This window comes from Podarcis pityusensis (assembly GCF_964106645.2).
Source record: "Podarcis pityusensis genome assembly, chromosome: 14".
Classification (NCBI taxonomy): Eukaryota; Metazoa; Chordata; class Lepidosauria; order Squamata; family Lacertidae; genus Podarcis; species Podarcis pityusensis.
In genome coordinates, this window is record NC_138039.1 from 45,652,462 (window position 1) to 45,940,819 (window position 288,358).

General features: G+C 44.4%; 2 protein-coding genes and 1 long non-coding RNA gene across 11 annotated transcripts; 2 read left to right on the forward strand and 1 right to left on the reverse strand.

The window, feature by feature from the left end:
• Positions 1-8,134: 8,134 nt before the first annotated feature.
• HCN4 (hyperpolarization activated cyclic nucleotide gated potassium channel 4) lies at positions 8,135-122,212 on the forward strand. 2 transcript variants are annotated; one of them, XM_080980285.1, is made up of 8 exons: positions 8,136-9,825; positions 47,664-48,087; positions 81,579-81,740; positions 97,583-97,801; positions 107,905-108,051; positions 108,731-108,971; positions 117,050-117,214; positions 120,480-122,212. In XM_080980285.1, the coding sequence occupies exons 1-8, from the start codon at positions 8,987-8,989 to the stop codon at positions 122,090-122,092; spliced, it is 3,810 nt and encodes a 1,269-aa protein (XP_080836411.1). In that variant the 5' UTR covers positions 8,136-8,986; the 3' UTR covers positions 122,093-122,212. The 2 variants fall into 2 exon arrangements, with proteins under 2 accessions (XP_080836412.1, XP_080836411.1); XM_080980286.1 differs by lacking the exon at positions 97,583-97,801 and having other exon boundaries at positions 8,135-9,825.
• Positions 122,213-133,387: 11,175 nt separating this feature from the next.
• On the reverse strand, positions 133,388-242,142 carry NEO1 (neogenin 1). Of its 8 annotated transcripts, none has more exons than XM_080980262.1 (29): positions 241,578-242,140; positions 202,869-203,186; positions 191,891-192,166; positions 191,237-191,390; positions 190,122-190,258; positions 185,231-185,385; positions 184,310-184,430; positions 177,056-177,215; positions 176,012-176,166; positions 174,409-174,557; positions 172,210-172,348; positions 170,546-170,595; positions 169,452-169,593; positions 166,631-166,741; positions 164,970-165,164; positions 164,405-164,500; positions 161,812-162,035; positions 161,392-161,530; positions 159,799-159,906; positions 156,837-157,031; positions 156,244-156,276; positions 151,236-151,304; positions 149,890-150,034; positions 149,287-149,525; positions 148,717-148,809; positions 143,445-143,603; positions 140,035-140,292; positions 138,861-138,997; positions 133,388-137,008 (listed from the first exon to the last, which is right to left on the reverse strand). In XM_080980262.1, the coding sequence occupies exons 1-29, from the start codon at positions 241,720-241,722 to the stop codon at positions 136,925-136,927; spliced, it is 4,386 nt and encodes a 1,461-aa protein (XP_080836388.1). In that variant the 5' UTR covers positions 241,723-242,140; the 3' UTR covers positions 133,388-136,924. The 8 variants fall into 8 exon arrangements, with proteins under 8 accessions (XP_080836388.1, XP_080836384.1, XP_080836387.1 ...); XM_080980258.1 differs by having other exon boundaries at positions 177,056-177,275; XM_080980261.1 differs by having other exon boundaries at positions 161,812-161,987; positions 177,056-177,275; positions 241,578-242,139.
• Positions 242,143-249,433: 7,291 nt separating this feature from the next.
• Positions 249,434-284,094, forward strand: LOC308462768. Its single transcript, XR_013979331.1, has 3 exons — positions 249,434-250,320; positions 251,928-252,023; positions 283,990-284,094. It is a non-coding gene; the product is annotated as an uncharacterized lncRNA (long non-coding RNA).
• Positions 284,095-288,358: the final 4,264 nt, after the last annotated feature.

Consider the following 288,358-nt stretch of genomic DNA (forward strand, 5'->3'; position numbering starts at 1 on the left):
CAAGCAGCAACCACTTTTCACGCAAAACGAAGTCCAAGCTAGGAAGATGCTGCTGCAGTTCTGTATCTTTTCTCTCATGCGCCATCTGCAACTCTCAGTTCCATCAGGCAGGGCGGGAGGAAGGGGGGGGGAATACCACCCAAAGTAAACCCACAGATCACACCATCTATGCTAGTCTACCACTACAAATCTATGGGAGAAGTGCTTGCGGTCCTTCCTCTGCTTTCCCCCTCTATGGTTAGCCCATGGAACACCTGCCCGCGCCTCCGCCTCCTCCTCCTCTCTCTGAACTGCTTTCTCTATGGTTGCCCTCGCTCTCCTCTCAAGGCTCCTCAGCAATTCATAGGCCGCACCAGGCTGCCCATCTCATCCGTGTCCTTCGGCGGCACAGCCGCAGTACAGCCTAGAGGGAGCAGGAGCGGCGGTGACGGGCAGAGGGGAGGCCCCAGGCAGAGACGCTCAGTTCAGCAGCGGCTGCAAGGAGGATGGTGGTGGAAGGGCCCGAGGGGCTCCCGGGGGCCGAGGCTGGTGAGAGGAAGCTGGAGGGGGGTGGGCCGGGCAGCCAAGCAACACAGTTGGAGCCTCCCTCCTCCCTGGCCGGCAGGGAGGGAGGGAGAGGAGCTGCTTCCTTTGAAACCCGGGAAATTTAAGGGACATCATCAATAAGGGACAGCAGCAGGACACAGTGCTTGGATAAGGGAGTTTCCCGCCAAATAAGGGACGGTTGACAGCTATGTCTCCAACCTGGTGCCCTCCAAATGTTGTTGGACTCCAGCTCCCATCAGCCCTGACCAACGTGCCAACAGCTGATGGAAGACACGAGGTTAGGAAGGACAGCTTTAGAACTCCTAACAGAGGCAGAGCCGTGTTGCAAGAGACTACTGCTGGCCTCCAGTAGCTGCCGATATGTTATCTGGCCACATTCAAGGGATGTGTTTTAATTTTGAAGGCCCTTCAGATCTTGGGTCGAGGATACCTTAAGGGCCACCTATCACTGAGATCGTTAGAGGAGTCTCTGGGAATGGTCCCCTGTGGCTCAAATGCACCAGAAGCTGTGCATATTCAGGATGGTGGGCCTAACTCTGTGGAACGCCCTCCTAGCTAAGATTAGACAGGCCCCTCTCCCTGTTGAACCTCAGGTGCACGACAAAGACCTTTCTATCTCCACAGTTATTTTAAGGACGTTTCCCTGTTTTTGCGATTAATTTTAATTGACTGTACTTGTGCTATTTTATATCTACTGCTCACATACAAACTGAAAAGTGTGTGCTTTTCCATTTGTATCTGAGCAGTATATAAAGGTAAAGGGACCCCTGACCATTAGGTCCAGTCGTGAACGACTCTGGGGTTGCGGCACTCATCTCGCTTTACAGGCCGAGGGAGCCAGCGTTCGTCCGCAGAAAGTTTTTCTGGGTCATGTGGCCAGCATGACTAAGCCACTTCTGGCAAAACTAGAGCAGTACACGGAAACGCCGTTTACTTTCCCACCAGAGTGGTACCTATTTATCTACTTGCACTTTGATGTGCTTTCGAACTGCTAGGTTGGTAGGAACAGGGACCGAGCAACGGGAGCTCAGCCCGTCGTGGGGATTCGAACCACTGACCTTCCGATCAGCAAGCTCTAGGCACAGTGGTTTAGACCACAGCGCCACCCACGTCAGTCGGGGAAGCTTAATCCACCAATGCATCTCTGTGCCAGGAAAAGGCAGAGAAGTACAGGCTAATGGCAGAAACAAATATGTGTCTGCCTGTTTTAAGCAGCACAATGGAAAACGTCACACAGATAATTCATGTCATATTTGAAATTTGAAAAGCCAGGCCTTTTGGGACTTTAAATCCTCGGATTGGCCAGATTGCATGTAAGACCAGGATGATCTCAGTGCCATTCTGATGCCGAAAGGATCCCATGTGGGCTACCCAAAATAGAAGGATCATGTGAAGAATCCTATTTAAGGAGTTCTTCACATCATCTTCCTGTTATAGCTATCCTGCCAAGAATGGTGTGGGTTAATCAGGGGACATGAATGCAGAATCACAGGCATGGACAACCTTTGGCCCTCCAGGTGTTACTGGACTCCGACTCCCATCACCCTCAGCTAATGGCCAGAGATTTATGGGAGTTGGAGTCATAGAATCATAGAATTGTAGAGTTGGAAGGGACCCTGAGGGTCACCTAGTCCAACCCAACAACAAATGGGAGGGCCAGAGGTTGTCCACCCTGCAGGATCAACATTTTAAAAAATACACTAACAGTACAATCCTAGATTCAGGTAGGTAGCCGTGTTGGTCTGACTGTGGGAATGATCGCTGGGTTGTGGAGCACTCTCCCTCCCGTGGGCAGCCTCAACTGTCTGTACGCGTGACCTTGGGGTGCGGAGCACACTCCCCCTCACAGATAAGGCCACAGCTGTCTGAACATCTTGCCCTCTGTCTAACCTTTTGCGGTCTCAGTGGTCTGCCGTGTCCTGTCTGAGACCTTTGTCTCCTTCGTCATACATTGTGCAAGGGGAAAATGATGTGGTGTAAACAGGTGCCAAAATAATTTTGTGCCACCCCACGATCTTGGGACTGGAAGATGTGTAAAGGTCACAGTCCAAAATGTATCTGCCTGGGTTTGCATATTGTGTCAATAAAAGGAGCCTCCACAGAGCTAGCTGTCAGCTTGCTCGTGCACAGCTCACCTGCATTATCAACTCCTTCGCTTCATCTGATGCAGTAGAAATATATATATATATAATAAAATAAATTGTCCAGTAGCACCTTAGAGACCAACTAAGTTTGTTCTTGGTATGAGCTTTCGTGTGCATGCACATTTCTTCAGATACACTGAAACAGAAGTCATCAGACCCTTATATATAGTGAGAGGGTGGGGAGGGGTATTACTCAGAAGGGTGGTGGGAATGGGAGATTGGCTGATAGGTGTGGTAAACCTGTTGATGACTGCAATTGGTCTTACAGGAAAAAGCAAGGGATGTGATGACCAAAAATAGCTTCATCATGTATAATGAGATAAGAATCCAATGTCTCTATTCAGACCAGGTCTCTCCATGGTCTATTTCTGAAATTCTTTTGTAGCACAACAGCTACTTTGAGATCATGTATAGAATGTCCTGGGAGAGTGAAGTGTTCTCCTGCTGGTTTCTCTTTCTTGTGATTCCTGATGTCAGATTTACAATCCTACACATCTCCAGCCAGAAGTTCCCCCAAGGCAGGCTACAACCAGGGATTCTGACACAGACCAAGGTCTAAAGGGTCCAAGACAGATAATGTGGCCCGAGATGGCCAGGATCTAATCTGCTGAGGTGAAGGAACCAAGTCTGGAGCAACAGCTATATGAGCCAGGACAGTCAGTCACTGCAACTCGCACCATTATCCTTGATTGTTGGTTATGCTGGCAGGGACTGATGGGCTCTGTAGTCCAACAACATATGGTGGGATCACATGTCCTCCACCGCTGCTCACAATGGGGCTTGGTCTCAAGTAAGTGGGTGTTGTGAAGATTTCAAGGTACAATTTCTCGGGGGGGGGGGGTCATGTTTTTAATGACATGTCAACATTTGCCATTCTTAGGTTTTTTTCTGTATAGGTAGGAGGTGTGGTACTAGCAAACATGTTACAACCCCCTAAAATGTGCTCAAGTGAAGAGAAAAGGCAGCCGCTCTCTTCCTTGCTTCTAGCATCCCATCCCCGCCCCCAATTACTCACAAAACTCCAGAAACTGGGTATTTTTAGATCCATACGTTTCAAAATAAACCCTCTCACCTAATCCTGTTAAGCGAGACCTGCAAATCTTTGGAAGTGGAAACCTACTGGGGGAAAGGAGCCTTATGAAAACGTATACATTATTTCCCAGGATTTGTGAAGAGGCTCCGCAGAAGCTTTTGTTTTGGGAAGCAAAAGAACAACAGATAGGGATGGCTCTTCTTGCCTCTGTAACAGCAGCAGGGATATAGTTCACTGCCAGGGCATCCACCTTGCATGCAGAAGGTCTCAGCTTCAGTCCCTAGTGTCTCCTGGCAGGGCTGGAGAAATCTCCAACTTGAAACTCTTGGGGGCCACTTTCAGATGGAGAATATTGAACTGGATTTACCAATGGGCTGACTCTGTATAAGGCAGCTTCCTATGTAGTCAGATCAGAGACATTCTGCATGCACTCTCGGTCTATCAGTGGTGAACACATGGGAGCGTCATCCTGGCAAGAAGAGCATCACGTGGAGAAAACTGCACATTGTACAGAAGAGCCATGCAGGATCAGACCACAGTTCCGTCTACTCTCGCATCCTGCTTCAACCAGGGCAGAGGCTTCTAAGGAAAACCACAAGCAAGGCATGCGAACAGCAGCTCACTCTTACTGTTTTGCCACCGCCCCCCGCAGCTGGCAGTCAGTTACACTCCTCCTGCAAATGGAGGTTCTTTTGAGTTGTCATAGCTGATAGGGCATTGATAGGTTTCTCCTTCTCCATGCATTTGGCCAATCCCTTTTGAAAGCTTTCACATCCTGCAGCGAGGAGTCCCTCTGATTAACTGTTTGCAGTGTGTGTGGGGGAAATACTTCCTTTGACTATCCCAGATCTACCATTTCACCCATTTTACAGGGTGATCCTAAGTCTTGGTGTTATAGGAGAAGAAAAATATTCTTTTTTTCCCCCTTTTCCATTTCCCCCCAACTTTACAAATCTCTCTCATGTACCCTATTAGTCATCATTTCCCATAATATATGCAAATACGATTTGTTTTCACCAGGCTCACATCATTCAGCTTGGTGAGTTTGGAGCTTTCTTAGCGCAATTTTGATTTCTGCCTGTCTATACGATGTCCGGAGAAGATGATATAGCACAAACGTCTGGTCCAGAAATATTAGTTAATATGTTATGCAGTTGCATTCCTGCCATGGAAGTCTTGCTCTCAGTTGATATTTCTCAGCCCGTTGTAAATAAGGTCAGAGAAGAACTTCCTCCCTCTAATAAATCATTCAAAGTGCATACGGCTCGATCAATCCACCCTTTTGCACATAATTGCTTTATTCTCAGTGCCTAGTGATGGATTGTTCCAGGTTGGAAAGAGCACATGGAGAAATGGGTCAAAATGTAAGCTTTGTGCAATTACTCACCCACTGTATCTACTAGCAAATCCAGCTGGAGGGGCTTCACTCCCCGCCCCCCCGCCCCCGCCCAGAAGATGTTTATATATTAATGTTGCTGGACCATAAGGTGAGTCCTGCCTTTCTAGCATTCATTCACCCCCCAGCTGCCTGATGGGAGATAAGCTTTCCCGTCTCCTGAAAGATGACCCTGTGCACCTCTTGAGATGCTATACCCACTAGAGAGGTCCATCTGCTTTCGGGGGCAGAGAAGACTATGCTATTCCATTGAGCTACTGAGAACTGTTGCCTCCTTGAAAGATTATTTCAATCTGTGGCAATTTTTTATTTTTGTTTTTATTTAAGCATTTTCCATATCTTAGTACATCAGTTATACAATTGTCATTATTTTTCTGCGGCAATTTTTAATTCTGATGCTTTGGGGGTTTTTTTAATCATACAGTACATACTGAATATACTGAACGTTGGGAAATAAATGAGTACACTAAATCAAACCTTAAAAAAAGAAGATGCTACTTAGAGCAGTAGCCTCTCAGGTTCTGATTCAAATTGCTCTCTTAGTTTATCAGGTTAAATAGCTGTGTGGGGAGGTCATTCCCAGTGGCAGAGCACATCCTTTGCCTACCAAAACTCCCAGGTATTCCCTTGATCTCTCAAACAGAGTCTCCGGTTTTTATTGTGGAGTTGTTTTCATAGATTGTTTTTATTGCAGAACTGGCACTTTTACAGGAGGCAGCACATAATACTTGCTCCACCATTGTAAGAAATCAAACTTTTATTGTAGCAGCACCTAAACTTTGGAACTTTCTTCCTATTATCATCAGGCAAACAACTTGACTCTTTTTGATTAAAATAGTTTTGTTTAAGCAAGCCTATCTCAACGGGTTTTATTTCTTTTTAGCTTGTACTGTGCTAAATCATATTTTAAATATTTTTATTACCTGTGCTTGTTTTTAAATCAATATTTGTAATGCTTTGTTTTATATTGTTGTTAACCACTTGGGGTTTGTTTGTTTTTTAGTCTAGCAGGATATAAATTTTGCTAAACAAATACAATAAAAGTGCACGTTTTAAATATGAGAATTTGTATTTTAATGTTTGTGCAACTGATTGTTATATTTGTAAAACTCTTAGAAGACTATTTTGACATTAAGTAGTATATAAATTATTATTTTTTTAAAAAAGCATCCCTGTCATCCTTGATGCCTTCAGTTGAAGGATGTCACATACCAATCTCACTGCCCATCAGAGATGGACCAGTGGTCTGACTCAGTATAAAGCAGTTGGCAATGTTCATATGCACAGTATTTTTCAATGCATTTCTGGTTTAAGGTGCCAGAAACAGGATGTGCTTAAGTCAGAGGTTGGACTGGATGGACACAAAAGATCCTTTCTAAGAATCCTTCTTGATTTGATGCACCAGTCAATGAGGTCAGATTTCCAATCTGCATGGGGTATTGTTTTTATTCTTTAGCATTGATAAATCATCTTCATTTCCTCATAAGAGACTCTACAATTGCAAGAGCAAGGGAGAGAGAGCAAAAACCTTTTGGTCCCCAAATTTCCAGGAGCAGCCTTCATCAACCTGCCTCCTGATAGGTGTTCTGGACTACAATTCTCATCAGTCCCAGCCAGCACTTGCTGGGAGTTGCAGTCTGTAGTATAAGAGTTTGGATTTGATATCCCGCTTTATCACTACCCTAAGGAGTCTCAAAGCGGCTAACATTCTCCTTTCCCTTCCTCCCCCACAACAAACACTCTGTGAGGTGAGTGAGGCTGAGAGACTTCAAAGAAATGTGACTGGCCCAAGGTCACCCAGCAGCTGCATGTGGAGGAGCGGAGAAGCGAACCTGGTTCACCAGATTAGGAGACTACTGCTCTTAACCACTACACCACACTGGCTCTCATATACAGAGGATATCAGGTTAATGAACGCTGTCTTGGGAGCAGCTGAGTTAAGCCTTTAACGTGCCAGAAGACTCTATTTGAGGTTTGCAATTGCAGGCACAGTTCCTCTGGAGTAAGCACCATTCAATGCAATGGGGGCTTACTTTCTGAATACACAACATTGGTGGAAGCTGGTCAGTTAGGGCAAACGGGGCATTGCCCCACCTACCTCAGTCTGTACTCAGCCAGCCCCCAGTGACCTGTCTTTTTTCTTACAACCAGTCCAGAAAGTGGCGCTGCCTGTCGACTTCCCCCTCCTTGGTTTCTGTTGTGGCCCTTGTCGAATTCAGCAGGGAGGCAGATGAGGACAGACCTAGACTACACCTGTCATTGGTTCTGGCTCCACCTACTGTTGGCCTCCTGCCTTACATCTCACCAGCCCCAACGGGCACTAACCACTACGAAGCTATGTGCCGCTGCAACAGAGACAAAAGGCTTCGGTCTTAGCGCCCCTGCCATTCTATAGACACGTCTACTCAGAAGTAAGTTTCACCCGGGGTTCCTGCAGACTTTAAAATATTTTTTATTTATTTGCAGTGGGCATGTACAGTGCAGCATGTTCTCGACACAGTGGTGGATTTAGCCCGCTTTGTGTTTGCATCACTGCTGTCTGCAAGGGCTACAGCGCCACAAAAGCAGGACAACACGAAACGTAGACATCTGTGGCTGCTGAGGTTGGCGGGAGTTGCAGTCCAAATCATCTGAAGGGCACTGGGTTGGCGAAGGTGGAGAGCCAAGAACCTTGCCCGCCTTTACTCGGGAGTAAGTTCCGGGGTCTTCAATGGGGCTTACTCCTAGCTGAGCGCAGCACTGCAGCTTTCCATGAGCAAATGATAGCACTTGAGGGACAAGGAGTGTGTGTGTGTGTGTGTGTGTGTGTGTGTGTGTGTGTGTGTGATAGAGAGAGAGAGAGAGAGAGAGAGAGAGAGAGAGAGAGATGAGCATCAGGGGCTTGTGGATTTCCTTGCGCTCCCTCGTCCTTCCGCCCGCGATCCCCCGCTCCAGGCAGCAGCCGAGGCGCCCCAGCCCGCGCCCGAGACGCGCACGCCCACCCGGCGTCCGAGGCGTTGCCCTTTTAAGAAGCCCGGCTGCCAGCTCAGGTAGGCAGAGCCCATTGGCAGCGGTGGATTCTATGGCAACCCAATCGGATCAGCTGGCTTCATGAATATTCCCAGGACCAGGAGCTGCTGCATGAGGAATCAGGGATGGCAGCAGCAGCAGCAGCAGCAGCAGCAGTGATGTAAGCGGCGCCCGGGCGCTGGATGCTGCTGCAGGTTGCTCGCGCGCTCCTTGTTTATCGCGGGCCGCCGTCGAGGCCGCGGAGGGGCGAGGGGCTCTTGTGGGGCGGGGGCTGCCGGCGGCGGGGATCGCCCTCTTCGGCTCCTCAGCAGGTGTTGCTCCGTCCCTCCTCCCCGTCCGCCTCCTGATCACCCTCCTTCTCATTATTATGTCTGCTTCGCCGGAGACGCGGCTGCCCGGGCGCCTATGGAAGCCGCCGCCGCCGCCGAGATGCAGCCGTGGCGAGCGCTGAGGAGCCGCCGGCTGGGTGTCCCGCTGCCCCGGGGGGCTGTGCAGCAACAGCAGCAGCAGCAGCAGCAGCAGGCGGCGGACGGAAGGGTCACCGCGGCGGCGGCGGCGGCTCAGTGGGACGCCAGCTAGCCAGCCCGGGGAGGGGCTCTCCGCCTGGCGCACCCCGCTGCCCTTTCGGAAGCGCTGCATCCTCGACCCGGCGCAACCCCGGGAGGACAGGAGGAGGATGGGTGGTCCTCGGTGTGGCGCTCTGGCTGCGGAGCTGAGCGAGACCCCGTTTTAGAAGCTCCTTGAGGAGGGCGCGGGTTGGGCACGCGCGGAAGAGAGCCGAGGGGGTCCCCACCACCAGCCGCCGGCCTGCAAGCCGGTCTCCCCCGCCCTCCCCCACCTCTCCCCGAGCGCCCGGCCATGGACAGGCTGCCGCCGTCGATGCGCAAGCGATTATACAGCCTCCCGCAGCAGATCGGCCCCAAAGCGTCGATCATGGACGAGGAGGACGAAGAAGCCGGTGGAGGAGGAAGAGGAGGAAGCGGCTGCAGCGGCGGCGGCGCCGACAAGGACGCCCGTCGCAAAAGCATCAAGCTGAGGCCCTTGGCGTCGGCGCCGCCAGGGGGAGCCCGGGGGCAAGGGGCAGGAGAGCCCTCGAGGCCCGGCGTCGGGGATGCGGGCGGCGGACTCGTGGAAAGCGGAGAGGCGGCGGCGGCGGCTTCGTCGGCTGCCTCGGGGGCGCCGGGCTGCCGGGGCAGCGGCAAGAGCAGCACCAACGGGGACTGCCGGCGTTTCAAGGGGAGCCTCTCGTCTCTGGCCAGCCGCCACCCGCACGACTCGGGCGAGGAGCGCCGCCTGATCAGCAGCGAAGGGGACGCGGCGTCCCCCGGCGACGAGCGCAGCCCCCCGGACCTGTCGGACACCGAGCCGGGACCCCCTGCTTCCTCGACCCCGGCGGCAGCCTCGTCCTGCTCGTCCCCGCCGGACCCTCCGCCTCCTCCCTCTGCGTCCGCCTTCGTGAAAGTGGAAGGGGGCGGGGGTCCCGACGGGGCGGGAGGGGGCGCCGACCAGATCACCCCGGACGACGAGCAGCGGCTGGGCCAGGCCGGCTTCATGCAGAGGCAGTTCGGGGCGATGCTGCAGCCGGGGGTCAACAAATTCTCCTTGAGGATGTTTGGCAGCCAAAAGGCCGTGGAGAGGGAGCAGGAAAGGGTTAAGTCCGCCGGCTTCTGGATCATCCACCCGTACAGCGATTTCAGGTAAAAAGGGGAAAGTGGGGAGGATGAAGCCCCTCCCCTATCTCCGCCTCCCCCACCCCACCCTTACCCAGCCACAGGTAACGTTTGGCACTAAGCGATGCAGTTAGGCAGTTGGGGGGCTCTGCGCTGAATGGCCGTGGGAGTCTCCCCCTCTTTAGTGCGAGCTAACGAAGTCCTACTCAGAGTAGACGGCTGCAGAAGTCACGGTGACTCTTTCCAGCGTTTGGGGTTTTGCAGTTGGCGCATCAGGTGTAAAAAACATACACGGGAGGCGTTTCCCAGTCAAGTTGCCTTTCTGAAGTCACCGTGCAGTTGGCGCAAATAAATTTTGGAGTCGGGATGCACACATTGGGTTGTATCCAACTAAGTCCCATTCAGAGCAGACCTAATGAAATGAATGGATTGGGTCCTTTCGTTTCAATGAGCCTACTTTGAATAGGGCTAACACGGGCAACAGCTGTGCACTCCCTTCCCTGACTTTGAATGGTCTTCCTCTGCCCCCAAACTCTTGTCCTGACAGAGGCTCCATCTGCCCCAGTTTCCCCAGTTGCATAGAGGGCATCACTGGTGGAGGAGGATGAGTCTCTCCTTGAAGATGCAACTAAACTTTTACATCTCAACGTCCTTCAACTCTCACATTCCAATGGGTCTTCTCTGAGTAGTGCTTGGATACAGCCCATGATGTCAGAATGAGATGTATGTGTGCAATGACTTCAAAAGGACAAGGTGATGGGGAAATTCCTACTGCCCTTATTTCTGTGCACCTGATGCACCAACTACAAAGCCTTGGAGAGAGTCATTGTGACTTCTTTGAACAGATCACAGGCATGCTTACTCGGAAGTAAGACCCTTGTGTTCAATTACTTCCTAATAAGGTTGCAAGAACTATAGAATTCCCTTCTTGGGACTTGCCTGGTGGAACTCAGTGGGGCATGTTTGTGAATAAACATGTGGGATCTGGCTACATGTGTGGATAGGACTGCAGCTGCAGAGTCATCCCGAAATCTCTCCTACCCAGTCCCAACAGCCTGGATGAAAGGGCCTTTGGTGGCATAGCCTAGGTATTTAGCATTGCAGCATCCTGAGCCAGGGATATGTGTGAATCAAAGGGTGTCTCCTTCATAGAATGAGCAATCAGTGGTGCAGTCAAGTAAATTTAGACTTTGGTCCCTCCCCCCTCCCGCTGCCTTTAGCTGCTAAGCCAGCCCTGCTGCCCTTGTATGGGTGTGCATGTTGCCCCCCCCCCTCATTCTGCTGAGTGGGGTCCCCCTGGACCTTTGCCTCCAAATCCTGCTCTGATGGTTTCCCTGTGAAAGAGTAGAGAGATGTTGCACCCAGTAGAACGTCTCTCCAAAGGTCTAGTTTTAAAATAGACTAACCAATTAAGCCATTATTTATTTCCAAAAAAGCTGTCCTTAACTCTGCCGAGTGGGAATCAGAGGGGGAGGAGCGTTTGTTTTTGTTGAATGAATTAACTTCATAGCTAATTTCTTTCAAGCACATATTCGGTAGCAGAGAGAGAGAGAGACTGAGGGGCTGTCCTGACAAACGTTTCTGAATTAACTGGTGCCTGGCAAACTTTCTTCTACTAAATATGTATGTAATATGTTGCAATCAATAAGAAATGATTTAGCGCAATCAAGAGCTGGGCCTTATTATGTTGATTTTAATTACAACCGCCTTACACAATAACGTTAAGAGGAAATAAAGAGGAGAGACATTCAGGTTTCTGGAATTTACACTTTAGCAGGGTGGCGGTGGAGGCGATGATAAAGGTTTACAAAACGAGGCGTGATGTGGACAGAATGTTTTCCCCCCACCCCCACCCATTCTTTGCGCTGGAACACAGGGTCATCTAACAATCCTGGACCGGCAGTAAATTCAGGACAGTTTATAAATAAATTTTACAGCAAAGGAAACTGCCGTAATCCGAGTCAGCCCATTGGTCCATCCAGCTCAGTATTCTCCAGGCATAGGCAAACTCGGCCCTCCAGATGTTTTGGGACTACAACTCCCATCATCCCTAGCTAACAGGACCAGTGGTCAGGGATGATGGGAATTGTAGTCCCAAAACATCTGGAGGGCCGAGGTTGAGGAAGCCTGGTCTATACTGACTGACAGAAGCTCTCCAGGGTCTCAGGCAAAGACATTCCTGGAGATGCTGGGGGCAGAATCTGGGACATTCTGCATGCGGAGCAGATGCAGACCCACAGAAGGGGTGACCTGTACGTTGCCATTGGATTGCTGACTCCCATCAGTCCCATCCGGTATGGCCAGTGATTGGAAATGATGGACACTGGTCCAACAACATCCTGAGGTCCATAGATCAGCTACTCCTGGATTAAGCAACACCAGGTCACAGCAGCTTGGGGTTAAAAAGGTAAAGGTAAAGGTACCCCTGCCCGTACGGGCCAGTCTTGCCAGACTCTAGGGTTGTGCGCTCATCTCACTCTATAGGCCGGGAGCCTGCGCTGTCCGCAGACACTTCCGGGTCACGTGGCCAGCGTGACAAGCTGCATCTGGCGAGCCAGCGCAGCACACGGAACGCCGTTTACCTTCCCGCTGGTAAGCGGTCCCTATTTATCTGCTTGCACCCGGGGGTGCTTTCGAACTGCTAGGTTGGCAGGCGCTGGGACCGAACGACGGGAGCGCACCCCGCCGCGGGGATTCGAACCGCCGACCATGCGATCGGCAAGTCCTAGGCGCTGAGGTTTTACCCACTTGGGGTTAGTTTAATTTAATTATGCCCTACAAATTGGCATACATCCACACCTTTGTTGTATTGTCTGGGAGGAAATGGAGCCATTAGGAGTACAGGAACCAATGGTGAGGCTGGTGGTATCTGGTTGTGATAGCGCACACTGAAGAAAGACCTGGAAGTCTGGTTTGTTTCCCATTTAAGTCGGCGCTTGCAACTGTCCTGGCTCCCAAACCCACAGCTGACTGAAGGAGTTCTGCAGGTCACATCACAGCTTAAAGCTGGAATGGACAACCACAAGCCCAAGGGCCAAATGCAGCCCTCCATGCATCTTTATCTGGCCCTTGAGACTTTTCCCGGGCCACACCCCCTCTCTAAGCCACACCCCTCCCTGGACTTGCTTTGTACCCTCTGAATGTTTTTGCCTTCCTGGAGTGTGGCCTTGAAAGTGTCCCCTGCTTGTCTGATTGCAGAGATGTGTACGTGTGCATGTGTGCATTCATGCTATGTGACACTCGCTTGCAACCTGATTTTGACATACATTAGCTATGCAATCCTTAAGGCAGTTTCCTTCCGATGAGGACCCTCAGCAGTGTGTAGCAGGGACTGTGTGTGTTTGGCAGTAATGCTTGATACAGGTGTAGGGCCATTGCCATGGTGTAGTGGTTAGGGTGGTAGGCTAGGACCTGGAAAACCAGGGTTTGAATCCCCACTCAACCATGAAGCTCGCTGGGTGACCTTGGGCCAGTCGCTCATTCCCAGCCTCACCTTCTCTGCAGGATTGTTGTGGTGTGGATAAAATGGGAAAGTGCGGATAGTATGCATACTATTTTCAGCTCCTTGGAGGAGAGGTAGGATATAAATAGAATAAATACTGAAGGAGAGACTCATTTTAAATCAGGGCTCATTCCCTAGGAAGTGTGTGCATGTGTATAGGGGTAAGGTAACGGAACTCCTGACCATTAAGTCCAGTCGTAGACGACACTGGGGTTGCGGCGCTCATCTCGCTTTACTGGCCGAGGGAGCTGGCATTTGTCTGCAGACAGCTTCCAGGTCATGTGGCCAGCATGACTAAGCCACTTCTGGCGAACCAGAGCAGCGCACGGAAATGCCGTTTACCTTCCCGCCAGAGCGGTACCTATTTATCTACTTGCACTTTGTGCTTTCGGACTGCTAGGTTGGCAGGAGCAGGGACTGAGCAATGGGAGCTCATTCGAACTGCTAACCTTCTGATCGGCAAGCCCAAGAGGCTCTGTGGTTTTAGACCACAGCACCACCCGTGTCCTAATATGCGTATAGCGGAGTCCAGCCTAAAATTACTTCTTGGAAGCTTCTGCTCCTCTGAAATTTTGCAAAACTCTCAAGTTTTGTTTTGTTAATGTCTTGTCTTTTTTAGATTTAGATTTTTTAAAAAATATATATTTAAAGTATGCCTAATGTGCTCACACCTTTTTGGCAGCAATTCTCAAAATAATGGGAGGAACACAATTGCTTCGTAGCAAGGAGCTAACTCATTGCATTGTAAGCGCCTTGCTTTTTTTTGCAAGTGGCTCTTTGGCATGCTTGTGTCGGACTTCGATGAAATGAATGGCTTCGCTTTTTCAATAATCCTATGCTCCCCAAAGCGGGGGGGGGGGGGGCACAGCTCGGTGGTAGAGCATCTGCTTTGCATGCAGAAGTTTCCAGTTTCAATCCCCTGACATCTCTCCACCCTAGAGCTGGCATTCAGAGTTACACTCCTCCTAGATATAAGAACATTAAAAAAATAAATAAATCATATGTAGACAGTTTCATATCCAAAACAGACACAGACTGGGATGAAGGCTTAAAAGGCTTGTTGAAAAGAGACAGTCTTTAAACGGCTTGTTTTCACACCTTTCACACCTTTTCCTCCTTATTTTCACTTGTTTATTACATTTATATCTCAACTTTTCCTCCAAGGATCTCAATGTGTCATGTATGGTCCGTCCCACCTCCCGCTTTTTATCACAACCACCCTGTGAGGTAAATTAGGCTTTGAGATGGTAACTGGCTCAAGGTCATGCAGTGAGTTTCAGGGCTGAGTGGAGGTCCAAACCTATCTCTCTCCAGTCTTGTCCCCACACCCTAACCCATGGGTAGGCAAACTAAGGCTGGAGCCCAATCGCCTTCTAAATCCAGCCCGCAGACGGTCCAGGAATCAGTGTGTTTTTACATGAGTAGAATGTGTGCTTTTATTTAAAATGCATCTCTGGGTTATTTGTGGGGCATAGGAATTTGTTCCTCCCCCCCCTTTTCAAAATATAGTCCGGCCCCCACAAGGTCTGAGGCACAGTGGACAGGCCCCCTGCTGAAAAAGTTTGCTGACCCCTGCCCTAACCACTATGCTGCACTGCCTCTCCAGTTCTTCTCCACCTACAGCTCTGGCCCAAAGGCCCTTTCCTTGGTAGCTCCAGTTCCACTCTGGAGTCCTGTAGCCCATGGCACTTCCAAGTTTTGTGATGATCAAGGGAGCATGTTGTTTTCACAGAACTGGGACCAATAAAAGCGTAATCTACTGGCTGCAGGGCACTCCTATGCGTGTTTACACAGAAATCAATCTGGTGGAGTTCATTGGGGTTTTGCTCCCATGAAACTGTGCAGCCCTAGTCTACCTTCCTGACCATAAGTAAGGGATGAGGAACCTGTGATTCCCTTGGAGTCCCTTTAAGTCCAGCTCTGGGCAGCATGGTCTAGTGGTCAGGCAGTTGAAGTCCAACCGTATTTGGAGGGCGACAGATTCCTCCTCCCTGCCTTAAGTGATGTGTTTGAATTTTGCGAGTCTCTAATACCCTGATGCATATTTTTGCATTCCTCAAGTATTTTATTTTTTTATATTGGCATTTATAGTTATATAAACATGTGGTTCTCCTGCTATCCCCTAGCCATCTTGTAGAGCTGAGAAAAATGGAGAAAATGGCAATCAAAATGATAAAGGGACTTCCTCTGTGAAGCAAATATGGCTAAACTGCTTGTGTAGCTCTTGAGTTTAGGGGGGAAAGGTGACAAAACAGGGATCTATAAACTTGTGCCTGGTGGTTGTGGACAGAGTGGATTTCTCTCATATTTTCCCTGCTCAATGAAAGCTCTTGTCAGTCATTTCAGAAATCAAAAGCACAGTTTTACACAACCTGTCATTAATTTATGGAACTCATTGTGTGGCTTGGATTGCTTTGAAAGGGTGTGTGTGTTCCACAAGTTTAGGGAGCAGACAGAGCTCAATTAGACACAATAGCAAAGCCAAACATCCATATTCAGATGCAAAGTGCCATCAAGATCTGACTTCTGGAGGATAAACAGTGCTGAAGGTCTACTTTCCTTAAGCCCCTTCTGTGGGCTCCCTGGATAAATCTGATTGGCCACTATGAGAAACAGGAAGCTGATTTAGATGGACCATTGGTTTGATGCAGCAGGTCTCTTCTGTCCTATCCCAGAGGATAAGGATGGGCACTTACTGAAATGAATTCACAGTAAGTGCCACAGCAGTGATTGCTTTCAGTCCCAGACACAGTAAAGAAGAAGAGGAGGAGTTTGGACTTGATATCCTACCTTTCATTCCCCTTAAGGAGTCTCAAAGCGGCTAACAATCTCCTTCCCTTCCTCCCCCACAACAAACACTCTGTGAGGTGAGTGGGGCTGAGAGACTTCAGAGAAGTGTGACTGGCCCAAGGTCACCCAGCAGCTGCATGTGGAGGAGCGGGGAATCGAACCCAGTTCACCAGATTACGAGTCCACCGCTCTTAACCACCACACCACGCTGGCTCCCGCATTGTGGGTCCCTTTGCCCCATATCCACCACTTCCAGTGCTTGCTCCTTGCTCAAGAGGTGTCTGAGGTCATGGGAGAAGGAAGCAAGAGGTCACAGAATGATGTGATTTGAAACCACGGGGTACAGCGGTGACCACCAACTTGGATGGGTGTAAATAATAGAGAATCAGGTTATCCATTGCTGCTAGTTATCCTGGCTATGGTCCACCTTCATTCTTAGAGGCAAGATTCCTTTTAGTATGAGTTGAAGATGAGTGGGAGAGGGGTCTTGAGAAGCTGCCTTTTGTCAGACTGTCTGTCCAGCTCAGCACTGCCTGTGCTTTTTTATTCCATTTATAATTTTCAGTTTTATACATTTCAGTCATTTTACAATCGTTTCAACATTTCAAAACTCGTCTTCCTCCCTCCTCTTTCTGCGGTTCCTTAAATTTATTTTTAATATTTTCTGCATATCCAAATTAACTTCATTTGCTCATTTATTCATCTGCTTTAAGTACATACTCTTATAAAACTGCAGGTTATTACAACAATCCTGCCAATGTTTACAGTTTGTTTGCAAATATTCAATAAACCATTTCCATTCTTTTATAAAAAGTTTGTTATCTTGGTTTCTTATTTTTCCGGTAAATTTTGCCATTTCTGCATATTCCGTAAGTTTTTGTATCCGTTTGTCTTTTGCTGGGACTTCTTCTTCTTTCCATTTTTGGGCAAGTAACATTATTGCCGCTGTAGTTGCATATATGAATAAGTTTCTATACAGTTTGGGTAGTTCTGTCCCTATAATTCCCGCAGTGCTGCCTGTGTTGACTGACAGCGCCTCTCTCGGGTTTCAGGCAGGGGCTCTCTCCCAGCCTTATCTGGAAATGCCAGCGATTGAATCTGGGACCTTCTGTATGCAAAGCAGGTGCTCTAACCTTGAGCTATGGAGGTTATTGTTGTTATTTCTAGATTTTGTACCCACCCTTCACCTTCATGACCCAGGGCATAGTGGAGAGAAAGAGCAATCAATACAAAAAGCATCCATAAGTTTCCATAAGTTCTGGTGGGACCAGAATACTGGACTAGATGATCTTTGGACTGATCCAGGAGGGCTTTTCTTACATTCTTGAAGTGGGGTGCAAAACTTGCCATTGCACAGACTCCGTTCTTCCTTCATACCGCCTAGGTCTAAGGCAGTGCACAACTCTGTTTCTCTCTCCTGTAATGCAAAGGCACAGAGGACTCCAGCCGTGTCAAGTTTGCTCCCCCCCACCTTCACTCTGCCATGGAGAGTGGAGATAATGGGTGGGGTGGGGGTTTCAGGGGAACAGACCTGTCCTGCCACAACCTACCAGCTCTGCGAAGTTTCCTGGAGCCACAATTAGTTGCTGACCTGGGTTGTAAACAAAGCAGAGTTTAAAATGACCTCCGGGCTTGTTATCCTGAGCTACCGGATAAAGTAAAGGTTAGGTAGCAGCTGAGCGGATGTACCTGCTGTTTCTCTGACTTTCATTCTAACTAGGGGAGTCAAACTCCCCTAGTTATGCTTTCTCTCATTCTGTCTCTGGTATTTAAGATTCACATTCTTGACTTTCTCTCCTTCCCCAGTCCTGTCTCCTATGTGCAATCCAAGATTACTAAAAGGTAAAGGGACCCCTGACCTTTAGGTCCAGTTGTGGATGACTCTGGGGTTGCGGTGCTCATCCCACTCTACTGGCCAAGGGAGCCGGCATACAGCTTCCGGGTCATGTAGCCAGCATGACTAAGCCACTTCTGGTGAACCAGAGCAGCGCATGGAAATGCCGTTTACCTTTCCGCCGGAGTGCTACCTATTTATCTACTTGCACTTTGATGTGCTTTCCAACTGCTAGGTTGGCAGGAGCTGGGACCGAGTGACGGGAGCTCACCCTGTCGCGGGGATTTGAACCGCTGATCTTCTGATCGGCAAGTCCTAGGCTCAGTGGTTTAACCCACAGCGCCACCTGCGTCCCCCTAGAACCCTCTTAATTTCCTTAGTGTTATGCATATGCCAGTGCTGAGCCATGGAAGTATCTTGTCGTCTTCTCGGATAACAGAAAGTGGCAGTAGCTTTGCTGCAGGAGAAATGATCTCCCTGGGTAGTCACAGGAGCAGTGCATTGCATTCAGAAGGTTCCCAAAATCTCTAGGTGGGGCAGGGAGATATCTCCTGCTTGTAACCCCAGAGAGCCATAGCCAGTCAGTGCACACAGTACTGAGCTAGATGGAGCAGTGTTCTGATTTTGTGTAAGGCAGAACATGCTCCTGTTCTCATGTCAACAACCCTGCCAAAGCCCCCATCCCTGATCGCATATGTCTTTTCTCTGTATGCTGGACTGATCTATTTTGCAGCAGTCTGTCCCGCACTTATTACAAACCAAGAGGGTTTATTGTCCTTTGGGATAAAGACATGCTAGAAAACATTATTAAGAATCATGAGAGTTGGGAGGAACCTTGAAGATAAACTCATCCAGCTTTCTGCTTGATGCAGGACCTGCAACAGACAGCTCTCCAGCAAAAAAAAGGGTTCTGAGGCTGTCTGTTCCACAGCCACAAAGCTCTTACTGCTAAGGTAGATTCTCTTACCACTAAATTGAAAACTGCTTCCTTGCTGTTTGCACACACTGGCTTTCGTCGTGCCTTCTGGAGCGACAGCAAACGAGACTGTTCTGCCTTCTGCTTTATGACCAATTGATCAGCAGTTCCAAATGAGCTTCATTGGTGTGGAAAATTTTGGTTTGATTTAATATTTATATACCGCTTTTGAAACAATGAAGCAGAGCCCAAAGTGGTGGCTCACAGGAGTAACCAAAGCATTAAACATCAACAAACATTACAGTCATGATAATCCCGTTGAAACCATATAAATAAGGCAAGAAACAAACAAAATCATCAAACAATTTGGTTAGCTCTGTGTTTGTTTATTTTTATTTAAACCATTTTTATACTTCCTTTTGCCAAAAACGATTCTGGGGTGCTTTGCAAGTTTCAAATGTTACAAATACTGACAACCCTCTTACAAAAATAAGAAAGAGAGAAAAGAACAGCAGAGAAAAGAGCAGTTTAAGATTGTGGAGCTGCAGTTGCACCCAAGTTGGACTCACTATATGCTGCGCCAAAACATAACTGGAGTCCGCTGACTCTGGCAGAGGCGTCATTGGAGGTGAGTGATGGGCATCCTTGCTTGACTTTAAAAATAAGGTTCTACTTTAAAATGCTGGACATGATTTGCAAGTAACACTCTCTCAGCGAGCTATGGCTTAGCATGAACAAGCAAGAATGCTGCAGAAATAGTAGCTGCTTTGTTCCTTCCCTGTTCCAGGACCTATGCCATGGTTTGGTTTAGCATTATGTGTCTTGTGGTTTGTCTCACTCTAGACAAAGTCCAGGGGAGACAAACCACCAGCTCTGGTTCAGTAGGGCTGTTAAACCAAATTTTAGCTTGACTCCTGGTAGCACATTTGTAGCAAATATGGTTCTCTTATTGTGTGATTTCTTGTGTGTGCGTATGCGCATGACACAGGTTCCCTGGTTTACAGGTTACCAAGTGGTCTAAACCACTGAGTCTCTTGGGCTTGCTGATCAGAAGGTCAGTGGTTTGAATCTCTGCAATGGGGTGAGCCGGTTGCTCTGTCCCAGCTCCTGCCAACCTAGCAGTTCAAAAGCACGCCAGTGCAAGTAGATAAATAGGTACTGCTGTGATGGGAAGGTAAACGGCGTTTCCGTGTGCTCTGGCTTACATCACGGTGTTCCATTGCGCCAGAAGCGGTTTAGTCATGCTGGCCACATGACCTGGAAAGCAGTCTGTGGACAAATGCCGGCTCCCTTGGCCTGAAAGCGAGATGAGCGCCGCAACCCCGTAGTCGCCTTTGTCTGGACTTAACCATCCAGGGGTCCTTTACCTTTTACCTGTACCTTTATACAACAGGTGTAAGGCACTTTTGTCTCTCCAAATGCTGCTGAACTGAAATCCAACATCCCTGGCCATTAGCCCTGCTTGCTGGAGCCGACGGGCGCATTTATTAATTTACTCCCTAATTACATTTATATCCTGCCCTTTCTGCCAAGGGAGCCCTGAGCGTTGTCGTTCAGCAACTTCTAGAGGCCAAAGGTTCCCCATACCCAACAGACCGTTTCAACCCTCCAATGGAAAAAAAGGGAAAAAGCATCAAATACTCAGCTGCTGGGTAATGCTGCATGTGAAACAATATAGAGGCTGTGGCAGAACCTGCTTTGAGTCGCTGTCCAGAGCATAAGTGGCTGCCTGAAAGGGCCATTGAGAGAGAACAGAGGGTTCAGTTCTCATTTGCTGTCTCTGTAGGGTCACTGCTGAGAGAGACAGTTGCACCTGCAAGCAGTTTGATTGAGCCCTTGACACTGACCATAGGGGCGCCAGCCACTCCTGCAAGGAACCCGGAGCTTATTAGCATCTGTTGCTCTGCTCCAACCTGCAGCCCCTTTGCCTTGCCTGGGCTTCTCCCTTTAGCTCTTCTGATTTATTGTTAAAGCAGAAGAAATTGTTAGGCAAATGAAATCAGTGCTAAACACTGTTCCATGTACTGGATGTGAGTCGTCTTGGCATAGAAACCAGAGTTTGCAGCACTCCGGTGTCAAGCCAGATCTGTGTTAACCAAGCCATGTTAGCAAATTGCTTTTAGCTCGCTTGGCGTAAAGCGCTGATCTTCGCCCTCTGTTCTTGGATTTGGGTTTTAGATGGAAGCAGGAAGCAAATGAAGGTGCGGATAAATCTCTTGCAAGTGTTTGACAGTCAAGGCTGCTTCGGGTTGTTGTTTTTTAATATTGTGATAAAGGGGTTTTCTTTCCTTTTTTTGCAAGGCAAACAAAAGCCATTTCCTCTCCCATGTGGCTGCGATGGCTGACCTGGATTATTCCAGATTCAATTAGAAAGACACCAAGAGGGATGTCCATATTTAAGATGTAAGAAAGAGATTACAGGGTAAGGATGGGGAAGAAATTTGATTCAGTCCACATTTAAAGGTAAACCTTTCATAACTCACATTTGCTGAGACGCTCTGCAAATGGAAACACAGCCATCCTTCGACATTTGGACTTCTCCAGATTTTGCAATGCAATTCTCCATTCAAGTTGCATGGACGAAAATGCATATAGCAGTGCAAATGACAAACAAGAATGCATTATAATAGAAATAGAAATATCAGTGGAAATATTGCTTTGCAAAATGTGTACATTGTGCACATTAGCATGCAAAAATACGTGTCTTGGGATAAATTCTTGCTAAGATGCTGATGAATATCTGTGAGGTCTTAAAAAAGAAAGCAAATGCGGAGAATTGAACTTAAGATTGGGAAAAGGAGAAACAGATCTGCCCAGCTCTGTAAGGCTGTAATATATTCCCTTACCCAAGAGCAAGTGCTATTAGACTTCTGGATAGACATTTCTAGCATCACACTGCAAGGCTGCTATTCCTCTTAAGTAGCAAAATAGTAAGCTGCCTTATACTGAGTCAGACCCTTAGTCCATCTGTATGACGTACACTGACTGTGCTGGTCCCGTGGGTTACCCGAGAGGCGAGGTCCAAGTCCGATCCGTGGTCAAAGGTGCAACATGGAGGCAGTCTAGTAGCTGAAGCTGGGTGCAGGGCAGGGAGTCGGGTGAAGTCAGGAACAGGCATACAAGCAGGGAGCCAAGGTGGGTCAGGAGCTCTGGCAGAAAAGCAGGACAGGGTTCAGGCAGGAACTGGCAACCTACAAAGTTGCTCCCGCAACTCGGGACTGGGGCTGGCTGGCTTTTATCTGCCCCAAGGCATAGGGCAGCCTCGATCCTCTGGTGACTCACCCTTCCTGGCCTGGAGGCGAGCACTCCTCCTGCGGGAACTTAGTTCCCTCCGCCTCTCTGCCCTGAGCCTCTGCAGCTCTGGAAAAGCTGGAGGGTTACCGGACCAAGAGGCAACCTCAGCTTCCTCTGATGGGGCTGAGGGTGGAGCACCTGCAGGCAATGGGTCCTCCATCACCTCAGGAGCCAGAGCAGACTCAGCTGGTGCCTGCACCTGAGGATCCAGCACAGGTGAGGACCCTTCAGGCTCAAGCCCCAGCCCTGGCTCAGCTGGTTCTGGAGGCAGGGAATCCTGTGCAGGCTGGGATTCCTCAGGTTCAGCATCCAAGTCTGAATCCCAGGCCATCACACTGACTGCAGTGGCTCTTCAGGGTTTCAGACAAAAGTCTTTCTCAGTCCTACCTGGAGATGCCAGAGACTGAACCTGGGGCCTTCTGCATTCAAGGCAGATGTTCTACATCTGAGCTAGGGCCCTTCCCCAATGTCAGGCTTTGGGGAATTGGCTTTCTCCCCCGTGGCGGTAAATAAGCAGAACAAAGGAAAAGGAGTCTTCTTGCCAGTTAGGAACTTTAATAATCACAGCACAAGAACAAAGAACACATCTCCTAGAAATGGCGGTGCTCCGAATTAAGTTCACTCCTCCCTCCGTCCCTATTAATCTATATCACTACTACAACTTGTAATCTGAGCTTGGAGCCTCTGTGTTTTCTACTCTGCCACTTTCTGAGCTGTCTGGGACTTTGGAGAAGGGGGGTGGATATTATCCAGAGACTGTGAATCTGTTAACCCTCTCCCTTCCAGTGTTTCTTCTCCTAGCTGTTCCCCATCCAGTATTTCCCAGCTTCTGCCTTCTGAGCTATGCCCCTCGGCAAACCACTGTTCCAAATCTATCCTGTCCTCCTCGTCCTGGGAAGATTCAGGATTGGGATCAAGAGGAGGGGGTGGCTCCCACCATTCTTCCCCAGTGCAGCCCTCCTCAGCACGGTCCCTGAGACCCAAGATGCATGTGGGGTAGCTTAACAAACCTGGCCTTCATACTGGGATATGTGACTCCCAGCCTGTGAATAAGCTCCACTGAACACAGACAGACTTAGCTTTTGACTTGCTCAGGATTTGCTCTGTGAATTTGTTTAGAGACTAGAGTGGACATTTTTTTAAAAAAAGAAAAGAAAGCAAAGAGCTGAAGGCTAAACTCTCTTTCACCCCACGATGACACAGCTAGTGGTACTACAGATGCATCTTTATGCTTCACCTATGTGCCTAACCCTGGAGTGCATGTGATAAAAATGGATGTATCGTAGCTCTGAGCATACATTTATGTATGAACCCAATGTGTTAAGGGAGCTAAGACCCTGTGTCATTCGGTATTTTTCAGCTGGCGTGAATGTGGAAAAGGCTTCTCTCTCTCTTTTTTTTAGCTGATCAGTGAGTCAGATGGTATCTCTGCCTCCGACACTGGCTGGCGATCCTTTCTGAGTCTCCCTTTCAAGGGTTCAGGGAACGATCAGAGCCTCTCACTTGCAGGGTTCAGGTTCAATCCCTGGCCTCTCTGAGTAGGGCTGGAAATACCCCCATTCTGAAACCCTGGGATGTTTCTGCCAGCCATAATAGACAGTACAGTCACTTCAGGTTGCGTTTTTTTGGGTTATGCACCCACCAAAACCTGGAAGTACCGGAACTGGTTACTTCCAGGTTTTGGCGGTCGCGCATGCGCAGAAGCGCTAAAGCAAGTTTTGCACATGCTCAGAAGCACCAAATCTCAACCTGCGTGTGCGCAGACGCGCCACTATGGGTTGCGAATGCTGCGGGTTGCGAACATGCATCCCTCATGGATCACGTTCGTAACCCGAGCGTCCACTGTACTGAGCTATACCAAGGGGTTTGGTTCAGTATGAGGAAATCTCGAGGGGGAAAACTTACTGAAAATGGGTATTGCATTGAGTTCTGGCTAGCAGGGATGAGAAAACGTAAAAGTGATTCTGAACGTTGACGAGCGTTCCTTGTAAAGTAATTGTAAAAATTATTTGTTAGTATTATGGAGCTGGAGATCACTGGTGGCGCATCTGCCTTGCACACAAAGAGTTCAAAGTTCAGTCCCTGCCATCTCTAGATGGGGCTGGGAGAGATTCCCTGCTTGAAATCCTAAAGAGCCAAAGCGTGCCATTTTATGTAATGTTAGCTGTACACCTGTAGAAATTCAGTGTGGTGCCTTCCATGATTCTAGATTCAGGTAGAACATGGCTACCTACCTGAACCTGTAGAAATTGTTTTATTACTTTTAGGTAATTGAGTCTGCAGCTTTTGTATTTTATCTTATCTTTTTGTACACTACTTTGGTAGCTTTTAGTTGTAAAGGAGTTTCTAAACCTGCAAAATAAATAAGAGACATCAAAATGATGAATTGATGATGGTGATATCCTTCCATCCAGTGTTGCAAGATGATGCTCTTGGCAGTTTGCGCTGCTCTGAAAACCCATATAGAGTGTTCAGTAGAGAATCCACATTGTTGGAATCTACCCATTTAAATAATTTCTATCCCAGAGAAACAGAGCTAGGACCAGGTTGATTCTGATGCACACTTCAGCCCAATCTACTTGATGTTTATCTTTAAAATGTAAATATTATAAAATTTTAAGATGCAATATGTATTGCAATAACCAACATCAAACATTGTTGTTCAGTCTAGGTTCATTTAGACTGATTGGATCAGTTCAGAGCCAATACTTGATGTTTAACATTCTTAGTTGGCATAAATGGGCTCTACTGCCTCCAAAGTTTATCATTTTAATTTGGTTTTGAAAGATGTACTGAATTCTTGAAGAGCACAGCACACGTGCTAAATAAAAAGACAGTTTCCTGCAGTCTCAGCCAGGCCATCCTTTAAGACTGGCCAAGGAGCTTCTTTTGGCTGAGGAGGGCCAGAGCTACACATGGTGCTTATTATAAATAGCCAGTGTGAGAGTGTCTTGGGGAGGAGAAAGAGCTGATCTGGAGTGGAACCTTGGCACGGCTTTAGGCCTTTGTGACCTCATATGGTCATCATCCAGATCAGCCCCCCCCCCCCCGAGCCTATTTGCACATGGCGGTGGGAAGGGAAAACTCCCATTCTGTCAGAGGGAATTGCTTGCAGAAATGTGCACATTAGTCAACGCTGCATTAAAAGTGTGTTTGTTCGCATTGTAATGCTGGCAAACATTCGTGAGGATTAATAATAATGCAGAAATGTGAATAACTGAATTTAAGATTGGAAAATGAGAAATGGTGAGAACTGAAATGGACAGATTTGTCTATCTACCAAGGACCTTGTTGAGCAAGATGGAAGTATGGCTCTTCCATCGTCTTCCAATGCACTGTTTGTGGCACTCCCAGGGACACGGGTGGCGCTGTGGTCTAAACCACTGAGCCTCTTGGGCTTGCTGATCAGAAGGTTGGCAGCTTGAATCCCCATAACAGGGTAAGCTCCCATTGCTCTGTCCCAGCTCCTGCCAACCTAGCAGTTCGAAAGCATACCAGTGCAAGGAGATAAATAGGTACTACTGTGGTGGGAAGGTAAACAGTGTTTCCGTGCCCTCTGATTTGTGTCCCGTTGTGCTAGAAGCGGTTTATTCCTTCTGGCCACATGACCGAGAAAGCTGTCTGTGGACAAACATCGTCTCCCTTGGCCTGAAAGCGAGATGAGCGCCGCAACCCCATAGTTGCCCTTGACTGGACATAACTGTCCAGGGGTCCTTTACCTTTACCTTACCTTCTGGCACCCCCACAATTGGAGGTAGGATGAGCAGGGGCAGCCCTCTCCAGGCAATATTCATCAAGTTCTAGAAAGCTATTGAAAGAACCAATGGTCTGACTTGACATGGCATATCTCTGAAATATTTGCTTTCGCACATCCCGGTGAAGGCTGTAAATGCACCAACTAACCTTAAAGCAACCTGAAATTGGGGATAAAGCCCCAGCAGGAGGATGGGTAGCTTGTGCTCCTTCCGTTGCTCTTGGACTACAGCTTCCACCATCCCTAACCATTGGCTGTGCTTGCTTGGGGCTGATGGGAGTTGGAGTCCAACAGCACCTGGAGAGTTGCTGCTTCCTCATCCCTATCCCTAGGGGCAAACTTTCTGCATTTTTCTAGTGCTTTTTGCTGAATTGCCTATGCTGTGCCTCACACACAGATGAGCCCTCTCATTCTTGCTTGCTGCTCTTGCTGCTGTTTTCTCCTATTGAGCAGATTTATTTTGCAAGTCAGGACAAGGGGTTTCTATCAAGCGCAGCAGACAATGACTCAAAAAAGCAAGCTGTGACTTTTCTTTTTTTAGTTTAATCTAGACTGTGGAAAAGCAGAAGCCAGGTGGTTTTGAGAAGAGTATGCAAAAGGGGCAGAGGTGGGGGATGTGTGAATAACCACAATTAGCATATGTTGGTCATGCTGCCTGATAATACACAGTCAGCTGGAAGCACTAAGTCAATGCTGCAGGTAGCCTTGCACACCTCTGCACCAGGTGAGTGGCTCAGATTACCCATCCTTCTTTTGTCCTCTCTAACCACTCTATAAGGGATGCGAGTAGCACTGTGGGTTAAACCACAGAGCTTAGGACTTGCTGATCATAAGGGCGGCGGTTTGAATCCCCGTGACGGGGTGAGCTCCCGTTGCTCGGTCCCTGCTCCTGCCAACCTGTCAGTTCGAAAGCACGTCAAAGTGCAAGTAGATAAATAGGTACCACTCTGGCAGGAAGGTAAACGGCGTTTCCATGCGCTGCTCTGGTTCGCCAGAAGTGGCTTGGTCATGCTGGCCACATGACCCGGAAGCTGTTCGCCGGCTCCCTCGGCTAATGAAGCGAGATGAGCGTCGCAACCCCAGAGTCGGCCACGACTGGACCTAATGGTCAGGGGTCCCTTTACCTTTACCTTTAACCACTCTATAAATATGTGCACACAAGGCTCATTAAATTTATTGATTGATAATATCTTGTTTATCCACCCTTCACCATAAAGTCCCAGGGAACATTACTGTTTAGAAGTGCAACAGTACAGATAATTCCATGTGCAGCTTAAGGGTTAATACTGTTAGTGTTAAAGCCAACTAGACGAGAGGGACAGCTGAAGGTGTTGCTTAGCAACCAGGCAAAGTGGCTTGATGTTTGCTGAGGTAGCATGTGCTCTGATTGGCTGCATTGTTCTGAGACAGCTTTTCCTTGTGTATGTTTGGTTCAGTGTCTTCCTGCTGTGTACAAGGCCCTGGAGTAAGAAAGACAAAACCTCTCCGTTCCTTTCTCTTTGAATTATACACAGTTTCTTGTACAGTTTCCTCAGTAAAGTTGTTCTGTTTTGTTCAGTTTCCTACTACACCTATACCTTCACTTGTTAGAAGGAGCTTGAAGAGAGAAGGCGTTCTGAAAATTATCAATATCTATAAACATTTGGCAAATGTTTGTGACTGCTTTTTTGTTCTTATTCTTGATATTCCCTGCTTGAAAGTTGGTGATAACCAACTAAGTTCTACTCAAGAGTAAGGTAAAGGTAAAGGTACCCCTGCCCATATGGGCCAGTCGTGTCCGACTCTAGGGTTGTGCGCCCATCTCACTTAAGAGGCCCGGGGCCAGCGCTGTCCGGAGACACTTCCGGGTCACGTGGCCAGTGTGACGAAGCTGCTCTGGCGAGCCAGCACCAGCGCAGCACACGGAAATGCCGTTTACCTTCCCGCTATAAAGCGGTACCTATTTATCTACTTGCACTTAAGGGTGCTTTCGAACTGCTAGGTGGGCAGGAGCTGGGACCGAAAGACGGGAGCTCACCCCGCCGTGGGGATTCGAACCGCCGACCATGCGATCGGCAAGCCCTAGGCACTGAGGTTTTACCCACAGCGCCACCCGCGTCCCTCAAGAGTAGGCCCATTTAAATTAATGGACCCAAGCTAACCACGTGTGTTAATTTCAATGGGTCTACTCTGAGTAGGACTAATATTGGCTAGGACGCATGATCTGTGCAGATGTATATACTCCTTGCCAAAGAGATTTCAGAGACCTTCCAAATTCTCATGCTCTAAATGTGGCAAGTTATCTCTCCAGTATGCCTGGGAGAATTGATAAAAGAACCATAATGACAGACTTAGCGTCTCCACCCTTAACAGTGGCTTGCTTCCCACACACTCCACAATTTCATAGCAAGATGGTCCATTTCCACAGCCACCCATCAGGATCACCATTGGAATGGTGCGCTGCCTGCTTTCGAAAAAAATGTAGCTGGTGTTTAAAGGGTGCCGTTGGAGGGTGAAGGTGATTGCGATGGCCTTTTTCCATTGTCCCCTTTTGCAAATTCCATCAGCCCTCTCTAAATCTCAGAGCAGAACGGAGGCATGCTGGCAGCCCCCTGGGGCGTGAGTGGGAGCTGAGAAGAGACAGTCGCAGACGTTGCTGATAGCAGCCAAGGAGCAGATGCTACATTAGGCCGAGTTTTGACACTTAACCTTCTGGTGCCAGCATTTGGACTATTGCTGATAGCTGCAATGATAACTGACTTGCCATTGACATATGGCTTCAGCTTGGTGCCTTCTCATCATGGGGTGGGGTGGGGGGAGCTAGAAGATGAGTTCTTTGCTTTATTTGTCCTGGGTCATGACTCTTGGGGTGTGAGAGACCTTAGCTCATGCTTTGCAAGCAGGAAACTGGAGTGACTATCTTTGGCATCTCTAGTTGAAGAGTGCCCTGATCGGCATAGTTCATAGCTTCTCTGAGTTATTGAAGCCCCTTCGCCACGGCAAAGCAATGACAAACCTAGACAGCATCTTAAAAAGCAGAGACATCACCTTGCCAACAAAGGTCCGTAGAGTTAAAGCTATGGTTTTCCCAGTAGTGATGTATGGAAGTGAGAGCTGGACCATAAAGAAGGCTGGTCGCTGAAGAATTGATGCTTTTGAATTATGGTGTTGCAGGAGACTCTTGAGAGTCCGCAAGAAGATCAAACCTATCCATTCTGAAGGAAATTAGCCCTGAGTGCTCACTGGAAGGACAGATGCTGAAGCTGAGGCTCCAATACTTTGGCCACCTCATGAGAAGAGAAGACTCCTTGGAAAAGACCCTGATGTTGGGAAAGATGGAGGGCACAAGGAGAAGGGGACGACAGAGATGGTTGGACAGCAAAGAGATGGTTGGACAGTGTTCTTGAAGCTACCAGCATGAGTTTGACGAAACTGCGGGAGGCAGTGGAAGACAGGAGTGCCTGGTGTGCTCTGGTCCATGGGGTCACGAAGAGTCGGACACGACTAAATGACTAAACAACAACAACAGTTGAAGAGTCCTGGAACATGCAAAGCTGCCTTACGCAGAGTCAGATGGTCCATCTAATTCATAATTGCCTACATTGACTGGGGATGGGTCTTCAGGATTCCAGGAAATACCATGGACTAATGCCCTGGAGATGCCAAGCGGGGCCCTTTTGCATGGAAAGCAGATGTTCTGCCGTTGAACTGCAGTCCTTCCTTTGTAGCAGGGGCAGAAACAGATTCTTGTAAGACTGGGAGCCCATCAGAGCAGACAGCTGCTTCTTATGCTGAGCCTTGGGACCTAGGCCATGCACCACTTAACACAGGGATGGCTAATGTGCCATCCAAGGTACCACTTTAGCTAATGGGGCCTCCAGCTGCCGCAGTGCGATTTCTGTTCTCATCCTGAAGCAAAGTTCTTAACCCGAGGTACTATTTCTGTGTTAGCAGAGTCTGTAACCTGAAGTTTCTGTAACCTGAAGCATCTGTAACCCAAGGTACCACTGTATAGGTAATAACCAGCACTTTGAATTCTGCCCAGAAACAGCTTGGTAGTCAGTGGAGCTCTTGTAGCAAGGGAGTCATTTGCTCCCTATAACCAGCCCCAGTCAACAGTCTGGCTGCAGCTCCTTGAACCAGCTGGAGTTTCTGAGCACTTTCAAAGGGCAGCTCCATGTAGAACATGTTTCAGTAATCCAAACGGGATGTAACAAAGGCATATGTCACTGTGGCCAAGTCAGACATCTTGAGGAAAGGGTGCTGATATTGCACCATAGTTTGCAAGCCCTATTTGGGTGGATCACATAAACCACAGCTTCCTGGTTTTACATTGGAAAACTTGTTTAACAAACCACAAAGCCTCTGTCGACTCAGGCCAGCAAGAAGGGGAGAAAGTGCTTGAGCTTGTCACTCTTTCCAGGCGCTGCTTTTGGAGCTGTCCAAGGTCCTGCAGCCCTTGGTGGTGATATCGGTACCTGCTGCCCTGCAGTTTGAACTGCTGATCACCTTGGTTTGGTACATGAAGCTATCCAGGCACCATCTGCTTGTCTGTCTGCCAGGTGAAACTTAGCTGCTCTGGTATTTTGGCAGATCAGCTCTCGCTAGACTTCTGCCTTACCTGGAACATGACAAGGGAGGTCTTGCTCATGCTATGTTCTTCTTACAGCCTCGCATGAGTTGCTTGAGTATTCATGCTCTTCTGAAATGCCCACAGATTTCACCTGCACCCCCACCCCGCTGTTGCAGATGATCTACAACATTTGGACCTTACTCTCCTCCTTGGTGAAGATATTAATCTATGGGCCATGTTTGCATCCTTTAACAAAAATGATGGGCTGGTTTGCCTCATTTTAAGATTAATGGAACCTAATCCTTTTCGATCAGAACAATGCACTTCTGTCAAGTCAATAATTCAAGACAGTTAACTAAAATATACAGCCTCCTGGACCATACTGAAACCAGTGTGTATGAAGTCATTGAGTGCTCATTATCACATAGTAAATGCATCTCTTTTTTTAAGCCGCCAAAGGCTGAATCATCGTTAAATCAATAGAGTGCAGTCCTGTGGTCAGATTTAGAAACTGCTGCAGTGTGTGGTGTGATTTGAGAAGGTCCATAGGTCAGTGGCAGAGCATATGCTTCACATTCAGAAGGTCTCAGGTTCAATTTCCAACGTCCCTGGAGTGGTTAGCAATCAATTCCTCTTCCCAGGGAGCTCTGAGAACTGTGGAATTGGGGAATCGGGGTCTCCTAACAACTCTCAGCAGCCATAACAAACTCTACTTTGCAGCATTCTTTGGGGGAAGCCATGACTGTTCAAAGTGATATGACAATTTATAGTGCAGATGGAACAACCATTCAAAGAGAGCATGGGTAAAGAACTTTTTCAGACTGATTAGGCTGCATTCCTTGCACTCACAGATCCTTTTCTAGCTTCTATCTGGACAAGCAAGAAGAATCCTCAGAGACACAAGGACACTTTCCACCCAGGCAACAACATTCAAGGAGGGTGCAAGGCAGAACTAGTAAGGAGTTTTGCTCAAGTGAGTGTGTGGCCTGAGGGCCTTATAGAGTAGGCCTAGGCAATATCTGGTCTTCAACATCATGAAATATCACCAGCTAAATATCATGATATATATCTGGAGTGGCAGAGGGCCTTGCTACACCTCCCCGTGGTGGCAGAGGGTCCCACCATACCTTCCTGTGGCAGCGGATGGTGCACCGTGTTTCCCTATAGGGCTGCCCTGGATTTAGGCACATGCGAGGCAGAGACAATTGAAAAGTGTCTGTCACATTTCAAATTAAGCAGTCGAGTTTTCCTTGAGTCTCAGGGAGTAAGTGGGCAAGAGTGAAATGTCATTATTCAGGATCTGCCTGTAGGAATATTTACCCTCTCAGCAGAAGATAATAAATGTGGAATCAGAAGCAGGGCACATGTCTCTGGGTGGGTGGAAAGACATTTGGAATTGGAACCACACTTTGATGAAAAAGGGCTGGATGTCTTGGGGAAGGGGAAGGGGAAGTTCAAGCTGATTATGGACCAAATGTTTGGGAAGGCAAGATATGTTATTATATTTCAAATAAAAACAATATATGTGTCAGTCAGAAGCAATATAGCACAATCTGTCATTCTGAAACTGGCAGTCTTGGTAGCTTTCCATACAAGGTGTGACTATGGATATAGGAATAATGTCTGGACTTTATTTCAAGCTGCAAATTGAACTAAGGGCTTTATCTTAGTCACAGCCCTCACTTGCTAGTTTTCTAGGTGCAAGGAAAAGCCAGAGCAACACCATGCAGATAGTTTGTCACCTAAGTTCTGAAGCTGTACATTTCTAGGAATGCTATACCTCATTTTGTTTGTATTGTTTATGTACAATGCTTGCATACGACTCTTAAATCATGTTTCTCTAAGCACTTTGCAATAATAATGATAATAACAGGCAGCTGAAGCAATATCAGTTAAAACAATGTCATTTAGGAATTACAACCTGCATTTTTAAAAGGTGGGAAATAGCCAATGAAACAATGGAATAGTGTCAAAGCCAAGTAGGATAAAAACAAGGTAAGACAGAACCACACAAACAGGTCTTTAAACACAAGAAGAGCCTGCTCCATCAGGTCACAGTTCCATCTCGTAGGGATGCAGGTGGCACTATGGTCTAAACCACTGAGCTTCTTGGGCTTGTCGATCAGAAGGTCGGTGGTTCAAATCCCCGCGACGAAGTGAGCTCCCGTTGCTCAGTCCCAGCTCCTGTCAACCTAGCAGTTCGAAAGCATGCCAGTGCAAGTAGATAAATAGGTACCACTGTGGTGGGAAGGTAAACAGCATTTCCATGTGCTCTGGTTTCCCGTTGCACCAGAAGCGGTTTAGTCCTGCTAGCCACATCACCCGGAAAGCTGTCTGTGGACAAATGCTGGCTCCCTTGGCCTGAAGTGAGATGAATGCTGCAACCCCATAGTCACCTTTGACTGGACTTAACCATCCAGGGATCCTTCACCTTTACCTCCCCCCCATGTCATCCAGCATCCTGCTCTCGCAGTGGTCAGCAAAATGCCTCTGGGAAACCCCAAACAGGACCTGAGCACAACAGCACTCTGCCCACTTGTGATTCCTAGCAGCTGGCGTTCAGAAGCATGCTGATTCTGATAGCAGAGGCAGAACATAGCCACCGTGGCTTGTAGCTTCCCTGTGGAGCAATTGTGAAGAACCTCAGGCCAAATGCAACCCTCCGGGATATTTTGTCCTGCCACTGAGACTCTCCTGAGCATCATGAACCCTGCTGCACACAACCCTCAGGTTCTTTTGCCTGACTGGCATGTGTCCTTGAAATCTGATGAGGCCCACTGCCTGCTTGGAGGATATGTATGTAAAACCCTCGGACTTCCCTGTGGTTGAAATATAGCTTGCTATTCAAAAGGAAGAGTCAGGTCCATAGCCTCTGGTCCTACCCACCACTGGACTGTGGTCCACGAGAGAACCTTGCCCTCAAACTGAACAACGTCTCTCCATCCCTGATCTAATGGAGGGGGCCCCCAATGAACAGATGGAGAGATGCTTGTGTCTCCTACAGAAGGAGGTGCTTCTTGATGCAATGAGGACCTGGACTACACCTTGAACAATGAGGTGTAAGAGTAGTTTTAGAAGAAGCCTTTTTATTTAAATCAGCTCGCAAATGCTCCATGATTTGGCATCTTCTGTTAGATGTCATCTAATCCTTTGGGGCTTGGAAATGAAATTCAAGAGATTGTAAAGCCCGCCTCATAATGGTAGGCAAACCTCCAATTTTTTCCTCCGTTTCAGATTTGAGAGAGAGAAAAATAACAACAATAACTTCCATCAGCATAGATGGTCTGATTTGTTTTCATCTGCCTTCAGCTTCCAAATGGCAAAACACATGTCTCTCCCTGGTGCTTGATGATTTCTAAAGAAGCTGCTTATGAGTCCTTATGCTAATAAAGAGATATATTTTTGCCAGTGCCAGCTTTGACAAACAAAGCCGTGTGTTCCCCTCTGGCTTGGCATGATTACATTTTTGTTTTGTTAGCTCAGATAAGCCATTAATAAGTGTGTGATATGAACAATCAGACCTAGACAGGGGGGAAGAGAGCCAGATGTAGCCTGCCTTTCCTCTCTTGAGATCTGTATATTGCATTTAAAACCAGAAGCTAGTAGCTTGCAATTTAAGCTAAAGAGTTCTCCATTCAAATTCTGATTTGGCCTTAGACTCCGTTAGACCCATAGCAAGTGCTCTCTCTCTCTCTTTTTCTCCTTGGCTTTCCATCTGTAAAATGGGAATGATGTTTGCCTCTCTTACCTGATTAACAATAACAAGGTAAGGTCAATGGATAAATAATGTTTCTCTCCCCCAATGAACCTTTCGGTGGTGAAGAGAAAGGTGTTTCTTCACTCCTGGAATTAATCCAAAGAACCATAGCCAAGTGGTAGAACATCTGGATTGCATGCAGAAGGTTCCAGGTTCAATCCCAGGTGTCTCCAGCTAGGACTGGGAGAGAGCCCTCCTGGAAACTGTCCAGAATCACTGCCAGGCAGTGTATGTAACACTAAGCTAAGTGGTCAGTTGGTCTGACTCAATATAAGGCAGATTCCTATGTATGTATGTGTTGGCTGGTGTGTGTGTGTATGGATTTTGGGTGTTGAAGTTATATGAAAAAGGACTTCTGCCTTCACAGTTCAAATCACCCTTTCATCATCCATTTGTTCATCTCCTTCTTGGTGCCAAAAGGATAGTTACGTAGGGCGACAAGCACCACAAACATGGCTCCTCAAAGCCCAATCCCTACCCCCACTTCAGTAGGCAACCAAGTAGAGGGTTGGTATAGAGTTGTCCTGCCTGATGACTCTTGTGTTGGCCAAGAGCGAAGCAAGCTGTCTTCTCAGCTAGCTGAATTCATTCCACTGGCCCAAGGTTAGCAGCTGTGATCTGCCTTCTGTTATCGGGGTGACTCTCCAGAGATCAATGCATGGCAGTTTCTGAGCATGTGGGTGGATGGGTGGAGCTTGCATCATTATGACCCCCTGCTTTCTGAAGTCCTCCCCCCTCCATGCTGCAGTTGGGATTAGGAAAAATGGGAGGTGTTTTCCATCCCTCATTAGCTTAACTGCAGCATGGACAATTTTCATTGACATCATAGCAGGGGAGGAGATGGTCCTTTGTCTTCTCCCTGCACGCTGCGCTCCCAATAAAAATCCCCTCATGTCTCTAATTAAATAAGGAAAATCTGACAGAGTGGTAGCAACGAGTTTGTGACCTAATTTACTGTGAATCCCACGGTTGTGTGATTGTAGAAAGTTACAATATTGCACAGAAATTGTTACTTGAGTTGGTTCTCTCCTTCTTGCTTTTTCAATACAAACTCTTGAATTTGCCACATTGAAAGGTTAGAATCCTACTGCAATATTAGCTAGTACAGAGTTGGGGGATCTTTTCCAGCTGGAGGGCCTTATGTTCTTCTGGGCGATCTTCTGGGGGCCACATGCCGGTGGTTGGAGGGGAAGAGGCAAAAGTGGTCAGAGCAACAAATGTAGATGTTAAATTTGTACAGCAGCCAATTTCCACACACCGCTCTCTATTCTTCATCCTATCAAGCAAAATGCATTATCAGAGTTCAAGGAGATATTCCAGCTAGGCAAAGACACTCAAGGGAAGGTGCAAGGCAGATCAAACAGAAATACATTTTCCAGGAGGGGAAAATATATAGCTTATGGCATTTCCAACAATAAATGTGGGAAAGCCTTACCAAGTATGCCTTGATTTCTGACAAAAAGCCTATATTGATGGGTGCTTAAGATGAGCCTTGCCATATCAGATCAAAGGTCTTGATCCAGTCCAGCACCCTCTTTCCCATGAAGGCCAGATCCTTCTGCCTCTGATCTCAGAGATAGCGTATAGCCATTGATACAATCAAGCTGTCTAGTTCCCTTTAAAAGCCATCTCAGCTGGTGGGCCATCACCATTAGCTTGTGTGAAGCACTACCTCTTGTTTGTACTCAGTGGTAGCGCATCTGCTTTGTATGCAGAAGGTCCCAAGTTCAATCCCTGGCATCTCCAGGGAGGCTGGAAGAGAAACCCTGGGGAGCTCAGTGTAGAGAATACTGAGCTAAATGGGCCAATGGTCTCATTTAGCATAAGGCAGCTCCCTATGTTTCCCTTTATGGAGGAATCAGCTTCCTCCAGGGACCCCACACTCTAGTATGAGAGAGGGGGAAACACTTCTCTCCACCTACTTCAAACTTCGTCATGGACTGGTTGGACGCAGAGGAATGATGGGAGTAACCAGCTGAGGAACCACCAAGAGAAGAAGGCTCAGAGCCAGGGGATTGGTGGTGGGAGGATGATGAGTGGGAGAGAAGACTGGGAAGAGGAGGTGTTGGAAGCTGAAGAGGTAACAGGGTTTAGTGAGCAGGGGGAGTCTGTGGCAGAGAGAAGTACAGAATCAGAAGCAGCAGAGGAGGGAAGCCAAGAGGCAGAAATGAGTCCGGTTGGTGAAGAGGCACAGGTGTCTCCCCTTCCTACTGCAAGGAGCTTCCCAGAACCAGGAGAGGCATTAAGAAGGCAGAGGAGAAGTTAGCTTCACACAGACACAGTCTCAGATTGCTTGGGAGAAACACTGGAGAGGTGGGGACTCAGACAGCTATGGGGAGGCAGGGACCTTCAGTCTCATCAACTGCTTCATGGGAGCAAGACCTGCTGAAGATGAGTTTCTGTGTTCATTAGGCCTGATACTCTTGTGCAGATCGTGTTTTTGCTATTAAAGAGTTAACCCTAACTTGCTCGGTGAGATTTACTGCTGACTTCCTCCCTATACATAATTTCATGTGCCCCCCCATACTATTTTTCTAAATGAAATTTCTCCAACGCTGTAATCTCTCTTTGTACAGGAGTCCCCTGATCATTTTCCAGGAGTCCCCTGGTCGTTTTGCCCTTTTCTACATGTTGTTCAGCTCTCCAGCACTTTTCTTGATGTACAGTGGCTAGAAATGTCCCCCGGTATTCCATGAGCGCCATAGATTTCTATAAAGGCGGTTTCATTTTCCACCCCTTTCCTAATGATCCTTAACGTGGAATTAGCAACTTGATTGATCCTTCTATGGCTGACTGCTCCTGCTTCCCAGGCTAGGAAGGATTTTCCTTTGCATCCCCTGTCGTGACTGGAGACCTGTGCACAGACCTCAGTTCTGTCCGCTGAAGGCAGAGAAGGAGAAATGAAAAATGTGTGCTGATCCAATGCCAGTTGTGCTGTGCCACAGCTATGTAATTGGCAGCTGTTCTGTTTTGTGTCTCAGCATTCCTTGCCCGTGGGTGCATATTTGCTATGTGTGATGTGAATGAGTCTGCTCTGAACAATCAGACAAAACATCGGGGGTGAATCTATTAGTAATCGGCAGCCTTGGAACGTGTGGGATGTTGAGAAGCACAAAGTGCAGTTCAGTGAATTAAATGTACTTGTCAAACGGCGTTGCCCTTCCGTATCAGGGTGGTTTGTTTGTTTGTAAAAACTGTTAAGCAAATCTAAAGCTGTGAGTCGTTTATTTTGTCTTGCTTATTTGGTATATTTATAACCAAACATTCATCCATCATGGAACTCAAGGCAGTGGACAGACCTGGTTCTGCTTAGCTTCCACAGGGTGCAATGGCTACATGTGCTCTCCAGGAACGTCCCGCGATTGTCACTAAACCTACTCACAGGGCTGTTTGGATGCACTAGCCTTCCTGAACTGGCGCCCTCTCAGTGTCGTTGGACTACAACTCCCAGCAGCCTCAGCCAGCAGGGCCCGTGATCAAGGAAGGTGGGGACTGTAGTCTGAAACATCTGAAGGATATGAGGTGGGGAAGGCAGGGCTGCACTAAAGGTCTTATCAAAAGACAATATCCCAATCTAGTTAGAACACAACTACAGCTGAAACAGTGCATCTGTGGGCGGAAGCTGACTGGTCCCTCTGTGGCAACCTGAATTGGGAACATTTGGAGCAATCTGTGCATCACCCAATCACCTTCTCTCTATTCCGAACTGTATTCCATTAGAAATTAACATTATCAATAATTAGAATGTCTGTTTTTGCTCAGAATGTTAATCCTAGCATTTGCTTATTCACCATACCGTGTCAAGCTGTTATATATAATTACCCATCCAGTTTCTGTCTCATAAATATGAGCCAGAAAAAAACAAATTGAAAAGGGGGGAAAAGATGTCTGTACCAAGCGACAAGATCTTTGTGTTATTAGGGACATAATAAGAAGCTCACTTTAAACCATCCCAGAATTGCATACTCTGAGCAGCTCTCCAAATAGAGATGTAAGGAAGCAGCAATTTCTCTCCCAACTGTGGTTCATGGCCTGGATCCAAAAGTGACCAAACCTCCGTGGGCCACATGTGTTTGCCCGCCTGTCAATCACCTGATGTCATATGACATCCGATGTGGACCCAATTCCTTCTGAAAGCAGTGTGGCTGGCATTCCACATTTAAACAGGGCCTGGCAGCACATGGCTTAGAGTGTGCTCTCAGTTGATCCTTTTCAGCCATGGCTTGCATGTGGCATTCTTTAAATTGGCAGTGAAGGCAAGTTGCACTACATTCAGTAGGCACTGGTTCCATTCATGAGATTATCCAATTTCTAAAGCTCCTGTCCTCCCAGTTGGTATGTTTACCTTTTTACTTTACTTTGTATATATGTGTGTTTAGTTGGCATCTGTCTGTCTCGAGAGACGGTGCTTTATTTTATGCATTTTTATGCCACTTAATCATTAGCGTTTGTGAGTGATGTACATAAAAAATAAACCATACAGAGTACAATAAAAAGGTACCATAAAACTGCCTTAGAATGCCTGTTGGAATGAGGAAGTGTTTGTCTTGCACCTGAATGCTATCATAGGTTAGTGTGCTTTTTTAAGTCCAGGTATACAACGGAGCGGGGACGTGGGTGGCGCTGTGGGTTAAACCACAGAGCCTAGGGCTTGCCGATCAGAAGGTCGGTGGTTCAAATCCCCGCGACGGGGTAAGCTCCCGCTGCTCAGTCCCTGCTCCTGCCAACCTTGCAGTTCGAAAGCATGTCAAAGTGCAAGTAGATAAATAGGTACCGCTCCGGCGGGAAGGTAAACGGCGTTTCCGTGTGCTGCTCTGGTTCACCAGAAGCGGCTTAGTCATGCTGGCCACATGACCCGGTAGCTGTATGTTGGCTCCCTCGGCCAATAAAGCGAGATGAGCGCCGCAACCCCAGAGTCAGTCACAACTGGACCTAATGGTCAGGGGTCCCTTTACCTTTACCTTTATACAATGGAGTGTTTGCAGTAATAGTCATACTCATTTTATGATTTTCAGTTTTATACATTTCAATAATTTTACAATCATTTTAACATTTCAAAACTCGACTTCCTTCCCCCTCTTTCTGCAGTTCCTTAATTTTTTTTTAATATTTTCTGCATATTCCAAGTGAACTTAATTTACTCACTTATTCATCTACTTTAAATATATACTCTTATAAGACTTCCGGTTACTACCATAATCCTGCCAATATTCTTATCTGTTTACAGTTTATTTGTAAATATCCAATAAACCATTTCCATTCTTTTATAAAATGTTTGTTATCTTGATTTCTTATTTTTCCAGTAAGTTTCGCCATTTCTGCATATTCCATTAGTTTTTGTATCCATTCTTCTTTTGCTGGGACGACTTCTTTCCATTTTGGGGCAAGTAACATTCTTGTCACTGGAGTCGCATAAATGTCTGGGTAGTTTTGTCCCTATAATTCCCAAAAGGAAAGTCATACTCAGAGTAGGTAAATTAATTTCAGTGGGTCTACTCACGGTAGAATTTAGATACAACCACAGGGTTGGGAAACCTTTTTCATCTCAAGGGCCAGATTTCCTTGTTGCCATACTCCCAGGGACCATATGCTGATGACTAGTGTGCACAGATGCAATGTCCAGAAGGCTGAAGGTGTAATAGTTGGAGCAATGGATGTGACTCTTCTTTTTTCTCAGTAAGGTACAGTCCAGCCACACAAAGGTCAGAGGCATCCACACACACTCCCCACATGCATATCTCTCTATCATGGCAAGCAAGAGACATCATCAAAGGCCCAGGTTGCATTCCAGCCAAACAGTCAAGAAGGTTATGAAGCAGAGGCAGTATGAAGTGTGACTGGGGAGAGTCTTGTGGGCTGGTTAGGCCCACAGTGTTTCTCAAAGCTGAGTCCCCGGCTACTGTTGGACAACAACTCCCATCATCCCTGGCCACTGGTCCTGATAGTTAGGGATGAAGGGAGTTGTAGTCCAACAACAGTTGGGGACACAAGTTTAAGAAACACTGGTAGAGAGTCCAAGAGGTTCTTCAGCTCCGGTCTATGGAATTCACCTTGTCCTTATTCTTCCCGACATCTTCAAAGAACTTGAAAAGGCTAGCTGCGAAAACCTGTGCAAGTTTTACAGTTGTAGGAGCCGTGTTTACTTTCTGTAGCAAGACTTGTTGCATCATCACTTAGGCTTCATCTGCACAATACATTTCAGTAATGTGTTCAGTGCCACTTTATAAACAGTCATGGCTTGCCACCAAAGAAACTTGGGAAATGTAAGGGCCAGGACAGTTGCTAGGAGCCCCTGTTCCCCTCACCGTGGCACGTCCTGCTGAGATAAGCCTAGTTTTTAAGTTTTTGGAAGAATCTGCCCATACATTTCCATATGTTTTGGGTGGCCTGTTTACAAGGACTTCAGCTGGTGACTTCTGATAGCATTCTCCTTCAGTGTCCCCATTTTGGAATGTTTTGGGAACAGTTACCAAGACTGAGTGCCACCTACGCTCGCATTGGTGTGGGCAGCGACACCGAATCACAATTTTGCCCTTTCTCTTGTTTTTTTTGGAAATGTGTTTGCCTTGCATTTCAAAGAGCACAATTGTGTTGTTTCCAAGGCTGTCTTGCCATCCACAAAAAAAGGAGGGGCACTGTTCAGATAAACAAGAAACCCAGATGCATTTGATAAGACTTGAATCCTTACTACAAATACTAATGAGGGAGTAAGGTAAAGGTAAAGGGACCCCAGACCATTAGGTCCAGTCGCGGATGACTCTGGAGTTGCGGCTCTCATCTCACTTTACTGGCCAAGGGAGCATGACGAAGCCGCTTCTGGCGAACCAGAACAGAGCACGGAAACGCTGTTTACCTTCCCACTGGAGTGGTACCTATTTACCTACTTGTACTTTGACGTGCTTTCAAACTGCTAGGTGGGCAGGAGCTGGGACCGAGCAATGGGAGCTCACCCCGTCGCGGGGATTCGAACCGCCGACCTTCTGATCGGCAAGCCCCAGGCTCTGTGGTTTAGACCACAGTGCCACCCGCGTCCCTTAATGAGGGAGTGCATTACTACAAATACTGATAATCTGAGATGGAGCTACCAGTTCCATTTTCCTCACAGGGCTACCATCATCCGAGTTCCCTGGGAGACAGAGGTGACTTCTGGCTGAGTGGATAGAGCTGTGATGTTTGTGTGGTCTAGGACCTCCTGACGATAGCAAAGGACCCTGTCTGCAGCAGTGGGGTTATCCCCCAGGGGGGTTGCCCCTTTGGGGAGTCATGGGGCAGGGGAGCCCTCACTGTCAGAATATAGAATTGTAGGCCAGGCACTTTGGGAGATAGGCCTGTGACTCTCACCCAGGTGAGAGCCTGGTTGAAGAGATGCTTGGTTTGTTGGGGATTCATCCTGAATGAGAGGCAGGGGAAGACAGTACATATTGTGCATATTAAAGGTAAAGAGACCCCTGACCATTAGGTCCAGTCATGGCTGACTCTGGGGTTTCGGCGCACATCTCACTTTACTGGCCAAGGGAGCCGGGTCATGTGGCCAGCATGACTAAGCCACTTCTGGCGAACCAGAGCAGCACACGGAAACGCCGTTTACCTTGCGGCTGGAGTGGTACCTATTTATCTACTTGCACTTGAGAGTATGTCAAACTGCTAGGTTGGCAGGAGCAGGGACCAAGCAACGAGAGCTCACCCCGTTGCGGGGATTCGAACCGCCGACCTTCGGATTGGCAAGCCCTAGGCTCTGTGGTTTAACCCACAGCGCCACCCATGTCCCATTGTGCATATTACCTGCTCCTTAATCAGTCTCTGGCTTGTGATGCCATTGGCCATGGTATCCTCCTGGACTGGCTCCAGGGAATGGGAATTGGGGTATTTACAGTGGTTCCAATCCTACCTTCAAGATGGAGTCCAGAGAATAGCATTGGAACAGTGCCTTTTGGCCTCTTGATGGGGTGCTGCAAGGCACTATCTTTATCACCAGTGATACTTAACATCTATAGGAAGCCTTTGGGAGTGGTCATTAGGGATTTTGGAGCAAGCTGCCATCCGCATGCTGAAGATGTTCTTCTCCATAATGTCTGAACCAGGAGAGGTCAGGCAGTCCCTGGGCCATTGTTTGGACCCAGTGGTGAGATGGATGAGGAAAAACAAGCTGTGCTTGAATCCTGGCAAGATAGAAGCACTTTGAGCAAGCAGCTCTCATGCCTGAGGTATTGGCCCCTTGGTGGGATCATGTTCCCCCTGAAGGAGCAGGTTTGCAGTTCTGGGTGTGGTTCTGGATCCAGCTCTGTCTCCCCCATCCCACTAGGTTCCTCCCCAGGGTCATCCAGCTCCAATTCCATGAGCTCTTCTCATTCCTCCTCAGGATCTGACCATCCCTTCCATGACATCTCCATGGGGCTCATGACAGACCCGGCTCCCCTGGCGCATTAGGTTCATGCAGAAATGCATGCTCAGAGCTACAGCATATCCACTTTTATTAAACACACAGAATGGCTCCAGGGTTAGGCAGAGAGGTGAAGAATAAAGATTTGTCTGTTGTACAAGAAGCTGTGACATCATGGGGTGAAAGAGAGTTTAGCCTTCGGCTCTTGTGTGTGTGTGTTTTCTTTTTCTTTTGGTAATGTTCGCTCCAGACTTGGCAACAGAAGCAAGGGGCTCTTCTTCCATCTAGAGGCATTCATTGGAGGCGTGGGGGAAAGGCACACAGAGGCAATGACTATTCTGCTGGGCTCTGGCTATGCCAGAAGCCTTTTTCCTTGCCCCTGTGGTGGTGCAGATCTCTGAAGGCCAAGGAGCTGACTGTATCTTTCCAGGGCATAAGTCTCCAGCTTGATGTATTGCAGTACACAGTCTCTATTAAGCCCTTCCTTGTGTCAGCGATTTAAGAAACACACCTAGAGCCCTGCTGGGTGTGAGCAAAAGGAAAGGTCCATCTTGTCTGGTATCCGGTTTTCCACAGAAGCTGATCAGATGCCTCCAGAAAGCCTACAAAAAGGATACCTTGCCCGGACATTCACAGAAGGAGGGATTTGCCTCCTGATAAATCATTGGATTGTATCCAGTGCCAGCCCTGCTCAAAGTAGGCCCATTTAAATTAATGGGTGTGACTTAAGGTCATTAATTTTAATGTGTCTGCTCTGAGTAGGACTGGCACAGGATAGAACCTATCGTTTCCAGATCCCCTGTTTTCAATTTATTTAAAAAGAGTTATGTTTTTAGCATTTGTAGAACCAGGAAAATGAGGCTAAATGGACAGGCACAATTCTTCTCATTTTTTTGTGAGTTCCAACCCAGTCATTCATAGGAACAAAGGAAGCTTCCATATTTATATATACAGTGGTACCTCTGGTTACAAATTTAATTCGTTCCGGAGGTCCATTCTTAACTTGAAACTGTTCTTAACCTGAAGCATCACTTTAGCTAATGGGGCCTCCCACTGCTGCCGTGCCGCCGCTGCATGATTTCTGTTCTCATCCTGAAGCAAAGTTCTTAACCCGAAGTAATATTTCTGGGTTAGCGGAGTCTGTAACCTGAAGTGTCTGTAATCTGAAGCGTCTGTAACCCGAGGTACCACTGTATATGAATTTATAAGGGTACAAAATACAGAACTGAAGAATAAAAGAAAAAAGTGAAAGAAAAGGAAGGAAAAATGTGTTCTCAATGAGAGGGATTTGTCGTGATGAATAAAACTTGTGTTGTGTGTACACACACACACACACACACACACACACAAGAGCACTTTGCTAGCCATTATGGCAGAAAGGTGGCCTGTAAATATATTAAAGAAATAAATAATCTGTAGCATTTTAGGCTCCCCACCAGCTCTCTGCTCTTTTGGCCAGTGTTGTTGATGATGACAAAAAATGGAGAGCAAAGTAAGCCAGGGTTTTCTTTTAAAAAAATTAAAAATAGGCATGTAACATTTCAAATTTAGGGCAATGGAGTTTCTGAACGAGTGTGCTGAGCAAACTAGCTCTCTAGAGATTCCTGATATTTCAGTTAGCAGGATAATGACTTGTACGTCTTTCTTTTTTGGGAATGCCTGGTGATAAATATAGATTTAAGAAGGCACTTGCTCTACCAACAAACAGCAAAAAAAGATTTACTGGGAATAGACTGATCAGTGTGTTTAGGTCAGAATTTAATAGAATGCCTTGTAAAAGAATAACACCCTAAACCTCAACAACCCCAAACCTCAACCACAACTGTTTTGGTAATATCTTCCATCTTGCTGCATCCATGGTCAAAGCCAAGTTGTGACCAGTGGGAGTCAGAACCAAAGTTCCAGCACCTGAACTCTGGAGATCTTATTCACACACACTTCTGAGATTTTATCATATCTATTTCTACATCTGTATGAGGGCAACAGACTTGCTGCTGCTTCTTTTAGATGAAAGCAGAGGTTGTCACAATGCTTTTAGTGAAAATGTGGCTTAGTGCAAACACACAGGTTCCTGAGAGGGGACCACAGCTGCTGAGCTCCTCTCTTGGCCTTCCTGCTTTGCTGCTGTGAACCAAACCATGGTTTGACTTAGCATGTTGTGTTCATGCTGTACCTCACTTCAGGCAAACAGCAAGCTGTAACCCAGACCATTCTTTGAGACAAAGCCAAGTTTCACACAAAGCTTTCACTTTGGTTAATAGGGGAAGGATAGGAAAGGCTCTTAAAGCTTGTGGTGGCATCAGTTTGGGTCAATAAAAAGTGTCATGTCTATAGATAGTCTGTTTTTAAGAGGCCATCCCTCTTGTCATGAGGACTATTGGGGGAAGTATTTAATAGAAGCTACCAAGTGCTGTCGGTGGTCAACTGATTGTTCACAAGGGACATGCTATAATAAGAACATCAGAAAAGGCCTGCTGGATCCAGGCCAGTGGTCCATCTGAATCCATCATCCTAGCCAGCCAACCAGATGCCCATGGGAAGCCCCAAATAAGAAACTGAGCACAACTGCCTTCTCCGCGTTTGGGATTTAAAGCAACTGGCATTCAGAAGTAGATTGCCTCCAACAATGGAAGCAGAACACAGTGATTGTGGCTTGCAAGCCATCGTTAGCTTCTCACAAATTTGTCTTTTAAAGCCGTCCAAGTGGATGTCCATCAGTCCCTCTTGTGGGAGCAAATTCCATACTTCAGTGCCATTGTGTGAAGAACTCCTTCCTTTGGTCTGTCCTGAATCTTCCAGCATTCAGCTTCATTGTATGGCCCCAAGTTCAGTATTATGAGGGGGTTGTGGGAGAAAATGCAATTTGCACCCTTCCTGTAACATGCTGGGCGTCTAAAGAAGATTAGCTTCATGTCAAAGCATAGGGCAAATATTGGTGAAATCCCTGGTGGTACGTGAATCTTCTTTGAGAAGCTCTTTCCTAGGATATTGTTGCCTTCTGAGTTTTTACATGTCACGGCGGCGGCGGCTGGTTGGCGGCTGACCTGCAGTCTCTTGAAAGCTATACTTATTACAAATCCCATCATCTATTTTAAATAAGTTGGAAGATGGAGTAGCTATAGGGGATTAACTGAAAGTAATGTGTGTGTATTATAGGCTCCCTAAGCAACTAATAATTTAAGTGCATTTCCATTGATCTAACATGTTTTCCTTGAGAAAACTAAGCATGGGAAATAAATTGCAGTTCGCTGTCAATTTGGTAATGTGTTAAGCATGCCAAGCACTCTGAAATGCAATTTCTAGAAGTTCCGGTCTGTGTACATCAGGTGTGGCCTTCCAGATGTTGTTGCACAATGTCCTCCATCAGCCCCGGCAAGCATGGCCAGTGGCCAGGGATGATGGGAGTTGTAGTTCAGCTATATCTGGAGGGCCAAAGGTTCCCCACACCTGGTGTACATCTGTGGAGGAATAGCTCTGGCTATAGTCTTGTATAAAGTACAGGAAGTTTATACCTTTTTAGTAAGCAAAAAACAAAAACCCTCACTCAACTTTGCCACTCGATTAAGGTAAAGGTGAAGGACCCCTGACAATTAAGTCCAGTCACGGATAACTCTGGGGTTGTGGCCCTCATCTCGCTTTACAGGCCGAGGGAGCCGGCGTATGTCCACAGACAGTTGTCCGGGTCATGTGGCCCACATGACTAAGCCACTTCTGGCACCATAGAACACCGAAACCAGAGCAGCATATGGAAACACCGTTTATCTTCACACCAGAGCGGTACCTATTTATCTACTTGCACTGGTGTGCTTTCGAACTGCTAGGTTGGCAGGAGCTGGGCCAAAGCAACGGGAGCTCACCCCATCACAGGGACTTGAACCGCCAACCTTCTGATCAGCAAGCCCAAGAGGCTCAGTGGTTTAGACCACAGCGCCACCCGCGTCCCATGCCACTTGATTAGCAAACTGTAAAGCTATGGCTGTCCGAATGAAGACAGGTAGCAATAGTTGCAGTCCCCATTGTATTTCTGGGCTCCACCCCTACCCTTTTGGAGAAAGAGATACAGGGTTTTCTTGACTGGACCCCATGGAGACTGGGTCACTTGGGGCAAATGGGGCACTGCCCTGCGAACTTTAGTCTGCCTCCAACCAGCTGCTAGCTGCCTGCTGTCCTACTTACAACCAGTCGGGGGGGGGGGTGGAACTGCCTATGCACTTCCTCCATCCTTAGTTTCAGTGCTGCCCTCATCAGGAAGGAGAATGGGGCTAAAACCAGAATTAGTTGGCTCTGCCTGTCATGGGCTTTGGCTGCACCCACTGCCTTATCCCCTACCAGTTGAAATGGGCACCAGCAACCACTGATGGGACCTGCTATGAGGACAGATTACTGGGCAACTTATCCTTTTGGTCTGATCCAGCAGGTCTCTTGTTATGTTCTTATTCTCCTGTCTGTGGACCTTTGGGGGTTCTAATGAAAAGCAAAGCTGATCCCCAAAGCCTGAAATCTACTTAGCCCTTTCTCTACTAGGCCACTGTCAGGGACCGTGCTGAGGAGGGCTGCACTGTCTCCCCCTCCCCCTGCTCCTGATCAGGATTCTGAATCTTCCCAGGATCAGGAGGACAGTATAGATTTGGAGCAGTAGTTTGCAGAGGAACATAGTTCAGAAGGCTGGGAAGTACTTGAAGTACTTGGAAGTACAGCTAGGAGGAGAAGCACTGGGGGAGAGAGAGTTAACAGACTCACTGTCTCTGGAAAGTGTTCATCTGCTCAGCCCAAGGTCAAGAAGAGCAGATAAGGTGGCAGCACAGAAAGCCCAGTGGTTACAAGATCAGGTTACGAGACACGGTAGTGACGTGGGTGACCAGGGAGGAAGTGGGTGGAAACCTTAATTGGGAGCACCTTCATTCCTAGGAAATGGATTCTTTGTTTTCTCACTGTGATCATTAAAGTTTCTAACTGGTAAGAAGACACCTTTCCCTTTGTTCTGCTTATCTACTGCCAAAAGGGGGAGGAAGCCGATTCCTTGAAGCCTGAAAGCAACACAGGTCTGTCCTTCTCTCATTTCCCATTTCTCTGTCTTGCTGACTAGGTTTTACTGGGACTTGACAATGCTGCTCCTGATGGTTGGCAACCTGATCATCATCCCGGTGGGCATCACCTTCTTCAAGGACGAGAACACCACCCCATGGATTGTTTTCAACGTGGTCTCGGACACCTTCTTCCTCATTGACCTGGTCCTCAATTTCCGCACGGGGATTGTGGTGGAAGACAACACGGAGATCATCCTTGACCCGCAGAGGATTAAGATGAAGTACCTCAAGAGCTGGTTCGTGGTGGATTTTATCTCCTCCATCCCAGTGGACTACATTTTCCTGATCGTGGAGACGCGCATTGATTCGGAGGTTTACAAGACGGCCCGAGCCCTGCGGATTGTGCGCTTCACCAAAATCCTTAGCCTCTTGCGGCTACTGCGGCTTTCCAGGCTCATACGCTATATCCATCAGTGGGAGGAGGTGAGCAAGAGCTGGGCTGGCCATCCTGAGAGCAGGAGCCTGGCTTCTCTTGGGAAGGGGAAGGGGAAGGGGAAGGGGAAGGGCCCTGGGGCCAGGCGGCTGCACATTTTGAGCTGAAGTGTCTTGACCAGTGGGTTTTCCTGCTGCCATCTACACTCTGGGTCCAGGGTGGGTAGATTGGGATCAGCCAGCAGACAGCTGGATCATTTGCAATGTGTTGTTAATGGTTTCTCTGACTCCCAGTAGTCTAAAACAAGCAGCAACAACAAATCTGTTCTTTCTCTCTTCAAAATGCACTGCTAGAATCCCAGGTCTGCAGTAACCCAGATGTAGATTTGTAATTGTATGTGCAGAGCATCCCAGTGGATGGCTCATAGATGCAGCAATTGGTGCAAAACAAAGCAAAACTGAGTTATCCTTTTGCATCTGGTCACATCCCTGGGCCACCATTTTTTATCTGGCCCCACCTCCCCCTACCCCCTGCACACATTATTCTGCATCGGGTTCTTGATGATGACCTAGTAAAAAGTCAAAGTGTACTCCACTAGTTTGACACCTGCCTGGTTCTTTTTAAAGTTCCTGTTATTCCCACCTCACTCACCCCTCACCCATTAAGTATGCTAAACTTTATTATGGTACCATGAGCTCAAAGGTTTCGTATTCATAATTTCATTTAAGACGTATTTATCTACTTTGATTAGCATATGGAACAACAAAGAGATTAAATAAAACACCATGAATCGATTGACGGTTGAGTGGATGAAACCTTTGTCTCAAAGGAATATAGAAGTGTCAAATATTGTCCCAAAATTTGCCTTCGGCAAATAATACTGTACTTGCCTTCAGATAACAAAAGCCCCTTCTTTATGTATTTGTTTTATTTCATAAAATTTATACAGTGGTACCTTGGTTCTCGAACTTAATCCGTTCCAGGAGTCCGTTCAACTCCTGGAACCGTTTGAAAACCAAGGCGCGGCTTCCGATTGGCTGCAGGAGCTTCCTGCACTTTAGCAGAAGCCGTGTCGGACGTTCGGCTTCCGAAAAACATTCACAAACCAGAACACTTACTTCCGGGTGTGCGGCGTTTGGGAGCCGATATGTTCAAAAACTAATCTGTTCAGGAACCAAGGTGCCATTGTATACTGCTTGATTGTATAAAACCTAAAATCAGTTTACGAATAGAATAAAGCAATAAGATTATTAGTAAAAGCAATCAAAACATTAATAAAAATTAAACCAAGCTTATATATGGCAGACAGATGAAGAATGGGAAGTTCTTTAGTTTCTTAACTTTCTATTTTCTATTTTAAGATTTTTCTGTCTCCTTACCTCTCTCTCTTTTTTCATTTTCTTTCCCACTATGTTTTTCTCTTAGTTAGACTAATGCTGGATAAAAAAATATATTTGATATTATGTTTTTTTTTATTTTTCTCTATAAACTCCAATAATTTTTTTTTAAAAAAATTAAAACCAGCAATAAACTAAGAATACTGTCTACGTATCTCAGTAGTGGTACAGTAACAGGAGTTATAGATGCTGAAGACCAGTGCTTATGAGAGAGCCTGTTTAGAGCAACCAGGGCTTGATATTCTCCAGGTTTCTCTGCATCTTACTGACTAGATGGTATCAGCACTCAGTCAGGTTGGGCATGGAAGGGCCTTTCACTGGCACAACCCAGCCACACCACCAGTCATCCGCTCAGTGGTGCTATTTTTGAATGTGAGCCAAACTCAGCTCCCAGCTGTCCTACTCAGCCCTTGTTGGGGTGGGTGGCCTGTTGTCAGCACCAAGAAACACACACACACACACACACACACACACACACAGAGCCCACCCCCGTGTCTAGTGCTAGCTTTGCTAAGGAAATATGGAAGCTGTCAACCCAGGAGAAGCAAGGAAAAGTATCATAGGTTTTGCCCCCAGCTCTCCAAATCCGCACCTTTCCTCCAACAGAACAAAAGAAGGGAAATCCATTTCCCCTGCCCCTCTGAATTGAGAACTATCAGTTATGCGTCTGTTACACAGCCCTCTTCCACAGCCTGCTCTTCCCCACCTATCCCCCTTGAGCTCCCGATTGAAGAGGGTCAGCACTACTAAGTTTGGGCGATCACACTGGCAAGGGAAGCCTTAGTGTGGTTGCTCCTCCCTGACGGACAGGAGAGTGTCATTGCAAGAGCAAGGCAGAGACAGTGTGCTGCAACAGTGGACTGCAATGCAGCTTCCATGATGAATTACAGAGCCGAGCCTTGCGAGCATAAACATCCCTTCAGACTCATGTGCAACCCATGAAAGGCTGTTTACTCGCATAGTGGTAGTACTAACAGTTGTTTGAAGAGAGCTTGATTGTTAATCCACTCTGGGAATTGTAGCTCTGGGAGGGGAACCGGGGTCTCCTAGCAACTCTCAGAAAGCTTAACAAACTGCAGCTCTCAGAATTTTTTTTTTGGGGGGGGGTTGCACATGACTGTTTAAAGTGGTATCGTAGTGCTTTAAATGTATGGTGTGAATGTGGCCTAAGTAGTTATGAAGGAAGGTGACAACTCATTCAAGTGCATGGACTTATTGCAATAGATTCACAATAGCATTTCTGCTCTGCTGCGTGGACTTACTGCATTGGCCCTAGAGGCATTTTCCTCACACCTGCCATGTTGTTGTTGTTGTTGTTGTTGTTTAGTTGTTTAGTTGTGTCCGACTTTTTGTGACCCCATGGACCAGAGCATGCCAGGCACTCCTTCTTCCACTGCCTCCCGCAGTTTGGTCAAACTCATGCTGGTAGCTTCAAGAACACTGTCCAACCATCTCATCCTCTGTTGTCCCCTTCTCCTTGTGCCCTCCATCTTTCCCAACATCAGGGTCTTTTCCAGGGAGTCTTCTCATCTCATGAGGTAGCCAAAGTATTGGAGCCTCAGCTTCACGATCTGTCCTTCCAGTGAGCACTCAGGGCTGATTTCCTTAAGAATGGATAGACAATTGTAAAAAGATGTCTTAAATAGAATCACACCAGCATTTCAGGTAATCTGGTACGATCAGTACTGACCGAAGCAGTCTTGAAAAGTCTCAAGTGGAGCTGACAAAAATTGTAAGTTGTCATTAACCCCCAGGAATCCGAAGAATCCCAAAACTACAAGTGGAATTGTGTGCAATGCAGATACTTTTAATTAAAGATGGCAGGGATTCTACCTAGTATTTCATATATGGGATGTAAAGCTAGGCTGAAATACTACCCTCAGTCTTGTATGCGTTAATACTTTATTATCCCTTTGGAGTTGTACTGTATCTATGTACTTTTGTTGTTCTAGGCTGTGAGGCTTCATGATTTGAATGTTTTAGACATTGTTCTCTTGTTATTTTTGAATTTTTCTGTGTTGAAATGCTACCTGCCCCCAGTCAAACCACTGTTTATGGTCTGTCTTCTGGCGGATAGAGAGAAGGGCCCACATAAATGCTTGCTGTAGCATCAGGCCTTTAAAATCACCTTTGCAAAATGCCACCTTCTGCCTACCTATTTTGCAGAAATATCTGTCTGGACATATTTCACGCAGTGCATAGCTGAACTATCCACAGAGAAAGAAATAGAAAGCTCTGCGAGTGCAGCTTTCTCCTGATTGAAGTGCAGAGTGTTTGAGGACCAAGACTTTCACAAGGAAACAAAAATGCTTGTTTACAAAGCTTTTGTGCTACCAAACCTTATTGTATGCTTGTGAAACATGGACCACTTATAAATGCCATCTCCAGCTCCTTGAGAGATTCCATCAATGGTGTCTCCAAAAAAAAATTACACATCACTTGGAAAGACAGGCGAACTAATGCCAGTGTACTGGAAGAAGCAAAGACCACCAGTGTCGAAGCAATGATTCTTCAACATCAACTTTGTTGGACTGGCCATGTTGTTTGGATGCCTGATTACCATCTTCCAAAGCAACTACTCTATGCCGAAATTAAAAATGGAAAGCGTAATGCTGGTGGTCAGCAAAAGAGATTTAAAGACTTTCTCAAGGCAAATCTTAAAAAATGTAGTATAAACACCGGCAATTGGGAAACAGTGGCCTGTGAGTGCTCCAGTTGGAGAACAGCCTTTACCAAAGATGTCGTGGACTTTGAAGATGCTTGAACTCAGAACGAAAGGGAGAAACGTGCTAAGAGGAAGGCACCCTTGGCAAACATGATCAACTCCTGTCTGGAAACCTATTTCCCCACTGTGGAAGGACGTGTGGATCCAGAATTGGCCTCCACAGTCACTTACAGACTCACTGTTAAAACTGTGTTCATGGAAGACAATCTTACTCGGCTATGAGAGATTGCCATAGAAGAAGTTGAACTATGGAATCCACTTCCACAAAAACCAGCGATGGCCAACCACTCAAATGGCTTTGAAAGAAGATGAGACAAATTCATGAAGGATATGGTTCTCAGCTGCTACTAGTCCTGATGGTTATGTTGTAGCTCCACAGTCAGGGGGAGTATGCTTCTGGGAAGCAGTTGCTGGAAACTGCAGGGTCCACTTGTGGGCTTCTCATAGGCATTGTGTGAGAACTAGATGGGCCACTGGCTCTTCTTATGTTATTAAGATAAGGGGGAGGCGGCTGTTCTGCTCCCCTTCGTCCACTCCCCAAATGAACATGAGTTTATTTATGTTTTTGCTCCCAGCAGGAAATTCCCCATTCTCCACTCTGGTAGCAGAAATCAAGCTTTCCATCTGGGCCATGAAAATGCCTAATTTTGAAAAGAATATATGTAGAGATGGGAGCTACATAATGAACTATGAAGTAAAGGCAAATATTTGAATAGCTTCATGGCTTCGTCTGGGAGGCAGGCATGAAATGGATGAAGGCAAAGTGCTTTTTGACGCCACAAGTGCCTTGTGGCAACAATTTGAATTTAATGTTGTGCCTTTCAATGAGGAGAGCTGATACGGCAGGGAAATGAATCGCCTGGGGCAGGATGGAGCGCTAAAGTGATCAGGGTCTGATTTTAGGAAGAAAGGGGGAGTTTATATAGAGCTATGGGTGGAAAGGCTGGTTATGAAGCATGCTCACAGTTCTCAAACCAGTTTGCCTGGTAATGCTTCTGCAGGGCAGGAAACCTGAAGATAATAATTATGTGTGGTGGGGAGAGTGATAAACCGCCCCACTAGAAATGAGAAAATCTGTCCATTTTGGTTTCTCATTATGTTCCGGTTTCCACATCTTCACATCGGTTTCTAATTCTACAACTATTTCCACCATTTACCCTATTTTCTGCCTTCATACAAAATCCCAACTGCTTATCAGCTAATCAGAAAGAAAACAGAATCTTGGTGAAGTTTCTATTTCTCCTTATTGCTGAATTTCCAGGCTGCACTTTTAACCCTCCTGTGCAAAACAAAACACCCCATTTTAAACTTTTCACCTTCTTGAGCAAAACATCCTGAGAAAAACATATCCTTGCAGTCCTTCCCTTGAACTTTTGACCCTCCTACTCTGGAGAGCCTTTAAAGCAAAACGGCACTGTTCTACGATACACAATGAAAAATGTGTGAAAGTCCTATTCCTTCAGAAGCTGCTTGCAGATTTGAGGGCCACCTCTTCTGAGTCCCCTCTTACATTTGTGCAGCTAAGTGAGCCTACCTAGCCCTACTGACAGCAGGCAGAGCTATGCTGAGGGCATTGAGGGAAGTTAAAATGATGTCTGCAAGCTGCCTGCATGGGTTGAGTTGGGGAGGCCAGCAAGGTTGTCTCCAGGTTGGAGTGGGGGCGCTCAGGAGCTGCCTGAGTGCTGGCACTGTGCTTGGCTATGTGGCACTAACATCTAGCTAAATCAGAGTAAAAGCAAGGAGCCAAACTGTAGGTAGAGCCAGAGCCAATGCCAGGCAGAACCAACTAAAGCTAGCCTTGCCTCCATCCTCCTCCCTGCTGAGTTCTACAGGGGCCACACTGAGGAGGAAGCCAACAGGCAGTGCTACCCCCTGGCTGGGTGTAAGTTGAGAAGGCAGGCAGATGGGGCAGTGTCAGGCTTCAAGGAATCGCCTTCCTCCCCCGTGGCCGTAGATGAGCAGAACAAAGGAAAAGGAGTCTTCTTACCAGTTAGAAACTTTAATAATTACAGCGAGAGAACAAAGAACACATCTCCGAGTAACGGCGGTGCTCCCAATTAAGGGTTCCACCCCCCTTCTACATCACTTCTACATCTCGTAATCTGAGCTTGTCCCCTCTGTGCTTTCTGTTCTGCCACGTTCTGAGCCCTTCTCGACTTTGGGGAGGGCGGTGGAGGAAGGCTATCTAGAGACTGTGAATCTGTTAACCCTCTCGCTTCCAGTGTTCCTTCTCCCAGCTGTTCGCCATCCAGTATTTCCCAGCTTCTGCCTTCTGAACTATGTCCCTCTGCAAACCACTGTTCCAAATCTATACTGCCTTCCTGCTCCTGGGAAGATTCAGGATCTGGAGCAGGAGCAGGGGTAGCCTCCCACCATTGCTCCTCAGTGCAGGCCTCCGCAGCACAGTCCCTGACAGGCAGTGCCCCATTTGCTACAATGGGTCAGCATCTGCTGTGAATAAATACTCAGACATTGGGGGGGGGGCAGTATGGGAACCACCATCACTGGGGAATGTGACCACCAGTCTTGGTGAGTGGGGTGAAAATGTTGCCCCTGTTCAAAGGGAATTCCCACAAACCATCAAATTACCCCCCCCCCGCTCAACCTCTCCATTCTGAAGGAAATCAGCCCTGAGTGCTCATTGGAAGGACAGATCCTGAAACTGAGGCTCCAGTACTTTGGCCACCTCATGAGAAGAGAAGACTCCCTGGAAAAGACCCTGATGTTGGGAAAGATGGAGGACACAAGGAAAAGTGGACGACAGAGGACGAGATGGCTGGACAGTGTCCTTGAAGCAACTAACATGAGTTTGACCAAACTGCGGGAGGCAGTGGAAGACAGGAGTGCCTGGTGTGCTGTGGTCCAGGGGGTCACGAAGAGTCCGACACAACTAAACAACAACAACAACCACTCAGTGGTAGAACATCTGTTTGGCATGCAGAATGTCCCAGTTTCAATCCCTAGAAAGGGCTGGGAAAGACTCTCTGGAGAGCTGCTGCCAGTCAGTGTCGATAGTACTGATCTCAATGGACCAAGGGTCTGATTTGAGTGTGATGCATCTTCCTATGTTTCCATGCTCCTAACTTTGGAGCTGCAAACAGAGCAGTAAAGCCGAGGTCCCCATTTTGGCTGAGGATGCAGCATTCATTTAGAAATCCCACGGGGTCCAGTAGGACTTACTCCCCAGTAAATATGCATAGTGTTTTCCGCTGAAGGCTGACTCCGCTGCTGAAGAGCTGACATCTGTAGATTTTCCAGCTAGCAACAGCTGCTGTCCAATTCCACCCCAGTCACAAGCTCTGTCTCCGTCTCTCTCTTCTCTCTATTGCAAAGCAGGTTATTTTGGGGATGTGTTTTCCAATAGGCTGCACCTCTGCCATGTGTTGCGGTGGGTGGCTCCTGCAAAAATAAAAAAATTGGATGAACGAGGCGCAGATTGAACAGCTAGCTGTTCCCAGACTCCAGACATGAGGGGAAGTGATTGAGTTAGGCTGTGATTTTGTGCACATAGTATTCAGAGCAAATGCTGTAGAATTTAGCAGGGCTTACGAATGAGCAGGCATAGTATCAGCCTGGATGTTTGTTGCAAAAAAATTATAATGTTTTAAACCACTTTACATAACAACATTATGTTGTTCAGGATGTGGGCAACAGAATGTTTTTATTATGACATTTGTTATGATGTTATGCTAATGCACTATTATGCTTTTCTGTGCCTCAGACACCCATAATTTCCTCTGGTATCTGCCTTTCAAATCACTGCCTGTAGCTTCTTGATTTGCCTCCCAGGCCTGAGGTTTCCCATTACAGTGGTACCTCGGGTTACATATGCTTCAGGTTACAGACTCCGCTAACCCAGAAATAATATCTCGGGTTAAGAACTTTGCTTCAGGATGAGAACAGAAATCATGCTCTGGCGGCGCGGCAGCAGCAGGAGGCCCCATTAGCTAAAGTGGTGCTTCAGGTTAAGAACAGTTTCAGGTTAAGAACGGACCTCCAGAACGAATTAAGTTCTTAACCCGAGGTACCACTGTATTGTAACTATCTTTTCTCTGGCCGAGAGATACATCCCGTTATGTTCTGCAGAGGACGCATTCTCCAGGTGACCAGAATGTGCCGCTTCTTTTAACTCCGTAGTCTCAGGGCAAGTGTGGTGAGCCTTATCCACCTCCACCCCCTGTGCTGCAAACCTCTCCAAGACTTGGGTACCAAGAGGTGTGAACGTTTAATGGGTGAGAGCCATATTGATGAAGTTATTTTCAGAACACCGCTGTGAAAAAGAGCTGTTTCAGAGACAGTTTCAGGACACATAATTATCCCGTTTGTCAGATTAATGAATTCAAGTTAGCCTTGTGTGTCTATGTGTGTTTTATGAAGTACAAATCAATGTGGCAACTTTCCCCTGGTTTGGAGAAAACATCTTATTATCCCCTGCCGGACTCCTGGAGATGCATTTCCTGAGCTCCATCCTGATCTGCTAACCCACAATTTTCTAGCAAAACTGAAATGCCCCGAGGGGATGCTTTGACTTGAAGCTGCTTGCCAAGAGGACATCTTTGGGAAACCTGGATCGAAGGTTCATCCCCTTGGGATGTGGGATCAGGTGCCATTTCCCATCTTGCAGTCAGTAGACTGTTTTTCTGCTTCGTTTTCAATGTTAATTTTCGGCTCAGCAGGAATTCCAAGTTGGCTCTCCAGGGAAACACGCTAACTAGTCAATTTAGCTCCCTGGAGCTTCCAGCAGTTCCTGAGCACAACTATCTCTTTCTACAAGAGCAACCACATAAGATTTTCTATGCCTTCCCCTCCAAACAGATGGGAAATTGCCACAACCTAAAAACATACTTGAATTAGGGATTCCATCGTGTCATATTCAGGTCTGTGCACATTGACCTCTGTGCATTGGTGAACTGCCATACACACAGAGAGAGAGAGAATGTTAAAAAAACTGCATCATGGTTGCTTTACGTGGTGTTTTATTAGTGCTCACCTGTGTCAGTAATAGAGGACCTCAGCAACATGGGCCCCTTCCGCCAGTGTTCCCTCAACTACCATTTTAAATTTCCCACAATGCACCAGAGTGATGCTGCATGGGGTGTTATGGGGCCTTGTGGGAGGCAGTTTCAAGACCAAGCTACCCATCATGAGTGGGCAGGGCTGGCATCCAGCAGTGGTTTTGCCAGGTCCCTGACTGCCAGCCCAAGGATGCCAGCTGCTGACCCCAGCCCTGACTGCGTTGTATTTGGTGGCGCTGTGGGTTAAACCACAGAGCCTAGGACTTGCCAATCAGAAGGTCGGCGGCTCGAATCCCCGCAACGGGGTGAGCTCCCGTTGCTCGGTCCCTGCTCTTGCCAACCTAGCAGTTCAAAAGCACGTCAAAGTGCAAGTAGATAAATAGGTACCGCTCCATCGGGAAGGTAAACGGTGTTTCCATGCGCTGCTCTGGTTCACCAGAAGCGGCTTAGTCATGCCGGCCACACGACCCGGAAGCTGTACACCGGCTCCCTCGGCCAATAAAGCGAGATGAGCGCCGCAACCCCAGAGTCGTCCGCGACTGGACCTAATGGTCAGGGGTCCCTTTACCCTTTACTAACCTATAATCAACATTTCCCCTCTCATTCCAGGCTCATTCTCATGAGCACTGCCAGGCATAATGGCTTCAGGTAAAGCCCATGTTGAATTCTGCTAACTTCCCGTGGCATTGATAACCTACCTCTAGGGCAGTCTGTGATGGCTCACTGAAAGACCAAACCTGCACCCTTTGGTGAATACCTGGAACCATAATGGGTTTCCTACACATCTTACAATTTAAAGCACATCTCCTTCGCTGCCACCCCCCAAAAATGAATGTTGGGAACTGTAGTTTGTTAAGGGTGCTCAGAATTAGCTCTGTCAGGGGCAAATTACAGTTCCCACTTTGGGGAGTGTACTTTAAATGTATGATGTGTGTGGCGCATTGCTGGAAGTTACCACAGGCAAGACTTTTCCCATGACGTGCCTGGTTTTTTTGTGTTGTGAAGTGCGGTAAGAGTAACAGAACCCCAAGGAGATTTATTTATTTATTTTGTATGTGAAGTAACCTAAGAGAATTGACCTGTGCCTACTTTGATACCTTTTGGATGCCAAGAGAAGACCTTTTAAATTCTGGCCCCCTCTAGGTTTTTATTTGTTGAGTGGGGATTCCCATGAACAAGGGACAATTCCCTCCCCTTTCCAAAAGCAAAATGGCAATTCTCAGCTGGGTGAATGAACCCTGTGCAATTGTTTGCATGTCTGTATTTTTTGTTTTTGTTTTTGCAAAATGCACATGGCTCTCTCTAGAAACAGAAGCTGCCCTCTTACAGCATAATGCCTCTGTATACAGAATTCCCACCCTGCTGCAGTTTGACTGAGGCAGGGGAAAAAGACCCAGAAGTGTGGCTGTGTTTATTTGAGGTCCTTCCCCTGCTTGCCCCCCATCTCCAAACCTCCTCCTGACCTGGAGGCATAGGTTGTGTGGGCTGACTAAAGATGGACCGCTGGAGGAGAACCTTGTGGGATCCACCTGCATTCTACCTGCTGGCCGTGGGCATGGGAGATTTGCGGTCGATGAGTGGGCTGTGTGTGTGTGGCAGCCTAAGCCGGGCTCCTCTGACGCTGCAGAGTCATAGTAGATGACTCAGCAGGGCTGCCCTTGAATGCTCTGCAACATCAGCACAGATGGACAAAGGCAGCCACTTTGTGCTTTATGCAGATAGCAATCCCTTGAAGAGCAACAGAGTGGGCTGACCAATCAGTTCTGGCTCTTTTTATGCAGACGCATTCAAGCCAGAGGGGTTGCTGGAAGGCGATGGTGGGCGAGAGTGAGGGACGCAGCTGGCAAGGACCGAAAATCCAGCTACGGGCGAAATATGTTGATTTATTAAGTCCCCTCCCAGAGCCTTCACATGAAAGAAATTTCTTGGAAGGATCGGGCAACAACCTGGCACAGAGTGAGGCTATAGGGTCATATCCATTGCTAGCTCTACTCAGAATAGGGGATGCAGGTAAACCACTGAGCCTCTTGGGTTTGCCAATTGGAAGGTCGGCAGTTCGAATCCGGGCAACGGAGTGAGCTCCCGTTGTTTTCTCCCAGCTCCTGCCAACCTAGCAGTTTGAAAGCATGCCAGTGTGAGTAGATAAATGGGTACCAATGCAGTGGGAAGGTAAACGGCATTTCCATGCGCTCTGGTTTCCGTCACTGTGTTCCGTTGTGCCAGAAGTGGTTTAGTCCTGCTGGCCACATGACCCGGAAAGCTGTCTGCAGACAAACGGCCTGAAAAGCGAGATGAGTGCCGCAACCCCATAGCTGTCTTTGACTGGACTTAACTGTCCAGGGGTCTTTTATCCTTTACCTACCTACTCAGAGTGGACCCATTGAAGAAAATGAACCCAAATCACTTCCCAGAGTAGGTCTACCTGGAGTAGGACTAGCACTGAATACAACCTGTGTCGGGGTTTTCGTTTTGTTTTTTGAGTGGGCCAAGTCAGGTCTGTGTGCATGACATGATTCAGAATATTTTATTTGCATATTGTCATCAGACCATCACAAACCAGAGTTCAGCAGCCCGGAAGTAACAAAAGATAGCATCCATCAAGCAGTCCGGAAGTAACAAAAGATAGCATCCATCAACCAAAACTCACGACAACATAAGCAAACTTCAGAATGCTGGATTTCCTTGGCAGACCACAACAGGCCTCTGTTAAAAGGAAAGGTTGCTTCTTTTTTTTCAACCAACAGAAAAAAATGGAATATTAAAATGAGGTTTGACCAAACTGCGGGAGGCAGAGGAAGACAGGAGTGCCTGGCGTGCTCTAGTCCATGGGGTCACGAAGAGTTGGACACAACCAAACGACTAAACAACAACAACAACAAAATAAAAATAACTTATGCAAATCTAAATTATGTGCAAGCTAAAGGAATAAAATTAGAGAACAAACTTACAATTCTGAATCTCCCTGGCAAGGCACAGCATTCTCTCTTTAGGATTTTCTTCTCTCTTCAGTTATGACAGTGTGTAGTCTTCTCAGTTGTGTATTTAGCTTGTCTACCCAGTGATTTGGGGTGGGGAATTGCAAGCTTGGGGATCAAATGTGGCCCTCCAGTCCTCTCTGTCTGGCCCTTGGAACTCTCCCCAGACCACACCCCTCACCGGCCCTGCTTCTCACCCTGAGTGTTTTTGCCTGGCTGGAATGTGTCCTTGAATGTTCCTTGCTTCTCTGGATGGAGGAAAGATGTGTGGCTGTGCATGTGTAGACAGTAGCCTAATATACACAGGTAAAATTCACACCTGTTGCTCTGCCCACTTTTGCCTCTGGCCCCACCCACAACTGGCATGTGGCCCTCAGAAAGTTTGCCCTGGACGGAGTGCGGCCCTTGAACTGGGAAAGGTTCTTCACTCCTGCAGCAGATAAATGACAGGCTCCTGGACAGACCTGTCTCCATCTCTTCTAAGCCTTCTGTCGACTGCTTCCCTCTCATCTCATTATATAAAGAACTGTATGTACACCGTCCTTGGCTCAGTTTAAACCACAAGGACAGGTACATTCAGAATGCAGCATATTCCTGAACCTTTATTCTAGAACAGCTGAATTTCTTAGAATTGACCGGGTTTTAGTAACAGGCCATTCTGTCTCTCAGTTTCTGCTAATCCTTAAAATAACACCATAGTGCAAAACGAATATAAGGGAAATTCCTATACAATTGTGCTGTTCTTGATATAGTGGGCAACATGGAAATGAAGATATTTACCTGGAAAGGAAGATATATTATAAACTGCCCTGGGATCCTCAGATGAAGGGCAGTATAATAATAATAATAATAATAATAATAATAATAATAATAATAATTTGAAATACTTTATTGTCACTTGTACAACTTGTATACCGTGAGATTACACGAGCACCCCCCCCCCACTCAGCTCTCTTAGTCTTAATTCCCCTCGTTTACTGACGCACACCCACCAAACCCGAAAGTCAGTTGCCCTGTTGTTATCTTTTCATTCAGCACCCTAACAGCCCACGGATAGAAGCTATTCTTTACCCTGTTGGTGCGACTAATCATGCTTCTATATCTTCTGCCTGAGGGCAGGAGATCAAGAAAGTGCCGGCCAGGGTGTGAATCATCCCTGAGAATTTTCCTCACTCTCCTGAGGCAACGTTCTTCCTCTACTTCATCCAGCGGATTCACGGGACAGCCCATAATATCTTATGCTGTATTCACCACCCTTTGTAGGCACTTCCTATCAGATGATGTCAAACCAGCGTACCACACCGTGATGCAGTATGAAAGGACACTTTCTATTGTGGACCGGTAGAAAGAGATCATCAAATGTTGATTGACATCATTCTTTCACAATACTCTGAGGAGATGGAGTCTCTGTTGGGCTTTCTTAACCACCTGGGTTGTATTGATTTTCCAAGTAAGATTTTGGAAATAATAATAATAATAATAATAATAATAATAATAATAATAATAATAGTTTTCCTGGAGGTGGCTCCATCATCAGAGCTTGCATGCCTCTGAATGTACACACCATACATTTAAAACACATTCCAACCCCTCCCCCCATAAAAAGAACCATGGGAACTGTAGTTTACCCTTACAAATCCCAGCACCCTTAACAAAACTCCTGTTCCCATGATTCATTTAGGGGGAATAGGGTTTAAATGTGCAATAAATGTATGGTGTGTACACAGTACCGGTTGTGGGGAATCACAAACAGGACAGTGTTACATGCTCACATCTGGGCAGGTGAGCAGAAAAGATGACCTACTGATGACTTCAGCACCTAAATTCATGGATTTTCCCTCTAAGGAGACCCACTTCACCCCATCCTTCCCTCCATTACTGACATTCGAGCGTGAGGGTTGTCGCTTATGTGCCAAAACGGAACCTGTCACACATGAGCAGAAAAGATCAGCAGGCTTGGGGCAATGCCAATGTTTGCAGAAATACTAAAATGTTTATGGGGAGGGACTAAGGGAGGTAACAGTTGGAACTGAGCATGCTTAGCGGCCGTGGAATGATGACTGTTTTTGTCCCCCTGGAGGAATGGAAAACGATATTGCGTTACCCACATGGGCCCACACAACTTCTTCGATCGGCAAAATTAGCACTACTGAAGGTGACACATAGTTCGTACCCATTTCACAGTTGTAAGAACTTGATCATTCAGTGCTACCCTTTGGAACTCCCTGCCTATTGAGATCAAGCAGACGCCCTCATTGTATTCTTTCGATGCCCGCAAAAAAAAAAATCTTGTTTAGACAAGCCTATCCAGATGCTTAGAAAGTTGAGGTGGTTTTAATCTGTTCTAGTATTTTAACTTTTGTATGTTTTAAAGTAGGCTTGTGAATGTATTGCTTTATCTGATTGTTAACCTCCTAAAAGTGTGTGTGTGTTTATAATCAAGCGCCGCATAAATTTCATGGAATAAATAAATAAAACCAGGAAGGGAAGGGAATGACTGGGATCCTGAACACACAAGACTTCCGCACCGCACCATTTTGTTGTTGGTCAGAGTTGTCATTTTATAGTTTCAATATATGTTAAGGATCTGGCCCTTAGGGGTCAGTTAACCTGACGGCTGTTGAATTTGCTGCCAGTATTCTTGATTATCCTGTCACTTTTGATGGTTTCCTGGTGGGTTCTTAATGCTTTCTGTGGGGTTTCCTCTTGCGGGGTCAATACGCTCTTTGTTAATTCTGTATTGATTTCCATTGACTTTTAATTTGATTTTGTTTACCCACCTTGGATCTCATTTATAAGAGCAAGGCAGGTAATAAGTTGAGGGAGGGAGAAATCCAGGGAGTGTGGACAGCTCAGCTGGTTAGAGCAGGGTGACAATAAAGTCAAGGTTGCAGGTTCGATCTCCAATGGGACAGCTGTGTATTCCTGCATTGCAGGTAGTTGGACTAGATTACCCTCAGGGTCCTTTCTAACACTACAATTATATGATTCTCTGAAAGAATATACAGCCGTACCTCAGAAGTCAAATGGAATCAGTTCTGAAAGTCCCTTTGACTTCCAAAACGTTCCAAAACTGAAACACGGTTTCTGATTGGCTCATAGCTGTCAACGTTTTCCTTTTTTTACGGGAAATTCCCTTATTCCAAATAGGATTCCTCGCAAGAAAAGGGAAAAGTTGACAACTATGGATTGGCTGCAGGAAGCTCCTGCAGCCAATCAGAAGCTGTGGAAGCTGCGCGGGAAGTTCGGGTTTGAATGAACGTTCACAAACCAGAACACTCACTGTTAAGTTGTGGGTGAACATATCAGACGACACAGCGATTCTTCAAACAGCTCTTGTTTATTCACAGGCCAGGACAGAACTGAACTGAAGGGCTCAGTCAGCCTGCTTATATAGAGCTCCAGTACCACATTACTGTAACAACTTTCTAAAACTCTCCAATCACTGAACGTCACTTTCGATCCTTCATTTGCATAACTACAGTATCCATCCAATTACTGAGCGTCAGTACATAACACTCACTTCTGGGTTTGCAGCATTCGGGAGCCAAAACATTTGACTCGCAAGTCGTTCATCAACCAAGGTACGACTGTATTTCCCTAAAGTCCAGGGTTCCTCACAGCAGGGTGAGCAGAGGGGATTACCAAACATGGCAGTAGGGCTGGGCAGACTGCCTTTCAACGTGCTTCTCAATTTTGTGAATCCAAAGCCAACATCTGGGTCAGCCCTGACTCTCTTGCAGCACTGCAATGGATCATTGCAGTGCAATTTTATGATATGATATAAACAACTTGGGCTGGCCTGGGTGAAAAGGGAGATCTCTCCAGCCACTTGCTGGAAAACCATTTGGCAATGGCGCATGATCCGAAAAAGGCAAGGAGGGGATCATGACTTGTTTGCTCGTGCCACTGTAAATCTGGCTCTCCCCTAGCGTTGTCACTGAGGTAGGGTTGCCAGACCTGCAGGGCTGATGTGAAATCTCCAGTTTGCCTTGTCCTCTCCAGATGGTGGGCAGTGGGGCTTGAATCTCCAGGTGGGCGAGAGTGCCTTTCAGAAATAAATAAATAAAATAAGAAGACCATGTGAGTAGCTTGCAAGCTTCAGCCTGGCATGAGCCTGGTCCAAATTATTGCATACTGTTGGGATGGGGGGGGGGAATTCTCTCCCAAGTACACTCCATCTCTAGGCTGAGTGGTAGGAGGGAGCCCAGAGGAAGAATCACCTGTGAAATTGCATGGGGTCTCAGGTTTTGGGCCCTGGAATCTCAGGATCTGGAATGCCATTTGGGGTGAGAGCACTGAAAATGTTCAGCTTCTTTAAAAAAGAATAATAAATGTCTCAGTCTGTTGAAAACTGGCCAGAAGACATCCTTCCTTACAGTTTTTGGCTTCTGATGGAGATAGCTTACTAAGAAGCCAATCTGTCTGGAAGGAAATAACTGGACCTGCACAAAAAGTCTGGAGTGTCTCACAATTTGCCACCATGCCCTTTTTCCTGGATATTCCATTCCACTCCCCTCCTTCTGCAGTTTTCCTGCTGGCGCCCAACACTCACTAAACATTCTGTGTCTGCCGAGGATGCCCTAGTACTGTGCCAAAACAGTTATTCAACTTCTTTAACATTTTCTTCCCTCGTAAAAGAGGCTCTTCTTTTTCTGCCTCGTTTTCACAGTACTTCAGAATTGCTCTGGAACTTCAGTGGGCGTGGGGTTGAGTTGCCTTACTGTTGTGAAGATGGCAGAGGTTGGTTTGTAGATGTTTATTTCCATTAAGCATTTCTCTAGTGCTTCGCAGTTTCCACAGCTTCCCTCACTTCCTGGTTCTCCATGGAGGAATTATTGGAAGTACGACAGCACAGGACCATTCAGTTAGTAACTTAAAGGGTTATGTTTGTTATTGGTCTGGATTGTTTGGTGATTCTATTCAGTTGGACGTTAGCTGTCAGTGGAGAAGAAAGGCTGATGTTTGGCAGTTGAAGGAGTTGGTAGGAAAAGTGCTTCTGAATGTGTGGTTGCATATTTCTCCCTGCTCTCATCTAGGCCTGTAAATAAGGTTCTCCTCAAGTTATATACTGTTTTTGTTCCGTTTAGCTCAGTAAAGTATTACCAGTTTCTTTTCTCACTGGACTCCTTTTGTTTTATTCTGGCTACTCTGCTAACAGGAATTACATCATGAAGTCTTCAGCTGGGCTTTACCTAAAGTGTGAGAAGCTGGGGAGGCTGGCTACCAAGAAATTGAGATGCACTTGCTAGTTGTTTTTAAGGAAAGTTCTTCCTTTTACCCTTAAAAAAAAGTTTTGCACTGATTTATTTAAAAGTTTAAAAAGGCACTTTAAAAAATTGTACCGAATGAAGAACATGCCTCCCTAGTTTTCTGTGATTAGAATGAAGCCCTGCTGAGGACATTGTGGGCTTTCCCCAGGAATCGTGGGCATTCGTGGGATGCCCTGGGATTCGTGGGATGCCCTGGGATTCGTGGGCAGAATCCCAGGAAGGCTGCAGTATGCAGGCCACTGGACAGATGATTTATACTGGGTGAAAGGCAGGGAGATCAACAGCAGGTGGCGCGAGTGGCAATAACAGGCTTCCTTCCTCCTTTCCGCTGAGTTATACAAGTACAGTGGTACCTCGGGTTAAGAACTTAATTCATTCTGGAGGTCTGTTCTTAACCTGAAACACCACTTTAGCTAATGAGGCCTCCTGCTGCCGCTGCGCCGCCTCTGCACAATTTCTGTTCTCATCCTGAAGCAAAGTTCTTAACCTGAGGTACTATTTCTGGGTTAGCGGAGTCTGTAACCTGAAGTATCTGTAACCTGAAGCGTGTGTAACCCAAGGTACCACTGTAATCCTAGTTCTGTTGTCCCCATCTTCCCCCTAGTCAGCTCCACAAGGGCAACTGAAACGAAGTACTAGTTTGCTATTTGTGTATAGACGTCCGCACTGGGGTAGCAGAGAACCTCTGTACTGTGCACAAATCAGAGGGCTTCCTTTCCCGAAAGCTCAGTTACTCCCTTTGCAAGCCTAGCTCTGTTTCTTCAGGGATGAAGTCGGTGCACATGATCAGCGATGCTCTTTAACTTACGTATGTCCCCTATGTTTCCAGGATTGAGCCCATAACTGGATGTGGCCCTGGCATGTGCGTGCATGCAAAGCTTGCCCATGAAATCACTTGAGGCGCTGCCCTACCCTGTTCAACTTGGTCAGAGACGGTATGCTTTTGGATACCAGTTGTTGGGAATGGCAACTGGACATAGCTGCCAACGTTTCCCTTTTTTTAAGGGAAATTCCCTTATTCCGAATAGGATTCCTCGCAAGAAAAGGGGAAAGTTGAAGCTATGCAACTGGAGGGAGAGATGTTGCCCTCTTTTCCTTCTTCCGAGTTTCCCATTGGAGCAACTGGTTGTCCATTGTGAGAACAGGATGGTCCTTGGGCTTGATCCTGCACGGCTCGTCTTTACACCGTTGGGTCAAGCTGGGATGCTGCCCGATAAAAGGCCAGGAAGTAGCTGCACACATCGGCTTCCGCGGCGTGTGCTGCTCTTAATGAGAGCAGTTGGCTCAAATGAGCCATCACCAATGGACGTGGCATTTGCCGCCACACTGCAGGAGCGCAGCAAACAGCTGCTCTGTCTTTTGTGACTTCTCTGGCAGCTGGGCAGAGCCTGAGCTGAGCTGAATCAGCCTCAGTCTGCAAGAGCATCCTTTGATGGAGAGCCCGTCCCCACATCTGTGACTAGCTGCCAGGAAACCTGCGATGGTGCCCCCTTGTGTCCATGGTGCATCAAGGACTGCTAGAGTAGGCAATGGATGTGTTAGTCTTTATCCACATTTCCTGTTTCCATTACAATCTACAGGGCATTTAATTCTTCAAGATCTGCTGTTTCTGAGTTCAAATCAGTCTGGAATCGCTCCCCTTGCTCTCCACCCCCACAGTGAAGTTAATTACACCTATTTGGCTGCTATTTCCAAATATTATCTGATTTCACTTTATGCTAGCAAAATGTTTTGCGGTTGTTGTGTTGTATCTGGCTACTCATAGCAAGCTCATTTGTCGATCCTTATGCAGCCAAAATGCCACTGTCTACTCATAAGAGGGAGGTATCAGTAGGCACTGGGGGACCGCAAGGTTTGCAGGAGAAGTATAAAACATCTTTAGGAAATAAATCCCAAAGGGGGATACTGGTAAACAGTCCAGTGGGAGCTGAGCTTGCTCAGGTAGCCACAGAATGTTGAGTATCCCTTTTGCAGAGGGCAACAGAAAACCAGGTGTGGAAAGGAATATCCTGAAAGAAGACAGGGCGGGCTGGCTAGAACCCTGAAGAAGAGCACTTTGTTGCAATTGTATGGTCAACATTCAGGACTTTGTGCATTGAGGAGTCACTGATGGATGTTAGAAGGCAGCCATTTCCACTCTGAGCTATATTAGTCAAAGCCAGCACTGTTTCCCTTCTGCTGCAGTTCAGCTTCTGCCGCTCATCTCCTTGTTCTCTGATTAATGCAAGTCATGTAGCTATTTACGTCACTTACATTCATTTCACTGTAAAGAAAATGTAAAAAAAAAACAATGTAAGAAAGAAAGCCCTTCATGAATTACATAAATAACGCTGATCGTATTTGCTCGGCTAATTTCTGTTCCTGACCACAGATGAGCATGTGAACTGCAGCAATTTTTCTTTCTCACAGGAATTTTCCGGCATCTGTAGTCATAGAGTAGTTGTGAGTAACAATAGCAGTTGCATGAGATCATGAATATTCAGATCTCACCCTTGCCTGAAATTGGATCTGGATCAGTACTAAAACACTTTCCCCCATCCCAAGCAAATCCAAGTATCACAAGTTCAATGCAGTTCAGCTCTGGAGCTTAGAGTAAGGAAAGCCAAGCACAATTAGTCGATTTTCTCCATCCAACCATGTTTTTTTTTTCCTGGTGGGAGCCAAAACGAATTTGAAATGCAAACTCTTACTTCTCACATTTTTTGCAGGCCTCAAATGCAAGCAAACAAGCAAATGAATGTCATTCATAGTTTGGAATGTGAACTTTAAAAGTCTCAGATTCTTGATGCCACCAATCACTGCTTTGTATAATCACACATAATCCATAAATTTGGCATTGTGGCCAGCATGACTAAGCCGCTTCTGGCGAACCAGAGCAGCGCATGGAAATGCTGTTTACCTTCCCACCGGAGCGGTACCTATTTATCTATTTGCACTTTGACGTGCTTTTGAACTGCTAGGTTGGCAGGAGCAGGGACCAAGCAACGGGAGCTCACCCCGTCGTGGGGATTCGAACCGCCGACCTTCTGATCAGCAAGCCCTAGGCTCTGTGGTTTAACCCACAGCGCCACCCGCGTCCCTCAATTAAGGCACCTAGTTGTGGCTAATAAACAGCTGTTCCAGAAAGCCACTGGCATTAGGTATTAATTGACCCATCTACTGTACACTATTGAGAAAGAGAGAGAGAGAAAAATGAAGCACATTTATACAATTTACAGTGGGTATCATAAAAGGCACCAGCAGGCATATATATGGCTGCAGGCTGGCAACCTCTGGAATAGTCTCTTAAGATTATAACCATCTTCTTGAGTTTTGCCAGTATCTCGAATATTATCCAGCTTTAGGACTTTTCTGATCATCTCTTTTCAAATGTTATTTGTTTGTTTGCAAAAGATCTATACTGCCAGCATCAAGGAAAGAAACAGATAATGGCAGCGAACAGTATCAATCGATACTGAAATTACATTCCTAAAACAAGTACAAAATGCACCGGTAATCAGAGGATCAGTTTAATACATCAACGTAGCTAGATTACCAGTCAAGGAAAGCCTGGGTGAACAGAGGAATTTAAAGCAGGTGCCTAATTTGCAGTGCCTGGTGTTCATTAAGATTCCAAAGGGCAAGTGCCACCACACTAAAAGCCCTTATTTTAGCAGACATTAGACAGATATCAGGAGTATGCTAAGAATGTCTCACCTGAGGACTGAAGTGACCAGGCAGGGCTAGACAAGGTCAGTTGTTCCCAGAGCCCTTAAGTTCAGCAGGGCACTTTCCTCTAAGCAGTTGCTTATAGGAAGAGACCTCAATGTCCCTGTGGTGTTTCTCCTTAGTTAAAGTGCAAACTACTCAGACGTCCTCTCAGAAGTAAGTACCTCTGAGTTTATTTGGGTTTACTCCTAGGTAACTGAGTGCAGGATTTCTGTAACTAGAATGTGTGCGTTTTCTATAATACACCTCACACATCATACCCTCCAACGTTTCTCCGATGAAAACAGGGACATCCCATTCCATAATGATAATTTTACTATTTATACCCCACATATCTTATTGGGTTGGAAGCTGCACTCTGGGCAACTTCCAACATACGGTGGTACCTTGGTTTGCAACTGTTTTGGATTACAACCATGTCAGACCCAGAAATGCGTGTCCCTTTTTTTGGATTACAACCCTTTTTTTTATGACAACCCATTTTTGGGGGGAGGCCCCATTGGCGAAAGTGCACCTTGGGTTACAACCTGTTTTGGTTTACAACTGGACCACCGGAATGGATTATGGTTGTAAACCAAGGTACCACTGTATATAAAAAAACCTAATAAAACATTAAACATTTAAAAAGCATCCCTATACAGGATTACCTACAGACAGCTCAGGGATTGGATAACTCCATACCCTCCAACATTTCTCCAATGAAAACAGGGACATCCTAAGGAAAAGCAGGACATTCCGGGATCAAATCAGAAACTGGGATGGCTTCTCTAAACCAGGGATGTCCCTGGAAAATAGGGACATTTGGAGGGTCTGACATGTGTGTAATATAGTCTGGGTGATCTGATAGTTTGATTTGTCCACCTCTGTTGGTGAGGTATGAAGACCATGTCTTGATTAGTGACACCCAAATACAAGCTGTCAGCCCTAACTAGAGCCCAGCTTAGGCCGTCTAAGCTCTGAAGAAGGAACTTTCCCAAAGACGTTTAAAAAGAAGAAGAAAAGAAGCTACTTTCTAAACACCCCACCTGTGCAATTGAATAAACTTCATTTCCACCCCTCTTCCTTTCCACTGCACTACTCCAAGACTCAATTCTGCCACGTGTGATCTCTCCTATAAGGCCAGTATCCACATAACGTGGCACAAACTTCTTGAACTTGCCCTCTGAAGTGTCAGGAATGCAAATGCAGGAGCACGTTCTCCTTTGACCCTTGGTATTCTGTCCTACTCTGCGCGGAAGGACCTCAGGGTCCCAGAGGAGATGGAGTGCTCTAAAAGGAACCTTATCGCAAAGTGCTTTTCTCTTATCTTTAGTCTCCAGACATGTACGTGTCACTAGACAGGACCAGTCTGGGCTGTCAGCGTTTGTCTTTTTTGACTCATCATTATCAGTCAACATGGGAACTTGCTTTATGTATCAAGTCTTATTGCTAGGTGAGCATTGTCTACACAATGTGAACATGATTTCCTCCAGATGTTGTTGGACTACAACTCCCCTCATCCCTGGCTGTTGGCCGTGCTGGCTGAGGCTGATGGGGGCTGGAGTCCAATGTTATATGGAGGGCACTACATGGGCTCCCCCAGCTGTGGAGGAAGAAAAATCCCTTTAATAGATGAAGAGGAAAGAAAGGAATCAGAGAGAAATGGCCACCAGAATCATCAGGCCTTTGGGTGATGATGTGATGATCCCACGTAGGGATGGGCGAATCTGCCAATTTCGGTTTCTCTCCATTTCTCATTTTTCCAGTCTTGAGTTCACTTCCCCGCATTTCCACGTCAGTTTGTGATTTTCCTTTTTAATCCTCATGACTATTCATCAGCATGTCAGCGGGAATTTCTTCCTATAGAGACATGGTTGTGTGCAATTTTGCCAGAAATACAGTTAAACCTCGGATGTTGAACATAATCCACTCCAGAAGCCCGTTCGACTTCCGAAATGTCCAACAACTGATGCGCGGCTTCCAGTTGGCTGCAAGAGCCTCCTGCACTCAGGCAGAAGCCACATCGGATGTTCGGCTTCCGAAAAACATTCGAAAACCAGAGCATTTACTTCCTGGTTTCCAGCGTTTGGGAGCCGAAATATTCCAAAAGAAGGTGTTCAAGAGCCGAGGTTTGACTTTACACATTTCTGCAGAGCAGTGCTGCCTGATATTAATGCGTGCATGCTCCCTAAAATATGCATCTTTGCACACATGTCTTGGCTGCAGAGCTGCATCTCAAAATTAAGAGAAAGGCAAATTTTGAAGGATGACTGTGTTTTGGTTCGCCTCCTGTCTCAGAAAGTGCATCAGGCTTCTTCCCCATCCCTATCCCCATGTAGACATCTGTTCTTTTTATTTTCCTTCCATATGAACTGGGCAGGTGTGAAGACCATTGCACACTATTGCCATTGCCCTGAGTTTCTCTTATTATTTGACTGTAGCTTTTCTACTATTACCGAATCTATCAATAGCTCCTCTTCCTTACTTATGCCAGTTGGCAGGCCTGCTGTGCTCAGGGGCTCTTCTTTTGGCAGAGAGAGAGAGAGAGACAAGCAGGGGGAGAGGGGAGGGAGGGTGAACCCATCCGCCCTGGTTAATTGACAATTGGCACAGGGCATGGCAAGGGACAGCAGTGGTTAGAAGGGAGCCAGCTGGGACTGTTGGTGGCAGCAGTATTGCCGGGGGGGGGGGGTAAAGAGAAAAACAAGCCAGGCAGAGCAATACTAGGAAGCAGCTTGGGATGTGGGTGGCTGTATTACTCTTTGCCAAAACTCTAAAAATGTGACACTCCAGGAGACTACTGTGGGGAGCGTTCGGGAGTGGACCCGCCATATCTTCACAAATAAAAACAAGGCAGGGTGTCACGCCAAGGATCTCATGCCCTTCCATTATGCCTGGTCAGTGGCTCATCCTCCTCAAATTTATTCATTGCTTTTTCTTTCTTTTCTTTCTTTCTTTCTTTTCCTTTTTTTACAAAAGAGTCTCAAAATGATTTCCCTTTTTATAGATAGATTATCCTTTAGATAAGGGACGCGGGTGGCGCTGTGGGTTAAACCACAGAGCCTAGGACTTGCCCATCGGAAGGTCAGCAGTTCGAATCCCCGTGACGGGGTGAGCTCCTATTGCTCAGTCCCCGCTCCTGCCAACCTAGCAGTTCGAAAGCACGTCAAAGTGCAAGTAGATAAATAGGTACTGATCCAGCGGGAAGGTAAACGGCGGTTCTGTGCGCTGCTCTGGTTCGCCAGAAGCTGCTTAATCATGCTGGCCACATGACCCGGAAGCTGTACGCTGGCTCCCTCGGCCAATAAAGCGAGATGAGCGCCGCAACCCTAGAGTCGATCATGACTGGACCTAATGGTCAGGGGTCCCTTTACCTTTATCCGATGATAGATAGATATAGATAGATAATTTATTACGGTCGGAGACCAGCTTATAAAACACACCTGGGGGTACAATCCCAGAAGGAAAGCAAACATTTAAAACAATGTACAACAATAAATTTAAAATTTATAAATGCGATAAGCGTATAGACACTTAAAACTTTAAGACAAGCTACCACAGAGAGATGACCCAGAGTCACCCATGGAACCGAGTTTGGGGGTTTTCTTAGCGAACTAGTTTGGGTTGGGGGATCTCCTTTTTTATATATAGTATTACCGGATGAGCACTTTTAAGATTCCTCTTATTTGGATCTTGCTTTTAACTGATTTTTTCATGCTGTTTGTATTGTATGGATTTCTAAGTGGCTTTGAGGCGTTTTCTTTGTTGAAAGCGTCAAATTATTGCATTAAATAACAAGAAAAACCGCAGTAGCAACAAACAGAACAATGAAAGTGTACGTAATGTTCAGGTACTTGTCCAGCATAACAATGAATATCACACACACACACACACACACACACACACACGTTTAGGCCTGGGCAATGTATCGATACATCGCCCAGGACCAGTAAGAAGGGCAGACCACGGTGGCAGTCCCTCCACTAGCAATGTTCCCTGGAGGAAGTCGCTAGCAGAGGGACTTAGGAGTGGTGGCAGTTTCAGCAGCGATAGATCACTGAGTGAAGCCAATATTGCAGTCTGCTCCTTATACCGGTCCTGGGTGATATATTGATATATCGCCTAGGCCTAGTAACTAGCAGAAATAACTAGCAGAAATAATTCAGACACATTTACTGATCCCTGCATATAGTTATTATCACCAGCGTCCAGTGAGCGAGGGAGAAAAAAGCTGCAACTGGCTGCTGGAGGCAGAGGGACTCAGGACCCATGGCGGTTTCACTAGTGACACACCGCTGAGTGAAACCGCCTTCCCACTCTGCTTGTCCCTCCCTCTATTTCTTTAAACTGCTCAGCTGAGAAGCACACCACTGCCCTTGTCTCAGCCAAACAGTTTTATGGAGCCCCTGACCTGCCGTACGCCAGTATAGCTTGTTCATCTTAAGCAGACAAAAATCTCACAGCAATCCAGCTCTCCCTGGTGTCTTGACCATGGCCTGCTTGGGCTATTTCTGAGGTTTGCCCTAATCGTAGGAGGTGCTTTCTGTTATAGTTAAAATCAAAATGATGATCTCTGGGGATCCTATTGCTGCCCTGTTTTGTTTGAATGGAGGACCCAGGAACTTCCCCTTTTACTTTCAGTTACTGCTTTTAAAGCAGGGGCGGGAGAAGCTCGGCACATTTCGTACCACCTTGTGATATTTCAGTGTGGTCCATAAATGTTATAAATGTTAAATTTAAGCTGCTGGGCTTCAGCTTCCACCAACTCTGACCATTGACTGGCTTGGCTGGGACTGGTGGGAGCTGGAATCTGACAGCATCTGGAGGGTCCCACAGGTTAGCCACCCCATGTTCTGACTGTGTGTGTGTATATATATTGTTTCTATTTCATAGAATCATAGAACTGTAGAACTGGAAGGAACCCTGTGGGTCGTCTAGTCCAACCCCCTGCAATGCAGGAATCCCAGCTATCTATTCTGTCTGCCTGTCCATATTTTCATTATTTAAAACAGCTCTAAAAGATCAGCAGCAGTTGTCTTCTCTTTAAGGGCTTCTGTTGCCAGCATCTTTGAAAATAATAAAAAAATAGAGTAGATAATCAGCAGAGATTATGCTCTTGTATTATCAAACCGTCTCTCTCCCCCCCCCCCCCCCCACTTCTTGGAGGGGTGTGTGGAATTCTCAGCCTATAACAAATGTGTATGAAAACAAGTTTCCCCCTGGCCTATATATATGTATGTATGTATATATATGAGTTATTAAAACATACACACCCGCCAATCCAGAAGCTTGTAAATGGCAGATTATTCCGACTGCTGTCTCCCGAAGCTCGTCTGCATTCATTGTGGAAGGCTTTGGAGCAGCTGCCTTGATGCTCCCTCCCATTAAGGAAAGGGGGAAAAACTCCATCAGAGTTCAATCCAGCCCTGGTAACAGATTACACTCTAAACTGCATGCAGACTGCCTTAGATCTACATACTACGATTTACGTAAGATTCTTCTACGCAATAGAAAATGGATTTGACAGCATTTTTGTCACTTCACACGACTATTCCTTTCTGGTTTCTTTTACTTTCTTTCATTTTTTAAAAAAAGATAAACAAGTGTGAAAACTCTCAAGCTATTTAGCAAGTGGGTTAAATCAGCCTATTTTGTTGGGCGGTTAAGTTCCCATTTGTCATAATGAAAGGAACTGGAAGAAGGATATGCCAGAAACATTTACCTATTCCTTTATTTTGTGCAAGCAAAGAATTTTGTAAAATATTTTGGTCAGCTTTCCGTGCACCAAATGAAACAAGACCCACTCCCTTACACACACACACACACACACACACACACACACACACCTGGATGCTAATGGGATGGCTGTGCAGAGCCCCGCCCCCTGGCCTTCTGTGACCAATGATTGCACCTTACCTGAGCCAACACAGGGAACATGCTTGGGAAGCAGACCCCTGCAGCCTTCCTCTCTCTGAAACCCCAGGTTCCTCCAGGTGATCTGAATCTTCCAACATTCAGCTGCATTGATGCCCAATGAGATCTAGTGTTATGCCAGAGGAAGGAAAACATTTCTCCGTCCCCCATCTCTACACCTTGCATAATTTTAATTACTTCTGTCATGTCACCTGTGAGATATAAATGCCGGTCCCCAGGACTTAGTTCCTGGACTCCTTTGAAATCATAAAGTCTGGACTAAGTTGATGAAGCAGCAATATTTTATTGAAAATAAACACTTGCATGTGGGTGACCTGAAAAGGCAGGCACACACTTTCTTGTCAAAAACATGAATATATAAACCCTTTTCCTGAGCTCAAGTCCCTCCTTTGCCGCCCACTAGGAAGGGGCGTTCAAAGTTCACACCTATCGTGTCCACCTGTTATTGCAATGTAAAATCCAACCCCCACTCCCTCTTTCATCCCCCAAAGCCACTTATTTTCCCCGTTCCCCAAAGTCCCTTAGGGCTTGCCGATTGGAAGGTCGGCAGTTTGAATCCCCACGACGGGGTGAGCTCTCGTTGCTCGGTCCCAGCTCCTGCCCACCTAGCAATTCGAAAGCACAGCAAAGTGCAAGTAGATAAATAGGTACCACTCCAGCAGGAAGGTAAACAACGTTTCCATGCGCTGCTCTGGTTTCGCCAGAAGCGGCTTAGTCATGCTGGCCACATGACCCAGAAAAACTGTCTGTGGACAAACGCCGGCTCCCTTGGCCAATAAAGTGAGATGAGCGCCGCAACCCCAGAGTTGTTCACGACTGGACTTAATGGTCAGGGGTCCTTTACCTTTTTACCTGTCCCCTGTTTTAGCAATAAGGCTAGGTTCCTTTATTTCACCGAAGTGTGTAACACTTGTTTCAGCTACCTGTTTTGCAAAAAGCCCCTGGCCATTGTTGCTAAAGATACACTCTATTTCTCCAGAAAATTGCCACAACTTATCTTTCTCAAAAAGTCCCCACCTTCATGATTTCTGAAGAAACAACACCCTATAGAACATTTGACCACAGCTAGTTTGAAATATGCTAGAACAGCCACCCACACCCTTGACTGCAATATTCCTATAGCCCTACACACCCCAGCTGCGATTTTCTTATAGCCCTATGATTTTTATGGTTAATAAAAGCATTTCCCTCTTCTGCAGGAACAAACTGAAAAGACAATATATACATTTCTCACATCACCTCTTACTCGGCTTATCTCTAAACTTAAAAGCCCCAAATTTTGCAACCTTTCATCATAGAGCCTGAGGGATAGATCAGCTGGTAGGGGCATGAGACTCTGAATGTGAGGGCCCTGGGTTTGAGCCTCACATGGAGTGAAAGATTCCTGCTTGCAGGGGGTTGAACTAGATCGGGGTAGGCAACCTAAGACCCGGGGGCCAGATGCGGCCCAATCGCCTTCTCAATCTGGCCCGTGGACGGTCCAGGAATCAGTGTGTTTTTACATGAGTAGAATGTGTCCTTTTATTTAAAATGCATCTCTGGGTTATTTGTTGGGCCTGCCTGGTGTTTTTACATGAGTAGAATGTGTGCTTTTATTTAAAATGCATCTCTGAGTTATTTGTGGGGCATTTGTTCATATTTTTTCTTCTTCAAAATATAGGTCGGCCGCCCACATGGTCTGAGGGACGGTGGACTGTCCCCTGGCTGAAAAAGGTTGCTGACCCCTGAACTAGATAGTCCCTTCCTACTTTATTATTCTATAATCAATAGGTGATTTGCTCTATCCCCTTTTGATTGCTGAACTGTTGTCAACTCTATAGCATCTCTTGTGACATGAGCCAGCCAGAACTGCACACAGTATTCCGAATGCAGTTGCGCCATATATTTGTGTAATGACATTATGGCAGGTTATTTTCCTAATGATCCCTAACATGGAATTTGCCTTTTTCACAGCTGGTGCACACTGCACGGATGCCTTCCTCGAGGTACATACTGTGAACCTAAAACCTTGTTCCTGGTCTGTCGCTGCCAGTTCAGACCCCATGAGCATATACAGTGCCACCTCTGGTTACTTAATTCATTCCAGAGGTCCGTTCTTAACCTGAAACTGTTCTTAACCTGAAGCACCACTTTAGCTAATGGGGTCTCCCACTGCTGCCGCGCTACTGTGCGATTTCTGTTCTCATCCTGAAGCAAAGTTCTTAACCCAAGGTACTATTTCTGGGTTAGCGGAGTCTGTAACCTGAAGCATATGTAACCTGAAGCATATGTAACCCGAGGTACCACTGTAGTTGAAATTAAGATCCCCCTCCTCAGCATATATCACTTTACATGCAATTGTATTCACTATTTTACTTCCCATTCCCTCAATTTGGAGAGGTCCTTCCAGAGGTCTTTGCAAATCCTTTTTGTTTTAACAACCCTTGGCTTGAACAATATAGTATCATCAGCAAACTTGGCCACCTCACTGCTCACTCCTAACTCTAGATCATGGGATTTGTGAAACTGTAGCGCAACTAGACTGGATTTCTCTCCCACCTCCAGTCCCTGTGGCCTTGCTCTGTCATTAGAGGTGAACTGGAGGAGCTTCTCTCTTTTTGCCTTGTGGATTCCAATCACTTGAGCAAAGAGATTGCCTGGCAACTGCTTGAGACCAGCTGGGTTGTCTGTGTAAATAAATCAACAACGTTTCCCCAATACATCCACACGCTCTGCAGCTTGAGTCTCTTCCCCGCTAGTCATCCAGCCTGCCTAGGAGGTTCCTGCCATCCCTCTTCGCTTACGGCAGGGAAACACAGCTGTCGAGTCAGGATGCCCTTGTCTCAAGAGGATGCAACAGGGTCACACCCTGGGAATCCCCTCCACTGCCTCCCTTTGCTCTCCCTCGGCTAGACAGGAAAAAGCATCGCGGGAGAAGTCCATTTCATTTATGTTTGAAAGGGTCGCAGAAGAATGAATGCCTCTACTGTGCGCCAGGGCCTTATTTGCTAAGGAAGGTTGTCACAGCTGAACTAGGCAATGTTGCCAGTGGCTGTTGGGACTGGTAGGGCAGAAGGCAGAGAGACCAAAAGTAGGTAGCACCAGGCTCCATGACAGCAGTCACAAAATTAAAAGACGTCTGCTTCTTGGGAGAAAAGCAATGATAAACCTAGACAGCATCTTAAAAAGCAGAGACATCACCTTGCCAACAAAGGTCCATATAGTTAAAGCTATGGTTTTCCCAGTAGTGATGTATGGAAGTGAGAGCTGGACCATAAAGAAGGCTGATCACCAAAGAATTGATGCTTTTGAATTATGGTGCTGGAGGAGACTCTTGAGAGTCCCCTGGACTGCAAGAAGATCAAACCTATCCATTCTGAAGGCAATCAGCCCTGAGTGCTCACTGGAAGGACAGATCCTGAAGCTGAGGCTCCAATACTTTGGCCACCTCGTGAGAAGAGAAGATTCCCTGGAAAAGACCCTGATGCTGGGAAAGATTGAGGGCACAAGGAGAAGGGGACGACAGAGGATGAGATGGTTGGACAATGTTCTCGAAGCTACCAGCATGAGTTTGACCAAACTGTGGGAGGCAGTGGAAGACAGGAGTGCCTGGCGTGCTCTGGTCCATGGAATCACGAAACTTCAGACACAACTAAATGACTAAACAACAACAACAAGGTGGCGCCAGAGTCTATCACAGGCAGATCTAACTCATTCTACTTGTGCTCCCCTTCCAACTTTATTATTCTAGGATTCTACTCTTGCCTCCATCCTGCCCCTGCTGCTGAGTTCTTCAATAGACAACATTTAGGACTAAGGGGGAGGAAGGTGACAGGGAGGGCAACCCGATAAAGTGATTGTAAGTAAGAAGGCAAGCAGATGGGTCCTGGCTGGGGAAAGACTGAGGTTGGTGGGGCAGAAGATGCTGGACTACTGTCAGGGACTGGGCAGAGGAGGAATGGTGGAGACCAACTCCTCATCCTGACCCTACCAGGGAGGAGGAAGAGGAAGACAGTGTAGATTTACAACAGGGGTTTGAGGAAGGTCACAGCTCAGAGGCAGATGAGGGGCAAAGCTGGGAAATAATGGGAGAGGAGGAGGCAGGACTGGAACGGCAGCTGACTGGCACGGTGTCTTTAGAAAGCACCCCAGACCCTCCATCTCCCAGAACCCGGTGAGCCATAAAAGTAGGAGAGCAAAGAGCTCAAAGACAGAGGGCACGTAGCAGCACCCATAGAAGTAACAAAGGAGGAAGTGGGAAAGAGGGAGGGTGGAGATTCACATGGGACAATGCCACTATCCAAGAGGCTGAGTTCTATAGCCTCTCTCTGTAATATTGAAATTAAAAAGGACGATAAGAAACTTTTCCTTGTCTTTATATTTTACTGGGCAACCAGCTGGGAGCCGCTGGTAGTATCCTGGCAACTACATAGGTCATTGGCCAGGGCTCTTCTTACATTCATATGATATTAATACAACTAGCCTAATTTAACAGTTTAAGGCTAGACTGGAAAGAGAATAATGTCCACCATAGAAGAAAAATGGTACTCTACAAAACTGGTGTTCCACAGGAGCACACACAGTGATCCTGTTGTCCCTGACATTTACCAATGACTCTTTTCCTGGGAGGGCTTTGTGAGGGACAATGGCTTTCAGCATTCTTTGGAAGAAGCCATGTGCTTTAATTGTGCCTTCAATGTACAGTGTCTATGCAGCCTTAGACTGTGGCTCCTCACGAGCCTGCAGGACAAATGCCAAGAGGCAATAGAGACAAACATATCAAAAATCCAAAGTATTCTGGAGCCCGATATAATCTATTTAAATGATGTGTGCTTGTGTATATCCTGTCATTTTAAAATTAAAAAAATAAGCCAAACAGGTTCTAAATATTTATATTATTTTCCCTTAACCATACAAAATATGAGTGGTTACCTATGGAGGGCATAAAACAAGTAAAACAAGTTATAGAAACCCCCAAGATCAGCAGCAGCATGGCATAGTGGTTAGAGTGTTGGACTAGGACCTTGGAGACCAGAGTTCAAATCCTCACTCAGCCAGGATGCTCACTGGGTGACCTTTGGCTGGTTGCCATCTCTCAGTCTAACCCAGGGGTCAGCAAACTTTTTCAGCAGGGGGCCACTCCACTGTCCCTCAGACCTTGTGGGGGACCAGCCTATATTTTTTTTGTGGGGGGGGGGGATGAACGAATTCCTATGCCCCACAAATAACCCAGAGATGCATTTTAAATAAAAGGACACATTCTACCCATGTAAAAACACGCTGATTCCTGGACCGTCCGCAGGTCGGATTTAGAAGGCGATTGGGCCGGATCTGGCCCCCGGGCCTTAGTTTGCCTACCCATGGTCTAACCTACCTCTCAGGGTTGTTGTGGGGGGGGGAATGGAAAAGGGGGACCATTCACCCCACCTTGGGCTCCTTAGGGGAAAGGTGAGATAGAAATGTATTAATAAATAAAACTGAATACAATAAATAGGTAAGTACCCACTAGGCACCCCCACCCCACCCCCCTGAATCAGACGACTGGACAGATTTTAGACAGCTGTGCATATTTGAATGCATGCACGTTAGCTCCTAGGAATTCCAGGAGAGCGTTTTGTCTAGAATCTCGAGTCGTGCGTTTTGCCTGACTCATCTTGAAGTCATTGTCATCCCCTCTTGAATTTCTGCTTGTTCATGAACACTTCATTCTCTCACAGGAGGCAGTAAAGCCGGAATGTGTTAACAGGTTGGGAGATGATCTGTGAAACACACCCAGGCTGCACATGAGAATTGAAGATGAATCTCCCATATTGGCGGGGGGGGGGGAGTGCTTGGCAAGGGAGGTGGGTGGAATATGAATGGAGAGAGGCAGCGCATTGCTAAACATCAGATTGCGTTCTTTGTCTGCTTCGTTAGTTATTCGTAGCCTCCCTTTTTGTTTCTGCTGCAATTGGAACCACGGCTATGGGAGGTCACATGCACTGGGAAATATGACTATATATTATTGTCGCTATATTATTATTGTTAGAATCATAGAATTCCCTAGTTGGAAGGGACCCCAAGGTTCATCTAGTCCAAGCCCTGCATTGCAAGATTCACAGCTAAAAAATCTCTGGCAGGTAGCCATTCAAACTCTGTTTAAAAACATCCACCATCTTCTGAGGTAGCCCTTAGCCATTCTGGAACTCGGGCTTCTGGGAAATGCAGTCCAAAAACTTCTGAGTTCTCAAGCAAGAGTGGGGAACCCATTGCCTTTAAAATGTTGTTGGACTACCCCCTGGCCATTGGCTATACTGGGGCTGAAGACCAATAACACTTGGAGAACTACAGGTTCCCCATCTCGGCTCTAGAACGTAGGGGATGTAAGGTAAGAATAAGCAGGGCAACTATGAGCTAAAAAGGGCATTAAACGTCCATGTGATGAAAGCAAAGAGGATGACTCCATCTTGGGTTGCATGGCCTCATGTGTTGCTTCCATCTCCTGCGCATGCATTTTCCGTCTCTTGGTACTTGTTTGGTAACCCTCTCCCCCTCCCTCCGCATTGGCCTCTCCTAGATCTTCCACATGACCTATGACCTGGCAAGCGCCGTGGTGCGGATCGTGAACTTGATCGGCATGATGCTGCTGCTGTGTCACTGGGACGGCTGCCTCCAGTTTCTGGTGCCAATGCTCCAGGACTTCCCTGATGACTGTTGGGTTTCACTGAATCGCATGGTGGTAAGTTGTCCGTGCCTGCCTGGGTTGCTCTGTGCTGCCTGGGAAGCACACTTTTGACTGGCAATGTAGCTCCTTCACTTGGGCTGTTGCATGCCTTGATCTCAGCTCGACTTGTTTTAAAGTCTTGGACCCTGCCTTTCAGTCACATGGTTCCCAAGGCAGCTTACAATGGGTTGCAGCAATACAAAAACAAAAGCGCTAACAACCACCCAGTGGTCCTTGTATCCTTGATGCTAAGTGCCCTCCTTCCTCTTGATTCTGCAATCCCAGGAAGTCCATCTCCAGGATTTGGAAGCCCATCAGACATGGCACTCTCAGCAAGCCCCCCCTAGTTTGAAGAAGTCAGCCATGCACACTTGAGAATTCTCTCAGGCTGCATCTCATCTTCTTGGACACTCTGCAAAGTGGAAACAACAACAACAATTGTAGCCTGCCCATTTGACTAGGTTGCCCCAGCCATTCTGGGCAACGTCCAGCATATATAAAAACATACTAAAACATTAAACCTTAAAAAGCTTCCCTATACAGGGCTGCCTTCAAATCTCCCCTAAAAGATATATAATTACTCATCTCCTTGACATCTGATGGGAGGGCATTCCACAAGGTGGGTGCCACTACTGAGAAGGCCCTCTGCCAGGTTCCCTGTAGCTTTACTTCTTGCAGTGTGGGAACCACCAGAAGGCCCTTGGTGCTGAACGATGGGAGTGGAGATGCTCCTTCAGGTAAACTGGGCTGAGAGTTGGCCCTCCATCCTCAGGTCACCTGGCAACAGAAGCAGAGTTCTTTCTAGCAGCTGTGTCTTCTATGCCTTAGTAGGCTGGGCCAAACTGGTTTTCCCTTTTCCCTGGCCTCCTTCCTTGGATAAAAGGAGTCTCATCGCCCTGTGGTTCTTGCTCCTCTGGTTGGTGGCAGAAACTGGTGTGCCCTCCCCCCACATTTAGACTCTCCTAAATTCTTGTAGTAAAGGGAAACCCATTTATGCATTGTACATAGAAGCCCAACCTCATTCTGTGTCAAAACCCAATCAAAATATGGGTTGAGTTGTTGGCATGCAGAGGCTGAGGTCAAGACCTCCCCTCCCCTTGCAATTGCTTACATTCCCATAAGGACCCCTACCTTACACACACATGGAGAACCCTAACTTTAGAGCAGGGATGGGGAGCCTGTGGCCCTTCAGATGTTGTGGGACTACAACTCCCATCATCCCGGACCATTGGCCTTACTGGGGCTGGGGCTGACATGAGTTAGAGTCTAATTGCACTGGGAGAACCACAGGTGCTCCCTCCCTGTTCTCGAGCATAAGGGAGGTAAAATAAGAATAACTAGGGCAAAAACTAACAAAGAAGGGTGATAAGTGTCCAAGTGATCAGAGCATTGGATACACACAGACACGCACACACAAAGAGGTTGAATCTAAATTTGTAATCTAAAAAAAGAATGGGCTAGATCAGGGCATGATCACAGCCTAAAAATACCTCCATGTTAGCTTATTGGAGGGAAGAGGCTATTTGGAGCTGCTGTAAATGGCAAGAGCCGTGGTTTTGAGAGTGAGAGAGAAGGGTTAGCAGCAGAAACGTTCCAAAGACACAATCCTGGGCTCTGTCTTTCCCCCCTGCATGTCAGGGCTGGCAGGGTGGGCATTGCCCAGGGAAAGGAGACCTTCTGAAATCAGGAAGCAGACATAGCTAAACTGAAAAAGGACTGTGGACCGGGGTGGGGTGGGGGGACAAGGAGAAGAAGACAGTGCCCACTGACTCAACTCCCAGCCTCCAAATTTCCACCAGAACCCGCAAACAGAGCCTACACATGCAGAACATGAACATGGGAAAAGAGGGGTGCTTTAGGGCTGTATTTTGGCTTTAGTTTTTGTCACAATAGCAGCCAGAAATCTCTAAGGGGGGAAATGTACATATTCCCTTTCTACTTTCTGCAGCTGATCCAACAGTAAGAGAACTGACGATGCAGGAACATCTTGCTAGTCCTTTGGCCAGGAGTGGGAACAGGCCTGAGGGTCAAATGTGGCCCCTCAGGCCTCTCTCTCTGGCCATTGAGACTCTCAGAGGGTTGAGATTATAATAAAATCAGCAAAAGCATAAACGAAAACACCAGTAAATAGTGGCTGGTTCAAAAGGGGAAAAAAATTACATTGCAAAGCAGGCGTGCCAACTCTAGGGGGTGGAGGTGTCATCAGCCCCCTCAATATTCCTTACCAGGGGCTCAGCCCCCCCCCCCAAATATTGATGGGGCAGAGGCGGCTGAATCACCGAGCTGAGCACGGCACAGCATCAAAGACAGGATCTCCTGAGCATGAGAAAAGAGGAGTCACAGCCATTGAAGCTACATGGCACTGGGCAAGGCCTCCTCTTGGTGACACATGTGCAACACATGTGTGACATCACAGGTACATGATGCATATTCATGCGTGCAACATCACACGTGCGACCTCCCCCCCAAAAAAATATTTGGCCCAAGACAGCACCTCTGTTGCCAAGGCCTGTCTAAGCAATGGAGTTTTCAGAAGACGTTTGGAAGATAGCTGAGGTTATTTCTGCCAAGTAGATTATTCCTGTCCTGGTTAGGGATTTCCACAGGTCAGGACCTGCCACACAAAAGTCTCCGTCCCTGGTAAAGGCCAAAATTGAACTTCCTGGCTGTGGGGAACCACCAGAAGTGCCTCATCAGAGGATCTCAGCAATCCAGGTGGAGCATAAGGAATCAGCCACCCCTTAAGGCTCAAGTCGTTTTGGGCTTTGCAAATTAGTCCAAGCATCTGGAACCTGCATTTCTGCAGAAATTTTATGGGAGTTTTCCTTCTTGAGCCAGTGCTGTTGGCAACATATTTATTCCCAAACATCTGCAAATACCTTCCCTGTGTTCATGCCAAGAAGAGACACCGTTGATTACTCTAAAGCTCTTTTGCGGAGCAATGGAGGCTCAGTCGCTGCTGCTGCCGCCACCACCCTCCAGACACGATTAGAGGATTTGGAATGATGTGTCTCTTCTCATACTCCTGAAACAGTGAGACCAGCCTCTAAAGGATATTAAGAAACGTTTGTAAGGCAAGCAGTTTAGAGAGAGGTTGATTATAGGGCCTGTTTGATGCTCCTTTGCATAGCCAAATGTGGGACTGTGGACAAGGCATTATTGACAGTATCGGTAATACGGAGAGACTTTAGCCCTATCTCCTGCGTTTATTACCCATTGGTAATTAATGCAGTGGGATGGAGGACAATTCCTATTCTTCACAGATAATGAATGCCTGAAGAGGGTTAGCTAGTGTCAAATGTGTTATGGGTTTACCCTGATGCATATATGCCTTTTGGCTGAAGGTTTTCCGCTGTGTTAAGCTAATATCAGCCCAGTTTGCTCATCACAACTTAAAATCTATAGGGCACGTCGCAGAAGGGCTCACTGGATGGGGCAGAGCCATGACATTATCTTCCTGGCAGATGGGTCAGTGTTGCTCACCAGGAAGGAGAGGCAGCGGGGAGATCAGCGCGGTGCAAACACAATGGCGGCAGCACTGCATTGGCTCTGCTCCTGTGCTGGCACTGTGCCAACCTGCGTCCCCCCTTTCCCCCCTCTCGATAAGCCAAAAGGCTAGCCTGGCTGCTCCACTCCTTCCAGCAAGCCACTTCTGGCCTCTAGGCATTCATGGTGGGATTTTGTGCTAGGTAGAGACATGTTGCTTTGCTCATGTTCTTCCAGATTCAGGTATATTAGAGAAAAATATATTAGATATGCAAATGTTATTTTGGGGAAACGGTACAAGCTGCTGCAGGTGGGAGTGATCTTTTGTTACTTGCATGCTTTTTGCTCTGTGAAGGTAGAGTTTTTCTCTTGAACTATAGCTGTGAATTTGCCAAGTAAGGAGTGATCTGAACTGGCAATTCAGAACGGCATCTGCAGACTCTTCATGCTCCTTGAGGCCCCACTTACAGCAGTATCATACCACTTTAAACAGTAATGGCTTATTCCCCCTGCTCAAAAAAAATTATGGGAACTGTAGTTTCTTGCTAAGGATGCTGAGATATGTTGGGGGACCCCATTCCCCTCCCAGAGCTATAATTCCCATAGGTTCCTGGGAAGAATGATTGATTATTACACAACTATGAGAACTGCAGCTCTGGGAGGGGAATGGGGGTCCCCTAACAACTCTCAGCCCCCACCTTTACATTTACATTTCCAAGGATTCTTTGGGGGAAGCCACCACTGTTTAATGCAGGGGTTCTTAACCTGTGGTCCATGAACTCTTGTGGAGTCTGTGAATTGAGCACAAGAAAGCAACTTTCCCAATACTGTACAATAAGATAAGCTATGTGCAAAATTTTGTACGTTTGTGTGAATTTTTCTGGTGTAGCTTTCATAAAAGAGATCTGTGACACCAAAAATTTAAGAGCCACCATTGTAAAGTGTTATAATAGTGCTTTAACTGTAAAATACAGATGGGGTGATAGTTTCTGGGGACCCTTTCAGCAGTCCAGTTACTAAGCCAGGGTGTACACACCTGAAGAGGCCGCAAACTGGGAAACACAGGTCATGCCACACATCCACATCCACTTTGACCTTGAGGTCCTTGCCCTGATGCTGTGGGTCACTGATGGGACTGTGGAGGAATTCTTGCATGGCACCATCCCTCTCCATTGGCCATGTTGCCTGGGGATGATGGGAGTTGTAGTCCAGAACATCTGGAAAGGGACCACATGGATTACTCCAGCTCTATCTGCAGACGGATGTTGAAGTCTCTCTCTTTTCATTCCAATGTGCTTACAATGTGCTTTACGTGGCACAGTAGAAATGAGAGAGTGGAGATTTGAAGCAACTGATGCTCTTGGGGCCAAAGGACGAGAAATGCACATTGAGCATGGAGAATTATTGAATGCAAGCAAGTACTTGCCTGGCTCAACCTGCCGGCTGATAAGAGGGGTTGCACGCCAAGGAGTTTGATTCTGGTCCTCAGATTCCCTAGGCTCTCAGTTTTCTTGTGCTCACAAGCAAGCCCTGCCCAGTCCTGTCAGGCCCCTGCAGATCCTAATTTTTGAGGGTGTTGATTATTTTAATATTTTTACAGATTAACTCCTGGCTCTAGAGGGATGGGATGGGATGGAGATCTCTGCAGGGACAAGGGCTGTTTGAGAAAATACCAGCTTTTGAAGCAGATTCTCCAGGGAGTGCCATTATATTGACTTCCTGCAAAGGGCAGCTGGGGAGGCGGGACATCCTGTAGTTCAGTGCTTTGCATTCAGGAGGTCCCAGCTTCGATCACCAGCACCTCCAAGTAGGGTTGGGAAAGATTCGCCATCAGAAACCCAGCATAGCTTCTGTCAACCAGACAGCACCGAGTTAGATGGACCAGTGGTGTTCCTCTGTATAAGGTAGCTTACATTCCTAGTGCCAGGCCCTATGCAGCAGAAAACTCAGGGCTCACTGTTAGCTAGAAGCCAAATAGCATCTCTGTCTACACCAAACAGCTAATCCTTTGCAATATTATTTATTGATGGTTGCTTGTTAAGTTATCCTTCAGCAACCTGCACAGGAAGCTGCCTTTATAAGAGGTCAGACTGTTTCTCCATCTAGCCTAGTATTGCCTGCTCTGACTGGTAGCAGCTTCCCAGGGTCTCATGTGATGCAAACCTGTGCTCTGCCATTAAGCCACAGTACTTTCCTATCCTGGTTCAGATCCTAGGCACAGACTTCTGTTTCTGATACGATGGAACCCTTTCTCTGATTTTGGTGTTGTGAACTAGCTGCACATATTTCCAAAGTGGAGCAGATAGATTCAGAGTCTTCTATTGTTCTGTTTTTAATTCCTTACCCTCAAATTTCGCACAGAGCTCTGCGTATGCATTTACATCCAGCTTTAATTCTCCCTGTCCCCACCTCCTCCTGCACACACACACACACACACACACACACACACAAACATATATGCACAAAGTGTTGCTCCTTCTGCATGGCATTTCATCAGTGAGCCAGGGCACAGAAGGTGTCTCAGTAAAATACTGCATAAAAATAATCCTAATGTAATCATGCCAAAAGAGCAGCTGAAAAACTGTCTACACCATCTTTCCATTTCCTTTGATAGCCACTCAGAGAAGCCCTTGCGCAGGGCACGATGGCAGTAACAGTGTCTTGCGTGTCAAGACCCTGAAACCACCCCCTCATTGAAGAATAACACACACAAGGACACAGATATTAGGTTAATGTTATTGGGCAAGTTTTGGCCACAACTTTATTGATTACAGAATGTGAGCGGTATTGGCTTAGGCATTGAATGGACCCGACTATATCTGACTCCTGCCCGTTGTGCAGGGAGTCCGGTAAGGGTAAACCACCAGAAGGGGGAGCCCCGTCGATGCAGACCAACTCGAGCTCCCCCTGGTGTTCCCGTCGGGGTTGTGTCATCACCCTAACCCCGCCCTGGGCTTCGGACAAGATCCACACCCCCGGATTCCTTTAATGGAATACCCTTAAGCTTGGAGGGGCAGGTGATGGCCACACTTTCCCTCCCCCCTAATAAGGTCAAACACTGTCTAACCGCCAACCTAACAAAGTTGTGACAATTGCTACGAAGTAGGCAAAAACCAAATGGCCCGTGCCAATTTGCCAAGTGGAAAAATTCCTACCGGGCCCCTCAACGGCGACCAACCAAGGTCCATAGCAAGGCCAATGACTAAAACCTGCAAAATAGGGAGGGAGGGTGAGTGATTGAGGAAGCGAGCCAAGAGGAAGCCCTCCGGCTCACGCCTCAGCTTAAATGGTCCCGGCCATGCCCCCACCAGCCAGCGGATTGGCTGGCCAGTCGCTGACGTGGCCGGGGTCCACTGCAACTCCTCCCCACGGTAAAGTAGAGCGGACTTGCTGGTGATGGCCAGCAACTGGCCTTCAAAGGCCTGGCTCCCAGCCATGACGCCTGTGTTCTGCCTCCATGGATGGCTAAGGCAATATACCGGGAATCACAAGTGGCCAGAGAGCTGTTGCGCTCAGATCCTGCTTGCAGACATCTGGCTGGCTGCCGTGAGAACAGGGTGGGCAATTGGCCTGACCCAACAGGCTCTTCTTATGTTCTTCTTCAACCATGGAGTTAATGTAGAGCCATCATGACTGGTATTCATTGATAGATTTAGCACAACACCTGTGAATTTGGTTAATCTCTTTTTAAAGCCATTTCAAGTTGTTGGCCACCACTCCTTGCAGCAGTGAATTTCATATATGCTATGTGAAGTTATTCCTTGTCCACCCTGAAACTCCCATTTTTCACCATCATTGGGAAACTAGCAAAGGTCTATTATAAAGAGAGGGGGAAGAAAGATATTTCTTTTCCAAAAAAGTGTTTTATCAACACACACGTACACATCTGTAATGGCAGGTTGCCAATGAGCCGATATATCGGAAGGGTGTGGTTGGTTCTGTACATGCTCCAGTTTCAGAATTTTTGGAAATCCCCCCTAGGCAAGAATAAAATGTGCTTTTGAAACAAACAAAAAAAGGAAGCTTACAGAATAAGGTAAACCCACAGAATAAAATGATGGAAGGAGGGGAATCTACATGTCCCAAATTATTCTGATAACTATTGTTATCTTCATCTAATGTTCGCTATTGTGACAGTTTGGGTAGTACTGTTGCTGCTTGTAAAACACCAAAACTTTTATAAGCACTGTGCACATATTAAAAGATATATGCTTTGTAGGTTCACATTCTAATAAACAGAATGTAATAGGAAGTTGCCTTATACCAAGTCAGACCATTAGGTCCATCTAGTTCAGTATTATCTACTACATTGACTGGTAGAAGCTCACCAGGATTTCAGGCCGGGGTCTCTTCCAGCCCTCCCTGGAGATGCCAGTGGGGATTGAACCTGGAATCTTCTGCATGCAAGGCAGATGATCTGCCACTCAGCTATGACCCTTTTCAGAATGGGGAATGGGGAGGGAAGAAAAAACAACAAAAGCAAGTAATGGAGCAGGTAGGTGCCTCTTCCCTGTGGTAGGATGTTCTTCCTGGAAAGCAGGGGGTCAGCCTCCCCAGTGGTTCTTAGTCCCCTGTCTATTGTCAAAGGCCAGAGTGCGCTTCTGTTTGATGCTACAGTCCTGGGGCAACTGTTTGCAGATTTAGGTATATAGGGAGGGAGAGTCAGTATGTATGTATGTATGTATGTATGTATGTATGTATGTATGTATTTATATATTGAATTTATATGCAGCCCTGTACCAAGAGGTCTAATACTGAGACTACAGAGTGTTTTAAGGACTTTGAATTTTGCAAACTCTGATACCTTACCTCTGAGACTAAAGTTCAGATCAGAATTTTAGCTATTCGCCAGCTTTCACATTTCCCAAATGCAGTTCTTGGCTAAAAATCCGTCCATCAAAATGCATTTGTAAGTGTGTACTTTGGAAAAAAAAACCATGCGTTTAGAAACACACCTTTCGATACATATTTCAAAACAGAATCTCAGGCCAATGCAAAGTCTCAGATTAATGCAGAAATGTGATGAAATGGACGCATGAGTAACACATCTAAATGTGACACGAGGTGGAAACAGAGTGATTTGTCCATTCATTGCAGAGCCATGAGGACATAAGAAGGTCGGCCTTTCACCTCAGTTACCTGATCTCCCAGAGGCTTTGCTTCCTGCCCAACCTTGGATATTAGTTTTATTTGAGCTTTGCTCCGTTGCGAGGAGTCTATTTTATTTGAGTCCATCTTTTCCCCTTCTGGTGCTGGGCTGCAGACATCTTGATCCCCAACCATTTCAGGTGGGAGTGCCTAACCTATGACCCTCCATTTGTTGTTGGACTCCAGTAGAGCCAGTTATGGGAGTTTGGATTTGGATTTGATATCCTGCTTTATCACTACCCGAAGGAGTCTCAAAGCGGCTAACATTCTCCTTTCCCTTCCTCCCCCACAACAAACACTCTGTGAGGTGAGTGGGGCTGAGAGACTTCAGAGAAGTGTGACTAGCCCAAGGTCACCCAGCAGCTGCATGTGGAGGAGCGGAGAAGCGAACCCTGTTCACTAGATTACGAGTCTACCACTCTTAACCACTACACCACACTGGCTCTCTCTGTTGTCTCCCAGCAGCCCCTGGAGAGCACCAGGTTAGCTGCCCCTGGTTTGAGGCTAGATGTTCACCATTTGGATGGAATGGTGTAACCAAAGAGCGGCCTGTCCTTCATCTGTTTGGCTGTCACACCAAACCGGGCAGCACCCCAGCATCCCTGGGTATAGCCCAGGCCTGACCAGTGGCGAATTGGTGAATTGGAACATCTGAATGGATGAATTGACACATCGCTGACAGGCTTCGGACAGCGATTGCAACACAAAGGAGGGCCTGATTGCTAACTGCCTTATAGCAGGAGTAAATGTAGCCGTAATAAAGATGTCAATGAGATGATAAGAATTTGAAATACCAACACTAGGGCCCTGCTATGGCAGGAAGCAGAAAACAGGGTGACCCAACACCATGGAAAGTGGCCTTCTATCAAGGCAAACCATCGATCTGTCTAGCTTGGTATGGTCCACACCAGCCTTGCCTAACATGGGCTCCATCAGTGGAGGCTGGTCCATCAGGACAAATGGGTCCTGCCCCACCAGTCTCAGTACTGCCCACCTGCCTTCTTGCATATAACCAGCCCAGATGGTGGCTGGGGCCATCAGCTTCCTCCTCCTTAGCCTCAGTGTTGCCCTTGTAGACCTCAGCAAGGTGGAGGATGGGGACAAAAGTAACATTCGTTAGTTCTGTCTGCCATTGGCTCTGCTCCACCTACTGCTGGGCTCTCTGCTTTCTGCTCCACCAGCTCCAATGGGAATCAGCCGCCACTGCCTTCTGTACATTATCAAGCTACAACTCCCATCATCCCTGACCATTGGCATCTACTCTTGGCTTTTCTTTTCTTTCTGCAGCAGAGTTCTTTTTACAGAAAAGTTTCCCCGCATCTTGAACTTATTTACATCAACATCAGCAGCATTCCAGCTATCTCTTTGTGAAATCCCCATTACAGAAATAAACGCCATCGGCTTCCGTTTCTCAGAGCCTTTATTATTTACAAAACTTTACACTGGTCATTAATAAACAGAAAACAAAAGCAAATGAAGAAACAACAGTCTTTTCCTCTTTATAGCCAGAGACCTAATGCTGACTCATCCACGTGCTCATTTACACTGACCCAGACTTAGTTGATTGTGTGCCTTGATAAAAGCACCTGTTGCTGGGGAAATTTTCCGTTGCCTAGCAACTTGTTCAGGGCCCTTTACAAGTTTCTTCTGGAGCAGGGGTGGCCAACTCCCAAGAGACTGCAATCTACTTACAGAATTAAAAACTGGCAGTGATCTACCCCCATGGGGGGGGGGTTCAGATCAAAGTTGTTTTTTAGTAGGGGTACAGGGCTACTTTGATTAGCTTTTTTTAGGGAGGAGGAAAGCCCTGTTTTTAAGGGTTTTGGGGGAGAAAGAGCCACTCACCAACAAATTGCTGGGAAACAAACAGCCTCACTGAGTAAACTCCATCTTCCATTCTGCAACAATGGAGGGGGATAGGGCTGGATTTGATTTTACGAACACTAAGGAAAGGGACCCAGCGATCGACCGCAATCTACCAAAACCTCCCAGGGATCTACCAGTAGATCATGATCGACCTGTTGGACATCCCTGTTCTAGAGTATTCCAACTTGGTCGTACCGGCAGAGGCTGATAGAAGTTGTAGTCAAAACCATCCGGAAGCCAACAGGTTGGGAGAAGCTGGTATAAGCCCCAGCTGGCAGCAGCTTCCCCAGGTTTCAGATAGTGCTGTCTCTCAGCCCTTCTCTAGCTGGGGATGTCAGGGACTTACTGTTCCACCAGCTACAGCCCTTGCCCTAGCTCCTCTGAGCAGCAGTGCCCAGTGACAAGCAACTGCCCTGGGAAATGCAGCTTTGAGTCTCCTTCTTACCTCCTAACAGGAAGGGAAGGTTCCCCTTGGGAATCGTTGCCCTGGCGCCAAGCCAGAACTCACCCGCCACCTCTCCTACATAAAAGCAGCAGTACAGATGTGTCATAATGCTGCAGGAACAATCTGTTCATTAAAATAGGGATCTATTTTTGAAGTGCCATCAGCGCTCCACATCCACATTGTGGACGATGCACACAAAACAGAAGCATTTTGCCACCTTTGCATGCAGCTGTGGTGCTGTGGCAGGAGTGCCGCTCTTAGACCAGGGAGACCTGAATTGAAATGTCTGCTCACAGACAAAGCTTTGCTGAGGGCCTTCTGGACTGTCACTGTTTTCCGGTGGGTTTCGATCGCATGCTGGCAAATCCAGGTTGCACAATTAACATTGACTGGGGAGGTCTTGTGCAACAAACCTGCTCCCCCAATAGATCAGATTTCTCACGATGGGGAAAGAGGTGGGTAAAATCAGCTGGGAAGTGTGGGATAGCACTTGTTTTAATGCAAGGTCATCTAACCTCCCTGCAAGCAAATCGGAGTGAACGCTCAATAAACAGGTCGTACGGGGTGACCTTGGACCTGTTGCTATTTCTCAGTGTGGCCTCCCTGATAGGCTCGTTGTGAGGTTAAAATGGGGATACCATGTGTGCTGCCTTCAGTTCAATGGAGGATAGGCCGGATTAAGAGTGTAATAGAAATAAACAGATGCACAAATAAAATCCAGTGAGGCTGGGTCACATACAGCCCGTCCTTTTCAAGAATGCAGTTGCATGCAGCCATGGCTGAAGAAGAGATCGCCTCTGAACAGCCATCTGATGGGTGACTCTGAGTCATCTACGTCAGGAGTGGGAAACCTCAGTCCCAGCTCTCAAATGTGGCCCTCTAAGCCTCTCAATGTGGCCCTCAGGATCAGTTCACACCTTCTTCTCAGCCACACAGTCTACTTGCCCTGCTACACACCCTCCCTGAATTTCTTTTACCTGGATGTAATGTGTCCCTGAATTCTGATAATTTCTTTTGGTTGTCTGGGTGGAGAAAAGAGAGTTGCCTACAAGTGTGTGTGGAAACTAGCCTGGTGCACAGTGGTACAAATGACTTTCGTTGCTCCGCCCACATTTGCTTCTGGCCGTGACCACAGCTGTCATGTGACCCCTGGAAGGTTGGCCAGGAGGGAAGGCTGCCCCCAAGGTTGAAAGGGTTCTCCATCTCTGTTCCACATGTCTGGGCTTAGGGGATGCAAGCAAAGAGGTCCGAGAACCTGACTCAACTTCCTCACGCGTTTAAGTCTTGGTGCCTTTCTTTTCAAACACGCTCATTCTTACTGGATTTCTCCTTTGCTGCTGGTGGGTGGCCTGGAGAGAGCAGCCCTTCTCTGCCCGAAGGAACCAGGGTAGTGCCTTCAGACCCCACCACAATCTTAACTGCCCTTAGCTGTGCAATGGGATGGCCTGGTCTAAAGATGGCTCCATTCCAGCCCTTTTCTCTTTAGTAGGACACTTGGAGATGGGAACTGATAAGGGCCTCAGAGGTGGTAACCAAAGGATCCCAGTGGCATTGGAGAGCAATCCTGGGTTTCTCCCCTATGCCATCCCCATTGTTAGCAAACTTAGCCTAGACAGGTTGGCGCCAAAGGACAGGTGTCTCTTTGTGAAGCTCTCAAGTTTGTGTGTGTGTGGCCCTTTTGTTGGGTTGCCCATTCAACGATTTGGAACAATGGTGCCTATCAGAACAGGCTGTTCACAGGGTAACTCAACACCAGCACTTGATCTGTTTGCTGTCCTCCCTGAATGGCACTTGCCATTCTCCAAGGGACCAAACCTTGCTTGAACCTGACTGATGTTGCAAGGTGACACGATGGCACAGCCAATGGCTGGGGTGACATCTCGGTAACTTTCCACTGATGCCAGAGAGAAAGAGGAGGCCTCAGGGGGCACAGAGCTGTGGATCCTGCCATTCCATCCTGCTCCGTTTTGATTTGAGAAGCAAATTCTTAGGACCCATGTACCTACTGGATCGCCTCTCCTGGTATGTCCTGCAGAGGACCTTAAGGTCCACAAATGACAACATTTTGGAGGTCCCAAGTCGCAAGGTAGTTAGATTGGTCTCAGCTAGGGCCAGGGCCTTTTCAGTACTGGCCCCGACTTGGTGGAACGCTCTGTCACAAGAGACTAGGGCCCTGCGGGACTTGACATCTTTCTGCAGGGCCTGCAAGACAGAGCTGTTCTGCCTGGCCTTTGGTTTGGACTCAGTCTGACCCTTATGTTTCCCTCCCCTTATGCTTTTGATCTATGGGCTACTTTTAAAATGAGGCTGCATTTTAAATTGCATTTTTACCTGTATTTTAAATTTTTTCCCCCATTTTGTTTTTACTGTAATTTTACTGGTGTTAGCCACCCTGAGCCCGGCTCTGGCTGGGGAGGGTGGGGTATAAATTTATTATTATTATTATTATTATTATTATTAGGCACAGGAGCACTTCCCACAATGCTGAGATCCGCAGTGTGAGAAAAGGACCTCAAATCTTCAATTGGGCTTAACAGGTCATGAGAACATCCGAAGAGGCTTGCAGGATCAGGCCAGTGGGCCATCAACTCCAGCATCCTGTTCTCACAGGGGCCAACCAAATTCCCATGGAATCATGCAAGCTTGACCTGAGCGCAGCAGCACGGTGCCCTTCTGCCGCTTCCAGCAACTGGTTTTCAGAAGCTTTTGCCATCAGTCACTGGTAGTCTTATCCCTCATGAATTTATAGGTCCTGTAGGTTCATTTCCCCATCGGCTAGGGGTAGTAAACATAGTGCCCATTAACTTTGGGAAGTCCCGGCCCCCTTAAATATTTTATGGGGGGACAAAGGGACCTCGACCCCTAGGAGTTGACTTCTATGATCCATGTGATTCCTCCGGGAAGCTCTGTCTTCACTCTTAGTTGCCCCCAGTGATGTTGTTACATGGCTGGATTTGAATACAGAACATATCTTTTTGCTACATAATCCCTGACCAGATGCTTACCAATGTGACTGACTAAACCAGAATGAAGAAGTAGCAGGGGGGGGGGTTGGGGGGTGATAATGCCGAAACTATTGTACACAAATGGAACAATAGCGGCAAACGGATTTAAAAAAAATAAAATACTTAAGCAAGTGTTTCTGGGGAGACAATCTTTATCCTGCCAAAATTTCTGTTTCTGACCCTGCAACTGAAATTTGAGAATATTCAGCACACTCCTAGGAACTGTGCTTATTCAAGGAGCATTTTAAAGGTGGGCTGGTGATTGCAATGTACTGTTAAAAGAAAGTATTGCTAGTTGCAAAAGCCAGCAACTGATTGTTTTAAGAACCCCTAGTTGGCCAGGTTTCAAGCTCTGGTGTGATTACCACATTTTATCTGCTGCATAATTATCTCTGTATCAGGGGTGCCATTCCGTGTTTCAGAAGGGAAGATTGATTCATTGATCATTATTTTATCAGGTGAATTAATTAGGAATACAAAAGCAGAACAGGGAGGCCAGCATAATCAACGACCACACCCTTTCGTCGTTCTCATTATGTGGGGTGGGAAAGGTGGTTAAACACAGGGGAAGGTTTAAAAAGTCTACATTTTATGGGTTTCAGGGAAAATACCCCATCATGAGATGTGAGGGGGTGCAGATGATACTGTTAGAAAGTGCTGGAAGTTTAGCAAATGCCCTTTGCTGAATGAGAAGGCGTGCTCATGTTTTCATGAGGCTGTTTGAATGAAAGCAACACCATTTAATGCAGGGAAGTCTTCTGGAAGAGGCACCTACCTGTTTTGGAAAGGCATGTTGACAGAGTGCAATAGATTTTGCAATAGGCTGTGTAAAACGGCGTGAAATGGATTTTGCAAACAGATGGTTCAGAATAGTGTGCAATAGATGTTGTAAAATAGCGCGAAATGGATTTTGCAATCAGTGGTGTAACATCTGCGAGGGAGGTACAAAATAGGGTGCAAAAGATTCCTGGTACCTGGTCAAGCTGCATGTCATTGGATCATCTGTGTGCATATATGTCTGCATAATTGTCTGTGGGGGAATATTTGTTTGTGCCTATCTTCTGTGTAAAAGCCTGCCCTTTTTAGGATGCAAAAGGTGCTCCTCATCTCCAAATACTGCTCTGTTTCCAAAGGGGGGATTTTCTTCATGACCAGTTCCTGATTTGAGCAGGTCCTCTCTCTGTGGACCCTGGAGAGCTCACTTGCCTGCAAAGGCAGAATTCCAAGCAGCGCTGCTTGATGGGGTCTGCCTACTCTTTTATTTTCACACAATGCCCTAAAGCAATTCTAGGTCAGGAGCACTGTGGGGAAATTAAAGGGGTGGACAGGTCCAGCCACCTCTCACTGCTTGGAGTGCCAGGCCAGGACTCTGCCAGGTGCAGGGGCCCTGGCAGTTGCCCAAAGGTGCCCCTTGCCAATTTCCAGTAAAGTCCTTTCAAGCACCAAAGGGAATGGTGAGCATTTTGCTACCAGTGCTAGACCTGTGCTGCCATGTGTGCTGAGCAAAATCAATAAAATAATAATAATAATAATAATAATAATAATAATAATAGCATCACCACAGGGCTGGCATGTGGTAGAGGTACAGCCGTACCTCTGGCGTCGAACAGAATCTGTTCCAGAAGTCCATTCAACTTCCAAAACATTCGGAAACCAAGGCACAGCTTCCAATTGGCTGCAGGAAGCTCCTGCAGCCAATCAGAAGCCGCATCGGACATTTGGGTTCCAAAGAACATTTGCAAACCAGAACACTCACTTCCGGGTTTGCAGCGCTTGGGAGCCAAAACATTCGACTCGCAAAGTGTTTGGGATCCAGTGTACGACTGTATGTGCGGATCTGTTTTGCAAAGTCCTCTCAGGCTTTGTCCTCCTCGTGTCTTGTAACTCTTGTCTGTCTGTCTCTTTAGAATGACTCCTGGGGGAAGCAATATTCCTATGCGCTGTTCAAGGCTATGAGCCACATGCTGTGTATCGGCTATGGGCAGCAAGCCCCAGTGGGCATGTCCGACGTATGGCTCACTATGCTGAGCATGATTGTCGGCGCCACCTGCTATGCCATGTTCATCGGCCACGCCACAGCCCTCATCCAGTCTTTGGACTCCTCGCGTCGGCAGTATCAGGAGAAGGTAAGCTACTCTGCCTTGTCGACAGTTGCAGTGTGTGTGTGTGTGTGTTCAAACAGCCAGCTTTACCCTACAAGCGAAGGAGCATTTGAGCGAGTTAGTTAAGGGTGCTGGGAATTGTTCTGTGATGGGTCAGCTACAGTTCCCAGGATTCTTTGGGGGAAGTCATGTGCTTTAATTGTGCTTTAAATGTAAGGTGTGTACACCCTCTTGGATACTAAAAAACACCTTTGTCGTGTGCAATAAGCAGAATTGGATCGTGTACAAGCAAGAAGACCCATGAAAACCGTACAGATGCATGCAGAAAAGCAGAATCATTATGCCAGCTCCCGTTCATATAAATTACACTAGCAAATTAGCCATTCCACTCTGATGGCTATTTGGGGGGATATTGGTGATGTTTGGAGTGTATTGGGAAGGGCGTTGGTGCACACATTTTTCTGGGGGGGAGGGGTGTGTGTGGATACAACACGTTTTTTGTGTCTGTATTTTGTCCATGTGCCTCTGCTTTTTGGCTATGATTGCTTCATGCCACGATGTGTTGTTGAATAGGTACATTTTTAGGCCAGTCTGTGGGGTTTGGCTCTGACTTTTCTGAGTTTTGGTGTTGAGTTTGTTGTGATTTCCTATTTTGGGGGACTGTGAGTTGGGGTGGGGGCTCTTTGCAGTTTGGTATAACTGGGCACTCTGTGACCAGTTGATTTCCCCCCCTCACATATTCTGGGGAGGGACCTTTGTGCCGTGGTGCTCTGCATGTAGGTCTCAGCTTCAACCCCTGGTATCTCCAGCTCAACAGGATCCAGTAGCAATTGATGGGAAAAACCTCTCTCAGCCAGAGGCCCCTAAGAGCTACTGTCCATCATAGTAGGCAGCAGTGAGGAAGGTGGACAAATAATTACACTCTCTCTATGGATTGTAACTTCCTACATTCCCTATACACCACCTACGAAGGTCCAAAATTATTACCTGCTGTTTAGTGGTTCATGCTTCCTTGTTCTCTGATAGGTTTTAAAAATAAAACTTGGTTGGCTCATAATTTGTATCTATGAATAGCAGAGTTCAAAAGCTTAGAAGTTCCTGGAGTTCCCCGTCACCCATTCGGTCTCATTCAGACATCACTAGCATTGCCTAAAATGAAAGATAAACACAGAGGAGCCTGACAGATGCTCTGTGGCATCTGGAGGGCCAAGGATTCCCCATGCCTGCATTAGAGAAAGGCACCAGGAAAGATTCTGGGCCCAAGGGGTGTTTTCCCATCTGTCCTGCTGAACATCTTGCGGGATGAGACCGGCTAACTGTGCCGTTTTCCAACACATTTACCATCTTCCTCCCCAATTCATGTTCCCAGTGTGTTATTTCAGATCTGCGGGCAGAAACATGTCTTTTTAATTTTTGTGTTGCACCTGGAAGGAGTGATAAGTGGGTAGAAATAATTGACGATGGCAAGGACAGAAGCCAAATGTCTCTCTCTCTCTCTGTGACAAGAGATAGGGATGCACATATATTTTTTTAGCAGAACATGCTGGATCCAGGAGTGGAAGGGAAATTGCTGCTGGTGCTGTTCTACAAATGCTTGCACAAGAGAGGCCATGGTGCCATAGCCAGTGGAGGCTGCTCCATTAGGGTGGGTAAGGTGCTTCTCCACCAACCTCAGTCTGCACTCAGCCACCTGCCTCCCTTCTTACTTATTTTCATCCCGTTCAGGGGTAGCCCTGCCTGCCTGCCTGCCAGCCAGCTTCCTCTTCAGCCTCAGTGTTGTCCCTTGCAGAACTAGGCAAATGAGAAGAAGATGGGGGCAAAACCAGAATGAGTTGGCTCTGCCTCTCACTGCCTTCTGCCCCACCTATTTGCAATGTTGTGGTTTTTTAGCATCAGTACAAGTGGTAGTACAGTGTGTTTGCTGGAGGAAAAATGTTGCAAGTACAGGGAGATAACATTTTGAATACGGTGCAGGAGAAACACAAGGAGGAGATAGTGGTCTGATGGTTTACCAAAGATTAAGCCCATGTAGTCCAGCATCCTGTTTTCACAGAGGTCAACCAGTTGCCTGATCTAGGAAGCCAGCAAGCTGGACCTGTATGCAATAGCACCATCTCATCCTGCTGTTTCCAGCAACTGGTATTCAGAAATGTATTGTATATGTATCATGGCCAGCAGCCACTGGTAGCTTCTCCTCCATGAATTTGTCCAATCCTCTTTTAAGGCCATCCAAGTTGGTGGCCATGATTGCCCCTGGTAGAATTCCATAGTCTAACTGCGTGCTGTGTGAAGTCCTTTCTTTTCTCTGTCCCGAATCTTCCAATGTTCACTTCAATTAGAGTCCCTGAGAGGGAGAAAAACTAGTATCTATCTGCTTTCTCCATAGAGGGTCCCCAGCACAATGTACACCATTTTGCAAGGCAAATTTATGCCCAATTCTTTGGGCTTCCTAGTTGCTAGGGCAAACTTAGCAAGTGTGTGTATCAAATATTTATCCCCCTCAGATACCAAATCTTCCATTCATTATTACAATTTTCCTTTTCTGCATTGATTTATTGTAATAAACCAGGCACTGCCTTTCAACCATAGTTGCAGTTCAAGATGGCTTAGCAAAATTTCATTAAAAAACATTAAAACTATATGAACAGAACTGGAAGACATGCCCATCAATGATGACATTAAGAGCAGCAGTTGAAAAGTCAGCGGCAGATGAAGTAACCAAAAAAAAAAAAAAAAAATCAACTTCCCCACTGAAATTCCATGAAAACAGGACAGACTTTTCCTAGGATCCCAGAAAAAGTCCTCTCTCCAGTAGTCATGCATTTGACCTCTGCAGGTGATGGCGCCTGAAGTGGTGTGTCAGATGATCATCTCAGTTTACACAGGAGCAAGAGAACCTTCAGTTGCTCTGGTTCCAGCCTGTTTAGGTCTTTTTAAAGATCAGAAGCAGCACTTTACATTATGCCTGGAACCAAAGTGGGAGAGAATCTTACTTATTTTATTTATTTATTTATTTATTTATTTATTTATTTATTTATTTCATTTCATAAAATGCATGCACCGCCTGATTGTAGAAAACCTCAAAGTGGTTTACAAAAAGACTAAGACAATACAGTGGTACCTCGGGTTACATACGCTTCAGGTTACATACGCTTCAGGTTACAGACTCCACTAACCCAGAAATAGTGCTTCAGGATGAGAACAGAAATCGTGCTCCGGTGGCGCGGTGGCAGCAGGAGGCCCCGTTAGCTGAAGTGGTGCTTCAGGTTAAGAACAGTTTCAGGTTAAGTGCGGACCTCTGGAACGAATTAAGTACTTAACCCGAGGTACCACAGTACAATTATCAGGGTAATAAGGCTGCTTCCAGATGATCTGTTTACTGAGCATCTGGTCATGATTTGTTTACAAAACGTTCTGATTTGTTCTGATGTTTGTGGGGAGGTTAGACAATGTTGCATCGAGCAAAAGTTACCCTACACTTCCCAGCGCATTTCTCTATCACTTTCCTTATCGACATCAGGGGGAGAGGGGAAGGTGGGTTCCTTGCCCAAGAGCTAGAAGTCAACTGCAATTGTGCAACCTGAGATTGCTGATAGGTGATTGAATCCCACCCCTAAATAGTGACCATTTGGGTGGGATACAACAAAGTGGTTTCATGAGTGGAGAAAGGCTGCTCACACAATGGAATTTTTTTGTTATGTCACCCCCCACCCCGTGCCCCCTAAATCTGCTCTGGAGGTTTGAGGGAAAGCCCAAAGTTTAGGAGGTATACAGGAGGAGGGGAGAGGGAAAATTTCATGTTGCATAAGCGAACCTCGTTCTACACATGCATAGCCCACTTAACTTTACGTCGAATCCCACCCAGAGTATCCTTAAATACAGGAAGAGCACTGTGAATAGGGAAAAGCTATGTGAATCATATTAGGCGAGTGTTTCCTTAAAAGTTTGATCTGATTTTGAAGTCAGCTGTAGAGCTTGCCTTTCTGGCTTGATCCAGGTCAATAATGGTGATGGATGGATTCGTAGGCGACAGATCTCAAGGGAAGAGGAAGGAGGAGGAGGGTGGGTTTTAATGAAAAGCAAACACCTGAGAACAGGAACGTTATGCTAACATAGCCCTGCATGGATCCAACCCCATTGTGTCAGGATATCTTTCAGGCATAAGCAGATCCATCGAACGGTGTCTCACGAGACGTATCTTTGGATGCGTTTCAAAGAAATGTTATTTCCCCAGGGTGTCTGAAGAAATATAGCCACCGAGAAGAGAGATTATTCAATTTCCTGTGGGAGACAATGGGGCAAAGGATGGCCTACACCTAATGAATATTTACTTCCAGCCGGCCTTGCTGGAACTCTGAATAGCCTTGTTTGAAATGAGGACACTGGGTGATTTACAGTCCCAACCATTCAGTTTAGGAACATGTATGCATCCAAGGATATTTTAAGCAGAACAGCGTAGCTTCAAAAGGTTTGCAGCTGAGTGGACCAACCAGAGCTTTCCCCAACCAGGTGCTCAGTAGATGTTTTGGATTACAACTCCCTTCTGCAATGGCCAACACCACCAGTGGTCAGGGATGGCAGGACTTTTGGTTCAACTGCATCTGGAGGGCACCAGACTGAGAAGCTCTAGTGCAGAGCATCTGAAACAGAAAAAAGAAGGGGTGTTAAAAAGTCATCTTTGCATCATCTTGTCCCTGCTGGAGACAGCAGTGATGGAGTGCCTGGGAGTTGTTCTCTGGGTATCTTAGAGGTAAAATGCACATTCAGAAAGATCACATGGTAAGCCCTTCCTTGACTCTGCTATTTCTTTATTTCTGCAAGTGGAAGGTCACATTGTGAACTTCTCATTTAAAAAACTGTAGACCAAAAGTATCTCAGGGAGAAGAGCTCAAAACTAGTCATACCACTCACTTCATGTCAAATTTTCTGTGTAAGCTGACTGAGGCTGATGGGAGTTGTAGCCCAAAAGATTTGTAGGGCATCACTTTGGGGAAGGCTAGAGTAAAGGAACTTCTTAAATGTGTGTTCTTCATCAAGCCATCTTATCTGAAGCCCCATCCTCTCCTCTCCATCTGCTGCCATAGCTGAGCTCTTCAGCTTTGGCCAAGAATGCAAGGCAGGACGATGAGCAAAATGTGTGATGCTCCTAGGGCAAGGCTAGCCAATGCAGTGCTCTCCAGATGTTGTTGGATTTCAGCTCCCATCAGTCCCAGTCCGCGTGGCCTATGGACGGGGTTGATGGGAGTTGGAGTCCTGAGGTGTTTAGGACTCCAGCTCTATTGGCTAGCCTTGAACCACTTTGGAGGGGGAAATATTCACAGAACTGTTCTGTCACCCTCGTTTGAGCATCCGCAGGAGACAACCCTGTGTGTACAAGGAAGAGGCAACAGGAAGAATTATGGTATTTACCTGGTACAAGGTTCTGATGCTATCAAGTTTTTTCGATGTATTTTTTTAAGCTCTTTCTTTATCTATTCTCCGGAATCAAGTTCAGAGATGAAAACATGCCTTCACACTAGGGATAGGTCAATCTATTGGTTTGGTTTCTCTTTTTTTTCTCTTTTCCCCAATCTTAAATTCAGTTTGTGATTGATTGATTCAAAACATCCTCATGAAAATCCACCAGTGTTTTAGTGTGAATTTCTCCTAAGCCACACCTTTTTTTGCAAAACAGCATTCCCCTAATATAAGGCATTTTTGTAGGCTGCTTTCACCAATATATGCCTGTTTCTCCTCACTTTACCCTGATGTATGCATTTCTGTACACATGACTTGGCTGCAGAACTGCATTGCAAAATTCGCAGAAGTGCAAATTTCAAAAGATGGGCCGCCTTTCAGTTCTGTCCTGTTTCAAGAAGTGTGTATACGTAGATTTGCTTTTAAATGCAAACTCAATCAAATTGCTCCAACAACCATAGTCCTAAGTACTTTTAAGTAGCTAGCAATACCCTAGTGTCCCAGTTTGCTATTTGGAGAGACAATGTTGTAGTTTTAGAGATGCCCATAAAACGGCATCTAGGCGGCTGACAGGAGGCCATATTGCTTTTTCCTGAGAGAGGCACATCCAACACCGAGAACAATGTTAAGCATTGTGAGGTGCTCCTACAACAGAGAGCCATTAGTTAATAGCAGTGTAATTGATTTCCAGCACTAAGAATGCAGGTGAACCATTTGAATGGGGTCATTAGTGGCAGCACTCATGAATATTCCTGACCATCTTAGCTGTGGGTGGCTCGAGACAAGAGGCAGCGAAGTTCCAGGAAACCCCATCAGCCCCCACTATGCCTCCTTGAATACATTAAGCCGTCTTCCCTGATCTTTGGCTTCATCAGGTGGTTCTCATGCAAGCCATGCTAGAACAGGCCATCCCAGCAGCAAATGAGTAACACTCATGTTTGCAGAGAATGGTGTAGAGGGATGGAGAAATGTGATTCCCTTTGCATTTAAAGCTGAATCTTTCAAATCTGCACTTTCTGAAACAATATGTGAGCTGAAACGCAGCTCCTTCGAAATTTGCACTCCAAAATTGACGTTTCACCGTCTATTGATCCCTGTGCCACCACTTTATTTCTCACTGCCAGCACCCAGGCCCTACCTGGTACAATACTGAGTCCAGTCAGGGTTAAATTAGAACATTTACTTCTGTTTATTTATTGCAGTTTAACAAGCGTGTGGTATCATAAACGGTATCGGTCAATTACAGTCATGGGGTGCCTATCCAGACCTATAACTTCCGCTACCTGCTCTCACTCACTAAACCACCTCTCAGATACTTACTTGTCTTCCTAGCTCCTAACTGTTCCTGACTCAACTTATTTCGCTACACTAACTCAACCTACCCTCAGTTGTTGTTGTTTAGTCGTTTAGTCGTGTCCGAATCTTCGTGACCCCCTGGACCAGAGCACACCAGGCACTCCTGTCTTCCACTGCCTCCCACAGTTTGGTCAAACTCATGCTGATAGCTTCGAGAACACCGTCCAACCATCTCGTCCTCTGTCATCCCCTTCTCCCAGCATCAGGGTCTTTTCCAGGGAGTCTTCTCTTCTCATGAGGTGGCCAAAGTATTGGAGCCTCAGCTTCAGGATCTGTCCTCCCAGTGAGCACTCAGGGCTGATTTCCTTAAGAATGGATACGTTTGATCTTCTTGCAGTCCATGGGACTCCCAAGAGTCTCCTCCAGCACAACCTACCCTCAGACTCTATCCCAATTCACTCCCACTCCAACCAACCACCCAACTCCCAACGAACTCCCCTTTCGCCCCTCCCAGAGCTGATTTTGTAGTCCCTCTGACTCCACCCCCCTGGGTTCTGATTGGGTAACTTGTTTAACTAATTCACCTCCAGCACTCTCATATGTTAACGTCACAGATGCCTGGTTTGAAACCCGGGAGAGCTACTGCCAGCCAGTGTAGACAGATCTGCAGTAGATGTACCCACGGTATGACTCATTATAAGTCAGCTTCCTATGTTCATATGAAAGACAGATGGGTCTTTAAAATGCATGAAACTGCAACACTGAAAACACTGGTAGAGTTTAATCTGAGCCAGGATGTGTCATGCATTAGAATTCGTCTTTTTCAAGCTAGGGTTCAACCCTGGGCCATGGGATGTGGTAATAAGCTACATCCATTCTAATGAGTCGTTTTGGGGGAAATGCTCTTAATTAGTCATACAGTTCTGCAAGTGTGCCCTTGGGTATGTGCAAAGTGCCTCTCCCGCACCACTGTGCAATTATCACTGGCCTCCACATAGCTGAGAAGAGGTGTTCTGAGGTCATGACTTCCAGGCAGATTTGTGATTTGCCTTGGCTTCGTAGAAATCCTGCCCTGCACAGAGGCCTCATTCCAGGGCAGGAAATGATGGTGCGGGGGGACACGAAACAGGTCCACAGGGTGCATGACTTCTCATGTGCTACATTTTCAAGTATGCAATTTAATAATTGCGCATTGTTCCATGGGTCTAATAAATACTTATTTAATTAACAACCTCAAAACTCTGCATGGCTTCCCACCGGCATTCCCCAACATCTCCACCGTTAACAGATCAGAAAGAATGCATTCGGCATGTGTCCTTCCCAACTAAGCAAACATATTCTAGAAAGTCAAGAGAAGGGCTGTGGGCAGATTTGTCCCCAAAATGGGTTTTAGTTTTAGCTCAGTGAAGGGAAGAAAATTCAAGATGATGTCCAGCCTTGTGGGTTCTCTTCTTGTCTGTAAAGAAGAGGTGTCTCGTCCCCTCGCTCCCTTTGGGGACTTCTTAGTTCAGAGAAAAGCCGAGTAAGAGTTTAGAAAACTATGCCTGGCATGGAGAAAGTGGAAGGATAAAAGTTTTTTATCCTTCCTCTTTCAGAAGAACTCGTGGACACTGAACAAAGCTGAATGTTGGAAGACTCAGGGCAGATAAACGCAGTGCAAAGTTGGACTATGGAATTTGCTTCTTCAAGAGGCAATGGTGGCCACCAACTTGGGTGGTTTCAAAAGAGGATTAGGCAAATTTTTGAAGGATAAAGCTATCCATGGCTAGTAGCTATGATGACTATGTTCCAGCTTCATCTGTTGGTGGCATTGCTCCTCTTGAATACCAGTTGCTGAAAACAGCAAGTGGGCAGAGTACTGTTGCTCTCAGATCCTGCTTGCAGATCTAGTTGGACTAGAGGAGCTATTGGCTTGATCCATCAGACTCTCCTTATGCTCTTCTATGATATATGTTAATAATAATAATAATAATAATAATAATAATAATAATAATAATGGCAACCATAGCAACAATTCATTGGGTACTAAAATAACCAACTGCCCATAAATATTTATCAGGAAGAATTTCCAGACAGGCAACAAGGAGCCTAAAGGCTAACAATTTTTATGCATCACCTTGAGTCCACTTCACAAATGCATGAAGTATAACCCTCAGATTTCAAAGCAATTGGAAGCCGAAATGTTTTGTGACATAAAAAATTCTCTGTTTTGTTAATGAACTATAATTGACCCTTTACCACAGCAATGGTAGTTATTAAAACGATCAACTTGGCAGCGCTGAGTTAATTAACACGTTTGGTGGGAAAGGAAACCATTTTCTGTATTCAGGCCCAGATGCATGGAGTTGAACTTCTTGATGAGTTGCAGTCCAACACTGGAGCCTCTAGGCTTATCATTGGCCTTTGTCTTGCATACATTCTGGCTCTGATTGCATTTCCTTTATCTTCCCCGACCCCCAGTTCCTTTCTGAAGTCGCTGCTTACAAGTCCACCACCACCACTCTTGGTGGATTATTCTATGCATCTGATAGTCTTCAACTTGCCTCTTTGTTGGTTTTACCAGGAATCGTCACTAACGATCTGGTCCTGGGTGGTCTTCTTAAATTACTCACTGTCCCCATTTCCCTCTCTTTGCCTTTAGGGATGCGGTTTTTTAAAAAATTGTGAGTGTGCATCATTAGATTAGGTCATTAGGTCCAGTATATCTGAAGGAGCGTCTTCACCCCCATCGTTCTACCCAGACACTGAGGTCCAGCACCGAGGGCCTGGCGGTTCCCTCACTGCGAAAAGCCAAGTTACAGGGAACCAGGCAGAGGGCCTTCTCGGTAGTGGCGCCCGCCCTGTGGAACACCCTCCCACCAGATGTAAAAGAGAACAACTACTACCAGACTTTTAGAAGACATCTGAAGGCAGCCCTGTTTAGGGAAGCTTTTAATGTTTGATGTATTACAGTATTTTAATATTTTTTTGAAAGCCGCCTAGAGTAGCTGGGGAAGCCCAGCCAGATGGGCGGGGTATAAATAAATTATTATTATTATTATTATTATTATTATTATTATTATTATTATTTATTACTATTAGATTGGTCGCTGTGGGTTTCAGCCTCTTTATGCCAAGCCTATAAAAGTCAGTCAAGGCTGCAAACCAGAGCTTCACTGGACACAGTGGGATTTACATCTGAATATGCGTAGGCAAGGCTGGCACTAGGTTTCTGGGACGCTGGACCAATTTGACCCGACTCTTTCTGAAACAGCTTCTGACACGCTATGCGATGGTTTCCTGCAGTCCCAGGAGAGGGGGGTGTCTAGTATGCCCTGGTCCATTTCGACACTCCAGTTAAAAGCCTCTTCCTTTCCTGCTTTCCTCCCACCCAGTACAAGCAAGTGGAGCAGTACATGTCCTTCCACAAGCTCCCAGCTGAGATGCGCCAGAGGATCCACGACTACTACGAACACCGCTACCAGGGCAAAATGTTTGACGAGGAGAGCATCCTGGGAGAGCTGAGTGAGCCATTGAGGGAGGTGAGTTGTATAGGAGAGGGGCAGCCGGCATCTGACTGAGGGGTTACGCAACATGGGGGGACCCCACTGGGGACTGAAGAGTGTGTCCGGAACACTAAAGAGTTAGGCCTGTGTCACTCTATTAAGGAAAACGTAGCAAGAGGTCAACAGATTAATCAACTCGCAGCTTTGTGTTAAGTTGATTAACCTGCTGATTGGTTAAATCTGTGAATGTCCACATAGGAGGGAAGGAAAAATCCCAACAGCTTTAAAATAAGAAGCGTACAGTGGTACCTCGGTTTTTGAACCACCCCAGAAGACTGTTCGGCTTCCAAAACGTTCAGAAACCGAGGCACAGAGGGAGAATTTCGATTTCAATTGAGAAAACTGAAAAACACACAGTGGAAGCCGTTTGACTTTTGAGGCGTGTTCGAAAATGGAAGCATTTACTTCCGGGTTTTCAGCGTTCGAAAACCAAAACGTTCAGCTTCCGAGATGCTCAAAAACCGAGGTGCCACTGTATCTCCTTTGTTTCTGGATGGGGAGAGTGGGTGCAGCCTGGGAAGAGTATTATGGGCCTGTCTGAGAGGTCTGGAGGGCCACATTAGGCTCCCAGGCCTGAGACTCACCACCCCTGGTTTAAACAAGCAAATAAGACCACAACCGCTTACTGAATTCCCTCCCTCTCTCTCACGACCAGGAGATCATCAACTTCAACTGCCGGAAACTTGTGGCCTCCATGCCTCTGTTTGCCAACGCAGACCCCAATTTTGTAACATCCATGCTGACCAAACTGCGTTTTGAGGTGTTCCAGCCGGGCGACTACATCATCCGGGAGGGGACGATCGGAAAGAAGATGTATTTTATCCAGCACGGGGTGGTGAGTGTGCTCACCAAAGGCAACAAGGAGACCAAGCTGGCTGATGGTTCTTACTTTGGAGGTAAGCAAGGCCTGCCCTGTATGGATTTTATAGCTTCGTAAATGTAGTGTTTAGGGATGCGGGTGGCACTGTGGGTTAAACCACAGAGCCTAGGACTTGCCGATCAGAAGGTCGGCGGTTCGAATCCCCGCGATGGGGTGAGCTCCCATTGCTCAGTCCCTGCTCCTGCCAACCTAGCAGTTCGAAAGCACATCAAAGTGCAAGTAGAGAAATAGTTACCGCTTCGGTGGGAAGGTAAACGGTGTTTCCGTGTGCAGCTCTGGTTCGCCAGAAGCAGCTTAGTCATGCTGGCCACATGACCTGGAAGCTGTACGCCGGCTCCCTCGGCCAATAAAGCGAGATGAGCGCCACAACCCCAGAGTCAGTCATGACTGGACCTAATGGTCAGGGGTCCCTTTACCTTTACCTTTAAATGTAGTGTCACAGGGTTGCATCCAATGGAGCCCTAAGTTAAAGTCGCTTAGCAGGAACGTTTTGCACCAGCAGAACACTGTTGTGCAAAAAGAATGCACAAGCAGTTTACTTTGTTGCCCAACAGGTTGTAGAATCTGTTGCACAACAAATTTTCACTAGCACAACTGTTGCATTGGTGTCCTCTGTTGTGCAACATTAAAACTCACCAGTCTTCCAGCACAAGAATTCTTGCATTAGTGAACAGAGAATGTTGAATAAAAACTCCTAAGTCATTTATACCCAAATTCATTTTGAATATATTGAACAACAGGCCCTCACCTTTATAATACCAATGCATTTTAAAAAATGTACTGCATAATGCTGTGAGCTTATCCATAAATCCCAATTTTTTCCTAATCATTTGTTTCACTAGATTTGATTTATTATCTCCATATCATTTATTATCTCCATACCAAAAACAACCAGAATCAAAAGGCAAATAACATTACAATATAACAGCCAAGCCAGTGGGTTTATCTCTAACTTTTTACATATACACACTGCTTTTGTGGGAGAAGCATCTGTATGGGACACATAGCACCCCCTAGTGGTGCTAGCAGGGATTACATTAAGAGCCCAAACTGATAAACCTAACAGGAGGTGTCATAAGCAATTCATCCTGTCTGTGATGGGCTGTCATGATTTCTTCCCTAGGCTCCCCAGGAACTCCATCGGGTAATTTCATGCATCTTCCCAAAAGTACCATTCCTGCTATTCCTTGACAGGAAGCTGTGGCAGTTAATCCAGTGAAAACCATCAGCCTATAAAAGTAGCTGGGGCTCAAATAACTTCTCATATTTAGAGATCTCTAGAAAGGTAGCCTTGGAAACTCAGTGTTGGTTGTGACCCAACACAGTAAGGATTTTATTTCTGTGCAGCTCAGTCCTGATGCTAGAAAGGTCAGATCCTTAACTGGCATAAGCCTTAGGCTGATTTTCCTAAATTTCCTGGTTAAGACATTGATGGGAAACCTGTAGTCTTCAAAATATTGCTGGACCCCATCTCCCATCATCCCTCACCATTGCTTATGCTGGCTGGAGCTAATGGAACTTGTAGACCAGTAACATTTGGAGGGCTCTCCACCCCCCTCCCTGGGTGTAACACTGGAACTAAGAATTAGACCAGGAGAAAGCAGCTCTCTCTCTCTCTCTCTCTCTCTCTCTCTCTCTCTTTTAAAAAATCATTTTTATTTGATTTTTCCAATAAAAAGTTATAAAAATCCAAATACCTATCCATATGCAGAGATTTCTCCGAATCTCAGGACTCCATCCCCCTTCCCTGGAGTCCTAATTTAAATATTTAAAACTGCATCTTCTTCCAAACTGATATCAATCCACATTGTCCATGGTAATTGTTACACTACAAGTGAAATCAAATTCCTTATCTGGAAAGATGGAAAGAGATCGAAAGCAGCTTTCTCCAGCTTGATGCCCTCCAGGTGTTGGTGATCAATAGAGATACTCCCATCAATAGAGATACTAAGCCTGGCCAATGGTCAGGCATGACGGTAGGTGAACATCACCTGAAGGACATCAGGTTAAGGAAGGCTGGGCTATGGGATCATGCTCATCCCTCCGTGTCAGGCACAAATTCCTCTCCCTCCTTCACACCGATGGACACACAGACTCACAAATAGAGACCTCTCTCTGTCTCGCTTGCTATTGCGTATGACCATCAGCATCCTGGATTGAGCTTGCTATGCCATATTGGTAAATCCAATTCTGAAGATGAGTTTAATTGTGGAGCCAGCTTCACTTTGACCTGAGTTTGAAAGGGTCACATGTCATATTGAAATTGAGAAGAAAGGAAGAATTCATGGGTCAAAAGGGAGGAGTAGATGAGCTTTTGCGGAATTTTTTTTGGCCAAAATCCAAGCCATAAAAGCTAGTTTTAGTTGAGCACACACCTGCTATATAAAAAGTCTCAGGTTCAGTCTTGTCCATCTGCAGTTGAAAAGGATCAGGGAGCAGGTGATGGGAAGAACCATTTGCCCGAGACCCTGCCGGTTTGAGAAAGCCAAGAGTTGCCAAATTTTATAGGTATCTATTTCAACACACACATTCCTCCAGTATATGAATTTTTGCACACATTGCTGGGTTGGAGATCTCCATTGCGAAAAATGGAGAAATTTGGTGGACTTCGAAGGATAATTGAGTTCCTTTTACCTGTTGCTTCGCAAAATGCAAATTAGGTTCTTCCTCATTAAAATGCAGGAGGAGATTGAATTCCTCCTCCATCGCTACCTGGCGTCAGGTTTGGAGGGGGAGTCACAAGTGCCTTTGGCTCAAATGCCACCAGGACAGGCAACCGTAACCCGCTCTGATCATGAGGTCGTAAGTCAGATCAAGCGCCGTCAGCCCTCGGCCCCAGAGGGACTTGGCTTTGGCAAGATATGTCATGACCTTCTGTTCCCACTGGTGTAGCAGAGGTGATTAGCATGCGCTGAATGAACTAGCCATGCCTGGAATGATGTTTGATAGCAGAACCCAAGTGGCTAATTAGATGAATGAATTACTATGTAGGAGAAAGGTGAGAACAGTGAGGAAATTACCAGATAGAGAGTTCACCCTATAAGCAAAAGAACCAAAGAAAGGAGTGTGATTATATACTTCACTGAATCGAGGGGGGTGGGGAGAGATTATACAGCACTGGTGCGTATAGGAAAATACAGAGAAGGCAGTCCTAAATGCATTAGCGATTGTTCTAGTCAGACATTTAGAACAAGTATAACAATTCCGTATCTATCATCACTATGTACTGTATTTTTCGCTCTATAAGACGCACCAGACAATAAGACACCTAGTTTTTAGAGGAGGAAAACAAGAAAAAAAATATTCTGAATCAAATGTTGTTGAAGAAAGCAATGCAAAGCTTCAGCAAAAGCAACACAAAGCCTCTTCAGCGCATTGGGAGGAACACTCCTGTTGGCCTGAAGAGGCTTTGCGTGGCTATCCCAGAAGCCAGAACAGCATGAGGTATCGCTGCACAGCAATCCCTCTTGCTGTTATGGCTTCAGCGATAGCTGCACAGCCTGCATTCGCTCCATAAGACGCACACACACACTTCCCCTTACTTTTTAGGAGGGAAAAAGTGTGTCTTATAGAGCGAAAAATACGGTATATGAATATGCAGCTCAAAACAGGTGTGATAAGATGTCAGGGACTGGCTGCACACTGAGGAGTGGTGGCTGGTTACTGGGGAGGGGGCACCGGGAGCAGCCGGGTTGCAGACTGACTTTGAAGAAGGGATCCCAGTACGTTTCCGAGCACAATTCAAAGTGTTGGTGCTGACCTTTAAAACCCTAAAGTATACCTGAAGGAGCCCAGTATACCTGAAGGAGCGTCTCCACCCCCATCGTTCAGCCCAAACACTGAGGTCCAGCGCTGAGGGCCTTCTGGTGGTTCCCTCACTGTGAGAAGTGAGGTTACAGGGATCCAGGCAGAGGGCCTTCTTGGTGGTGGGGCCCACCCTGTGGAACACCCTCCCACCAGATATTAAGGAAATAGACAACCATCTGACTTTTAGAAGACATCTGAAGGCAGCCCTATTTAGGGAAGTTTTTAATGTTTGATGCTTTATCGTGTTTTTAATATTCTGTTGGGAGCTGCCCAGAGTGGCTGGGAAAACCCAGCCAGATGGGCAGGGTATAAGTAAATTATTATTATTATTATTATTATTATTATTATTATTATTATTATCATTATTATTATTATTAATTTATTTATTTATTTATTTATTTATTAATCCCTGATCCAGAGGAGCCTGCAGCAGTCGGGAGACTAGAGTCAGGGGCAGCAGAAGCTGCAGGATGGGAGACTGAAAAAACAGGTGCAGATGGAGGTAGAGAGATCAAGTTTGTGCAGAGTCAAGGGCTTCTACACCCCCTTCTCCTGCCCCCACCTCTCCACTGTCTCCCAGGACCAGGAAAGGATTGAAGAGGGAGAAGCAGAGGCAGTTACACGCAGGCACCGTCTCTGCCCGCTTGCTCACAGCTTGGGGGGGGGGAGATACATAAGCCGGGGGCGGGCCTCTCCGTTTGAGTTCCTGTCTCATCAGGTGTACACCTAGGAGTAATGAGAGACATAGGACGGGTGGACATGCCTTTCCCTAACTTGTATGTGTACTTTTGACGATAAAGAGGTAATTCTTTGCCCAGGACATTCCTGGCCTAACAACATCATGACATAAACTCACAGTAACCTGCTCTGGTCAAGGTTCCAGGGGCAAGCTGTGACCCTCTAGGGCAGGGGTCAGCAGCCTTTTTCAGCCGTGGTATGGTCCACCATCCCTCAGACCATGTGGTGGGCCGGACTATATTTGGGGGGGGGGATGAAAATGGGCCGGAGTATATTTTTTAAAAAAATATGAATGAATCCCTATGCCCCACAAATCACCCAGAGATGCATTCTAAATAAAAGGACACATTCTACTCATGTAAAAACACGCTGATTCCTGGACTGTCCACAGGCTGGATTGAGAAGGCCATTGGGCTGCATCCAGCCCCCAGGCCTTAGGTTGCCTACCCCTGCTCTCTCGGGGCTTTCCCCAGGCCATACCCCTCTCTAGCCACACCCCTCTCTCCAGGCCACACCCCTTACTGATACTGACTTGCACCCTCCCTTTGCCTACCTGGAATGTGTCTTTGTTTTTTTTGTTTTTTTAAATTATATTTATTGAAAATTTTTAAAATTACAGAAAAAGACAAAGCAGAGAAAGAAAAAAGAAAAAACAGAAAAGAGAAAAAGAAAACAAACCACATCCAACAATACAAATTCAAAAAACAAAAATACACCACAAACATATAAAGATAAAACCAACATTCTCAAATCTTCAACTTTCATTATCTTCTTTCTTTGACCTCCTCCTCCTCCCTTTTTTTGTATCCCAGTTATTAATTATCGCAGCAAATCCTTTCCATATTTCATAATATTCTGTCATTACGTTACCTTGATCTATTTTCATCTTATCTTATAAAAAACCTTAAAACTTAAATCTTATTTTTACCCACTTCTCATGACCATAATATTCTTGCCTAATTCTTTAAACATTTTTGCTAGAGCCAAGTAATTTCGTTCCAACATTTTTCTAACAGTCATCAATTTTATAAAACAATCCTAGTAATAATAAAAAAAGAAATAGAAACAATCCAATCTTCATCCAGCGTCCCTTCCTCCTGGTCCCGGGTTTTGTCAGTCCTTTTTATCCCATCGATCTAGCACATTAACCTGGTAACCTTATATCCGAGGCCCTTAAGTCCCTTCCATGTCCCTTCTGCAGCTCTTCTTCATATTCACCTTTCACTTGTGGGAACTCCAGCTTGGTAATATTTTTGACCCTTTTCAACAAATCAGCCCCTTTTCCATAGTCCAGACTAAACTCCATGTAGTATTTAAAGCCATATTTCAGAATCCCTCCAAAATTGAGAGCCCCCACAGCTCCAAACATCTCACGGCCCATTGCCAGACTCGGAAAGTCCAAACATCCCTGCATAGGAGGGTCTATCCAACCCCCCATTTCCAAATCAGTCCAAACTTTATCTTTCCTAATCTGGCTTTTTCCAAGTTCATTTGTCAAATCCAAAAGCTCATGTTCCTGCTGGGCCGCAGCTCCCTCCATCTCTGGCGCCCAAGATTGCGCAACATCCTCTTCTCTCATCTGTTCTGTCAGGGCACACTCCTGATTTAATTCCTGGGTGGGCTCCGTATAGTTTCCCACTGCCTGTTCAAAAATTCTGACCGCATTAGTCATCAAATCCGTCTTCTCAGTTAACTGTTCCAGTAGAGTATTTATTTTACAGAGAGCACACAACAGAGCTTCTGAATTCATTGTCCTACAAGGTCACAAGCCTTTTCCCACGATTGTAATCTGTGACAGCTGCAAGCTCCCTGGAATTAGTTACAGTTTCCCAGTCTCCCTCTAGGGGGGAAACTTCTAGTTGTTCTTGCAACAAAGTTTCTTTTTAAAGATATTTTGTCAATATTTGTTCCTTTAAAATGTGAAAGGAAAAGGTGGAATCACTATGTTTCTCTTCTTTTAGCTATCTGTCAAAAACGTTTGTCTCTGGTCAATGAGCTTCAAACGTCAGTCCTGACACCCCACTCCAGGATCAGGACGGTGGAAAGTTACTTTACTTTAAACTCACTTCTGCAGGTTTAAACAGTCCGAAAAAGATCCCCCTTCTTCTCCTGCTGCCGAAGGGGGGTTCGAGGATTTTAAATGATGAAAGCTGATCCTTTAGAAGCGATTTTCTAAGCTCTAGTTACGTTGTCTTTGCTTTGTTCTTTCTACAAAGAAACGGAAGGCTGACTTCCTGTTTAGACCTTCCCGTTTCAGTACCAAATTGAAGTAAATCTTTAAATCCAATTCCTTTCTGCTCGCAAATCCTTATTTAAAGTCCAATTTGTTCAAAGTTTAAGTACTCATGGGTGCTTATTTTAGAAGCCAAATTGTCCCAGGAAAAAGGCAGCGCTCTCCGGCAATGGCTATGCGGCTTCGCTCCACGGAAATAGCAGTTGACTCACAGCACCGCGCCGCTTCCCCCTCTTCGCTTCGGAGCCCGTTAGTGGGTTCCTTTGCGGGTTGGGGGGGCGCTAAGGGTGCCCACCGAGTCCCATGGTCACAGGCTTCATTTGCCTGTGATTTTTAAAAGGGTCCCCGCTTCGCCGTAGTGGAAAAGACCCGTTTCGCGCGGAGCTAGTCCCTCCAGTTCAGAGGGAGTCTGCCATTGCCGATGGCACCACCCCGGAAGTCCTCCTGGACTGTGTCTTTGAACTCTGATGACCCCTATTGCTTGCTTGCCTAGGTGGAGGGGTGCATGAATATGTGTGGAATCTATCATACTGCCCCCCTTTTTTTTGCTTCTTGCCCTGCTTATCAGTGAGATACACCCTCCAAAATATTGTCCAGAAGGGAATATGGCTCTGGGTCTGAGAAAGACCACCCACTCAGTGGGTTTTGGAGAATAGGGACCCTCTGGCTGCAATTCTGAATTACTGGACACAGTAGAATGGTGGGAGGCGCCATCTGGGAAACCCCCAAGGGAAGAAGGCTCAGAGCCAGGGGATTGGTGGTGGAATGACTATGAGTGGTCAGAGGCAGAAGACTGGGAAGAGGTGTCGGAAGCTGAAGGGCTAACAGGCCTTAGTGAGCAGGGAGAGTCTGTGGCAGAGGGAAGTTCAGAATCAGAGGCAGAAGCTGAAGCAGGAGAGGAGGGAGACCAAGAGGCAGAGATGAGTCAGGCTGGTGAAGAGTCATGGGGGTCTCCCCCTCCTGCTGCAACAATCTCCCCTCCTCCCTTTTCTCCCAGAACCAGAAGAGGTATGAAGAGTGAAGAGCATAGAAAGGTGTGTCAGTGGAGTCTCGGATTGTTTGAGTAGGACCTGGTGAGGAGGAGATTTAGTCAGCTGTGGGAAGATCTTCAGTCTCCACAACTGCCTCCAAGGGCCAAGACCTACCAAGAAGAGTTGCCTTACTCATTAGGTCTGGCACCCCTCAGCAGGTCTTCCTTGCTTCTTCTAATAAAGCGTTAACTTCACTTCCTTCTTGTGATTTATTGCTGGCTGGCACCCTGACATAAATGCACTTGCGAAGGAATAAATGCCATTGTCTTTATTATGTCGTTTTAGAAATTTGCCTGCTGACTCGTGGCCGGCGGACGGCGAGTGTGAGAGCCGACACTTACTGCCGCCTCTACTCCCTCTCGGTGGACAACTTTAATGAGGTGCTTGAGGAGTATCCCATGATGAGGAGGGCTTTTGAAACGGTGGCCCTGGACAGACTGGACAGAATTGGTAAGTGGCTCACATGGTTATTGAGTTACCTGCAAACTCATAGGTAGAAGGAAGCACTGGAAGCAAAATTCAGCATCCAGAGGTTCTCAGCTTCTATGCTTTAAAAAGCAAGTTTCTAGTCCTTGTCGTTATTCAACTTTCTTCCACCAACAAATCCAGGAGAGAAGTTAATCTGAATACACAAAACAAAGCCAAACTCATTTCCCCCTCAACCATGCAAGAGAGATAAACAAAAGACTTAAGCTTCCAGCCCTGCAGAGACAAAACCATTAAACATGTAGCTGTTGTCAGGTGAAATCTTCAAAGCCTAACATTTCTTGGTGTCAGGTGGAATGGCAGGAAGTAGAACTCCAGTGCCTTGGGTTGCTTTTTATTCTTCCCAGTGATTTCAATAGAAAGAGACAAAAACTATACTAATCAACCAAATTTGCAGGTCGCAGTTTTTCTTGAAAAGCAGGATTTGCTTTACCTTAGCACAGAATTTTGATTATTTTTGAATGCAGGTTACATGGGCTCCTGGTTCTAAGTATGGCAGATGTGGGTGTGCTGTCCTTCATTTTCTCACCCATCCATCTATGTCCTAACTCATACATAACATTCAGCGCTGCTTTCTTGGGGAAGGGCCACAGCTTAGTGGTAGAGCATCCTTTTTGCATGGCAGAAGGTCCCAGGTTCAATCCCTGGCATCTTCAGGTTGACTTTGCATCCATCTGTCTCAGGAGGTGATGGAGGAGTGTGCCTTTGGGACTGATGTCGAACTGTTGGAAGCTCACAGCGCCTGCTGTGGCTGTAGAGACTGATATGGGAGAGCCATATTTTCCTGCAGATGGGGCAGATGAAGGTGTCTGGTTGTGCTGCTGCAGACGAAAGAGCCTCGATTTGAAACCCTGAGGAGCTGCTGCCAGTCAGTGTAGGCAAGACTGAATGAGATGGATCAATGCACCGACTCCATATAAGGCAGCTCCCTGTGTTCTTAATGTGTGTGCAACAACAGCACACTATTTTACCTAGTACTTCATGCAGTGCAGGAAGCAGTGGTGGCTGCCACTGAGCAACAGCCCTTCCTACGCATTCTCTGCCTGGTTAGAAGTTCCAGAGGAAGTGCTAGGTAGATTTGGCTTAGGTAGGTCTCATACTGTCTCTGTGGAATGTTTGTGTGTGGCACTGGGGACAAGGCACATGGATGTGTGGGCTGCACACTTTCACAGGAGCAGGTGAGCTTTGAGTATGTTCTGTAAAGGTAGCCGAGCCTTAAGGTCCATAAATAGCAACACCCTAGAAGTCCTGGGCTCTAAGGAAGTCAGATTAGCCTCAACCAGAGCCAGGGCCTTTTCAACACTGGCTCCGGCCTGGTGGAACGCTCTGCCTCATGAGACCAGGGCCCTGCAGGATCTGATTTCTTTCCGCAGGGCCTATAAGACAGAGTTGTTCCGCCTGGCCTTTGGCTTGGAATCAATTTGATTCCTTTCCCCTCTTACTTTTTTCCTTTCTCCTCCTGTGAAGAGGCTGCATCTTAATGTTGTATTTAAATTTTGTTTTTTAAGTTGTATTTCAATCAATTGTTTTTATATCGGGTGTTAGCCGCCCTGAGCCCGGTCTTGGCTGGGAAGGGTGGGGTATAAATAAAATTTATTATTATTATTATTATTTGCTGAAGCAACACAGGTGAATTCAGAAGAGCACAATAGAAATTGTGCAGGCAGCACTATTCCAACCCAACGCTGTATCCAAAGTGGGGGAGGGGAGTTGTGTGTGTTTTAAATTCAGCTTCCACAAATCTCTCCAGCGATGCCACTTGAGAACCGCAGGGCTGCTGCTGTTCCATGATGTGGGCATCCAAGAACAATGCAAGAATACAAAAGGACTTGAGGTGGGGGGAGGCCTGTAGCTGCCTGGATTTCTAAAGCACAGCCAAAAGGCGCATGACCAGGACACAATCAGAGGGACACACAAAGGCTGCTGTTAATCACTGGAAAATGCTAATAATTGCAAGCTTAAAATGTGATTAAGTGATACAGTTGTGGATAACTTCATTCCCCACCCCAAATGGCGCACACACTTTGCATTATGTGCTGGAGCCCTGTCAGGGGTGGGGCGGGAAAGAGAGAGAGAGAGAGAGAGATCTTGAGGCTGGTTGCACCTGACTTGACTATTCCTCATAAATCTCGCCCTCTCCCTTTTCAATGTGCCCAAATTCATTGTGCAACTTTGAACAGCTTTCTAAAACAAAGCACACAATTTTTCGGGAACATTGCTGAGGAAGAAAATGAAAACTCTTTCTTTCTCCTGCATTTGTTTTGCAGCAGATAAGAGACTAGAAAATGCTTCCCTGAGTTTGTCCTTAATGTAATGGAGGGAGAAGAACATAACAAAAGAACTTAAGGGCAGCTACAGTGGATCAGACCTAAGCGGTGCTATTTTTCTAGAAAAAGAGGTGCCAGGAACTCACCGTGAACACCTTCCTTGTTCTCTTACCATGTCAGTGGAGCCCACCTAAGAGGTGCCGGAACTGAGTCCCAGTGAGTTCCTGCTGAAAAGAAACCCTGGACAGAAGGGCCACCAGCCTTCCCCAGCCTGGTGCCCCCAGTCAGCATGGCCAGCAATCAGGGATGAAGGGAGTTGTAGTCATGTATGCCAATGTGGGACACGGGTGGCACTGTGGGTTAAACCACAGAGCCTAGGGCTTGCCGATCAGAAGGTCGGCGGTTCAAATCCCCGCGACGGGGTGAGCTCCCATTGCTCGGTCCCTGCTCCTGCCAACCTAGCAGTTCGAAAGACGTCAAAGTGCAAGTAGATAAATAGGTAATAGGTACCACTCTGGCGGGAAGGTAAACGGTGTTTCCGTGCGCTGCTCTGGTTCACCAGAAGCGGCTTAGTCATGCTGGCCACATGACCTGGAAACTGTACGCCGGCTCCCTCGGCCAGTAAAACGAGATGAGCACCGCAACCCCAGAGTCGGCCGCGACTGGACCTAATAGTCAGGGGTCCCTTTACATTTACCTTTATGCTAATGTGGTATTTTGGTGAGAGTCTTAAACTAGGATCTGGGAGAATGGGGTTCAGATCTTGACTCAATGACCTCTTTTTCCACTGCTCCCCTCCCCGAAACTGGTCTTGAAAGAAGAATAGGGTGGTGTGTGCTCATGGTTACAATGTAGGTATGGTCCCAACCCACCCCCACCCTCCAAAAGGTTGGCGATCTCTGGTTTGGGCTTCTAGGAGGCCCCTCATTGCAGTTCTTAATTTTCTTCTGCTTCCTTCACAGGAAAGAAGAACTCCATCCTGCTCCACAAAGTCCAGCATGATCTCAACTCGGGTGTCTTCAACTACCAGGAGAACGAGATCATCCAGCAAATCGTGCAGCACGACCGAGAGATGGCCCACTGTGCGCATAACGTCCAGGCCGCTGCCGCCGCCGCATCGACCCCCACGCCGGTTATCTGGACGCCACTGATCCAGGCCCCTTTGCAAGCCGCAGCGGCCACCACATCCGTAGCAATAGCTCTCACCCACCACCCTCGCCTCCCAACAGCCATTTTCCGCCCGCCCGTCTCTGTTCTGGGTTCCTTGGGGCAGGCCCCGAACCAGACTCCGAGGCAGCTGAGGAGACTTCACTCCTTGGTGTCTTCGGCCGGGCCTTCCATTGTGGGCTCCCCTTCAAGCACGCAATCCCAGCAGCACACCCCGGGGGCAGACACCCTCTCGTCGTCCTCCTTCCAGATCCAGCAGCTGGCTGGCTTCACGGCCTCGGCCGGCTTGGGCCAGTTCCACCGGGCTTCGGCTGGCTCTCCGTCGGCTGCCTCGACTCAGCAGCAGCCCTTGGGGAGCCCGTCCTCGGCAGGCCTGGGCCTGTTGCACCAGGGACCTTCGAATTCCCCAGAAGGGGTGGCTCAGCAGCAGGCTCCCGACAGCAATCTCCTGAGTGGCTTTGGCCCCTTCCAGAAGGCCCCTGCTAGTTCGCCATCCACCGCCTTCCCCCAGCTATCCTCCAATTCCCCCGGCAGCCCCCTTGGCCGCACCCAAGCCGCTTGCAGCAACAAGCCCGCCCAGCCAGGCCAGGCCCAGCAGCTCTCAGGAACTGGAGCCCTGGGAGGGACGAACCACTTTCCGTTGCCTCCCTCCTCAAGCCCACCACCCTCCAGCTTAAGCCAGCTGGCACAGGCCTCCGGAGGCTCCCCATCGGCCTCGTGCCAAACCCAGCCAAGTGCATTAGGACCTTCCGCTTCTCCTGCTGCGACCGTAGCTCAGTTGCACCACGAAAGGTCACCCTTTGCCTCTATGTCTCCTTTGAAACAGCCCACCGGTGCCCCTCCTCCGCTGTTCCCACCCTCAGGCCTTAGCCCTCCTAGTCAATGTGCTGCAGCCAGGACTTTGCAGTGTGCCCCTTCTGGGGCAAGGGGCTCCCACGGATCTCTGCTGATGCCTCAGACCTCCAGTCCACCTCTACAGGTCCTTCAGCCCAGGAGTACGCCGCCGCCGCCGCTTCCACCGGGACGGTTAAGCCAGGACCTCAAGTTCATCTCTGCTTCCCATCCATCTCTGCCCCACGAAACGGCTCAGACTTTAAGCCAAGGCTCTTCTCCCCACTCCTCTAGGGAATCTGTTTCTAGTTTCTCATCTTTCTCTGGAGGAGGGGGAGCAGGAGGAGGAGGAGGGACCAGGCCTCTAGGGAAGCCATACAGCTCTGTACCAGGGCGAGTGACTCTACCACGCCAGATGTCCTCAGGTTCACTGCCTCCGCCACCTGCATTTGAGGCCAGTTGCGCTATCCCCCCACCTCTGACTGCTGTTGTGACTGCTGTCGAAGGGAGGAAAGGGTCTATAGGGCTCACTGGGGAACGAGAGCCCATCCGATCGAAACTGCCCTCCAATTTGTGAGATGCTCTCCTTCTCTCCCCCTCACCTACATTTTCTGGCCGCCATCCCTCTTGGCCACAGTTTGGAGGAGCCGGATTTATTTCATTTGTGCTTTTTAGATTCCAATAGACTTTTACATGACTCCCATTTTCTTCCTTTGTTTTCTTCAAGCTAACTATGATTAGAGGTTTAAAAAAAAAAAAAAGGAGAACAACAGCAGCAAAAAAGATAACCAGGTATTCTTAGAGCTATAGATTTTGAGTCACTTTCTTTTATAGAGTATTTTACTACACGGAGAAAAAGATTGGGGGGTGGGGGAAGGAATGTAATCAATATGTGATAATAATAAGAACAACTCGGAGAGTAGATGTGCAGCCGATGTAAAGGATAAAGATAAGAAAATTGGCTCCCTTTGGAGAAACAGATCTCTCATTGATGTAAATCGGTGCCAGGAATCCAGGGGTCACCTCTTGAGTTGATAAGATCTGGAATCCCGTGTCCACATGCCAAATTTCCAATTACATCTGAAGAGGTTACACGTGGGATCTCAGAAAGATATACAAGTAAGAAGAAACGAGAATTCACTCCCCTTGAGGGGCAATGGAATACGTTGAACCAAACTTTCACAAATTGCCAGAATCGAAATGGTTCATACCTCTAGACCCTCTTTCCACTAAATTTGTGGGGGGGTTTCTTAAACCTATTCCACCCCTGTCCCCTGTTGTTTTTCTGCTGAAAACACACTCACTCAGTCTCTCTCTCTCTCTCTCTCTCTCTCTCTCTCTCTCACACACACACACACACACACACACATCCACCTCTCTAGGGATGGAGGGGAAATTTGATTCGGTTTGCATTTAAAGGCAAAGCTATCAAATTCACATTTTCTGAAATAGTATGCTAAACAAAACAGCTATTATTCAAAATTCACATTTACCTGAATTTTGCAATGCAGTTCTCTAACTTAACTGAATAACAATTGTAATTGTATATTAGTCGAAATTGTGCATTAAAATGAATATTTTTGTGAAAATGGCATAAAAAATGCATTATGTTAGGGAAGATTGCTTGCAGAAATGTGCATTAGTCAAAAAAACAGCAGTCAAAATTGCATCAATTGGGGGAAATGCTGATGAATTTTCAAGAGGACTTAAAAACAAATCACACATTGCTGCAAAATGGAGAACTGAACTTAAGATTGGGAAAAGAAGAGAAGGTGACAGAACCGAAATTGACAGATTCCCTTCCATCCCTATAACACCTCGCCCTCTGCACTGAACCCTACTGGGGGGAAACTAAAGTGCTTGTATTCTTTCCCCTGCACAGCTTTCAATGGAATAGTGAATGGCACATAGGGAAGGGGCTGCGAAAGGGAATAACCCATCACCCTCCAGATGCTATTGAACTACAGCTCACAGCATCCCTGACCATTGTCCCTGCTGCTGGAGGATGATGGGAATTGGAGTCCAACAGTATCTGGGAGGGTCACAGGTCCCCCTTCTCCGACCTAACCTGTGCTCATCCTTCACTTCAGATTCCAGCCTCAGGACCACAACATTGTGTTTGGGTTTTAAAAACTCACCCCAGAAAACAGCAAGCAAACTTCAAATAGTTCCACCTAGTGGTCAACTCGCCACTAAGACTTTGAAGGGGAGGGGAGGAGCAAGCAAATTCAGAAATCAACACTGGGACATGGCAAAACTTGGGATTCAGAGGTCTGCAAAACATTTGATGTCAGTACTCAGTTTCTGCTGTGTTTTGTGGAAGGGCATTAGCAAGACTTTGTTCCTAATGCATTTGTTGCTTTCAGAAGCTCTGGGTTTTCTTTTCTAAGCTCCTTCTAGGCCAAACATCATACTTTCAATGTTCTTCCATTGTATCCATCATTGCATGGCTGGCCAGTGGGGCTCTTTGGGCCTGTTATGCCCTGCTGAAATTCTAGCAGCAACAGACAACCTCGGCAAAGAGTGCAAAATGATGAGAGCGTTTGCTTGCCCACTGAACAAGGGACCTCCCATTTTACCGTTCATTTCGAATGTGATGTGCCAACTACAGAGGTGCGTCCAACCTTCTTGCATCAGACTGGCTGGCACATCCATGGGCATTGCAGTGCTCTTAGCATGGCAACAGGGCTGTGATGAGCTGCCTGCTGTTGTGTGGAAGCCAAGGGCTTGCGGGGGGCGGGGGGAGCATTCAGTAAGAAAATGTATTTGACAGTCCCATACACTCGGTCCATCACACCACCAAGGAATCACAGCTGGCGTCACACACACACACACACACACACACACAGAGTTGGAGGGTGTCCTCCCATCAATACCTATTTTTATGACGACGCGCTCAGCAATTGCACCAGCCCTGCCATATATGTGTTTCTGCCCCTGTTTTGAAAGGGCTGCAGAAACCAGACTTTACTGTGTACAATGATAATGAGCAATAAAACTCCCACAAGGCTGGGAGGATCCTGTGTGCTCCTTTAGGTAGATTTTTGAGCATCCCTGATCAACAGAGGTCTCCATGGCCCAAGACAAGTCCTTAATGGATAAACCAAGCTGGTGGGCAGATATCCCATGCTGCAACCTCATCGCTCCTGTCCCAATCCATTTCATCTTCCCATCTTCCCTACCTTCCTTCCAACATGTGTCTGTGCGTACCTGGAGGGGGAAATGGCCTCTCCATCTCTTGCACCTTGTTTTCCACCAAGTCGTCCTGCTCCTCTTTGTTACCCAGGTTTTCCAAGATTCTTTCTGCTGTTCCACGGATCCAGAGCAAAGAGTTAGGAGACAGCCAGGCTATAGGCAGCGGTGCCAAAACTCACCAGAACAATAGTATTGTGGAATCTTCCTGCTCCCCTGGGCTTTCCCCAGTTCGCTTGATTTTATACCAAAATTTTGTTTTTGCAAAAAAAGAAAACCACAAAAAAAACCTCTTGATATGTGCCTGTTATCTCCGAATGTTTGCCCCCCAAATATAGCCAGCTGCTCCTGCTTTTAAGCGCTTTGCTGGGTTGGAACTAAGGTGTAATTCAAGCTTCGGTCTTCCTTACAGATTCAAGGGAACTCGGTGGGGGGGAGGGGAGGGGATATTTTCTACTAAAACAGATAATACAGCTATATAGATGTGTGTGTGTACAGATGTGTGTATGCTGCAAACACATATGCATCCATATGCATAACAACCTGCGCATACATATATATATATATATATTCTAGTTTTAAAATATATGCCAATACTGACCTTCCTTGAAGGGGCCATAGGCAGCTAAAGTTAGTTGTTGCGATTAAGTGCAGGTTGAAAGCAATGCAGCAAATTCAACATGTCTAAACTTAGGCCTGTGGAGTGTAGCAGGTTGGAGCGTCAGGAGTCAGACCAGGGAGACCTGGGATCCAATCCCCGCCCCCCCCCTTAGCATCAAAGCTCGCTGGCAAACTCTAGGCCAGCCAATCTGTTTCCGTCTAACCTACCTCACAGGGTTGTGAGGACAAAAGGAGGGAGGCACGCCTACTTCCCCGAGACATCTGGAGCTAAGCAAGGTGCATGTAAAAAGGCGAACAATACAATTGGCCCCATTGCTTCCATGGCACATACCATCCTTTTCAAAATGCTTAAGCAGGAGTAGCCCATGTGGTGCCCTGCAGATGTTGTTGCACTCCAAGTCTCCTCAACCCCAGCTAGCCTGGCCAATGGAGCCGCAGACCAGCAACATCTGCAGACCACCGTGTTGCCTACACGGTGTGGAGGAGTATTGTGCCCCCATCTCATGCCCCCAAAGGAAAAAACGAAGGCACCTGCAACCAAAATGGAGAGATCAGCTTTGAAGATTTTTCTCTCTTCCCCCCGCCCCCACTGGTAATCAAGATATTTTGATAGAACTCAACAGCTTGTCTCCCAGGGATGAAGGTGAATAGTTTGCAGGTGGCCAGTACAGTGAAGAATTATGTGCTGTGCAATACCACATCTTTGAGCACATCCTGGAAACTGGGATGGTCACATCTGCATTCAGAGTACCCCCCCTTGCCCCTGTTCCTCCCTTCCCCAGGCACCTGCTTTCCCAACTGCCTCTCTTGGAATTGAGAAAAAGTCACCCATTGTAGACAGGTGCTTTGGCTTGGTTTGACGATAAACGATGTTCAGGTTTCTGAATTCTGCTGCAGCAGGTACCAAATCACTAACCACAGCTGAAGACCCCCATTAGGTTTGACCCAGTAGCTAAAAAGTTCAGGGGGTTGTGTTTTTTGGGGGGTGGGGAAGTGCTGTAGGGTTGGGGTTTGAAATATAAAAACAGACATAATAAAACAAAATCTTAGTAAAATATGCCATCCTCTGTTTCTGTATCTGCTTTCTTGGCCAAGTTTCCAGACTCTGAAGGACAGTATCAAGATGTGGTGGAGGCCAGATCATTAGGGAAAATGGGGCACAATTTTTTCCATTCGTCATCCTCGTTTTTCACTAGCACTCTCACAGGAGAAAGGGAGAGGCCCATCACTGCCCTCACCAACACTCTTGATATAATCCTACCTTCCTCACTTTCCAAAGTGCCCTTCACACATTGCCCCACGAGTGTCTTGGGGCTCCTCCAAACAACCTGTTTATTGAGAATTCATCCTGCTTTGCTTGCACAAAGCATATCTGGAACATAGATTGTATCTGCTCCTTATTGCATGTTCATGCTGGTTTGTTTGTATGACAATGTATGTATTATATCACTCCCCGCCCCCACCCCTGCCCCCGCCCATTTCTTCCCATTCACTGCGTACATCATTCATTCACTGCAGCAAGCAAATCAGGATGAGTCATTGTGATAGAGCCTCACCACAAACCAATCAGAGTGAATGCTCAGTAAAGACCAGACTTAGCCTAACCTTTGTGCAAGCAGATCAGGATGAATGCCCAGTGAATAGGTCTGTCCGGAGGAGCCTGTTGTAAGGACAGTGACCATTTAGAACAGGGGTCAGCAAACTTTTTCAGCAGGGGGCCGGTCCACTGTCCCTCAGACCTTGTGGGGGGCTGGACTATATTTTGAAAAAAAAAATATGAATGAATTCCTATGGCCCACAAATAACCCAGAGATGCATTTTAAATAAAAGGACACATTCTACTCATGTAAAAACATGCTAATTCCCGGACTGTCCATGGGCCAAATTTAGAAGGCGATTGGGCTGGATCCGGACCCTGGGCCTTAGTTTGCCTACCCATGATTTAGAACAAGCAGCTGAATGAAGCAACAGCCACAGGTGCTGTGATCGCTGTGCTTCCCTTTTATATAATTCAGCTTTACGAATAAGTGTGGCTGAGTGTGCCTCTTAAATTTCTGTACTCCTGGGCCCGCACACAGGCATGTGGTATGCAAGCCTTTTAAAATGCAGCAAAAGATTCGTAGGACAACCAAATTTCTCATTTGGGCACTTCTCACGCATACTATCGTTAATGAAAATTATATGGATGGCAAGAGAGATCCTGGCCTTCTCTTCTGGCACCATGAGCTGATATTTTAAATGTTTCCTTCTTCTTTGTGATAATGCCTGAAATCTGCACAAACATTTGTTCCTTTGGTATTATTGCTGTTATTGTTTCCATTTTTTTGCTATCCAAAAAAAAATCCTCAAAGTGGTTTAAGTGCAATAAAACCACATCAAATGGTTCACATAACAAAATACATGAAAATATCCGTATTCCTAAACATAATATAAAATTGGAGAGCACTGCTAAGATTCCAATCAACACCACCCAACCGTGCATCCAGCCACACTAACCATCCATTTCACACAACCACTACAACCATTCGCTGCCTCAAGCATTAAAACCAGGAAGCAAGTGTAAATAAACCACTCGCACTCAACAATATTGCAACTCAAGTGCAAGAAATAAGATACGTGGTGTAAGTCAGGAGTCAGGGAGGCTCCTACAGTCTGGGGGGCTGCACCCCCCCCCCCCCGACAACCTGAAGGCTGAAGCTGGAATGGGCAGAGCCAGAGGCAAAAAGTGGGCGGAGCAATAAATGTACATTTTACCTTTGTTTCTACCTGCACAAACCTACCTACTTCTATCCTCCATTCAGGCAAGCGAGAGGCATCACCAGAGTTGAAGGACACATTTTAGCCAGGCAGAGAAACACCCAAGGAGCAGGCAGGTGTGGAGGGTGTGTATGGCATGGGGAAAATCTTAAGAGCATTTACAGTTGTACCTCGGGTTAAGAACTTAATTCGTTCTGGAGGTCCGTTCTTAACCTGAAACTGTTCTTAACCTGAGGTACCACTTTAGCATCTTAAAAAGCAGAGACATCACCTTGACAACAAAGGTCCATATAGTGAAAGCTATGGTTTTCCCAGTAGTGATGTATGGAAGTGAGAGCTGGACCATAAAGAAGGCTGATCGTCGAAGAATTGATGCTTTTGAATTATGGTGCTGGAGGAGACTCTTGAGAGTCCCATGGACTGCAAGAAGATCAAACCTATCCATCCTTAAGAAAATCAGCCCCGAGTACTCACTGGAAGGACAGATCCTGAAGCTGAGGCTCCAATACTTTGGCCACCTTATGGTAAAGACCCTGACGTTGGAAAAGATGGAGGGCACAAGGAGAAGGGGAGGGCACAAGGAGACGACAGAGGACAAGATGGTTGGACACTGTTCTCGAAGCTACCAACATGAGGCTGACCAAACTGCAGGAGGCAGTGGAAGACAGGAGTGCCTGGCGTGCTCTGGTCCATGGGGTCAGAGAGAGTCGGACACGACTAAACAACAACAACCACTTTAGCTAATGGGGCCTCCCGCTGCCGCTGCGCCACCGCCACATGATTTCTGTTCTCATCCTGAAGCAAAGTTCTTAACCTGAGGTACTATTTCTGGGTTAGCAGGGTCTGTAACCTGAAGCATCTGTAACCCGAGGTACCACTGTATTTACCCACCTCAACCTGGGCCAGAGGTTCCCCATAGCAGTACATGAAGCCTGGATTTTAGGAGTACATAAATGAGAAGGCCCTCCTCCTCTCTCAGGCACACACTCGCATATAAAGCCGGCAGGGATCCCCTCTCCCTCCCCCAGCATCAATGTTGCTTCGGAAGATCCCAGCCTTGTGGAGCCCCTTGTGCTCTCCAGCTCCATGGAAACACCAGGCAAGCAGAACACAGCGTTGAGCGGGAGGGCGGCTGCTGCAGGCTGGCCGTTGCTGCGCTCTGGGAAACCCTGAAGCAGGGAGGTGCCCTCTCCTTCACCCTCGCCCGCCTCCCTCCCTTCCTCCCTGCTGCGTCCTTTATGGGTGGGTAGATGGAAGAGGAAAGAGATGCATTTAAAGCATCCAGGCTGGGCAAGGCAGGATTCCTCCCCTCCCCATGCACAGCCCTCTGGCATCTGCAGGAAATGAGGCAGGAACAAGGTGAAATGTGCTTTTCTCTCCCCTGAGCCCCCGTCAAGCGCATGCTGTGTCAGTAAGAGGGTACAAAAGGCAGTTGTGCCTGGGAAAGATTTATTTGGGGGACCCTGGAAAACCAGTTGGACAGCGTGGGCAGTACTGGGCTGATGGGCTATTTATGTACTTGCTATTACTATTATCAAGGGACATGGGTGGCACTGTGGTCTAAACCACAGAGCCTAGGGCTTGCCGATCAGAAGTTTGGCGGTTTGAATCCCCGCGATGGGGTGAACTCCCGTTGCTCAGTCCCAGCTCCTGCCAACCTAGCAGTTTGAAAGCACGAAGTGCAAGTAGATAAATAGGTACCACTCCGGCGGGAAGGTAAACGGTGTTTCCATGCGCTGCTCTGGTTTCACCAGAAGTGGCTTAGTCATGCTGGCCACAGGACTCGGAAGCTGTCTGCGGACAAACAGCAGCTCCCTCGGCCTATAGAGCGAGATGAGCACCGCAACCCCAGAGTTGTCTGCGAATGGACCTAACGGTCAGGGGTACCTTTACCTTTACTATTATCACCACTACTGATGATGTAAGGGAGGGAGAACCCACCAGCAGTCCTGGTTTGTAGAGTCAGGAACACGGGCACCTGCCTTACCAGAGTCAGACCCTTGGGCCCATCTAGCTCAGTGTGGTGGCTCTGAAAGGTTTCAGACAAGAGGCCCCTTTCAGCCCAACCACAAGATGCCGAAGTTTGAACCCAGCTCTTTTGCATGCAAGCAGTGAGCCATGGCCCTAGACAAAGCACACACAGAGAAGAGATGGCTGTACATGCCAGGGCTGTACACATCCACCTTGTGGTTCTGATGTGGGGCTTCCAATCAGGTCAATTTGCCCCGGGCCAACCTGGGGGCCCTGTCTTCCACTGCCTCCCGCAGTTTGGTCAAACTCATGCTGGTAGCTTTGAGAACACTGTCCAACCATCTCGTCCTCTGTCATCCCCTTCTCCTTCTGCCCTCAATCTTTCCCAACATCAGGGTCTTTTCCAGGGAGTCTTCTCTTCTCATGAGGTGGCCAAAGTATTGGAGCCTCGAGGGAGCACCCTGCAACCCAAAAGACTGATGCCTCTGATGAATGCTGAGGAGCAATCCTTTTGGGTGGGGGCATCAGGCAGGAAGGAGAGCCAGGAATAGTCAGGCTCCTGCTACCTTCTCTTGGGAAGATGGGTTTTCCTCTCTGATGGCTGCCCCATGACAGCTCCAGATAGCTCTGGGTTGTCCAACCCAACCTGTCCATCTGTCTCAGCCCGCATCAACTCACACCTCAATCCCTCTGAACAGGCCCGATTTGTCTTTTTCCAATTCGAATCCATGCTCAGTCCTCATATTTATACTGCCCCATCCATAGCATGGCACTTTACAAAGAGTGAGGCAGTTCACAATCTAGAAAAAGATGTGAGGAAGAAACACAGAGGTAGCAGATGCAGGGAAATACGTGATTAATGCAAAAGCATGGATTCTGACCTAGCTGCAACATGGTAATGTTTTGCAGAGGGGGGAAAATGTCCCCCACCCCCAGAGCTATTCTGCAGGGGGGGGGGAGGTGTCTGTTCTCAGTAGGTACATTTTGCTGCCCTGGCGGCAACCACCCTCCCCTTTGCTACTTGAATAGTCCAATCATAAGACAGACCAATTTGGCAAATGATTTCTTTCGCAAATTCCTGTTATGACCGCAAGAGGGCACTGCCTTTCCAGGCAAAATCTATCTAGAAGCTGATTTCCAGAGGGGGAGTCCAGGTGACTGCTTTCTGCTGTGCTTTCAAGCATCTTTACGATGCGGCCTTGAACTGGCTGGGATACGTCTAAGCGACAAAGTGGACCAGAGATTCCACTTCCTGTCCTCCATTTCTTCTCTCTCCCCCCACTCCAGCCGCTTCCTGGCATCAAGGGCCATTATCCTTAATAGTGATTGAGATTATTTTTTTGCTAAGTACAAGGGAAATGGGATCCCAGGATGACTTAAAAATACCAGTTGCCGTGACAACGCAGCAGTGGATGATAAGGAGACCTCATTTGTGGCTTAATGGCTGGGAGAGAATAGCTAATTAAACACCAGCCTGACAAGAAAATTAGCAGGTGAGCAAAAGCCTTGTCCAACCTGTCTCTCCGTCTTCATTGAGGTGATCATTATGGTCTGGTGGTATTATTATTTTATTCTTCCCCTCTGCAGTTCGACCGCTGTGTACGGCTGCCGGGAAATGAAGCAATAGGGATTCTGCAGTGGCAGAAAAGGCAGTAGCACTTTAGGTTGCAAGTGGGGCAATTTTTTAAAGAAAGGAATCCTGTTGTCGTGGACTGGTGTAGTCACAGAGTGGTGGTGGGGGAACCAGCTGGGGGACCCCCAGGGGAAGAAGGTTCAGAACCCGGGAAGTGGTGGTAGGATGACAATAAATGGTCAGAGGGAAGAGAGGGAAAAGACTGGGGAAAGGAGATGTTGGAAGCTAAAGGGGTAAGAGGGCTCAGGGGGTTGGGAGAGCCTGTAGCAGAGAGAAGTTCAGAAACAGAAGTGGGGGAGGACGAAGGCCAAGAGGCAGAGAGGAGTCTGGCTGGTGAAGAGGCAAGGTGTCTCTCCCTCCTGCTGCAACAAGCTTCCCTCTCCTCAGGTCTCCCAGAACCAGGAGAGGCATGAAGAGGGCAGAGAAGTTAGCTTCATGCAGGCGGAGTCTCAGATTACTTGGGGAAAACCCTGGAGAGGAGGCGCCTAGGGCAGCTGTGGGGAGGTGGGGGCCTTCAGTCTCATCAACTGCTTCATGGGGGCAAGACCTGCTAGAGATGAGCTGCTGTGCTCATTAGGCCTCCTGTGCAGATCCTGTTTTTTGCTAACTTCAACTTGCTTGGTGTAATTTACTGCTGGCTTACTGCTGTCACCAGTCTTTCAAAAACAAAAGAACCACACAGTACAGATAAAGGTTCCAGTCCAGGGATGGAAAATCTTTTTCATCCCGAGGGCCGGATACCTTTAGGGGCACAGGCATTGGTGGTAGGACAATGATGGGTGGTCAGAGGGAGAAGACTGCAGGGAAGAAGTGTCGGAATCTGAAGAGGTAACAAGAGTTTAGTGAGCAGGAAGAGGCTGTGACAGAGGGCAGTCCAGAAACAGAGGCAGAAGCAGATGGGAGTCAAGAGGCAAAGTGAAGGCAGGCTGCTGAAGAAGCCAGGCAAGGTCTCCCCATCCTGCTGTGACCCCTCCATCCTTGGTCTCCCAGAACCCACAGAGGTATGAAGAGGGTAGAGCAAAGAGAGACAAGTATGACTGGCTATCTTTGTAGTTACTCCATTTTTAAATTGAATTTTGTAGCTTTCCCCAGCTCTTTAGTTGAATGTTATTGCTAAATTTGATGAATTATTTTGAGCCACCTTGTACTCTTGGTTACAAAGAGGCCAGATATAAACACTTTAAATAAATAGACATATAAATTAACTCCCCATTTTCCAGCTGAATGAACATACAAAGCCCTTTCTAACAATCGTTTCAAACAATTCAGTGAAACAGTGCTGAGCTCTGTGTCTAACAGCTGTGTCCCAGAGTGTGGTCTAATGGCACCTGAGGCCACCATATTGCTGAAGCTTAGCAGGTTTGTGTCTGGGTCAATGCATGGATGGGTTCCCTCCTGAGAACGAAATGTATACCACCTTGTGGTTCCATGATGGAAGAAGGGATATGTGACTAACATCAGCGTCTTCATTTCTGGACCAGAATTCCAACAGGTTGTGTTCCTACCTACCACCTCTTAAAATAATTATAAATAGTTCAGTTACATTGTAATTTAAAGAAATTATTCTCAAACACCGCACCCTTGTTCCAGAACGTAACTGGGGCTTCAGTGTTCTGAAATGCTCATCGAGGGACACTGCTAAAATGCAAGGGCAAAAGTTTTTAAAAAAACAAACAAAACTCTAGACAAAGGCAGAACTCGATTAGATTAAAAAAGTGTATTGGATATCCAATACCAAATAATAAACATGACAGTATTAAAAATTTATAGAGTATACAGCAAATACTACAGGGAAAAAAATGTACAGAAAGGAAGAAGTTTACAGCAGTCCTCAGAACTCTCCTACATCAGAACTGTAAAACAATATACAGAGGTCTTCCCACCCCCTTCTCCATATTCAGCTGGAGGAAGCTGCCGCAGAGCAGCTTAGCTATGACACTACAAGATACACAATGTTCCAAATTTAAAATCACAAGATATGTAAAAAACAGTGTTAAAATGTGAAAAAGTGCAATACATATTGTACACTGACTTGAATAAATGTTTCCTTTTTTGTTTTAACCTTAAAAAACCAACTTTGAACAGTTGTTTTATTATTAAAAATATCCCCCACCCCATTCCCAGATTCATGGCAATATTGACATTCATGGTGTTCGACGTAAAGTAGCAATATATTCACAAAAATCCACCAGTGGGGGAAATACTGAGTACACATGATGGAATTTCTTTGGGTATAGATATGAAAGAGAAATGTACACATCTGAGGAGCGGAATGCGTGCACTAACTGAATTCAGTGGACGCAATGAGGACCCTACGCAAAGGATTTCCTGTTCTTCACAAGAACTTTGCATGTACAAAGGAAAACAGCCACGTTGAACATTCCCTTTCGCAGGAATGGGAAGCCCCTTTTGATTATAGATGCCCACCCTGATTATACAGGGCTCCGGATCATACCAAATAGCCCAGATCCAGAGAATTGCATTTCAACACCTTTGGGCCTTTTAATGTACTATTAAAAAATTCTCCTCTCCCTCACTGGAAGCTCTTTCTGATTTATGAGGCATGTGTGTGTGTGTGTGTGTGTGTGTGTGTGTGTGTGGCACCTCTCCCCTTCCTTCTGCATACCAAAATATTAAGGAAAATAAAAACCTCCACCACACATACAGAGAACAGATAATTGGATCCAGGCCAGTGTCTGAATCCTTCTCTCTCCCCAACCCAAACCTCATCTAATTTTACTCAATGCCTATTTTGCAGGTGTGCCAGTTTGCTCTTATGATGGACTTTTTGCTGACTGTCCCAACCCAAAATAAGCATCCTATTAACCTATGAGAATAAACTGGGGAGGAATCTACACCCACGTACTAGGACTGTGAATGTCTCTGGGGCATTAGGATGTTTACTGTTGGAAGACAGAACACTGAGCTAGGTGAACATGGCACTTAATTATCTCATTGTAAATTCAATACAGTATTTAAAAAATAAATGGCTTTTCTTATGCATATGTTATAGCTGCTAATCAGAATGAATTAATACATTTCTTCAGTGCTCATCATCAGAAACCACTAGTCAATTTTAGTCTGTCGGCATCCCTATTTTTCATAATTGCTTCCAAGAAATCTTCAAGATGAATCTGCTGATACAAAGCCAGAAGCAAATACGAGTCTGGAACTCTGTGAAGGGGAAGCAGCTTGAAGGAGTTGCTTCAGGGAAAGAAAGGGAAGGGCTGGGAAGGGTTAAGCATCCCTCCTTTGCCCTACCTCTTCATCCCTTTAAGTAATTCTCTCCTGATACTGGTTCTCAGTAGAGATCAGTGGCTGGGTGTTTTCAAACTTGAGTTAGCCAGTAATAAAAACCATTCTAGCCTTATTCACATGGAAATTTAAAGGATCCAGTGAAGTCTGCCTGAGATCAGAGCATTGCAAACTCCAAGGGTTATGGGCTATTTCCTCCAACCACACTGCTAATACTGACCCTAAAATAACACTGCTTTACACAGAACAAATTTGCTAAAGAAAACTACCTTTTGCTTCTTTTCCACCTTCCAACTCTTTTGAGTGTACACCTGAATTCCAAAAGCAGCGGGATTTTTTTTTTACAAAATCAGTCTCTTTTATTATGTTAAGTCACGACCCTATAGAGAGGATGGTGGTATGTCAAACTGGGCAGCAAATAGTATAAAGGAAATAACATCTCCTTTTAGCTTCCCTTTTTTTTTCCAAGCGGCACCTGAGTCACAAACATTGTACGCCTAGGTTTTGTTTCTGTTTAGAATAAATAAGCCTGCAAAAGACGTTTTGCTAATTTGTGGTTTAACACTGAAGGTATTTTTGAAGACCTATGGGACGGTGTACAACTACAGGGAAAAGTGCCCCCCCAATCTACTACTAACCTCTGTACATTAAAAGATCTGGAATAAAACTCAAGATGCAATGTAAATGTTAAAGAGGTTATCTTTCAAATAAAACATCAAAACAGAAATTTCTGCTGCCAAGACACACTGTGGTATCTGATGCTAAACAACCCTACATTTCTCAATAAAGCTTCCTGGCCCCATCAATTTAATAGCCAGACACACTTAATGAGTAGCTCACAAAGCAAATGATAGGTTGTTGTTGTTGTTTTTAAAAAATCTGTTTCACGACTTAGAGCCTGTCTGCACAATAGGTTTGCTTGTTCACATGAGTAATGCCAAGTGTCTCCTGGTATGTGCTTACACAGGCAGAGGTAATGTGCAAACTGATAATCACAGACACAGTCAGGGGCCATTCCCGTGATAACTGTAGCACTTTCCCTGATCACTGTGATGAGGGAATTGTTGCAATTACTATTCAGAATCACTCGCTATGCACATTACATTTGCTCATCTGGGCATTCTCCAAGGGATGTTGGGGCTACTCATATGGGTCAAGCTGTATTGTACAGTTAAACCTCTTTCCACTCAGTGGCTTCCTTCCCAGTGCCTACCTCCACCCCATATTGAAAAGGCAAACATAAAACAAACAAAACGTTTCTCAGTGTTAGATTTCAATCCAAACAGGCAGCTAATCTCACAGTGATGAGAGAGAATCTAGTCAGGCTTTTAATAATTATAATATAAAAATAAAAAAGCTTACAAATAGCGATGCAGCATCCCCCAAGGTCATGGATTAACTGCTGGAAGGTGATATAATTATACACACACTAAAAATAAAAAATAAAACATAAAACAAACCGAACATTCCACACTGGCAATGAATTCCCGTACACAATAGAACAAGCAATCAAACATCTGTCTAGGCTGTGGGAAACAACACAAATTTCTTTTTCTTCAGGTTACACTTTTTTTTAATAAAAAAGATACAATAAAATAAAAACACACAAATAAAATTGTACATAAATGTGAATGTCCAACACTGAAAATGCAGGGAAGGTCACAGCACTGAGACAAAACCTGACTCAAATTAATGCTAAGTCCACTTCTTTGTCTGTATACTGGGTTTCATCACATCGGCGCGTCTCCCTCAGCCATTTCTTGCAACATCTTAGCAGGAAGTGGAATCCATCTTTCCAACAGGTTCATTTCAGGTAATGAATAGAAAAGTCACTTGGTTAACCAGCATTGGCACTGATACTGCAGCTGGTTGAATATCCCTCTTGTGCTGTCCCCTAGTCTTTGTACATTTCCTTGTGCTCCAAGATTAAGTCCCAAGACCTGTGAAACAGGATCTGGAGTCCTTTCTTGGGGAAGGTGGTCATGCTGTTGTGATGGCATTAAGGTCCTTCATTAGTCCTTCCAGGTGGGCCATCTCTTTGGTCAGCTCATCTGGTTCATAATTCTGCAGGAGATTTAACAGGGTTACTCGGCAAGATGAGCTGCATTGTTTTGGGTGGGGGAAGAATATGGTGCAGATATGGAACATGACAGCAAAGTCACATCTATTAGATGGATTGCGTTACCACAGAAATGGAAATGTCCCCATCCTATTTTTCACGCAAGGAGAAAGATGTGGGCAGATGAAGCACCAGAATTCAACATGTAGACAAACCCCAGACAAACAGTGAATTAATGAGAGAAAATGTGATTAGGGAGGCAGGTAGGGACACAGGGAAAGAGGAAAAAGAAAAAGAAATCATCAACTTTTTGCACCCAAGGCACTATCTATGAAGAAGTACTCTAGGCATGTTCCAGCTGCCACCCAAATCTTGCTGAAAAATCTTGATGAGTTGGAGTTTCTCAGAGTGCATATTAAAGTGATGGACAACTTGCTAAACTCCAAGGGAATACACAAAAAGCTGAAATTGGAAGATATAGTATCCTTATTCTTCCAGAGACTTTAAAAGACTGGACCCACCTATGTAAAAATGTTGAGTCTGTCCTTGAGAAAATATTTATGCAAGAAAACAGAAATAATGAAAAATGATCAATGAGCTTGCCTGTATGTTCCAAGTCTTTTACAATAAGAAACTTATCCTGGCTTTTCAAAATGAAAGATAGTTTTTTTAAGCTGAGCAATGGTGGGTTATCTCTAACAAGAGCCAATTGTCTACACTAAGGGTAGACAAATATGGTTCTCTGCTGATGTTGTTGGACTCTGATTCCCATCAGCCCCAGCCAGTATGATCAATGGAGAGGGATGATGGGATCTGGAGTCTAATAAGGACATCATGTTGGCTAACCCTGGGCTACCCTGGGTTCCTAGACATTATGAGATTTATTTTTTTACTCCATCTATGCTTTAAATCAGGAAAAGCAAACACTTTGCCCTCCAGAAGTTGTTGGACTATATATCCCATCCCCGACCATTAGCTAGGCTAGGTGGGGCAGATGGGAACTGGACTACAACAACACTTGGAAGGTATTCACATTAGCTTTTCCTGTCTTAGACGAACTCAACTTTCCAAATCTGATATGGAATCTTTTGACTGAGACCCACTCATCACTAATAATCAAATTGCCTTAAAAAGAAGAAAAGCCAATATTGTACATCAGTCTACTGCAAAGCATAAAATTTTAGAAAGGGCTGGTGCTCAGTTGGATGGCTTCCAGCTGCACTATTTCAAGTTGTAAAGAAATTATATGAAGAACAGGAGAATGTTCATATGGAAATACAAAGCTACCTTATAAAAAGATAAAACCATTGGTCTATCTATTCAAGCTTTGCTCACTCTGACTGGCAGGGGCCTTCTAACTTTTCAGTCAGAGAGCTCTTTCCCAGCTCTGCTACTTCAGATCTTTTTAACTGAACCTGGGGCCTTACACATTCAAAGTCCATGCATTATCATGGAGCTACGGCCCTACCACAATCATCACTCTTGAAGAGGAAAGGGTTTTCAGAGCTGAAATGCAGAGTTACTGATGGGCAGAGGCCTGGCGAACAGTAGCAATGTGAGCAGCTTACACATGTATTATTAGGTAACACACTATCATCAGGTTAGTATTGTCTTTTACAAAGTTTAGTGATCATTACAGAAGGCCTCACTCAAATGGCAAAGCAAAGCAAAGCAAAAAAAAGTTGGTGGGAGCTCTTCCATGAAGGAGACTTCTGAAAAACTATTGTACCATAAGTGCCTTATACCATCTTTTAGTTCTCAAAAATATGTTTAATTTGAATTCTAATTTTACTCTCATTCACTACCAAGGTTTTGTATGTGATGGATGTTAGGCTACCTTCTAAGCAGGCTACTTACACTTTCTGAGTCTTCGAGCATCCTTGTTGTTTCCTGGACTTCTGGGGCACTTGGTACCACGACTGGCATAGGAGGTCGAGTTCTCCCTAGGGTGCCAATTGATGCAGTCTTCACTGAATGAACTGGATGGCTAGAAGCTTAACACAAATATGACCAGGATTAGCCTTCTACAATCAGGGTTGGAGTGAGAGATGAGTAAGACTCTTGTGAAGATCCATACTTTATATTGCTGACGTGTCCCTAAATTGTCTCCCAGTCTTCTGATGAGATACCATTGACCTTCTCCATTATGCAATACTGCTACCCTGGATTTTAAAGGGCATTACTTGACAGCAATTAGCTACTAAGCATGCTATATCACGCCCATGTCAAGAGTAATTCAGAAAGGCCTCACTCAAAGCTAGTTAGAAAGTAAGGGATAGTTTCACTTAGGCAAAAACTTCTTCCCGTAATTTATCTCCAACTGGGATGAATCCTTGGGAGAATGAGTAAGGTGCTAAAAACATTTGAATTGGAATATACATTTTTCCTAGATGGGAGAAATGTTTTAGATTCTTGTGAAACAATGTGGAGTGAGATGATCCTGGGTAAGAACCTGCTGTCATGGATTTTGCACACACAAACAGGTAGGAGGCAAGAGGGAAGTTGGTGTTGTATGCCTGGTTTGTAGGATTTATTTCTTATAATATGGGGTTAATAGCCTGCAGTGGGACAGAGAAGTGATTAGTGCCTCAGGGTGAGAGCCTTTTGAGTGTGAGAGACAGGAGGGGAGCGTGTAAACATAAAACAGGTCTGGCTTGAATGATAGCTGTTTTGTTTCTTGCCTCAGGTTAACTGGTGTTCCAAACATATATTCTGTCTGATTGATTGGTATTCTGTGTCCCCCCCCCCCAATTTTTTATTGTTTTGATTCATTTCTTGTATATTTATTTTGCATTTCGAAATGTTGCTTTTTATTTGTTAGCGCTTTGTTACTGCTGTGAACCGCTTTGAGCTCAGGTTTGTGGTTGGCAAAACAGCAGACAAATCTTAAATCAAATCCAAATCAATTACTGAAGATATCAAGGAAGCAGCTTAGCTCTGCTGCCCATCACTTTTCAGCTTGTCAGCTCCCTTAAACTGTGCATTACAGCCACGACTCGGCTTTCGACAGCAGCAATTCCTTTGCACTCACCTTGCTGGGATAATAAAGGTGTGCTTGGCAAGGCAGGGTCATAGGTTGCCCCAGTGGGTGGAACTGCTGGCACTGCAAAGCTCTTCAGAGGATGAGAAGGACGAACATGGGCAGTAGGGAGGCTTTGGCTCGTCTCCTCCTCCTGCGTACTGGGCAGATAAGATCCTGTGGCACTTTCTGGCTCCTGGTGGTCAGCACAACATGTCTGAGATGAGGAAGCTGGCATGGTATCTGTGCTAGGTGTATTCCGAACAGATTCTGGGTTTGAAAAGAATATGAACACATTCTCTTTTACTTTAACAAAACACTCCTGCTAGCACTAAACCAGCGTCTCTGAACATCCTTTCACCAGAGATCTTTGGTGGAGTTCGGTCACCTCACCAGTTAGATATATTCTCTCAACAATTGAGACAATGAACAAGTCATCCAGAGGCCCACCTAGCCATTAGGCTGGTACTTAGGCAACTCCACAGTCTGCTAGTAGGTTCTTCTGCTTTTTAAAGCGATCTTCTTTTGAAAAAGAGCAGCCATTTCCCCCCAGAATGGTCTCACTGCCATACAAATAACCAGTGAATTAAAACACAAACTGATTTACTTGGTTATCTAAAATTCCCTTAAATTTCCTTTGTACTCATCTGTCTTTGAGCTAGAGCACGGTTTTCTTAACTGGATGCTTCATAAGTAGTTGCATCTTATCTACATTTGTTACAAGGTACTTCAATTCTGCCAATTTTCCTATTGCTTGTATATTTAATGAATATAATGGGTGCTCCAATGTAAGTTTTACTTTAGCCCACTATTGCAAAAGAAGAATAAAAAGCCATTAGTACTCTAATTAAACAAGGGGATTGCTCTTGCCACAAAGCTACTATGTTTTATCTGTTCACAGGCTTTATGAAGAGACAGTGAATCATGCAAATCTAAATTATCAACTAAAGAAACTAGATCAGCATCATGAAACCATGGATCAAATAAATTATGTAAATTTAGAATATGCCAGTCACTATAAAAATCTAATCTTGCTGAAGATCTGCAAAAACCATATAAGAGTGGTAATCTTGGGAATCCTGCTTGCTTCCCCCCCTTTTTTGCTGTATTACAGCCTTGCACACATGCTCATCCATGCTTTACCCTTGCACACAATGCTTTTATTGCAACAGCATTCATTTGACTTAAATGCTGTGTATAATAATTTTAGCAAGATAAAGGTCTCAGAAACAGGGTGGCTGTCTTATATGAGCTTGCCATAATATGCTTGAAAACTTAGCCACTGGCAAAAGAAGCATTCTGGTAATAGTAATAGTAGAACCATATTTACAATTCAGAACAATAAGCAACCTACAGACAGGAGTCCCAGAATTTATTTTACTTTAAGAATTCTAACAGTCTGTCACTCTAACTGCATGTTCTCAGGTTATTTCCCAAAGCACCAATAACAGCAGCACTGCATACACATAATAAGGTGCCTCAAGCTTTTAGGAGCTGGCTGAACCCCTCGAGACGCAGCTATCAAAATTAAATATACATACTTCAGGAATGCAAACTAAGCCTACTTCTGTACTATCCTGCTGTTTAAACACAACTTACCAGTACCATAATAATGTTCAAACTGTGCTTGATTAAATGCCATCCACAGATTATACAGGGAGGGCAGGCAGGCCTTTGGAATATGTGAATTATAAAACAACTTTAAAAGGAGTAGTATTATTTTTCCTTTTGTAATCCAGATGCAAAGTTAGGATGGGATGATTCCAAATATGATAGGGGCATTGTTCATTCTTAAATTTATTCCTGGGCATAAGAGCAGCAGCCAATTTCCTTCTTACTTGCAAGGTCTCTTAACCAACGCTGAACCAAGAACCCTAGCCCCAGAGCTCAAAATGCTAATGCTGTTATACAATAAAACATTTAGTCATGACTGAAATGTAATGGTGTCGTCATTTTAAAACAAAGAAATCAAACACATGGAGGTCCCACTATCCACACACTTGTTATGCAAAACTTCACTTATCTGAACACGAGGACCTGTGAGAATGATTTCCCTTAATGTTGCAATTTACAGTATTTCAAAAGAAAGCCCAATGTTCTCCTTCTGTGTATCTACACTGCCATGATCCTGCCCCCAATTACCCTCCCCAGATCTTCTTCCATCTCCCATTTACACTACTGGTCTACTGCCTGTTCTTGGCAGCAGAGGCAGCCCTGTCCCATTTGCCCCTGGTTTTTGAACCAGTCCCCCCTCCCTTTGCCTGGATCTGGCCAGTGAGTCAGCCAACCAGCAGTGACACTGCATGAGCCTGCGACAAAAGCAGAATGAAGGCATGAAAGGGCCAAGCTTAGTGACATGCCAGAGTCTCCTCTGCTGGTACAGCTGCGGCCTTCTTCCTCCTCCTCCTCCCTCCTTTTCTTTCCTCCTCTGGCACCGAAGAGGTGGGCCAAGGCTGAGAGCAAAGCTGAGATGGAGGTTGAGCCACTGCCCCTGAGCAAAGAAGCAGTGGAGAGCATGTCAGAGCCCAGCTCACAGAGAGTCAGCCAGGCCAACGAGGATGAAAAGGATGAAGAAGGGCTTGGCTTCCTCCTTGGCAGCCTTGCTGCTGCAGGAGCTGAGCAGATAGGTCTCATCACTGCAGCAGCCACTAGAGGAGTAGGAACCAGTGCTGCTGCTGGCTTTGGGCACCAGAGGAGGGAAGAGGAGGAGGTGGAAGGCACTGGCGGCTGCACCAACACAGAAGGCTTTGCCATGTTGCTCAGCTTGGCCTCTCTTACAAGTTCACGTAGAAGTGCTTCTGACTCACTGGCCACATCCAGGCAAGGGGAGGAGGAAGGCAGACTGGTTCCAAAACAGCAGCAAAGGGACAGGGCTATCACTGCCAAAACAGGTCAGCAGTGTAGATCAGAGGTGGAGGAAGATCTGTGGGAGGGTTACGGGGCAGGGGTCATGCTATAGATACACAGCAGGAAAATGTGATGCTCCTCCAGTCCTCTCAGTTTATCAGACTGTTGGGAAAGCAATGAGATGTTCCACACAGAAAACACTGGAAACGGTTGGCTCGTTATGCGAACACTTGCCCAATCAACCATTTCTCAGGAACATGTTATGTTCAGAAAGCGAGACTTGCATGTGCATTTCAAGCACTTTTGCAGAACGGAAAAGGGAAAAAAAGATCACAAGACAGCTCAGTCCTATACATATGCACTTAGAAATAAGTCTTTTTTGAGCTAGCAGAACTTATTTCCTAGTAAATGGACTTAGGATTGCATCCTAAACAAATCTTTGGACATCTCTAGCACAATTATATAAACACCCATCCCTCCCCCTCACACAATCACAAAAATTGGATTTGAGTATGTCCCAGAAGTTCTTGTCTTTGCATCTTTTACTAATGGCTGCCCCAGGACATTCTTCTCACCTGTGGAATTAGCCCTGTCTGAATGGGACACGGATGTGCCAACTGGCCATGGGTTTGCCTGGTGATGGAGATAGCTGCAGGTTGGAGAAGCGAGGCTGCCGGAGTGGAAATGATGGTGGGGGTTATCAAGGGAATGGATGGGATGAGCACTAATCACAGCTGCGAATGAATATAAGACAGAAAAAATGCTTAACACACACCAACCAGCATGCATGCAGAAGTGCACCCCCACCCATTTCACAAAAAAGCACATTAAAAACCAGCACACTATCCTCAAGGTTCCGGAACAACAAAGTCCATTTTGCCATGACAGGCCATCTCTACACCCGTTTGAAGGAATTCCCCCATTTTTCCAATATTTATTTATTGCAGTTGAATCACTTCATAGCCAGGGTTCTCTGGGTGATTACATTTTAGAAAATCATATCCATGTTTTCTGTTGCATTAAACATGTGGGATTTGAATATGAATTCAAGTTATAGAAACTGTTACAGAACAGAATTGAACTTCCTGAGCAAACAGGAATTCTGGTTGATTTGAGGATGGACTCTGTGCATCTGATCTTAATAAGAAACTGAGAATATTGCAAAACACTGAAGCTCACATTTTAGAATCTTGTATTGAGGTAGATTAATAGGGAGTCTGCAAGGGTAGTAAAAAGGATGAACAACTGAATGGAAAACATCCCAGGAAATAAAACTATAAGCAAACCGTCCTGGGGGAGGGGGGGGCGTAGAACAGAGTTAACAGTTAATGAAAAAGGCCTGGTGCCTATGTAATTATGAACCCTGCTTAAATTCTGGCCATGGTTTGCTGCTTTAATTCTTTTTAGCTTCCTAAACATACAGTAAAACCATGGTCTATGCTTTGTGAACCAAACCTGTCACCATGACAAGAGCATAAGGAGGCACCAGCAAGAGAGGTTTGTCATCTGGCAAACAAAGAAATGGACTTTTACCAAGGTCTGTTCAACACACATGCAATCGTTTGCAAACCCATTTCAAATCATGGTTTCACAGCTTAGTTTGCAGCCAACCTTTAACCATGATTTAGGCACCATTACTACTAATGCTCAACTCATTCCTTGAGTGCTGATCCTTATGCAGCCAAAACAGACATGCACAAAAGGGAAATATCAACAGGCTTGGAAAAAACCCAAGGTTTGCACAAAAATCATCTCAGCTGCATGTGTATAGTGGAACTGGCTGGAAGTGGCAGGTGAAAAAGGTTACAGTTTGCTGTTTGCCTGAAGTGAGATAAATCACAAGCCTGGGTTTGAACATAACACTAAGCGAACCATGGCTTAGCTCAAAACAGCATTGCAACAGCAGGCCTGGAGAAAAAAAGCAAAGTGACCACAATCCTTTTCCCAGGAACATACACACTTGCTCCTTTGTTCTAATTATGGTTTGACCTAGCATTGTGTGCAAAATGCCTCTGCCTCCATCCTCTCCTATTTCCTCCTCCAATAGAAACAGGAGAAACCCTCCCCCCCAAAAGATGTTAAAAGGATAGAGGAGACAAAAAAAGATATAAAAAGGACAGCGAAAACCATTTAATTGTCTAGAAATGTCACTCCTGGTACATACTGAGATGCTACTTACTTCCAGGAATGGAAGCAAGACGTATCTGTAGAGAGTTAATGGAGAAATCCAGGATTTAATGTAACTGGGAATTGGTGCTAGTTTGTCTGCCCCACCCACAAGGGAGGGATACCCTCAAAAGCTAGCAGCAAGGAAAATAATTCCTACTCGAAATCTATTCTTGTTCAGTGTGAAACTTAAAGAAAAACTTACCATTGCAAATTACAAAGCATTGTAACACATTGCATTGTCCCCATACTCTAGTAGATTGAGGGGACTGAGTTTATGACAATCCTGTAATGTAATTCACACTGAATATTCTGGGTGGTTTACAGCAACCCCACAATGTTGTTCGGAGGTATTAGACCCCTACTGCATGTTGTGTTTAAGCTGAGAGATGAGAACTCCTCTGCAGTGTTACCCAGTGTTTTTATCTGAACTTTGCAGACTGGACTGGGTGGGTAGCATACAACAAACCCACAGTGTGGATCACTGTTACACCTGAAGAGAAGGTTGAGGGACTGTGCTGAAAAACACTTTATGGCATCCCTGCAATGTCTATTAATAGTGTAAGTCAGAAGTTGGGATGAAGCTGATTTGGATTCACAGTAAAAAAAAGGCCTATTACACCTCAGGTAGCCCAGGCCAAACCGAGCACGCATTTGCATGTTGAAGACTTAAGTACCACTGACTTGCATTCAGAATGAAATACACTTCAAAATTGTTCAAAATCTATATATTAAAAAATTGCCAGACTCAGGTAATGCATGGACACCAGGAATACACTGCAATGTTTTTCTGAGGGGCTCTGCTTAATGCTTAACTATGGCAAAGTTATGTTTTCATATTATCTAAGCAGAAGAATTACACAGTACAAAAACAGTAAACAGAAATGCAAATAAAAACCAAATCCAACAGCAACAGACCACCATGGTAAAGGAAAACTGAAAACAGGAAAACTTAATTTTACACTGGATGCTCTACATACAAATGTTTCTACATAGTGGTGGTGAATAACACATTAACTTTTTCACAGCTGCCAAGACTTTTGAAATAGATTTTTAGGTCAAAGTGACTAATTGTGGGCACATTATTTCACAGTAGTTCATTTGTTCCAAATGTTGTTTCCTAAAGTAGTTCATTTGTTCCAAATGTTGTTTCCTAAAGGGCTGTTGATGTCTCCAACCTTTCCTCTGTTTTTTAGTAATCTGACAACACTACCCTGAGGGACCGGACCACCATCTTTCCCCTTTGCTTTCTTCTTCTATATGCCTCTGTTCACCTTACCCAGCACATGGCTTATCTATACTTACCTTTTGCCCCACTCTTTCTAGGCAATGGTCTGCGCTTTAAAGCTTGATGTTGTAGCGCCGCCCCTTTTTTTGCTTCAAGACTTTCCCCATGAAAACCCACTTCGTAAAACTGAATGAAAACAAACGGCTATTCGGGTTTGTTGTGGATTCAGTTTGCTCTGATTCAGCTTTAAAGAGCAGGTTTTTGCAGAGAAAGCCTTGCCACGGCAATGGCAGCAGAAGTGGCGGCAGCCTGCGAGGCCTTGTCATGCTGGCAGCAGTAGTGGTGGCCTTGCGTCAGTGGCAAAAGCAGCGACAGCCTGCATGGTCTTCTCACAGCGGTGGCAGTAGCAGCAGCTTGTGAGGCCTTGTGGGGGTGGCAGGAGACGGTGGCAGAAGCAGAGGTGGCTGCCACAGCTTTTGCCACAGCCTCCCACTACTGCCACTTGCAGGCCGCCACTTCTTGCCACCACGGCGAGGCCTCACAAGCCCCACAGCTTGTGTCACCATAACGCCTCACAGGCTGCCACTACTATTGCCGTCACCTCCTGTTGCCACCGCAAGGCTTCGCAGGATGTGGCTACCTCCATCACCTCCTGTTACTGCTACGCGTCCCCATGGGCCTCTGCTGCAAGGACTCCCAGGCCACCGCCGCTTCTGATGCCAAAGCCTATTGCCACTGCAAGTCCTTGCAGGCCAATGCTGTTACAGCAGCCAGTTCCTGCCACCACTGCAAGGCCTTGCAGTCCAATGCCGCTGCCATCATTCCCTGTCGCTGCCATGAGGCCTTGCAGGCCACCACTACTACTGTCACTTCCTCCCATTGCTGCCACAAGTCCTTGCAGGCCACCACTACTGCTGTCACTCTCTGTCACTGCTGCGAGGACTTGCAGGGCGCTACTGTTTGTGCTGCCACCGTGAGGGCTTGCACTCTGCCACCACTACTGCTGCCATGTTCTATTGCCACCACGAGGCCTCACACGCCACTGCTACTGCCGTCATTCCCTGTCACCACAGTGAGGCATTGCAGGCTGCCACTGTTACTGTCACTGCCGTGTGGCCTTGCAAGCCACTGCCATTACTGCTGCCACTTTTTTTTGCCACTGCAAGGCCTCGCAGGCCACCACCACTACTGCCGCTACCTCCCATCGCTGCCATGAGTCCTCACAGGCCACTCCTGCTACTGCCGTCACTATCACCACTGCAAGGCCTTGCAGGCTGCCACCGCTATTGCCGCCAGCTCCCGCCACTGCTGTGTGGCCTCGCAAGTTGCCACTGATTGTTCCACCACCACAAACACATACTGTGGTCATGGCAAGCTGCTTCTGCTTCTGCCACTGCTGCTTCTGCCTCCTAGAAGGTCTGCTTGCAGCCGGACAGTCCCAGATTATTTGTATGCACTATGACTCATCGCCATACTTTGGATTGTCCTGAAGGCCACCATTTGGTAGGCAAGCCCCAAACCTAAAGTCCTGTTGGGATGCATTCTGGCTTGCCTGCTGATGAAATTGAGTGTGTGATGATTGATAATATTGTCATTTATCCGTTTTAGACCCCTAAGTAGTAGCAGTTGCCATGACATTGTCCTGTTCTGCTCTGTATAGTTCCATCCTTATTTCAGACATTGTGGTAGATTGCAATGTTTAGCTGGTGATATTGTGAGGTTTAGCTGCTGATAACATTGAAATGTTTAGCTGGTAAGTTACTGCGATATTGAAAACCAGATATCGCCTAGTCCTTACACACATTGTGATTCGCGATATATTGCCAGCTCAAATATTATGAAATAATTATCACGACGTGAACTTCAAACCGGTTTTGGACGATATATCGCCCAGCCCTAATAAGTAGTGGTCATTTGACAACATTAGTTGGCCAACATAAAGCAAATCTGACCTTAAAGACAGTGCAGAACTATAAGGACTACAAATACCTTAAATATAGTGGGGAAATGCTGTCACTTTCTGCTTAGTTTGTGCTTCAAAGTATTATGAAAAATACAACCCAGCCAGAAGTACCTATCTTTCTGAAATAAATTTTAAATAGATTGTGGGCTTAACATTAAATTTACAAAAATTAAAAAGCGGCAAATATAAAACGTGTACTATTTTGCCAAAAGGCTATTTAGCACTCCTATCAGGTTGGCATCCAAATACTACTTTGGCATGGAAATACTGCAAGATTCAGTTCTGCCAGTTTTCTATTTATAATCTTGATATTCTTTCCATAATTGTTATAATAATGCTAATGTTTCTTCTTCTAAACTTTCCTAGCATTTATTTCAAGTAGAAACAAGATTTTGTGCACATTCATCACCCTACTCCCAGCAATACGGGATGGAATGTGAAATGTTTGACTCAAGGAAGCTTGGTGAGAAATAACTAAAGTTAGACTTACGCTGAGGTGGTTGAGAATCAAATGGCATCATCATTTTTGGTCTCATTCCCCTTCTTCCTGCAAGTGTGGACATGCTATCCTCTGACTCATGCCCTAGAAAAAGAATGTATGCATCTATAAACATTTATGTCCATCATCTTTATATCAGATCATTAAGCAGGAAAACGAAAACAAATGTTTCATACACACTCATTCTGATTACCAAGAGACTCTATTCTTAAGAACACTTTATAGTCTTCCTTTCTAGAAACGTCATTCAAAGAGAATAGGGGCAGGGTTTGGTGCTGTAAAACCAAAATAAATTCTCACAATAGATTTTTAAGTGATGCAAATAATGCTATTAGCAGAAATGCTATGCTGTATATTATGGGTTCCATTTTCTCACTGATTTACATGCAAATTGTAATAAATATAAACTGAAGTGCAGCTACTACAACTTAGTCAATTGGCAAGTACTTAAACAATTACGAATCTCGACAAAACCCACCCTTTGCAATCTACAGGCCACAGTTGTCTAAGGATAATGAATAAATAGGATAATGAATAAACTTAGCATGATACTAAGCCCACCTCTGTATGAGTTCCGTCTTTGGTGGATATTGCTGTCCATGGAGTTGTCAACTGGCGTAATGTCTTGGGAATTCCGAGGGATTGGGGTGTCTGTCATGATTGGATTAGGATCTGGAGATTTATCAATGGGTTTCAGCTCCAGTCTTTCATGGTGAATCCAAAGGTCAGGGGGTTTGACATCCTTAGAATTTCCTTTGTATTTATGTGACCCATTCACAGATTTGCATGCAGCTCGCTTCCTTTGAAAGCCGTAAGAAAAATATTAGTGTATTCACAGGCTGGCATAAAACTACTGTTTTTTCTTCAGGTAGTTAACTGACACATGCTTCAGCTTTCTGTGCAAGCAATTTTATTCTAGACACATCATGTATGTTATATTCTGATTCTATACTTGTATCCAAAAGGTGGGGGGGGGGGGCATGTATGATCCTTTCTTCTCCTACACCCAGCCAACAACAATGGGAGGTTTCCTCATTTATTTTACCAGACTACTAAAATCATGTCTATTTAATATTCATGTTATTAAACCCAAGCAAAATCAATGACCGCTAATTAAATCAATGCCCCTAAAAGATAGAACAAGTTGTTGCCAAAGCATCTTACTTTTTCTGGTGAGAAGTGGTGCGGCGTGTGCAGAAGACCGCAACAATTACCACCACAACAATGGTGATCACTCCCACAGACACTATTATTACCAAAAGCATATTGTATTCCAAAGGTGAAGGGCTTCCATGAGGGCTGTTACTGCCTAAAGAGGAAAACAAACATTATTTAATTATACATGGCAATGTCTTGGGAGTTTTGAATCTAAGGCAAGGATGAGGAATCTGTGGCCCTACAGATATTGTTTGAAGTCCCAGTGGCCTCATGGGGGAGGGGGCAGAGGGGTGGTTGTTCCGGGCGCAGTTTTTGGGAGGGCACATTTTGCTCCTCACACCACCCTGGAAGCCCCAGGCCATATTGCAAGGCTGACTGGGATCAGACGGTTAGATCCCAGCCTCACAGAGCCATGAAGGGCTGCCAGGGCAGGCAGGCAAGCAAAGGAGCACCTACTCCTCTGCCAGCCTCTGCTGCAGCACATGAGAAGAAATAATAATAATAATAATAATAATAATAATAATAATAATAATAATTTATTTATACCCCGCCCATCTGGCTGAGTTTCCCCAGCCACTCTGGGCGGCTTCCAATCAAGTGTTAAAAACAATACAGCACTCTCTTTCTTCAGTTGCTTCCCTGTGTAAATGTGGGCGAGGAAAAGCAATCTGCTTCCATCCTGACCACACTGGGGTGGGGAGAGGAAAGAAGCAGCACATTTAACAACAATGGAGTTAGGATGGAGGAAAGACAGAGTCACTGCACTTTCCCCCCACTCCTTCACCACCAGCCAGCAGCATCCAGCAACATTGCCATTGCACACCCCACTGGGCCCTTGCAACACTGGAAGCCACACTTCCAAGCGAGGCAGTGATGCTCTTGGGTTACACGGGGGCTGCCAGGGCGGTGTAAGTGCACCCTGAAGCAGTGGCATGGATGACAAGGGCTGGGATGGTGGGACAGGCTCCCTCTGCCCCACCCCCCTGCGTGTGCACGTATGAGCCCCGGGTGGCAGTAGCACATGCTAGGCCCTTGTAAAGTCCCATGGCTAGTGTAAACGATGATGGAAGTTTGGAATCCAACATTTGGAGGGCCACATGTTAGCCACCTTGCATCTAAGAGAACAGTCCCTGCATAAAGAGATTGTCTTGCTTGTGATAAAAGATTGGACATTATAACTTGTACTGAACAAAAAAACATGCTGTACTGTAGAGGTCACTTGCACTGCCTGGAATACTGGAGGGATTGTTTTCAATGTAACCCTCTCATACATGGTTGTAAAGATGCTTTAACTTTTCTTTGAACATGTTATGATTTCCTTTCAACACCTTAGTCAGCAGAATTCTACTTACCACTCATAGGTGTTTTATAGTCTGGCCCAACATCCACTGGCCGATTTCCTTTTCCTGCAGACCCCAATGCTAGAAAACAAAATTGAAGCTGTGTCAAGCTACTTGTAGTTTATGCCTTATCTGTCTTTTAAAAACATAACTTGTTTTTCTATGGACAAGAACATATCCTAGACAGAAACACACATAGAAACAGTCCAGGAAGATTGCAGGACTTTTCTAGAAGTGTCTATCCAACTATCTCAAGAACAGCTAGAACAACATTCATGCAAAAGGTATACACACAAAACTATAGAATAACCTGGTGCCTTCTGTGAAGAAAGAAACAAGCCACAGTATTCTAGTAATGTCAGAACCCCCTAGTACTTAACTGTTACATATGACCTGAATGGCTGAAGTTCACAGAACCTTCCTATCAATAGTTACCCCATAGAATGCTATTAGAGATGAAAGGTGCGTGTTCTTGGGTAATGCTTACTGGGGGGCGGGGAAACTTCAGGAAATACCTGATTGTAACTCAGTAGTAAGCGTATTGCATTTTGTTCTTCACAGGGTTTTGAAGACAGATAGATGCAGTGAGACTCATTACTTCTCTTCAAGAAGAACAAAGCATGGCAATATCTAGCCTCTCCCCATGGATCATGACACTTTTTCAGAGAGCTGGGCAGAGGGAACATGATCTCATCTACTTCACCAAACATGAAGCAAGAGACTTTCCCCACTCTAGAGTTCTTTGTGGAGAATTTAGTGGGAGGGTGCCTCTGTTGCGGCAGAAGCTTTTATGGATCTCGTGTGGGAAACACTTATTGCATCTTATGAGGTGGGCTCTGGCATGTTAAAATATATGCCACAAAATAATAAACTAAACTAAACTAAACTAGCGGTCATGTCCCTGTTTTGAAGCATGCTAGCACAGCTATCACTCTGAAATTCAAACTAGTGGAAAATTGAATTTGCCTACTTGTAGTTGTGTGTGCGCATGCACACACAAACACAGTTTGAAGATTACACTGAACGCTAACAGAATTAAGCCGAAGGCCCATTTCATAGCGGTCAATGTGATGCCTCCAGGAAGCACACAAAGTAGGATCCTACGGCAAAGGCACTCTTCTGCTCCCCAGCAACTACTTTTCAGAGGCACACTGTCACCCCCTGCACTGGAAGCAATTGTGACTAGAAGCCATTGCCAGCTTTATCTTCCATGAACTTGTCTAATCCCCTTTAAAGGCTATTTAAGCTGACAGCCATCGCTACATTTTGTGGGAATGAAATATCTGAGTATTTTCTTTTGTTACTCCCAAATCCTCCAACATTCAGTTTCGCTGGATACCAAATTCTAGTACTATGGGAGTACTTTTCCTATGTACTTTCTTCATGACCTGGGCTCCCTTGGAAAGAAGGGATGGAAATTAATCAATCAATTAATCAACCAAATACTTCTATCATGTCCCTCCTTGCTTGGTTTTGTTCGAAGCTAAAAAGGTAAAGGTAAAAGGTCCCTGGATGGTTAAGTCCAGTCAAAGGCAACTATGGGGTGCAGTGCTCATCTCGCTTCAGGCTGAGGGAGATAGCATTTGTCTGCAGACAGCTTTCTGGATCATGTGGCCCGCATGACTAAACCACTTCTGGTGCAACGGAACACCGTGATGGAAGCCAGAGCGCACAGAAACACAGTTTACCTTCCTGTCGCAGTGGTACCTGTCCGTCTACTTAGACTGGTGTGTTTTCGAACCGACAGGTTGGCAGAAGCTGGGAAAGAGCAACAGGAGCTCACCCGTTGCACGGATTTCAACTGCCAAGTGCTTTAGACGACAGTGCCACCCGTGTCAGACCCCATATCTAACCTTTATTCATAAGCGAGTGGCTCCAGTCCCGATTACTTCAGCTGCCCTTTTCTGAACTCTGAGCCCGTCTCCAGCTCTATATTTTCCTATCAAACTGTACATATTATCAAACCAGAGATTTGTAGAAAAGCATTATGAAACTAGCATCTTGATTCTTGATTTCTTACCTAATGATCCCCAAAATAGGAAATCAACTTTTTCACAGCTACCACACATGGGGTCAGCTTTTTCAGAGCTGAATATCTCTTCCCTAGCCAGTCAAAGAGAGCTCAGACCCCATTAGCATATATGGGAAGCTGGAATTCTCTTGTCCCAAAGTGCACTCCTGCTCCTCTGTAGTTTTACACTTATACAGATTTTGATAGTGTTACACACAGTTTATATAAGCTTGCATCTTAAAATTATATTCATAATTTTTAAAGTTTCTATAAATTGCTGTTAAAATAGTACGGTCTTAACTTCTTTAAAAGGGAAGAAAAATACTAGATAAATACAGAGTTTATAGATAAAAGAAGACGAGAAAGAGATCTTGCCTGTCTGTAAGCCAAAAAAACACATGGATGGAATGTTTTAAAGAGTACTTTTTGACATTCCTTTACATTCACAAAGAAACTTAAAATATACACATTATGGCATTGCTAAAAGGTAACTTACGACTACATTTACCTTTGAGCAAGCCTCAATGAACTCATTTGGACTTATTCTAAGAAGACATGTTTAAGATCAAGCTGTTAGAAATAAATTTAATGTAGTACCAATTTGATGTTCAAAGGTAACGTTTTAGAAAGGAACCATAGCTTTTCTGTTAACGGCTTCCAATGGTCAGACTTGCTTGCTGCCAATAATTGTTTACCCAGCAGTGAGGGGTTGGGGACAGACAGCTTTCTTGAGTGCTTCTGAATATGGAGATTCTACCAACTGTGCTAAAGGCACAAGTCATGTCATGTAGCCTTTACTTTTGTTCCCATAATCCTATACACAGAATATACACTTGCTGGTGTTTTGCAATGCCCAATGATTTTTAGCAAATAAATCTGATTGATTGACTGTCTGAATTAAAGGTGCATTTCCAGAGATCCATGGCAGTAAAGCTTCCACCACTGCAGGTTCTACCTTTTGGCAATGACTCAATAAATATGATATGTACCAGCATAGCCAATAAGAGCACATTAACCATTAGGGTCACCTTATGGCTGACACAAATGCTTATGCTACATAGCATGTGGGAATAAACGTGCATGAGCACAAAAGACACATTATGAAGTCACTGAAATGTTCCATGATCCATATACAGACATAAATTAATGAACACTTTAAAAGTATGGACAAAAGAAGGCAAAAAAGAAGTACCGTATTTACTCAAATCTAATGCTCACCTTTTCTGATCTAATTATGTTGCGAAAATTAGGGTGTGCATTAGATTCGATGGCACATTTACATTCACCAGCAAATACTTTTTTTGTTTTGTTTCAAGGTCCTGAAAACTGAGGTGTGCATTAGACTAGAGTAAATATGGTAGTCAATTTTCAGGAATGGAGAATTCAAAGAATGGAGAGCCACACAATTCTGCCTATTTTTCTTTCCACTCTCATACAAAGTTAACCTCCACTCAACTAAATTCATATGGAGCCAGGTGAAAAATTCCATCATACCACTACTATTCTCACTTCCACTGCTGTTGAGACCATAATTCTAGGGGCCTGTGTTGACCTCCTATAAGATGGATTCGGTTCACGGGCCATCAGTTGCCAGTCCCTACCATGCTAAATGTGGGTGCCTCTCTGGTCTGTGGGCTGAATGAAGCCTCCCAGGCCTTTCATGAAGTTAAATCCCTCATCAGCTTGGTTCTATGATGTCCTCAAGTGTATTTGCTTGGCTGAAACATGTCCTTGAACTGTGATAATACCTTTTGCATGCCTGAATGGAACACGGTGAGATATGGGGAAGATGTGGAAATCTCTGGCTCTGCATGGCTGGAATATCACCTATTAATGGTAGGAGCCACACTCACTGTTCTGCTCCTTCCCACCACTGGTATGTGGCACCCGGTAGGTTGCTCATGTGGGAATGCAACCCAAAGGTTAAAAAAGATTACTCAACTGTGTTTTAGGAAAAAGACAATAAGGCCGACTACTTTTCCCCTCAGGGTGTGTGATGTAGTAGCAGATGTTCTTCCTTCTATGAGTCACAAAAACACTTCTATGATATCTACTACCACTCCAGTAACCAAATAGTATGTGAGCACATGGCTCCCTCATTTTTCACACCACCTATGCAACCTATAGGTTAAACTGCAAAATGCAGTTTTTAGCAAGAGGAAGACCATCTTGTGACACACGTTGCCTTAAAGTGCCTCTTTGGCCACTACCTAATCAAGACAGGCTCAGATATAAACCTCTTTGTAATTAACCCCCTATGCCTGTGTGGTTCTCAAACGCCTCTCTAGTTTGCAGACACAGATAAGCAAGCAGCTTAGTAAAATGCAGGCTCCTCTGCCAGTAGTGTGTTATACATGAGTATAATACTGCAGACAATCTAACATATGTGGGGTGCATAGAGCCATAACAAAAAGTGTAAGCTGCAAAACGTATTTCCTCAATGAGGAGAACGAATGAAACCAGTGAACTGAAGGTTGATGCATTTACTTGTTGGTTCCATGTTTTAATACTTGGGGATGATTTGTTAAGGGTTCACCATTATGTTCATTCAACTGATTTTTTATAAAGATGAGAAACAAACATGCACAAAAGTCATCTTGAAAAGTGGGGAAGGGAAGGGGCCACATGACCTCACAGAGAGATAGCTAACTAATGTCCAGCCCACATCAGCTGTCAACAATAAAAACAGGCTTTCCCCAAAATGAATTCTTAAGATGTGTGTGTGTGTTTTCATACTGGGCTCACCACTCAAATTATGTACATGGGGCGCAGCTGCTTTGAGCATGCATTTGAATACATGGCGCCAATCATGGATGCATCCACCTTGCACTACCTAACGAAAGAGATTACATTCCAAACACACTATGCAAAAAAGTATTTACAGCATTTCAAACTTTAAATTCTACAAGAGCTTGTTTTTTGGCATTTAACAGTTGAAATACTGTTAGAAGAAAGACAATAGCACTTGCATGAAAGGAAATGACACAAAAAATATGCCCACTGGTTTACCTTGATCATTAGACATTTTATCTGAAGATTCAGCTACCAGGACAAGCACAGGGAAGAAGCAAACAAGAGAGAGATAACTAAATCTAAAGGAGTGACAAAAATTTCAATGGCACAGAAGTAGCAATCTCTATAAATGGGAAATTAAATAATTGCTACTACTACAGCTTACTTTATAGAAGACCCTCCCCACACCATGCCTATTCAGCTCTTGTTCATAAATTACAATGAGAAATGCTCATATCCCATATGAATATTGGAAATGTTCAAATGAGCAGTTTGATAGCATACCTCCCCAAGTAGGAGACCCTTACGATCATCCAGACATTTGCAATGAACTCATTTGCACCATACAGTATATATTCAAACCACTCTTCTATAGGTGGGAACATACAGTAAACTGTGTACTCAAAAATACTGTCCCATTCACAAGACACAACTAATGACAACAACTGGAACATTTACACTTTCAGGCTGATAGGTACTGATTCATTGAACCAGACAGGCCCCACCCATGAAAAATGCATTTAAACATTTGTCTGAATTTCCCGTTTTCTGCTCCCGGAGAACGTATTCAGTTAACAAGATCAACCTACCTTTAGGTGTTCTGAACTGCACCGCCTCTGACATAGGACCCATGCCTTTGGAGTTACGGGCCTGAATTTTGAAATAATATGCTGTGTCAAGTGTTAACTCTTGAATCTGGTGGGTCAATCTATTTCCCACTACTGGCTCAATGACCCAATCGTGTATTTCAGCGTTGACATCTGTACTATAGTAAATGATGTATCCTGCACAATAAACAAAATACAGATGATGAATTATGAAGACATGTTCCCAAGGGCTCTAAGCTATTTGAGAACGTTAGATATAATGAACAGATACTTGAAACAACTAGACAAACCCATACTTCTTAAGTGTCCTTGTAATTCTTTCTCAATGAAGACAGAGAAGCAACTGATTAGTTTATTACACCCCTATTCATACAATTCTTCCCCTGCAGCATCTTGAGTACCACCACTGTATTGCACTGGGCGGGGGGGGGAGAGTTCTTTGGAGTCCCTTCCTCCTACATGCCACCATTCCTGCAGCCACCATGTGTTGTGGGATGAATTTCTGCAATGAAGAGCCTGCTGACAATGAGTAGACTTCCTGTGCAATTTGGAACCCCAATATTCCAGGTTCTAAATCATGTGGGGACTCTTAAAAGGAGAAAAGGCTCCCTGCCACAGACATTCAGCCTCTGACACATGAGGGGGCCTACAGGTACGCCAACAGCCGTGTAAGAAAGTGAGATATCTGCAGACTCTTTTCTTTTTTTGCTTCTTGTGCAATGGTAATCACATATACGTGGTTAAGAATGACTGAACAGGGCTTACAGCTACCATAGAAGGGAAATCACTAATTGAGAAAGCAATTAGTAATTGCTAAGGAACTGCTACACAGCTAAAATACTACACTTCATAAACCTTTGGGGATAATCCAAATTGACTGTAAAGGAATATGGATTGTTCTATTGGTTTGGTATCAGACTTCCAGATTTTCCACAGAAGGCCAGTTCCTACAGATACTAACTGATAATTTTTGTGAGTTGTGAAAGTTCCAAACAGCTCCACTAGATGGTATGCTTGAAATTGAAATCCCTCACTCACATATTACACTATTCACATAAGAAAATGACTTGCATAGCTAAAGAAAAATTGCAGAAAACAATCCACACTCAGAAAATATATTTTTGAGTTAATTGGGTTGTTGTTTATGCATAGTGGAACAAGTCACATGTAGATCATTTGCCCCTGAGAATGCACTTTGAAACATGCTGGGTTATTATTCACAAAATTAATTACTATTGCCAAATCATTGCTTAAGGCCTTTCTCTCTCTCTCTTCCTTCACTATTCTGTTTTGTGCTGCCCACTACTCTCTCCTGCCATGTTTGTAACAGGAAGCAGCTTAGATGGTTTGAGTAAAGGAAATATTTTGTTAAAAATAAAGAATCATTTAGCAGCAAGGAAAGCTATTTTAATGTTACAGCCCAGTCGGTTTAGTGAGACACATCAAGCTACATAACTCTTTCCCAGGAAAAATCATAAATACAAATATGTTCCATAATCATGACATACAAAAAGGAAGGACTCTCTGGGCCACCCCACATCCTGAAAGTGGGACTGAAAAAGAACAGAAAATCTCACTAAAGTTCTTAAGTTTTGAAGAGAATCCCATATAAAACTACTTATTGGGGACACAGGACAATGATACAAGTGGGGATTTCTTAGCTTGGGGATGATTTGATGACTGGACCATTTTTTAAATAACAGCAGCATTCCTGCTTAAAATTAGAACAAATTGAATAAGCAGAAAATTGTGCATTCAGCTCCTTTTGCGATGGGTTTCAGCTTTATAATGCAAATCTTAAAACATATTCCACCAGAGGGCAGACCTTTCACATAATTATGCTGAATATAAATTCAGTATTACCCTATTTCCAAGCCTGATTAGTTCAAGTGAAGACAGACACTGTAGGATATGCCAGGGCTGGCAATATTCTGTAGGTCTGAACTAATAGTAGAGCCATGTGCAAAAGACTGTGTATTGGGGTAGGACAGAAGGAAAGAAGTGAAATCCCCCACCCATTTCCTTCAAGCCCTGCCTCAGCCTCAGAGGCTTGAGGGACTCAGATGCACCACTTTCCTCAAGCTGCTGTGAAGTATGTCAGTAGCACATGGAAGTATAGTGACACTAGCCCTGGATTCACGAAGAAGATAGTTGAACTGGCTCAGAACCAACCTGACCTGACCCCTCGTCTTTCTCTTCTGCTGCTGCATGCAGTTGCATGGAGGTAATTAGAAGCGAAGGAAGAATCTGCTAGCCCACCCTAACTACTCTGCTTAAGCTAGTCATTTCATGCATGTGCTTCTAGCCTGAATTTGATTCCAATACTTTAATATAACATTTTATACACTTCTCATTAATATTTGGTACCTTGATATTATTTACACAGTAAATAAAATAAAGAGGAAATGGACCTAATTGTTAAAATTCAGTCATTTCATCTTGGAACATTAAAACAGTATGCAGTTAATTAAAAACACACACCACAATTTTCTTCAAACTGAAAGAACATAGATAACTAAGCATTCTAATCATTGTTTCCAACCCTTTAAAAGGATTTCTTTATTTTTTTAGTAACTTTTATTTTGCTTTAAACAAATGCAGATAAATATAAACAACCAAAATTACGAAAGAAAAATCCTTAATAATAATAATAATGGAAAAGGCTAAAAAAACTACAAAGTACATGGCATAGAACATAAGCCATTATGGGAAAGAAAAAAGAAAAAGGAAAGAAGAAGGCGAAGGAAGGGAAAAAAGGGGGGGAAATGAACCAAAACACAAGAAGGTTCGTCTATTGTACGCTTCCGTCAAGGTCACAACAGATCATTCTTCTTATCAATTCTCTCTATCTGCATTCCATAGAACCCCTCATCTTGATTTCATCCTATATACATAACCTGAATGGCAGCACAAATATACTAAACTGTCCCAAATAAAATATCACCTGTAATTTTGCCATTGGCTTCAGATGGTGGCTGCCAGTTGACTATGATGGTTCGGGGTTTTCCTTCTTTGCTCACTACTGTCACATCCTTTGGGGGAGAAGTTGGAACTGCAATAATGATATTTAAATTAAACACAGATTGTGGTATCAGTTTTATTCTTTTAAGCATTCTTTGTCAAAGATTGCTATATTCAACTACAAAAATAAGCTACTAACTTGCAGTGATAAAAATTTTTCTACTGAAGAAGCAACATCAATACTAAGGATTTCAAAATACTCTTTCTATTTGGAGTATCTTGGAAGAGCAGCATATGCCTTCAGAGGATTTCTGTGAGCTCCCTCCTCACCATCAACCCTTCCTGCCATGCCCTCCAACAGCAAACCTCTAGGTACGAAGCTTAAATGTGAACTCCTCTCTCCAACTGGAATTCATAATAATGTCAATGAATCATCTGGAAGAGTGGTGTTTATAGAGGATCAATACCCTCTAGAGGGAATATATTAAAATTCAAGTTCTCACTCCTTAATGATTTGTTAAATATGCATTTGATAAAACTCAAACACTATTGTAATTTTAAGGGACTTAATCAAATATTTCAAAAAGTATGAAAAATATTGAGTTTTACTTTTCTCAGGTATAATTAAAGTTGTGTGATTTAGTTTTCTTGACTCGAATCTCATTTCAAATGGGATTTGCACAAAAGACAGCTACCCAAAACTGGATGTTGAGCAATTTCAAAGCACTTCTTCTGGCATCGAACCAAGAATTTAAAAAATGGTATAACACAATTAAGTTATTCTGTATCCATTATTAATAAAAATTTGACCGACCATAAAGCAAAGTGCTTCTGATTTTAAATTATCTTCAGTGGTTTAGTTCAGTTTTAAAGGAGTGTTCTGCTACTCTGTGCTTCATTTTGAATTGTTTATACTTTTACAGGAATGGACTGAAGTTTTATGTGAGCTGTCCTATGAAGGTGGTATAGAAATTCTTACATTTTAAAAAAGAAACAAAACTCCACAGGGTTGTTATCTTCTCTGAAGCTAGAGTTTTTTTGCATGCCTTAAAACATTTTCTATTTTTCGAGGCAATCATCTGTTTTTACTTCTAACCACAATAAAAGAGAAATATCATAAAGAAAATAAACAGACAAGATGCTGAAGAGATGGGTTTGAATGTGTGCAGACACATATCATGCCATTTGACTACTGAAACTGCCAAAACTTCAAATATCTCTATTTTAGCAAATAACATTAAAATGAAAGAAGCTTGGCACTTATGGATGCTTCAAGGATCAGATCAGAGCTTTTCTGATCTCTTACTTGCTCAATAATTAAATTATTTCCCCTATTCTCATTAATTATTAACCTTCATGTTATTTATTAGCAGCTACTATTAAGACATAATTTGTATGTATGAAATGTTTTGTGGTTCTGTACATGATAGACCTATTTCATTGTATATAAATTCTCTCTTTAGTTCAAATAACTTTAAGAATCTTCCCACACCAGAAAGAATTCAACAATACACAAAAATTAGCATAGCATGAAAAAAGTATGTCAACTAATTTAGAAATGGCTCAACAATATCACCTAATTCAAAAGTAGTTCCATGTGCAGTCATACTCCAAGTACTTGATCTTCGGCCTTTAGTCACCATCACCGAGAACTCATACAAAGTGTTTGGTTTTAAGCCAGTTACTAAGAAGCTTAAAGTGGTGGTATTTGCAGTCTAAGAGAAATCAAAGGGTCACAAAATGAGACACTCTCTATTAAATATCCTGACTATGACAACAGTCTCTAGCATTATCTCATCCATATATCTCTATTCTCACAATATTAATTGCATTAATACAAATATTTTCTAAGGCAGTTTTGAATTTCCATTTTTGTCCATTATTTAGGAATCAACTTTCCATTTATCTTGATAGCTCATAGAAACATATGTTCAGAAATTTTTGTTAGTTTTAAATTTGGTTTGGCAAGTACCTTTGGACTGCACCTTTTGGTTACCTTGTATTTCGTGTTTGCAGGAATGTTCGTCTTCCAGCGTACTGTGTAGTAACGGGCATCCGAGACCTTCTGGTTCTTTGGCAGAGAGTTGTCTGCCCAGGTGATTCGAATGGTGTCATGGCTCAGTATGGAAGCCTGAACTCCCACAGGTGGCATCATGGGGGAGGGATCTGGCACTGGAGTGTACGGAGCATTAACAACAAATAAATCAACCTCAGAAGTGTCTAGGGAATTGATGGGTAAAAGTAGGGTATTACAATAAAAAAAGAAAGAAGGTGGCATTATATGTGAATAGAAACAAAAGGGGGAAATGCAGGGTAATACGATGAAATGAAAGGTGAGAAATGGAGAAAAAGAGAGAAAAGCCAGAGTTAATAGGCAACACAAGACCAGCATAAAAGTTTTCAGTGATTATTTCGATTCCTCCCTAAAACACATGCCATAAGCAGAGTAGGCAAAGTTCAACACCTAAGAAGATTGCTACAAAAGTAAAAGATCACTGAATCGAAATTTGAATATCCATTTGAAACTGTTTACTAATTAAGATACTCAGCGTTAGCTGCATTAAAGGGTTATTTCATCCCATCTCTAAAAAGAGGGTGGAAGAACAAGGTAGAATTAGGATCAAATGGGGACAAGCTAATCTTCCAGACAGTATTAGTGGGGAGGGGGGAACTGCTTGTGTTCAAGTTCACAGTAATTCACAAAACAGCAATATAAAAACACTTAAGATCCAGGAAACATGTTGAGCAACAAGAAAGGGAGTTCTTACCTTGGATTTTGTTTGTGAATCCAGATGAGGACATTCCTCTGATAGGAATGACACCTCCCTGGTGGTGACAGGCAGGATCCTAGACAAACTTCTGCCTCCTCTCCGGGGGGAGGTACCATCTCCCTCCCCAGATCAACTGGCAGGGCAGATATGACCCCCACAGCTTAAACAAGCCCACTCAAACATGCAATCAACAAAGAAAACATTGGGAATCTGGGAATCTCTTCTCCAGAGGGAAAGGCAGGAGGCATGGGTGAGCATCTGATGTCACTCATCCCTCTCTGCCTCCGCTGGTGAATAACTGATCCCCCGACCCATTGCCTTGGATCCAGACCCTGCACAGATAGAAATGTCAAGAGTCCAAAAGTTCACTCCCAGCAGACTCCTGCAGGGGTACAACTGCTGGGGGGGGGGGGGAGAGAAGTCATTAAAGAAATAAAAAAGGTCAGGGCCCCTTACACCACGAGAAAACGTGCCCACCAAAATGCCTCTGCTGAGAGTAAGAGAAGGGGAGCAATGAGCCCAACAGCCCCAATACTGTGGGAGACCCTCTACAAAAACTGAGGAAAAAACACCAAATATGAATACAGCACAAGGGGCAGAAAAAAATTAAATGACAAAAAAACAGAAGGGAAAAACCCCACTCCTGAGCGCTCTTGTCTAAACAGTTTATCAATGGGACCCAGAACCTCTTCAAAATGTATGTGGTTGAGGCCACCATAATTATGCAGAGAATGAGTGATTTGGCTAGCGGCAATAGCTGGAATGCCTGACAGAAAAGGTGGGACCAAACCGGACAATCTGTCAGGGGATGGTCAGCTGGAAAGCCCAGACGGACAAGAGTAGGAGGCTGCAAAACACAGCCCCTTCCAAATGTTCACAGAGAAAGAGCAGTCACAGATTGCTCTGAAAATGATATTCTGACCTAGCTAGTTTATTGGTGGGATAAGCAAAAAACTCCATTCTACCCCACCACAGCCAGAAACTGCTTTACAGAAATTTGACCAACTGGCCACAGTACAAGAAAAAAACACTCCATGAGAACTTATCAGGCCCAAACCTTTACCAACCACAGACAGTGCCAATCTGATGAGGGAGATTACTTCTCCCCGCTGGAGTGGAGGCAGAAGGCCTTGTAGGACCCTGACTGTCACCACCAGGGGTAAGTGTCATCCCTATCAGAGGAATATGCTCCATTTGGATCCAGAAAAATGCCCAAAGTTTTCTTTTGATGAATTCTGCCAAGCGACATGCTAGAAACTGACATTAGTCACAGGTGGAAAGTATCACATGGGTTATTAGATTATTCTGCTTAAAAGCTAAAGTCAGCATATTCATAAGCAGTTTAACTCTAGATACTTATTATTCTGAATACCTATTTAATATAACAAGTATTTTAGAGAGAGTTAGAATAAGTGCACACAATACATGATGGTACAGCAGTGTTCCATTGGTGTTTTCTGCAGTAATGTGGACAACATACCCATCACATTTCAAATGTTCAGGAGGCACAAGCATACATGTATGGATGTATTTGTGATTGGAAGATTGCAAAGTGAGAAATTCTGCATTAAAACATTGCATGAAAACAATGTAAACAAATGCATATAATTTGTGCATTGGTCAACATTAAAGTTTGACAGGAGCTCTTATAATGTAAATCCAAGGACTTGGACCAAATGTAAAATGGTTTGTGATTTAATATATTATTTACATAAAAATAATAAACCACAAACTGTAATACATTAAAGCAGCATCAATATCAAGATTCAAGGCTGCTCATTTTGAGTTACAACAAAATAGGCAAGCATTATCTTTTACCTGTATAAGCCCTAGTCACTGCACTCTCATACAGCGGAATTCCTTCTCCAACATTGTTATAGGCTTTTAAAGTTATTACATAATGGGAGCTGGGATCTAAAGAAAAAGAAAAAAGAATATTATTTGATACTACAAATTCTTAGTTATTTCTTCAATTGATGGTAAAATAGTTTCAGCCATACTTGGCAACTGAAAAAAATGAATCACGAGAGTATAAAATGAAAGTATTTTATTTCTTTCAGATTGTATGTGAACTGCTGTTCTAGAAAAATATACATCCACAGTTGTTTTTAAAATCAGAGTGAACCCTTTACACATAAAAGAGACCCAGATAAACTTAGCTATATTAATTCTGGCCTCATAACTAATCAATGCTAAAAACATGCACTATAATATATTTGCTTTTTTATTGTTTTTGGACACCCTTAGTGTGGACGGAGGCAGCAAAATTAGGTGATAGAAAGTCAGTACTCTCAACACATACAGGTCAGCATTGCCTTTAAACTTTTACTCAGAAAAATATCAAAGAAAAATGTAGTCATCAGTATTACTGTATTTCCCTTACCCAAATTCTCAATAGTGTAATATCGTTGCTTATAATCCACCTTGATGGTCTGTGCATGGGGGCTACCCACACCATACCCTATAGCATAACCTCTGACCACAATGTTCTGGTTTTCAGGTGGAGTCCAGCTCACAACAATACTAGTTACAAGTGGACGGACATGTAGGGAACTTGGAACTTCTGGAACACGAGATTCTATAATAGAGAAAGAACATTATTTAACTATTTTAAACATTAAATGTGAAGCTTTTTATTAGCTTGTTAAGCAGTAATATTGAGTTCCTAGGCTTCTTCAACAATTTGAATATTTAAGGATTCAACAGAGCAAGAAAAAATAGCACAAAACCCCTGTTGTGGCCACTAGATAGTGCTAGCTGAATATTGTATTGGTATTGTATTGTATTGTATTGTATTGTATTGTATTGTATTGTATTGTATTGTATTGTATTGTATTGTACTGTACCCACTGTGTATTGTACAATATTTTCCAGGTCAAAAATGATTTTGAGGGGAATTGAAAAGGCCTTCAGAAACCCTCCATGGTCTTTTACATATTTCACATCTGTTAGCAAACCCAGTCAGAGATCCTGTAGTGAATGTGAAATGTCATTTAGGAAAACAAAGCCATCAGTGCAGTGTGGAACACAGCCCTACTTGCTAAGGTGCTACAACAGCCTGTCTTGTAATTCTGCACTGGCAACTTCATTGCTCACCAGTGCAAAACTTTCCCAACAGTCTTCCTCCAGTTGTTTCACTGAAAATAATGCAATGTGGGTGGATAAGAATCCGTGCAATGGGGTGAGCTCCTGTTGCTCTGTCCTAGCTTCTGCCAACCTAGTAGGTTCAAAAGCATACCAGTGTGAGTAGATAAATAGGTACCTCTGCGGTGGGAAGGTAAATGGATAACAGCCATATACAAATATAGATGTGTGTCCATTCTGCATTACTTTCAATGGGATGTGTAATTCCATCCACTTTCTGCACTGGCTGCCTATAGGCTATTGTGCCAAATTCAAGGTAAAGCTGTTGGTATATGAAGCCCTGAACAGCTTGAAACCCGCTTACTCAAGGGATTGCCTTGAACCATATATACCTGCTCAATTGTTATGTTCAGCTGGAGAGAGGTAGGGTGCCACTTGATATTTGCCTTGATTCTATGAGTGATTAGTATGTCTGAAATGAGGCTGTGGAACATATGCATGTTAATATTATGCAGGCACAATCAGTACTTTGCTTCAAATGCCAAATCAAGACTCTTCTCTTTACACAGGGTTTTTCAAATGTATAGCTCAACAATTGGGTATTGTGTATAGTTTGTCCAGATGTTGACTAAGTATTCCTGTGCTGTTTTCTGGATGTGCTATGTGCACTGCCTAGATACTTTGTTTAGTATGTGGTATATAAGCCTATAAATAAATAAGTAAATATACAAAAAAATAAATCTGCTGCAATCAAATTAAAATGCATGTCAGCCTAGTTTTCTCAGCAACAGCGATATGTTCCCTTCTCTCTTCCTGCTCCACCCCAGCCCCAATGCTCTATGAAATACTTTTCATTTCTGACAAAAGGTGGGGGGGGGGATCTCCACATTTCTCCCTGGGCATGCACTGTTAAAACACATTTTTAATAGTAAGATTAATGGTGCATCTTTATATCCATACCATCAAGATCACTTTCAAATGTTTCTGCTGACACCCAATCAGTAGGTAGTCCTGTACCATTGACTGTTAAAGCAGCCACCCGGAAGCTGTACTCTGTTCCTCGTTCCAGACCTGATACAAAAAATAATAATAAATAAATCAGCATTATGAAAATATAACTCCCACAGTGAATATGATGCCATTACTTCCAATTAAAATATCAACAATTCATCCAACCTGATAGTTAAATAGCTTATTAAAATGAAACTAAGTAAGTGCCTAAATGAATATCCTATATAGTTGTTTTTTCAATGATATAATTTAGGTCAACTGTGACACAGATCTAGGAAGCTAAGTGTTTTACAATTTGGCCTTTCACCTCTTAAGACTACTCAAGCATAACCTGAGGCTATGCATGGAAATCAACAATACTTGCAGTAGGACTCCAACTGATTCAATCGACACAGATTATCTGTCAGTTTGTGACAGGATTGACACATTACATTGACCTTCCCTGTCAGGCAACAGCAAAAGAGCATGTGGGCTACTTGTTTATGGCAAATTGGAAGACTTTGTTTTCAGAGGGTTTACTCATATTTTATCTGCAGAATAGAAACTCATTGTATGTCCTCTTCAAAGAGAACTTAATCCAAGTAAAAAATAAAGATTTGATACCCAACCCATTCACATCATCATCAACCGCCTTAAATAAACCAGATTCCCATCATTTTAAATAATGCTACTCCTCCATGTATGTGAGCACTTATATTATTATATGCCACCTTTTCTTCATCATGCAATTCAAGGTGCCATATATGTGGCTCCTGGGTGGTCACCATCCAGGCATTGACCAGACTCAAACCTGCTTAGCTTCAGGAATGTGATGGCTGAATGTGCCTTCATGCTATACCCTGGGACTAAGTTGGTTAGACACAGAGGTCAGCTCAGCTTCACTGAACTGGTTAAAACAAGTCTTGTTAGAAGGGGCTTTCTAAATTACTTAATGGAACATTTTACACTTCTGAAAAATGGGAGTTAATTTATGTGTCTTTTAAAAACACATTTGCCTATTTATTTCTTTGAAGTATTTGTATCTGGCCTCTCCATAACCAAGAGTTTAAGGTGGTTCACAACAATTCAACCAATAAAATCCAAATGAACAAAAAAAATACTAAAAATTGAGTAATGGCGAATACAGTTAATTACTAATTAAATGCTCAGGAAAATAAACTTAATTTGGCATCTAAAATAGTAAAGTTGGTGCCAAATGGATAGTTATAGGAGTATTATTACTATTATTAATTAAATTTCTATACTACCTTTCAGCAAAGGATCATTGGCCGATTTACAATATAAAAAATCAAAAATACATAACATAGTAACCAACAAAAACAAGTATTCCATAACCAGGACCACATCCAACTCATCAGTGGTCAGACACCAATCCAGAACTTGCATAGTCTCACCAAACTCCAATGACAAGGAGAAATAGAGCTGGGCATCATCAGCATATGGATAGCACAGGTTAGAAGGACATTCCTAGCTCAGTTAGGTCTCATTTCTGGGTCTGGGAAGACAGGGCTGAAGAGAAGAAGTGGGAACTACCCACTAATACCCAAGATGAATAAGGAACGAGTTTAAAAGGCAAAATGAACCAACTACAGTAAACACACAAACTACCGCAAGGCAACCAAGAACAAAAAGACAAGGGTAATCAGCGGTGCCTGCAAAGCCCACTTTTACTTGCTCCTCACCTAATACCACATATGACATCAGGTATAGGAGAGACTTGATAAAAACAGCATAGTGGGTCAAATGGTGGGGACAGGTGGGCTTAATCACACATGTGGGCTGGAGGTTCCCCATTTTTGCTTTATTCCCAAGATTATTTTTGGCCTTCCATAAAATGCAGTCAACTCTTGGTGCTTTGGAAGCACTGCACAAGGTGCTTTGCAAGCCATCTGCTCTGCGCTTCCCAACAGCCAACCACAGGGCAAAGCTACTTCTGCAGTTTTGTTGGTTTGTTTACGAAAGAGCCCCACCTGAGATTTGGAAGTGACTATATGAGTCTCTGTTCACACCTTTTATGAGGCAGTACAAAATTAATACCTGATCCTTGATTTGAGGCAACCTTTTGCCGTACATCCTCTTTAACAGTTAAAGGGAGTCTCTCTGATGGCACACTTCCAGTACCTATTAAGTGATCGGTGCGTAAAGCAGGTGTTCAAAGAAGGATGGTCTAGCCAAAGATCCAAACATGATTGGTGAGCATAGCAGCTTCTTCCTTCTTTATAATATCAGCTGACTGACAGGTGTGTGGTAAAGCTGGTCCAGGGAGGTGGGAGAGAATTTGGATATATTCAATTCCCCACCCCACAAAAAAAGGATGCCGCAGGATGGGGAATCATCTAACACCCTACAAGTAAGGCACGTTCAGTGCTCACATCATTTATTCCAGTTGGTATCCATCCTGCATCACTGGTGGTTGTTTTTTCAAAATGGTGGTGGTTTTAGTTACCAAAATCGGTTAATGTTATAGTATGCTTATAATATTATAACTATGTCCCTTTCAACAGTTATGTTATTGTTGTTTACATGTTTATGATTCTTCTGAGATTTTAAAAGTAACAACAACAGTAGCAGCAATGACAACGACAACATACAATACCACTGATAAAGAGTATACTCTTTATCAGTGGTACTGTACTGCGGCTGTACATCTCAGAAAAGATCTCCTTGCCCATCCTTACTATGAAAAGCACATGCTAAATAGCCTTGCTTAGAATAAAGAACCTGTAATTAGCTGATTCTACTTTTAGATGAAGAATGCATGCTTACTCACCTTCAATTAGCTGTGAAAGTTGTGTCCCAACAATATCAGTCACATCGCTTTTGCGAGTCACTTTTCGGTAACGGATCTTATAGCCAGTAATTTGCCCATTGTGTGTTCCTGCAGGAGGGGGCTGCCAATGCATCATAATGCTCTGTGGGAAGTTAAAAGACAGTATAAATCATGTTCTTTGCATTAAACTATGCTAATTCTCATGCTTCATCAATCTCCATTAGACTGGTTCAGGAAACAATTTATATGTAATCTGCAATATTGTGTGCAAACTTACATAACACCTTAGGCATTAAAATGATGTATCTCGAAGCAGCTCTGCAGTTCAGACTGCAGAGAACAGTATTTGATTTTTATACCCTCACATCTTAGGAATTAAGTAGCAGACCATGAACAATTTGCAGGCACTAGTATATGTCAAATCTGAATTTTATTTCTCTTCCATACCAAATAATCTCCAAAAGATACTCTGAAATATTGGAAATCCTTGTATTCACTGTTTCTGAAGCAAAGAATTGCTTAACCAGCTGCACACTGAATAAAATAGAAGACACTACCTGTTCCAGTGTTAAGCATGCAAACTGAAATTTTGCCCAAAACATTCAAAAAATGTAGATGACCAAAGGAGCCAGCTGATACATAGAAACAAAAAAAATTGTTACTGCTCATAGGCTCAGCATTTGGGCTAAGAAAAACAGGCAACTCAGGATGATAAAGATCTATGGTCTGGTTCACACACAACACTAAGTAAAACTATGAAAATTACATCTGCTTCACTCTTCCCATGGTCCTGCTGCTGCTGTACTAGTAAGAACTAAGCCATGGTTTGGCTTAGAATTTTCTGTAAACCCAGGCACGGTTTGTGTCATTCCAAACAAACTAGAAACTGTAGCCAAGGTTTGTTCTAAGCCAAAAAGAATAATAATGTGCACACACCATCATGCTTGCTTGTTCATCCAAACCATAATTTGTAAATTGAGCTAATACATGGGAAATTGTCATGTGGAGAGTCCCCTTGGAAAACAAGTGCTAGAGGATCTGAGCTAGTTCTAATCTTCAAGTATATCTACAGAAACAAACTGAGAGTATCTTACCTTGGAGTTTTGCACTTCCAGAGTTAGATTTTGGGGTGCAGCACTGGGAACTAGAAACATTAAAGTAAGTTATTCAAGAGTGAGTGTCAAAATAAATTATATAAATGAAGTAAGTTATGTATAATTTATAATATTCTATATTGCCTCCCCATATTTATGGGATTCTTAGTAACAGACTACATATTTTACAGCATGAACCAGTCCTTGCACTGCACAGTATATAACCATCAGAGAGTAAACACTCAATAATGGACTGAGAACCAGTAGTTTGCTTACAGGGAACCAGAAAGGTCTGGGCCTCACCAATTTGTGGATAGGAACTATTTGTGGATTCTATATAAATTCTGTGAGCAACTAGACAGGAAGGATATATATTTCATAAAGAGAACAATTTCTTTAAAGTCTACAAAAATGGCTACTGATACATACTCTGAAATACAGCAACATTAGTTTCTGATAGCCAGAGAATATTCCTCAATAAAAATTGAAAGCATATTTCATTCTTAGACTTGACAGAGTCAACTTTTACCTTATCCACACACACAAAAAGGTTTATTTGACCTCAGAAAAGCACACCATGAGATATGGTTCTAGGCCAGTCAGAGCAGTTACTCATGTAGAGAGGCAATACAGTCTCTTCGGAGGACAGGGCATTATTTTGCATTGCCGCACTGGGCATGGTTGAATAATCCAGCTGCACCCTATTCAGAATTACTGTGTATCAGTGGAGGCTGACTGGAAGGCAGCTAGGCCAGGGCAGGGAATCATGCAGCAGTCTGTGTAGGTAAGGTCACTCATAGAAGTATTTGATTCTTTAATTTACTTTTTGCAGAAGGCTAAGTAGCCCAGCACCTTAAGAACTTTAGCAATATTTATTTCAACTGCAGTCTAAAGATGTCTAGAGCAAACTGGAGAACTGTATAAGATATAGTCTCATCAAGTTACTAGTATTGCAATGATCCTATGAAAACATTCTGTGAATGTGAAATCACTTTGTTGCACACACAGAAACCCAGACAATATGCTGTAATTCTACAAATAGACATGCCACATAGAAATCAGCCCAAATAGTGAATTTAAGAATTTCTATCATACTTATAACCAAATCGCAACAGCACATCATGATGTAATAAAATCAGCTGCTTTAAAATGTGTACTGGCTTAAAACATTTATCCTCAATGGGTAAGTAAAGAATTGTAAGAAAGTAAAGAATTATAAAAAATTAAAAGAAAGAAATGAGTAATAAAATGCTGAATGTGACAGATAAATGTGTTGGCCCATAAGAAAATATCCAATAACAGGCCAACCATAATACCACAAAACGGTGTGCAAGATTTTGAATTCGCCCTAAGTCTTCTTCAAAGCAAGGATGGAGAGAAGAGAAAACTTGGGTGGTGGTAACATGTGGTAAGTCTGCAACTGGCTGATTGTGGGACAAAGAAGTCAATCAAACAAGACTCATTCAGATTGCACTAAGAAAGATGTAACCTAACAATGGCTGGTGGGAGGAGTTGGCTCTGTAATTCCAGAGCTGGAGAATCTGCCATTGTTGTGTTTCTTTTTCCTGTATAGTACCATAATGCAGAAACTAAACTTGGCAATTAAAAATCCATTTAAATGAGGAAATTGTTCAGAAATTTGTTTGTAATCAGAAGATACTCACCATCTGACAGAGTTCGAACAACAACATCTTGTGTGGAAACTCCTGGACCATGTTTATTGTAGGCCACCACTCGAAAACTATATTCTGTGTATTTTTTCAAACCACTGATTGTATAGGAAAGACCTCCAACATCAATGTCCTATATTTGAAAAGATGTAAACCAAGATGCATCTTTTTTAAAACACCCAGGGATTAAAAGACTACTGCTATGAATGCTTTGTTCATTTCTGTTCATCGTAATCTCTAGATCATTGTTAGATAATCAAGAACAAGTCACACTGAACCTCAGATTCACATTTCCTTCTACCATCTGTGCATGAGCAGAGTGAAAGCTTTCACGTATATAAATTAGGGGAGCTGTGGTTTAGTCTAACTCGAGTTAGATAACAAAGCTGGCTATCAAACTATGCTTTGATAGCCTGCTTTGTAAACTAACTAGGGTTAAAATAAACAGTAGTTCCCAGAGTTCATATGTAATATAAAAATGAAGTTTACTTAAAATTGAAAGTGAAAGGCAGAAGTGAGGCGGGTGGGGAAAGCTCAGTACTTGCTGCAGCACATTCTCTATAATATAAGAATGGTTTCGATGGCTGTCTGAAAAAGGCTACCATGATAACTTTCTTTCTTTCATTATTTACTTAAAAATATCTAAACAGTACATACACACACACACACACACACACACACACACACACACAGACACCCAATTAAAACACAGTGCAGAGTCCTGTCCAAAGATAACTCCATGGCTCTCAAAAATATTATACAGCCGTACCTTGGTTCTCAAACAGAATGCGTTCCGGGAGTCCGTTCAACTCCTGGAACCGCTTGAAAACCAAGGCATGGCTTCCGATTTGGCTTCTGAAAATCATTCGAAAACCAGAACACTCACTTCCGGGTTTCGGTCGTTCGAGAGCTGATTTGTTCGGGAGCCAAGGCATTTGAGATCCAAAATATGACTGAAATGTTTGCCACACCTTTGAAAATGTTCTCTGTCACTGTTCACCCAGCGGCTGTTGCCTCAGTGACATAACAAATATGATGGCTTAGCAATGTTATGAAGTCAGTCAGGCTTGGCTATATGCTTTCTTCACCAAGGGCAAACAAATCTATTTTGAGTTAGGGCAAATCTATTTTGAATTAGATTAGCCATGTGCATGATTCTAGCCAATCAGGAAAGTAAGGGCAGAACTTCCTGAATATGTGAACACTCTGGTCCTGACATTCATTGGGTAGGGGGCTGTTTTCAAAGTTAAATGTGTTTTGACAAAATCAAACCCCCATGGCTCAACACTAGTTGAAATAAATGACCTGCAGGCTATCTAGTTAAAGAAAAATGGCAATAAAAGTCTTAAGGGGTAAGGCATTTAAGTAAATCAATGGATGCTTTTTGTAAAAGAAAACTAGTGTATGTTTATGAGAATCTCATTGGTTTATCTCAGGGGTGGCTAAATAATAACTGATCATATGTGTCAGGGAACTGCCATCGGAAGGAAGGGAAGTGAAAGGGCTCACACAGGTTGGGAGAGACTCAGCAGCTGAAGAGGGAACCAGTAGGGGGAGAGGAGCTGAGCTGAGGGAAAGGGAGCTGGAGGGATGGCTCAGAGACACTTCCAGCGAAAACAGTGGGGAGGTTTCAGGACCTCCTGTAGGGACACCCACTCCTCGCCGGAAACTGTCACGCAGAGAGTCCAGAAGACGTGTTTCCGTTAAGGAGCTTTTATGTTGGAAGCGATTCCGAAAGCAACCACTGTCGGAATCTGCCAGCGACTGACGGAGCCATGTTTAAGGGGCTCCGTTACAGACAGAGGTTTGCAAACTTGACCAAACTCTGAGGGACTAGGATTTTACACACAAGCAGCTCATCGTCCCATCACAATATGTGACTATTGTTCATGCTAGCTGGGGGGTGATGGAATTAGAGTCCAGAAACACTTGGATTCTACCCTCAGTTTACCTGCAATAGCTTTAATGCTTCAAAGAGAGAAACTTCAAAAAGTGAAACTAGAATTTGTCTAGCAATTGCAACATGTCCATTTGCTGCAAAATATTAAAAGGTATTCTCTCCTGCTGTTTGTCTGTTAATAAAATCCAACAAAATAACATCCAAATTCTGAAATGAGAACTATAATGAAAACAGTAATCTTACCACAGGCAAAAAAGCCTAAAGTTCTGCTAATATTATGCTATGCATCATACCTGCTCATTGTCTGCTCCCTTCTCCATGTAGTACAGCTTGTAGTTTTGGATTTCACCATTGCCAGATAAAGGTGTTGCCCAACTAATAGTGATTGATGTGGGTGAGTTTGCATATGCTCGAATATTAGGGGCTGGGCCAGGAAGCTGAACTGAAAAATAAACAAGATGTATTATAAGCATTACTAAAAAAAAATTTCATTACACTTTATATTGCATATATGAAGCAAAGAGCTCTGAAATTCTAAACAGAATTTAAGTGAAACAGGGTGAATGGACATGTTTGGGAACCAATGTGGCTCTCCATGAATAGCGCACACAGCTGAATTATGCTAATTCCTTTCCACTGGTTCAGATGTTAAAATATAGCTTGATTTATTGTGTTGGGAATGAGCCATAGAAAATCTCAGGCTCACATGTTTCCTTCTACTTCTTTAATCTTTACTTCCATTTTTGATTATCCACAGCTTGTTGTTTCATCTAAATCCACAACAACTGCAACCAATTTTCTTTGAAACAATTGAAACTGCAACCAATGGGTTATGAACACAGCTTATTTCAACAAAATATAGTTAAAATTAATTAATTTAGGGTTCGGATGCAACATTAACCTGTGGTTAATAAAAAATGGAAGTGAAAGCATTCAAACTGCCCAATATGCCAATTTCATGGCTGAACATCAATAATAAGATACGGGAAAAGTGAACCTTTAATGAGCACTGAAACAAACAAAAAACAAAAAAATGTGAATCAACCTACCCAACCTAAAATGGATGTTGAACATAGAAGGCAAAGAATGGCCATACTTTAGCAATTAAAAATGTTTTTAGAGAGGCAATTTTTATGCTAAATTGGTTTTTTAAAAGGCCATGCTGAAGTTGATTGTGGTATCTCATATCATCTCTCATATCATAATTCAAACTTGGGAGTTTTTAAAGCAGATTTGACTTCTATGCTCTATGATCCTATGCTCCCTAACTTCTTTTTCTTCCTGACATAAGTGTACTTTGTGCTTCATCTCAAGTATAATGAGACTGCACAAGAAGCTTAACATTGCCATAAAACTATTTGCATCCAAAGATAAATTTAAATTGAATTTTATCCGTAAGGGATTATCCGATGCAAGATTAGATTGCACACATGCTTAGAACATGATCCAGCCAAAACTAAACTTCCTTTGTTACTATGCAGGCAGAAGTCTTATCTTTTAAATACTACTAATTTCAACATAAGAATTAGTCTGCAATCCTAAACACACTTGCTAGGTAGTAAGCACTATTGCACAAAGTGGAAATTATTTAGAGTGAATATGCATAGGATTGTCCTATTAATAATATGCTGAGATTTTTTTTGCCATGTAGGCTTAGAAGTAGGGTAACTTTCACTGGATCATCTCTAAATCATTAAAATAGACAACTGACTTTAACATAACATGAGCATATCTTAAAGGAACCAGGCTTAAGTGATACAAGTGTGATTATACAGAATTATATAGCAAGTTAATCAGAGCGCAGCTACAACTGCATTGTGTGAAAAGGATAAAAATATTTTATCACCATCTGCCACAGCAACAGCAACAAACAGGGTGGAAATGTTTAAAGCTTACCCTCAGGTTGTGTTGCCACCTTAAGTGGCAATGAACTTTCTCCAGGCCCGTGTTTGTTTTGAGCTACCACTCTGAAAACATACACAGACTCAGGCATTAGGTTTTGAATTGTCACTTGCATTTCCCCAGGATGGCTTGTGTTTTCAACACGCTCCCTTAAAAAAAAAGGCACATGGGGAAAAACTTGAGGTTAGAAAATATTTGGTACACATAAGCAGTAAATGACAGCACCACAGGGAAGATATTAGTTCAGAATAATGTTCACAGGACAGAGTAATGACAAAGTAATGATGGGGGAGATGGGATTTGCTTATCTGTAAATGTTATTCTTTGAGTAGACCTCTGCACAGTTACAGATGTCTCTCCCAGCCCTACCTGAAAATGAACCTGAGATGATCTGCATACAAAGCACGTGCTCTCTCACTAAACCATAGGCCTTCCACAGCTTCCAACATAATTAAAGAACTCCTTCCCAGCTAAAGTAGTTTTGAAGTCCCACAAAAGCAAAGCTCCCAAAATAAGTGCTATACCAAGGACAGCCAGTATTCATGTTTGATTCTTCTAGAAATACATGATTCCTCACTTTGAGGGTATTCTCAAAGAATAGCATTCACAATTCAGAAACAAAGCCGATTCAATGGCTCTAAGATCCAAACAACTTCTTGAAGTTTCAATAATATTTTTTCAATGTGTGTTCTTAAGTGTTTAAATGCACTAGACAGACACAAATTGTTTTTCCCTCATCAGATACTCTCACAAGAAGCAAGGCAAGAGGCAAACAGGATGAAGCCACAAGTGTCTATCTGACAACATCTCATCCTTATTTCTTCACTCTGAAAATTCAAGTTGAGCCCATGTATCTCTCCAAGCAACTACATAAAATGTGTCTTTCTTTTTTAAAAAAAGTCACAGCATTTTATTTTAGTTGGAAACTTCTGAACTTCTTACCAGGCCTTTGGAGTGGTACAGATAAGAAAACTAAAGCTTAAAAACAGTCAAGTAAAGAAATTACTATATTGTAAATTTGTATATAAAAAATTATACCTGTTTACGGTTTCCCTGGTGTAGAACACAGAGTAGGTGAGATTGTCTCCATGAGGATCGGATGCAGGTGTTCTCCAGGTCAGCTTGATGAAGCGGGTAGAGACAAGGGAAGCCACAACATCTCGAGGGGCAGAAGGCAACGGTCCACTTGTAGCTGGTGCTAGATGGTCAGTAGTGGCACTGGTCAGTGAAGTGGGAGGTAATGTTGGGATGGCAACATCTTGTCATGTGCAAACATTGGGGAATATGAAGGGCATACATCACGACGATTTAAAGAGAAAACAGAAAAAAACCAAAAAAGAAATAAACAAAACCACGATGGGAAACAAAACAAAATGAACACACAAAAAAGGCCATTAAACTGAAGGTTGGCATGCAGGCAAAAAAGGTAACTACTGAAAACTAATGGGAAATATCAAAGGAGACATCACTATAGAGCAGGCAGTCAAATCTCCATTATAATGGAAGTGGGAAGGGAAGGGTGAAAATTGAGGATAAAGTAGCACCTCAGAATGAAAACATCAGTTTGACATTTAAACTTTTTTTGCACTGAAATATTTATTAGAAAATCATTAAATCTGCAATCAAATAAGCATACTTCAAGAAGAACTTCAATTTTTCTTTGAATAACTGAAAAAACAAGTTTATACTAGTCATAAGAATAAAATAGACATTGATTAGCTTGGTGTAGTGATTCTTTTGTGCATATTTTAAGTTGCTCAGTTGTGAATTCATCTATTAAAGGAGTGTGAGAATCCTAAGGTAGTTTGAAACCATTTCCAACCAGTATGTGAAGAATATGAACAGGAGATCCACTAACGCCTACCCCCAAAGAGTTTCAATCTTTCACTCCAGTAACGTGTTCTCTTCATGAATCATTATTCCTCATGATTAAACAGCACCTAGCTATCGCACTGCATGCCATCATTATTAGAGCAAGCCTGGCATGCTTAATTTCACAAATTATTTGAAGTGCCACTGCATTAAAATAAGAATAACAACGAACAATTAACTTCTCGTTTTAATTTTATTGTAAACTCCTTGAACATTAATAGAAAAAGGATGGAAGTATTTTAAGATGAAAGTGAATTAATTGAAAATATGAAGGGTGCGTATGTGTGTGTACAAACACATTTTATATGTACACAACCAACCAACCAATCAATGAAAATATTCAGAAATGAGAGCAAGCATTTATTTTTAAACAGCTTGTACAATCAATTCTAAGGAAGACCTAGAAATAAGGCTTCCCTGTTTTGAGAAAATCTTTACATAAATAGTTCTTTATATTTTGAATCCCTGCAATATATTTCCATGTATATCTACCTTCAAGGATATTTGAAAGAAATGGTGCAGTACAGCTAAAATTGTTGTGCAATTAGCTGCCTCTTTTTGCTTTTAATTCTACTCCAACAGTTCAGAAGATTATTTAATAATTTCATGCAACTGAAAGCTCAATTAAGTAGATAATATGGAGCCCTGGCCAATAAACACTGCTGAGGCTGATCTAATTTAAGAATAGATTCAATTAGAACTATTTATTATTGTAAATTAGCTAAAACATGAACATTTTACTACGAACAGAAAATTATGCAATGTTTTACTGCCTTATGTTTTAATTATTTGTAAGCTGATTTAAGCACCGAAATGGCAGGAAATGGCCCAGGATTTCTCAAAGTAATAGAGGCTAAATGCATAAGATTAAGGAACACAAGAGGAAGGTGCCTTATCATATGATGTGGTGTGGGCAGATTGCAAAAAGTCAACTAAGTACCCAGGGAAGTAAAAAATATACTGGTTAAATGCCTTTGTAGGGTTTTTCTTTTAACAACATGGTTGAGAAAAAGTAAAGAAAAACAGAATAGGATGAGATATTTCTACGCCAAGGTAACTTGCTGTGCCCATATTATTGAACCACCTGGGAATAGCACACAGGAGAAAGGGTCTCTTTTTCTGAGTGACACCAGTGAGGGTGGTAAATGGCCTATGTGAATGTCTGGAGACAGGTGGAGGATGGTCAACGGACTGAGGTTGAATCCCAACAAGACAGAGATACTGTTTTGGGGGGACGGGGGTGGGCAGGTGTGGGAGACTCCCTGGTCCTGAATGTGGTAACTGTGTTCCTAAAGGACCAGATGCACAACTTTGGGGTCATTTTGGACACACAGCTGTCCATGGAAGCGTAGCTCAGTTATGTGTCCAGGGCGGCCGTCTACCAAGCTCCACTTGGTATGATGGCTAAGACCCTACACCGTGTCTCGCCAGAGTAGTACATGCTCTGGTTATCTCCTGCTTGGACCACTGCAGTGCGCTCATATAACCTTGGCTCTAAAAGATCTACATTGGCTCCCAGTATGTTTCTGGGCACACTTCAAAGTTTTGGTGCTGACCTTTAAAACTCTAAACGGCCTCAGCCCAGTATATCTGAAGGAGCATCTCCAACCCCATTGTTCAGCCCGGACTCTGAAGTCCAGCTCTTCAGGCGGTTCCCTCACTGCAAGAAGTAAAGTTACAGGGAACCAGGCAGAGGGACTTCTTGGTAGTGGCACCTGCCCTGTGGAACGCCCTCCCATCAGATGTCAAAGAAATAAACAACTATCTGACTTTAGAAGACATCTGAAGGCAGCCCTGTATCAGGAATATTTTAATATCTGAAGTTTAACTGTGCTGTTATTTTCTGTTGGAACCCAGTCAGATGGGCCGGCTACAAGTAACAAATTATTGTTGTTGTTACTTATCATTAGCATTAGCACAACTAGGTCAGGAGGGCAAAATGTATGATGGTGAGGTAACTTTTTTCTGTTTTGACACCAATAAAAGACTAAATGAATATTTTCAAGTTTATACAAAACTTTTTACTACTGTACACTAACACATTCACAATCTTTTCAAAGAATACTTTCCCTTATGAGACAGTGAAACAATTACTGTCTTTAATTAGTTGTCCTGAGAGCTGAATTCAATATTCACTAAATATCATTTTTTCTTTAAAATTGTATAGTCTCCCGTTTCCCTTCATTAACCCTAATGAAAACTCATTAGCATAACCATTATGACTAAACTCCATAATTTGATCATCTGTTCCCAAATAGAAAGATTGTAATTTTATTTCCAATAGCAGGCTAATACTACCCTGGCTTCTACAACCATATTAAACAACAATAATAATTTCCCCTTAGAAATTGCATCTGCTTAACATATTATTAGAACAAATTTCTTCTTTTATTTTATTTTCAGCGATATTTTCAAGTGTCAACTAGAGGCAATTGTTAGTTGCCACAAGTACTACTTATACATTTGCATCAATTTCAAAGGTGATTCAAGGTTCCTGGAAGCTGTGAAGAATTAAGTAGGTTTGGCTAGCAAAGAGTGAGATGAATGAGAAGGAAAAGTGTGTGGCTGGGGGTAGGGGGCGGGGTGATAGGAAAGTTCAAGAAAAAACGTTGAGAGCACTAAATTAATAACAATGCTAGATATTGTAACTGTTCCAGAGGAACGCAAGTATTATACCACACTGGTGTATTCTGCAGGAATCATAATATGCAGTGCTGCCCTAAGGCTATGATAAGGAGAACTCTGATTCAAAAAGATTGGACCCTTTTTATTTCTCAAATTACATGATTATCTCAAGCTTGATACGGACTGGTCTACTATAACACAGATATCCACGTTTTTCTTTTGCCTTGCATTACTATCGTTCTGATTTTTGTAATCTATTCTGAAAATGTAATGAAACACTTACTTTTAAAGATTTTAATAGTTGACTGCCCTATTTAAGTTTTGTGAAATGAGTACTTTCTGAGCTCATCCCCAAATCAACCCATAAAATTTTATGCCACTTTGGCATGGAGAATGTTTTAATTTTTTCCAACGTAAACTTTTAAAGGAAGTCATAAAAGTGTGATAAAAACATTCCTCCCACACCCATGACATATTTTGTTTTAAAGGAAGTCATTAAAAATTTCCTGTCATGTACAATAATCAAAAAGGTGTGTCATTATCAATGCATCATACAAAGAAAATTCAGAAAGGAAAGCAACTCTTCCTATCCTTTCAACCCAAAGTTATGCTGTATTTTAGATAAGATACCAGTGTTAACATAAGAGCAACACAAAGGCACAGTATGTTTTTACACAGAGCCAATAAAAAGTCACATTTATCTACTTCCTTCAGAAGCAACAAATCCATGGATAAACACTGCACTGTGCCTGAAACAAATTCTATCAGAAATTATGCATTATAAAATGGAAGAAAAAGCAAAGAGTACCTCATTAAGATTATTTTTTTTAAAAAAAAATATTCTTTTCTTAAGATTTAGAAAAATCAAGCATAGCCATGCATACTATTGTGTAAATATAAATATCAGCAACCTCAATCATCTAGTCACATTTTTTAGATTTTAGCAATTTTTTAGATTTTATTCTTTTCCCCAAAAAAGCCTTTGACAGCTTACCAAGAAGATTCTCTAACAAATTCCATATTTATAGGACAAACTGTAATAGAACTGTCATGCTTTATAATAGTAGAATGCTACAGAGGCCCATGTCATAACCACAGAGACAATCTCACAGCTCTATTTTTTATTTATTTCATTTATATCCCACCTCTCTCCCAAGGCACTTCGCAGCATAAATTAAAAGAAACACCGCTAAAAACAAATATAAATATTAAAAAGCAAGTAAATAAGTAGTCCTATGAAAAACAGCACTAAAAAAACCTTAGGTAAAGGGACCCCTGACCGTTAGGTCCAGTCGCAGACGACTGGGGTTGCAGCGCTCATCTCGCTTTATTGGCTGAGGTAGCCGGCATACAGCTTTCGGGTCATGTGGCTAGAATGACTAAGCCGCTTCTGGCGAACCAGAGCAGCGCACAGAAATGCCGTTTACCTTCCCGCCAGAGTGGTACCTATTTATCTACTTGCACTTTGACATGCTTTCAAACTGCTAGGTTGGCAGGAGCTGGGACCGAGCAACAGGAGCTCACCCCGTCGCGGGGATTCGAACCACCGACCTTCTGATCGGCAAGCCCTAGGCTCCGTGGTTTAGACCACAGCACTACCCGTGTCCCTTAAAAAAAACATTTAAAAAATCCTTAAAACCATTCAAAAGCACAAGTACAACACCCACCCTTCCAAAATTCTGCCACAATAGCCAGTTCATGACCAAAGACCTGTTTAAACAAATAAAATTTGCTCGCCAGTGAAAGGAAAGCAGAGAGGGTGCTATCGTGACCTCCCATGGAATGGAGTTCGCACATCTGGGAGCAGCCACAAAGGACCTCTTTTGTGTCCTCACCATACATGCCTGTGCAGATGGGAGGGATGAAGAAAAAGGCCTCCCCCAAAATTCTCAAAGCCCAGACAGGCTCATATAGGGAAATACAATCCTTCAGACAGCCTCTATAACACAGATGTACTTGCCATTTAGCAACGTGCTGCTGTAGGCATGTCTCTCCAGCTTGAAAAACTATCACGAATAGAAAATGGGTCACTGGGTACTTACTGTGAAGTATCTTTTTCTGATGGACAAGTGATGACCTGCTAGCCTAGACAGGAAAACCACCTGGTGAATTTGCATGCTGTCTCCTCCCATCACTCCCACTTTCTGGAGCTCTCTAGTTTCCATTGGGTGACTAAGTTTAAAAGATGTCCTTTGGAAACCTTGGAGTCCTATTTAACGAACATTATATTACAGAATAACCTTGAAAACTAAAACTTTATAACATGCACAACTATGCAGAGGCAGAGAGATGAGGAGGGCAGAGAAAGGCTCTGAAGCCTTTTCAGAATATAGGCTTACATAACAAGAGAGGAAGTTGCAGTGTGGAAGTGACTGGCTCTTACTGTCTATCAGAAAACAATCCTTCATGCTAAGTACCCAATGACCCATTTTCCTGTTATGACTGGGTCCAGTCACAATGGGATCTACTGGAGCCCAAAGTACTGGGGGGAGCACCTATAAGCCATTTGCTGAGAAGAAACTACCTTCTGAAGGAAACTCTGCCCCTAAGGCAGCCTCTGCTGAGGCATAAATGTCCATTTTGTAGTGTTTGGTAAATGAGGAGGGTGCCCAGGTGGCTGTCCTACCGATCTCTCGAATTAGCAGCCAAGGCTCCCAAAGTCACCACTACCCTGGCAGAGTGGGCCGTAGATGTTGGGCATCATAGGCAAGGATGATGGAGGCCTTGATCCAGTTGGTTATGGTGGTCTCTTGGGCCTTCTTTTGCAACATCTTCGGGTGATGAGTGACAAAAAGATTGTGCGAAAGCCACAAGTCTTTATTTGTCTGAGGTCAATTTTGGCAGTCAATAGAAGGGCTAAGGGTAAGGGAGCCTACTCCACTGTCAAGAGAAGCATATGTCAAATGGATGCCATCCTTTTCTAGGATTGTATGTTGCAATCTTTCCCCATTGTGATCTCTCTCTCTCTCTCTCTCTCTCTCTCTCTCTCTCACACACACACACACACACTGTAAACCTCCAGAATATATTTTGTATAGTTAAGTTTTTACCTCTATCTTCAGTACATTTTATTTTATTTTATTGATATGACTAGTGGTTGATGCAAATAAAGATTCTTCTGATGATGTAGAACACACACACAAAACTCCCTGCAGGATGGCTATACAACACTTCCAAGAGTCTGCTGAAGGATGAACCACCAAGAGAGTATCTGAATGTATGGAATCCAGTGCCATGCATTCAAGTGCTCTGGTTAATTAAAATGATATCAGATAATCGCAGCACGGGGTTGTGATTAATAAATGTTATGAGGGTTTTTTGGAATGATATTAAAATTGTATCATAAATGTTTTTAAAGGAATTTGCTTTAACTGGCCACTGAAAGAATTATTATTATTATTATTATTATTATTATTATTATTATTATTAACAGCTGATAGTTTTGATAACTAAGATGTAATTTAACTACTGAAAAGTAATCATTATTCATTTTATCAATGCCAATTACCTTGCTAAATTATTATATTGTTATGAAATGCAACAGTAAAGACAAATCATGGTGTGTCTTTGAACTATCATGTTCACAGGTTGAAGGAATGTTCTGCAATATAAAAGTTTGTTTCAAACTAAACTAAAGAGAACCCTTTTAGAAATTTTATTTTACAAAGATAATGCATTTATAACATGAGCAAACAGCTGTCACTCATATCGAAGTAGAGAATTCCTTGTGGAAAAGAATGTAAACCTGAAATTATTCTTCCCCACTTTTGGCAATATATGACCCTAGTTTCTTACCATGATCAAGTATTATCAGCTGGGCTCCAGACTGTATGTTTCCCACATCATTGTCTGCAATACACTGATAAAATCCTTCATCCGATTTCACTAGACCTAAAACTTGTAGGTCATGCTCATTCTAAAAGAGAACACATACATGGCATAATATAATATTCACTAAAATGGAGAGGTCGAAACTACAAAGGCTTCAAAGGGTGGGGGAAACGATGTTTTTATGCCTCATGACACTTCTAAATTACATTTGTGTTCAAGAGCTCTTGGACTTCAGTGCTCAACTTCCACAACATCAAGATCAGCACAAATTGTTAGAAAAACAGCAATATTTGGCAACCATTAATGGGCATTGACAGAATTGCTGTATGTACCAAACAGTGTTCTAGTCTAACTGAAAATGGTCTCCTGAAAAGATCTAAAAAGACCATCAATGGAAAATGAAACTGGTCAGGAGTGCCTCTATCCTACCTTCCGAAGGATGATGGTGATGAAGGCTGATTTTTCCAAATGGAATGCAACAAACACCCCAAAGATGGGAGAGATACTTCACAAAGCATATTCACATGAGGCATTAGAATAAGCTTTCGGTGTCCTAGCATGAGGATGCAACCTATTGTCACATTGGCAAGGTCTGCCATACTTTTTCTATTGATAAAGTACAATTAGAAGTGTGGGTGAACTTGTATGACCAACATATTTTATACCATACCGCATCACAAAATTGATCCTCTAAATTTAAAGGGTCTTTCTGCCTATCTAGGTTCAAACTATTGTGACTATGCAGTTATTGGAGAGAGAAAAATGAAAATCGATAGTTTGGTGGCTCAAGCATACATTGATTAATGTACCCAATTTAGCACTATATACGTTTAGTTAAAACACAAGGAAATCAAGCCATAGGATACATACTAAAGATATACTCACTACAATTTTAAAGTAGTCACTAGGGATCACCACATCTCCATTCTTTACCCACTTCACTGTTGGAGTTGGCTTCCCAGTCACATCACATTCAAACACAATATCCATGGATTCATGAGCATAAATATTAGAGGGTTGCTTCAGAAACTCAGGAGGAGCTTTAAATAAAAGGAAGACAAGCACTTACAGATTACTGATCAAATATGGCATACACTGTTCAACCATTTCATATGACAAAACTGAGTAGAGAAGCAGACTAAATATATATTGTAGCTATATATGTGTTGCAAAGAAATCTATTAGAGAGATTACCAGCTTTCAAAAATAATTGCTATTGCTCAAGATCAAGTAATCAAGTAGTTCAATTTCAGTAGGAATGACAATCTATTAAACTTTTAACTTATCATTTGCCTCTTAACAGATTAAATAAATTAAAATACATCAAGTGATACCTTTGAGAAACGGATGCAAGTACAGTACAAGATAAATTTCATAAATAAAAGCAACTTGCTCATTGTTAGAAGGAAAAGTCATCTTTAGTGTTCTTCATCATAAAAGCCTTCAAAAATAAACTTGTAACCCTAATTAGAATTGTGCCTTTCCAGTTAAGTAACTAAAACTTTAGCTGGTTAACGTAGCAATTGAAGTTACAGCCCTAGTTTTAAATATTTATTTTACATTTCAACAGAATGGAGATTATGATTAAGGGCAAAGAAGGCATTGCAGAGCACCAGAACCTAAATAAAAGCTGCCCCAAATGCCCGTTCCTTTAACGTTTGAATGGATTAAGCTACCAAGCTGCAATAGCACTAAAAGGATCTGTTGCAGATGGGGAACAACTTAAACCAAACAGAATTGTGCAATGGGAAAGGAACAAGAGGCATAACAGAACAACCAGAAATCTGAAGTGTCTTGCTTATCAAATAACATGATGGGTGAGTAATATTTTTAGTTTCTATGAGCAGGTCCGAATACAAATCTGTTTAATGAGGGGAACACCATTCCCAGTGCTAAATTCAAGCATATGCCTGAACTCCATCCTCAATGAGTCTTGCTTTAATACAATTAAGTTTTGTTTTGTTTTTTATCTTAATTGTCATAGGATTATTTGCTTCCGTACACTCGGGTGGGTTGGAGGTAAGTAAAGCCATGTTCTTCGTGAAGTTGAACATAAAATACTCAAATTCATTAGACATTCTTCTCCATTTACAAGTTTAGATGTTTTTGAAAGTTATTTTTGTAGCTTAACTATATTAGTATTCAGTACACATAGCAATTAAGCACAAGTACAGATGTTTGTGGTAAACAAGTTAAATGGATAACCAGAGAGCAAACGAACCAATTACATAAAATACAATTTTATTGGAAAATCGCATGTTTTAGCACCAGACAATTACATTTCAAAGCAGCCTTGGGTGTTTACTCTTTCCACTTCACCTTTCCTAGTGACACTGTCACCCAGAGAACAAGTATATATAATGAACTATTGAATTTACTGTAATGGGTTAAGATTATGCACATTTTATTAAGCTTACATACATGGAAATTATGCAGTCCATGAAAAGAAAGTCAAGGCCTCAGACATCTGCTTTCAACCCTTACACTATGACAGCCTTTCATTCATTTGTGGCAAGTTTGAATAAGCGACAGGTTGCATTTCTTATACCAAGGGAAAAGAAAACTTTTTAAATCTCCTTCCAACCCGCAACTGAGCCTTTGGTCAAAAGGATCACTGTATTTTAATATATCATTGTATTGTATTTTAATATATCATTGCATTTTAATATTCTGCTGGAAGCCGTTAAATGTCTTGTTCAAAAAATACTCCTACAAGACTGGCAAACGGTCTCTTTCATGAAGCAGCAGCTGGTATAAAGCTTCAATAATATATAAAGCTCCAGTTTTTAAGATATCGCCAAAGAATTGATGCTTTTGAATTATGGTGCTGGAGGAGACTCTTGAGAGTCCCATGGACTGCAAGAAGATCAAACCTATCCATTCTTAAGGAAATCAGCCCTGAGTGCTCACTGGAAGGACAGATTGTGAAGCTGAGGCTCCAATACTTTGGCCACCTCATGAGAAGAGAAGACTCCCGGGAAAAGACCCTGACATTGGGAAAGATTGAGGGCACAAGAAGAAGGGGATGACAGAGGACGAGATGGTTGCACAGTGTTCTTGAAGCTACCAACACGAGTCTGATCAAACTGCGGGAGGCAGTGGAAGACAAGAGTGCCTGGTATGCTCTGGTCCATGGGGTCACAAAGAGTGGACACGACTAAACAACTAAACAACAACAACAAATCTGAAATGTAGGGCTAACGCAATTCCCTCAACTCAGTATCAGTGTCTTTACTGCAAATATTCTAGACCCATATCAACAGCTAACTTAGCCATATTTTTTGTCCCTTAGGACTTCTCAATAACCCTTACAAAAGCAACAATTTTGCAAAATGGCATGTATCATTGATAACATTGTTTTAAGTCTCTTAACGCTGTTAAGAAACTTAAAACAGTTTCGGAAAATAAGTGCAACTACTCTGCATCTATTCCATAAAGGTAGTTAACTAAAAATGTAACAAAATAAAAGCAAATTAAAAGAGATTAGATTCTCCTTGAGAGAAAGTTGGTGAATCAAGGAAGAATTGCTCTAGGGAACTAATAGAGTAAACTGAATCTTATTAATCCTGTTAGAATTATTTGCAGCTTTGATGCAGCTGATCATGAAATTATTTGGGAATACAACTTTGTGTTTGGAAGGGATTTAGGGAACTGCTTGTTAAAAATTCTGCCCACTATTGGCAGAGAGGATGCTCAAGGGTGGTGATGGGTAATTACCTAACATGGTTAGGGATGCTTCCAATGTGGTTCTACAAGTTGTTGCTGTGTTCCCAAGTTGTGTTCAATATGAATACATGGCAGCTTGGTGAGATTATATTTCTGTATGATGTTCAGTGCTAGCAGAATACTGGTAACACACACCTCTCTTCCTGCTTTTCATCTAGCCTTGTCTACTAATGTAGTCTTCCAATGACTGGTCATGTTTGGGAATTAGATGTATGCAAGCTGACAAATGAAATTCAGACATGACTGAATCAGCTGGTTTTGTGACTTGGGAGGGAACTGGGATTCCTGTCACATCTGGGAGTTGACTCCCTGTGGTCCGTCTGGATCAGTGTTTCTCAACCTTTGGTCCCCAAATGTTGTTGAACTACAACTCCCATCATCCCTGAGCTCTGGCCTTGCTAGCTAGGAGTGATGGGAGTTTTAGTTCAACAACATCTGGGGACCCAAGGTTGAGAAAGGCTGGTCTAAATACGCAGGTTGCAATGGGGGCCAAAATGCTTTTTACCAGCTTAATTCAAGTGGGAGAAGTAAAAATGCACTTAAATTTTAAATTTCTCAGTACAAGTTTTTACTTTCTTCTGTAAATCTGTATGATCAGAATTCAAAACATGTTTGCTCAGTCTGTTGTATTTTGTGCTTAATGCAAAACTCTTAAAAATAGATAGATTTAAAGATGTCATACAACTCAACTGGAAACCAACCATTTCTATGTAGTTTACGTCATAATATTTACAGGAAACTCTGGAGACCCAAGTAGAGGGAATGAGAAATATAAAGTATTCCCCAGCTGAAAAGTGAACTTATAACCTTGTCAGCATATGTCTGTCTCCATGTAATTTCCTGTGTTTAACCGATTAAATGAATGCCACCTTCTGATAATCTACGTAAAGGAAATTCATCCATTTTATTTTCAGTGGCTAAATGAGATCAGACTACATCCCCCACCCTGTCCCAACACCTTTGTATTACACATGAACCTAACATGGAAAACACTGCACAATAATCTTAACACATTAGACCTATAGACATTGGGGGGGGGGGTTGCAGGGGAAGGGTGGTGGCTGCTTCCCCCCTTCCTCCACTGTGTAAACCATAATGCTTTGATTACTTTTGGGGGGGTGGGGAGTGGTTAAGCAAGTTTCTGGCATTTGTAGAAAACAAAATTCTGAGGCACTATTCTCATTTATTTTGTGAGAAACTAGACTACTCCAACCTTTCTGTGTTTTCTCCAAGCATGCAACTGAGCAGGCAGGTGGGCCCAGGCAGGTCTTCCCGCGTCCCTTGTGTTGCCATTACCACTACCCCGCTGCCCATGAATGCACACACTACCTGGGCAAGGGCTGTTCATCACTGCTGTTGCCACTACCCAGTTTGCCCAGAACTCCTCCATCCCTTCACAACTTGCCCCAATCCTGAAATCCTGCTGCCAAGAGCAGAAAGTGTTTTAACCCGGAGCAGTATGGTGTGAAGGGGGTAAAGACATTCTCCTGTTCATTCCCCTCTGCTTTAGGCCATTGGGATTGGAGTGCTTGCTGAAGGGATAGGATGGGGCATTTTTAGGTTAACTGTGGGGGAATGGCAATCGGGTGGCGGGTAGGCAGGGATGACTGGGGGTAGAAAGAGCTGTGGGGGCTGTCAAGGGGGGTAGCTGGGGTTGAGGTTCAAACCTAAGTAACTATAGCTTGTGTAGCCCACAAACCAGAATATGAAGTTAGCTTATGAATCTCTGCTTTAGTTAACCATGGTTTCTCATTACATCTGAACCCACTACCCTGGTTTTATCCTGGTTTGTTCTGGCACCCTGCCCCAAATGCTCACTAAGCTATCAAGGAAGGAAGGAAGAGCTGTTGAAATACTAAACATTATGCAAAACAAGCAACAGTTACATTGCACTGAGCTAGTGTATGTTGAATGTTGGTTCCTGGCCTAACCCTTAATTATAGGAATCAGTAGAAATTACTGTACCTCCTCTGCCCCATTAACAGTACATAATTTTAAGATATAGAAATTTGTGGTTTTGACTGTAATCTCTTGAAAAGTAGTTATATACCTTGTACAATCAGATCAGCTTGAGCTTCAATTGTTTCATTTCCATTCTCTGCAATACAGGTATATGTTCCAGCATCATCTTCTGTGATATCGTTGATCTTCAGAGTCCCTCCAGCCAGCAATAAATAATTTTTAGAACTGTGCAAAACAGGACAGATTGGTGAATTGTTTTTTTGAAAATTTCCTAAAGTCAATTTTTAAGGGCTTGTTCTTCGCAGAAATCAAAAGACATTCAATCTCTTAAAACTTTTGTACAGAATATGCCTGTGCCACAATTTTCTGAGGCAATTTAACATATTTATTTATTTATCCAGAAGCAAGTGTTACAGTAGCATTTAGTACAGCAGAAACATACTCCTCCAGATCTCCTATATGAGTTTCTAGAGACCTAAGCGGCTTTTAAAAGGGTCAAGTCAAGCCACTATCTCCTCTTTAACGTAACCCATTCTACACAGAACTGAGTATTTCATCTAGCTTACAGACAGTGCTGTTTTCAGCTTCCACTCAGTACTGGCAGCAGCAACAGTTGCAGGAAACACACTGCTAGGGCAGACATGAGATCTTAATATCAAATTTTAAATAGTGTTTCAGCTCTATTCATTGAAGACAAGCTACTGAGGGCCTAGTTCAGGGACTGAAAGCTCCAAAACCAGCTGCTGTGGTGCTCAATGTGCAAATTTTGCTGAGTCAGTGAGCAGCTGGAAGGCCCCAGGTCTTTATCTGCTGACCACATTCCCTTCTAAGTTAATTTTTATGGGCTTGCTTTTTGCAGAGATAAAAAGGCACTCGAATTCTCAAATATGAGAATTATATGTTTTAGGCACTTGAGCTTTGCAGCCTTTATCTATGCTTTAAACATATTATAATTACATAGGCAACAGAACAGACAGTTGGTCATTGTCATATAACATAGCAGTCACTATCAAAAGGAAAGTCAGACTTAGTCCAATTGAGTTGTGATTAATGTGCTTACACAGTTACAACAAGCCCACCTGGCAATCTCCCAGAAGAATCAGCTTCCTCCATCAATAAAACATGGCAGAGAGTAGGGGTTTTTAGGATGGGAAGAGGTAGCAGAGAGGTAAGAGCTGATGTAACACCAGAACAACTACCCACCTTTCTGTAACAAGCTCTTCTTCATTTCTTGTCCATCTGATAACAGGAATGGGAATGCCTGTAGCAACACATGGCAAAACGGCATTCTGCCCAGTAATTTTGGTAAGTGAAGAAGGCTGTCTCAGGAACACCTGATTTGAGGCAACTTCAGATTCTGTAAATATTGAGATAAGAAAGTCCAAGGTTATTATAGTAAAAATAAATGTAAAGTGATATTAACAAAACACAGTAATTATGGATGCAATGCTCTAGTCCAGGCTGTTCCAGACTTGCTTCTTCATACATACTGATCATTACAACTAAAGCTTTGCCAAGAAATAACCAAGGCAATTTCTGTTAGAAACTTTTCTCAGAAAATGGCCACCACCAGTAAATAACTATACTAGACAAAAATATTTGACATAGGCAAAAGTCTCTTGAAAAAAGTTCATTACAAGAAAATTATGTTACTATTCAAGAGTCCTTTTTAAAGAAAACCAGCCTTTTTAAAGTAAGCTTTTATAAGTACAACTCCCAGGGATCTACAGAATACACTGAGATGGCTAACTTTAAATGACAAAGAGCAACTTGACAGAACCTATCTGCCAGCAATTAAATAATCTTACTAGTGAGTTGCAATCTAGGAAAGAAAAATCTGAGCACATATGCCTTTACCTGGAAGAACTTTAATCTCTGCTTCATCACTGTATTTGGGAGAACCACCAATTTCAATAATACAACAGTATGTTCCGCCATCTTCATCGGTAGCATTACTAATAATTAAAGCTCCACTTGGCAATTTGAATACGCGGTCATCCAGAAAGAGTGGCTCATGATCTAGCTCCCACCTTACAAAGGGTGCTAGATCAGCATTTACTTCACAATTAAGAACTATGCTGTTTCCTCTATAGACTGATGCTGACTCCGGTTGACTGATGAATCTTGGAAGTCCTAAAAAGAAAAGAAAAAAAACACATGTAAGGTTGTGCATCTGTACTTTTCCTTATTTTTTCTTTCTTGCAGTCATATGTTTGCTTACAATGCAGCAGAATGTCAACTATACTTCCATTATGAAAAATAGGTTGACTCATTAGCCTACTGTCCAGGATTGTTCATAAGCATATCCTATTGTGAAGCATAGGTTTGTCCACAAGCTCAGCTATCAAGCCCCCTTTGATTACATTACTCCAGAATGAAATAATGGATACTTAGCTCATGTACTTGCTCTAAGTTACATATTTAACTAAATAATAATATCATTTAAGTTCTGCACTGACTGTATTGAGCAGAACAAAATTTAAAAACTGGTAGAAGAGCTGTAAAGTTCCTGATTTCAGATGGAAAATATTGCCATACTAAAATATGAAAACATATCCCTTCTCCCCTTTCAACAATTAAGATGAAATATATATAAATCCATTTAGACAGCTTTTAACTATGTGCTACTTCCATGTTTCCAATTTATGCAACGGAGACATATATAGCATCTCTGCCAGTGAATCAGTCTTAGGGAATGAGGCAGCCTGTGGAATCTGCACAGATGACATCCCTTAATGCAGAGGTGGGGAACTTCATGGCCAAGGGCAAAATGCAGCCCTCCAGGTCTCTGCTTTGGGGCTCTCTATAGGCCATACCTCCTCCCCAGGTCACATCCCACAATAACCTTTGCACCCACCTCAGGTGCTTTTGCCTGTCTGTAATGTCTCATTGAATTGATATACAGTGGTACCTTGGTTTACAACCATAATCCGTTCTGGAGCTCCGTTTGTAAACCAAAACAGGTTGTAAGCCAAGGCCTACAACTGGGGCCTCCAAAAATTTTTGTCCGTAATCCAAAAAAAATGAGTTGTAATCCAAAAAAAGGTTGAAAACCGGTACACGCACTTCCAGGTTTAACGTGTTTGTAATCCAAAACGTATGCAAACCAAGACATATGCAAACCAAGGTACCACTGTAATGCCTTTTGCTTATCTGAATGGAGCGATGGGATGGGGTATAGAAACCTCTGTTTTTTGTACAGTTGGAAAGTAGCCTACTGTACAAAAGTAAGTGTCACATCTAGGGCTGGGCAATGTTGGGTTTTCAACACCGCAGTGTATCGCCAGCCAAACATCGCAGTTTGGTGATAAACTGCAATGTTGAAAAAAGCTGCATTGGCTCCAGCCGGCAATGTGCCCGGTGAAACTGCCACAGCTCTCATCATGGGAGCTGAGGCGCTTTTACCTCCACACCTCATGGGCTGCTGTGGCCAATACAGCTGGCCCCAGCCCACTGCTCACCTCGGGGGCAGAAAGGCTCCTGCCCTCAGCTGAGAGAGCCCCGAGTCCCCTGCCACTCGCACACAACCAGCAGGGGACTCAGGCTCCTTGGCCAGGCTCCACTGGGGGTGGGAGAGCTCCTGCCCCCAGTGGAGCCAGCCCCAGTGTTCCTGCCACTCACACTCGAGCAGCAAGGACCTTGGGGCTCCTTGGCCAGGCTGCCTTCACTGGTGTGGGGGGCAGGCGAGCTACCTTGCCCGCTTGCCCCTCACTCCCCGAAGACCGACCAGGCAACAGTAGACAAGTGCAAGCAGGAGTGGAGTCGGGGCTCACTCAGCTGCGAAGGGTAGGCTTCACACTTCCCAGCCCCAATCCCACTCCTACTCACATGCAAGCAAGAGCAGAGGCGGGGCTCTCTCAACCGGGGAGGAGGAGCACTTTACGGGAGCAAAAATTGACCATGGTATCATCCTGGGCCCACTCAGTGGGATGGATATCAGAGGCATTGTGTTATGGTAGTTCTGTTTGTAGCTTAAGGGGTGAGTTCGGAGAGTAGCACTGGGTGGGTGTTCTTTGGCCCTCTGGTACTTGTGCAATGGGGTTTCCACAGAGTACTATCCTATTCCCGGTGCTCTTTAACATCTAGATGAAGCAGTTGGGAGTGGTTATTGGAGTTATGGAGCAAGGTGTCACCAGTATACTGATGACACACAGGTTTACTTCATCATAAGATTTATTATTATTATTATATTATTATTATTATTATTATTATTATTATTATTACTATTATTATTATTATTATTATTATTATTACTACTACTACTACTATATTTGTATACCACCCTATATCCATAGATCTCAGGAGGTTCATGGAAAGACTAAGGTTCCTTGGGTGGGTGGTTCCCATATCCAGGATATAGGCAAGTTACCTGTTCTGTTTACTGTATGATTTTTGAACCTGATTTTTTATGAATAGTACATAAATATTTTAATATTAAATAAATAAATCAACTGTAAAAGTATTTGACTTAAAAGAAAAGGGAAGTGGACAATGAATTTAATTTTTTTATTTATAAAAATTATCCCACCCTTCCTTTCAAAGGAGCCCAGAGAGGCATTAAACTTTATAATTTAATTAAAGATTCCAAAGTTCTAAAATTTAGTTTCCTATATTATAAAACTGTTTCAGTTATTCCATGTTTTGGGTGAGGTGAGGAAACAAGGTCATATTTTAGAGTAGGGCTATTGTCTCAGCCAAACATTTCCTGGACACAAATTCCCATTAAAAAGTCAACATGGTATGATTATGTAAAAACAAAAATGAAATGAGCATGTGTTTATAAAAAATGGAGAAAAAAGAAAAACATCTGAAACACCAGGTTTATGGTTTTTTAGCTCCTATCTGAAGTGTCAGCCATTGTTTTTATCATTTATTCTTAAATACATATAAGTACAGTGTTTTGCTTTACTGCTGACAATAGTTATTGCACACGTCCATTTTAAAGTAACATTTTCTTCATATACGTCCCATATTAGAATAAGGTGCTTCGTGACAGTTGTTGAGCTTTTTTTGCCAAAGTTGTTTGTTTGTTTGTTTTGCGAGGGCAAAGTTATTGAGTTTTGTTTGGCCGACTGCAGTATTCCATATATGTCCAGGAAATTTGTATGGCAACCCTAAATATACAGTCCATGAATTATAACCACTACATACTCTGTGAAAGTGAACAGTCAAAGTTTCCACTAACTGCTGTATACAAGTGATTAGTTAGTACTCCACAAAAGACTATCACTATCACATTTGATGACCCTAATTCAACAGAAATGAGAATTGACATAGTCTACACAGCTCAGTTGCAAATCATGAAACCCATATTAAAATTTTCCCTCTACCATGTACAAAATCTGACAAGCCACTTTCTTTCAGCATTAGCCTCCACTTGCATCTATTCATCCTACAAGGTTATAAGGATACAAGGCATTTATATGATTATGTAAATTGTTACATAAATTCCAAATTTTCCAATGGCAGCATCCTGACTGTATAATTCACTCCCAAAGAATGTGAAACCAGCCCCATTCTTGATAGCAGTGAAAATATTCCATGTGGTCTTAATATTTTTTAATGCAGGACTAAAAGTCTGAATTCTCCTCCTCTTGATTTTACAATTTTAGCTTTAAATTTTGTTACCTTTGCGTAATCCAACTATTTTACTTGGCAAGCCTTTCGCCAATTGCTGCTCATCTCAGAAAAAGCACAAGAAAAAGTAGATCTTTTTCAGCCTTGTCCCTCCTACTCCACAATAGCAGCTATTTTATAATAGCTGGTCACAAAATATAGCAAATTACACAGAGGTAATGCTTTACACTAGGCTCCTTTGGACAAAGGTGTTGGGTAAAAATCTAACTAATAATAATACTCTGCAACTAGGGTTCTTGTAAGTAACATATCGCTGTAGATTCATCTCATTAGATGAGGTAAATATTGTCATCCACCAACCATTTTCTCTATAGAACTTAAGCAATAACTAAAATTTTCTGTTCACTGTGATCCAGGAAATATTTTAAGAATTAGTCTATAACACAAGCAATTAAACTCAGCAAAGGCCACAAGCTTTCTGTATCACAGGGAGTGATAGGAACCAAATATTCTGATGGGCACATGCGTAGCACCCTCCATCTCTTCTTCATCTTTGCAGTCAATTTGAAAGACTGAAACTGCTTCACAGATTAAAGGAATGAAGCTCCAAGCAGCAGGAACCTACTGCCAGTTTTGAAGCTTTGTTAAAGCTCCACAAGTATTGCACTTTTCCTCCTCACAGTAATAATCATGATGGCAGATGTCAGGGAACTGCCATCGGAAGGAAGGGAAGTGAAAGGGCTCACACAGGTTGGGAGAGACTCAGCAGCTGAAGAGGGAACCAGTAGGGGGAGAGGAGCTGAGCTGAGGGAAAGTGAGCTGGAGGGATGGCTCAGAGACACTTCCAGCGAAAGCAGTGGGGAGGTTTCAGGACCTCCTGTAGGGACACCCACTCCTCGCCGGAAACTGTCACGCAGAGAGTCCAGAAGACGTGTTTCCGTTAAGGAGCTTTTATGTTGGAAGTGATTCCGAAAGCAACCACTGTCGGAATCTGCCAGCGACTGACGGAGCCATGTTTAAGGGGCTCCGTTACAGACAGAGGTTTGCAAACTTGACCAAACTCTGAGGGACTTGGATTTTACACACAAGCAGCTCATCGTCCCATCACAGCATTCCGACAGTCTCCGTGAGCAGCTTGTGCAGGAGAAGGCATCATGAGCAACCCAGCCGGAACCGGAGAAGCAGGAGCTGGAGCGGGTCCAAGCCTGGAAGAAAGGTACCGGGTGTTGGAGGTCCAGCTAGCGCTGCAGACGGCGAGGCTTGAGGAGAGGAGGGCTCAGGATGCAGACAAAAAGGGGAAAGACACCCAGCTCGCCAGAAAGGTACCAGGATTGGTGCAGAAGTTTGGGGGGGAGCCCAAAGACTATCATGGCTTTCGGACAGAGATGCAATATGCCCTCAATCTGCAGTTTGATGAATTCCCTGACGAGGAATCACGAGTGGCTTTCGTGATTGGGCATCTTGAAAAGGGGGCGAGAGACTGGGTTAGACCCCTGATGGCAGCGAATAGTGACGTCCTAAAGGACACGATGAAGTTCTTTCGCGCCATGGATCTGATGTTTTCCAGCGATATTGAACAGGGAGTGGTGCGCAGACAGTTAATGGCTTGCAAACAGGGGAGCCGATCTGTCCGTGAGTACTGGACTGAGTTCACCATGTTGATCCATAAATTGGGGTGGGATCTATCGGCGGAACCCATTCAAATGCTCTTTGAAGAAGGGCTTTCTTCGGCTGTGAAAGACGAACTTTCCCGGGCGCCCAGGGCGGAGTCTATGGACCAGCTGACCAAATCAGCGCTGACCATAGGAGCGCGCCAGGAGGCGAGAGCATTGGAGAGGCGGGAAGGGAAGGGGGAACGTTGGAAGGAGTTCCGCATTCCAGACATTCCAGAGCCAACTTTCCCGCCGGCAGAGCCGATGGAAATCGGAACAGCGCGCGCGCGCGCAGTTTCAAAGCCCAGTGAGGGGGGAAAGAAGGAGGGAAAAGGCGCCCGGAAATGCTATCTCTGCCAACAGCCAGGTCACTTTGCCAGAGTCTGCCCCCGGAGGAAGGAATGGCAAGGGATGGTAGGAGCTGTGGAGGGAAGAGAGGAAGAAATACCGGAGCAAGTAAAAGCCAACGCCTGGCTGCCACCGTCGGGGCACAGCAGCCAGGCCAAAGAGCAGTGAAAGTGCCCACGCCAGAACCTCCTAAACCCGCCCTAGTGATAGAAGTGGCGCTAGAGCTGCCAAACGGACACCCTCTAAAGATAAAGGCGCTGTTGGACTCAGGCAGCTCCTGCAATTTCATGAGCAAAGAGTTTGCAGCTGAACACCAGATACAGACGATCCCTTTAAGCAACCCCCTGCAGGTGACCACGATCGATGGCAGGGAGCTGTTGGGAGGAGAAGTCAGCTTGCAGACCGTCCCAATGATAATGAAGGTGGCAAGGCACACCGAACTGATAGCGTTTAATGTGGCCACCTTGGGAGGAGCTCCCATTATATTGGGGATGAGCTGGCTAGCGTTACATGATCCGCTGGTGGGCTGGCATCAGAGAGTGGTTTCTTTTGGTTCAGCACATTGCTTAGAACACTGCAAAGAGGGAAAGGGTTTGGCAGGGGCCCAAGCCACCCTAGCAGGGACTGAAGTAACGGAGAACGTGAAGGTACCACGACAATACGCAGATCTCCGCGACGTCTTCAGCGAAAGGGAAGCTGACCAACTACCTCCGCATAGACCCTTTGACTGTCAAATCAATTTACTCCCTGGGGCACAGCTCCCTGTAGGCAAGCTGTACGCCATGTCAGACAGAGAGATGCAGGAGCTAAGAGAGTTCATTGACAAGAACCTGAAGAGAGGGTTCATCAGAGAGTCCAGGGCGGTGGGGGGCAGCCCAGTGTTTTTTGTGGATAAAAAAAACACGAACAAGCCGAGGCTCGTGTGTGACTTCAGGGCCTTAAATGCAGTGTCAGAACCAGTGGCTTTCCCTATGCCCAGGATTGACGACATTTTGACAAGGGTGCGGAAGGGAAAGATTTTCACAAAGCTGGACCTAAGGGGGGCGTACAACCTGATACGAATAAGGAAGGGGGATGAATGGAAAACCACCATGTTCACCCCTTTAGGGGCATTTGAATATTTAGTTATGCCCTTCGGCCTACAAGCAGGCTCCGCATGCTTTCAATCGTTTATGAACCACGTCCTGGGGCCTTTGCTTTACAAGAATTGTGTGGCCTTCTTAGACGACGTGTTGGTGTATTCTGAGAATGAGGAGCAGCATGTGAGAGACGTCAGAGAAGTGTTGAGCAGGCTGCAAGCCAACCAGCTGTGGGTGAAACTGGAGAAGTGTCAGTTTCATACCAAGGAGGTGGAATTCCTGGGGTATCGCCTGTCAGACAAGGGATTGGCCATGGATCCCGGCAAGGTCCAGGCGGTGCTGGAATGGAAAACACCCAAAACAAGGAAGGATGTGCAGAGGTTCCTAGGATTTGGGAACTTCTATCGTAAGTTCATCCGAAACTTTGCCCACCTGACGGCGCCCATTACGGACTGTCTCAGCAGTAAGAAGAAGTTCGTTTGGACTGAGGAGGCGGAGCGAGCATTTGAGGAACTAAAAAGGGCCTTCGCCTCGGAACAACAACTCCTGCATGTGGATTTACAAAAACCGATGAGAGTGGAAACTGACGCATCAGACAGAGCGATTGGGGCGGTGCTTCTGCAGCCGGGGAAGGAGGAGTCAGAGTGGAGACCGTGTGCCTTTTTTTCGCGAAAGCTGAACAAATCCGAGAGGAACTACACGGTGTATGACCGAGAACTACTAGCCATTCATGAGGCGTTCCGGAGATGGAGGCACCTGCTAATTGGCGCACAACATAAGGTGCAAGTGTGCACTGACCACAAGAACCTAGAGTATTGGAGGACGGCACGAGTGCTCAACCAACGGCAAGTGAGATGGGCCCAGGAGTTCTCCAAATTTAACTTTGAGATTTGTTACGTGCCAGGCCCAGAGAACATTAGGGCGGACGCTCTCTCACGCAAACCTGAATATTTGGAGGGGGAGGGAGCACCCGAAGAGAGACATGTCATTCCAGAGGACCGCTGGGTGTGTGGGGCGGCATTGGTGGGACAAAGAGAACTGGTAGAGGAAACAGAGAATGATGAATACGCCCAGAATAAGCTCAGAGGTCTTAGGGGTGAGGGAGAGGAACCAGGGGGTTTCGAGGAAAGAAATGGAGCTTTGTATTACAAAGGGGCACTGTATATCCCTGAAGGAGACTTAAGGGGGAGGGTACTCAAGCAGTTGCACGACAGCCCCACGGCGGGGCATTTTGGACAACACAAAACCATGTGGTTGGTCACCAGGGAATTTTGGTGGCCTAAGGTGAGGGAAGATGTACGGGAGTATGTAAGAGGGTGTGAGCAATGCCAGCGAGCCAAAGGGGAGAGGCGGGCACCGGCGGGACTATTAGAACCCTTACCAACCCCAGAACGACCTTGGGAGGCAGTGTCGATAGATTTTATGACTGATCTGCCGAAGTCCAAGGGGAAAACAGCCATCATGGTGGTGGTAGACCTACTAACAAAGATGTGCCACTTTGTAGCCTGCTCGCATGCAGTCACGGCGGAAGAGACAGCGAAGTTATTTGTAGAACACATTTTTAGGTTGCACGGGGTGCCATTGAGGGTGGTCTCAGACCGAGGAAAACAATTTACTTCCAGGTTCTGGAGGAAGCTCATGAGCTTACTGCAGGTGGAGGTCAACTTTTCGACTGCCCGGCACCCTGAAACCAACGGGCAGGCGGAAAGAGCAAACGGTGTCCTCCAGCAATACCTGAGGTGTTATGTCAATGACAGAGAGAATGACTGGGTAGAAAAGTTGGCGCTGGCGGAATTTGCCTACAACAATGCCGAGAATGTGTCCACAGGGATGAGCCCCTTCTTGGCTAATTATGGGTGTCATCCCAGGGCTTTCCCAGGGGGAGAAGGGGAGAGGTGGAGCGTCCCGGCAGCCGAGCATTTTGTAGAAGAAATGGAAGCAATCCATCGTCAGCTCCAAATCAACTTAGAAAGGGCGAAGGAAGAATACAAGAGGCAGGCAGACAAGAACCGAAGGGAAGGTGAAACCATAAGGGTGGGAGATAGGGTGTGGCTGTCAACCCAAGGGTTGCCGTTCAAAGGAGGCTGTAAGAAATTAAGACCCAGGAGATTGGGTCCCTTTGAGGTCATTCAACAGGTCAACCCAGTGGCTTTCAGGCTCCGGTTACCCAACCACATGAAACTGCACCCAGTATTTCACAGGTCGTTACTGTCACCGTATGAGGGGGGACGAGAAGGGATGGCCACTCGGGGACCGGTCATAGAAGAAAGGGAATGCAGCAGCCATGTGGCAGAAATCCTCGACGCCAGGTGGAAGGGGGATCAGGTGGAGTATTTGGTAGCGTGGGAAGGAGAACCGGAGTCAGAAAACACTTGGGTAATGGCAGAAGATATCAATGACGAGGTATTGATAGAAACGTTCCATCAAAGGTTCCCAAGGAAACCTCAGCCTGTGGAGAGGTTCCGGAGGGAATACTTTGGGACCACCGATGAGGAGGAGGAGTTGGAAGGATTCTCGGACTCGGAAGGGGAAGGGGAGATGGACTCTGAGGAGGAGGAGTACTTCGAGACCAGGAACCGCAACAGGTGGAGAGAAGTGTTCGAGACATCGGAAGATGAAGGAAGTTCATTCCGGGGTTTTGCCTCCTCACCGCCCGTAGAGGAGGGTGCGAGAGGGGATGAAGGGGGCCCTGGAGGGGAGGTGGATGTCAGGGAACTGCCATCGGAAGGAAGGGAAGTGAAAGGGCTCACACAGGTTGGGAGAGACTCAGCAGCTGAAGAGGGAACCAGTAGGGGGAGAGGAGCTGAGCTGAGGGAAAGTGAGCTGGAGGGATGGCTCAGAGACACTTCCAGCGAAAGCAGTGGGGAGGTTTCAGGACCTCCTGTAGGGACACCCACTCCTCGCCGGAAACTGTCACGCAGAGAGTCCAGAAGACGTGTTTCCGTTAAGGAGCTTTTATGTTGGAAGCGATTCCGAAAGCAACCACTGTCGGAATCTGCCAGCGACTGACGGAGCCATGTTTAAGGGGCTCCGTTACAGACAGAGGTTTGCAAACTTGACCAAACTCTGAGGGACTTGGATTTTACACACAAGCAGCTCATCGTCCCATCACAGCAGGGAAGATAAAAACCATGACATGACATGATGTATGATGGTGTTGTGTTCCGTGGGCAGCGAGACAATGCTACAGGGGCAATACTACAATCTGTATAAGGAGAATGCACTAGTCTCTTTTTACCATTTGTTAATTTACAAATATTCAAGATGGAAGTGGGTGGAGGGGAGGAATTCTTGAAGCATACAGTATTAACTAATAAGCCTGAATCAGATTACCATACAGCAACAGCAACACCTTCCCTGCTACCCAGCTTATCCTTTCCCCAAACTCTCAAGGGTGTAAAATTCCCAAGGCTAGAAGATTCCAAGTCATTAAGGACCATTAAAGTCCTTACATCCCCAATCGACCATCAAGCTTGTCAGGCAAAAGCCCAGGACAGACCCGTTTATGCTAATTGGGCCATCAAACTCATTATACTGGAGATAAAAATCAAGCACTGGTGCCTTGTGTTCTTCCTTTTGTCACAATTTAATACACGCAATGTTTGAATTTTAAAAAGCAGCAAATATTGCTGGGTTGTGGAAGGAATTCATTACCCAAAGCTTTTTATTAAGCAAAGAAAACAACCCTGAGAGGAGCTTATAGTTCATTAGGGAAATGAAAGAAAAAGCTACATTAGTCAAGTTTTTCCAATCTAAAAACTACTATAAGGTTCTTTTCCCCTTGTTTCTCCATTCTCTGTGACAAAATAAAATTCTGAGGTGTAGCATGCAATAGTCTGCATAATGCCACATCATTTATGAAATATAACAGATAAGTAAAGTAGAGACCTACAAAAACACATGTGGAGAAACAAAGAAGAACAGTCCTTTGGCCCTTCACTATCATTTATGCAGAGCAACTGACTTCTGAACCTTGTTGTGTGGATAGTGTGTTAGGGAATTGCCTGTGCAGCAGCACACCAAATACACTGCGATAGTAAGGTGGGGGGACCTCTCAGGTAGAAAGTCTAAAAAAATCCCTTCACATACAATGCAGCAGGATGTTGTCTGTGGAACTGAGGGGCCAACATTTGTGAGATGGGATAAGCACACGAAAAGAAACAACTTTAAAATACTCACCAGCTACTGTGAGCTTAGCTGTTCTGCTTACAATGGTTCCAAGGCTTTCCACAGTTGCAACACACTGATAATGGCCTTCATCAGGCTTATTGTGCTTAGAATGCACTACACTGTTGATTAATAAAGATCCATCTGGTAGCAACTGGCGTCGGTCATCTGACACCAAGTTTAAGAAAGTCCCATCCTTTTTCCATTCGATTTTTGGAGATGACTCACAATAAGCTGAACAATTCAGTATAACAGATGAAGCTCTAACTGACAGAGTGTCCACTGGCTCCACAGTAAAATAAAATGGAGTAAAAGTCCTCACTGTGGGTCCTGCAAAACACAAGAGAAATGAAGATTTTTTAAATGCTTCTCAAATATCCTAAATATTTATTTTACAACAATTGAATATTGTTCCTTACATTCTGATATGTTAACTGCTTTTGGTAGTAAATATTTGAAATAAATATATGCTTTGATATCCTGTGTAACGGAACCAATATATATCATCATCATCAAAAATATTTACATTTTCCATCTCATGAAGAAACTACCATAGGTTCTAGAAAGGACTATGAACTTGGTGGTTAAATAGGCAATCGTGCTTAGCATGCATATGTTTACAGAGATGTATATATTTCACAAATCTCTCTCTCTCTCTCTCTCACACACACACACACACACACGTAGATGCAAGTTACTTAGAAGTATAAGCCATGAGGCATATGGCTTGTAAGTCCAAAGTCTGGCTTAAGCTGCTTGATAATATACCGTATTTTTCGTTCTATAGGACGCACATTTCCCCCTCCAAAAATTAAGGGGAAATGTATGTGCGTCCTATAGAGCGAATGCAGGCTGCGCCACTAAGCCTAAAGCCAGAACAGGAAGACGGAGCACTTCGGAGGGCTCCGTCTCGCTGCTCTAGCTTGGGGACGGCTGCGCGCACAGCCTCTGCAGGGCAGCGGGGTGCCTTCACCCCGCTGTCCTGCAGAAGCTAGCAAGGCTGTTCCCAAGCCAGAACAGTGAGACGGAGGGCTCCGTCTCGCTGCTCTAGCTTGGGGACGGCTGCGCGCACAGCCTCTCCAGGGCAGCGGGGTGTCTTCACCCCGCTGTCCTGCAGAAGCTAGCAAGGCTGTTCCTAAGCCAGAACAGCGAGACGGAGGGCTCTGTCCCGCTGCTCTAGCTTGGGGACGGCTGCGCGCAAACATCTGTAGGGCAGCGGGGTGCCTTCACCCCGCTGTCCTGCAGAAGCTAGCAAGGCTGTTCCCAAGCCAGAACAGCGAGACGGAGGGCTCCGTCTCGCTGCTCTAGCTTGGGGACGGCTGCGCGCACAGCCTCTGCAGGGCAGCGGGGTGCCTTCACCCCGCTGTCCTGCAGAAGCTAGCAAGGCTGTTCCCAAGCCAGAACAGTGAGACGGAGGGCTCCGTCTCGCTGCTCTAGCTTGGGGACGGCTGCGCGCACAGCCTCTCCAGGGCAGCGGGGTGTCTTCACCCCGCTGTCCTGCAGAAGCTAGCAAGGCTGTTCCCAAGCCAGAACAGCGAGACGGAGGGCTCCGTTTCGCTGCTCTAGCTTGGGGACGGCTGCGCGCAAACATCTGTAGGGCAGCGGGGTGCCTTCACCCCGCTGTCCTGCAGAAGCTAGCAAGGCTGTTCCCAAGCCAGAACAGCGAGACGGAGGGCTCCGTTTCGCTGCTCTAGCTTGGGGACGGCTGCGCGCAAACCTGTGCAGGGCAGCGGGGCGCTGCGCTCCAAAGGCTTCAGGGATATTTGAGGCTGGCGGTGGGGGGAAGCGCCAGCCCCACAAGCTCTGGTGAATGTACCTTGAACGCACCTTGTTTTAGAGGGGGAGAACAAGGAAAAAAAAATTTCCCCTGTTCTCCCCCTCCTATGATCCGGTGCGTCCTATGGTCCGGTGCGTCCAATGGAGCGAAAAATACGGTAAAACATCCTTCTGCAATCTGCTGCCCTCCAGACTACCTGAGCCAACATGGTCTATGGTGAAGGACAATGGGAGTTGTTAGCCAAAACATCTGGAAGGCACAAAGTTGAAGAAGGCCAGTATAAGGGTCCTGTTGAGTTGCAAACCATAAATATTACCCATCTTGTCCAAAGAGAAAGATTATAAAATAAGGTTACCAGATTTCCTCTTTTCCCAGGGACAGTCCCCAGATTTACAAATCAGTCCCCTGACAAATTCCATCTATTTAGTAGGAAGTTCAAAAAGTGTCCCCGGATTCATTGAAAAAATCTGGTAACCTTATTATAAAAGGGTAGCAACAAGCTGGAAATGGCATAGAGACTGGAGAATATACTCTACAGACAGAGTGAACTTACATGTTATGGTATAACAGGACTGTTGTCAAAATAACTTACTGATGTTCTGTTTTTATTCTCACCACCAATGTGCAGTACTGATTTAACTTATGTCATTTCATCACAACAATCTGCATTTCCCTGCCTCTAGTTCAAAATTTATCTACTATGGTCCAAAAATTCGCAACATTAGGATTCCATAACATGGCAAAGAGTAAATGATACTTAATGTTACAGAGAGGGGAAATAAGAACCTGACAATTTTCAGAAATAACCCCATGTCTTTCAAAATTTGCAAACCAGAACTAATAGGTCATCCAATGAAACTGATCAGCACTAGGTTCAGGAAAGACTACTCACTGACTGACATAAGGAAATCACTACCACAAAATATGTTGGATGCTAGCTAGCTAGCTATTGCTATTGCTATTGCTATTGCTATTATTGTTCTCGTTCTCTCCCTCTCCCTCTCCCTCATTTTTTAAAGCTAAGTCTACCAATACCTGTTTGCCAAGACAAATTAATTCAACTCCACATGCTGGGGGCAAACAGGGGATTGCTATCATGACCTGCATATAAACTCCTGAAGCCCCAGAGCCACCTGGCTGTTATTTCTTGGCATTGGAACACTGGAACAGATGGCCCTTGGCCTAATCTAGCAAAACAATTTTTATAGTCTTATGAAGTTTTGCATGTTATCTCTCACACTGAAAATTTAAAGTGAAGCCACATCCTCCCCATAATAATTTAACATACAATATATTCTGTTTTTTCTAGAAAAGCTTTATCCCTCATTGTGTAACCAGGGTCTGTCATACAAGAAATTAAATTGTTTTGTAAATATACTTTACATTAAATGAGAATATTAATGTTTTTCCATGAAGCTTTCCCCAAGCTGCCGTAGCCTTCACATAGTTTAATCAAAGGTAACTTGCCTTTAATTGCAACAGAGCCTTAACATTCAAGACTAACAGTATCTTTGCTAAGAAATTTGTTCTCTGCTGAACGAGGGCTAACTAAATAACCTGACTGGAATAACATGGTGAATACACATTTCAAGTTAATCATATTCTCGGTATACAGTTCCTTAATGTATACTGCCTTCCAACAGAAGGGAGGGCAAATATGTTAAGTAGTTTTAATCATGTGATTAGAACAGTGGGTCCCACCCAACCTTACTGGTATGGCAACCCACAAGTCAAAGTAAGTATGGTGCCACTGATTTATTGGCACAAGAAGGTAGGACCTTAGAACTTCTGGAAGTGTCAGTATGCATACTTTGAAAATTGCCTCTCCCACACACCCAATTTCCTGTGTCCCTCACACTTTTCTAATGAATTTGTGGTGAACTTTAAATTTAAAAGTTAATAAAGATAAAAAATACATAATATAAATCAAAGTGCTTAACATTTTATAGATACACCAAGGGCAGCATATCACTGGGTAGACATAGTGGACATAGCCCAAGTAAGTGTGTCCAACCTGTACTCACTCTCATGTGTGCATTCCCATATACAGTGGAACCTTGGTTCTCGAATGGCTTAGTTGACAAACAAATTGGCTCCTGAATGCCGAAAACCCGGAAGTGTGTGTTCCGGTTTTCGAATTTTTTCAGAAGTCGAACATCTGACCTGGCTTCCACTTGAGTACAGGAAGCTCCTGTAGCCAATCAGAAGCTGCACCTTGGTTTTCGAAGAGTTTCGGGAATCGAACGGACTTCCGGAACGGATTACGTTTGAGAACCAAGGTTCCACTGTAGTTGATACAGCTGAGCAGCAGCAAAGAGAGGGCTGATCTTTTGGGAACTGCCACTTCAAGATGCTCCAGGTTCTTTGAGGCAACAACTCCAACATTGCTGACTTCCACTAACCGATGAGAAAAGTAAGACAAGACATTAAGAAGTCTCCTCTATCTTAGCTAAGCAAAGGGGAACTATTGGAGCATTCCTTCCCATTTCTTGCTCAACAAGGCTCAAACCTAAAGTATGGTGTTGATCTCCAAAAACTGAGGTAGGGACCTGAGATTTTGAAATGTTATACCCAGCTATGTTATGCAGTCAATTTCAGCAATGTTCCTTACACTGAATGAATTATTCAACAATTCATTCATTCATTTTTAAAAAAACCTACCCATATCTCATTGTTAAACAGCTAAAGCAAAGCTGGGGGGATAAACAATGGATGTCACTAGTGTAATTTTAATTATTTTTCATTCAGCAAACTCCATGATAAGAATTTCAAGTTCTTACTCCATGAAACTGAACTTTAAAAATTTAAACTGAACAAATTTAAAATTTAAAACATTTGAACACAAACTTTTTTTTTTTTTTTTGCAAAGTTGTAATAGACTTTCATAAAGTAAACAAGTGCTGAACGCTATTTAGGACATCTTCTTCATTCCTGATTCTCTTAAAAACTGGAAGGGGGACGGCACTCAGGTTTGAAAATTAATTCCTGAATTTTCCTTCCAACATTTGTTTTGATATTTCCAAGCATATACATATTTAGCATTTATCACTTCCTCTTTGAACAGAAGTGAAGGGATCAAAACAAATACTTATGTTCTGAAAGTACATGCCACATTTTACTGAACATGAACAGAAGACATGTACTGCTTGCTGCAAAGGCAGGGCAGACTGAGGTATTCTGGGAGCTCCATCTCTTTCCTGTCTTTGCTGCTGGTGGGTCCTAAAGCCCAACCTGACAGTCTCGCTCCCACTACAGGAGATTATAGAAACATGTCCTGTTTTTTATTTATTTTTTTCCTCCCACCACAGTCTTCCACACACATAAATATATTACTACTACTACTTACATTTATTAAAATAAGCCTGGGAAAAGAGAAACATGTTTTCCTGGAACAGTGCTGGATTTACGTATAAGCTAAACAAGCTATAGCTTAGGGCCCCACCCTCTTGGGGGCCCAAAAAAAATTAAAGGAAAAAACCTGAAAAAATATAAGATAAAAAAAACATATAAAATAAAACCTACATATAGCAATAGTGTTTTGTGTTGTGTAGGCTCCTATTTGTTATGTGCAAATTATTCAACACAAAAAACAGCGACAATTCGTTGTTGACAAAGGACAGCTGGACTTATAAAGGGCCCCATTACCTACAGTAGCTTAGGGCCTCATCAAACCTAAATGCGGCTCTGGCCTGGAACCTAAAAATATGTAACAAAGGCACAAGGCAAGCCTCTCTGGGCAGAGCATTCCACAAGTGTGTAGCCACTGCAAAAAAGGCCTGTTCTCGTGTTGCCACCCTCCAGACCTTTCATGGAGGAGGCACACCAAGAAGGGCATCAGATGATGATCGCAGGGTCCAGGTCAATTCATATGTGGAGAGACAGTCCTTAAAGTATTGTGGTTCTGAGCCATTTATTTGTGACATTAGGCCAATGCCTATAATCCTATGTAAACCCCCATGCCCCATGAGTCATTCATGAACAGGTCAGTACTCTAGGTGCCACTAGTGCCATCTGTGGGAGGATTGATTGGTATCATAAAAGGGGCATTGTCTGTGCTGGTTGTGTCAGTTCTTTATCTTGTTAATTGTTTTATTACAGTTTCAGTGTGGATTTTTAATGTTTAATGTTGCTAATATTTATAGCCGCTTGGAGGGCTTCATGGGCAAAAAAAAGAAAGCTAACATCTAAACTAATATTGTGTTTCTTCTGGCAGCTCTATAAACAAAATATTTTCTAGAATGATATTGTTTTCAGAAACAAAGCAAACATTTGCTTTTACACTTTTAGCATATCAAATTCAAAATGTACCATTAATTTTCACAGGTTGTATTTACATCTAGATCATAGGAATTTGATAAAATCCCACTAATGAAGAATAATCACACAAAACAGGCTAATCCTCCTGGAAAGAAACAAAGCTTGTATCAGCTGAGTGGCCTGAGAAAGGAAGTATTGGTGCGTTTCCATCTGGCTATAGATTGAAAAACAGAAGCATGTTGATTTGTAAAGGAAAGCTCTTTTGACAACTGGAGCACTTGAAAAAAATGCTACTTGTTTTTAAATAACTGTCTGTGGGTAGATGCCCCTTTATAATACGGTTGAAGCAGATGACATTGATTGAGTACTAATTGCCTAGGATACCAGGATAAACGTGCAACCTCTCCCCTTCTCCCTTAACAAGAGAAATTATGGTTTTCAATAGAGTACTCTGCCTGGGTGGCTGAGAAGCACGTTCTTTAATTAATGCCAAGAAACCTAAATACAGGTTGTCAATTTTTAGACAAGACAGATTTAGCTCTTAGTTATAAGGAACAGTAGCCTGGATTTGACCTGCTATGCTATATGAAATGAAAAAATCATTAGAGAAAGAATTCTGTATTCAAAGAGTAACTTAGAAGCTATTTACAACTAAGTTTTTCTTTGAGAGACTGACTATACATACTCATAGTCTTACTGCATTTTGGCACTGCTTGATACTGTTGTATTGGGGGGGGGTGGACTTTTTCATTTACCCCTAAAGTAAATGCAATAAGAACAAAACTAAAAGGGAGGAGGGGGCTTGGTGGGAGAGGGAGGAAGTAAGGGGGAAACAGACTCAGGCAAAGTCCACTGGGCATGTATTTAATACAAAAAATTCCAAGTACGGCTATTGACATGGTTGATATTTTACTAGCAAATAACTGTTTAAGGCCAAATTTTTAGATTCTCCTTTAGAAATAATGGGCCTTGTCTTGGCCCCAACTTTGCTTTCCAAATTACTATTCACTATTAGACAGAAGTAATGAATATTTAGATTGCCTCTTGGACACGCACTTTTGCTAGATGTTTTTCCCATCAAGAGACTTTGTAAATACAGTTGGACCTCTGGTTACGTACTTAATTCGTTCCAGAGGTCCGTTCTTAACCTGAAACTGTTCTTAACCTGAAGCACCACTTTAGTTAATGAGGCCTCCTGCTGCTCCCACGCTGCCGCTGCACAATTTCTGTTCTCATCCTGAAGCAAAGTTCTTAACCCGAGGTACTATTTCTGGGTTAGCGGAGTCTGTAACCTGAAGCGTACGTAACCTGAGGTACCACTGTATACATTGGTAATTCTGGTTCAAACAAAAAGGCCTGGATGCATGGAGAAATTGTTAACACAATATTAAAATTACAGAAGAGTTTAGTGACTCACTGGAAGAAAGCCTCTTTTTAAAACCACTTAAATCATGTTTCTGATTTAAAAAGTGGAACAAAGAGTAAAATAATACCATTGGGAGCAGGTATCAAATTGCTGGCTAACCTGTGATGTTTAATGTATTTTTCCCCCTTTTGGGTTTAAAGTACCTATGTGAGATTTTTTTTTTGTCTGTTTATTTGTAAGTTGCTTTCGGTGGCCCAGGCCCAGATAAAGTATTTATTTACTCGAGTCTAATGAATCATCAAACCTAATGCGCACCTCAATCTTCAAAACCTTGAAATCTAAAAAGTATTTGCTAGCAAATGTAAATGCACCATTGAATCTAATGCACACCCTAATTTTCGCAACATAATTTGGCAAAAAAAAGTGCATATTAGATTCAAGCAAACACAGTAAACAAACTATGTGCTGAATGCTCCTGGACTACAACTCCCATCATCCACTGCAAATGGTCATGCTAGCTAGAGTTGATGTGAGTTGTCCAGCAATATATTGGAGAGCCACAAATTAGCCACCCTTGTCCTACACTATAAAAAGTACAGTTAATTGGAATGGTACTACAGGACCTCATAATTAGCATGCAAAGTCTGTGACATTTCAGTCTTAATGATTAAAAGCAAGCCACAGACAGCCTCTCAAGAAGCATTCAGTCCTTCGTCTACATTCCTTATGAGCATGTAGTTAGTGCAAACTGCAGTACTGTTTTCCCACAGATACAACTTGTAGTAATTGAGTGCCTTAAAGGCAGTTGTTTCAAGTTGCAGAGAGTGGGGAAACTTGAAAACTCTGGAAATCATACAAGCCTCCATGTTCAAGAGCAGAGAAAAAATACCAAAGTAAATCAAGGAGAAACAAAATTAAGATTTTTAATCTAAAACCAGTCATAACAGCAAAAATGGAATCTGCAAGATTTCATTTCAATATACTACACAAGTAGCATTAAACAAGTCAGAAACAATTCAAATTCATTAGAAACAAAAAGTGTGGGAAGTAGGACAAAGACATGATTCATATAAATTTCTATCTTTGTTCTCTCTGTGTTAAAATGCAACATCGCAGCCACTAGATGGCACCAAACACATTTATTTATATATGCAATGGATCTCAAAGGAAAAATGATCTTGCACTACAAGACTGTTCCTTCATTAGCAGCGTGTCAAACTTCTAGATGCCATTCCTTAATATAGAAACTTCAGTTACTGAAGCCCACTTTATTTTTTGTATTCTTCCTCCTTGTCTTAAAGTCTAAGAATGAGTAATAATATAAGAATATCTCCGGAATTTAGAAACTGTTTACTAAAATGGGAAAATGAAAACACCCAACACACAACCCCCCCCCTCAAAATATATTGAACCAACCCCAGTAAAATGGTATATATATTTTATTAACATGTGAATATGCTTTATACTGAGTAAGCCAAGCCTTGGTTCACTAAACCCAATACTGACTTGTTTAAAGGTACAAGTTCTGAGTGCCAGCTGGAGTTTTCCAACTACTACTACCATAGAATATTTTATTAGAGATACTTTACATGCAGAAATCCCAGTATGTGATCTACCATTAAAATATGGCCCCTCCACAGCTGTGGAAATAACATCTTCATTGGACAGAGAATTGTGTGTGTACAAATAGGTACTGCGGTCATGATTCCCCAGCCTGATACAGAAGCTACCAGAACTGCATGCACATGGCCCTGTGATATAAGTCACAATATCGCAATCAGCTATTTGGGAGAGGAACAGAATTCACACCCTTGCAGCAATCAACAGCAGTTCCTTTTTGGCCTGCTAGCTCTCCCTTTAAATATTTACCACAGTCCAATGGCTTGAAAGGTGTGTTTCAGCATACATCTTTCTAAGGAGTGGAGTATTCAGTTTGTAGCTGGAGACAGAAGTCTAAAACCAAATGCCAAAATTCGAGATAATGCCCTAGCAGCCAAATCTTAAGGCTTAGTAAGTGGGAGAAGCAGATTTTTTTTAAAAAAACAATCTCTACCTTCCATGGGTAGATGAGCAGGGTGGGAGCAAGGATTTCTGCACATAGTTACCACCTTTCCCCAATAAGGAAGAAGTGGTGGAGTGCTCCATGTGTGAAGTGGCTGGTATACAGCCTACTATTCTTAAGCTGCTGATTCTAGGAGTATATCCCAGTTCATGCTCTGAAACTTGTTTCTATGCATTATGGCCCCTCACTGGATCATGATTCCTAGCCTGTTGGAGGTTGGGCAGAGGAGGAACTGAGAATTCCGCCCTCTACCAGCACCCCAGTAAAGTATTCGAAATTTGCCAGGTGCATTTTGCACCTAGCTATCGGCCATTTGTGACCAAGAGAAGATTCTCGGGTGCCAGGATGGCACCTGACGTCTCCACCATCTGGAGGTGCATACCTGGGGATCCTTGGATCTAAACTGTTTTCACACACTGGCAAAACATCCTGTAGAATTCTATCCATTATATTTTATCTGTACAATCAGAATGAATTTCAGGAACCAAAAAGTCATACTCAAAAATATGACTTTCAAGCTGTCTGGCCCTAAAATGGTAACTAGGCGTTCCATTTTGGTGACCATAAAAGGCAAAAGATTTATACAATCTGAAGAGAAAGCAGAGTATGGTGACTGTAATCCTGGTTTAAGGAGCCATTTGACGCCTAGCTTATATATCTGAATTTCTAAAACTGATCATGACTCAGATATCATGAACTATTAGTGTTGTGGTTTGAAAACCTGGGATACTAACTAAAAGCTCTGTATATCCATGCTTCACTTTTTGTAAATGCTATGAAAGATAGACATGTTTCTATGCATATGCATTCATTATGTTGTTACAAGTGGCTGAATATTTCCACTAACGCAAGAAGAACACAATACTGTATAACACCCAAAATGTTATGTCCTGCTAAGCGGGATGAGGTATAGCAGTGTCAAGTCTAGGACTGCTGCCCAGAATGCCAGTCTCTCATGCCATACAGCAGGAAACTAGTTGAGAGTTTTTCCGATGCGACTTGCCTCCCTTTCATTGAGGTCAGAACAATTCTGTATGACAACTTACTTCAAAGTATCATTCAATTCATGTTGAATCTCATTTGGGCTGCATAGTACTGCTGCTGCTAGGAAAGGACACATCAGTCTCTATCTCAGGTATTCACTGAGATAATGGTGGGGGGTTGCAATGAGCCAACAAGGGGAAACAAAGCACATCAGGTGCAACAAATAACAGAATCCTGGCTTCTAGGGCAAACAATGAAAAAGTGTAGCATTGCATTCTGTGCTGATAAAGTTATTCTGTTAACTTAGCAAGCTACTGAATATTCCTTATTTCAGAATAAGGAATGTATACCCCTCTGTTAACTTTAACGCACCATGAACTGAAGTTCTAAAAAAGTAACAGTGTTATGTGTAAAGAAATAAGATCTTGTGTGAAATCACAATTTCAAGGGCATCCTTTGTTACACAGAATTAAACAACTTACAAGCACTTCACACAAAATACAATGTCATAATGCATGCATTAGAATTGATACCAATGCTTCATACAATGTGCTAAATAGTAGTAGCATAAGCTTAGAGAGAGGATTGCAAATAAACATCACAAATGCTCAGTGATCCTAAACAAAGTGATTTTGTGAGACTAACCACTGAAAGTACAAATTGTGTAAGTGAAGAACTACTAAATCCTTAGACAAAGAACAGTGCAATTTTGTGTGCAGGTTTTCAATAAAATCATGTTAGAAAACTTTAAATACGACCAAATCCTACCTAAAACTATATGTAAATATTGTTCATAGAGCCATAGAGTTGAAAGGGACACAAGGGTCATCTAGTCCAACCCCCTGCGATGCAGAAATTTTTACCAACATAGGGCTTGAACCCATTACCCTGAGATTAAGAGCCTCCTGCACTACCAAATGAGTTATCTCAGCTAAGAACCACAGTTTTCTATTAATATGAAGGAATAATATGATCCAGAATTACTGGCTCCCAGAAAGAAGACTAGGATTTGCTCTCGTTTGGGTCAGTTTTGGATTGGTGCTAGGTTTCCACAATAAAATTGTAAGTAACATCAGAGACTTAGATGTTTGTTGTGTGGGTATGCCCTATATTTGGCAAAATATCCAGAAAAACTGCATGCCTCAAGCCATGTATTTTAAGGGTGTATTCTTTTTACCCTTCTAAGAGCCATAATTCTATACTATGTACCTGTGATACAACCTTCCCTAGCAAATAAAATATAATATTAAAATGAGAGGTGGTAGAATTTAAGTCTGCTTAGATGCTGTGCTCTGACAGTGTTTTCCATCCCTAATGCACATGCTATCACAGCAGCAAAACTAGAGCCATGACCACAATCTTTACTCTGGACAACCCACATTTTTGTTCATTCGTGCTAAGCCATGATTTGGCTTAATTTTACATGCAAAACAGGTGAATATATATTTACGCAAGATATATCTCTTTTGTTGATTAAACTTTAACACATATCAAATAACTGTGCATGTAATATCTGCTGTGCCATCTTTTTCTTCTATTTCAACCATGGAACAGAATTTCTAAGTGAAGCTGTATTAATTCCTCAACACAAAAAAATGAACACCACATGAATAATGTATTAGAAATATTTGCTTCATGTCAGCAGCTTTGTAGGAGGAAACAATATTTATTAAGTCCCTCGGGAAAATGAGAAGTTAAAAATGGAAAAACACACACTAACATTAAGGCATCTCCAGAAAAAGAAAAAAGTATTTGATAGATATACAAGGAAAGGGTGAGGGCTGTGTGCTTGCATGGTCAAGTTTCGGAACATATGGCAAATGAGGCTCAATCACATGTAGATTTCCTTCTCCACTAAGCAAATGCAGCCCCAGAAGCTCATCTAAGTTAAAGTTAATTTCTCTTTAAATGTTCAAAAGCTTTGCTGCTGTCTCTAATTTTATTTGAGTAAGAACTAATAATTAAAACAGATTCCTAAAGTTGTAGTAGCAATTTAAAAGAGAACAGTTCAATCAAGTGTCCAACTTACTGTCAGTCACACAACAGAATGTTAGAAATAGCACCACTTACAGGTTAAAGACCCAGAAGCTGTCTGTGGACAAACGCTGGGTCCCTCAGCCTATAGAGCAAGATGAGCAAGTCATCCACGAATGGACCTAACGGTCAGGGGTACCTATACCTTTACAGGTTAAAGATAGCTAAGAATTTGAATTATTGGGTTATTTTAGAAGTATGTAAATACCTTATAAAGAAAGAAAGCCAGTTTATCCAGAGGCCTCTAAAATACTCAGTATCAGCTGAATACACACACACACACACACACACACACACGATGAAATATACTGTTCCAACAAATTTAGCATAACACACAGGCAGATGATGATAATTCAGAAACAGGTAACTAAAGAAGAATCTATCTTCATAAGTATTAAGCCTGGAAATCTAATATCTCAAAAATGACATACAACTTAATGCTTTGCATATGTTTAAATATAAGCACACCAAATTAACAAACAACAATGCTACACAGAACTCTGTGACATGGCTCACCAATAGGTAAAGGATCCCTGGACAGTTAAGTCCAGCCAAAGGCGACTATGGGGTGCAGCACTTATCTCGCTTCAGGCCGAGGGTGTTAGCGTTTGTCCACAGCCAGCTTTCCAGGTCATGTGGCTAGCAGGACTAAAACACTTCTGGCACAATGGGACATCATGATGAGTGCCAGAGCACACAGAAACACTGTTTACCTTCCCGCCACAGCAGTACCTATTAATCTACTCACACTGGTGTGCTTTCAAACTGCTAGGTTGGCAGAAGATGGAACAGAGCAACAGGAGTTCACCCCATTGCGCAGATTCGAACTGCCAACCTTCCAATCGGCAAGTACAAGAGGCTCAGTGGTTTAGACCACAGTGCCACCCACTTCCAGGTGCTCACCAATAAACTATCCCAACAGCAGCCATTATGCATGGTGGATAGCACTATACTATACAGTTGTACCTTGGAAGTCGAACGGAATCCATTCCGGAAGTCCGTTCGACTTCCAAAACGTTCGAAAACCAAACTGCAGCTTCAGACGTTTGGGTTCCAAAAGAACGTTCACAAACCAGAACAATGACTTCTGGATTTGCAGCATTCGGGGGGCCAAAACGTCCAAGTTTCAAGGCATTCAGGATCCAAGGTACGACTGTACTCAGAAATTCTGCCATCTTCGAAACACTTGTCTATACCCCAAACTGAACGTGCTTGCATGGTATACAGTGGTACCTTGGGTTACATACACTTCAGGTTACAGACTTCGCTAACCCAGAAATAGTACCTCAGGTTAAGAACTTTGCTTCAGGATGAGAACAGAAATCGTGCTCCGGCGGCGCGGCGGCAGTGGGAGGCCCCATTAGCTAAAGTGGTGCCTCAGGTTAAGAACAGTTTCAAGTTAAGAACGGACCTCTGGAACGAATTAAGTTCTTAACCCGAGGTACCACTGTACACACAACCGGCAAAAAACCCTAAATGACAGTTTAGATTGGGGGGGAGGGGAGACACAATTATCCATTGGGAGACTTGTATTTAATTCCAACATCTACCATGCAATTCTTGCATGCCATTGTGATGACTCAGTTCCCATCTGAAAAATAAGAACAATAACACTGGCATGCCTAGTTTTGTGAAGTGACATGGAGACAAACAAAACATACATTTTAAATAACTTTTTGAAACGTTAAAGAAACTTGCAAGCATTAAGTAGAACTAGTGTTGCATGTCTTAACAGATGCGCTAGTAACTTCAATACAGTCATTATAAGAAAAATGAACATTATCCCAGCTGATGGCTGTCCCAGTATTGCCCCCCCAAAAAACATCTGCTATCACATGACCATTGGTGGCCTCCTATCTTTATTTAAAGCAGCAGATATACCAGTATATCATATTAGGCTAAGAGCAGTTCAGGTTTATAAAACATTTATACATGAGACACTTTCATGAAGGAATAGACATCTTGTGAGTAGACCAGAAGAATGACTGTTTTTAATCCATAACGGAGACTGGGAACCTTTAATTAACAGAAGGTCCTCAACATGTGAAAACTGGATGCATTCAGGTGAAAAGCCTACATACGTGATCATGACACACCAGTCTATGGACAGATAGTCTGCAGGAATTTTGCAGAAGAGGACATGCCTCTTGTTAGCAAGATGATAACACTGTTAGTCCAAGCTCTCTTTCATTTCTTAGTAACAAAGCTGTGCCATCAATCACGCCTTCCTTCCCAGACAGAAATTCCTGACAGAGCTGGAAAGTGAGATGGCATGAAGAAATCAGTACTACATCATTCCACTACTTAGTCATCACTAGCTAACTTCATTAAAATAATGGTTCCAATTTTCAACAGCGTTCACACAGGTAAGTAAATTTGTTCCTGCAGTGCTATTTTGAACTGTGCATTAGATCTACAACAGTCAGGCAATTTGGGCTGCAACTTGTCAATAACTAAATATAACCAGCTGAATGAATCAAGGTATTTTTGCAACAGCAATTCCTGAAGAGCATTACATATACAACATATTATCTATAAAGCCCTAAAAACTTTGGAACAAAGCTACTTGAAGGACCATCTCTTCATATGGGAGTCTGTCTGCCTTTAATCCTGGCTACTGTGTCCCTTCTGCATATGCCATTGCCTTCTAATGAAAAGTTGGTGGCAATGTACGAAATGCAGTGAGTGGAATGTGGAATTCCCTTCCACAGTTTGTATTTCACTAACAATTGAAAACTTCCCTTTTTAAACACTGGTGCTGTTTTGATTCTGTTGCTGCTTAATGTGTAGATTGCTGCCATTTTTAGTTTTACTTATTTGTGCTTTAAGGATAAGATTATAAGCACTTTTATATTTGGTTTTTATTTGTAAGCTGCTTTGAGCGAAGGGGGAATGTAGGGCATAATTTTTTCAATGAATAATAATAGGCATTAAGTTAGGAATTTGGGATAAATAAACTTAAGGACTCAACAACATTGAAATTCAACAAGTTTTTAACTACAAGTATGACAGGATTCGGTGTTCAAGTTTCCATGCCTAGCTTATCAACAATAACTAACTCAAATGAACTTTCAAAGAGTTTAATTTAAAAAGACCCAATTTTTACTTTTGAAAGGGATATCTGTGCATATACACAGGTGACTACAAGTTGGAGACATGAAGGCAAATTGCTGCTCTCAATGTTTTTTAAAAACCACTCCCCTTATCTGACTTAATTTTAAAGTATGACAAGCCAGGAAGAAAACATCAGAGAACAGCAACAGCCAACATACTACGTACAAAAACTCTCACTGCGCACAAATAAAAGAAATTAACACAGAAAAAGTCATGTATACCCAAAGATAAACTCAGCAGCCCCAACACAAAAAAGAATAGGGTAAGGCCCTATGGTCATCTGCTGATATACACAGAAATCCATTCCACAGGTAAGAACAGTCTTTGCTTATCCAGGAGGCCACAGGTCTTTGCTTATCCAGGAGGCCACACCAGAGCTGAAGCATGTATGGTGGGAAATTGTATAAAATTGGCGCTACCTAACGCACAGAAGGGAAATGCTGAAATATGTGCTTTCTAAATGCCACTTCAGCCAAGGCAAACAAGTCAATCTTGCAATAATTAATTGCCTACTGGGCCTAGCCTATGCAGCCATTCTACAGATTTCCAGCAGTGGAGCAATTTAGGCAAAAGTCAGCTAAAGTAGCTGCTGCTTTGATGGTATGAGCAAATACCTTACCAGGAAGTAGAAACTGGTGTAAGCTAAGGAAATACAGGCTTTAAGCCAACCAGCCAAGATAGGAATGAAAACCTTCAGTCTCAGAAAGAGGTGGAAAAACAAAAAAGGTGCAGATTTCAGGGGCTCAAAGGGCAGTGGAGATCCCAGGATGGAAAGTGATGTTGGATAGAAGATTTCAGAGCAGCTTCCAGAAGAGAACAGCAAAGAAAATGATTAGAACTGAGTGGTTTGTCCAGATCCTTTGATAAAAGAGGGTGAAATGGAAGCCAAGAGTTTTAAGGTGTTTGGCTTGAGTCAAACCATCTGGCAGAAAGGATACCTTCTAAGGACAAACTTATGCCGACAGCACCATTCAGAAAATTATTTCCATGTTCTCTGATGAAGCTTGACAGTCAAAGGACAACGAGATGCAACACAGCATCAATACCAAGAAGAGAGCCCTTCCTCAGAGAAGTGTCTCCTTTCAAATGCCAGCCATGAGAGTTTCAACCAAACTGGGTCCAGGTGAAAGATAGGTCTCTGAAACAGAAGGCCATCTTCAGAAATGAAGGTCAAGGAGGGGATGCTGTCAAATTGAATAAATTGGCAAATTATGGCCTCCAAGAACAAAAAAGAAGGCACAAAGAAAACAGATGCTCTTTATTCCCTTACTCTTTTGGCCACCAGAGGAAACAGCAGAAACACATACAGATGGCTCAGAGACCACGGGGAGAATAGAGCACTGACTGCTTCCACCTTTTGATGCACATATTGGGAGAAGAACCTGCTGACTCGGTGGTTGGACAGAGACGCAAACAGGTTCATACTCGCCTTCCTGAAATGTGTAACCAGGTGCCTGAAGGCTCCCGGATGGAGCTTCTTACTTCCCATGCTGCATCTGTTACCTGCTGAGCCAATTGCCCTGATTTTTTTCTTCTTTTAGATGCTCTGCCTTTGGAGTGTCAATATATTGCTTGCCCAAAGGAGACAGACATAATGAAATCAGGAAAACCCAATCCTTAGCCTCTGAGAAAGACATGAACAAAGCAAATAACAATAACCAACTGCCTTGGATGTAGAACTTTTTGACAAAGCAAATGGCAACAAGAAGGATAATTCAATGGAGAGGCAATGACAAGAGACAGCGATGGGTGATTGTGCCCTCTAGCCTTGTTTGCTAGTTATTCTGATGCAACAGCGACTTTATAAAGCATCACACTCACAAAGATCTATAAAGCCAACAGAGTAACAAATAGAAAGAGCTTTTGCTGTGGAAAAAGGGAAGATACTACAAACATCATTGGTCACTTTTTGAGACTCCTTACAAGAAAAAACAATTAAGGGCGAGAAGTTATCTCTAAGTGACCCCTTCTTTCAACTTACCCTAGTTTCAGTTTCAGTTCCATTTCTTATGAATATTTTCCTGGGGTAAACAAGGCTAACTCCAGTCTGAGTGATCAAAAATTATTGATGTGGGGGAGATATTCCATTTCCCTGAAGATCTCAATAACATATTTTGCTGGTGCTTTTCAGAAAAAAACAAATAATGTAAGCAGTTTCACTCAAAAGCTGGTCAGGAGCACTGAATGCCATAATGAAACCTCTACTCCAGAAGGTACAAAGTTTGAATTATAAGAGCTCAAAGCTCACAATATTCAGAAAAGAAAAAAAGTGAAATCAGTGACAGTGATTTGTTTTCCTAAGACAATACAGCTTGTCTGAAAAACCTTGTGTACAAAAAGGCAGAACAGAAGCAAAAGTTCTCATTTCCCAATGATTTCCTGGATATTTTACAATTGTTTCCTTTCAGGAAGCTTATGTAGTCTATGCAGTTCCAACACTAATAATCTGCTTGAGAAGTAAGCTATTCAAATACACCAAAGTTCCATTCCTAGAACGGAAACAATGAAAAACGTCTGGCTCAGTGCTAACAGTACCAGTTTTGTTTTGTGAAGTGTCTATATCAGGAATCATGCACATCCCCATGAAGTGTCCTTCAGATCTCCACAAAAAAATTAGAAAGATACCTGCATCATCTGTCAATCTGTCTCAGAATTCATTTGCATGGAAACAAGGCTATGCAACACAGACATAAGTCTAGCATTGGTGGTATGCACCTAGTCTTAAAACGCTACTAGCTGGAGAACTGAGAGCAGAAAACAGAATCTGTCCCATTTACAGGCAACAATGCACCTAGACCTACTGTTTCCCTTCCCCCAATTTAGACTTAAGAGTTAAGTGAAGAATTATAGCTCAGTCGGGAGAGCATGAGACTCAATCTCAGAGTCGTAAGTTCGAGCCCCATGTTGGGCAAAAGATACCTGCATTGCAGGCAGTTGAACTAGATGACCCTTGTAGTCCCTTCAAACTCTACAATTCTATGACTATATTATTCTGCTTTTCCCTTGCAAGAGAATGGTCATCTTTAAAATCAGTGTATTCCTGGGCAGATACTAAAGCCAACCATCTCCTTAAGAGCTGAAACAGCTGTAACACTCTCTGGAGCACTATTCTCCCAAAAGTATCCTCTGAGGATGTGAAGATGTCCCACGAAGGAATTAACAGAGGATGAAGTGGGCTACTCTGCAAATGTCTGCTAGAGAAGCTTTCTCAGAAAGCTAAAGCAATGGAAGCTTCCCCAATAAAATATGCTTGGATAACCTCAGGAGATAGATTGGTAGCTCTGCATTCCAAAAGCCATCTAGCTAAGATACAGAAACCCTAGTAGTAGTAGTAGTAGTAGTAGTAGTAGTAACATTAACATTTCTATAATGCCCTTCATCCAAGAACCACAGGGCGATTTACAATATGAAAACACAGACCTTGACATTAAAAAAAAAAGTCATAAAGAGGCAGCTCTGATGACAGAGGGTCTTAGGTCTGTCAGTAGAGTCCTGGAGTCATCAACTGTAGGCACCTGTAGGCACAATGGTGCCCTTGAAGACTCTCATACCCACAAAGCTTCTAAGCACCCCCTTGCTTACCACCATCAACCCCCTTTTGAAAAGTACTTCTTTCAGCTCTATATGCTTTTCAAGGCACAGACCTGTCCCTGAGTAGCTTCATGGAGATGGGGGCAACTGTGAGGGTAAGCCAGAAAGGGATAAGATCTTGAAGTTGGGAAGGCAGAGAAGCCAGGGGGAAGAAGGAGGGTTCACAGGAATCAGAAGTGAGAATGTAGTACAAAAAGAAGAAAAAAGGTTCCCCAGTAGGATCCTCTTAAAAAAATTGTAATTTTTTCACAAGGTCCCCCCAACCAAGATCCACCAAGCCATAGATCACATCCATCTCAGTTGAATGAACAGTTAGAAATGTGGATATGACCTTTTCACGTGCTGCCATTATTCAAAAATTTGGATCCAAGGCATGGATCTTTATTGAAGCTCCTAATTTCTACAAAGGATCTCCTGAAAGCCACCACCAGGTCCCAAGACATTTCTGTATCCACAGATGTGTTATGTGATTTGATGGTGATTTTGTTGTCAACCTTGTCATGGATCAAATATTTTTGTGGTCCAGTTAAATCCTAGTTCTGGAATTTCTTTACTTTAACCAATGCAAGCTTTCATGAACCCATAGAATTGTAGAGCTAAAAGGGACTCAAAGGGTCATCTAGTCCAATCCCCTACAGTGCATCAATCTCGATCATGGATGACAGATGGCCACCCAATCTCTGCATAAAATCCTCCAAGGAAGGAGAGTCCACCACCTCTCATGGGAATCTGTTCCACTGCTGAACAGCTCTTACTGTCAGAAAGTTCTTATTAACGTTTAATCAGAATCTCCTTGGGGGGACTCAGTCAGTGAAAAATTATAATTATTTTGTCATGGGGGGAGCATAAGTGACTCAGAGGGAATGGGAAAATATAAGAGGGCACAGTGCCCACAGCATTATTTCAAGATTCCAAATGTGTCCATGGGCCCAAAACAACCAGAGCATCTTTCAAACATCTACATGTGTGCCACTCCTGCTCCAGAGGAGTGGGTGTGCAAGGGCAAAATTAACTGGAAACACATTTTGGGACTAAACTGCAGATTGGAGTGAAGGATACCTACTCTGCATGCAAAATATGTAGCTTTTCGGTTGACAGCACCCACAAAGATGAAGTCAGCAGCACTGTTTTGAAGTCTTCTAAGGGATCAAATAAAAGTTCCATTAAAGTCTAAGAAATATATTGGCCTTCCATATTGGGATTCTGACCCCCCAAAAAAGCAGACTAGAGAGGCTGTCCAAAGATTATTTTTGATGTGGAGATGTGAAACCAATCATGGATAGCAGTTAAACCTTATCTGCCCCATAAACATCTATGTTAGGGAGGTACTTCCTATCTCTCATATTGGAACACAATCCCTGTACCTCCCTAGAAAATCTAATGGTATTACTTAAACCATTAGTAGCACCTGCTAAGAGCTCTGCTCCCTAGAGATCAGGTTTCTCTGAAACATGTGGGAGAAGTTCCAAGCTTAGTTGCATTACAGTTGTGAAATCCACATTTTCAAAGTTCATACTTTATCAGGGAACTGTTGCTTTAAAAGAAATGGAAGGTTTTGATATTAACCTCTTGAGGACAAAGGAGGAACCATACAGTACAAGCATATGGCTCATTCAACTTTGTGCACATAGCAAAAAACCAACTTTTCATTACGTTACAACTAGCTAAATATAAAGAAAAATACTTCTGACTAATAACACTAGTATTACACTAGAAATGTTAAATTATTTAGGGCACTTCCAAGCTTAGCTGCAATGCAATTGTGAAATCCAGTCTGAAGGACACAGTCACTTTATTATTTCTCTGTATGACATAACTGTTTTCCCACTTCTGGGGAGGAACATCCTGACATAGCTTTGGTCACAAGTTGGCCAGAGAAAGAATGCAGTAGAAAGATGTACATGAACCCAAACATCTGTATGACAGTCCTATCCTTTGATAAGAAAGCTGACCTAGTAACCAAGCACTGCTGCCATCAGAGGTCTGATGAAAGGATATTATCAGAATATGTGACCAATTGAAAGGTGTTGGTTTTCTAAAGAGCATATGGGTTACCGTATTTTTCGCCCCACAGGACGCACCACCCTATAGGACGCACCTAGTTTTTTTGGGGGGGGGAATAAAAAAAAAATATATATTTCCCCCCCCCAGGCGCGGGGCTGGGGCTGGGGCGGGGGAAGCCCAAGCTGCCCCAGAACAGCCAGAACGGGTCCCAGAGCGATGCGGAAGCTGCGCGCAGCTTCGGCATCGCTCTGGCAGCTTGCACGGCTGGGGGAGGGGGAAGCCCGAGCTTCCCCCTCCCCCAGCCCCCAGAATGGACCCCGGGAGGGCAGGCAGCTCTGCGCGACCCTCCGGAGGCTGGTGCGGCTTGGCGCCGGGCTCCGGAGGGTCGCGCACAGCTGCGCGGACCCCGGGAGGGCAGGCAGTTCTGCGCGACCCTCCGGAGGCGTTGCGGCTTCGCGCCGGGCTCCGGAGGGTCACGCAGAGCTTACAGAAGCCTGGAGAGCGAGAGCCTCTCGCTCTCCAGGCTTCAGCAAAAGCCTGTATTTGCCCCATAGGACGCACCCACATTTCCCCTTCATTTTTGGAGGGGGAAAAGTGCATCCTATAGGGCGAAAAATACGGTAACTGGATTCATATTCCAAAGGCTTTGAGAGTGTAACATTGGACATAATGAAAGATCCTAACTAGGGCAGCAGTTATCAAACTGAGGGAGGTCCCCACTGACTGGCATTGAGAATGGCTGAGGTCAAAAAGTTCATACGATTGCAATGGGTGGCCAAAGCTCCTGAAGAAGCTGCCAGGAGGGACCACTTCCTTCTCCAGCTGCTCCAATGGCTCTCTCACACAACCATGGAGTCCTCTAATAAGATCAGGCTGGAATCCCACTGCTGGGCTGGGACTAGGATTGTCTTCACACAGTACTGCACTTTGGAGCACAGCAGCAGTATGAATCACTCAGGCTGCTTTTATCTACTCCAAAATCTCAGCACAGCTCCTCTTCTGTGTTAAAGAGGTTTATCATATTGAGCTTCAGAACAGGCATACATAAGCTTCTGCCAGCTTCAGACTTTACAGCAATGCAATGAACCTCTCAAATTCTCTGCAATTCACACAGAGGAAAATTTGCTCAAGAAAGGGCATCTGAGCACAGTTGGATGTCCTGCTTACCAAAGGCAAACACATCTATGGAGGTCTATTCCAGAATGATGGCAATTCCTGCTTAGAAAGAGATATCAGTATTATTAAAAGTTTACAAACAGTCACCCAATCTCTTTTGAACAAAGCTGTTTCGTTTCTATTTCAAGTTCTAATTAATACACTGAAGAAATACATTCTTATTGTTATAGTAAAAGCACCACTGTATACAAACATAAAACTGCAATTCTATGATCTAGGTCCAGGCCTGAAGTGGGCTCATGAGACAAGGGAACATCAGAATACAAAACTGCAGTAAATACTTTGCAAAGAGCTGAATAATCATGGAGGAAATGGTGTTCATGGAAAAGCCAAGGCAGACATTAAAAGTAAAGAGCCAAGCAAGTTCCAGTTCCAGTTTTACAATCAAGCAGTATATAAATGTAGTTAAATAAATAATAATAATAATAATAATAATGACCACAAAAGGTGGGTTTTGAAAATGTATTGATGGCACCAAAAGTATGGAATATCCTCTCTAGATCTCTAACAGGCTTCCCTCTCTACCTGCTTTTAGACATATTAACATTTATTAAGACAAATATTTGGCTTGTAATTTTATACTGTTTTAGCTGCCTTTATAAAGTTGCTGCTCTTTTTACTGGCTACTTTTTAATAGTGATTATAGTGTTTGTATTAAAAAGCATATACGCACACTACTTTGTATACATTTTTGTAGAGGAAAAAATAATAACCAAAAATATAGAAATAATAATAACCATCATCTACCTTACTATTATCCCATGTACCTAAAGGTCTACAGGAACAATAGTGGTCACTTGTTCACAAGAGATAATTTGCATGTGGTGTGAACGTCCAAGAGCAGCATGGATGGAGTTCTGGCTTGGCAATGAAGCCAGGCAAGCTCGTGAATTGTGTACAAGGCACAGACTTGCTAAATTATTATTTTTCATTGAAAAGTTTTTTTAAAAATCCAATAAGCTCAGGACAGTGTTTGCCTACGTACCCCAATTTTATCCTCACAACACACCTTTGGAAGTACATAAGGGTGAGAGATAATGACTGGTCCAAAGTAACACAATGACTTTGTAGATGAGCAGAAGTTTAAGCCCAACCCTATTCATACAGGGTTCAACCCACTCCACACTAACTCTTAAGTGAAGCAAACAGGTGTTAGAAGACCCCAAACCTTTTTTTAAGATGCTCCTTAAGCCACTAGGCATTGAAGTTGAAGCACCTAAACCAGGCATGTCCAAAGTCAGTCTTGGGGGCCTAATCCTAAAAAAAAAAAAAAAGCTCAACAACTTTGGGCTACAATCTTCAATCCTAAAAAAAGCTCAGAAACTTTGGTCAGCCCTCACACATGTTCACTTCATCAAATCTGGCCCTCTATGAAAAAAGTTTGGGCACCCCTGACCTAAACTAATTCAGTGACTGAGAGAGACACTGCACTAAACGGATGCACTGCAGTGTGGTGACCATAGGCTGCAAATATTAACCTGGATCATCCTGACTTGCAGTAACTGCTTCATTCTAGTTCTATCAAGCAGTTAAAATTTGAACCCCTCCTCTAATTCTCTTAAGTATTTAATGCTACTTGTTCAATAAAGTTACTGCCAGTTTTTACTCAGGTCTGTGTGGGCTCCCATTTCCCTTCTCTATTCCTCACTGTGGCTATAAAGGCCTGCATATGGGTCAGTAGGAATGCACAAGATCCAAGTATGACTTTCTATTAATATATTGTTTTCTATACATTCTATTCTCACCTTCCTGGGAATAAGTTCCACTGAATGCAAAAAGACCAATTCAATACTTGCATTTCAAGTTAAGCAAGTTTCCACAACCCTAATTTCAAATCTGAATAATATGAATGATTAAGGGCGAGTCCATAGAACTATTAGGGGAAAGGTCTACTAACAAAAGAAAGTCAGTTTTCAGAGAATGACATTTTGCAGCCATTTCACTCAATGGATTTTTAGGAGACTGTTTTCGGTAATAATTTTTCTAACCCAAGAGAACACTGGCTGTTTTGTTTGAAACTGCCAAGAGCTACACACCAAGATCAGACTTTCCCCCCCTAAAGTATACAATCCTAGCTCACTTCACACAAGCTTCCTTGTTCCTGCTTAAGTGCTCTCTTCTGTGAAGCAAGGCTTTATGTGCCCACAGTGGAAAAAGCCCACTAGTTTATTTCCTTTTCAAGATGTATGCAGTTAATTAAAGTGTAAAGTAATACCTGTTTTGAAAGTTTGGCACAGAGAAGTGACACATTCTTTTAAGTTGGGACCATTGCCAAGAGGAGGTCAACTTACACTCAAGGGTCCTGAAAACTATTTCGGGGGGGGATTTTGCACATTGTTAAAAGGCTAGAATAATTAATTTGGTTACTACATTGTGTACTGTATTTAGTTTTAAAACATTTTAAGGATTTGAACATTTAGCAGCTAGATTTGGCTTTCAACTTATTTTTTGCTTGGAAGAACATACCCTTCCAATTTTTTTAAGGTGATTTGAAAGATATCAAATCAGTAAGAAGGCCACTTAATTTTCATATCAAACAGGCACAAATAGGCATCTGAAAGCATTTACTAGAGTTTTGAAGAGTAATTTAGATAGACTTAAGAGCAGCATGCTCCAATCTTCCTCACGTCACTTCCCTCATATTATGCTGCTGTATTTGAACCTGAGAACAGTGTGCACAAACTCTCCTATCTTTAGCAGATTATGATCATGACATAGTTAGAAAACCAAGTTCAATAAAACAGATATTTTGAGATTCAGCTTTGCTTACATAAAGATGTGTTAAGGAGAAAAAGTATCTCATATGACAACACCCCCTTTTAAAATACCAAATGTGCAATAAAATGTGCATGAAAGAACAACTTCAGATCAATTTTTAGACAACTAGTATTCTCAAAAATGTCTGCATGAAAGAACGACTTCAGATTATTTTTTAGACATCTAGTATTCTCAAAAACCAAGCTTATTACTCAAAGATGCACTATCAACTCTAAGGAAATGTTATGAGAAGCATAATATCGTGTGTATATATGCAAATTTCCCCGTGAAATTGGCATTCAATGAACATGCCTTGGATATATCCTTTACTTTCCATTTGAATGAAGAAAAGTTTCCCTTATTGACAAAACTACACTGAAACACTACAAATGTTTTTGAGAAAGGGCCATAGCTTAGTGGTATAGTGTAAATGTATGCACAAAGTAACAGGATTAAATCACTAGCATATCCAGGAAGACATGGGGGAAAACCCTACACAAAAACATAGAGTCAGTGCACAGTAGGCAATAACAAGTTAAACAAGCCAATCATTAGACTCCATATAGGGCAGCTTCTTATGTTTCCTCAATTCCTCAATTCAGTTAATCAATATAGCTGTTTTTACTCACTAAGTGTGTATGTGTCACTATTTTGGGGTCAGATTGAATCACATACCAGCAAATTCAGGTTGTGCAGTTACAGTTAATTGGGAGCTCTTCTGCCACAAAGCCACTTTCCCAAAAGATCAGACATTTTTCAATAAGGAAAGTAATGAGTAAATGCAGTAGAAAGCATGGGATAATACTTGCTTTGACGAAACGTCATCTAGCCTCCCCACAAACAAATCAGAATGAAAGTTCAGTATATAGCCAACACTGTTTAAACTTGCTACAAACATATCAGAGTGACTGTTCTATAAGCTAGGGTTGCCATACGTCCGGAATTTCCCAGAAAAAAATTGAGATTCGGTCATTGGAAACAGTGCCCAGGCAGAAATCGGTTAAATGTCTGGGAAAATCTGGACATATGGCAACCCACATCGGAAGTGTAGATAGCTTAAAAATAGTTCCAAAACTTCTTTTTTGAGATTTTGAAAAGCTCAACAAGTTTGGGAAAAACTAAGAAAAGCTCAACAACTTTGCCCTTCCCCCAACTTTGGCCAAATTAAACTTGTGCGCATTAAGCTTTACACACTTCGCAAAAAAAGGGAGGTGAGGCATCCAGGAGAAAAGGCTTTGGCAATCCCATCCACCATCGAACTATATGCCACTTTGTTTTGACTATATGCCACTTTGGTTTTAGGCGTATGATCCCCGGAACATAACCCCTATGTAAGTTGCAGGCTTACTGTATGTGCCAACAAAATTTTAGATGCATGTCAAAATCAGGGGCTAAAGCACAGGTAGTCAACCTTTTTATACCTACCGCCCACTAATGCATCTTTCTTGATGGTGAAATTTCCTTACTGCCCACCAGTGCTCGATGGAAGGAGGATTCAGCTTGTGCTGTAGAACCCCCTACCGTCCACCTGGAATCCTGAAACACCCACTAGTGGGTGGTAAGGACCAGGTTGACAACCCCTGGGCTAAAGGATTGCTTCTAGCATAGAAATGCAATACGATCATGTCTTCCAGAGGGGTTACGTTCCAGAGATGGCATGTACATACAAAAACACATATACTCAAACCACTCTCTTGGACCCGCCTGTGTGAGCATTTTTCCTCTTTTCGAAGCTGTGTGCCAAGTGGGCCATGCCCCACCCCACCCAAAGCAAGCAGAAGAGCTTTTAAGCCCTCTGCCTAGCTTACTGGGCTCTGCAATGCTCTCAACTGGGCTCCAGGAGGCTCTCACAAGATTTTGCAGGACCATCCAAGTTCCTGCAAGGCTCTTAGAACCCAGTAAGCAAATTTGAGAGCTCCAGACTGCATTAAGTTGAAACTAGACATGTTAGATGTGTGTAAATTGTGATCACACTGTAATTTCCTAAGCTCAGATCAAGTTATGTTCATGGATACAAAATTAAAAGAAATTTATCAACAATTAACATATACTTTGGTTTCTATCCACTAAACTTCACACAACCAGTGTAAAGTTACCTCATCCCCCAAGGAAAAAGTCTCTTCAGCTGCAATCACTTCCATTCAAGACATGGGATTTCTTTTATAGCCCAAACCACACTGCAAACCACTTGCCAGATCCCTACTGAGGCCTCAAATATACGTCAGCTAGAACATGGAGTATAAATGAAATGAATATATTGGAAACAGAATAAGGAGGTTGCTCAGTTTTGGGAAGTCTAAGAGCATGATCTAGCCAATTCAAGCACTTTTAAGTCCCACTGAATCCAACAGTAGCTAAACATGCTCTAAAATGTATCCAACTACAGTAAATTGGACTTTTAAAAGTGCTGAGCTTTGATTTTTTTAAAATTTCATGGTATTTTTGTTTATCACACCAAGTTTGATTTTCACTTTGTATGCCAGCAAGTCACCTATCCTTTTAAAATTATTTTAAAAAACAATTATTAAGAGAATATGACAAATTAAATAGTAAACATTCAACTAATTCTACATCCACAACTATTTTAACAATTCAATTTTGCACCACAGCATATGAAAAAATCTAATTCACAAAATAGAGAGTTCAAGAGAAAACACATAGTCTTTTTCCCCTCCAAAATAAAATGGGGAAAAGTGAAATTGCAGTGAAAATTGCAGTGAAAAGTGAAATCATTTGGTTCTTTTTGCATTTTGAGGTATTTGGAGGGTTATAACCAGCCATAGCAAAACAGGCCATACAAAGACCACAGTGGGACTTAAGTTTAGTCATGTAAAGGACAGTAACACCCAGTGAACTTCATGTCTGAGTGGGATTTTGAACCCTGGTCTCTTAGGTCCTAGTCCTACAGACATTCTAACTTCTATACCAGCATTTCCCAACCGGGGGCCATATGCCCTCCTGGGGGCCCCCAGGATATTCCAAGGGGGGCACAGATGAAAATCGTTTTAATGGAGGGCCACGGCATGAAACTCTCATCCAGCTGATAGCATCTGGCCTAGGAAATGATTAAATATAATAGTTGCCAATATCATGCCATTATACAAATCTATGGTGCACCCCACAATTTTGAATTTGCTCTTGTGACTGAGCAAGAAACTAGGGGGCCACAGAGGGAAATGAGAAGTGAAGACTTTGTCTCAGTCAGGCACCACATACTGCAACTATACTTCTGGAGGTGCTCACAATCAGGGAACTCTTAGTCACAGGCACCTGGAGCACTGCTAAATTCAAACACTGACAAGAATAGATGAAAAGTTCAAGTCGGTCTCCCAAACAGCCTACACATGGTGGCTGAATTTTGTGTTAGATGTCATGACCACAATACAACAGTGTACAGTGTACAGGTCTGGTTGCCTCACCTCAAAAATAATACGATAGGGCAGCAGCTCCCCTATGAAGAAAGGTTACAACATTTGGGGCTTTTTAGTTTAGGAAAAAAGATGAATAAGGGTAGACATCACAGAGCTGTATAAGATCATGCAAGGTGTGCAGAAAGGGGATAGAGAGATGTTCCTCCCTTTCTCGTAATACTAAAAGCCAAGGCCATCTAATGAAGCAAAATGTTGGACAATTCAGACAGACAAAGTACGTCTTCACTCACTACACAGTTACTACACAGTTCACTAGCACAAGATGTATTGATGGTCACTGATTTGGATAGCTATAAAAGAGGATTAGACATATTAATGAATGATAAGGCTATCAATTACTTTCAGCCATTATGTCTATGTAGTACCTTCAGTGTCAAAAGCATTATGCCTCCAATGCCAATTAATGAGAATCACAAGTGAGGAGAACGCTATTGTGTTCATATCCAATAGGCCTCAGGAGCAGCAAACATGAGAGTTGTGTGCCTTTCAATAAATCACTACATCTGAACCCAAGCTCTCTCCACCACCCCTGCATTTTTATGAAAATCATGTCCCAGGCAATATCAGAGTGAAGTCAACATGTGTCTACCCATTAGGGGACAGCAATTTTATTCATGTCCCATCCTGGAGTATGCATAAGGCAAACTCTGGACACTGGTGATGTAATTGCCTTTCCCAGTGATGTAAACTTTCACCCCCTGTTTTCCTTGTCACAGTGTGGACCCTAACCGCAATATTCTTTGATATATCTGAGGGGGTGAAAGCAACGGTAGGGAGGGTTCAATCAGGGACAGGAAAGATTTCCCATAATGCCTCAGTCACAAGAGCATATTTGGAGATTGCACCCCTCCACACAACTTCCACCTCTGGAATTACTGGGGGGGGGGAGTGCAAATAATCATCAGGTGGGGAGGGTTTAAGATGCAATATGGCCCCTAGGTCCCTCTCCTCTCCCATTAACACCTTCAGGGCAGGGCATCAAGAGCCTAGAGGCATCATAAATAGAGAAGAGCCAGTGAACATCTTCTTGGTTTGCTTTTAGCAGACCAATTTCAAATTGGCCATGGGAGTGCACCCATCACTATTATATATGCCAACTGGTTTGTAAAAATAGCATTTTCTAGATATAAAAACCAAACCACTTAATTACCTGGAAAGTTTATTAACACAGAAAGTGGTCTTGAGATTGTTTGTTCAGGAAGATAAAATTATTCACCCTTTATCCAGAGAAGAGACATTTCACAGATAGGTCTGGCACAATATCCTGGTAATACAATATAAAATTTGAGTATATTGTATTTCCACATACTATCAAACTGTTCCTAGTACTGTTGCCTTCTTGGATGACTTCAAAACTTTACACTTCAAATCTTGCCATCGCAGATCTTAAACCATCAATTTTTTCAATTGTTCATCAGCATCTTGTCATCAAATAAGGCAATTCCATCTACTATATTATATGAAATATATTCAGGGATGTGGAGTCTTACACAGTGTTATTTTCATCATGCATCAGAAATTTACAACAGGCACAGCATCATTGTAGAATAGTATATTGGGGAAAAGAATCGGAAAGGTAATATGAAACTTTGGAAGGATGAACCTATGCTCACTAGAATCCATACCACTGGCTTCATATGAAAGGTTTTCTATCATCATTTCTGCAGATCTGAATATAAGAAACTAACAGAAAAGCTTCAACTTTGATGAACAGAGTAAGAAATTTTGGGTGTGAGACCAGGGACATACATTCCTCAGTATTTTGGAGACATATGGGTTTTACAATTGAAAAAAATATTCAATGAAAGTTGAATAGCAATATAGTCAGTGAATATCATAAAATTGTCAGCCTGAATCTTCAGATTAAGTAGGAAATCTTCCCTAGCTACTGAAAGCAATATCATTTCACATTATGTAAGTGAAACATAGATGGATGTGGAGTCTCACTATAAAAATATAGATAGGAGTTCAACATGTGAAGAAAAGTCTATGTGAGAAGCAAACCTTTCCTGGACATAACCACTCATGTATAGGATGTAGCTTTTATTCTATGCAAGGAAGGTCTCTCCCAGGAATCTTGTTTTCTGAAGCATATTCTTGAGAGGTGCTAATGTGCCATACAGTAATTACAAAATTCAGACTTCATCCAAATCACAGAAACTAATCCAATGAGGCTACTCAAAGGCAGCTTGAACCAATATGGGGTAGTGGTTAGAGTATTGGTATACCAGGGTTGAAATTCTCATTCAGCCATGAAGCTTACGGAGTGATCTCAGGCCAATCACCATCTCTCAGCCTAAGCTGCCTCACGGGGCTGTTGTGAGAATAAAATGGGGAAGAGGAGAACCATGTATGCTACCATGAGCTTCTTAAAAAGAGCTAGAAAATAAATTAAACAAATACATTATATTATAGTGTGTGCATATAAGTGCAGTCATCAACTCAATAAAAAAGCTGCAAAGCATCTTCAGCTCAGGATGGCCATAAAGGGTATGTCAATGTGCACAGGTCATTATGTCCTGAATAGACAATCCTTGCTTCAGCTGCAGCACATTTCAAATAATTTTAGATAGAACTGATATTTTAAATCAGAAAGCAGACAAATCCTGATGAAATGAGACCGTCAGTAGATTCCGGGGGTCTTCCCCCCGCAATCCTCCTTTCTTTGCCACTTCAGAGGGCACAACATGAACTTGGCAACAATCCACGAGAATCCCATCACAGTAACAAGGACAAACACTGAATTGGAGACTGCTTCCTCACATCCTATCTTTTCATTGGTAGCTATGAGGCGTGAGCCTGTCTCACACAAGCATTTCCTCAGGTAGGGGCTTTCCCTGTCCTGGTAGTATAGTTCTGTTGCCTCAGGTCCCAAGATTAATGTTCTACAGCACCTACTATAGCTATTATCTCTGCTCTGCCTGGGAGCAACCTTTATGGAGCTGGAGAATATATTGGTATGCCCAGTAATCAGTGCTGCTATATCACTTCCTCTTTTCTTTTCTGCAAAATACAATGTAGAAGTGCTGAAGAGCTCCCTTCAGCATGGCTACTGACAGAATATCACAGAACATTTTGACAACTTCAGTTTTTGGAGTAGCCATGGGTATGAAAAATGTATTTCATAATATTTTTTGTATTGTACAGCATTAATAGTGGGGGTGACCCTCCAGTAAAAACATCTGCCCTATTTTCAAACAAAAGGAGATAAGCATTTGAAGCCACTAGACTGGGCAAAGCTCCACTAGAATTAAATATATTGTCCATACCTCTAATGCCCCTTCAATGGTTCAAATGTAAGTTTGTTTCACTCAAATTTACACCAACAAGTTGCAAGACTCATCATTAAAACAGCAATAACAACAAAAATCCTTCCAGTAGCACCTGGATGCACACAAAAGCTCATACCAATAACAACCTTAGTTGGTCTTTAAGGTGCTACTGGAAGGAATTTTTAAATTTTGTTTCAACTACGGCAGACCAACACGGCTACCTACCTGTAACTAAGATTCATGATGTCACTCATCATGTCACTGCTCCCCATTAACAGCATGTAATTTAGAAGTCATTCCTTTTCATAGCAGCAAAGGATCAAGCCCCTACCTCAGTATTCTTCCCTCCAATATGCCTGGATATTACAGAAAGAACAGAAACTATGAAATATATCACAGCTGGATATTAGACACATCTAATGGTTACACATGACCTCACAACTGCAAAAAGACACACTTTGACCATACAAGCAACAGCTCTCATTAATGTATTAATGCAACTTGAGTGATTTCACAACCTAGTGGCCTCTTTTCATGCTTATCAACAAACAACAATGAAGAATTTGGAATACTTGCTTCAGGATAAGCAAAAGGATTCATTAAAGGGGTACATTTCATTTAAAGCATCTGTACCAAATCCTGTCAGTTGTCATGGAAATATTGCATTTTAAGGACTATTGGGGTTTCTTTAGTCTACTAAGATTCATTGCATGCTCGTGTGAAAGATGTCTAGTTATGCTTCAGAAATTGTGAAAAAAGTTTATAGGAAGATTTTCTAGTGAAGCTGGAAAGAGTCCTAATGAGCAGAATGGTTTGTTGTATGCAGTGCTAGACACTAGCGCTGAGCCAAAACTGGAGAAGGCGGAGGGCAGCTTCATGAAAAGCTTGCTCAGATTTGAAAAGAGGGGGCCCCTTTTGGCTATTTTTCAGGAAACAGTGCAAATGGGCTGAACACTGCTCAGAAAACAACCCTGGATTACCCATGTAATTAGTAATGGAAACACAGTCTTCATGTGAACCTAGTGGTGTCAGCACATAACTAAACCTAACTGGTTACAACACACCAACAGTCACATGCATTGTGTGATCCCAAACTGGCTAGGCTGAATCAGCAAAAACAAAATGGCGAAAAGCCATGTGGTGATCAATACATACAGCTTCTTTACTGAAACTGATATACCATTTTAATTTACATGGTTAGTATAATGAGAAAAAGATTTTCTCAAAGTGTTTGTTTGTTGCATTTGTATTTCATTTTGTAAGAAATAGGTTGAAGTCTACCATCTTAAAGGGCCTTTTGATGTGAAAAGAATTTCTAACTGAGCCAGACTTTTTATTTTATGCATCACCTTATGATTTAACCAAATGGTATTTTGGGGTACTTCACATACCTCAAAGTGATTAAACATTTGATGTTTGTGTGCCCAGAAATAAGCTCATCTGATGCAACAGTTGAAAAATATGTAATTTATGATTTAGGCAAAACTGCATAACCTGTTGCTCTTAACTAAGGAGTAGCTGCCTTTCATGGGCTACTCTCACCCACCTAAATGCCTATGGCTCACTGAGGTGTTTAACATGACAAAGCAAGAGTACACCCTCAAGATCTCTTAACTATTAAGGCATAACTAATTTGGGAGATTGGGAAAAACTACTGGGAATTAACTCAGTAAGAAGTGAGCTAAAAATCCCACCAGGATGCAAGGGAACAATAATGAATTCCCATCCTTTTCTTAGCAACCACGAAAGACATTGCTTAAGGCAGAGCACAGAACAGGGGCAGATCAGCATCTTCAAATCTCACCTTATTCTTTGTTCCCACAAATCAACATGGTCTTCTGAAGGAGCATTCCCCTTGCCCTGATCACTCAAACATTGTTAGTGCAGAAAATGTATATATTGCCCCTTCCAACCAAGTCCCAAATCTGCATAGCCCTGTCCTGGATTCTGCTTCTTGCTTAAACTGTGATACAGAACATCCTAAGTGTGTAACTACCGGTACTTCAAACTAGCTTTTTCAATATAGACTAGCAAAATGTCTGCATGTGTGACAGATTCCTGGAAGGGTCACATCATGCAGGGTCACATCAGCAAAGGCAACTCAGTGTCAGAGCTTAAGGACATGTTTCACCCGAATTGTAGCTTCTGGACAACCTCACCCATGTTTCACAGTCACACAAGAGTGTGACAAAGTTTGGAATTGATTTCTGGACAGGTGGGGGAGGAAAGAAGAGTTCCAATTCTTATTCTTATTCTTAACGACATATATACCGCACCCATCTGACAGGGTTGCTCCAGCCACTTTGGGCAGCTTCATCTAACTTCCACACCACTATCTCATTCACCTCATCCATTACTCATTTTGCTCTCTCTGCAGTCTTAGAAAGTCAGCTATATAAGCAAATCGCCAAATGGCACCTTAAATCTAGGTTGTGGTCACCATAACGGAATATCTAGGCCCCATTTTTCCCCAATGGAATTTGTTATTATTATTCATTTCATTTCTATAGCACTTACACTTTTAAATAAAAAATCTCAAAGCAGTTTACAACACATTAAAACATCAAATAAAACAATCCAGAAAAAAACAAATTCAAGCTTCAAGTAAATATTTCAAATCCTTCTCTAAGTGACATTTTACTCTCTCCATATGTATTTACCTTTTTACCATATTTTTCCGTCTATAAGACGCCCACATGTATAAGACGTCCCCTATTTTGGGGGACTCAGATTTAAGAAAATGGGGGAAGACACTATCCGTGTATAAGACGCACCCTAATTTTTGACATTATTTTTTTAGGGGGGAAAACTAGTCTTATACATGGAAAAATACGGTAATTTATATAGCGGCCCCATAACAGAAGTACAGTGGTACCTTGGGTTAAGTACTTAATACGTTCCGGAGGTCCGTTCTTAACCTGAAACTGTTCTTAACCTGAAGCACCACTTTAGCTAATGGGGCCCCCTGCTGCCGCCGCACCGCCAGAGCACAATTTCTGTTCTCATCCTGAAGCAAAGTTCTTAACCTGAAGCACTATTTCTGGGTTAGCGGAGTCTGTAACCTGAAGCGTATGTAACCTGAGGTACCACTGTACTCTTGGAAGCCAGTGTGGTGTAGCGGTTAGTGTGTTAGACTAAGCTGGGAGATCAGGGTTCAAATCCCCACTTCAGTCATGACGCTCACTGGGTGACCTTGGGCCAGTGACAGCCTCTTGACCTACCTCATAGGGTTGTTGTAGGGATTAACTGAGGAGGTGGTGAACCATGTACTCCTTGGAGTAAAAGGTGGAATATAAATGCAATGAATAAGCTCTTCTGCTTACCTGCTTAAGAAGGCTGGAGGGGCCAACCAGATGGAGATGTCAGTTGCCAACCTGGCATCCAGAGATCTCCCCATGGTCGCAATCGGACCTGTGCTAGTCACAAAACATGCCTGGCACCTGGGGAATTTCAAGTACTGTCTCTTTGTTATAAAGGCAACAGCTACAGTGATGAATGATGAATGTGTGAGGAGAGTTCTTTCCCCTATCTCCTATCCACTTCTGCTTCACTGACACTACCAAAGAACAAGGGAAACCATCTGGGGTGGCTTGGCTCTGGGAAACACTGACCTCCATGCATAACCCATCCCTCCCATATTGCCCTTTTGGCAGAGGACAAGAGCACCCCAAATTTCTAACACAGGAGACACCCGTACATCTCTGTTCAAAATGATGAACATGAAGGATAACTCAAAATGCCTATTCTACCATTCAATTACTAAAATTGCGAGATTGGATAAGGCATAGTCTAAAACAATCAGATTATTATCGAGGTCTCCTTTTTAGATTCTCCTTAAAAATTGAGAACTCAAAGGGTAACCCTAAATAATGGGATGTCAAAACTTCTGGTAGCCAACACATACTTCCCCCTCCCTAAATTATAAGTCAAGGCACACATACAGGGAAAAGGTTTACTCTGAGTATGTCTAGAGTAAGAATTACCCACCATCAGAAAAGTCCACCACCCAGTATCTCTTCATGGCAGGCATCTATCTGGCTGTGTGCCCAAACTGAAAGAAGCCAAGCTCAGAGTAGCCACTTATGAGTCAGACAGCCCATCTCCAAGAGCAGGTAATTCTGCTGCAGCAGAAGCCATGAGTTTCTTCCCTGCTAAAGCAAAGATACAACAAAACTGCCCCCCACCAGGGAACCGCAATGGAAGAAAAGACACCCAGGACAGTGACTCATGCAGAAGCACAGCAGTAGCCCCTTCCACAGGTTGATGTGAGGAGTTCCACAGGAGCCTATTTTAAATATTTATTGCAGCACACTAATAGCATGTTAATGACAAACTGTGTAGAAATTGTTTGGTGAAGATAGTCCTATGATACCCAAAATTTTGACTATTGGGGATGACATAGTCAAAGATACATCAAGAACTTATAGAAGTGTGACATTTATCCAAATAGTCAAAGCTTGAAACATGAAGTCTATTTCATAACAGAGGCAAAGCAGAACATAGTAACCAAGCTGAGCATAGGATAGACTGTTGGGCTGTTGGGATTTCATTGCCTTTTTACATATTTTGACTCACACCTTGATTTGAGAGTTGGGAAACTTCCCAGAGCAGTCAGGAACATGCATCATTAACTGCATATAGATGATAATGCCTATTTTTAATGTTCTACTTGCAAAACTGTTCTATTCTCATATTCATTGACCACCGATAAAAAACAGATTTCCTTAAATTGGTGTTAACTTATACAGCTACACCCACATCTCTTTTCCCACTTCAGAACTTATTTCAAATATGCTTCAATCCACTTTTTATCTTAATACCCTAAGATAAACCACCACATCATAAGGCATAACACACTTTTAACAAAAACTGAAATGGTGTTTTAGTAACTCCAGTTTAGTATATCAATACTTTGAAATTTGTAATCCTCCAAGACATTTGGGGAAAAAACCCCAACTCATTTTGTTCTTTACGGACAGCACGTGCAACACATTAGCCTACATGTTCTGCGATTTACAAACTGAATCTCAGTCTGAATTGCATATACATATTGTAAGATTCCCCCCCCCAGCAAAATAGAAAAGCAGCTACTCTTAAGTCAACTTTCCCTGCGCACATACACTTTACAACTGCACAAGAATATTGCTAAAAACTCATATAGCTATCATTTCTACTACTAGTATTCGGATTCACTTTCAATTGTTTTGCTATTGGCCACAACCACAGAACACAAATGTAAAGCATACCAAAAAGGTAACACAAAAAGACCTACATATGTAAAAGGTGGAAAATCAAACCAATGAGCAGCGTCAATTTCAATTATTCAAGTCAGCATATTAGCACCAGTAATTGAACAAATAGTGGGGAGTATATTTCAGAACACTTTTTAGCTCAATATTTTTGGAATAAGCAAAAAGAAAATTAACCAACTGATTTCCCCCCTCAATATCTTAATGTCAGTTTTACCTACTTAAGAGACGTTCATGACTACAATACTGGACCTACATAACATGCATGGCTATGTTACAGTATGTTAATCAGACTGTTAATGTACCTTATTTATGATAGTATAAGCAGCCACCTAAGGGCCCAGTTTAATAACTTTCCAGAAGCATAATCGGGCTACAAGCTGATTGTTTGGAATAAGCACCATGGAGCTCTGTGCAATTTGCTTCCAAGTAAACACACACAGGATCCCACTGATGTAAGCAGGACATAAGTACACACTGCTAAATCCAACAGAAGTTAAAGCACGTCTCATTTTATGGTATTACAACTCACACCACTTCCACTAGTGGGGGCGGGGAGAGAAGGGGGGGGGAGGCGAGGGGAAGGGCACTGTGGATAGTAGGCTGGTTGTCTTCTTGAACACACCTGAGGCTCTTTGATTTTAAGAGAATTTCTCTCACCAAACTCAATTACTACAGAGAGAGAAAGGGGAGGGGAAATTCTGGCGAAGTATTCATTGATGAATACCAAATTGAAGGGATGGCTTTGCAGTGGCTGCCTCTCCTTCCTGTACAACGTAGTAAATGGCACCAGCAACTGATTACTACGGAGGTGTGCAGTGGCCTCTGCTGGCACATTAAACGTGTCCAACAGTGTGAGACTCTTACAAGTGGAACTGACCTCTTTTTAACAAAGCAAAACAAAAATCCCAGCACAAAAGAGGAGGAAAAACACGCCGTGAAATAAGGAGGAACAGATTTGTGTCACACAACCTATACAAAGCTGCCTCGATCTCCAGGTTTTGTTTTTTGTTTTATTAAGCTAGCAGCGACAAAAGACCCACACTAAAAACAACACACAGGGAGCAGGACTGGGGAAAGGAGGAAAAAATCACTGCCCACTCCTAGCGCGCTGCGCAAGGCCACTCGCAGTCTGCGGCAGCAACAGACCCTCCACAGCCACCCCTATAAATACTCCCTTTGCTCAGAGGCACGCAGGACAGGATCCCGTTGTTGTTGTTGGCGTGTGTGCGCGCGCTGTGTTTTTCTTTTTTGAGAACGGGGAGGGGGCGGGGGGGTAAGAGGAGAGAGAGAAGGGAATTGCCCCCTTTCGGCGCAAGTTATTCATTAAAAAGAAATCGCAGACCCCACCCCCCAAAAGCACCGAAATGGCCCTCGGCAACACCGTCGCTTATTGATAAAAGCTGGAACTTGACGCGGTAGTAGCCCTCCTTGCCCACAACATGCCAGACAGGCAAATCTCCCCCCCCCCAAAAAAAACACACACCCCACCACGGAGGGGGTGGGGGGGACACACGCAAAGCCTTTTAAAAAGGGGGAGGGAGCCACAAACCAGGCGCGCAGCCTCTTCCCCCCCCCGCTCTTTTTTCCTTGCTCGTTCCCCCCTCCCGGCCTGAGGGTCTCTCTCTCTCTCTCTCTCTCTCTCACCTGCGGGCGGGAGGTTCTGCTGCTGAGGCGAAGAGCTGCTCCTGGCGGCGGCGGCGGCGACGCTCGACTCCGGGCGCTGCCCGAGGAGAAACGCCACCCAGAAGGAGCCGAGGAGGAGCCGCCGAGGGGCTCCCCGCGCCGCCATCGCTCCCCCGCTAGCCCCGAGAGCGGCGAGAAGCGGCGACGGAGGAGGCGGCGGCTCCCTCCTTAGTGGCGGCGGCGGCGGCGGCTGTGGCAACTCCTCCTCAGACGACTCAGTCACAGGTCCTCCTTCCAAGGCGCCCCAAGAATAAAAAGGAGGCAGAGGAGGCGGCGGCGGCGGCGTTGTTCTCCGGTTTACTCCATGGCGGGCCGGTCCCAGCGCCGGGCTCTGAGCGGGGCTCCTTTTTCCTTCTCTCCTCACACACACAAACACACACACATACACGGCGGCCGCTGCGGCGGCGGCGGCAGCAGCAGCAGCAGGAGGAGCAACAGCGCCCAGCGCGCGCGCGCGCGCCCGCGCACCACTACCACCACCACTCCTCCTCACTGGCCGCCGCTCACGCGACCAACCGTCCTTCCCCGCTCCTCCTCCTCCTCCTCACACGGCCGCCGCGCGCCGCCTCCGGCCATCGTCGCGAGCGCGCACGCTGAGCTGACAGAATTCCAAAGGAAAGGAAAAAGGGGGTGGGGCAGTCCGGGAGGAGGAGGAGGAGGAGGAGGAGGGATGCGCGCGCACCTCCGCACGCCACGCGAGCCGTCGCGCGGAGCAGCAGCAGCTCCTTGGTACTTCCCACCTCTCTCCCCTCCCCCGCCCCTTCACGGACATTCCCGAACTCCGCCTCGAGTGCGTTGAGTGAGAAGGAAAACCCGGCACGGCGCTTCCCCCGTCGCGCTTCCGACGTCCATCCCAAAGGAGGGATGGGATGGAACGGGGCGAAGGAGAGAACGTGGGGGGGGGGGGGGGAAGGATTCGACGGGAGGCGTGGGAGCGGGATGCAAAACCCGCCCTGGCTCCGCTGCAAATAGGAACGGGAGGGCTTTAAAAAAAAAAAAAAGGGCTCGGAGACCCGGCGGACTTGCAAGCCCGGTCGGTTTACTCAGAAGTAAAGAAGCCGCTGGGTTCAAGGGGGCCTTGCGACGGGGTGGCTGGGCTTGCAGAGGCGGCTGTCCTGCGCGCACACCTTCGTGTAGAGTGAATCCCCTTCCACCCCATTGAAGCCGGTGGGTTTGCTTTTGAGTAAACGTGTCCAGCCCAGGATTGGCTGCGGTGGAGGGAGGGAGACGGCAGCGGAGGGAGAGAGAGCCGCAGCAGGAGTCTCCGTACCCCGCTCGGTGCCTCCTGCTTATCAAACCGCATCCTTGCCCCACACTGCCTCCTTTGCAGGAGAAACCGAACCGAACCACCGCAACATAAGAAGGGTGCTTGGTGCAGTTTTGCATTTCCCGCCGTCAACCGAGAACAAAAATCTGCATCTTTGTTCACAGCCAGAAATGTCTCGGGTTTTCCCTTTTCTTTCAAAGGCAGCATGCCACTCTGCATATTTTTGGGAGGGCAGCAGCAGGAAGCTGCTCGCATGCCTGTCTGTGGGCTTCTTATCACCTGCATCTATCTATTTGCTGCACTCATCGGTTGCCTCGTGTAATCACAATTCCAGGTGATATGCAACAGTTGTATAAAGCTAAAATTAAACTATGGCAGTAGATGGAGCAGAGAAGAATGTGTGTGTGGTTGCTGAAGTCACAGCCCCCCCAATGGAACGGGAACTCCCTTTTCGCCATAGCGCACTGGTTGAGTGTCTTGTTCTGCATGCAGATGCTCCTACGCTCAATCTCAGCATCTCCAGGCAAGGCTGGGAAATACCTGTCAGAAATCCTGGAAGGCGACTGCCAGTCAGAATAGGCAGTACTGAGCTAGATGGACCAAAAGACTGGCTTCCTCTGCTCTTTGCCACCTCTTCTCTCTCTTTCCCTGTGCCCACCCCCAATTCTTCCCCATCCTTTCCACCTGCCTGAGATCAGGTAGAGGGCTGTAGGTTGCTTTTGAGCCTAACTGCAGAGCAGTCTCAGCCAGCAGATGGAGGTGTGTCTTCTCCCACACTGGCTGGAGGAAGGGAATGGTGAAATAGAATAATTCATAGAATTCTAGAGTTGGAAGATGTCCTGAGGGTCATCTAGTCCAACCCCCTGCAATGCAGGAATCTCGACTGGATCATCCATGACAGGTGGCCATCCAACCTCTGCTTCAAAACCTCAAGGAGAATCCACCACCTCTTGTGGGAGTCTATTCCGCTGTCAAGCAACACTCACTGTCAAGAAGTTCTTCCTGATATTTAGTTAGAATCTCCTTTCTTGTAACTTTATTTTTTTTAACCAACAACCAAACACAAACAGTGAAACCCCCCCAGGCGGCTGATACATTGGGTATACATAATCAATAATAACATATTCAAATCAACCATATGTACAATTTTATATATGTTAACACTCCTCCATCCACAAGGTTTATTTAACTTTTAACATTTTTATTGCCCCCAAATTGTCCAAACCTACCCAAATAATTCAATATCTTCTCAAACCAATCCTCCTTTTTCTCACTGACCTTAAACCCTTTCATTCTGTGTATCTTCACAGTTAGATATTCTAAAATTATAATATAATTCAGTTTTTTCCTCCATTGGTTCACCCCTAGCTCTTCTGCATTTTTTCCAATTACTCGCTATAACCTGTCTGGCTGCAGTTACCATCAATTTTACCCATTTACATTCCTCTTTTGTTTCTAACTCCGTCCTACTCAGACTAATAAGAACCATTAATTTAGATATTCCCACCTTCCTACCCACAATTCTCGATATTTCTATACCAATCTGTTTTCAAAATTCATTAACTAACGGACAATCCCACCACATATGACTGTACGTTCCCATCACTCCTTTCTTGTAACTTGAAGCCATTGGTTCAGGTCCAAGCCTGCTCCATCCTCCATGTGAACAGCAGTGATAACTTGAAGTAGGGGAAGAATCCCGATAGTTAAAAACACCTGTGATTTGGTTCAGACTCTTAAATCCCTTTCTGCTCTTTTCCTTCTAGAGTGGTGCTAGGTGAAACATGTGTATGTTCTTCTGTCCTCCCCCCTGAGGAACAGGAGATAATTAGGCCTATTTCACACATGCATATTCATTACTTGAGAGCCTCGATGAAGTATCAGGTTATGACTTGTCTATGTCAGTGAGCCATCACAGATCAAAGACTAAAGAAGGAATTTCCATATCACTTCTTATCAGCGCAAAACATTTGCTAATCTGCAGTCTGGTATACTCATAGCTGAAGGTGTCCTGAATATTATTTCTTAAAGTCTCATAATCTTACATGTACACTTTTTACATCTAACTCTTAACACTTCAAAACTCAGAGCACAAATTGTACCTCCTAAGGAAGGCAAGCAACAGAGAGCCATCGATAACTCAGTCTGTGGAATGTTTGTGGAAGTTCCATTGCATATTCAGATACTTGATTTACATTTAAACATACCTGTATGTAAGGCAAAGCTCCAAAACTCGGTGCAGAGATCCTGCTCCTCACACAGAAGGCTCGAGGTTTAATCCCCATCATCTCCAGGTAAGACTGGGAATATATACGGTTTGGAATCTTGGGCAGCATCTACCAGTCACTGTAGACAATGCTGAGCTAGATGAACAAATGGTCTGTGTACAAGACAGCTTCTTATTTTTCTGTCAACAAGGAATAAGTGCAGGTTTTTCTGATTTGGAACAAGCTTTCCTTTCCCCCTGCCTCCACTCCTGCTATTTCATTCATTACTTTTTTTCAGTCAGACCCTTCCTCCCAAAGGAGCCCAGGCCATCACACAACACAACAGCAAAAACAATGCTTGCTGCTGCTTCTTTTTACAGCAACCCAATACCCTCATAGCTAAATGCCAGGACAATATCTTTCAGCCATCAAATGCCTGGGTAAATAAGAATGTTTTAAGATTGCGGCTAAATGTTAATAATGAGGGAGACGAGGCACCTCACCAGGGAAGACATTCTGTAAGCAGGTAAACACTACCAAGAGGGCTCTGTTGCCAGTTGTGTTGTGTTGGGGGCCACAGGGGGCACAATATTGTTAGGGGTGCAAATTTTCAACACCCGGTGCTGCCTCAATACCGCTTCATGCTTCCCTCACTGGGCTCCGTTAAAAACGGTTTCTCCATGCAAACCAGGGAGTGACCTCTCCAGACGACAGAATCCCTCTTCCTATCTCAGTGGCTGCGATCTCCTAGGTGACACTGATGCCATTAGGCAGTTGAAATGTGTATGAGTGCTACATCCATTTCCCTCTCACCCCCTCTGTGTGGCCCCGGGTACCGGCAACCCACGCTATGCCACTGCCTGTTGCAGACCAGTGCCAGCTGTGCAGCAGCATCCCAAACATGCATAGCCTTCTATTCTGTTTCTCCCCACTTTATTTCAAAGTAAGCTGCCTACTTTGGGGTTCCCGCAAACACCCTGTGTAATATTTTGCTCAAACATGATTTTTTAAATTAAAATAAATACATATATTTGCACTTTAAAAACCAGGTCCAAGAAGGCTAAGGGTCTGGTGGCTAAAAGCCAGCAACCACCACTGTGCACAATCCTACCCTGAGGAGGGGAAAGGCGGCTTTGGGACTGACCTACTGAATGCTGCACCAATCTGGCTTTGTGGAAGGGTCCCCCTCAGCTGAATCCAATGGGACCAATTGCCTATGGAGCGGTGAGCTCTGCTTCACTGGAGGCCTTAAGGCAGCGACCCTGCAGCCACTCACTATAGATGCTCCAGCTCTGGATTTGCTTCATCAAGCTAGAGGTTAGACACAGGCAGAAGGATGATTTGCAGTACATCAGCAACAATTTCTGATTTGCAATTGTTTAACAATAAAATGCCTCTCCTTTCTTAATTAGGCTGCTCTAATAAAGAAAGCTTTGGGGGGAGGATCGGGCTTGGATTTATGTGTGAAATGACTGAGCTCCATCTGGATACTGTAAACAAATTCATGGGCTGAGCACATGCACAGAGGCATCCTGTTTCTTAATTCTAGGAGCGTGTCTGCCCTACTAAGCCCCTATTACACACCTGACTTCAGTGGCTTGGGGGTTATAATCAAAGAACTAAGTTGTTTGCAGAAGGCTGACGTCTGCCCACCTCTGAGCTAAATGTCCTACAGCCTCCCCTCCAATTCTAACACAGTACCATTGCTGAAAATACAGAATGTCCATTTCCACAATAGGCTCAGTGCTAAAATTATAGCAATGTGCCCTTAAAAGAGCCCAGAGGAGATTTCCAATAGTACGCAGGAATGTGTGTGTAGGCTTGCAGGATGGAATCAGTAATTTACTGAAACTAATCTTATCAACCTGTGATTGCAACCCACACCCCCATTGCCTTGCAGCAATCCCATGAACTTCTCTAGGAACTCACTCAAGCTACTAAAGAGTGAGTGGGGTCCCTGGATTGTAGCCACGGAAACATTCACAGGGGAAAAGTTCACCAAAAATAACTGAAAAAAAGCAAGCAGACCAAATAACAATTGCAGCGTAATTAAGTATTTATGGCTCTCCAGCAATGGGTCAATTTGCAAAAATGGGCACTGTTATTTATTTTGTGTATTTTGGCATGGGAAGTCTACGTTTTGGCATTAGAAGACCACAATCCATAACAGACATGAGTTTTTAATTATTTAGCAGCCAAACTCTATTGGTCATTGTATTTGGCTTTGGCTGATGAACAAGCACAATTGTATCCAAGTACAACTCATGAATATTTTACATTTTCTTTATTTTACTTTCTGGGGGTAAATGTCAGTTTTAGTTGACATATTTCTAATCAAAATTGTTTATTTTATTCCCTTCATTTGTGTTGGTTATTTTGTGCTGACTAACCTGGAATAAATACCATCCACTGGCTCTCAAACTCCCAAGGGCCTCATTTATACAATATTTGAGCCTGTAGCAATTGTGTTCTTTATGCAACCCACATAGCCCATGGCACCACCAGCTCAACCCAAAACAGAGTCAAAAGATGATGGCTGCTGTCTAACCTGTGCCAAGCTAAACCAAACCCTAATCAGCTTTTCACATTTCCTTGATAAGCCTCCATTGCAATGGCATGCAGAAAGCCAAATCAGACTCAACATAGTGCATTAGCAGCCAAAACAACAACCTCCAGATTTTGTAGGGCTATGAGTCCCATCATCCATGACTACTGACTATTGTAGCCAATGCAAGTTGTAGTCTAATGACATCTGGAAGGCCCCACGTTGGCTTTCACTGGCATAGCACATGTCTGGCAGTAGCAGCCAGCTTTCACACAAACCAGCTCATCCCTTGACAACAGGCTTAACTGACAAGCACAACTGTTATGGGCTCAGATGGATTGTGTGAATGACCCCCAGTACAGAGATGGGGAACCTGTGGTCCTCCAAATGTTGTTGGGCTCCTGCTCCCATCTGCCACACCAGCCTAGTTGATGGTGAGTGAAAGTGGGATTTGTAAATGAGTAGTTCATCAGTTTACTAGGTGATGATGCAATTCCCATGAAGGGTGGGTGTGCCTCCTCTTTCACCATGAACCAAACAATGTGCATTTTCTTAGTATAAATACATACATTCATAAACCACTTCATTGGGGGGGACGGGACTCTAAGCACTGCTATATTGCACTGCAATATAAAAAGAAATGATAGCATTAAAACAGAAAGACAACATCAAACCAACACAGCAGTAGTATAGAAAAAGAAATTCAGTATATTCAAACTTGAGGGGAAATATTTTTGGAGTGCTTGGGAATGCATTTCCATTTTGGACTGTATAAGCTCCTGAGCAAAGAAGTTAGTATTAAGGTCAGTATTATCAAGATTTGGTGGAATGTATGTTTAAATGTGGAGGAGGCTACCATAAAGCAGCCTTCCCTAATTTTGTACCCTCTGGATTGGACTGGTTTGGACTACGATTCTCATCACCTTCAGCCAGCATAGCCAATGGCCAGGGATCAAAGGAGATGTAGTCCAAAGCATCTAAAGAGCACATGATTGGGGAAGGCTGCCCTACAACTAGGTCTGCTTAAGCATATATATTCAATTTAATAGATGAATTAATAAGTATAGATGAAATAAAGTGTTTGTATGATAGTTTTCAAACCAGCCTTAAAAGAAAGAAATAATTCCTTCTGAGATGCATTTGGTACTCAACATTTTGAGATCAACATTTGGTACTTCTTGAGAAGTTGTTTTCTCTCTTTGTGCTTATCAATGTGTGTGTCTTTCTTCCATACTCACAAAAGCCTACTCCACCTCTCCCCCAACCCCGCTTTTTTTGGGGGGGGGGGAAGCTGGCCTTTGATCTTCCATGTCCTATTAGTTGTGGAGTAGACATGGAATGCAGGGATGCGGGTGGCGCTGTGGGTTAAACCACAGAGCCTAGGGCTTGCAGATCAGAAGGTTGGCTGTTCTAATCCCTGCAACGGCGTGAGCTCCCATTGCTCGGTCCCAGCTCCTGCCAACCTAGCAGTTCGAAAGCACGTCAAAGTGCAAGTAGATAAATAGGTACCGCTCTGGCGGGAAGGTAAATGGTGTTTCCGTGCGCTGCTCTGGTTCGCCAAAAGCGGCTTAGTCATGCTGGCCACATGACCCGGAAGCTGTACGCCGGCTCCCTCGGCCAATAAAGCAAGATGAGCGCTGCAACCCCAGAGTCAGCCACGACTGGACCTAATTGTCAGGGATCCCTTTACCTTTACCTTTAGACATGGAATGCAGGCCTGTTGCTCCACCATGGGAAGTGGATTGTCACCGGCTCATTTCATGCCAATGGTTTACTCCAAGGGTTAGCGAAGCTTACATCCTGGGGGCCAAGTATGGTCCTCCTGCCCTTCTCTCCAGCCCTTGGGCCTGTCCCCAGGCCACACCTCTCGCCGTTTCTGCTCCACACCCTGGTCAGGTGCTTTTTCCTGGCTGAAATGTGTCTTAAACCATGACACTGCCTCTTGCTTGTCTGGATGAAGATGAAGAGAGGCTGTTGGGTATAGAAACCTTTGACTATGTGTGGCTGCAATGCAGCTTGCTGTACAAAGGTAAGAGACACATCCATTCTTCTGCCTGCTTTGGCTATGGTCCTATTGACCCTATGCCCCCCTGAAATACGAATGCATACGTTTGGCTGCAGTAGAACATAAGAAGAGCCTACTGGATCAGGCCAATGGCCTGTCTAGTCCAGTGTTCTGTTCTCCCAGGGGCCAGTCAGATGCTTGTGAGAAATCTTCAAGCAGGATTTGAGCACAAGAGCACTCTACCTTCCTGTGGTTTCCAGCAACTGGAAAAGGTTCCCCACTCCTAGTTTTACTCCTTAGCAGGCAATGAATCTGAGTCCAAAATAGGGCTCCCCCAGTCCCCTGCTCCACATATGTGAAAACAATTAGAAAAAAGGCTGTTCATCAGTCTTGGTGCTAGTCAATACAAGTTTCATTATTATGGTGACTAGCTAAACAAAGCGTAACTATGAACTGAAAGCAAAGCTCGTGAAAGCAAGATAGAAGCCCTATAAAAACAAACCACGTGTGGGAACTTGCTTCTCCAGAGTGGGTGGGTCCTGGTTGACTGGCAACTTCTCAAATAATGGAAGAACAAAAGTTATGTACCAAGCATCTTAAGGAATAAATATTCATACATTGCTAGGATGCAGAGTGTCTAACAAAAAAAAAGTGGAGGCATTCTTTGGAAAAGAAAGGAGGTAGGTGGGAAAGAAATATGCCTTTGTTCTTGGTTATAATTACATACATTTCCTACGCAAAATCATTGGAGAGCATGGTGTTTACCAGCACATTTTATTCTGAGTACTGAAGCTCGTTTTGCCTTGTTTTCCAGAATGAGAGAAAAGCTGCAGAGATACTTTTTCCCTCTCATAAGCATATGAAATAAGATCCTTGTTTTCTTTCCAATTTGCCTCTTCTGAATAATATTGTCAGCGTTATTTTCCAATTGGCATTTGTGCTGTTTTGGGGGCTTTGAGGGTTTTTTTCCTCCAATTGCTTCTCTCTCTCTTTTTTTTTATAATGTCACCTAATTTAGTTGTCTTTCTCCTTCAGTGCATAAATTATGTACTACTAAAGCTCAAGAGGTACGGTGGTAATCATGAGATAACCATTCCCCTGGGGCAGTAAGACATGAAACACAGCTAGGCGGACAACATCCTCCAGCTGTGAGATTGTACCACAGGCTGACTTTGAGCTAGTTAAAAACACTCTGTGTGTGTGTGTGTGTGTGTGTGTGTGTGTGTGTGTCCCCGCTGTGGAAGAAACGTGCATGGAACAACAATAATTGCTATTCTCCATTTTTCTTTCATCTATCTATAGCTTCATCTAAAACATTCATTAGTCAAAGGTTCATCTTAACCCATCTTATTTCTAGGTTGCAGGCCTAAAGCAAACATTTTGGCTAAGTTCCAACCAATATGCAAAATTCAGATCCCTCTCTCCTGGCTCCCACCCAGTACTCTGCATTCCCTAGTCCAGTGCCTCAGAACTGCACAGTGTGTATCCAGCTAGGTTTTGCTCAGTGTAGATCTATTAAATTAATAGACCTACGTTAGGCATGTTCATTAATTTCAGTGGGGCTACTCCAAGTATGACTAGCATGGCGTACAACCCTATGGGAGGATTTCATTGCCGCTTTAAGGAGATCATGCCATCTGTGGAACTATGTCCCCTCTCCTGCTCCTCTGTGCTGTTCATCTCTTCCCCTTCCCTCCCAAGAGCCAGTTGGGTTCAGGGGAAGAGATGGGGCGAACCCTATTAGGCTAGTGGAAGTCATGGTGTGGGCTTCGGCCAGCAGGACCCTTTAGCTGAATCCAGCCTTGTATGCCCACCTCACTCCATTGATGCCAACACCTTGGGTCCCCCAATGTTGTTGGACTGCAACTCCCATCGTCCTTGACCACTGGCTATGCTGTCTGGGGATGATGGAAATTGGAGCCCAACGACATCTGGGGACCCACGGTTGAGCAACACTGTGAGTTGATTTTGATTTTGCTACTACCTGCAGAGGTTGACCTGACTATTCATTTTGGCCCTCTCAACATGTGTTCTGGGAGTAAAATGAATAGCTGTAGATTTTTTAAAGTTGTATTTCTCTATCAGTCTGTATATGAGATTCCCCGTTTCATTGAGCCTTGCTGCAGTGCATATCAGAATTATTGATTTTGGTTATGGTCTCTGGCACAAATAGCTTTAAGAGAGGATTAGACACATTCATGGAGAATAAGTCCATCAACAGCTACTACCTGTGATAGCTAAATGGTATCTCCATACTGAGAGGCCATGCCCTAATTCCCTCTAACAGCAAACTCAGGTGGCTGGGTGCTGACAGGATCAGAGTCCAAAATGGGGCCACCAAGGAACACAAGGAAAGTGTTGGGATGTCTGGCTAAGCCTCAAGGTAAGCAACTTATTTTTAAGAAGCCCAGGGGGGCAAGATATATATATCCCCAAAAACAACCCAACAAGGATCAAGCATGCGCCAAGAGCCCAGAACTTTGAGTGTCAATTGGAACAGAAAAATGGAACACAGAGAGGACAGAGGGAAGAATGATTTGACTAAAGACCTAACAAATTATAATTTTGTAGGAAGGCATACATCTGTCTCCTTGAACAGAAAGAATGCTCCTGTTAGGAGGTGAAGATGCACTGCAACGTTTTATTGCAGGGTCTTCTGAATACCTCTGCCTTTGCCTTTCACATCTGATCTGTGAGCTTCCTAGAGGCATATGGCTGACCATTGCATGAAGCAGGATCCCAGACTAGAGGGAAATCTCGTCTGATGCAATAGGTCACTTCCTAAATTCAAGCTCCTCCCTTCCCAAATAGTCAGCAGATGCTGGCGCCCTACAAGTGTTTTCCTCAATCCTGTTTCTCCAGCAATTTCTGTCTCTGCATCATCCAAATTCGAAAGAAAAGCCTTCTTCGGAAATCAGTTTTGCCGTTAATTAATACATTCATTTTTATGTAAACTGCCCCTTAACACACACACTTTTGTACATGTTATTTTGGTGGAAAACTGCACTGGAAAATTCAGAGAAGTGCAGATTTCAAAGGATAATTGTGTTTTGGTTTCCGTGTTCGAGGAGAGCGAATGACGTCATTTCTCATTAAGATGCAAACAGGATCTAATTCCCTCCCCTGCTCACAAACTATCTCACTTGCTGACTGTTTTCACATTAGGCATAAAGTGTCGAAACGATTCAAGTATTTCTCAGCACAAATCTACCAAGAAGAGGCTGTCAGCTGCCTTTTAGTGCATAGGCACACATGCACACATTTTGTGTAAAATTAATGCGGAGCAAGCCAGAAATTCCTTCTTTCCCACTTGTCCCTGTTTATCCCGCCACTCAAGCGACTTGCATAAAGCAAGAGGCCCAAGATTAAAATTAGACTCTCTCCGTTCACAGAGTAGGATCGTCTTTGGGGAGGCAGAAGCTTTTGTTTCTCTGTGGAAGGTCCCTGCCTAGCAGCCAATCTGTTTAGCAGCTGGTACTAGCACAGGGCGGCTCTGTGCCCACCTGCTACATGGAGGCGAGGTGCGACTTTTCCATTCTCTAGAAAGCAGGCGGGGACTAGAAAAACACATAACAAAAAATATGAAAGGAACTATCAAGATGACGGGGTGTACCAGTTTCTCCCCAGCTTGTGCCAAATAGAACAGCTAAAATAGAACAGATTGACAATGACTCGTCCAAACAAAAAAAACCCAAACAACAAAAACAACAACAACCCACCAGGGATGGGGAGTAAACCTAAGACACAGAAGAAATTGCCTTCATTCTGGTACAGTTTGCTCTACAAGCAGCCCTTAAACAGGAAGGCAACTGGGGGAAAAGGCGCTGGAATTTTGTTTGGTTGTCAATAGCTTTTCTGTTAGATGGCAGCTCCTATGGGGTTAGCCGAGGATGAAGGCAGAGGAGGAAGAGGACATAATCCCTGGCCAGTCAATAGTTACAAATGAATGAAGAAGGTCCAAATAGGATATATTTCTATCACATTGGTCTGAAAGAATTTTTTTCAAGTTACAAAAGCAAGTCTGTAGCTGGTGGGCAATGGAACGTACAATAATAAGCAATGAATCTTACGTGGCTTTGCAATGTTGCAATGCAGGCACAGTGTATAATAGCACAGAAATAGGTTCTAAAACATCTGAATATATTCAGTGCTGACTGAATATATCTTTCAAATGCTAACTGTACCACAGCGATGAAACACAAAGGTACGATTGGCCAGACCTTGAAATCCAGAAGATTTCAAGGGACTGTTTACAACAGAGGTATTTTGGAAAGACCTGCTCGTTCTTCTTCAGTGGCATGTAGTTGGAAAGGGGCCTCTCCTTGTGCATGAGCTTCATGCATGTGCGTCATGGCAAGGGGGGAGACTAGCCTGTCCCCATTCAGTGGCTAGAGAAGGAGCCATGACAGAGTGCCTGGTTTCTTCTGACCTTGTCCCTGGGGAAAAACACCCAGCTCCAACGGTCAGGTTGCACTGCAGAAGCAAGGGGAAAGAGCACTTTGGCCCAGAGTTCTTCAACCATAAGCCCCCAGATGTTGTTAAACTACAAGTCCCATCATCCCCAGACAGCTCAGCCAATGGTCAAGAATGATGGGATTCACAGAACACAGCTCTGACTATTCCATCGGCCAAAGGAACAGGGTCCATCCGCTGCTATTCCAGCAGGTATACCTCCTACCTGCAAGGTCATGTCCAAAGCGTAGGACTGAGAGACTAGTTTGAGCCCCACACTATGGGGTATTGCAGGGTACATTCCTGTCTCCAGTGCTGGTTTTGCTATTGTGGAATGGTTTTTTTTTATTATTTTTGAAAGACTTTATTGGGTAAATCAAAACAAATACAACAAAGAGTGACTTCCCAATGCTGTTTAACATCTACTATTTATTTAAAATAAGAAACTGTTGTTGTTGTGGCCATTCTTCACACAGAATGGTTATCGACATAAGCACATACAAAATGCAGTAAGAATAATGAATGCATAAAATACAAATAGAAAAATAAAATGAGAATACAGAGGGAAGGGGGAAACAACTGAGAATGCAATGTAGCATACATTTATCACATATACGAAGAAAAAGGTGAATCAAATTAGTTCTCGATAAAGCCTCTCCACATATATTTATCTGTGGAGCAGGGGGTTTAGTGGACTGTGCCGATGAGTTAACACAAGAGAAAAACTTATTCCAAGTCAAATAAAAGTGGTCTATTTTTGATGAGCCATTAAGAACTCTCTGTTTGTGTGTCAGCTGTTCTGGCAGTGCAATTTTTTGCCAGTCACTTCCTCTCGGGAGGGAGGTGAGTTGGATTTCCAATGGGAAGCTACTGACATTCTGGCTGCGGCAAGTAGCACAAACACTAACATGAAGTCACTGGGTGTGATCATTTGGAGTTGGGGGTGAGTGGGCAGCGTCATCAGAGATGGTCCATAAACCAGCGGAGAACCCATGGTTTAATCCGTGCTGTCTCCAGTTTTTAGAAAGGTAGCACGACAGGTCCTGTAACCTTGGAGTGGCACTGCCAGTCACAGGAGACAAGGGCAGACCACATGGGCTAATGGACTAGCTCAGTATAAAACAGCTTCATATAGCTTTTAAGCATTCTTCAATAACCAAATTCTTCAATATCACCTTCCCTTCCACTGCATTATCTTCAAACCCTTCACCATTATTTCTGCCGGTGTAAAACCAATGAAAGGGAGAGACAAATCTGCCATTATGTCCCTGCTATAGCATCATTTCCTCTGGGACTTTCTAGGTCACTCCATCCTCCAATATGTCAATTTCCCTCCCTCCTCCAAAGATTTAACCTTTTGCAGAGCAGCCAATGACTGCCCCTATCTTTCCTCCCCGCCCCTCTCCCTTCCCCTGGTCTCCAGCTCTGTAAAGTCCCCTTCGGGAACATAAACCATTCCAATAGCATTTTCCTCAGATCCAAAGTCTCCCAAGATGCATCCGCCAAAGAGCTGACACTCTGGAGTGCAGACATCTTGACTCAGCGCCAGGTTGCCTGTGACCTATTGTGTACGAGATGAGGCCTGTGGGAATAACTATATGACAGCATCATTTACAGCATCATTAGTGGTCAAGAAAACCACTGTTAACCCTGATCTAAATGCTACAGTTCCTTCTCAAGCAAGGAACTGACTTTCCTGTGATTTCGGCTCGTCAGATTTAAAGCAGAATTCATCTTATCCATTTTTATCTGGCTTCAAGGACCTCAGGACGGGGCCCCTGTTATCCTTTTGCAGAAGCCCTGTGAAGCAGGCAAGGCTGAGAGTGACAGGCTCAAGGTCACCCAGCCTACAGTGTGGCTGAGTAATGAGTTGAACCTGGGCTGCACCCGGCACTTAATCCACTGACATCACAATGGGTTTGGTTAAAAAACAAAACAACCTTCGAGGGCTTATATTACAAGAGAGCTAACCATCAAATCAGCCACAGTCAAACACAAGAACATACACATAAGCAGCCGGTGAAGATCACTTAGGAGTTTAGCAACTGTCAGCAAATGAAATGAAGAATAACAACGAAAACTCTTGACACAGCAGCTAACAAGGGCGAGGGGGAATCCTTTAGAGCCCTCAAGAAAACAAATTTGTGAAAAAGTATATCTGATGTTGGGATACCAGGAGAAAAGGGATGGGAGGAGGTTCTACTAGAAAGTAATTTCTTGCTGCTGCTGCTGCTGCTGCTGAAGTCTCTGTCCAAAGTAAATCTCCGCTGTACTTCAAACAGTGATGGGTGAGTACCCAGAGGAGGACCTCCAATGGTGGAGGCTTAAATTACACAATGTTGTAGAATGGTCACATCCACACCATCCATTTAAAGCATGTGGATTCTCTCCCACCCAAACCCTGGGAACTGTAGTTTGTTAAGGTTCTTGGGAGTTGTAGCTCTGTGGTTGGGTGAACTCCCCTTTTTTATGATTCTTTGGGGGAAGCCATGTGCTTTAAATGCAGATGTGACCTTAGGATAGGGTTACCAGACGTCCCCGGTTCCCGGGGACAGTCCCCGGATTTACAAATCTGTCCCTGGACAAATTCCGTCCCCGGGATGTCCCCAGATTTGCAAATCTGTCCCCGGGAAACGTGGCAGCGGCAGCCTCAGCAGCCCGGAGCCAGCCTGGTAGCGCAGTTGGCTCTGGCTGGCTTCAGGAGCTGCTTGCTGCTTGCTGCTCGCTGCCACCGCCACTGCTGAAGGGGAACTGGGGACGTCCGGTGGTACAGATCTCCTGCCCCCTTCCCCCTTTGTTTTGACAGATCGGGGGAGGCTCAGGAGTCTTGGGCAGGCAGGCGTTGCCCAATTTTTTAAAAAAAACTCTGCGCATGTATTTTTCACAGGGTGCGAAAGAAGGGCTTTGCACCTTGCCTGGCAGAGAAACCGTGCTCTTTGCGCCCCTCCTGGGCAACAGCCACCCACCTGCAACTCCCAAGCCTACCCCAGTCTGTCAAAACAAAGGGCGAAGGTGGCAGGAGATCAGGGAAGACTCAGGAATCACAGGTGGGCTGTGCACCATTTCCCAGTTTTTAAAAAACTCTGCGCATTTATGTTTCACAGGTGCGAAAGAAGGACTTTGCACCTTTATACAATATGCATGTGTGCTTGGGCCCAGGATCTTTTGCCTCACCATCTCCACTACTGACTCCCTGTTGCTACTCAGCTTCAAAAAAAAGAAAAGAAAAGAAAAAGGAGTCCCCAGATTCATTGAAAAAAATCTGGTAACCATACCTTAGGAGGCTGACTTACAGCATAATGCTCTCATTCCACCTTTGGTCTGATCCATAACTTCATCCCCAGTGCTTCCCCACCACCCACCCAGTTTCTTTCTCAGGAATTAGAATGCCAACTGGGTGTTCCAAAGCTACTTGCAAGGGCATGACCCCAACTTATTGACAGTTCATGACCCAAACTCCTAAGTGCCCCCGTTTGATCTGTTCAGTTGCAGGCAATGAGAACCAACTTTTTTTTTTTATTTGACTCTTTACACTTTTATAGTTGTGAATAAGACAATATGTGAAATAAGTAATCTGTAAAGACAGCCACAGATGTAGCACACTGGGGAGCAACTGCAGTTCTCAATAAGCATTCAATTAAAGGGAACAGCAAAATAAAGACAAATGAAAAAGAAGACCCCTCCCCCAACCAGAGAACACAAAATTAGACAAGGACAGGAGACAAGAATCCATTTCACACTATTACGATGTACATCAGGGTAGCCAACGTGGTGCCGTCAAAATGTTGTTGAATTGGCCATACTGTCTGCGACTGATGGGACCTGGATTCCAATGGGGGAATAATCCTGAATGTCTCCGATCAACACCATAAAATTTCCATTCATAACAGCAAGCAGATTGATCACACACGCGAAAGGGGTCACATTTTAAAGCAGTCCTGCAGGCACCACAGGAAGGGGTGTTTTATTGGTCTCACATGGTACCAGTGAAGAGTTCTGAAATGGGAAGCAGCCCTTGAGATAAGCTCCAGAAGAAAAAATGCCCATAGTCCTTTGCGGGGTGAGCAGTCACTTTGTCCAATGTCTTGAGGTCCTGGGATCTCACAAGCCAGCCCACCTTCCACTCTACAGTGGTACCTTGGGTTAAGTACTTAATTCGTTCCGGAGGTCCGTTCTTAACCTGACACTGTTCTCAAACTGAAGCACCACTTTAGCTAATGGGGCCTCCCACTGCCTTCGTGCTGCCGGAGCACGATTTCTGTTTTCATCCTGAAGCAAAGTTCTTAACCTGAGGTACTATTTCTGGGTTAGCGGAGTTTGTAACCTGAAGCGTATGTAACCTGAGGTACCACTGTATTTCCATTCTATCACAACTTGAGCTTTGGCAGCAGTTCAGAGGAGGACCATATGATCACCCCAGAACTTAGGAAGCTCCATTAGATGCCAGGCCAGACAGTCCATCTATCCCAGTCTTGTCTGCTCCAGAGGTGAGGGTGCCAGTGCAAGCCCTCCAAATGCTGTTGGACCTCAGCTGTCATCATCTATTGACCAATGCCAACTGGGGTGGCTGGGAATTGTAGTCCCATGACAACTGGATGGCATCAGACTGGCCACCTCTACATTACATTATATCCTGTGCACGCATATCAGGAGAAGCTTCCTTGCTCCTCTGTTTTATCTTATTATTATTGTATTTTTGTAGCATAAATCTCATCAAAAATATGAATGGATTATTTTTGCTTTTCAAAACTGATTTTTTAAAATTACTTCACTGAGATTGGTGTCTGTATAACAAAATATGAAATGATCTTTCCAAGCCAGCCCAGCATTATTTGATAGTGGGATTGAGCAGGTTTTTAGGAGCCTGAAAGAGACTCAGCTCATCCATTGCCTTCATGGAATATTTAACTGTTTGCACCAAGTGGTCTATTTGGTGCGTGAACGGAATAAAGTCTGGACTGAAAGGTTAAGAGAAGATGAAAGAGACTAAGAGAAGATGATAGACAAGAGGCAAGATGAAGCGCTCTGAAACTGGAAGACACATGGATGCTGATGGAAGGCTTAAGACGAGATCCTGCTGCATCAGGCCAATGGATGAGAGGGATAACAAAGGCTACTAGCCAATGGCCTTTCCAGCCCAGCTTCCTGTTCTCACAGTGGCTAACCAGATGCTTATGGGAAACCCACAATTAGGATCAGAGCAGAAGGATGTGGTTTCCAGAAACTGGCATTCAGAAGTATTAGGGACTCTAGCTTTGGAGACAAGCACAGCCATCATGGCTAGCTAATTATACAGTCCCAGCCCAGTTTCAATAAATGCATCTTACATCCCTTTCAGAAGATACACAGGCTCAGGGTTTGGGGGATCTCCAGAGAAAGGAATTCCAAAATTGAGGGGCCACCACCTTGCATGACCTTCTGTGTGTTCTTGCAGCCCTGTTTGGGCACCTGAACTGGGGCATATATTTACTGTTGTCAGAGGTGAGTGACAGGCAGGCAAGAGAGTTGTACCATGGAGTCAAAGCCAAGGAATCAAACCAGGAGGGAGAGCGAAGTAACACTCTGAAACACACACCATCAGGAAGGCCATTGTTCTCAGCCTGAGTCTGAGCCTAGACAGAAAGCCCTTCATAGCTCTTTCTGCCTAGGAGGGTTCAATGACCAGGCTAGGTGGGTGGAGCCCCTCCAGAATCTGAGACTACTTCACTAACCAGGAAGAAGCTCCAAACTGCTGCTCCAGTGACTGAATGCACAGGGCAGTTGCACCCGCAGCCAAAGGGACTTTGTTCTAGTCCTGGTGTTTCCTGCAATTATACACAAGAGAATGTCCCCATTCAGCCAAAAGGTCATGACTGAACATGGAGGAAGCAATGTGTGCTAAATGTGCTTTAAATGTATGGTGTAGATGTAGCCTGAGTCTAGAAAACAATAAGAAAGGGCATGTTGATTGCTGTTGATTTTAATGTGCCCATACATATCTCTACTTAGACACCCACCACTGATAAGGGAGTTTGCTTTAAATATAATTAAGCAACGAGGGCTGAACTGAATACTAACTGATATTAATTTGGATTCCTTATAATTAATTTAGAATCTTGAAACAGAGCCATGAGTAGCAATTTCATCCTGAGCAGCAAGTTTGAGAAGCCTTCGGCAAAGTCAGGTAGAGGAGCATGTCATCACCTAAGAGGCTTATCCTGCGATACATTATCAAGCCACCTTGATACTCTCTTATTTGAGGATTTTGTCTGATGGCTTCTGCAAACAATGAGAGCGATTAAGGGGATGGAGCAACTCCCCTATGAGGAAAGATTGCAACATGTGGGGCTTTTAAGTTTAGAGAAAAGGGAAGTAACAGGCAACATGATAGATGTGTAAAAAAACCAAAACACAATGCACGGTATGGAGAGAGTGACTAGAAAAATGTTTCTCTCCCTCTCTCTTAACGCTTGGAGGATTCAAGACACATAAAAGAAAGGACCTTTTCACACAGTGAATAGTTAAAACTATGGAACTTGGCCCCTGCAAGATGGAGTGATGGCTCCTGGCTTGGATTGCTTTGAAAGTGTTTTGGACAAATTTATGGGAGAGAAGGGAATCAATGGCTACTAGCTAGTGCCTATTTTCTACTTCCATAGTGTCATTGAATTCTACTCAATATTGATCCAGAGCTGATTCCAATGTACAGTTAGCAGAGTAACAACTTAAACACGTTGCAGGATTCCCAAAAATAGACCAGAGGCAATTGTATTTCATCCAGCAGAGCTTTACTGCTACTGAAGGCAAATGAGCATAATGGTCACAAATCCATACATTTAGGATGTCCATAAGAAATCCAGTTGCAGCAGACTTACAATAACTTATAATAGGTCTAAGCCTACTATGTACAGACCACCACACCAGAAGGAAAAGAGAGAGAAAGAGAGAGAAAGTGAAACCCAGCCCCCTCCTGGCCTCTAATTATAGTCAGCATGACCTTGACAGAAAGAGATAAAAGAACCCGTTTAAGCCAGCTGTTCTCAGCTTCTCGGAAGGAATAACCCAAACATCATAAAGCTTCTGCTTGTTTCTTTCACACAGAGAAGATTCCAGAACCCCCTTCAATTAAGTAGAATAGGAAAGATCTCTACACATCAGATCAATACTTTCTGCACTAATAAATGCAAACTGACACATAGTTGGAGGCAGTATGCTGAACACCAATTTCTGGAAACTTCTGGGGGTGCAAGTACTGTACTGTTGCATTCACGTCCTGCTTTGCGGCTTCCCACAGGCATCTGGCCGGGCATTGTGAGAACAAGATGGTGGACTAGATGTGCCACACTGGCCTGATCCAGCATGTTCTTGTATTCTGAAACAAACAAAAGAAGAGGGGAAGGAGGATATCCTAGACTGGCTCCCGTTTGGATTTTGACATCATTAAATCTCCCTTGAACATGGGTGCGGTAGTTCATTAAGGTGGAATCCAGACACATATTCAAAAAAACCTGCTGTAAAATGCTTGTTTTTTTAAGTGGTTTGAAAAATATATTGAATTTGCCATAAGCTCACCATTGCCATCTTGTGTCACATTTGTATAATGCACTTAAAACACACTTAAAATGTTGTACAGTTGCACCTTGGAAGTCAAACAGCTTAGTTCTCAAACATTTTGGTTCCTGAATGTCGCAAACCCGGAAGTGACTGTTCCGGTCTGCGAACTATTTCTGGAAGCCAAACGTCCAACAGGGTTTCTGCAGCTTCTGATTGGCTTCATGAGCTTCCTGCAGCCAATCAGAAGCCGCGCTTTGGTTTTGGAAAGTTTTGGAAGTCAAACGGACTTCCGGAACGGATTCCGTTCAACTTCCAAGGTACGACTGTATTGGCAGCTGTATTGCTGAGTCTCTTGTGTTCAGGCTTCAAACAGAGGGTTCCAGTGTAAGAATGAAAATTTAATTCATTATGATAATGCAGCAATCAGGGCTTCGCAACACAGCAGGGGAAGTCAATGTGGCAGCCTGATGCTGTTGGACTTCAACTCCCATCATCCCTGACCATTGGCCATTGAGGTTGGGACTGCTGGGAGGTGGGGCTCCACCAATATCTGCAGGGTGCCAGGTTGACTACTCCTGTGCTAAAGTGTGTTTTGCATGTTTTCTCAGCCCCTTGAGAATGGATGCAGTAGTTGAACTAGTCTTCAAATTTGAAATGTGGAATTGTGCCTTTAAGCACACATTATCATTTTAATTCTGTCTCAGCATTCACCAGGTTATACCCAAGTGGGTACTATGGCACTCTGTGCAAGGCCAAATTTTTTTATTATTTTTGTGTGTGTGTATGTGTGTGTGTCCAGCCCTTGCTCTGCATTCCCAAAGGCAAACAGGAGGTGCCTGGCTTTGGGAAGGAGATGCAAGGCTCCGACAGGGTCCTAGAGCCTGCTCGCCCTTCCCCAAACTGGGAAAGCGGTAACTAGACTTTGGGAAGGAGGTAAGAGGACACTAGGACCCTGTCAGAGAGTCATGCCTCCTTCCCTAAACCCATCCTGGGTTATGCAACTATTGTGTTATCAGACAAGGCAATTTTGAAAGAGGCTTGAAGCCAAAGTTATTTGGGAAGGGGCCTCCACCCTTAAACCAATCTCGCAGCTGATGAGGCAGGCCCCTAATAAGAGTTCCTGTTCTTGAAAGGAATATCACTTTTAAGGGGCTGACTCTCAAAAATCAGAGTTAGGGGTGGAAAATGGATCTAAAGGCAATTGCTTTGTCTAAATATATAAAGGATGGATAATCATCTATTCATCACTGAATCATCTATTTTCTATATTAGGGCTAATCAACATAGGTAAAGGTAAAGGTACCCCTGCCCGTACGGGCCAGTCGTGTCCGACTCTGGGGTTGCGTGCTCATCTCGCTCTAGAGGCCATGAGCCGGCGCCGTCCGAAGACACTTCCGGTTCACGTGGCCAGCGTGACAAAGCTGCAGCTGGTGAGCCAGCACCAGCGCCGCACACGGAAACGCCGTTTACCTTCCCGCTATAAAGCGGTACCTATTTATCTACTTGCACTTAAGAGTGCTTTCGAATTGCTAGGTGGGCAGGAGCTGGGACCGAACGATGGGAGCTCATCCCGCTGCGGGGATTCGAACCGCCGACCATACGATCAGCAAGTCCTAGGCACTGAGGTTTTACCCACAGCGCCACCCAAATTTTGGTGGATTGGTGCCACCAGCTCCAACCAGCATTGTCAGTGGTCAAGGATTATGGGAACTGTAGTCAATCAGCATGATTCTACAATGACTGGCAGAGGCTATTCAGGGTTTCAAAACAACGATCTTTCTCAGCCAGAGATGCCAGAGTTTGAACCCAGAACCATCTGCACTAGACTCTAGCTCCCATCTTCCCCGACAACTGGCCATGAGGGTGATGCGAGTTGGGGTACAGCAACATCTTGTGGGGGAAGACACAGGTTACCCAGCCTTGCTTTGGGGACAAAGTATCAGTGTTGCATGTAAGGCTACAGCAGTGGGCTTACAGAGTGAGAGATATTTGTATAAACAGGTCCTCAAGACTTCCACATTCCGCATGTAGTCCTCTTAACTACAAGTCCCTTCCCAAAGTTGTGCTTAGTGCATATTGGACACTCACCTTGAGTCTTTCAAAGCACATTTGTTTGTAAATTTCTGGAAACTGCCACAGACTGAATTGTTGTTGTTGTTGTTTAGTCGTTTAGTCGTGTCTGACTCTTCGTGACCCCATGGACCAGAGCACACCAGGCACTTCTGTCTTCCACTGCCTCTCGCAGTTTGGTCAAACTCATGCTGGTAGCTTCGCGAACACTATCCAACCATCTCGTCCTCTGTCGTCCCCTTCTCCTTGTGCCCTCCATCTTTCCCAACATCAGGGTCTTTTCCAGGGAGTCTTCTCTTCTCATGAGGTGGCCAAAGTATTGGAGCCTCAGCTTCAGGATCTGTCCTTCCAGTGAGCTCTCAGGGCCGATTTCCTTAAGAATGGATAGGTCTTCCATGGGACTCTCAAGAGTCTCCTCCAGCACCATAATTCAAAAGCATCAATTCTTCGGCGATCAGCCTTCTTTATGGTCCAGCTCTCACTTCCATACATACACAGACTGAATTACTGACATTAAAAAGCTGGGGAACTCCTTGTAGAATTTTCTCCCTCTCCAAATGCAGAATGCTGCTTTCAAAACAGATTCTCATCCTGCAAAATCTTGGCGTTCAGAAAATAAGTTGTTGGAAAAGGGAGGCTTTAACAGAAAACTGCGACTGGGTTTTCCAATAAAGGTGAAAATGCTTGACCAGAATTCTCTCCACACATATAGCTCTCCCAAAATGTCAAATAGGTCCTTTCACAATAATTAAAATTTTTTTGGGGGGGGGGTGTAGGTGTTTGGTGACACCCATGCCCAAAAACCTTCCAGGGACCACATTGCCAAGCTAGCGCCTTTTCTTCTCTACACACACACACACACACACACCTGTCCCCTGAGGCCAGTGATCAAAGCCAGGAAGCTGAAGGTTGAAACTGTGAGGATGTGAAATGTAGGGGATTTCACCGTGAACTATTGCATCTTCTTGACAGGTACGCTACACACTAAACACATCAATATTTGTACCTCTGGTGTGGGTTGACCACCCTTGAAATCTGACCGACAGGTGCTCAAAATCAAATTACCCAGCACTACAGGCTCTGACCCCCATGCCTTGAGAGCCGTTAAATCAGGTTAATTGAAACAACAAATATTCCTAGATAGTGTTGTTTCTCTCTCTCATATATATATATATATATATATATATATATATATGAATGAGAAAGAGAATGTGAATGACTTCACTGGACTGGACATATTGACTTGCCTGCATTTCTGCCACTGCTTTTGATGTCTATTGATTTTGAGAATTATATAATGAACTTCAAAGGGGTCACACTATGATTCTGCCAGCCACTGAGACACAGCAATTCATAAAACTGCAAATGGAATAGTGTTTTATTAAAACAACCCCATCAGGAAAGCAGTGCCAGTTTTCCCAGCCAAGATTATTAGTTCCTTTAAGTCATCATTGCAACAAGATTCTTTAATGGCACCGAAAATTGATGAGAATTATTTCTATGCAGATACTGTAGACAAACTGGCAATTGCAACTCCTCTCCAAGAAAGGCTGGGAAAGGGAAGAATCCATGCTGGAAAACTCACAGTGATGTGACCAGTATTCAAAGTGGGGCAGGTCTAGCCCTCCCATTGGGCATAGTGAGGCAACCCTCCCAAATGGCTGGTTTTGGATGCCAGAAAATGGCAGAAAGTTACTGTTTATATAATTTATTACTATAGTCTTTTTACTGACATCAAGGTGAGGGAGTTGGTGCTCATGGAATTTCCTTCCTTGTGCAGCTAAAAATTCTACTGGCCTTGGGCACTGTGCACCTTGACTTCATGGGTGGGGCACAATTTGTTACTGTGCCTTAATAATAATAATAATAATAATAATAATAATAATTTATTATTTGTACCCCGCCCATCTGGTTCGGTTTCCCCAGCCACTCTTGGCAGCTTCCACAGAGACCAAAAATACACTAAAACATCAAACCTTAAAAACTTCCCTGAACAGGGCTGCCTTAAGATGTCTTCTGAATGTCAGGTAGTTGTTTATCTCTTTGACATCTGAAGGGAGGGCGTTCCACAGGGCGGGCGCCACTACCGAGAAGGCCCTCTGTCTGGTTCCCTGTAACCTCACTTCTCGCAATGAGGGAACCTCCAGAAGGCCCTCGGTGCTGGATCTCAGTGTCCGGGCTAAGCGATGGGGGTGGAGACGCTCCTTCATGTATACAGGACCGAGGCTGTTTAGGGCTTTAAAAGTCAGCACCAACACTTTGAATTGTGCTCAGAAACGTACTGGGAGCCAATGCAGATCTCTCAGGACCGGTGTTATGTGGTCCCGGCGGCCACTCCCAGTCACCAGTCTGGCTGCCGCATTCTGGATTAATTGCAGTTTGCGGGTCACCTTCAAAGGTAGCCCCACGTAGAGCGCATTGCAGTAGTCCAAGCGGTGACAATGCGTCTTGAGTAGGGTTGACCACTTGCACATCTCTAATCAGAAGAAATTAATCAGCCATGAAGATGACACATGCTAATTTCTCCTAACACTAAAAAATTGTGTGCAGTTTTGACTAATGTACACATGTCTGAAATAAACATTTTTCCAATAGGATGCGTCTCCCAAGCAGGCTACTTGTGCTATTATGTTCATTTTTATGCACACTTTCCCCAATATATGCATTTTTGTAAACATCCTTTGGTTGAGAAGCTGCATTGCAAAACTCGGATACATGTGGATTTTGAAGGATGGTTGTGTTTCAGTTCTCATTTTGTATTGGAAAGTGTGTAATTGATAAATTGGACTTCAAATGTGAACAGAATCCTATCCCTACCTGTGATGCAAAGTGATGCTCAATTTGAGTCATAGTTGGGCAACTTTTTCTGGACACTTCCTCAGGGGTATTCAGAGGAGGGGGGTAGCAGTGGTGGTTGGGGCAGTAGTCAAAAGTGGGCAGGGAAGTAGTCAACAGTGTGCAGTGCCTCCTTCCTTCCTTCCTTCCTTCCTTTCTTCCTTCCTTCCTTCTCCATCCATGCCACCTGCATGGGCCACACCTTCCTTCTCCATCCATGCCACCTGCATTAGGCCACACCTGCCCCGCCCAATGCTGCTTTCAGCTTGTATGCCCTGGTTGTTAATGAGAAGTAATGGCACAGAATGAGGCTAGTCTTCACACACACCTCTATAATACCTGTGACACCAACAGGTAAACAGAGGCAAAGTCAAATCATTATATAAGTCTCTGCTCCTGTAAAGGGTTCTCAGAAAGGTGTCCTTAACTCAGACATGGAGGGATGAGAGAGGCAGAGAATGTAAAATGCATGTGCATTTTCCATCTTACTGAAATCCTATATTAACTTTGGAAAAATGAAACATGTATTAAATTGACTGGGTTTAATTCAAATATGGAAGATATAATTTTCACCCATCTCTTTATTAATATAGTGCGGGTCCACTGTTTGCCTTGCACAGAATTAGGGCCGCTCCAGACATGCTTTTTTAAAAATTGCACATTCATGATTTGTGCTCATGGGGCAGTTATACGCTATCCCACTTTCAGAACTGTTTGTACCTGCAAAAGTGTTGGTGCAGACCCGAACCTTCATTTCCAATCAGCGCAGGTCCTGTAGTTGAAACCCTGCCACTTTTCATACCATAAACATTCCAGAGTTGCTTTGCTTTCTTCAGCTTTTATTGTGCTATAGTGTGTCCCTCCAGATGGCAATAATATAAAATTACTGGGAAAGTGTCACGAAACCAGTAAAGCAGAACAATGTGTGGATGATCCAGTACAAATCCATCACTAACCCACAGTTATTGCAACAATGACATAGTACAGAATGGGCCGGCCCGCCCATGAGGTAGACTGAAGCGGCTGCTTCGGGTGGCAGAATGGGGTGACACTCCTGCAGGCACTGCTGGGTTTGTGCAGCTGCGGCTTCTGGTTGGATCTTGCTTCCGATGGCGAAAAGGGAAGAGTCAACACTGAACATGCGCCTTGGATGCAGGGGACATCTGTCTTGATGGGCCCCTAAATTTCTAGAGAATGAGGGCCACAAATGTTGCTACTTGGGGTTGGGGAACAGATAAAACTTATTTTCTTATAGTGCATCTATTTATCACATATCCCACCATTCCTCCAAGGAGCTCAAGGCAGCATCCATGGCTCCCTTTCTCCCTGTTTTATCCTCACAACAACCCTGCGAGGTAGGTCAGCCTGAGAGTCTGTGACTGGCCCAAGGTCACCCAGTGAGTTTCATGGCTGAGCAGGGATGGGACCCGAGTCGCCCAAGTCCTAGTCTGACACTCTAACCACTACACCACACTGTTGTAGCATATGCATACTTATTATTTCCCAAGAAGTCCGGAATTTCTCCCATTCGGGGCGCTCACTTGCAGGCAGAATTAGTCCCTGGATAGGCAATGTCAACACTCCTGCTGCCAGCACAGCAGCTAATATGCATTCAGATGTCTTTTGGAGTGGATATACGTATGTCAAAATAGTTAACCCTACAATTATGCACTGAGTGTGCCAAGCAGCGAGGGCTGGGGCCTGGGAGTGCTCTGGCTGAGAAATGGTTGCACCTATTTTTAGGCTCTGAAGATACACACCCCACTTGTCGAGGCTTTTCTGTTGCAACAGCCCTGCGTGGCTCACTCTGGGATCTGGGGCACTTGTGGGGAGACAGTCAAGCTGGTTCAGAGAGGGCAGAATTGAGAATAAACTACATTTGCAAAGACTTGGTGGCATCACGAGCTCATTGTTTTAACCAAACTGGTAGAATTTGGGATTTATTGCTATTAAACTAGCCAGTGTGGTGTAGTGGTTAAGAGCGGTAGACTTGTAATCTGGTGAACTGGGTTTGCGTCTCCGCTCCTCCACATGCAGCTGCTGGGTGATTTTGGGCTAGTCACACTTCTCTGAAGTCTCTCAGCCCCATTCACCTCACAGTGTGTTTGTTGTGGGGAAGGAAGGGAAAAGGAGAATGTTAGTCGCTTTGAGACTCCTTTGGGTAGTGATAAAGCGGGATATCAAATCCAAACTCCTCCTCCTCCTCCTCTTCTTCTTCTTCTTCTTCTTCTTCTTCTTCTTCAACTAAACACAGATGTGTGTGGGTGGGTGTGGGTGTGTTTGCTAAGGCTAGCCAGAGGTATTTTGGCCCCTGGGGCAAACTACCAAATGGTGCCCACCCCCCACCAGAAAAGAAGGGGTGAGTGAACATTGGGAACAAGGGGGAAAGAGAGAAATACATTGGGCTCTGCTGCTCCTGTGGCTCTGGCCACCTGAGGCAGTCACCTCACCTGGCTCCATGGAAGGGCCAGCCCTGCCTTCATCTGACTCCCTCCTTCCTTACCTCTAGTTGTTGTGATTGTGAGCTTCCTTTTCCAGGAAAGCTTTTATGGCCCAAGCTTGCTACTGAACAGACTGTCTTCATACAGCACATTTGTTTCCTTCAGGTAAAGAGCTGGCAGACACTGCTGGGAAGCCTTCAGCACTCAGACACAGTAAAGAGGACCCACCACACACAAACATAAAATTGCTTGAAGAGCAAGAACTCCCCTCCCCTGGTTACCTGCTTGAATCTGTGTCTAAATTCATAACATGATGTGCAGGCAGGAATGGACAAATCTATTCATTTCAGCTTCTTTCAGTTTCTCACTTTTCCAGTCCTAAATTCAGTTCTTTTAGTTTCCACAGCATTTTTTAAAAAAAAATGAAAATTCACCAGCATTTCATTGCCAGCTTCTCCTAATATGCATGGGTTTTGCATGCAGTTTTGACAGATATACACATTTTCGTAACCTATTTCCCCCATATGTAATGCACTGTAACATAATTAATAAATGCATTTTGTTTAGCACAAACATACACATTTCTGCACACATTGCTCAGTTGGAGAAGGTAAAGGTAAAGGACCCCTGACAGTTAAGTCCAGTCGTGAACAACTCTGGGGTTGCAGCGCTCATCTCGCTTTACAGGCCGAGGGAGCCGGCGTTTGTCCGCAGACAGTTTTTCCGGGTCATGTGGCCAGCATAACTAAGCTGCTTCCAATGAAACCAGAACAGTGCACAGAAATGCCATTTACCTTCCCGCCGGAGTGGTACCTATTTATCTACTTGCACGTTGACGTGCTATCGAACTGCTAGGTTGGCAGGAGCAGGTACCAAGCAACGGGAGCTCACCCCGTTGTGGGGATTCGAACCGCCAACCTTCAAATCGGCAAGCCCAAGGCTCAGTGGTTTAGCCCACAGCACCACCCGCGTCCCATCAGTTGGAAAGCTGGGCTGCAAAATTTCAGAGCAGTGAATTTCAAAGGAGAACTGTGTTTTGCTTTGAGTGCTTCAAGAAGTACAAATCAGGTAGCTTCCTATTGAAATGCAAAGAGTAAAGCATCTGAACTTCTTTAAACTCCAATCTGGACCACTGATGAGGAAGAGTCTTTGGGATCAAATGTTTCCTGATGAGATCCTTTCCCCACCTCTGAACAGATAAAACACCATCTACCACTAACCAAACCCTACTTTTCTGCTGCAAGCCACATGCAGATTCGCAATGGATTTTTCCACAATTATTTTTTTGCACAGTGAGGGGGGATTTAATAGCACTCTCTGTCTGTGTACCATGCCTGGTGCTCCATCTACACTAGTGGGAATAGCGTGGCTGTATGGCTGGGAAAGCGATAATTCCCCTGAGCATGTCTTTAAAACAAACCCTGTGTTTTATTTTTTATTTTTAAATAACTAAAAAATTTGCAACACAGCACTTACTTCAATGTAAGTCACTACCATGACTTATACTTCAATGTTAAAGAGTAGAATGAAAAAAATCAAATTTTAAAAAAAAAACAACTGGAGAGGAAAATAAGCACAATAAGAAAATGGTGCTACCTGCAGAGACTGGAATGGCAGCACATATTTTTTAAATGACCAATTTTAAAAATGAAAAGGCAGTTTAGCAGCAAGTTAAGTATTATTATGTGAAAATGTTTGTTAAATTTGTTTAAGTTTGATAAAAAGTTGTCAATTAAAAGACCGCTGTAAAAAAAAGGTTTTTGATTTGCAGTGTAACTTTGTACATGCTTATTCAGAAGTTAGCCTCACTGAGTTCAATAGGGCTTCCAGGAAAGGGTTTACAGGATTGCCCTTTTTAGAAGAAGAAGAGTTTGGATTTGATATCCCGCCTTTCACTCCCTTTAAGGAGTCTCAAAGCGGCTAACATTCTCCTTTCCCTTCCTCCCCCACAACAAACACTCTGTGAGGTGAGTAAGGCTGAGAGACTTCAGAGAAGTGTGACTGGCCCAAGGTCACCCAGCAGCTGCATGTGGAGGAGCGGAGACGCGAACCCGGTTCCCCAGATTACGAGACTACCGCTCTTAACCACTACACCACACTGGCAACGTAACAGGCAAGATAACAGTGAAGCTGCATGCCAAGAGATAGACATGCAGTGGAAATGTAAAGAGAAAGAAGGTTCTTTTTATCAGATGTGGTGGTCTTGTAGTAAGGCTTATTGGGAAATGATATATAATGAATTGAAAAGGATGTTTAAAAAACATTTGTAGAAAAAAACCAGAAGCTTTTCTTTTGGGAATTATAGGGACAAAACTACCCAAACTGTATAGAAAATTATTCATGTATGCAACTACAGTGGCAAGAATGTTACTTGCCCAAAAATGGAAAGAAAAAGTCCCAGTGAAAGAAGAATGGCTACAAAAACTTATGGAATGTGCAGATATAGTGAAACTTACCAGAAGAATAAGAAACCAAGAAAACAAACTTTTTATAAAAGAATGGAAATGGTTTATTGAATATTTACAGACTAATTGTAAACCGATAAGAACATTGGCAGGGTTATTGTAATAACCTGCAGTTTTATAAGAGTATATATTTAAAGTAGATGAATAAAAGAGCAAATTAAGTTAATTTGGATATGCAGAAGATATTAAAAAATAAATTTAAGGAACTGCAGGAAGAGGGGGAAGGAAGTCAAGTTTTGAAATGTTAAAATGATTGTGAAGTTGGTGCGATGTATAAACTTGAAAAGTACAATTTTATTTTTTTAAGATAGATGTGTGGTGATAAGCTCACCTATTTAACCTGCTACATCATTAATGTTCCATTCGATTATGTGCAGTCTGAAAAAAAGGGGAAATATGGGACAGCGGCAGTTGGGTGATTTACTTAACAAAATTTGTATACCATTTGACTGTAACAAAATATTTCGAAAATGTAAAGTAGCACATTAACATTATTGATAGAAGCATTTAAAGACAGCTGTTGAAAAGATGATTAATATAAGGAAGAACTAAAACACATGTAACTTCCGTGTGTCTGGAAAGGTCTGCTGAAACAAAAATGTTTCAAGCAGGTGCAGAAAAGAGCACAGGAAAGGTGCCTGCTTGTTGTCAAGTGGCAGGGAGTTCCCAAGTACAGTGGTACTTCGGGTTACATACGCTTCAGGTTACATACGCTTCAGGTTACACACTCCGCTAACCCAGAAATAGTGCTTCAGGTTAAGAACTTTGCTTCAGGATAAGAACAGAAATCATGCTCCGGCGGTGCGGCAGCAGCAGGAGGCCCCATTAGCTAAAGTGGTGCTTCAGGTTAAGAACAGTTTCAGGTTAAGAATGGACCTCCGGAACGAATTAAGTACTTAACACGAGGTACCACTGTATAGGTGCTGTCACACTAAAAGTGCCTGTAGCAGTGGTCAAGTGGGCACATATGGAGTGAGGTGATCCTGCAATAAACAGCAGCATGCAGAAAGCAAATTAGCCAAATGTGGCCGTTCTACTGTAGACCCCCATGTTGGAAGCATCCTCTGAACCAGGACAGATCCAGTTTCAAACAAGGCAAGAGAAGGCACATTACCTTGCAGCTCTCAGTGCATGATCCATGCTGCGGCCGACCAAACTTTTTTTTATTATTATTCTGCCTTGCAGCTGGCATGTCTGTAGCGATTCTGCCCTTGATATTAATAGTGCGGCTCCCACTATAAATCACAGGGTAGTGTGTTTACCAAATGAAATGGGAAAGCAAAAAAAGAGAAAGAAAGAAAGGAGAGAGAAGTCGTTTTTTAAAAAAGCAGCTATTGCAGTTAAAGGGCCTTGGAAATGTACACCCAGATCACCTCTGCTGTGTTATGACAGGGTAGCTGCAGGAATGACTTTTTCATTCCTAGATTACAGCTGCCTCTGAGAGTTATAAAAATATACGGTGTGTGAAAAGGGGACAGCCAGCTTTGGACAGCAGCTTTGATGTGCAGAGTTGAGGAACTAGAGCAGGCATAGGCAAACTCGGCCCTCCAGATGTTTTGGGACTACAACTCCCATCATCCCTGACCACTGGTCCTGTTAGCTAGGGATGATGGGAGTTGTAGTCCCAAAACATCTGGAGGGCCAAGTTTGCCTATGCCTGAACTGGAGTTGTAATTTCAGTTGGGCTGAAGGGAGAAGGCAAGAGGGGAAAAGGCACTTTGCTGAGCGGTTTCTCCCTGCTTCTCATTTTTCCACTTTTCAGTTAAGTTCTCCACATTTCTACATCAGCTTCGGTCCTGATGGAAGTTCATCAGCATTGTGGTGCTGATTCCTCCTAAGATAGACGTTTTTGTGGACAGTTTTGCCTAACAGACATGTTTTTGAAGGATGGTTGTGTCTTAGTTTGTGTTGTTGTTGTTGTTGTTTAGTCGTTTAGTCGTGTCTGGCTCTTCGTCACCCCATGGACCAGAGCACGCCAGGCACTTCTGTCTTCCACTGCCTCCTGCAGTTTAGTCAAACTCAAGCTGGTAGCTTCGAGAACACTGTCCAACCATCTCGTCCTCTGTCGTCCCCTTCTCCTTGTGCCCTCCATCTTTCCCATATCAGGGTCTTTTCCAGGGAGTCTTCTCTTCTCATGAGGTGGCCAAAGTATTGGAGTCTCAGCTTCACGATCTGTCCTTCCAGTGAGCACTCAGGGCTGATTTTCTTAAGAATGGATGGGTTTGATCCTCTTGCAGTCCATGGGACTCTCAAGTGTCTCCTCCAGCACCATAATTCAAAAGCATCAATTCTTCGGTGATCAGCCTTCTTTATGGTCCAGCTCTCACTTCCATACATCACTACTGGGAGAACCATAGCTTTAACTATATGGACCTTTGTTGGCAAGGTGATGTCTCTGCTTTTTAAGATGCTGTCTAGGTTTGTCATTGCTTTTCTCCCAAGAAGCAGGCCCGTGGATTGGGGCAGGGAAGACTAATGCAAACTGAATCTAATTCCTCTCCCCATCCCCTTTTTACCACCAAATTGCTGATTAGTGGGCTGTTATGCAAAAGACAAGGGTGACAGCAGCAGCAGCCAAGATCACAAAGACACTTGACTCAGGAATATTGACTCAGTTTGCACTTATCCACACGCCAATCCCTCTTCCAAATTTCATCGCTAATGCTCTTCCCCTGGAGAGCTATTCCTTGACAGTATTCCCCCCCGCCATCTAAATCCTCCTTCTAGCTATTTGAATAACATAGTTCAAATAGCAGCATAGCTGCGAAGGAAGACAGGAAGGAATGAGCATGTCATTTTAACCAGAAAAACGATGCAAAGGGGGAAAAGCAGCTCTCTCAAATGCATGTAAGGCTCCATAAAGAGATCCCGGAATTTCCTGTTTTGTAGAACCCATAGTTTATACATTTAAAAACACACAGAGAGAGAGAGACCCTAGGTGGGTTTTTTTAAACTTCAAAGATGCAGAATTATGAATGTGTCAGATTCTTTTTACCTAGAGCTTGGAAACTCACCAGGCTTTATATGACTGAAAACCTATTTGGGACAATATTTTTTAAAAAGAGCAAAATATTATTCCCTAAAAGGCTTTCTTCTGACAGTTCAAATTGATATTCTCCTACCCCCCCCCCCCATTTCAGACTCCTGCTGGATATACTGCTTTTAGAAAGCAAGAAAGGAAATAGTTGAGGTGCACCATTAGCAAATACCCCCAGCAGGGCCAGCCCACCCCTGAGGTAAGGTGAGCCGACTGCCCCAGGCAGCAGGATCCCCAGGAGAGGCAGTTGTTGATATTTCTCTCCCCTATCTCTTGAGCTGGGACGCGGGTGGCGCTGTGGGTTAAACCACAGAGCCTAGGACTTGCCGATCAGAAGGTCGGCGGTTCAAATCCCCACGACGGGGTGAGCTCCCGTTGCTCAGTCCCTGCTCCTGCCAACCTAGCAGTTTGAAAGCACATCAAAGTGCAAGTAGATAAATAGGTACCGCTTCGGTGGGAAGGTAAACAGCACTTCTGTGTGCTGCTCTGGTTCGCCAGAAGCGGCTTATTCATGCTGGCCACATGGCCCGGAAGCTGTACGCCGGCTCCCTCGGCCAATAAAGCGAGATGAGTGCCGCAACCCCAGAGTCGGCCACGACTGGTCAGGGGTCCCTTTACATTTACCTTTATTTCTTGAGCTGGTCCTGGCCCCTAGAAGGCTGCCCACACAGGGAAATGGCCCTCAGGGTGAAAAAGGTCTCCCACCCCAAAACAAAGCCAACGTTGTCTTATTTTCAGTCCCTTACCTATTAAATCCTCTCCTGGAATCTCCACTTTTCAATGCCACCATGCTCTGAGCTCAGTTTCCATTGAACTATCCACTATGACCAGCACATTTCTCCTGCTTGTTGCTGTTGTTTAGTTGTTTAGTCGGGTCCGACTCTTCGTGACCCCATGGACCAGAGCACGCCAGGCACTCCTGTCTTCCTCCCACAGTTTGGTCAAACTCATGCTGGTAGCTTCGAGAACACTGTCCAACCATCTCGTCCTCTGTCGTCCCCTTCTCCTTGTGCCCTCAACCTTTCCCAACATCAGGGTCTTTTCCAGGGAGTCTTCTCTTCTCACGACATGGCCAAAGTATTGGAGCCTCAGCTTCACAATCTGTCCTTCCAGTGAGCACTCAGGGCTGATTTACTTCAGAATGGATAGGTTTGATCTTCTTGCAGTCCATGGGACTCTCAAGAGTCTCCTCCAGCACCATAATTCAAAAGCATCAATTCTTCGGTGATTAGCCTTCTGTGTGGTCCAGCTCTCACTTCCTGCTTAATCACCCCTAATTCAGAACCCAACGGTGTATTCATAAAATTGAGTTGTTTTGCCAGGTTTTGAGATGCTACAGAAGGATGAAGCAGCAGCAATTTCTTGCCTTCTGTTCCCCAAAGCTTCCACCCTCCTTAAGAATAGAAAAATGAGAAACCTGAATGAAAACAGAATTGACATGTTCGCGCAGTGTGCTCTGCATGTACAGTAGAAGGTCTCACATTGAACCCTGATAGGGAAGACCTCTGAGCCCCTGAAGGGCTGCTGCCAGACTGAGTAGACAATACTCTACTCGATGACCTGGTGTGAGGCAACTTCACTTGCCTGTTATTTCTGCTTTGTAAGGAACCCAAGTAACATTCCTTTTTATAACAGCTGTTTTAGCTAATATGATGGGCAGGCTGCTACGAAGGACTTCTGAGCTGACTTTGGGTGACTTCCATCCCTCACAGGAATGGTGTCTTTGCCCTGCAGTGTGAACTGGCAGCGCCCATGGTTTGGATATATTGGAGCTTGAGAGATCAGCAGAGTCCTAGCGGTAAGGGGTGTTGGCTCAGTAGCTAAACAGCTCATGAATGTAGACCCAGCAAGGGACACTGTGCAAACTGGTCTCATATCACACTCCCTGAGGAGCAGGAAAGGTGAAACAGAATGCACAAAGAATAAACAGGTGTCGTCCCTCACATTATGACATTAAAAGCTACTGGTGTGCTCCCATCACCCCTCCCCGAAATCACTTCCCATGACTAAAATAACAGGGTGGGAATAGTTTATTTGCTGCAAGCAGCAGCAAAATCTGTCATCCTCATCTGACCTGTTCTCCCGTGAAGACACGTGTACACCCTCCTCTCGCATCATAATTTTATTCAAATGTGGGTAGCACTTATATTGCTTCAAATCACAACATGGGCCATTGCCTCGGGAAGAAAGGAGAGGTACTACAGTAATTATTTCATGAGAGACAGTCATAGGAGCCCAATGGAAGACATTTTGCGGAACTCTTCCTGCTCTAAAGACTAGGACTAGCCGCCTGAGAAACAGTTTCTCTCCAAATGCGATTTTGGTTTTAATTGCAGTTTAAGGAGTCTCTATGGGAGTATATTGTATTTAAAAATGCAGTATCAGAGTTTTTAGGGGGCTAACCAGGTTGAGATAGCTGGGATAGCAGGCTTGTTGGTTTTTGAATGTCTTATGTAGATTTTTTCAATTTCATTGTACTGTATGGAACAATGACAATAAAGATTATCGTATCGTATCATATCTCTCCCCCCCAAAAAAAATCCCTCAAGCCAGCTGTGTTTGCCCCACAAGACATCCCCTGACACACCCTATGGTGCAACATTCAAATATGGCATTATTTTAAAAGGCACAACATGTGTGCACATATGTTATGTGTTTATCCCCTTCTCTGGTTGCCTTGATAACCCTGTACTGTATTTGGTATTTAAGGTGCATAGATCAAGTAAACTAGACTGTGGTGAATACAGCATAGGAATAGGAATATGTGAAACAGTCAATTGAAAATGTTGGTACTGACCATTTGATCTGGGCATATGTACCCAAGACTTCATAGGCCCTGCTACGTGAGAGCTCTGTATGAATGCCTGGTGATTCCAGAGGTGAAACTGCACTCATAAAAAAAGTAAAAAATAAAAAGGAAGGCACAATTGCTCTGGCTGCAAAGAACAAGCCTTGTAATTGAAGTAGTTATTAAAGCATATCAGGAATGCCATCGCCAAACGATTGAACAGGAAAAACCAGCTTTTGTTTTTTTTAAAGGAACGGGCAAGTGAGAAACTGCTGATTACAGGAACATGAGATCCAAAAATCTTCAGTAGTGCCTCGCTAGTCCCTCCCACTGTGTTTTAAGACAAAAAAAAAAAGAACAAAAAAAAGCTATCACGGAATCAAATAATAATAATAATAAAAACCCACACCACAAATCCAACCAGAAAAAGATGAGAGGGCCATACAGAAAATATTGATGACCTTAACATATTAACAATAATGTATTTCCAATTCTCCTTTAAAATGGAGAGGACAAATGATGTCCATGCCACGGTGGAAGCAACTGAATTGCCTTTTAAAACTGCTTAATCTTCAGCATATCTGCTGGTGGTGAAATCCACAAAGAAAATGTGCTCTGTGAAGTTTTACCTCCTTTTGTCCATCTGCCAATAGCTCCGCTGGGTGACAGAGAAAGGGGAAAAAATTATCTCGTCTATGAATAGCAGCAACAAAGAATATATTTTCAAAAGTTGGCATTGCTGCCACTTTGAAGGAGCCACAAGAACATCATGGCATCAGCCTCATTCAACAGGGAACCAAGAATGATGACTCGGCCTTCCTTGCCAGGTATAGGATGTGTTCATTTCATTGCTGCAGCTGCAGCGAATTCACTGGGTTAACTGCTTGGAGTTATATCCACACCATACATTTAGAGTATATTATTATAGTTATTATTATTAGATTGGTTAGGATCTATTCTTACAAACTAATTCAAATCGACTTACATCAAAACCAATTATAAACAACCATAAAAACTTTAAAGCACAGCAGTACAAATAAAAGGCTAAAAACACAGCTGGACAAAAAGGGAGGACTACAGGTCCTGCCCCACTATAAGAGGGAAAATTAAAAAAAAAAGTCTTTGGCTAGTGCCAAGAGCTGGATAAATATGGTGCCAGGCATGCCTGCGGAGAACGTATCAGCAGTGGGGGTGGGCACTACTGAAAAGGTGAGTTCTCATGTTCTTGAACCTTCCAAACCTCCCATGGTGATTTCAGGGTCTAGGTGGGTTCATGTGAGGACAGACATATCTTGAGTTGCTGGGGTCCTAAGCCACATAAGACCTTTTTGACCAAAACCAGCACTTTGAATTGAGCCCAGAAACTAAGTGGTAGCCAATGAAGTTGTTCCAGAATTAGTGGGACGCGGTTGGCACTGTGGTCTAAACCACAGAGCCTCTTGAGCTTGCTGATCAGAAGGTCGGCAGTTCGTATCCCTGCGATGGGATGAACTCCCATTGCTCTGCCCCAGTTTCTGCCAGCCGAGCAGTTCGAAAGCACACCAGTGCAAGTAGATAAATAGGTACCGCTGTGGCGGGAGGGTAAACAGTGTTTCCGTGCGCTCTGGCTTCTGTCACGGTGTTCCATTGTGCCAGAAGCGGTTTAGTCCTGCTGACCACATGACCCAGAAAGCTGTCTATGGACAAATGCCAGCTCCCTCGGCCTGAAAGTGAGATGAGCACCACAACCCCATAGTCACCTTTGATACCTTTAACCGTCCAGGGGTCCTTTACCTTTTACCAGAATTGGTGCTATATGTTCAGACTGTCCTGTTCCGATCAACAGTCTGGCTGCAGAATCCTACGCCAGAATTTTGAACTATCTTCATAGGCATTGCAGGAGTCCAAGCCTCAAACTACCAGTGCATAGACCAAAAGTTAGGCTGTCCCTGTGCAGCAGACTTCTAGCTTTGATGATGTTGCATCCTGATGGCACATGCTTTGGCAACCCTCTGATACATACTAGGTGGATATATCTTTCCCCCGCTATAATATGTGCCTCTGATGTTATTTCCTTCTTATTTGAGAACAATACAAGTAGCGACAGAACATCTCAATGCTGGTTAATGCCCAAATGAGCCTTTACTGCAGCAGAGGGGACAGCGAGGGTTGGAACTGATGGCCTTTGGATCCCTTCTCAGTTTGATAAATCCATGGTCAAGTGGAGCCTTTGAGTAACTTCTGCCCTTCCATGATGTTTTGGGAAACCAGTGCTTTGTAATCATCTTCCAAGAAGCTTGGCTTGCAAGTGGGCCTTGTTTTGTTTTGTGGGTTTTGTTTTGTCTTAAGTAGATCTGTTGCACTGGGGTGATAAAGTAAATTAAACAATTCCACACACCTCAAGTTCCAGTATGCACTGGAATCACTCTTGCAAAATAGTCTGGACACACTTTTAGTAGCAATTATATTCACATTGACTTGGGAGCAAACTCCACCAAACACGGATTTCCACTCAGATTGGCACAGGATTGTGCCGCACATCTTTGAAAACAAGCATTTCTCATTTTTTAAAAAGCACACACAAATCAGATGGAAATTAATTCCGGAGTGGGGGCAGGAGGAGGAAGCTTTATTTGTGGTTTTGATATATAGCAGTTGGTATTTGGCAGCCAAGAAACAGCAGACACCCAAGGACAATGGCCAGAGTTAAGTGACTGCCTGGGCCAACAATGTGGAATTTATGGAAAGGGACACTTGGAACAAAGGCATAAAATGGCATTGGCTATTGCTGCAAGGGAATTTCCTCCTCTTTATAGGCTGTTGTGAAGCAGCAAGAATGAGAAGTCTCCCCCCTCCTCATTTTATGCACAGATGAGAGCATACCTGAAGGGCGATTATACGCATGCACACAATTGCTGCATGCCAATATTTATACCCATTCTAAGCCTGCTAAAAGCAAAGACCCCTAAAGTCTTTGTCGCAGATGTCCGAGGTCAGACAGCATAAGTCACGACATCAGAGACCCTCCAACGCCCCAACTCTCCATCACAGTCTCATAAAATGTTGTCCTCCTGTATTTATTCACCAGCAGACAGTACCCAGCATTGCTCAGGATGTTTTTTTCACCCCATACTACTAACATTTATAAATAGCTGGTTTTATTTTTTATCTTCTTAAACTATTTTATTTCCAATCTAATGCTGTTGGATAAACTGTAATAGAGGCGGCTCCCCACTTAACACAGGGGTTGCATTCCCAGGAACCGAGGTTATAAGCAGGGGCATACAAAGTGGGGGGCGGAGGGGGCGGGCTGACCCAGGTGCCACTCGGGGGGGGGGTGACAAGATGGCCCCTGCCTCCCCCCAGCTATAGAGTGGTTGAGGACGCGCGGCGTCCGTATGGGCACTGCTCGCGTGGCATCCGTACGGGCTGTCACATGTGCACACTCTGTATGAGATGCCGCACATGCACACTCCGTACGGATGCCTGTATGGACGGCGCGAGCGGCATCCCGTACGGACTTCACATGTGCACCATCCCGTACAGAGTGCGCATGTGCGGCAGCCCATACATTTGCCACGCGAGTGGCAGGCTGCTGCGTGTGCGCACTCCGTACGGGATCCACACATGCACAGTCTGTATGGGATGCCGTACGTGCGCCACTGGGCAGTTTGCCCTGCCCCTCGTCATTCCTCCCTGGGTGCTGGAGAGGGTTCCTCCATCACTGGGTATAAGCAAAATCGCATATACTGGCGGACACCATATAAACAGCCTGTAAACACAGGCTAAACCTTTGGAAAACACTTTTAAAAAACCAGTAGCACTTAACAGACTGGCCAGTGTGGTGTAGTGGTTAAGAGCGGTAGACTCGTAATCTGGTGAACCGGGTTCGCTTCCCCGCTCCTCCACATGCAGCTGCTGGGTGACCTTGGGCTAGTCACACTTCTCTGAAGTCTCTCAGCCTCACTCACCTCACAGAGTGTTTGTTGTGGGGGAGGAAGGGAAAGCAGAATGTTAGCCACTTTGAGACTCCTTCGGGTAGTGATAAAGCGGGATATCAAATCCAAACTCATCTTCTTCTTCATGAATGGTGGCAATGGTGCCTCTCAGACTTCCTCATCTCTGGACGAGGATGTGCAAACAACAAGAAGGGCCCCAAGCTTTGGTGCAAAGGCTCCTGGGACTGCTTGCCGTTTTGCTGCTCTTTTCGCGCCATTTTTGCTGTTTTCCTGTTCTTTTTGGGCTGTTCCCGCCCCCCGCCCCTGGCAATAATCCAATTGGGAACTCTAGGAACAGGCAAAAGAAATATCTTCAGCTATGGAAAAGAATGGAGCGGTGGAAGGAGAGGAAGTGTGTTTCAGAACTAGAGAGGAGTTTTGCATATTAAAATGAAGACAGAACTGTGCTGATTCACAGAAGGGGCTTCTGGTAGACCACTGCCCCCCTGCATTTCTGGTCATGAAAGCAAACATGGGATTAGGGGCATGTATTACTGAAAAATGCTGGAGGAGACTCTTGAGAGTCCCATGGACTGCAAGAAGATCAAACGTATCCACTCTGAAGGAAATCAGCCCTGAGTGCTCACTGGAAGGACAGATCCTGAAGCTGAGGCTCCAATACTTTGGCCACCTCATGAGGAGAGAAGACTCCCTGGAAAAGACCCTGATGTTGGGAAAGATGGAGGGCTCAAGGAGAAGGGGACGACAGAGGACGAGATGGTTGGACAGTGTTATCGAAGCTACCAGCATGAGTTTGACCAAACTGCAGGAGGCAGTGGAAGACAGGAGTGCCTGGTGTGCTCTGGTCCAGGGGGTCACGAAGAGTCGGACACGACTAAATAACTAAACAACAACAATTACTGAAAAAACATCTAGTTTCACCATCAGCAGCAAAGGAGAAAAACATGGGGTGCTGATTTCTCCAGAATCTGGCCTAGAGAGGAAAAAATTCTGCAGGACTGGAATTCTAATGTTACTTTTTCAACATATTTGCATTTTCACCCCTATTTATGCCTTCTGCAAATTTTTCAAAACAGGAGGCCTCTTGCAAAACACTCTTAGGAGAGTACTTTCTACATAACAATTCTGCCACCCCCTATATAGTTATCACATTGGTGTGGGAATACAGGTTCATACCTTGTGTGTGCAGCAGCCAAAAGCAGAAGCAAAGACACAATAGATTACAGGGAGTCAATTTTCTTATGTAGAAACTTCTCTGTATTTCATATCAGTAGCCTGACCCTAAAATATATTAATTTGGAAGCAAGTTCCACTGATGCTTGATTACGTCCAAGTAAGATATAATTAGGACTGCAGTATTGGATAAAACAGGAAACCTGAAATCAATTTTTAAAATACAGTTATTGGATTTAGTTATAATTTCTAGATGCTGCAAAAAATGTAAATGGATGACACTGTATAAATAATTCCATGCAATTCCACAAGCTTCCATTGCCTGGCATTACAACGCAGAAGACTGGAAAAAGACGTTTAAATCAGTGGCAACTGGTAACCCCTGGACCTTGTGGGGTGGCTTGTGGCCAAGGAGGTCGGGTAGGTGTGGCCAATGAGGTCACATGGGCGGGACCATGGCAGTCACATGGGCAGGGTCAAGTTGTTCAGGTTTACTTTGCAACCTCCTCCCCCCCCCCCCCAAAAAAGGTGTGGACACAAAAGCATTGCAGTTGTATAAGTACTTAGCACCTAAACTAAACTGAAAAGTGTTTAACCTTGATTTAGAAAGGAGTCCCTGCAAGCAAACAGGCTATATTTCCATGCTTCACTCTGCTGTATTGCAGTATTACAATTTTGTTTTGTGATTTTAAATCTCGGCTGGGGTTCTCTCAAGAATACTTGCCCCATACGTGGATATTGGCATCCAGGGAATTCTTCTTTTACACCTTATTTATTTATTTGGTTTTTCAAATTACAGGTTTGCAATGAGATATCCAACATACAACATAAAAACAAGATTCCAAAGAAACTCCTGGACTTCTCCCCTTTGTGGGTCCTTTCATTCGTCATTTCCTACTGCATCTTTTATAATAATCCAAATAAAGAGGTTGGGAGGGAGAGATCAGATTTCTTTGTTAATTTTCAAATAGGACTCCAGTTTGTTCTTTGATCTTAGATTCTGGAAGTGTAGTGGAGCGAATCTGAGCTGTCCCTTAGCCGCATTCAACCTGGATGGAGGAGAGTAAACAAGAGAGAGATTATATATAATTATAGACATATCATGGTGTCAGGGATAAACAGGAATCACAGGCGGCGATGAGGCACTGGATGTTGGCAGAGCCCCAAGCCTGGAACAGGGGCCAGCCAGCAACAGGCAGCATGGCTGGAACATGCTTTTCACAATCGGCCTGTTTTCAGTGAGCCTGAGGGATGCTGCTATCTTCTGCTTGCTTGGTTGCTTGCTTCTGGCTCTGGGCATGTCCCTTGCAAAGAATAGTAGCTTGCCCAGTGCAGTGTGGAAGCCAAACTAAAGTCAGCAGAATACTCTGCAGCAGCAACAACATGAATGAATTGAAGACCCTCCAAGTGCTCCTATTTTCCAGGGACATCCCTGATTTAGAGAAGCCGCCCCAGTTCCTGATTTGATCCCAGAATGTCCCGCTTTTCCTTAGGATGTCCCTATTTTTATTGGAGATATGTTGGAGGGTATGGAGTTATCCAGTCCCTGAGCCGTCTGAAGGCAATCCTGTATAGAGAAGTTTTTTAAAAAAATGCTTAATGTTTTATTATATACAGTGGTACCTCTGGTTGCGAACAGGATCCGTTCTGGAGGCCCGTTCGCAACATGAAAAGCCTGCAACCTGAAGCGCCGTATCTGCGCAGGTGCGCGGCACAATTTGGCACTTGCGTGAAGCATGATTTAGCACTTCTGCGCATGCACGAGTGGGGAAACCCGGAAGTAACCCTTGCCGGTATTTCTGGGTCGCTGCAGGACGCAACCTGAAAAAACGTAACACGAAGCAAACGTAACATGAGTATGACTGTATGTTGGAAGCTGTCCAGAGTGGCTGGGGGAACCCAATAAGATGTGTGGGGTATAAATAGTAAAATTATCATTATGGAATGGGACATCCCTATTTTCATCAGAGAAATGTTGGAGGGTACGGGATTGTTCTGCAAGGCATTTGCACAAATGTTGCAGCTTGCTTAGGTCAGCGAAAAGGAAGAGGGGAGAAACATGAAAATACCCCTCATGGAATTCTATACGAAGCGAAACTATAGATCACGCTTCCTCAAACTCGGCCCTCCAGATGTTTTGAGACTACAATTCCCATCATCCCTGACCACTGGTCCTGCTAGCTAGGGATCATGGGAGTTGTAGGCAAAAAACATCTGGAGGGTCGAGTTTGAGGAAGCCTGCTATAGATGTTTCAGAGTGAAGTGCTATTGTGCTCATGGTCTTCTATGGGTATCTGACCACTGTGGGAACAGAATAAGAACTTTGGTAGTTTCAAAATTTGGCGATACCAGTATACCCAGCTCTGTTTCTCCTTTCCACCTAAATCTGAGGAAGCTGCCTCGGTGCTAAACTGGTGTCTGTCTTCAGTAACGGACTGGATGAGGATGAACAAATTGAAACTTAATTGATCAAAACAGAGGTGCTCAGAAGGCAGAACAGGGGATGGAGCACATAGGTTCGCAATTTGCGTGTGCTCCCGGACATGGATGCTGAGGTCTCTGGACTCTGCAGTGGCCAGGAGGGCATTTGCACCATTAATGCTTGTGTGCTAGCTGCGCCCATTCATGAGATGTCTGCTTTGGCCACGGCGGCATTTGCCTTAGTTATATTCCATTTAGATTACTGTAACATGCTCTTTGTGGGGCTGCCTTTGAAAAATCCTCAGAAATGTCAACTAGCTCAAGGAGCTGCAGCCAGATTGCTTCCTGCCGCAGGTTATAGGGAGCATATGACTCCCTTGTTGCGACAGGTTCACTGGCTACCAATCTGTTTGTGGGCACAATTCAAAGTCCTGGTTATCACCTATAAAGTCCTCCATGCTATCCCTCATATGAACCTGCCTGGGTTTTGAGACCTGCCATGGTGTGGACGCAGGAAAGGGCCTTCTTGGTGGCTGCTTCCAGACTCTGAAACTCCTTCCCCAGAGACGAGAGTTCAAATCCCCACTCAGTCACTGGGTGACCTTGGGCCAGATCAGGACACGGGTGGCTCTGTGGTCTAAATCCCTGAGCCTCTTGGGCTTGCTGATCAATGGTTCAAATCCCCTTGGGCTTGCTGATCGGTGGTTCAAATCCCCGCAACAGAGTGAGCCCCTGTTGCTCTGTCCCAGCTTCTGCCAACCTAATAAATAATAATAATAATAATAATAATAATAATAATAATAATAATTTTATTTATTCCCCGCCCTCCCCAGCCAGAACCAGGCTCAGGGTGGCTTAAAATTACAATAAAATGTAATAGAAAAAGAAAAAAACAGTTAATTAAAATAAGGTTTAAAATACAGGTTAAAATACAATTTAAAATGCAGCCTCATTTTAGTAGTAGCTCATAAATCAAAACCATAAGGGGAGGGGGAAAATAAGGTCAGACTGAGTCCAAACCAAAGGCCAGGCAGAATAGCTCTGTCTTGCAGGCCCTGAGGAAAGAAGTCAAATCCTGCACGGCCCTGGTCTCTTGTGACAGAGCGTTCCACCAAGTCGGGGCCAGTACTGAAAAGGCCCTGGCCTTAGTTGAGACCAATCTAACCTCCTTGTGGCTCGGGACCTCCAAAGTGTTGTTATTTGTGGACCTTAAGGTCCTCCGCGGGGCATACCAGGAGAGGCGGTCCCGTAGGTACGAGGGTCCTAGGCCGCATAGGGCTTTAAAGGTCAAAACCAGCACCTTAAACCTGACTCTGTACTCCACCGGGAGCCGGTGCAGTTGGTAAAGCACTGGATGAATGTGATCCCGTGGTGGGGACCCTGTAAGGATTCTGCACCCGCTGGAGTTTCTGGGTCAGCTTCAAGGGCAGCCCCGCGTAGAGCGAGTTACAATAATCAAGCCTGGAGGTGACTGTAACATGGATCACTGTGGCAGTTCGAAAGCACACCAGTGCAAGTAGATAAATAGGTACCACTGCGACAGGAAGATAAACAGCCTTTCCGTGCACTCTGGGTTCCATCACGATGTCCTGTTGTACCAGAAACAGTTTAGTCCTGCTGGCCACATGACCCGGAAAGCTGTCTGTGGACCAATGCCGGCTCCCTCAGCCTGAAAGCGAGATGAGTGCTGCAACCCCAGAGTCGCCTTTGACTGGACTTCACCGTCCAGGGATCCTTTACCTTTTTGGGCCAGGTGTGGCCTCTCAGCCTATCCTACCTGTCAGGGTTGTTGTGGGGATTAAATGAGCAGTGGGGAGAAGTGTGTGCACTGCCTTCAGCTCCTTGAAGGAAAGGTGGGATATAAATTTGCACATATATACACATATACATACATGCATACTAATTAATATATTTATTCTGGCCTGCTTGCATGTATGGCTTCCAGGATGTATCCGGGCCATATTTAAAGTGCTGGTTTCAACCTGTAAAGTCTTGCATGTGTCAGTATCTCAATATGTCATGGGAATCCCATATGAATTTACCCAGATCCTGAGGTCATCGTCCAGCAAAAGTGCAGAGGGTGGTGACTAGAGAGAAGACTTTTTTGCTAGTGGTTCCCTCCCAGATTATGGAATACTGCCCCAAGGAGCCTCACCTAGTGCCAACATTTACATCTGGTGAAGACTTTCCTTAATCCTTTTCTCTGGCTTGCTGGTTAGTTGTTACCTGGGAATTATCAGCAATCTTTCTGTTTGCATTGTGACTTTTGTTGCAAGTCACTCTGAGACGTTTCTGCTACAAGGTGATAAACCGATGAAAATAAGGATAAAAAGAATAACTGCCTCATCGTATACTATCGCAGTTCCAGATATATCTCTGCATCTGCAGTGTGTGAAATAGCTGGCTGTAGGCTGCATGGTGCGTATTAATCTCAAAATGTATCTAGGCAGCTGCCTTATAATATTGCATGGATCCATAGATCCATTTAGCTGGGAGCAGCTCTTCAGACAGGAGTCTTTTCCAACCTGCCCTGAAGTTGTCCAAGATTGAACATGGGGCTTTCTGCAAATTATTGACCATGGCTGGTTATAGGGAGTATTTGACTCCCTTGCCACAAGAGCTCCACTGCCTACCAGTCAGTTTCTGTGCACAATTCAAAGTACTGGTTATGACCTATAAAGCCCAAGATGGCTTAGGTCCAAGACCATATTCCCTCATATCATCCTGCCCAGGTTCTCTTGGTCCCACCACCCTCATAGGCCTGCTTGATGGGGACTCAGGATAGGGCCTTTTTAGTGGCTGCTCCCAGACTCTGGAACTCCCTCCACGGAGATGCTAGACTGGCTCCCTCCTTGTTGTGCTTCCACTGGCAGGCGAAGATCTTCTTGTTCCAGCAGGCCTTTGGGGAACTGAGTGCTTTTAATGAAAGGGCTGGTGCTGTGCTGTTTTTATTTTCATCACTGGTATGTTTGCAACAGATTTTGCATATTTATATAGTTTTAATTCTATCAAAGTTTAATCGTCTCTTAACGATTGATTCTCACCCACCCCCCTATGTTTTTAGCAGTTATTGTTTTTATCTGTAGGCCGTCTTGAGTCCCATCAACGGAAAAGGTGGGGTTTAAATAAATAAGGATAATAATCCTGCACACAAAGCAGATGTTGGTCTGCACCTTCCCAGGTACATCCTCGGAGGCTGAATTTCTACACACTTTAGTGAAGGAGCTGAACCATTGTGGAGAAAACATTTTCAGCCCAAAGCCCACAGTCTGTGTCGGACTGGCAGAATGCAGAGGAGTGGGGGGGGGGGGCACCAGCTGGGGAGCCCCCAGGGGAACCCCCAGGGGAAGAAGGCTCAGAGCCAGGGGATTGGTGGTGGGATGACGATGACTGGTCAGTGGGAGGAGACTGGGAGGGGGGAGGTGTTGGCAGCTGAAGAGGCAACAGGGTTTAGTGGGCAGGAAGAGGCTGTGGCAGAGAGCAGTCCAGAATCAGAGGCAGAAGTGGAGGCTGGAGAAGAGTGGGGCCAAGAGGCAGTGATGAGGCAGGCTGCTGAAGAATCCAG

Coding starts and splice junctions, on each gene's coding strand:
- HCN4 (XM_080980285.1), top strand. CDS start 8,987: ATGGACAGGCTGCCGCCGTCGATGCGCAAGCGATTATACAGCCTCCCG. Junction 48,088..81,578: donor ATATCCATCAGTGGGAGGAG/GTGAGCAAGAGC, acceptor GGCCTCTCCTAG/ATCTTCCACATGACCTATGA. Junction 108,052..108,730: donor TGAGTGAGCCATTGAGGGAG/GTGAGTTGTATA, acceptor TCTCACGACCAG/GAGATCATCAACTTCAACTG.
- NEO1 (XM_080980258.1), bottom strand. CDS start 241,722: ATGGCGGCGCGGGGAGCCCCTCGGCGGCTCCTCCTCGGCTCCTTCTGG. Junction 174,558..176,011: donor GGTGGCAACACAACCTGAGG/GTAAGCTTTAAA, acceptor TTTATTTTTCAG/TTCAGCTTCCTGGCCCAGCC. Junction 137,009..138,860: donor TGCTCGAAGACTCAGAAAGT/GTAAGTAGCCTG, acceptor AATCTCCTGCAG/AATTATGAACCAGATGAGCT.